The 288,358-nt window shown below is 31.9% G+C and overlaps 5 protein-coding genes and 1 long non-coding RNA gene across 24 annotated transcripts in view; 1 reads left to right on the top strand and 5 right to left on the bottom strand.

Annotated features, from left to right (window-relative positions):
- LOC146535805 (uncharacterized) overlaps window positions 1–2,632 on the bottom strand; it is a 5,559-nt gene extending 2,927 nt beyond the window's left edge. Inside the window, exon 1 of the mRNA XM_085191184.1 lies at window positions 1–2,632. This exon is cut by the window's left edge and continues 2,927 nt beyond it. Coding sequence (XP_085047310.1) covers window positions 1–2,632 — 2,632 coding nt within the window.
- Window positions 2,633–101,724: 99,092 nt separating this feature from the next.
- LOC146535804 (odorant receptor 70a-like) lies at window positions 101,725–104,945 on the bottom strand. The gene is made up of 5 exons (XM_085191335.1): window positions 104,173–104,945; window positions 103,993–104,092; window positions 103,279–103,380; window positions 102,296–102,451; window positions 101,725–101,866 (listed from the first exon to the last, which is right to left on the bottom strand). The coding sequence occupies exons 1-5, from the start codon at window positions 104,943–104,945 to the stop codon at window positions 101,804–101,806; spliced, it is 1,194 nt and encodes a 397-aa protein (XP_085047461.1). The 3' UTR covers window positions 101,725–101,803.
- Window positions 104,946–117,882: 12,937 nt separating this feature from the next.
- On the bottom strand, window positions 117,883–120,814 carry LOC146535803 (odorant receptor 4-like). 2 transcript variants are annotated; one of them, XM_085191334.1, is made up of 5 exons: window positions 120,057–120,276; window positions 119,680–119,779; window positions 119,239–119,340; window positions 118,665–118,820; window positions 117,883–118,039 (listed from the first exon to the last, which is right to left on the bottom strand). In XM_085191334.1, exons 1-5 carry the CDS (start codon window positions 120,248–120,250, stop codon window positions 117,986–117,988), a joined length of 606 nt encoding a protein of 201 aa, XP_085047460.1. In that variant the 5' UTR covers window positions 120,251–120,276; the 3' UTR covers window positions 117,883–117,985. The 2 variants fall into 2 exon arrangements, with proteins under 2 accessions (XP_085047460.1, XP_085047459.1); XM_085191333.1 differs by lacking the exons at window positions 117,883–118,039; window positions 118,665–118,820; window positions 119,239–119,340 and having other exon boundaries at window positions 119,652–119,779; window positions 120,057–120,814.
- Window positions 120,815–133,656: 12,842 nt separating this feature from the next.
- On the top strand, window positions 133,657–139,588 carry LOC146535802 (queuine tRNA-ribosyltransferase accessory subunit 2). Its single transcript, XM_085191903.1, has 7 exons — window positions 133,657–133,910; window positions 134,198–134,466; window positions 134,739–134,920; window positions 135,591–135,760; window positions 136,146–136,345; window positions 136,689–136,814; window positions 137,657–139,588. The coding sequence occupies exons 1-7, from the start codon at window positions 133,794–133,796 to the stop codon at window positions 137,907–137,909; spliced, it is 1,317 nt and encodes a 438-aa protein (XP_085048029.1). The 5' UTR covers window positions 133,657–133,793; the 3' UTR covers window positions 137,910–139,588.
- Window positions 139,589–140,387: 799 nt separating this feature from the next.
- LpR1 (Lipophorin receptor 1) lies at window positions 140,388–287,201 on the bottom strand. Of its 18 annotated transcripts, none has more exons than XR_014878358.1 (16): window positions 286,814–287,201; window positions 275,371–275,493; window positions 167,550–167,672; window positions 165,472–165,591; window positions 162,573–162,799; window positions 161,687–161,954; window positions 161,124–161,375; window positions 158,846–159,146; window positions 158,448–158,666; window positions 156,803–156,947; window positions 156,292–156,501; window positions 154,064–154,262; window positions 149,702–149,785; window positions 147,942–148,057; window positions 141,908–142,784; window positions 140,388–141,560 (listed from the first exon to the last, which is right to left on the bottom strand). XR_014878358.1 is itself a non-coding variant. In XM_085191893.1 (16 exons), exons 1-16 carry the CDS (start codon window positions 286,947–286,949, stop codon window positions 141,516–141,518), a joined length of 2,736 nt encoding a protein of 911 aa, XP_085048019.1. In that variant the 5' UTR covers window positions 286,950–287,194; the 3' UTR covers window positions 140,388–141,515. The 18 variants fall into 18 exon arrangements, 9 of the variants coding, with proteins under 9 accessions (XP_085048019.1, XP_085048020.1, XP_085048026.1 ...); XR_014878356.1 differs by lacking the exon at window positions 165,472–165,591 and adding an exon at window positions 164,435–164,563 and having other exon boundaries at window positions 286,814–287,198; XR_014878357.1 differs by lacking the exon at window positions 165,472–165,591 and adding an exon at window positions 164,441–164,563 and having other exon boundaries at window positions 286,814–287,195.
- Window positions 143,948–147,577, bottom strand: LOC146535801 (uncharacterized). The gene is made up of 2 exons (XR_014878365.1): window positions 146,612–147,577; window positions 143,948–146,579 (listed from the first exon to the last, which is right to left on the bottom strand). It is a non-coding gene; the product is annotated as an uncharacterized LOC146535801 (long non-coding RNA).
- Window positions 287,202–288,358: the final 1,157 nt, after the last annotated feature.

Genomic DNA, 288,358 nt, shown 5'->3' with positions numbered 1-288,358 from the left:
GAAGCGATTGAAGAAGGTCTGGTCCAGTCAAGAGGAAATCGTTTAGTGACATACCTTTGGTTTTAGCAGCGGCGTCGTGAACAATGCGAAGCTTCTCTGGTTTAGCCGGGTTTTGCACGTCGAAGTGTGGCAGGTACCATGTTCTGCCTGGAGAGATACTTTTAGGTGCCACCTCAGCGTAGCCCTTCTGGACGAGTGATTCCATTTGTTCGGTGTATCTCCTTTTCAGTTCAGGATCACGATCAATTTTTCTCTCTATTGATATGAGCCTCTTCAGCGCCGACTCATAATTATTAACCATGATGCTGTTCTCTGATTTCCATAAAAGTGTGGTTTCAACATGCCCATCTTGTAAACGGTGTGTGTGTTTCTTCAAAATGTTTTCAGCCTTTATTTCTGGATCAGAGTCTGGCCGACGCGGATTAATGATAAGAGATTCCAAGGCAAAGTAATCTCTCAGTTGTTCATCCATTCTATCTTCAATAGCAGTAACTTGATTGACGAAATGGATTTTCTGACCCAATGTCCTATTGTGCGCACCATGTAGCACCCACCCGAGCGACGTGAGTGAAGCGATTGGTTGGTTCTTCGGTCCTATACGGACATCTTCGGCGAGTAGTAAATTCCAATTGTCTTGACCAATTAGAATTTTAGGCGTGGCTGAGTCGTAGGTGAGCTGGTTCTTCAAATCTATTAGATGATCGCAGGCAGCTAAGTCTTCTTCACGAATTGTTTGCGGGGAAAGATTAAGATGCGGAACGGTACGAGCTGTAAAGCTAATCTTCTTTTTCTGTGAATTAGCAAGTGTCACGGTAACACGCCTTGATCCCGGCGTTTCAATAACTATATCCCCGATTGCTTCCATCTTTAAAGGATCCAGCCGTCCCTCAGCACCGACTTCCTTTGCCAAAGCTTCATCTATGAGAGATACAGTTGATCCGTCGTCTAATAGAGCGTATGCGGAGGTTTCTCCCGCCGGTCCATGAACTCTGACTGGTATGATTTTAAGATAAGCATGCGCCTTTGACGGTACCCATGCGTTGGCCACGGTTTCCTTTTCTTCTTGTTGATTTCGAATTTCTGATTTCTCCTTTTTATCATAGTGTAGTAATCGATGATGAGTACCGATGCATCCCTTAATATTGCACTTCTGTGGTTTACAGGAATGTCCTGATTGTCGGAACCGCAGGCATCTGAAGCACAGTCGGTGTTCTTTGGCGAGTTCCCATCTTTTATCTGAGTTGGCATCTTGAAATTTCTTGCAGCTAATACTGTGATGACCTTCTTTGTTACAAATTTTGCACGTACTTTTCACCATTCCATGAAATCTATTAGTTTTCCTTTCTTCGGTAGTATTGTGCGTTCTATGTATCACACGACGAGTAGGCTCTGAGTGCGGGATCTCTGTTGAATAAGGTGTGCGACATGCTGCTTGTTTGGTGAGAAACTCGCTGAAGTGCGTCAGGTCTGGTTTGAATATAGATGCTTGTTCCTCGTACCACCTGGTACATAACGACGATGGTAGCTTTTCGCGAAGGGCCCTCGTTATATCTGGCGCAGTGATAAAGTTGTGTAAATCGAGGGCGCGAAACAGATTGACACTGCTTCTTACCTTACTGGCGAATGCATGTATCTCCTTTGGATTGTCAGCACAACGAGGTAGAGATCGAAGCTTGTCATATTCACTATATGCGATTGCATCTGGACGACCGAAATTCATTTCAAGCTCTTCTATGATGGCATCCGGTTTTGAATGAGCTATGAGTTGTGTGTCGACGACTTCCAATGCTTTTCCAGTTAGGCTTCTTCGAATTCTGGCTGTATTTTCAACTTCATTGAAGTATCCCTTAGTGTTTTCATATATGGCCCTGTATGATAGCCATTCATTTAACACTCCACTATATGTAGGAAGATCCATGATGACTTTGGACGCGACGGGAAAATTGTATGACGATGATGGAGGTAACATTGTAGGTTTAGGTACCTCTGTTTTCATACACAACGATGTAGGAGCGGTTTCGGCTTTTTCGCATCTTTTCTTCAAATTTTCTATTTCCTTTTTTAGCTCCTCTATTTCCTTTGTTGAATCTCTCTGTATTGCTTGTTGATTTTCGGAATTGTTGCCGATATTCGGATGTTGAGGCATTCTATAGCATGACGGCACTGGATGTGGTTGCCTCGGAACATCTGCACATGGTGTAAGTGATTTTTGTACGATTTGTGCATTATCTTCAATCCAGGAGCTAACGTAGTCGGTTTTCGATATATTATCTTCCTGGGATTCTGAACTATCTGATTCAGCATCTTCCAGAGCTATTTGCGCGAGTTCAAGCTTGATGCGAAGTATTTCTTCACGAGCATTTCTTGCTCTACGTCTGGATTTCGTAGACTTCTTCGAGTTTGCACGTTTCGAAGTTGTCGACTTTATTTGTGTGCCTTCAAATTGTTCCTCCTTGTTAATTGAAATAATTCTTGAGTCTTCCTTTTCGTCACTTGGTACTATTAAGTTCTTTTCTATTTCGGAATCCTCTTGTGTATTCGTAGGCGGGTGTGTCACCTCTGTGTGACTAGATGAAGGGTCGGCTTCATATCTCAATCCCTCGGATCGACCTCTTGATCTTGTGATAGGCATCTTAGTAAAAACCTACGATAATTGGTAAAACTCACCAAGACGAAACGATAATACTCGAAGGCGGATGCACGAAGATTCTCGGAGACGAACGACGACACTCGAAGGCGGAAGCACGAAGATTCTCGGAGACGAACGACGACACACGAAGGCGGATGTCGGAGGATGATGCACGAACACTCACGAAGACTTACGATAATACTCGAAGGCGGATGCACGAACACTCACGACGTGACTTACGGCGCGATAGATGTCAGCGCAGTAGCGAGCACGACAGTCAATGCGGACGCCAACGGAGGCGGCGGAGAGCGCAGCGGAGAGCGCTATGCGACGGAGAACACTGCGCGACGGAGAGCACTGCGCGATGTAGTACGATAATACTCGAAGGCGGATGCACGAAGGTTCTCGAACACTCACGATAACACTCGAAGGCGGATGTCGGAGGCTGATGCACGAACACTCACGAAGACTCACGATAACACTCGAAGGCGGATGTCAGAGTCTGATGCACGAACACTCACGAAGACTAACGCCGAGTAAGGCGACTTCAGCACCGTTGCGAGCGCGACAGTCAATACGGATGCGAAACGCGACGGCGAATGCGTTTGCGAGCGCGACGGAATATACTGCGCGATGGAGCACTTACGAAGACTCACGAAGGCGGATGCACAAAACACTCACGACGTGACGGGATATGCGACGTCAGCGCAGTTGCGAGCGCGACAGTCGATACGGATGCGAAACGCGACGGCGAATGCGTTTGCGAGCGCGACGGAAAACACTGCGCGATAGAGTACTGCGCGACGGAGCACTTGCGCGACGGAGCACTGCGATAACTTGCACGATGACGGATGATGCTTCAGCTTCGGTGAGGAGTCCCCAGATCCGGCTCGAAGGACCAGCACGTTGTACCGGACGGGCGGAACTCAAGTGAATGAGCCGCTGACGCCCTGCACACTATAGGTTCCAGATCATGGGAACACGGAGTATGCTGAGACCCCAAGACGTTCTTGTGAGTCGTTCTTGTGAGACGTTCTTGTGAGTCGTTCTTGTGAGACGTTCTTGTGAGACGTTCTTGTGAGACGTTCTTGGGAGTCCTTCTTGTGAGACGTTCTTGTGAGTCGTTCTTGTGAGACGTTCTTGTGAGTCCTTCTTGTGAGACGTTCTTGTGAGACGTTCTTGTGAGACGTTCTTGTGAGACGTTCTTGGGAGTCCTTCTTGTGAGACGTTCTTGTGAGTCCTTCTTGTGAGACGTTCTTGCGAGACGTTCTTGCTATACATTGAAACAAGATACTGAAACAGGATGTTGAAACAGGATATTGAAACAAGATGTTGATCACTGTATAACGGTCGGTGACTGTCGGCTCTATTCGTGTCTTGTTCCGATTCTATCTTCTTCCTGTTGTGCTCACCGTTGATTGCCGACTGTCTCTGTCTCGCCCGACGCGCACCTCCGTTGCGCGGAGCTAAACGGTAACGAGAGCCGCGAGCCACCGAGCCGTTTTATCTTTATTTACAACAATATTTTTACTATGATTATCACACATTTACATTTATATTTTAATAACTAAAAATCGGATGTTTTTACAATTTATACATATTAAAAGAACATAAAAATATCTATCTATCTATGTATAAAACATTATACTATTTAAGTATTATCTATTATTAAATTACGAAAAATGCTGTTACGATGACGAATTTTACATGAGTTTTTACAATGAAAATTCTCTCTAAAATTAATTACACACATTAGGAATATACAAATCTGTTATTTTGTTACAGAAAACTATGACAAACAATAATTAATAATAAAATTTACTATACGGAAGTTACTATTATATAAAAAGCGATTAATGCGGCAAATCATAGTACAACTATACAAATAAGATATAAAGTCGAAAATTATTATCTAAAACGGAACCCAAATCTATTTATATTTATTATTTAATGTAATTACTTATTTACAAAGGAAAAAACACTATTAATTTAGAAAAGACACTAATAATAACATTCAAAATTACGAGAGTGGTATGACGTCACTTTTTGCCAAACTAAACAGTCTCTAACATGTTGTGACGAGTTCACAGCCGATGATGCGCGTCGGTTGTCGCGAACAATATCCACGCTCTTATTAAAAGTTAAAGAGGTTTGTTATTACCTTGTACTCTTATAAGTTCAAGATCACTTCAGGGCAAGTGAAGAATAATACAATTATTTTGACGTTCTGAAAATGAAGATAATATTTGTGTATAAAATAAAAATAAAATATATATTAATTTCTTACAAAACTTTCATTATTTTGGGGCTTCACTTTAATGTAATTTGACTATAACTAACTACCTCCAATTTTTAACGTATATATGACCACAATTTTTTTCAAAGTCTAAAATTTATTGTGAGTTATCCCTCATATTTGATTCTGATTTCTGTAGTAACACTCCTTACCATTCTTGGGGACGAGAATTTTAAGAATTTTCTGCTTACAGCCAAATCTTATTTACATTTTATATAAAGCATATATATGAGTGTTTAGTAGTGGAACTCAACGCCGCGCTTCAACATCAGAGCAAAGAAATGAAAATATTAAATATTTCATTTCCTCGAGTGAAAAACGAACCCAACACCCGCAAGCCGCAAGCTTGTGCCCCTGCGCCACAACTGCTCTCAACTAAAGCGTATTCAAAAATCGTATACTTGAAAATTGGCTATAAACGTCTGATAATTTTTATAGTGTCCCATTTAACGAGAACTACTAAGCCGTATTGCGTTAACCTTTATTTATTTAAGTACAAAAGATATTAACGTCAGCGACGGCCTTAGCCTCCCGTATTCGAATTTCAATAAAATACTGAGGGATGAAAACACTATAAATTAAGAAAGAATATCGTGTCACTGAGTAACCACCAGATTTATAGAACCTGATCAGATCGCACTTTTCTCTAATTTTTACCAAGAATTTTCAAAGAATATCAATCATTTCTGGATATCACCTTTTGCTAAACAACCTTGATACAGAACTCGTGACATCCGGCAGTTTAAAATTTATTCTACATTTCGAAAGGCATTGTAAATTAAATTCATACGAAACTGCATACAATAATGCAATAGTATATAATATAAATTATAAGCAATAAATCATAATCATTCAAAAATCAAATAGTTTTTTACCACAATGCTTCGTTTTAGCCTGCAACTTTAGGAGGATTTAAATTAAAAGATATTAATATAGTTAACCCAGATAATAATAATATATATATTTTAAATTGATTATTAATTTAAAATACTTCTAGAAACATTTGAAAAATAGCTGGCCATTTTTGCGTCATTGTATTGACTCTAAGCGTAGAAACTAGAATACTATATCAATTTAGTGTTATTGGCAGAATATAAATTATCATTTAAATACTACTATTATTTTTAAGAAAGTTCTCTAAATTAAAATACCATTAAAATAATTAATAGAAAATTTAAATGCAGACAATAAATCTGTAATACAAACGCATTTAATCTAATTTCTAACACTAAAAACACATATCTGCATACTAATCACCTACTATAAAAAAGCAAAGTAAGTTTTAAGTATAAAAAACGCCAATATAATTCTAACAAATGAATTCAATACTATAAACATATTGAATTGACCCAACTTAAGCCTAGTTCGCTCGACTTCCTCACAGGCAGCCACTTAGTGCTTGCATTTCTTCAGGGACAGAATACCCTCTTCCCCCTCCCCCTCCCCCCGGTGTCGCTGTAAAAGTTAATAGGGCTAACACCATTAACCTCATGATCGAAAAGAAAAACCCCAACTTTAAAATGATATATATATAAAAAAATAATGTATGTCACCGAAATACCAAATTTACATAAATTGGGTATGCTTATACAGGGTGCAACAATATGGTATTTATTTACGGTCGTCGGTCGGCGCCGGCGCCTGCGACATCCGCCAAAACATTAAAATGGCGTAGCTGTACGAGTACATACCGTGCATTCCTTTAGAATTCCTGTTTTTAAGATTCGGTTATCGAGAACGGCGCCGAACTGTTGATCGTTAAATATGTATCAACTTCGAGGGTTATAACGTCTTTATTGGGAACTTTCGAGGTCAGCTCTTTGTGATTTCGACAATGATTTTTTGTGAAGTCACGGGTGGTTTTTGACAGTAAAACTGAATGATGTGGTTCGGGGATTATTTCGTATTAAGCATTGTGGTTGTTAAGGAAATTGATATATGGATATTAATTGATTTGTATGCATGTACGTATATAAAGTTTTCAACATTTTTAATGTTTTGACGCAAGAGCGGTCGTTTTAGTGGTTCTTAGTTGAGGTGCATGTCCAGAGCAGTGGGCGTTGTCAGGCTCATTAATTTAAATTTATTAAATACTACGCTTTATTACTTAAATTTAAAAATAGTAAAACTTATATTTTTAATAATTTATGTTGTGCTTTCGTAATAAGCCGCGGTTTATAATTTTTATGTACACTTCTACCTGATATTTGTCCCATTTGCCTAATATACGATGCTCCACCGTTTTAAGGTATTCGTATGCGCAAAATTTGAAAATAACATAAACAAACACATATTTCTCCAATCTTTATTTTGTTATTCTACTTATTATATAAAAAATAGATAATATATGTATATAATACATAAAAATATATTTTAATGAAAAGCATTAGGTTACGATAAAAGAACAGGTTAAGTTAATTTAATTTACTAAACTTAATTATAATATATTTATTTATATCTGCTCTAACAGGTACCTTATTCTAAAGAATCCTTGTTTTGTTAATTCAAACAAAATAAAATAAACGTACATACATTTAAGCTTTGATCGTTCTTAGACAGCATTTGACTGTAAACGCGATGATTGCCGGTTCGACTCAAAGACAGGGGAATGCTCTAGTAACATAAACCAAGGTGCTAAGTTTGATTTACCAAAAAATGTCTCTAAACAGGGCGGAAAATCGAGAACGGAGAGTTTTTAGATTTTCTAGATTAGATTTTCTATGCTTACCATATCATATACGGGAAAAAACGTGAACAACACTACAGGTTTGAATATTTAGTAACCATTAAATAAGTACAAATAAAAATAAACTTAACTGTTACTTTAAATCTGCATCTTAGTAATTTCAATACAGGTTCACACTTTTATGTCTCATAATAATTATGATTTATACGTAAATCGGGTTCTATTACACGTAAAAATATCAGGATTTTTTTCACGACTGTATACAAGTAGAGGATCAGAGGTCTTCAAAATGACCTTTAATAACGGTATTGACAACCAACCATCCCAGTCTCTTTTTGTTGACAAGAGTTTAAAAGCTCTTTGACATACAAATTGATGTATCGGACTCGGTGTAGAGTGCTTTGTCGTTATATCTCTATTATCGAAAACTTTGATTGAAAATGTAGGAAGGTTTCTTTAGGACAGCAATATATTATTGATTGGGTGGTGGTACGGATGATGATGAAACTCATGATGTCTGTGAACGGAATGGTTGTCGATTCCATTCCCATTCGAGTGAATGAAACAGTTCTTTAATGTTTCCGTTCTGAAAAGAGATAATTCCCGAAGCTGGTGAGAGACGGAGACTTAGTAATAGAATCCTGTCTCACTTTCAGCGTAAGTAACCTTAAAAATACCAAAAGTAAAAAAATATTTTATTAGCCATGATAATCCACAAACAATGACACAATGTAGATATAAACACGCAAAGCGAGAAACAGCTATCGACGTGATTTACTTCATATAATAAACAATGAGCTTACTTTTAAAAGTAATCATTAATTACAGGTTCAAATATTTATTGCTGGTCATTATGAATCAATAACCACAGGCTTTTTATAAGACAACGGTAAATGTAATCTATTAAAACGTTTAAATCTTTGAAGACACTTTAATAGCAAGTGTTAGATGAAATTGAGATATCAATCATATTCGTGGAGTGTAGGTTGAGGATTGAGAACTGTACAATTATTAAGTCCACGGCCTCGTTTTTTTTATTTATTTTTATAATTTTTATTGATTTTTTTTACTATATCCCGCAAATAGAAGGTTACGAAAAGGGAACCTAACTTTAAGACACTCTCTTCCCATTAAGTAACTTCCTTTCCCAACTTTCCAATTAATTCTGGAGCTTGTTGAGTGGCGGAACTCGATGTCGCGCTTTTCCTTGGAAAGGAAATATTAGTTTGTTTTTGAGTGAGAATAGAACCCATAAGTTACGTTACGTTTGCAGTCGCAGGTTTGCACATGACGGCCTCTACTTTATACTTAAGGCTCTTATATGGACAGAATGATGTGTCATTCTAGGTACAATACCCACTATAAAGTTTAATAATCACTTTGTTCTTTATTTTTCTTCATTTAAACAATTTGCTATTGAAAACAAATATATTTGTATTATTTATCAAATAACTTATAAAACAATCAAGTTAATAAGTGTCAAATAAATACAAGATTCTCGAAATTGTCTTGTTTTGCTCCAATTTAGTTGTTTCTATCGCGCGAAAACCACATGTTTGGCAAGTAAATATAAAATACGTTCCAATATATAAAAACATACTTTATTATATGTAAATACGATATATATTTTGGTGGCGCCATTATCGAATAATTTAGATTACGCGGAGAGGAATTCGAGATATGGCAGTGTCATTTTGGTCGGCGACCGGGCAAGGCCGCGCAGATCCGATGACCTCAAGCCAACACGTGAAGTTACAAAGCGAAATAACTTATGCTTAAATATAGTTTTATATATATCCTATAGAATGATATATTTAATATTGTATTTATATACTAGAAATATAAATAATGAAAATTAAAAAATGCAACTAGTTATTTATTTATTGTATTTTAGCGATATAAATATTCTTTGTATTTAAATACAATTTTATGTTGTTCATAATTGTAGAGTAAATTTTATTATACATGAGGAATTTTTTGTTTTCATTACTTATACGTTTTATACTTTGTATCAATAACACGTGCTATGATCTTTACTTCTCTTTGTTTAAATAAAATGTCACAACTCGTTTTATGGATTACAGTTCTTCCTGGACACTCCAGGACACTTTCAAAATATTCATATTAAAATAATATAAATATAATCAATTTTACATTATCAGGATGGTATTGTGGCGGTATACCTGGGGGACCCCCCAAGTATTTTCATTTTCTTACTGTAGCAAGGCAAAATCTAGGCTATTTTTGTATAAATTAAAGGCAATTTCTCAAATTGGAGTGGAGAAAGACGAATGAAGTGTGTTAACATTACATTGTCTTTATCTAGACTGCTATAAATGGACAAAAAAATATTTTTTTTTATTAATTAAAAGAAGTATTTTTTTTTTACTATAAAATTTGAGCATCTTATGTTTTATTATATTACACACTATATTACAAAATTAATCAAGTTTTACGATATGTGTTTGTTCCTATCATATATTAAGACGTAATGGTTTAATTTTATTAAAATAACATAAAATTTGAATAACCTTTTATTTTGGCTACAATAGGCAAGCAAATGTTATTATTGAATTCCATTATAATATAATTAAGTTCGAGATTTTTCCACAATAAAATATAATATGGCTGCTTAAAATTATAGAAATATAAAAATTGGAGCAGTTGTTTCAAAACAAAGTTAATATATTCAAAGGTGGGCGCCGGTTTATTATCGAAATTCCGCATTTTTTTCGCCATATCAGATTGTTTCCAGTATCAAATTATTTTGGACGCCATCGTGGAACATATGACTGTAAATTCAATAGCGGTGTTGTCATACAAAATTCCTCTAACTAACAAGCAAAAATTTGAAATGGAGAATGCAGTGTTATCATTACAATAATGTTCTTCCTGCATACCCAAAAGAATCTTTAAATCGTTAATTAAATAAATTCGTAATTTCAGTCATTGTTTTCGTCGGATTCGATTCGCTATGGTAAAACATATTAACAGGTGCGAGTCGAACTCGCGCACGAAAGGTTCCTTACGATTATCTATAAAAATTGTAAAAAATCATGTTTGTATGAGCGTATCCTGCAATTTTTTTTTTCTGTTTTTAAGTATTTGTTATACAGAACAACAGAAATATTGTCTAACTGTCAGGGTCCATTAGATATAGATACACGGACAGATAGACAGACCGAGGAGTCTTATTAATAATTTAAAAGAGAAAACTAAATAGTACGTTTCTACTCTCCTAGTCAGTCCGTTCGTACGCCGCAATCCACGCAGCAAAACAATATGAGAATTAAAAAATAAAAATATGTAGTCCTTCCTGTATGAAATTAAAATAAAATAAGCATATTTGAAGAATTGTGTCAGATCGCCCATAAATAACACAAAAAATCGTAATATTTATGATTTACGATATTAAAAATTAAAAAAAAACCGACTAAATCTCATCAAAACTTAAATTAAAATTAATTTAGTGACGTTTAATCAATAGGTTAATTTGAAATCTTAATCTGACGCAAACCGGTGCCTTTGTACCTCGTGCTCATCTGGCTGATATATTTTATATTGGTCAAGGAAAAATATTTGATTAAATATGAATTATTATAATAAATATATAATAAATAACAAATTAGATCACATATTAGAGATATGTTTGTTTTAGATATCAGTTGAATTCATCTTTTCTTAGTTTTCATAGTTTACTGCGATACAAATTCATTGTGAATGGTTTGTTTATTTCATATTTTATTTCTTATAGTGGGGATTTCACCCACAATCTATAAATGATTTAAATAAATATATTTAATAGGTATTTGTTTCCAGTAACATATCGATAGCAAATGCTAGAAAAAAAAACTTAAGTTTATTAGCTTATAATAACTGCGTAGAAAGTAAATGAATTTTATCTTAGTAAAGTAGTAAAGCAACTGATAGTGTACATTTATGGTGACTAATGTATTTTTGTAGACAAAAACAAATAAATAATGATATCTATATAAAAATACATAAAAACCAACACCTTAATATTTAAATAGCGATAAACAAATATAATAAAAGCATCATAAATGAAATTCCAAAGTTCTTATTGGTATAATTTTTTATACGTCAATAACTTCGTTTTTCCTCACCGCTCACCAGAAACAGTATTGTATTAACATATTCGATTCATAAATTAAACATTTTATTATGTTTTAAGAAAGAAAATGAGTGATACAGACTCCATTGCATCTACAAGAAGGTATTTATTGTAAGGTCAGTGTGAATCAGTAATTTTCCCCAAACATTCAGGATGTATAAATATAATCGAAGGCTGTGTACAAAATCGATTTTTTCTAAGAATGACATTCTAACGGAATGGTTTATCTCTTATAATGATTTCTTGGATATACTTACTATTTTTTTTATTTATTAGAATCAAAAGATTTGAAATATTTTTTGCACTTTACCGTCATTATTATGTTTTAAATAATTTGCTTATAGAGTATAAGGAATATATTTTAAAATTAATACATTATTGATTATTAAATTAGCGGTGTTGTGTTCCGCCACTCAATATGCAACGCCTTCAAAGGCAGTGTCTTAATGGGAACAGAGTGCCTTAACACCAAGTCCTCAAATTTCCTCTGTCTACTCTACTATGTGCGAAATTCAGCGTCAAGACAAAATAAATAAAATAATTTTCAAAAAATCCAATTAATTTTTTTGCAACGTAATTGACTTGGATATTTTTTAACCGACTTCTTTTCCAAAAAGGAGGCTTAAGTTCGTAAAGTTTTTTTTTTTTCTTAGATGATTACAGAATTTAACTTTCATTATTTAGACGCCATCGTAGTTTTATTATAAAGAGTCTGATTGTAAACAAGGTGGCTTTTGGGTCGACACCCACTTGAGGAGATGAAATATTTATATAAATTTATATTCCCATTTCTTCGCTCTGGTGTCGAGACAAAACGCGGCGTTGACTTCCGCGACATAACACGCTATGCCTCCAGAATAAGGCGAAACCTGCCTACCCTGCTGTGTGCGGTATACAGCGTGAAACTGAAAAAAAAATATCATACTGACTATTTTAATTGATATTTCTATTAATATGAAAACCAAAAAGGCATTTCCATCTCCATAATAACATTTAAAAAAAAAACAGCGAAAATTGATTTATCTAAATCCTTGTAAAACCACATACATACAAATTGGTTCTTTATTAAATTAAAATAAAACATTATTTGTTTGAATACAATCTTGACAGCAATATTAATTGTTAATACATTCAAAATAATTAAGTTAGTATCGTTAATTTTATACTGACCTTAGTCTTCTTAACCTAGTCTCAGTTTTATATATACGAGTATAGTAGGAACAATAATAACATGTAACTATTTGAAACGAGGACGAATTCGGAACAAACGATTTACTGATAGCCAAAATATTTTCGCGTTAATTAATATTTTTATCATAATTTAATAATCTGTAAACTTTATATTGATGGTATCTGTTAAAAAATGTTATAGAATTCTTGTCCTTTTAATATAGTTCAAAAGCAAAGCAGTGGGTGTGGTTTCATTTTATCATATAGACAATATTGACTATATCTAAAAATAAATTAAATATTTAACACAGGGACAGACGCGTACGACTGTAAAAACGACAAGTTATACGATGGTAAGTGGAAAACGGAAGTATCTTAATGCGAACAGAGTGTTTTAACACTAGGCTCTCAGGATCCCTCTGCCTATCCTGCAATGTGCCGAATTTAGCATGAAACTAATCTAAAAATTAACGATAATGAAAGAACTATTATCAGTTTACATCTAAAGTATAGGGACTCTGTTCCCAAGCACTGCTTCGAAGCTGCTAAGTCATGCTTCCCACATGGTGATTGCAAAATGCTAATTCATTTTTTTTATGGGAATCGAATCTACAACCGTCACGACCGCTAGGCAAAGTTTGTTCTCTACACAATATTTATTTATTTTTTTTTTTTTTTTTTATTTCAACTAATTTAATCATTAATCAACTAATTCATAATCTCAATGGTATTAATTAAATAATAATAATGTAACAATGTAATTATAAAAACATGAGAAGATAACTAAAAGTAAATATAAAGTAGGTTAGAACTAGAACTCATTTATTTTGTTTTTAATCGTGGGTGTCGTGATATTTCGAGAGCTAATCTAATTTAAAATCTCTTTAATTTTGTATACATAAGTCCTTAAGCGCGTACCTAACAAGTTGATTATAAATGGAGATAATAAGAAACATTATTTTTATTTAGACATTATAAACATGATGGTTGTAGGTTCGATATAACTCGGGGAATGATGACATTTTTTTATACCGCGTTCTTGTTATACAAAACGTAAATTTTCGTTACTCTCTACCTACTCTACTAAGCGGGATAAGCGGCAAGGTAGCCGTAGAGCGTTCAGTGTAATGATATATCTCTCTCATTTAATAAAAATAAAATACCTTAACCATTGGCTAAATTAGAATTTTACTATTTTATACAATAAGCATTATTTTATTATTATGTCGAGGTTGTCGAACCGGTAGAACCGATCAATAGGCAATGCCTCAGGTTTCGGCGGAAAGTGGGAAACTTAAATCTCTTAATAAGAATGGAGTGTCTTAACACTAGGTTTCTTCTGGCTATACGTGCGAGATACAGAGTGAGCGAAGCGAAGCTAAAAAAATTAAATATATTTTTTAGGTATACATTCATATGTATATAAATACTCCAATTAACTCAAATGTAAACAAAAAAGAATATAAATTGTATGGAGAAGCACTTATAGAAGCACTTATTTTTATAGCTCATTAACCTACCCACAGCTTTTGTTCTTTTAATGAATAGCTATAGCCTTTTTATTTTAAGGCTCTAACGAAGTCTACCGGTCTCTTATTCTACAGTTGGCCCATGGTCTTATCTAATGAAGTAGGATAATATATTATTCATTAGAAAAAAGGAATAAAATAATTACAAATATAATTTTGAATGTAATTATAATTATAATATGTTAGGAGTCGTCGTGTGCTTACTGAGTACAGCTTGAAGTTGATTTTTTTTCGTAATTATAAGTGAGATTGTTTCTTGTAACCCACAAAGTTAATTTGCAATTGTGTGATATTGTTACATTTCCCTTTTTAAGGCTGGTTTCTATTTTTTTATTTGATTTCCATTTTCTTAAATCTACATCTTATAATTAAAGAAAGATTGTATTCTAACATCGAATTCTATTTCAAAAGTAAGCAAAAGCTCTACTATTAACACAATTTCAAAACCACTGTTTACACAAATCAAAATATGAGGATATCACCAAAAAAGCCATTTATAAGAATTACTTTTTAAGAATAATGAAAATAAAATCGTTATGTATTTTAGTAACATTACTTGCGCTCCCGAAGGTTGTCCACTTGACCGGTCAACTGCCGAGATTATAGTGTTATTTATGAATGTAAGAGAAAACAATCACAAGTTGAGTAAACATTTCAATAAGTTAAATCTTTAAATAAATACCTTTATTTCGTATTCTTTAAGGCCGTTGTGGCTTCGTGATCGAAAGCGTGCGACTGTAAAAGCGATGGTTGTGAGTTTGATCCCCATTCAAGAGAGTTCATTAATGTTAAGAAATGAAAATTTCTTCGCTTTGATAACAAGACCCAGCACGGTGTTAGATTCCGCCACTCCACATGCGATGTGCCGAATCTATTAATGAGAATGGAATATCTTAACATCATGATCCCATGTTCCCGCTGCCTAACTTGCTAGGTCCGAGATATATCGTGAAGCTGGAGAAAAATTCTAGCCTTACGTTTTCCCTTGAAGTAAGCAGAGAGAATTTAATATCAAGATAGGAAGAAGTATCTGAGAGAACGGAGGCTCTCCACTTTGCGCTGCTAATAAAGCGGAGAAAATAAAATATTTTATATAGAACCTACGGCCTTCGCGTCTACGATCAGCCGCGGTTCCACTGCACTACTATATTGACACTCTTATCCTTAAATTATAATGTCAGTTTTCTAATAATCCTTTTATGATATCTAAAATTTAGATCCTATCAACTCAAATCAGCATGATTTGTCAAGACTTCAGCTTATCTTGTATTGTTGGTCTTAATTGAAATCACGATACGATGAACACCATATGTAAAGAGCAAAATTTATATAAATTCGAGACATTACAAGCTGGGTGTAGGAAGTCATGGCCGCGCTCTGCCACAATTGAAATATTTAGACAGATTAATATTCTGTCACCATTCAAAGTTAAAGTATTAAAGGATTTTAGGATCATGTCGATAAACAAGAATTACATTTAAAAAATATATAGTAAGTTTATTCGTTTCATACGCCTCGAAGCAACAGAGAAAAACAAAAAAGCATGTATATACTCTATAAACTTATAACAACCCTAATTTACATCAGTGGTTGAAAATACATTGAAATCAACTTTAAATTATAATGAACTAAATTACTAGTGACATATCACTCATTTTATATTCAAAAGTTATTATTATTTAAAGTTATAATCACATTTCACATTACATTAAGTATTCACAAACGAAACTGTTACTGCTCTAGAGCCTGTTCCTCCCGTCCCATAGTTCATATGTACTAAATATATTACTAGTAATAAAATTAACCATTCTACGAGTGTATTGCGTAGTTAATTACTGTAAACATGATGGTTGTGGGTTCTATCTCCACTCGGGGAAATGTATTGTAATTATGTTTAAATTATTTTCATTTACTTGTATATTCCACCTTCTGGAAAACTAAGCAAATTGAGATGAACGTGGAAAAGAGTGATAATGCATTTATCCTTACCTATATTATAAATTCGAAAGTAACTCTGTCTGTCTGTCTGTCTTTTACGCAATCAGGGCCAAACCGCTAATTTAATTGTGATAAAATACTCATATAGAGATACTTGAGGGTCTCAGGGTGAACATAGGATACTTTTTTTTCTCATATTTGTAATATTTTCGATATATACCATTATATTAAAATATTTATTAATTTGACATGCAATTTATTCCGCCATGTTAATAGCAATGTCCGTCGCTGTGCGACCGTTGCTAGGCAACAATTTGCAAAGTTTGTTGTTAGAAAACGTCACCCAAAATGAGCTAGCTTAATGCATCTCTCTATTGAAAACTGAAAATAATTTCATAAATATATTTAATAAATATTCATATAGTTCAAGCGGGTGTAGCCGCGTCCGGGTCCACTAATAATGTTATATATTCGTATATTATAAATGCATTATATATATCTAGATACATCTACTAATATTATATACGTAACAACTAACAACAACGTTCGAGTTTCTAATTGATTTTGATAAGCCAATAAGCCGCTTTGATGTATGCTTTGTCGGTGTTTAGAGATATAGAACTCGGGATGTACCTACTTGTTTTATAATCCAATATAATTATATTAATTTATATTTATTAATTTTCATTTCTTCGCAATGCTATCAGCTCAGCGTTAAGTAGCAAAGCTCAACGTTAGGTTCCGCCACTTAAGATGCAAGGCATCAAGAATTCGGCAGAAACTGAACAATGCCTTAATGGGGAACGGGGTACCAGCATTGTCAAGGTACCCAAAGCTGGACTGGCTGTAAACGTGATGTTTGTGGGTTCGATCCCCGATTCCGGGGAATGATTATCCTAAAATCCCTATGATAGCATAGCTGCACAATATCTTGTGCAACTATCTAAATCTTTATTATCCAGATAGATCTTAGGTCCATGTTTCATCCGACAGTAAGCTGTTTATATATAAGGAATACACTCTTTCAATAAATTCTTATATTATAACAACACAAAAATGTTAACTACAAAATTAATTGGCAACCCGCGTAAACCGTTACATAAATTAATAAAATAAATGAGAAGTAATCGAAGAAATTCAAAATATCGAAGGGCGTTCCAACAATCAATTTAATTGAACGGCATACTAATCAGTGTACCGTAAAGTTACTGAGACCTTAATACCTACATATTCACTTGAAAGTGTATGGTGGATACTGGAGACAGCTGGACGAAACCGTAAGGGTAATTATTACATTTCTTACTAAATGCAATCCTAAAAACCAATCAACTTACAATTTCACAGTATGGTGTTATCATTCGACGTTGTCGTAGCCATATAGCACTGATAGTACGGTTGACGAGTCATGGTATATAGCTCCTCCTATCCCGCTTCACTTTCCCCCAGTTCCTATGGACACAATTACAGGGCCTTGGTCCACCCCAACAACGCGCTCATAGCCATGGGCAGAGAAAGACCACCACGGTCGGAGGGCTCAGTCCTGGAACCGTCTCCCCTCTCCCTCCACGGGGGGCTGAGAAAAGAATTTCACAGCAAGAGTCATGTTCGCCTTAAAGTTAGTCTAAGTTAGTTCTCTCGGTAAGGAAATAATAATAAAAAGAAAAATTTTAAATCAAATCTGTGCAGCCATCTCTATCTACAACTAACTTCATGGAGGGCACGACTCATTAACCGTACTGTATTTGCAAGTAATTGTAATTTCAAATTCAGGTCAAAGGAATATTTACTACGTATTTAAAATATTTTTTCTTTTAGTGTCACAGGATCCCCTTTTAAGAAGGAGGTTTTTAATTTGAGTATATATTTTTTTATTTGTGAAATACTCCGCCAATTATGATTGGATTTAGCTCATGAATGATTTTTGTGTGTAGTATAAATTATACTTATTTTCAGGGATTTTCCATATAAATTTTATAGTAGATGCTGTTCGAAGTTTAAGCACCCTATGTTGAAGTAAATGACTTGGCGTTTGTTATTTTTAAATAACTTTATTCATTAGGAAGTTGAAAGAGAAAACCTAGTGTATTCTGACACCTCAACTTCCGAATCCAACACTGCTTCTCTACTCATCAGAAAAGTTGAATTCGAACTCACACCCCAATTACCATCCAACACATCACAACTACTCCACAACACCCTCAAACTAAACCAAGAAAATTAAAAAGACTTAACGGAAGCCTCCACTATCATATTACGGGACGAGGGAATCCCCCCAAATATTTATCAACATGTTACCAAAACCGCTGGCATAGCTGCGTTCCACTGCAAATAACAGATAAGCACGTAGCGTGGCCACAGTGCGCCGTGCTTCACGAAATAAATGCGTGATTTATGATTTTAGTGTATAATATACATACCGGTTGAAATTGCGATACAAAATTTGGGAGCATAGTGGAGTATTCTTAATGAATTTAGATTGCCAGTTCAAATCAATGTTAAGTAAATTAGATTATATAGATTGTAACCAATAGGGGTATTTGTATTAACAGATTTTAGAAACTACCCACAAAAATCTATATATATAAAATCGAAAGGTCACTCACTCATCACGAAATCTCAGGAATTACAAATGCTAGGAATCTCAAATTTTGCATAGGAGTTACTTATAGGACGTAGGTGCTCGCTAAGACGGGAATTTGCAATATACAACTTCTAAGGGTTTGTTTTTGGGGTTGAAAGTTTGTATGAAACTTCGTTACTAATGACATTTGTCTTTGTCATTCGTTATTAAATGCTAGGAGTCTCAAATTTTGCATGAACGTCATTTATAGGACGTAGGTACTCAGGGAGACAGAAATTAATAATAACGTAATTCACGCGGGGGAAGCCGCAGGCGGGCCGCTAGTGTTTTAATATTATTAGAAGCCACTTAACAATGCCTTGAAAATTTGGCGGATAGTGGGGAACGGAGTGTTTTAACACTATGTTCCTTCTGCCTACCTATATACGTGATACAACGTGAAATTAAAAAAAAATAAAAGATTAACGAAATCATTTACCACAAATGTATCTTAGTTCATAAGAAAATGTTTTTCATGTGTTATCAAAGAAGCTAATTTCTTACATGACGATAATCTTAACAATTTTAATATAAATATCAGTTCAGTGAGTCAATCGCATATGAAATGTGTACAATTTGCACCAAGCCAAAGAATTCATATCCGGGTTGAGATGAAACCTTTATAACCTCTCCTGACAATGCCAAAATTAACTGTTCCTGAGATTTCGCCCAATAAAGGACAGAATGTACTGTAATAAACATAACTTACTCGCGCCCAATTCGATCGCAAACTCGAGTCCCGCAATAAATACTTTCTTCATCGATTTGAAATGATCATTCATTTTGAAATATATAGCCGTATAAATACTCTTAAAGTCGGTAAAATCCACGATATATGTTTTAACTGTTGGTGTATTATTTTTATTTGTGTCTAATGTATGTTTGTATGTATGTATATAAATTTATATTGACTGCTTTAAAATGTTGTTTATAGATATCAAGTAAATAATGTTATCATAATATTTTTTCCTGCTTCACGCTGTATCCCGCATGTAGCAAAGTGGGCAAAGGGAGCCTAGTGTTAAGACTCTCCGCTCCCTACTTTCCATCGAATACTGGAGGCATTGGCAAATTCAACGCCAGGCTTTATTTTGACAACAGAAAAGAAATTAAAATATTGAATATTTCATTTCCTCGACTGGGAATTGAATCCACAACCTGTCGCATTTGTAATCACATGCTCGTGGCCCTGCGCCACAATGGGTAAAAAGTAAAATCAATTAAAATGTATGTAAAGAATATTCTCCAACAGTACACAGAAGCATTCGTGATTCAAACAATGACACATTCTTTGAAAAATCTTTTCTAATTCATTCGGAATTCGCAATACCTTTTTGCATAAAGTTTACATTACAAAATGAATTTATTATAAAGAAGCAGGAAGGGCAGCCTTACAATATGTATAATATTGTAAATAATATTTAATAACGTCTATATATCTTAAACTTATCTACAATCTTAATTACAGCATTTAATTTGTGTAATGGGTGACAAGATTTTAATTTCATAATTAAAATTGAAAGTATTTTTTGTTTTTATTTTTATTTGCATTACTACCTGCCTTGTAATGTTGTCATCGTTTTTTATTTAAATTAATTCCTTTTTACATATATTTATTTAAAAACGTATTTACAAGTAAAACACAATTATTTTGATCTCTTCTGTTGCGCGAACAAAAATGTATAGAATATTATATAAGATAACTATTTAGCTATAGTCAATGAAATTTAAAAAATACTTTAAATCAATCTGTTTTTAGTTTTAATTTATCACCACAATCATACATATGTAGTATTTAGATTTATACAAAAAAAACATGATCTTATAAGACCTCAGCTTCCACCATGCCATCAGGTTCGCACACTCGTTTATGTTCTCTTTGAAATAGAGAATAGTGTCTTGACAGTAGGCTCTCCGCACACCGTCAAGCCGACACATTGTATGTATGTACCTAAATAGAGTATATTGAGTTAATGGACTATAATATAAAACTAATTTACCTATAAGACGATTATTTCAACTTGCTGATACAAGAACTGCCACGATAAGGGTTTCCTAAGTTCCGTATTTCGAGAGAATTTGTCGGCAGCACCTCCACCTTCATCAATCAATCCAGCCAGTCGGGACGCTTAAGCGACAGAATTACTTTTATATCAGATCTTTTTGAGATGTGCCTGAAATATTACCTCATTCAGCTTTTAGCTATGTATATAGCGAAGTTGCAGAGTTCATTTCCTTTGCGAATGGTTGGATGTAAACGGTTTTTCTTATAATGACCTGATTTTTGTATCTCTTTAACGTCACTTTCGATCTGAATTCGTTTAATTTTATATGTTCGAGTATGTCTCTGAAGGATATTATAATTCTTATGAAAAAAATGAAGATTTTTTAAAATATTATTTTCACAAAAATTAATATATGTAATATATATATTTCGTTGTAATTTGCATTATATAATAAGGCTTTCTCCATTTCATATATTCATAACTATTATTCGTAGCTTTATAATTTATTAGCTTTTATTGCTTTTATTGCTGCATGGTCAATTGGAAATAACTAAGAGTTGTGTATGGCACATTGCCTGAAGTAATTCTATCCAAAGAAATTGACTAAATTAATTTTGGGTTGAAAATAACCAAGCTCTTAAATACATAACATTGCTAATATTATAAAAACGTTTGTTTAGATTTTCCCCAAGCAATATTGTTCACTAAAGGAAATTCCATTTTAAGGTTATCCGTGTAATCGGCTCCCGGTCACGTAGGCCCACAGGTATTTATTTTAGAACCTACACCTAGTGGAGCTGCAAGCTACAGTAGTGTTACTGTCTGTGTCTAGACGATCAGTTATCAGTTTAAAAAATACATGTTTCTTATAACAAATGCGGTATCTACACCTAAATTATATATATATTTTTATATTATCATTAAAATTTAAATAATATATATTTTACTTTACAATTTAAGAAAAAATATATATTCAACAAATATTTTTAAAAAATTAATATATAATGTTGGCTGTGAAACAAAGTCCATAACTTTATGTTTTGTGAAATTTGAAAAAAAGATAATAAATATGTGAATACAAAAAATGACATTATGATATTTTCTTCTAGAATCAACTGGCAACTTTCTGGTTTCTTATATCGTCAAAAAAGAATTAGATCTATGAGGGTGTCAAGTTTTTTATTTGAATTTGAATTTAGCTCTCTTTAATATATTAATTATTTTATTTAATATATTAATTTTCAATATATTATATAAAATAAAGCATTCCATATCTATGTTGTATAACAATGACATTAGCAATTAATTAAATCATAAAATAGTGCCGTATTAATTATAACTAAAATACACAGTTAGCCGGAAACCATACAAGAAGCGACAAATTTATATTATTATTATACAGCGGAAGTTTTTATTATTATAATTAAATATATTTTTAAATTTTATCGTTTTTAAAAAAGAGGCTAGGTATGTTAATATTTATTTTCAAAATTAGTATTAATATATTTGTATAAAAACTAATTGTTGCTCGCAGCTTTGTTTGTGTGAACTTTAAGACATTTTTTCGGTTTCCATAGGAATTTCGGGAAATCCTTTCTTAGTGCACCCCCTAACCTTCCTACATGCCAAATTTCAACTTTCTAAATCCAGTAGTTTCGTCTGCATCTTGTCTGTTTGCACTCAGTAGCGGAAGGAGTTTCATATTCTGAATAGATAAACCATTTTTTATTTGTGAAGGTGACACGTGACAGCGTGTAGCTACTACAAGAATCTGATTAAAATATAAACATACTATAAATTCTATTTTTTACCAATTAATTAAATTTGTCGTTCCGATATTTTTTGACTATTTAAATAGTTATGCATATATAGTAATTTTTAACATATTATTAATAATATATTGAAAAGATTCGTATTTTGCGTGGCAGTTAATAAAATATTAGAATTCTGGAATGATTTTTACAATAAAAAAATGTAAATAAATTTGAAATAATATATTTTATGTAAGGAAAAGTAATTAGATATTAAAAATGTGAAAAATAACTTTGTTAAGCAATAAAATTCCGCTCTAATGGATATTGTTAAAGTAGGTATATGCTAAGATTTTATAACCCAGCAGTGAAGTTTTTTTAAGAAACTTGTGCCAATTATTTGTTATAAGGTTGGTATATACTTATAATATTACTTCCTATCATTTATAGTACATTTATATTTTCATTCCTTCGCTCTGGTGTCGAGGCAAGTTCCGCCACCCAACACGCAATGCCTCCAGAATACGGCGGAAAGTGGGGAACTGAGTGTCTTAACAGGTTCCCTCTGCTTAACCTGCTGTATGCGGGATACAGCGTGAAGCTGCCATTTATATTATTAGTATGAAGATGTGGGTATAGGAAATTATTGGTTATTGTAAGTGACTGAGTGAACTATTACATTTTAATGTTAGCTACATACTAAATGCAATATTACGCAAGATAATAATAATAATTAATTCGCGTTAATGTAATGAACTCGTCTTAGAATATGCGTCTATCATAACCAGTATGTCTGGTGCAGTCGTACAACGAATATATGCAGTAAGTACTAGTTGCACGGCGTGGTTTTGCCTGCATTAGCCCCGAATATAAATTACTTATATAATATGTAAGCTATCAAATCACAAATCTATAATCAAGGTTCAATTTTATTATTTTTTCGATCTGGTAACAATGGAAACCGCGGTGTTGAGTTAAGCCTCTAGCAGTGCCTCGAAAATTTACCGAAAAATGGGGAAAGGATCGTCTGATATATGCGAATATAGCGTGAAGCTAAAAAAAATAAAAATAATTAATAACAATATACATTTTTTTTAAGCGCATTTGTAATGATTTGTTGTTTTTTTTATATCTCTTAAAGATATAAGAATACCTGACTGTTTAAAAAAATAAAAACCTATGTTGCTCGTGAAGCAAAATATACATATACTATATATACTTACATGTCTAGGTATAGATACAACAAAAAAGTCGATTTATCACACGATTTCTTGCAAATTATTCTGAACTATATAATATGAAATGGCATTTGGGTATATCGTTGTCAATATAAAAAATTTAAACAAATAAGGACATATTATATGTTCACTTCGTACTACATCTATTTTTATAATTAAAAATTTTATAATATAGTCTACTTCTAAGAAAATGTATACAAATATAATTTCGGTTCAACTTTAAATTAGTCTGATTGCCTTAAAAAGGATCACTAGACCAGTTCCATTTTAAATATGCCATAAATCACTACCAATAATTTACAGAAGATTTTATTACCCATAAAACCTTGTAAAGGAGCTCAAAAATGTTGCCATCACGAAAAAAAAAATTTTTTTTTTTAAATAACCAAAAGCTATAAAAAAACCTAAATCATTCTAAAGTTTAAAAATACGATTTGGATACCAACATTATTGTTTTAAAAAATATATTTAATGGCACAATTTATTTAAAAAAAACTATATTTATGGATTTTTGCCTTTTCATCAAAGTATTCCATGTCGTATATTTAGCTAGTATACGTATTTAGTTTTAATTAAATAGATATTTAAATATATTTAATAAAATAATGAACAGAAGCCATATTGGCGCATTGGGACCCATTCACTTAACTTCCCAAACTAATTATAATACTAACCAACTTAACATTACCGTTTTAGCATTATTATTCTAGTTTCAGAGCATAGAGACCCTAATAATTAATGTCTTGTAAGCGCAAGTCGGAACTATCTCTAGGCGTGGAAGCCAGTGGCATCTGACATATCCAATTAACACCACATCCGACTGGCTAATATAGCAGCTATCCTGGCTTTGATTTCTTCAAAGGACTCCGTGTAGTGGTTGAATGTTGGTAGCACGTATGTAATTTAATTTGGGATGATAATTTATATATTATATTAGTGCTTTATTTTATGATTAATTTTCAAAAATATAAAAACTTTTTGTTTGTTTGTACCAAATATTCCAGATAATACTCAAATTCCAGTAACACGTAGTCTAATTGTAACTGACGTTATATATTCCAGAATTACGGTTGCTTACCGCAATTACTACGCCGAATTGCCAATAAATCTTATATACGTAGCTATTAACAAGAATTGTTTATTTCATGAAGTGGATTTTACATACAATAGGTACACGATTACATATAGCAAAGAATATTGACAGGTTTGTTATATATTACTGTTATTTTATAAGAATTTATTGATTTACTTTTAAATGAATGTCTATAAATCTTTCTTTTTCCTTTATTTATTATCCGCGTGTAACATGATGAGCTTACCTAATAGGTGATATATTGCTTTGATCTCTACTTTCCGGCTATTTATGGTAATTGCGTGTTGGGTGATAGCTTCTAAGATGTTTTAATATATTTTAAAGTTCGTATATTAAATGAAATATTTATAATAAATTTATATTTTCCATTTCTTCGCTGTGGTGTCGAGGCAAAGGGCGGCGTCAACATGCAATGCTTCCAGAATTTGGCGAAAATTGGGAAACGGAGTGTCTTAACACTAGGTTCCCTCTGCCTACCCTACTGTGCGTGAGATACAGTGTAAAACTGATTTAATTTTTCCTATATATAACAAATAAAAACATTCTTTTATATGCAATTCAATACCAAAACAGTCGTATGAAATAATATCCATCCAAAATGATGTACCAGTCAAACCATAACTAATCATAAAAATGAAATATAAAACCCATAATAATATTATATAAAATTTATTGTTTCTTGTACTTATATTCGTGTTATGTTACAAAATATACATTGGACACCTTTTTAGCACAGCAGGAACATATCCAAATAAGACAATTTTGAGTAAAATTTCTGTAAAGAAAAATATTTTGAGGCGTACTTTTCTATTTTAACTGTAGAACAGAATAATGTATAAATATGTAATATATTTCATTGAAAACAAAATGTTACATTGAATAAAACGCAAAACTAAAATACTCTCAACAAAAGCAAGAAAAACGTTTTATTTAAAAAAAAATCAAAATTCAAAATATTCTTTATTCAAATAAACTTATTATAAGCACTTTTTAATCGTCGAATGAACAAATGAACGAAAAGCTACCACCGGAAGGCAGTTCTTCTGAGAAGAGCCGGCAAGAAACTCAACAAAAATTAAATTAAAATCATCTCACCCAAATAGGAATCAAACCCACAAGCACAACGTAAAATCAAACAATTTTCAACTGCGCCATATTGTCGTAATCGACACATAATCTAATATAACATAATTTACATACATGTCCCATATAGCACTTTCCAGACCACTGGTACGTCAATAAATCTCGTCGAGTGTTGTATTTAATTGAGGTCGAGCTACCTCAATATTGTGGGTAGTTAAGAAATTGTTAAGTATTAACCTCATTAAAATTTAATTTTACGAGCAAAAGTATACTTTAGGGATCAAAAAATTAAACATAAAATATGCTTTGTTATGAAAGACTTTTATGTTTCTTTTCTCTTTTAATTTCTCTTGATTTAATTGCCTACTTACATAATTTTACAGCTTAGACATTTTAAGCTTGTTTCGATTATTATTTATATCGATTTTTTATTGAAGTATAAATTTATATACACATTCTTGTGGTATGAGACTGACAAGACGTATGTATGTACTTTCTTACCGTATCTTTTAGAAATCAGTAAAGAAAAATATAGTAAAAACGTTGGCCTTTTTCCATTTATCTTGTTATTTTTTTTCTTTCATCTCGATATTTGTTTGATTTCAACCCACACTCACAGCAATTAAATATTGAACAATTGTTTTAGTTTCATGTTTTTTCCCGTTCAAAGCATGGTAGGCAGAGGTAACCTGCTGTTAACATACTCCGTTTCCCATTTTTGAAGCATTGCGTGTTGAGTGGCGGAACACAACGCTACGCTCGTCACGACACCAAATGAAAATATTAGATATTTTATTTCCAAGAGCGGGAAACGAACCGACAACCTGCCGCGTTTCCAGTCACACCCTTGTGCTCCTTGCGAGACGACCGGCCTCTGTTAAATACTGAACAAACAAAACCCAATATAGTAGGTAAACGGAGCCATAGTAAACATTCAAAGGTTATAAATTGTAAATTTAATATTTCTAAACTTGGCTGAGATATCTAGAACATTCATATAAATCGATAAATTAATAAAAAAAACAATAACGTCGAACGACTTAGTTATGTGGTGTAGACCCATTCCTAATTTGGCTTAGATTAGAGTCGCCACTCGCGCATCCGTGTAGGTTCCACATAATTTTAGCAAAACATTAGTCTATAATTTAATTAAATTCACTGTATAATAAAAATCATTTTAATAAATCAAAATGGCGTCGTAATGGCGGACTTCATAATAGATATCTGCAAATACTAATACTATACTAAATATTTTGCATTAATTATCTTATCAATTTCTTCTCTTTTCTTTCAGCTTCATGCTGTATCCTTCCTTTATAGCAGAGTAGGTAGAAGGAACCTGAACGTAGTGTTAAGACACACTCTGTTCCCATTAAGACACTCCCGCACCCCATTTTCCGCCAAATTCTCGAGGCATTACTTGTTGAGTAGCGGAACTCAACGCCGCACTTTGCACGTTACCAGAGCGAGAAAATGAAAATATTAAATATTTTATCCCCCGGGTGGGATTTGAACCCATAACAGTTACGCTTGTGCCATTCCGCCATGACGACCTCAAACGACGGAAATAAAGATTTCTCGAATAAAATATCTTTCATGATAACAAAATTCATTTTAATAATAATATTTGTCAAAAATTAATACGTAATGCATATATTATCACGTTCCATTCTGATTCTGATCTGAATAATCAGATATCAGAGTCAAAGCCTAATTGAACCGCAGGACGCCAAAATTGAATTTTTCATATTAAAATTACAATGTAAATCACCTTTATGTGTAGGTTTAGTGCTAAAAAATTTAAATAAGAACATTCGTTATATATGTAACGTCCTTGTCTATATACTTAGCTCTAAATATAATTTGTTTTAGGGATTATTTATATTTTTTGAGCTATTCCATTGTTGAAATAACTTAAAATTATTGTCTAAATTGGTACAGCAAAATTCATTACGAATATTTTTTTTTCTCTTACATTTATTACATATGAATGTTTAAATTTATTTATTCCCACGCTTGAGCATCGAACTCACAACCCTTATTCACAGATACAACATTTTTAAATCAACTCCCATCATTACATAAAGAATATAAATATATATAATATAGTTATTTATTTACGATACATAAAAAACGACATGGCAACGCGACGCATCGTCCATAAACATTTAATATGGAGACCAGGTCCTGTCCAGCTGGTTTGATGCCTTCTTATTAAGGTGCCATTAAAATTCGGTGATCTATTATAATCAGAGCGTGGCAAGGTCGTCTGTGACGAGATTCCGCGAATACCTCGCTCGTATCCGTCATAAAATGGGATCTCATTAATGGCAGCACTAAAATTTGAACTTGTATTGAAAAGGCTATGTCCTGAAATTTTGAGTAATTTTAAAATAGTTGGGTACTTAAATTAAGTTATTTATGTTGTGTGTGCAATGGAATTTTAAGTTCCCACTGTATCCCGTGTATAGCTGGGTAGGCAGAGGGAACCTAGTGACAAGACACTCCGTTTCCTACTTTCCGTCCAATTTTGGGCGCCGTGCCGGCTTTGAACTCTGCGAAATATTTTACTAAAACGAGGAAATAAAAATAAAATTTTTCAATTTTAAAGATCAACGACAATGCTTAATAATTTTGGATAAGTTCAGATTAGATTTTTTTAGATTAAAATTAATAGTAAAGTAGTAGTAAAATTAATAGTAAGTAGATTAAAATTAAAACTAAATTTTAAACAATTGAACTGCTAAATGAAGCCATTTCATGTCTTTCTTTTTTTCAAAAATAAAAATAAAAACACTTATTACTACTATTACTACTACTACTGTAATTATTTTTAATTTTATTATTTAATAGGTCCGACTTGTTACTATGTAATCTAAGATCTAAGAAACTGAAATTATCTCCACTCACATAAACCTCCTTATACTACTCGAATAAAGTCTATATCATTTATAGCTTGGAGCACATATCTACTATAGCACTTGTACTTCTTGATGGAGAGAAGCGTCGTGTGCCATTTTAATTTTTTTCCTAGTAGAATTGATTTTTGATCGTATTTAAGAACTTTAGCAAAATATTATCAGATGACCTTGTGGAATTTTTGATCGACTATAAATATAATAAAAATAATATATTCATAATATTGTAATAAACAAACACTATATATAACAGAATTAATCTGTCATTTACAACATAATTATTATAATAAGCGTGGTATCGTATAATTAAAAAAAATAAAATTTCATATATTATTTTTAATTAATAGTAACATTATTTCTCAAAGTCACGAGATCAATCAATTTCGATTAAATTAAGGTTAAGTAAAAATAATATGACAAAATTCGCAAATTCTGGTTTTTGTCCATTTGGTTTTTTTAGCAAATTCTTGAAGAGTTTATTTTTAATTTGTTTTTTTGTATAAATTCGGTTTTTTATAGCTTTACACTGGATTCTGCACATAGCAGAGAACCTATTTTTAACACGTTTTGATCCCGTTAAGGATCACCACTTTCCGCCAAATTCTCGATACATTGCGTGTTGAATGACGGAACTTAACGCCGCACTTTTCCTCGTAAGAGCGCGGAAATAAAAATACTTAATATTTATTTCCTCGCGTCGCAGACGATCTCACAACCGTTGCCTCATACACTTCATGTAAATTACGCTATATAATCTATTAGGCTGTTATTATTAAGCGAAAACAACTCCATATACGACAACTATATCTAAACTGGCTCAAGATAACATTTCTCTTAATTAAAGCTAAAAGGAAAATTTATGAAAACTACACAATCATAGGTGTTTCTACAAGTTTCCTTTAATACTTTTCTAAAAATAAAAAAAAAGTAATGAGATTAAGATTCTTTTTATATGAGTTGTAGTGTCAACTTTTACTCTACTTAGGTCCCGGTTCGACGTAGTGAGAGGGCCAATCACCCCTGCGTAAAAAAGCGACAAACTTAGTGGTCTTTGCCCTCTAGCGGGACAGCAATAACTTTAGGACCCAAGTCAAATTCAAAATAAGGTCTCTTACTACGAGTCTCTTTGTGTTCTTAATCGTGAACGAGTAATTCGTTTAGAATGATAATAAAATAATTATTTTGATCAAATTTATAATATTTGATTGTTTCTAACGTAAATATGACTTTTAAATTATTATTTAATGTAGACATGAATTAAAACTTCAATAATTAATCGTAAATATTATTTTCGATTGAAGTAAAAATCGATCAACGAATGTCACTTAACTTTATTAATCAATATTAAAAAAGAATTGGCTATATTTCATGATATTCTCAAATTTTGTAAAAAAAAAAGAATAAGATACGCATAGCTTGATGTTCAGACACTTCATTTTCTTGATTCTCTTCTGATTTCCTGATTCCATTTCCCTGATTGGCGGAACTCAACGCCGCGCATTGGCTTTCTATTGTAGAAAGTACTACTACTACGACAACTATAACACGTATACGACGGTAGCCCAACTTATACTTCCACTATCACTTTACTACAGAAACCGTAGTAAGGGTGAAGCATCATAATTGATTCACCATATACGGACGTTGCATTAGCGACGTAAATACTTAAGTACATAAATATTAAAACTATATTTAATCAAGTTTAGTACTAATAATTCATTGAATGGTCAACATGGTAAATAACAAGAGTGACTGTAAAAATGTACGAGCAAATACACTATACAGTGTTGTATAACAAATAAAAATTAAAGTCGAAAGATTCTAGATAGATTTAGATATCTTATCTTTTATAAATTTTACTTTACCATCATCTGCAATGTTACTGATAACATAGACATACTATGCCATACTCTGTTTTGTAAAGAAACGAACCAAGCAAGACCTTTGTTTGGCTTTATAGTCAACTGGACTTTAAAATATGAACAATAAGACATCAAAAAAAATATATTATAGTAAATGAAATGTATATTCCATTTTCGGTATTACATCAGTAATAATAAATAACTTTTGACTTATTCAGCTTACACAAAAAACAATTGCTTTTAAAACCTACACACCTACACACAAATGTATACATTTTCACTGGTCGTATTCCAGTCTACTCCAAGTTAGTCGGTAGTAATTTACAAGGAGCGTGTGCTATCTAGCCCTAGAGACCCATCCAGTGGTTAGAACAGTTATCACTGAGTGCAATCACGTATTAAATATTTACAGATAATCACCATAAAGCGGGTTAACTTGATGCTACCATTCGAAAATTATATAGAAACAGCTAGGTAGGGTATTACAGACATATTAATTAAATATTCATATTCGCCGACGTCCTACATGCAATTACATCGTCTGTCTGGCACTGAGTCTCCTACATATACTCGTATGTTCATTGTATAGTCCGCGAGGTCTATGCTGAGCTTTGCGTTTGTGTGAGTGTTCATATATACTGTATCGGTCGTGAAACGCAGTACATATCTAGATTGGCCTAAACCGGTTTTTACTGCTTTTAACAACCGAACTACACCTCTTGTAGCAGCATCACATATTTATTTCTTAATATTTTATTTTTATTAAAAATGAAAGATAAGATTGGCATTATCACTGTGTAAGAATAGAAAAAATGTATGTGAACATGCAATAAAGATTAAATAAAGTTTCGAGGTAATGAGCCTATTCATGATGATAAAATAGGACGATTAATTATTAACACAAACGACAAAACAATGTCCAATGTATAAGAATTGATTTTTTTATTATTTTTCTTTAATAATTTATTTATAAAAAGATATTTCCTGGTTCTACTTTTAGTGATCACAAACATAAAGCTCAACCTAAGCCTCATGAACTGTATTTATATAAATTGTACCAGACAAAAGCTAAAATCGATATATAATAATAATATCTAAACTGTGGATTAGTGTCAAATATATAAAAGGCATATAATATGGGTAAATAAGAAAAAAAACCCTATTCATAGAACATGTTAGCTCAACTGCAATTAATGTTTTGCTTTGAAACAGCTTTAACTGCACTATAGAGATGCATAATGCATCGGGCTGCATTACCGTACATACTCGTATATTGGTATTTATAACGCGCTTACATATAAGCATCGTTCCGCATCATTCATCGTCTACTGTCTCTTAGGTATGCAATATTGCTATTATCAATAATTATTATATTAATGCAAATAATATTGTAAGAGGTGAATTCTAATTAAAACATTTATATATAGATTTCTTGTTTAGGGCCAATCGTGGGAACAAAGTGTGTTTGTCGATGCGACAGGTTGTGGGGTCGAGTCCCACTCGAAGAACTGAATTTAATATTTCCATTTTTCTCGCTCTCTTACCGAAATAATTTCCATTATGAAATCGATATAAAAATTAACACCCAGTTATATGAAATAAATTAAATAAACATGTATAAAAATATATTTTTCGAATTAGCATATTATTCTAGTGAAGTACATATTTCTATGTCTTATAATATTTAAAAATATATTTACAGATTTTCATCTCCTCCACCATTTATTACTTTGTACTAGTTTTTTCAACAAAAATCCATACAACACTCTATACAGTATAAAAGTAACATAACAAATCGTTTCACAAGTATCAATTTATTTAAGAGGATCTCGAATGAGTTTTATATGTGGTGGGAACCTGAGAAATTCCCAAGTGAATTGTAAACGTGTTCGAACAGTGTACAATATTTTCATTCAATGCCCTCAATCGGTTCTTGGGGGAGTGTTTGGGTTAACGCAACTGAAACAACATGATTATTATACATGCTCCCCATATGAGATTTTCGCGTAAATTATTTCTGTATAATATTCGAGATAATTCCGCCATTGCGAAGATATGTTTATGGAAATTTGTATCTGTCTGTATTGATATTCAATTAATAATTTTAATATTTCACAGAAAAAACATCCGTGATTGGTAGGTTCCCCAAGCACCTACATTATTGAAATTTCACGTTTTTCTTCAGCAAATATGTTCGATTTAAGACATGAAATCTCACACTTTTTTTACGAAACAATCCGACCGCGCTACACAACACTTCACTACTACACTGATTTGTAGGTGTTAATAAAATAGGAAACGAAAACCGTTCATAATAAAATTTTACTGTAGCAATTGGTAAATATTAAAAATAGTTTTTAACCGACTTCAGAAGGAGGAACGGTAGGAATGGCTAACTCTCTTACCGTCTCATCTTATCCTTTACTAATTAGAAATGTAGATACGTTAAAATAATTTAAATGACAAAAAACAATATTTAAAGAAAATCGAACCTACAAAATCCGCGCCATACTAGCACAGGGTTGATGGAACAACAACACAAAGACGTCATAATAATTTTACAACAGAAGATTGATGATTGCACTCAATTAATAAATTTCAATTCAACTTGAATCGGTTATCAATTAAGCTGTGACAGCTTATTGCTAAAGTAATTATCTAAATATTAATGACATAGTATACAATTTTCAGGCAAATTTGTATACTATTTCAACCATACAAATATTTTATAATATTAATAATCCTATCCTATCCTATATCTTATAAAACAAAGTCGCTTTTCGTGTCTGTCTGAACTTTCTAACTCTTCTTCTTCTAAACCGCCCAACGGATTTTTATGCGGTTTTCACCATTAGGTCGAGTATTTCTCAGGAAAGGTTTATATATAGTTTATTATTTGTATATTTCTATGTAAATTAACATAAATACGATAAATGTGTCTAAAGTCCTACCCATTGAGACACTTTCGCGCATGCGCTGCTTTAATGGTAAGTACTACATGAAAATAATGTACTGGAGTATTGTTCCTCTTAATAAGATCTACAAAAAAGTCCGCGAGAGCATATTTTTATCTTTTAAGGATAACGTGTAGTGATCATATTTCTGTCTAAAAATAGTAATTTCAATATATTTTTTATTGTGAGGAATATTTTTCCATAATGGTATTAATCCTTATCCTTTAAAATACTTTATTAATTTTCTACGTTAAACGAGGATAAAATTTGCTATTCACACTATTTCGAAATTGCGAATAGTTTTAGAGAAAAACGCATTTAATTGTTGACACATCACGCCGTTGACTCATCAGCTGTGCCGACTTAAGTTTTACTTATCCCTTACTCTCAGCATATAAATAAGTATATTAGTTACGTTGGCCATTTAATGTAGATCAAAACTGTCTTTTACTGTTTTTTCATTTTAATAAGTACTTTAGAAGTTGTTACAATATCAAAACATCCTTGTTGCGAAACGCGCCCCGCGACGTTTTGCTTATACAAGCGCGTCATGAGCAGTCATCGGTGGTTCCGTGGTAGAATGCTCGCCCGCCACGCGGGTGGCCCGGGTTCGATTCCCGGCCAATGCATTCTATTTAATTTTCCTCACAGGCAGCCACGTAGTGCTTGCTTTTCATCAGGGACAGAATACCCTCTTCAGCATTAACCACAAGCTCGAAAAAAAAAACCCGCCCGCTATAGAGGCATAGCAACGAAGATTTAGATGCGTTTGCACGTATTGGATAATTGGAGTTGAATGTATTATTTCAGCGCGATATATTTGGTTTCATATTTTTTGTAGTAGTTATTAGTAGGAAGGCTTTTGTTTATAATTTCTTCCGTTTAAAAATAGTCATTTAACTATCTAAAAATAGTCATTTAAATATATTTTAATAAGTACTTGAAAAGCTTAGTAGCACAGATTTAAAATTACGATACCTACTAAAAAATCCTTGCCGAGTAAAACAATTGGAAAATCCTTATTGGAACTACGAAAATGCGGGTTGCATTAGAGTTTAATTAATTTTCACATTATCTTAAGTGCTTTGCAAACATACATTATATGAATAATCCAGTAGTAAAAGCGGGCGAAGCCGCAAGGGGGTCGCTAGTATCTTATAAAACAAAGTCGCTTTTCGTGTCTGTCTGAACTTTCTAACTCTTCTTCTTCTAAACCACCCAACGGATTTTTATGCGGTTTTCACCATTAGGTCGAGTATTTTTCAGGGAAGGTTTATATATAGTTTATTATTTGTACATTCTTATGTAAATTAACATAAATACGATAAATGTGTCTAAAGTCCTACCCGTTGAGACACTTTCGCGCATGCGCTGCTCTAATGGTAAGTACTACATGAAAAAAATGTACTGGAGTATTGTTCCTTTTAATAAGATCTACAAAAAAGTTCGCGAGAGCATATTTTTATCTTTTAAGGATAACGTGTAGTGATCATATTTCTGTCTAAAAATAGTAATTTCAATATATTTTTTATTGTGAGGGATATTTTTCCATAATGGTATTAATCCTTATCCTTTAAAATACTTTATTAATTTTCTACGTTAAACGAAGATAAAATTTGCTGTTTACACTATTTCGAAATTGCGAATAGTTTTAGAGAAAAACGCATTTAATTATTGACACATCACGCCGTTGACTCATCAGCTGTGCCGACTCAAGTTTTACTTATCCCTTACTCTCAGCATATAAATAAGTATATTAGTTACGTTGGCCATTTAATGTAGATCAAAACTGTCTTTTACTGTTTTTTCATTTTAATAAGTACTTTAGAAGTTGTTACAATATCAAAACATCCTTGCTGCGAAACGCGCCCCGCGACGTTTTGCTTATACAAGCGCGTCATGAGCAGTCATCGGTGGTTCCGTGGTAGAATGCTCGCCTGCCACGCGGGCAGCCCGGGTTCGATTCCCGGCCAATTTAATTTAATTTTCCTCACAGGCAGCCACGTAGTGCTTGCTTTTCATCAGGGACAGAATATCCTCTTCAGCATTAACCACAAGCTCGAAAAAAAAACCCGCCCGCTATAGAGGCATAGAAACGAAGATTTAGATGCGTTTGCACGTATTGGATAATTGGAGTTGAATGTATTATTTCAGCGCGATATATTTGGTTTCATATTTTTTGGAGTAGTTATTAGTAGGAAGGCTTTTGTTTATAATTTCTTCCGTTTAAAAATAGTCATTTAACTATCTAAAAATAGTCATTTAAATATATTTTAATAAGTACTTGAAAAGATTAGAAGCACAGGTTTAAAATTACGATACCTACTAAAAAATCCTTGCTGTGTAAAACAATTGGAAAATCCTTATTGGAACTACGAAAATGCGGGTTGCATTAGAGTTTAATTAATTTTCACATTATCTTAAGTGCTTCGCAAACATACATTATATGAATAATCCAGTAGTAAAAGCGGGCGAAGCCGCAAGGGGGTCGCTAGTATTTTATAATATGAAGAGGCCACAGTGGCGTAGCTTGCGACTGGAACGCGTCAGTTGTGGGTTCATTCCCAATCAGGGGCATGAATTGTTATTTTTTTAAGATTTTCATTGCGGCGCTCTGGTATCAAGGCAAAGGCGCGACGTTAAGTTCCGCCACTCACAATGTCACGAAAACTCTGCAGAACGCGGGGAACGGAGTGTTTTAACATTAGGTTCCCTCTGCCTACCTTACAATATGCGGGATACAGGGTGAATATTATATGGAAGCTATACCTATCAAATGGAAGAAAATGCGGTAAGTAGCATTATCACCATATCTTACATTAGAAAATCCCTTTATATACATTTATGATTGAGATATAAATTTATAATAGGATATTCGATAATTGAATATCTGAACACAATTTCAAATTCGCCTGTGCAAACAGAAGATGTTCGAGATGTTATGTCTTAGATAGAGGAATCTAATAACACACTCAGTTAAACTAGACGACAAATATAGATATGAATAAACTGGGATTTCAATCTTCAGGCTTTTGTTAGCATTGATACTTAAAACATCGTAACAGTTTCAAGGGAGTTTTGCCTTAACTTTATAGTATCGATGATGAATGATGTTCACCACTGGGGAGAATAATGGTGTTAGCAATTATTTTCGTCTTCCCCAATCTGATGGAACGAATTATATTTCGGAAGGTTTGCAGAGAATAAAGAACAGAAAGAAAAGAGAAGCATAAAATCATTTTTTTAGCTTCACGGTTTGTCCCACACATAGCAGGTAGACAGAGAAGATACGTAGCCACCCTAGAAACCTAGTGTTAAGATACGCCGTTCCCCATTAAGACACTTTGCTCTCCGCTCTCCGCCGTTTTCTTGTTGGAGCATTGCGGAACGGAACTCAACACCGCGTGTTGCCTCGTTACCGGAGTGAATAATTAAATATTAATCAGAATTAAATATTAACATAAAATAGTTTTATGTCAATTTTGATACTTATTCGAAAAATGTTAACATCATTAGCAACATGTGATAATAAATTCTTAATTCCTAAGTTGTCGAGATAAGCTACTTATGCAGGATCCAAATAAAGTCTAAATGAAAATATAATATTTATAATGTTATTTTTGTATTATATATTTCTAAGAATATTTAGAGTGCCTTAGTTTCGAGAAATTCCCTCGGGTTATAGATATAAAACTTTATATAAAAATTAGCATGTTTCAGCTTTAATAAAGGTTATCTATATATATAAAAGGACTTGTCCTCACTGACTGAGGTAAGACGCACGCACAGCCGTAACTGTTGATGATAGAAACGTAAAATTTGGACAGATGTTTACTTTTGTAATCTGGACATCCACTAAGAAGGGATTTTGTAAAATTTTAACCCTAAAGGGGTGATATAGGGGTTGAAAGTTTGTATGGGAAAAATTTTAAAACGCCATCGATTATTATAAAATTTTTAATTTAGACTCCTAAAAATATTTAATTGAACATGTGTTTCATGGTTTTCTAGAATTCACCCCCTAAGGGTGCAAATAAGGGGTTCAAAGTTTGTATGGAAAAATCTTTAAATCGTCACCGATTTTTATAAAATTTGAAATTTAGACTCTTCAAAATATTTCATTGAACACATGTTTCGTGGTTTATTAGAATTCATCCCTAATTACGCAAGCGAAGCTGCGCGCGTCCGCTAGTCTTATATATTATTTTATATTATTTTTTTATATCTAACTTCTTCTACTTTGCAACTTAATGGTTAATATATCTCTATACAAGACAAAGTTTGTGTGTGACATGACAAACATTTTCGTTGACAGTTCTTTTCATTTTTAATTTGTCAACAGGATACAGTGTAGGAAGAGAACCTAATAATAAGACATTATGTTCCCCCTTTTTAATAAGATATTGCGTATAAAATAAAAATAATCAACCGACGCGTTAATAGTCGCTTTCCCCATTGCACCATTGGGTCAAATCAAAATTAAAATATGAATTTGTAAAGAATAAAGTTAAACGTTTACAGAATATTTCAATTATTATACCTAATTATGTAAAATAATAGTTAACCCTCAAAGAAACAAAGCAACAAAAGTATATTCATTAGGTTTATTTCGTGCCCGTAGTTCGTTTATCTGACAGGATTATATAAAGTAATTTACATTTATAACAAACAGACCGCATCTCGGAATGTCTTTTGTTAAATAAATATTCATCGAGATTTTCTAGATATTGCCACGTAGCGTCGCTTCAATTTCTAGGAATATTGTGAAACGAATTATTGTTATAACTAATTTTTATAGTTGTAATTGCAGAAAAGGTTAATTTTTTTAATATTTTATTTAAAAAATATTCAATATTCCATATTTAAAAAGGAAAGTATTTCAATGTGTAGAATACATTAAATTTATTTCTCTATCAGAGCAAGAAAATAAAAATACTAATTAATACATTCCCCCAAGTCGGAATCGAACCCACAATCATCGCGTTAACAGTCACACACTGTACCGAATTTGTATAATAATAATTAATTAGATCATATTTCATATTATTTCTTTCAAATGTCTACAATATTATGAAATAAAAAGTTTTGAGGAAGTTCGTACTAATCAAGTGTTCTCGGCTTCCCATGACACAAAGCACAATAGGATTTTAGTTGAAAACTTTGTTAGCGGGAGGCCAAGATTGCAAATTTCCCATCGGACCTAAACCAGTTTCTACTTGCAGACTATATCGGTAACTTCCTCTGACGCCCGCTTAGATATTTATCATCACTTAGAAATGTTAATATTTATTTCATTAGCTTTTAAACTAGAATATTCTAGAAAAAGATTTTTTAATTATAATTTTATGTAATTTAATTATAAAATACTATAATAATTAGGCTGATATGTGGCTCATTGCAAATACGTCATGTACTTGTATTTGCACTTTTTTTATATTTCAGGAGACACAAACCATTGGCTCCAAAGGTGACCAAGCTGAGATCAGGATTCTTCTAGCTCGGCCTCCTATAAAACCCAGTGACGTTGTGGAAGTAAACAATAGGGCTAACATCATATTCGAATAATTACAGATTAGAAAAAAATCGAACCCACTGACACAACTATAGCAAAGAAATCTGTAAGGTACTAAGAATAAACCTACTAAGTATAAAAAATGACTTCGAGTGAGAACAGTATTCTTTATCTCACCATATAACGTTCGTTTTATTGCCTATTATAATAATGCTCTACAATTAAAACGTCCTGCAAAGTCTAGATCATATTTTAGCACTAATGGGTTTAAAACTATAAATTTCATACTATATGATAGGATATCCGTAATTTCTCGATTTTCAAGTATCAATACAAAATGTATTACATATAATAAACAAGACAATTTACTATTTACACCGCGTGGGTAAACGTAGAACGAATGAATTTTAATTACGTATGTAACGTAAATATGATAAAACTTTAATATTACTGGCTTTATAACGTTATTAGCATAGGAATGTAGATTGCGTTGGTACTGCGAGGTCGGGTGTTATCTCCTAAATATTATATTTATATCAAATATTTAATTACACCGACTATTCCCATTACGTAGGTTGAATGATAATATCGCTGACGTAAATGTCTCAATAATTATTATATTAGTCTTATCTTTAAGCATCTCTTCAATCGAGATAAGAATAGCATTAAAAAAATCTTCGTTTACCTCTCATCACAGAGACAGTGAATTAGATGAAGAAACCAAAACTCCCTCGCTCGCTTGGACTATCTAAAAAAAGATATATTTTATCAAATCTATATATAAATTTATAATTAGAAAATAATAGTAATATATGAGTATAAATACTTAAAACATAAAGAATTGATGAGACAAGGAATGCCAATTTTAATTAGCAAGAAGGCATTGCCATTTTACTTTTGCAATTCCAGTAGGAGCGATAAGCTTAACATATAAAACAATATGCTAATGTGAATGGAGCTCTATATATGGAAATCATATCAATAAGGGGGCTCCAATGAACTTAAATACCACTTCACATAATTAGTTTCATACAGCGTAGATAATTATCTGTAGATAAAAATATCAACATACAGCTTCACCCTGTATCCCGACAGCAGGGTAGACATAAGGAACCTAGTATTAACTCCGTTCCCCTCTTTTCACCCAATTTTTGGTGAGGATCGAACTCGCAATGGTCGAGTTACAGTCATACTCTTGTAACCCTGTACCACGTCGGCCACATCATCATCATCATCATCATCATCATCATCATCAGCCTGTCCTCGTCCACTGCTGGACATAGGCCTCTCCAATGGCACGCCACGTCGGCCACATCATCGGTACATAATTTCTGTATATGAGTATTTAAATAATAGTTGAGTGGTGAATAGTTGTACTAAAATTTACGAGTAACTAAGCAAACCGCACTTTGCAGGAAGTCAATTCATCATTCAGTCAGTGGTAAGCGATGTATAAACTTTCAGAATATTATAGTTAGTTAGTTTTGATTCTATAATAGTTTAAGTTATTTGTATTTTTATTATATGTACTTTGTACATACAAATATAATTATTATTTCCAGAAGAATAGTCTCAAGAAAGTTTATCTCTCTCACCACACTTACCTCATCTCTCTATTTACTTGTAAATTAAGTCGCCTCTTTTAGCTTCACGCTGTATCCCGCACATAACAGACTACTCAAACGGAACCTGGAAACCTCGTGTTTAAATATTTAATTTCCTCGAATGGAAATCGAACCCACAACCTGTCGCGTTTACAGTTGCACTCTTGTGCCCAATCATCTCGTGCTCCACCACCACGACTGATTTCATTATGTAAAAAAATCACCAAGCAGTCTTATCACTTCAGAAAACTGCTTAAATGATAAATGAGTTGTCTTCTTTTTATTATATTTTATAAAACCCACGTTTGATAAAATTAGCTATTACGTATATATACAAGTATATTTATGCCCCAATACTAAATTACATTTTCCCTAAAATTACGAAGCACCAAAAGGAACAGAACCAAATATTACAAATTACAAAGTCGTAGAGCCTTAATTTTGGTAGTAGACTGAGAAAAATGTTATGCAAATTTGTACGAAGTGTTTTTTCTTCAATTAGCTTTTTGCACGAACCCAGCGCAGATTTGCGATTGTTTCAAGAGAAAATACTGAGAATGTATATAAAAAGATGGATGTTAGGTATATATTATTTTCAGTGTTTGTTCTTTAAAATACCTAAAAGGTAAGAAGTAAAGTATTTTTGTGTAGTTTTTCATTGTGTGTGTTATTTTTAACATACTCGTTTGTGTTCATTTTAGTATAGCATTACTTATTTTGGTTATTGTTTCTAGATTTAATAATTATATCATCCCGGCGGTAGAGAAGTGACTAACTGCATCGTTTCTAAAAACCTCTCTTTTATCTATTTAAATTCCCCAGATCGATAGAAATGGGCGAAAAATTTAGAACAAAGTCGCTAATCGTTTATTCCTGTCTCTGTCAATTCCGCATAATATACCTAAGTTTAAAATTAGTAAATTAAAAAAAAAAGTAAAATGTATAAAAATATTAATATAAATTTAAACATAACAACAAGAAAATAATACACAAAAAAAAATCCAACCATCTCTTTAAAAAGGCAGTACACAAAAAAGGAAAACCCTAATAAAATACCTTTGGAAGTTTAATCAGGAAATTAACAGGGCAAACCCGGGACAAAATATGGTGCTCCATACACACATCCATGTGGGAACAGAGCGAGCCTGCGGTTGCTTAAAAAATACATCCGAGAGACGACACGAATAGGCTTTTACGAGACCATTTATTTTATTTCAATTGTTGTCTTTATAAAGTGTTGCGTATTTGATGCTTATGGGATAGAACAAACCAAAACATTGAGTGCTTATGTATAATTGTAATACTTTATATTTCTTTGTAAGGTTTTGTTGATGTGTTTACGTTGAATTTGAATTTTTTACGCATTTTTACTGTGTTTTTTCTATATGTGAAGGTTGTGGTTTCAAATTTACTTCAATTGTAGCATATACCTAAAAAGTTATACATATTTTGTCCACTTTTTTTTCAGCTCCATACTCTATCCCGCATATAATATACTAGCGGACGCGCGCAGCTTAGCATGCTTATTTAGGGGTGAATTCTAATAAACCACGAAACATGTGTTGAATGAAATATTTTTAAGAGTCTACATTTAAAATTTTATATAAATCAGTGGCGATTTAAAGATTTTTCCATACAAACTTTCGACCCCTTTTTGCACCCTTAGGGGAAGAATTCTAGAAAACCATAAAACATGTGTTCAATTAAATACTTTTAAGAGTCTGAATTTCAAATTTTATAGAAACTGGTGCCAATTTAAAAAAAATCTATACAAACTTTCAACCCCTTATTTGCACCCTTAGGGGAGAATTCTAGGAAACGATGAAACACGTGTTCAATTAAATACTTTTAAAAATCTAAATTTCAAATTTTATAAAAATCGGTGCCGATTTAATTATTTTTCCATACAAACTTTGAACCCCTATTTCACCCCTTTAGGGTTAAAATTTTTCAAAATCAAAAGAAAACTTTTGTCCAAATTTCTCGTTTCTACCATCAGCGGTTACGGCTGTGCGTGCGTCTTACCTCAGTCAGTGTGGACAAGTCCTTTTATATATATAGATTAGGCAGAGGGAACTTCATGTTAGAACATTCTGTTTCTCATTCCATCGAATTTTCGAGTTAAGTGGCGGAGCCTGAACTGTTACTAAAATAGTGAAGCAAAGAAATCAAATCTATTAATAAATAATAATTAATTTTCCTGAGTGGGAATCAAACCCACGCCTGTGCCACTGCGACAAAAAAAGGTAACACCGCTGGTGACCAGAAAAATAAACACATACTTATACATATTTTTGTTATAGAAAAATTTAATTCAATTTACAACATTAATATTCCCTTTAGAAAAAAAAATAACTAAATTCTCGTAATAAATCTTGCTTTTTATTTTGAGCAGGTGCTCAAACAAAACTTAAATAATAATATGAATACAAAGCTCTTTCATAAAAAATCATCATAAATATTTTATAATGTTAATTATTCTTATATCTACATTTAACTTATTTGATTTATGCGTTTATTATTCATGTTGCCTCATATTTATGTTTCCTTGCTAATGAAGCTTTGTTTGTTGTTCCAAAAAAACGATTTAAACTAAATTAGTCTTATATGTCATATCCTCTTCACTTTTTATATGAAAAAAAGTTTAAAAATTTTTAAAATATCCTTAATTTACTCTTAAAAAGAAATAAGTATTTATTTTCAGTTGATCACCTGCACCTCCATCACTCCCAATATAATATAATCGATATTCACAATTCTGTCTCTTTATAAAAAAGTAGAGTTCTAAATTATAATTATAACTAATAACGAGGCCGATCGTCGTAGTGCAGGGGCAAAAAGTGTGACTGTGTGACTGTTGTCTCAAGGAAATTAAATATTTATTTACATTTATATTTTCATTTCTTCGCTCTGGTATCAAAGCATAGTAAGACGACGAGAACCGCCACCCAACACACAATACGTTCAGAACCCGGTGGAAAGTGGGATACGGAATTTCTTAACACTAGGTTCCCTCTGTCTACCTCCTGTTTACGATATACAGAGTATAGTATGTGTACATTACCCAGATATAATCAATCGCCAAATACATACGCTAAGAAAATAAAATAGTTTTTTGCTATACATAGTACAAAACAATATGATAAAAAGTAGACAACACTAACTTTAAAGTTTTTCATTTTTCAATCCACTTCCACGATACTTAGATACTTATTAAGAAAGAGATTGATAACTCAATCATATTACACAGTCTATAAAGCAGTGTTGTAGCACTATAATTAATTGAAACTCATTACCGTTGACTTCATTCTTTCCCGATTATCATTTGTTTTATCCGGGAAGGGCTCGGAAAAATACATTACGAGGGTATCAGCATTTGTCTTCGTCGCCTTCGCTGCCGACGTTAATTAATATGGAATACCCTTTGGGTTGCCCGCCTGTTTACCATTACTTGATTTATGTCTTTATTTCCAATTTTTATTCAATTAATTATTTAAATTTTCAAAGCATCTAATTCGCTTTGAAGTTGCCTTGGAGCGTTCAATGCCGTCCCAGATTTGGCGATTTATTCTTTGCTCCATATTAGCAATCCCTCTTTCCTCAAAAAAATGTAATTAGGTTTATTATGTAATAGTGGTCGCGCGCCACTTCGTTTGCGTAATCTTTATGACTATTTCCGTACTACCCGTTATTATTGAAATATATAAAAAGGAAAATCTAAAAAATTATAGCTGCGCTATTATGGTTCTTTATCAGAAATTCCAAGTACCAGTTCAGATGGTCATCAATACTACACCACACGGTTGATACAAAAAAATTAACTCAATATTATTATTTAATCGTATTATAATAATCCTTTAAGCTCTAATTAGGTTATGACTATATGAACAGTAAACATATTAAATGTACAAACATATTTTTAACTTTTTTCTACATTGTAGCTTAAAATATTACTTTTTCAGTAATCAACCAATTAGCGATGTCAAAATGTTTTATGTAGTTTACATAATAAATTGAAATGCAGAAATATTTTCACATTAGTTTTACCATTTTTTAAAAATATAACAAATGACTGAACTTCTCGGCAAGCTGGGTCTGAAAGAGCATTATTATTCTTATTTTCATAAAATATTATATTCCACACTTCAGGACTTCACTAGACCAGCTTACCTGTATGATAAATCTAGTAGAATTTGGTAGCATATTATACGATTTTAAAACTATGCAGCATAAATTCTGTTCAACAATTCATGGGAGACAAAGCACTTATGCAATATACTGGCTTTAATGCCAACATGTATTATGGACGATTCAGAACTGTACTGGAACTTGGTCACTGATGACCAAGGAAATTTAGTACGACGTATAAGCTGCTTTAGATGGTTGAATAATCATTGAAATGGACCACATTGTGAGACTTGCACATGCACTGCTCAATTCACTAGAGCCTGCCGTCTGGCGAGAATTTACTTAGCAACCGAACTGCTGTATTTACGTGCCGTGGCTTATGTGAAATGTATCGCCTTGATCGGTAAATATTAAAACGATTAAACTTTAATCGACAATTTGTCTAGCAAATATATGCATTATCATTAATTTAAATTAAAAATACAGTATATCCTCAGTTAGGCACATCAAGTAAAGCTTCAAAGATCATTGGAAGGAGGATCTCAATCTTCTGCGTGCAACTGTAAACGTGACGATTGTGAGTTTGATTCCCACTCGGGGGTCTGATATTTCCTCGCTCTGGTGCACGAGGTAGAGCGTGGCTCGAGTTCCGCCATTTAATATATAATTCCTCAAGAATTGAGGTAGGAAACAGAAATGTCTTAATGGGAACTAAGTGTCTTTCGCGCGATACTTCATGATCCTGTAAAATCAAAGATTACATTCTTTTGCAAATAATAAATAGTTGATAATACTCAACTTATGTAGGACTTTATATGCCATACTCATATAATTATTATAATTATAATCTAATTTATATCTTGTAATTATTATACGATACCACATCCCACATGTTTTAAACTATTCAGAAATAAGTACTCAACTTTAATCCTGATAAAATATGAGAGACAAGCACACCCACCCAATGCATCATGTTCCAACAACAAAAGTTGTTCTAAACTTTTAATATACACACTTTGCTTAATTATCTCCCAACTCAGCTTGTTAAGTTGATCATGGGGAAGTTAAGGGAAGTTGTGTGAAGTATTTACATTAGTATCATAAATTTATAAGAAGTGAATAATACGAAGACATAGCTTCTCTCAAGGGAATAATTAATGAGTATAAAATATTTGGAACGTCTAAACACCTCGTGCATTGATGACGAGGAAAGTTAACGGCGCAAAGTTTGTTCATAACTCCGTTATCCAATAAATAGTAGGAGATCCGGGTGCGTCTTGACGAAGGACGCGATATTAATTACAATTATTAATTACTTGTATAAGTAAGTGTTTGTGCTTCGTGAAGTTTGTGGTTTGATATTATGCGTGATAAGTATGTTTGCTATGAGAAAAGTGAGTAAGAGATGCAACTACAAGTAAAGAATAAGAAAAAACAAGTATAGTTTATTTGGTTTTTGTTACAAATATCGAGTGAGTTATGCAAATACTGAAGAAATATTTTTTTTTTGGATTTTTATAAGCTTAAAGCTTTAAACTATTCCTCAAATAGCTGGGTAGGTAAGGTAACATTTAAAATATTTTTTGGTACTTTTACTTTTAGAACTTAATATTCAGTTTCTCCATTATTTTTTTATTTCGATAACATAATAAAAACATAGAAATAAATAGAGAGAGAAAATAATAATAAACTCAGTGAAAGTAAATAAAATCCACTTTCAACAAGCGAAGCGGAGACAATAAGCGCCTATTTACCTAATTCAGAGCAATTGTGACTCAAGACGCGCCTGACCCGTTTAATTTGACGGCGCCGTCTGCTGCATCCTCTGATTAACATCCTGTTTCAAATTTCTATTAACTTTCCTTACTGTCGATACAATTATGTATATCTTTGTTTCTTATTAAATTTATACTGTTTTATTAAGTTCGGCGGAAAATGGAGAATGGAGTGTTTTAATCTTAACTTAAAATAGGTTCCCTCTATCTATTAATGGTTTATTTATATAAGTTAGTAATACACTTTACATACAGTACGCGAGGCATTTGTGTGAGACTCTAAAAGTAGAGCCAGATAAAGTTTTAAGAAATAACTTTTATTTTTAGAGATTAATAAAAAAATCGAACACCACACTTTTTCTACAACAGATATTGCGTTCTCGTAATTTTCACTTTCGTCTCATGTGTTGTTCGAATTTACTTCGAGTGGGCATCGAATCCACAATTGCCCGTATACAGTTAAACTACACTATCACTGCGCCACCAGGCGCTAGGAAACCGAATGTTAAGAAGTGTCTTAAAGATAAAGGAGTATATGAGGAACAGTGCTTTGTCTTACACACAATCTAAAGCTTTTTATTTTATTTAAAAAGCATAGATACTTCTCGTTTCTTAATTAAATTGTTTTCCAGATTATTTAAATCAGAATAAATGGAATACGTTAGATACATTTTATATTATGTAAATTAGAAAATATCAATATCAAATAACATTATTTCCATTACAAAAAACATATTGAATGACATTTATCGTTGATTTCAATTTATTAATGAATGTATTTAAATATGCATATGTAATATTTAAATTAATCTAAACTTTTTTCTTTTCATTTTAGATTGATTAAATTAGTAACAGCTTATAGCATTTGTCTTAGCATTTAAATATAATTTAATAATTTTTAATTTCATTATCTTTATGAAAATCTAAAATTATGCGCTATTATAAGAGTAAATTTCAAAATTTTATAATATTTTTCTTTTTTTTCACTCGTTTCAGATGAGATATTTTTAATTAAACATTTATTTCAAGTAATCCTCTTAACCTTTGAAGAACAAAATTTATATCTTGTCTGTCATAGCCAGAATTCGTCATTTTCTTTTATGCAAAACACAGTCTAGACATCTTTTTATTATCTACATCGTTTAGTCATCGATTTGTATGTTTTACAATTTTGAATTCATCTTTATTAGCTTTATGCAGGGTAGGCAGAGGGAACATGGGAACCTAGTGCAACATATCCGTCACCAACTTTCCGCTGCATTCTGGAGGCATTGCGTATTGAGGAGCAGAACTCAACACCGCGCTTGGCTCGTTAAAAGAGCGAGGAGATTAATGTAATAAATATATCCTTTAATAGGAATCGAATCCACTACCTGTCGCGTTTACAATCGCTCGCTTGCTCGCTCCCCTGCGCCACGACTGACCTCGAAATACAAAAATTTTATTACAGATATTATACTCTTACATGAAAAACTAAGCACTAAACTGGAGTAATAGTTTTCTTAAAGCCGAAGGAGCCTTTGAAGCGAGAGTGAATGATCTAAAAACTTTGTAAAACATAATAAACGTTCTCTGAACATATTGAACGTGAGTTTATATTTTATTTTTCCATGTACGACGTTTATTTTATATATATTTTTTATATTCATGATATTTTTTTTCATATAATGTAAGCCTGAATAGTTCCCATACTTTTAAGTGAATATAATGGAAATATTAAAAAAACATATTTTTTCAGCATATGTATGAAAACATAAGTCTTTTCATACCTCATTATTTATTGTGTAAGCCTATTTTTGGGAACATTACGATTAATTATTGTGAGTAATTTCTTTTTTATTTGATCTCTAGAAGGTATAATAGTTGCCTAACGTTAAAAATGATTCGGAGAATACTTGTCTGATTCGGAAAAAGACTCATCATAATTATTTTTTCAAAATACTAGTAGACTCTGTTCATTTTTCTATTGATTTAATTTTTCGGCAAAGTTAGTAACTAAAAGCATTATTATGTGCTTAATTTCCCGTTTATTTCGCCACCACACCGTTGAAGGCTATATGATTTGGGAAAACTTACATAATGTAAAAAGAGGCAGTAACATAACGTACGACTTCTAAGTTGTAATGTATGATTTGAGCTTACAATCTTGGTATCTTTTCTTATACTGCTCATATGAAACCTCGAATAAAAGATTTTTTACTTTTCTACATATTTTTACTATTGATAAAATACTCTTAATTTTTTTTTAGTGTTATAAATAATAAATACATATTGTTAAAAAAAATCAACAAAACAGACAAAAGTCGAACGTGTACCAAACTAAACGGGCGTGCCACATCGGCGTTTGTTTGAAACTCGGTAACGAGTTGAGCGGCTCCCTGATTGATGAATGTTAGAGGTCGTCCGGGTTAGTATTGATAACATTACGCATTAATATCGCTATCAGCCTCGAGCTCGGTGGAGCTCCACAAAACCTATTTTTCACTTCGATTGGATTTGCGAGACTGTTTAATGACATTGTAATAAAAGTTTTACAACCGGTGGATGTATTTATACTGGGAGGATTGTGTTTGGTGTTGCTTGTTTGGTAGGTACAGTTGGTAGGTGGAGAGTAGTGATTAGTCACTATCTTAGATACATTACGTTTTAAGAGGTGGAATGGAGTTTTCCTAACCAGAGTAAAGTGTAGAAAAAGTAAAGTGTTTATTAGGTATGAATCATCTTCTTGAGTGGTAATCTAGCGGTGTCTATTAATATTAATTTTAAGAATGTAAAACTATTACTAAATATAATATAGAAAAAAGAAATATAATAATTGGTGGTATATTTTATTTTCCATAACGTTTTTAATAAACAAAACCTGAATAAAAAAGTCAAGTAGAAAGTTTCTAATATTCTCGAGTGAACGGATCAATCTTTCATACAAGTATCGTAAAGTTAAAAAAAGTTAAATATACTTCATAGAGTCCGCCCGTCTTAGTAATTAATTCGTCGTGGAAAATGTCTTTTTTCTTTCGGCGTTGTAGAAAGAAGAAATCCTGATTTTCAATTTTTCTGTTAAGATTAATGAAGATAGACAGATGCTTTACCAATATTTTTACAACCGGCTGCCTCATGATATATATACTTAGTAAGATCTTTAGCAATGTAGATGTTGTGGTCGTGGTTCTGAATGTATACCAGAATCCTGATCTTTCGTATAAGAATGGATTAAGAAAGACCTTTGCTGGAAGGCATATTTTTACACAACTTTCCCGCTATCTAACATAAATAGTAATACACTTCTCTGTTTCCCAGTTTCCGCTTAATTTGGCCATGAGTATTTAATTACGTTATGAGACCATTTATTCTCAAAAAACTCAGACAGTAGTAACAAATATATTTATTAACTCAACATGTAATTGAACCCACGATAGTATCTCAAGTTAAATTAGTTCCTGTCAACTGTACCACAAAGGAAAAGCTTAGATAAAACAGAAAATAATATTACGATACTTCTGAATTAACCCAAAAAGGATGTCTATTTTGTTCACAATTAAGTTTCCTAGCATTGGCCGTTACTAATGGCCTTGCGAAGTATAGTTAAGACAATTACTCGAGCTGTTTTGTATTCTTCCAGATAGGCAGAGAGATTCTGATAGCTTATCAGACGTTCTATAAATCAACCGCCCCTCCTTAACTGATAGCGAGAGCGAAATTCGGATGTAAATCATACATTTATTCTGTAATGGTGGAACTTCGCGGGTGAATATTAAGTACAATGTAATGCAGTACTCGTTACGAGTTCCTTTGTTTTTATAACGCCTTCTGTGAAAAACGATTTGTTGGGGTTTAGGGTAAAAAAAATAGTTACCCTATAGATAGTAGTTATATATGCAAAATGTTAAATATTTTACTTCAATATTTTTTTTATATTTCATTTTACATTTATTCAGAACAACTATAACAAAAAAAACTAATTTAATTTATACTAAACTAAATAATGAAATATAGTGAATTGTCTTGACTGTCAATTTCAGCAGCCAGTTAGAGTAAGAAACTTTAGTACCGACTAACAGTAGACGAAGGAGCAAATGTCTTCAGAACCATTCACAGAGAGCGCGTCTAAAACACAATCTCGCTAAACTTTGAACTTTCGAGACCAAATAAAAGTTAACAAGATAGAATTGTTAATTATGCTTCGTAAAACTATATGTACAATACATATAAATATATTTATTTTGTAAGGGATCGTCATGGTGCACGTGGTGGAGTAACTGTAAGCACGACGATTGCGAATTCGATTCCAACACAGGGAACGTCCTATTCATTTCCTTGATCTGGTAAGAAGAAAAAAGGCAGCGTTGAGTTTCGCGGCCCCATAAAAAATATTTTCATTTTTCTACGCTTGTAATTTCTATTATGGTCCTTTTCCAGTTCCCGACTTAGCCTATATAAAATGTTTTTTAACTTCACGGTGTATCCCAACCATCAGAGTAGGCAGAGGGAACCTGGGAACCTAATGTTAAAACTCCGTTGCCGTTTAAACACTTTAATTTTTCATTTTCAATTTAATTTCTTTATATTCATAGTATCTGTAGTATGGCTAGCTTTAACTAAAGGAAAAATGTAATCTATGTTAAAATAATAAGTATCTATATGCCTTAAAATATTAGTAAAACATGAATACATGATTTATGTACGTCAGGTTGGTATTTTGTTTGTAATAAGTTATTATAAATAGGAAGGTAAACAAGTAATTACTATTATCACTGTAGCTTCAATTAATTCTGTTAAGAATGCATTTTGTCATTGTTTTTTTCTAAATTAAATGTTTTGAATAATATAGATAATATTAAGCAAATAAATTGAAATCATATTTTTTTAATAATTTTACTACCTACTCACTGAGCCACTATGGCGACCTAAATAATGTTACATATTAACTTGAAAAAACGTTTTCTGAACAAAGAAGTTATCCCATACTTACAAATAACAATTACCTCGTAAAATTTCATTATAATGAAACAAAAATATAAAAAAGTTCATCCTAAAACCAAATGATTTCGTTGGTACGTAGCCAAAATAGTAACATTCGTATAGAACACGACAAAGGGGCACCCTTTACACCTGTCAGGTTGACAGTGCGGCGCCGCAGCTTTCACAATGTAGGCAAGTCGGTTGACATATTGCAATATCTCAAAGCTGCCTTAATAAACTTCGAATTTAGGTTATTATTTTTAGAATTTTTCATTTAATTCTTTAATTATAAATTGTTAGTGCTTTATATAAGATAGCAATAGCCAACTATTATTTCATAAAATTTGTTCTACAGAAAATTTCTTTTCGAGGCTGTCGTAGCGGGAGTAACTGTAATACGACCCACCAAGGCAAAACCTCGGCTTCCATCACCCCACATGCAATACCTAAAATTCGGCGGAGGTTGGGGAACACCAGATTCTCTCTGCCTATCCTGCAAAATAATATTAATGGTGAGTCTTGTCCCCCGCTCTCATAGAAAAAGCGCAGCGTTCAGTTCCACCTTTCAACACGAAGAAGGAACTGAGTAACGGATTGTTTTAATTTTAGGTTCCCTCTACCTACCTCAATACGCAGGAATATATATATGCTTGTAACAAAACAGTTTACTTAATTTTCTTCCAACCCGCTGTGCTAACTATATTTTATAACAGTTTAATTACTTCACGGCTAATTTAATGATATGATGTACAGAATGGGCCATATAAAGCTTTCAGTGTAAAATGTGTTTTAAAGTTGCTTTTACGTACTAGATATACGTCATATATGTATGTATAATGCAAACAAGTTTGGTTAAATTATAGTAGTTTTTAAAATGTATTAATCTTTTTATTTATTCAATAATTGCTAATAATATACAATATAAAGAATTTTATTAAATTTAACAATAAGTGAAAATCCAAAACAATAATTTACATAGAAAGAAACAATCGAAACTATTTATCAACACTCTTGCTCTCCTTCTATTTACATAAAAAATAATAATAAACAGTTTTAATATAGGTCGCTATAGTTTCAAGTTTCATGAGGCCAGTCGTGATTCAGAGGCTCAAGCATACGACTGTAAATGCGACTGGCTATGGGTTCAATCTCAACTCGAGGAGATAAAATATTTATTTAAATTTATATTTCCATTTCTTCGCTCTGGTGCCGAGGCAAAACGAGGTATTGAGTTCTCCCACTCAACTTGTAGGAAAATGAGGAACGGAGTGTTATACCACTAGGGTTCTCTTTGCCCACTCTGTTGTGAGCGGGATACAGCGTGAAGTTGATTTAATTTTATTTTTTTATGTATAATATTTTTATTTTATGTTGACGTAGTCCAAACGGGCGAAGCCGCGAGTGGAACAACAGTATAAACCGGTATAATATGTATATATACACTAATAATTAATAGAATATCTTATTTATGTAGATGTTGGCCTTTGCAACATTCTTGCACTTTATGATAGATATATTACTTATTTATTAATATATGACATTCAATGCAGTAATCAATGACCTCTAGTTTTTTTATGTGACTGGAATAAAGAAGTATTATTTTTATATTTAAATATTTGATAACAATTCAAATTACTAATATTAAAGTCTATAGAGTTGGATAAGGCTCTTTAACATACTTTATAAATAGAGAGACAGGGACATTATACAAAAATATACTATTTTTCTAATATTGGGTTTTATAGTGAAATCTACATATATAAGACATTAATTAGATTATTAATTAGAATCTACGCTACAAAAAATGTGGAGAACGGCTTTGGAACAAGGAGGCTTCCCTCTGGCTACCCTGTGATTGGGGGGTAACCGTGAATTCAAAAAAAAGCAAACATAAAAAATATATACATAAAAATTTCCCAATAAAAACATACATCCATACATAAATATTATTTAATATAAATACTTTAAATATAACATTATAGCTATTAACAGCGAGGAAATCTGTTCGACGACTTCCATCCATCATTCAGGCGGTCGTTGGCCGTGACTACTACTACTACTACCTACTTTAACGTTACATCACATTAGACTGATTACGTGTGCGAAATATTATATGGCTTTAAATATTTTATTATATTGCATAATATACTTTTATCTATATTAATATAATAAAGCTGAAGAGTTTGTTTGTTTGTTTGTTTGTTTGTTTGTTTGTTTATTTGTTTGTTTATTTGTTTGTTTGTTTGTTTGTTTGTTTGTTTGTTTGTTTGTTTGTTTGTTTGTTTGAACGCTAAGATCTCTGGATCTACTGGTCCGATTTACTATGTTTTTGTTTTGTATGAAAGCTGCATTCTTCAGAAGTGCTATAGGCTATATAACATTACATTACACATATAAACTAATATATTTTAAAGTACTTTCTAATTTGACATGCAATTTATTCTGCCATGTTAATAACAACCATCGCGTCGCTACGCAACCGTTACCGCGACATTTTGATATTCATCCTTATGAAAATAAATATAATAGTCACTTTTAACATTTTATCTAGATTGAAATTATATTTCTATAGAAATTGTATTCTAATATTTCAAGCAGGCGTAGCCGCGACCGGATCCGCTAGTATGTTATATATTTGAATGTATATAAGAATATATTTTAAAAGAAAATAAATCCTATAGGGTTCTATAAGAAGGAAGCACTCTCGTAGGTCTACGGGAGTGCTTCTATAAACGTACATACATATTCAAAGACAATATACATTACATAATACGTTAAAACAGAATTAATTCACAAAATACATATCAAATTTCATTATACTTCTGCTGAGCGGAAGACAAAAGCACTTCAAACTTTGAAATCATGAACAGTTTCTCAAACGCGATTAAATGATATTTAATACAAACTTTTGAATATTTGCATTATAATAATATTGAATACTTGTATACTCAGAAGAAATATCAAAGAGCACGTATAGATGCTAAAAGTTCTTACTTTGGACCATCTGTTTAATATTCACTAGTAAAGTTAGGTGGAGGGGAATATTCTCCATTCTTTTATCAGTCCGCTGCGGTCGGAAGTAGTTTTCTTGTTTGACTCTATTTTCTCGGCAAATCGTGAAAGCGATCATGTGGCAAAACACTCTTATAGATTTTGCCCGAGGGAAGTTTGACTTGAGTTGTATCTAACAGTCGCTGGTGGAACGTTGCAATGTATTTAAGAGCAAAACGATGTTCGGATGCTGCTTAGATGTGCATGTAAGCAATATAGCCGAAAGGTTTCTGGGCTATTGCACACTTGTAGGAACTATTTTAATTAAATTGTAATGCGGCGGGTGATGAAGCAAGTATTTTATGCTTTGGGTGTTTTAATCTGTATAAATAAAACTCTAACATGGCTATAGTTGATGAGTATGTTGTTAGTTATTTATTTGTACTTAGATATTATATAAAATGAAAATTCAGGAATTTCAAATTACATTTAGACAGGTTATTAGTATTTTGCATAAATTATTTAGCTAATCGAAATGAACACGCTTAAGTAGATTTAAAAAGTTTCAAATCGTGTCCTTAGACTTCTCCATGTTTTTTTTCTCCAAGTTAACATATTAAATTTAACCCTATTTATGTTCATATGTGATAAAGTAGCTTAAAAACTCATCCTGAATGAATGAAAACAATAATATTAAATAAACAACTAAAGCAAACATGACATCAATTGCTTTGGGATAAAACTATCTCCATTTCAAGAAACACAAATTGAAATTCCATTGCTATGTTACAACTCGATCAGTTCATAACCCTTTAAAAGTCACGAGGCGTACAAAATAACAGAACGGTCGGCGACAACGTCTAGGGAGTTGTTGGGCTAATTCCGAATGAGAAACGCGATATTTTCCACCCAATAAACTTTTGCAGAGGTCCTATAATTTTCTGACTTACCAAAGAGTTTTATTATCTATTCATTTCGAAAAGTTTCACCAAGTGCTAGCAATTTGCATTTATAATTAAAACTGTAGAGCTAATATTTGATGTAAGTCGAAATGGTGCTCCTAAGAAATATTAAAGAACTGTCTTTAAAATGCAGCAATATGTGATGGAAGCAGTTAACGGCATCAGGGCTAAAGATAATAAGAAAAAGTTAAATTATGTCGATGTAGAGTCGCAGACCGAGAGACGACCGCAGTCATTTCACTGTAATAAAAGTTGAATTTATGACTCGAATTATTTCACCCGCTACCCTAATTTCGCTACTTCGCCACTCGTAGTGTCCAGGTGCATGATATGAAGTGAACTTTTAAATGGAAGGGGGGCATTTTATTTCTTTTGGGGTTATTACTTTTTGATTTGGTACGACAGAACATGTTGCTGTAAGTTATATTATGTTGGTAATGTTTAATTTGTTCATAATTCAGTTTTTTATTCTTATACGTTTTGTTTTTTTGTTCTTATGTGAAAAGGCAAGAAAATTCGACAAGAATTCCAATTTTCATATATTTTTAACTATATAAATTAGATATAAGTACTCTATTAAATAACGATCTCGTTTCATGAAAAATATTTGTCACTAAAAATATTTGTAAAAATGTACGAAAGAAATTCGTCAAGTGCTCACTCGAGGCGAACTCAAGTTCTCTATTACTTACGGTCACCTAATCTATTGGATGAGTCGGCGTTCCCACACTACACTATAAACTACGTATAAAATCGAATTTTATAAACGTTTCTTGGAAAATAATTACATAGTTTTCTTTAAATTATTTTCATTTCCCTAAAAGAAGAAAATAATTAAATAAATGAATGACGTAAAGTTGACATCGTAACACTAATAATTCTTATCTTCTAATTAAATATCATCACAACGATCTACAAGAATTCATTTTAAGACTAATATTTTTGTGGTTTGAACAGCTAACAATTATAATAAAATTTAATTTTAAAACTTTTAAAATCTTTAATAGGTCAAGAGTTATTAGATTTTTCGAAGACAATTGGCGAACATGATTGAAATCGTCTGAAATAAATTTTGCACGATTGTAACGAAGTTAAAATTTATTTGACATACTGACGATTGTAGGTTGACATTCTCTTCGGGTGAAAATACCAATTATACAATAATTATACAATAATTAATTTGAATTTGAAAACACATCTCTAAAATGGGTATGGCGTCCGTCACAACCAGGTTTTCTATACTTATACACGTTCATGGTAGATTAGAGACCTGTATGACCTGTATTATAGGGTCAAAACTACAAATCTTAATTAACGGTATGTTTATATTTGTAAAAACGCGTTTACTTGCTAAATTTACACAAACGGTGGCGTAGTGTCTATTCTATTATCGGGAAAACAATTTCTCTAAACGAAAAAAACTAAACTTGAAAATTTAGCTATCACGTTAATAAAAAAAAAGAAACAAAAAAAAGGAAAAGAATTTACTAAAAATATAATAATGTCCATTTCGAGCTATTCGTGAAATCAAGTCAATTACTTACGGTCACCTAATTTGTAGTAGATCAGTCGCGCGCACTGTCGCCGCGTTCTGAAGGCAGGTTCACGCTACGGCGGGCACGGGGCGTGTCTAAAAATGTAGTCTAAAAGTGTGTTTTTATCGCGTTTTTTTGTATATGGAAAATTATGTCTTTTTCAGATTTTTGTAGAATATTTATTTATTATATTAAACATTGTTTTATTATTTTCAATTGACAAAAACAATTATAAAACCGAAATGTATTTTTTTTTTAATAGTTAAATAGCGAAATTTTTCTTTAGATCCTCTATTGGTATAATTGTGTGTTATTTGTATATAATACGAAGAAAACAAGAACTGAACCTAAAACTAAACACATTACCCTCCTTTGCATCGCGCAATCGAGTAATGTAAATACAAGAAAATGATAATAAAAGCAATAGGAAAAACACATTTGTACTAGCAATAAAGTTATCTTAAATTCCGCACATGCTCGAAAAAGCTAGCTAGGAATATTTTCCGTTTAACCCAAAGAAACGTGTTTAGTTGCGATTTAGTGGACTATTTGTCTTAATAAAACAAAATCGTTGGACCGTCGCCGATACTAATCCTAAGCGAATCCTTAGTCAATGTCGCGGCCGCACGCTGTCATACCCCTGTGCGCGATAGGCGGAATTAAAAGGAACCAGCTTGACTTATATATTTTTATATTATAACTAGCGGACGCGCGCAGCTTCGCGTGCTTATTTGCACCCTTAGGGATGAATTCTAATAAACTATGAAACACGTATTCAATTAAATATTTTTAAGGGTCTGAATTTAAAATTTTATAAAAATCGATGTCGATTTAAAGATTTTTTCATACAAACTTTCAACCCTTTTTTTTTGCATTTGCACCCTTAGGAGGAGAACTCTAGAAAATCATGAAACATGTATTCAATTAAATACTTTTAAGAGTCTGAATTTCAAATTTTATAAAAATTGGAGCCGATTTAAAAAAAATTCCATACAAATTTGCAACCCCTATTTCATCCCTTTAGAGTTAAAATTTTTCAAAATCCCTTCTTAGTGGATGTCCAGATTACAAAAGTAAATACCTGTCCAAATTTCAAGTTTCTACGCACAGCGGTTACGGCTGTGCGTGCGTCTTACCTCAGTCAGTGAGGACAAGTCCTTTTATATATATAGATTTTTGACTTAAGAAGAAATTAAAACTAATTTTTAAAAATTTTAATAGTATTGCATATTTTATTTTGTTCAAAAATTAGAATAACTATAAATTTTAGATACAAAACAATTCATGATAAAATGCTATATTTATGTTGCTTATAAATTGGTGCTTGGTTGAGATAAATTGACCACATTTCTTACTTTAGTAACTAAAGCAACTAAAATTTTATCGTTTTAATTTAATACTTCTTCAAAAAATATATATATTAATAAATACATAAATATAAAGAAAATGTATATATATAAAATATTCCCTACAGCTAAATTGTCAGGCAGCAACCATGCTAATCCGTGACAGACCCGCAGTCACCGTCGCGGTCGCACGCTCTGGTTGCCCAAGTATCCGATAGCCGGGATTGAAAGACACATGTACCAAATATATCAAAATACATTTTGAGTTTATTTTATATATATATATATATATATATATATATATATATTTATTTATTTATTATGTTTTTTAGCTTCACGCTGTATCCCGCACATAGCAGTATATAAGTTCCAACTGAACCTAGTGTTCAAACACTCCGTTCGTCATTTTTCGTCGAATTCTCGATGCATTGCGTTTTGAGTAGCAGGACTCAACGCCACGCTTTGCCTCAACACCAGAGAGAAGAAATAAAAATATTAAATACTTTATTTCCTCGAGTGGGAATCGAACCCAGAACCTGTATTCAGCCACACGCTTGCGCCGGGATAACCATTATACAGTAAGTATATCACAAAAGTACACTTACGATAAAAGTTGGAGTGAAAAATATAGGCAATCCTTTAAACTAGTTTCCCTTATAATAATCTTATAAACTCACGTCCAAATAACATACCTAAAACGTCCCAATCTAATATATCCACAGCATCCCCTCCATATATTTATTTATTTTCATTTATTTAAACTACCTCAGATATATGGGTGTTAATAAACAACATATGGCCCAGTGACCCGCCGATACTAATCCCGCAACCCGCACTCCGTCACTGTCCCTTCGACGACCTAGCCGGGATTAACGAACGTGTTCGGAACGCTTTAGAAAATTCGCTCTACCGCTCTAATAAATCCTTTGACGCTTAAAATTTACAAGGAAACTTTATTACGTTTAATATATATTTATTTGGTATTTAATTTGTATTATAGTAAGAATGTGGAAAGATTTAATTGTAATTTTTTTCTTTTTCAGCAGGGTAGGTAGATTGAGCTTAGTGTTAAGACACTCCGTTCTCCTCTTTTCACCGAATCCTGAAGGCATTCCGTGTTGAGTGGATAGCCTCAACGCCAATACAAGTGTATAGAAGAAGAAGAAGTGTAAAGTGATAAAACATAGGTAAATAATGAATTTAAGTACAGTGTGATTTTCTTGCTTTAGAGTATAATTTGTTTGTTATTAATTTTCTTAGTATCCTATTATATGAAGTAAACATCATATACTCATATATGTACAGAAGTCTCATAAAAAAAATATTACCTCTAAATTATATCAATTTACCTACATAAAGTAAGTAAATACAGAAAACACCGAAATTAGTAACAACTATAATTAAAAATAAACAATTATACAAGTATTTACTTCAACATACACGAATTATAATCACACACTCCAATTATTCTATTCCAGTTAACATTTATTAATTAAGATTAACTTAGGTTGTATATGAAATACATATTACACTGACACTTGAGGACTCAGGCAGTTCGAGGGTCTGTCATCTAATTAATGATGTTATATCCATATAATTATAAATATCGGAAGTCAAGGAAGTTAACCTCTTCAGCGTAACGCTGCGTTTTTGCCTTAGTACTAGAGCGTAGAAATAAGAACCTTGATAAATAATAATTGCTATGAATGGGAATCGAATCCACAACCGTCTGCACGATAACGGCCTGTTGTTTAACTCTAAATTACTTCCGCTGGTAGTCCGCAAACATTCATCTGGTTACGAATTCGTAGTCATTATTTACCCTCGCCTCACACGTTGCGTCGCTCGACAAATATTTACCTCTTGACGAGAAGCCTGACTTCGTATGTGCTGTAATAAACTTTTCTATTGTACCTCCTCAGCGGCTTGTATACGTTTAACCGAGTAATTATTGCTTTAACGTTTCAATGGTTTTGTATATTATTTTCTTGTTGTAATATAACGCACCTGAAAATATTAATTTGCGAGAATTAAAATAGGAAGTAAGTTAAAGATCATTTTGACTGAAATTTAAAACGATTTTCCTTGACAAAATGATTTAATTATTTTGGTGTTTCATAGAAAAAATATTACAAACTTATATTTATAGTTCATTTCACATAAAATGAATGCATATGCCAGCAACCTCGAGTTTGTCTACTTTTTTAAATATCTACAGTCCTGAATTTGATACGGAAATTTCGGTAGGCGAGTCCGACTCGTACTTAACCAGTTTATTACAATATAAATAAATCCATTTAACTTTATCAATATGTATAGTGTATATATCTCAGTAATATGTAATCTTGTCTTAATAATCCGTTCTATCTAATCCGATTTGAAAGTCAATCGATGAACGTTAACTATTAAATCGATATATCTATCTACACACATACATATTATATCATTTTGTCATGTTATATCATTTGTAAGGCATTTTATCGCAAGATTTTAAAATAAGATTTTTTTTTAATGAAAGTAATATAAGTTACCAATATGCTGTAGCATAAAGCCAGTCGTGACGGAGGGCACAAGCGTGTAACTATAAACGCAACAGGTTGTAGATTCGATTCCCACTCATGAAATATTTAATATTTCCATTTCTTCGCTCTGGTATTGGCAAAGCGATGCGTTGAGTTCCGCCACTCAACACATAAAACCTCTAGGACTCAGCAGAAAGTGGGTAGCGCAGTGTCTCAACTCTAGGCTCGCTCTGCCTACCCTGCTACGAGCGCATGCTACATACCATCTGAGGTAGGAAACCTTAAAAATATACGAAATATAATAACGACAAATATACTGACTTAATCGCGAAATTTTAAATGTAGCAGCTGTTCAAATACATATATTCATATCACACTTTGACCATAGATTATGTGCAATGGATTTAATATGGACCATTTAAAACATCTGAGCTAAAACTATCTCTTAAAGTTTTAAGCGTCGCGTTGGTAACGGTTGAAAAGCTCAAAGTATCAAGAATAATATAACCGATTGCCATTCTACACAGCTTTTGTAGCTGGACTTTGACTTCTTAACAAGTTAATGATAAAAGTCCTACTAGCTTAGATATTACGTAAAAAAATTAAACTTATAAATGTGTTATTCCATTAAAAAATATATATCCGAATGTTTTTATTTTTAGAATTCCTTAATAAATATTAGATGAATCGTATATATAAGTTTCTTAATATTTGTATATTGATTTTTCTAGCATTACGGTGTATCCCATATTCAGCAGGGTAGGCAGAGAAGGCAGGTAGAGAACCTGGAAGCCATTAAGACATTTCGTTTTTTTTTTTATTTATTTTTTTATTGAAAAAGGAAAAGGCAAACGTGCGTTCAATCGTCACCTGATGGTGATCACCGCCACGCACATTTTTTGCTGATTTCTGGACACATTGCGTGTTGAGTACCGGAGCTGAACGCCGTGGTATTGTTGAAAAAAGTAATAAGTATATATTTCATACACATTGGAACTAATAAAATAATTTAATATTTCATAAAACATACGTCATTGCAACACAAAGCTATTAGTAATTTATAACTGAGTTAGATAAATGAAAATATTTCAAGTTAGGGTCCTAATACGGCCGGTTGTTCCGCCATGAGCGATGACCTCTAATGTCGGACGTTGACAAAGCGTTCGGCGGCTCTCGTGAAAACGTTCAAATACATCATCGCCGGTGACAGCACAGTTCTGCCGACTGAGAATCGCCATATTTTATTTCTGCTACGATTGCTTGATATTTGATTAATCTGGTCCAAGAAATGGATCATTTTTAGTCATTTTTGAAATATTCGTTGGCGTTCCCATTTTTCTTCTCCGTTATAATATACGAGGAAACTCATTAGTTTCGTGAAACTTTTCGTTCGAAACAAACGGGTTTTATAGTAAAAAGAGAATATTTACAGTTTCATACGACTGTTTTCGGTCGGATACGAATTCAGGTATGTTTTATATTGCCTTTTGGTAAATAAAAATAACATAGACAAAGCGAAAGCCCACACGCCATCGCTCAAAGCGTTGGCGTGTGTTTACGGACAATAGATATTATTCCCCTAAGTATTATGAGGATGCAAAAATACATCTAACGGTGACGTTGAGTGATGCGTTCCCGTTCCCGTCCCTCATTGTTAGCCCAATAAAAGATTGCGCAATATGAAATATTTCGATTTCAATTGTAAGCATTTTATTGAACGAAGCGAGTACTATGAAATACCAATATTTCACACTAAATATTCATATCAATTTGGGCGTACAGTGAATACGTTCTACGGAGGTAAATGGCAGAAAGCGATTATGATATAAGTAGCTGCCACGGGCCTCCCTCGTCCAGCATTTAAATAGCCTGTTACGTTAGATAGTTGGTTTCGACGGTTTCGGCCTTGTAAGCCTTAAAATTTACTTATTCGAATGTAGTCCTTATGTTGTAAATGTGACGTGTCAAAATAGCTTGTCGATAATTACGATTGAAAGTTAAATGTACACATTCAATAAAAATACATAACATAAAGTGAAATGTAGATATATATATATGTTGTATAGGTTGCAGGGTGCCGTGATACTTTATTATCATAAGTCAATTCCAGTATTTGCATATATTCAAATTAATACTCCCCTAAAATCTACACGAATACTGGGGACGTTGACTTAATTCGTCTAAATGGAGGTTCCATTTGGAATACATGTTCATAATATTTAGGTAAGACCTGGCTTCCCCTGGCTTCACCGTGAGTACAAAAATTAAATAGAAAAATTGTATTTTTTTTTTAAAATATAAAAGCCCTGGTTTGGCTGTTTTATGGAGAAATCCAATTTCTTTACAGGAAAACAAAAAATACGAATTAAAAAACTGACCAAATAATAAAAATGTATAAACCTTACTTTCTAACAAAAAATAACTTCTCGCTGTATCCCGCACACAGCAGGATAGGCAAAGGGAACCTAGAGTTAAGACACTCGTCCGCCGCCAAACTCTGAAATTCACGCCCTACCTCCAAAAGGCCGATTAAATGAAAATATTAAATACTTTGCTTAAGTGGGAATAGAACCTACAACCTATTGCATTCCCAAACTTATTCCCCTGCCAAGACTAGCCTCAACAATTTTAATAAACAATCTGAATATATTAATAAAAAAATTATGCAGTTTTTACGTACGAGCATGTCACATGTAGCTAAGAATTCTCATAGTATTGGCTGAAGTGGAAATAATCTTGCGGAGAAGCAGTTTATTACGTTCGCAATATCGCGGCGAGGCGAGGCGCGATTCGATTGCCGGCGCTCTGTGCGCCTCAAATTGATTTCTAAATAATTTGTCTATTCGAGACGTTTCCACAACTGCTGGAATTTATAGAGCAATATATGAGAAGTGTACTTATATATATATATAGGGGTACTGTCTGTGTGTTTATTACATATAATCTGTTTATTTGTTAGATATTACGTTTTAAGTTTAAATGTAGGTAAATGTTTATGTACGAACATTTATTAAAGTAAATGCTAGGGGTGCGGCGTGGAACTAAGAGCTTTTTGCTAAGAAGCCAAAAAGCTCAAAAAATTTTTGCTAATTTCATCCATTTTTTAAACATTGCAAGATTTTTTGTTTTATACTATTATTTCCTAATGACCTACTAATTTTACATCTACATATTTAAATATTTTCATTTATCTATTATACTTATCTTTTACTACGAGAGGGCAAAGTAAATTATCACTCAGTCTCTATTACCGAGCGCAGTCATTATCTTTAACGACCTGAGATGATATGTCTAAGAGGCGACGTGGTTTTGGGGAACTGAATTTTGGCTATAACAATGACAATAGAGTAATATTATTATACTGAATTTAATTAGGACGAATTTCTGTATATCTTTACGAAATCGCAAAAAAAATCTTTTCTATCCGTCTTTTTTTTTTTGTTCATAGTAAATCAGTATTACTTACTAAAGTAATATTTTTTCATATTTTTTTTTAAAGAGTTTTAGCCCGCAATTTCGTTTACGTAGACTGTAAAACATAAAATCCCGTTCTTTCTCGTTCTAGTAATAAAATCAAGATTTTTTTAAGTCTAACCTTACATGCAAAATTTAAGGTTTCTCCACTCCTTAGTTTCGACGTGTTGTCTGTTAATCGCTCAGTAAGAGATTCATATACAAGCGTATTAATGGTGGTGGAAAATGGACCAAGACATTGACCTAAATATCTCTCTACTCTCACTGATTTAGAAAATATAATTTTAAAAAAATATGTTTTAATAATATAACAAAATATAATTTTAGCTTTTCAACAGACATGAAGAGTAAAACAATGAACATCAATTTGTCGGTTGTGCTACGCAGTTATCGGTCAGGCCCACCGGCACCGGCACCAGCCCGGCATTGTGTTCTACGTGAACACTACGTGAACGTAGAACATGTTAATTATGTCCCGGGTGATGCTTTGGTAGCGTCACGTACCCGTTAATTACTACGCTTTCGAAAGCCAGATAGATTTATACTCGCTTTGCAGGTCGTTAAGGACATGTGTGACGAATAAATCTTATATATTGGTTGCGTTTTCGTTGTGGTGTTGACTGTAATTTTTAAGTTACACTTTGAAATTAAAGTTTTAAGTTGTATAAAACACAACTTAAAACTTTAATTTCACAAAGTATAACTTTTATGTTATTCTCGTGAAGAAATGTTAGTTTTAAAAATATATATGAGGCGATTTATGTTTCTTTTAATCATTTTCTCTCCGTTAAACTTGCAAAATGTATAGACAGAATTGAATGACTGTTTTAGTACTCTTGACCAAAACAAATATGAAAATGAAAATATTTTCTTATTAAAGTATGTTTCACGAAAAAATAATAAAAATATGTTATTTTAACAAATTGTCATACATTTTGGCAAGCCATTTATTTGGTAAACATACAAATTTTCATTTAAATATACGCCACTATACTTCACAAATTGCTGTATTAACCAAAAAACTCATAGTTTTAGTACTTTAACGTTTACAAAAGCCATCGAGGCATTTCCAACGCGCGTCGACCAGGTATTAAAAATTTGTTTATCCCAACTCTGTCCAAAGCGTAGATTTTCATTTTGATCAAGAGTGCCGCGGGAACGTGAACACTGCGTATCCTTTTGTGGGTGAGGTAATTTTAATGAGTTTTACGTTTTACTCGTACTAGCGGTGACATAGCCTCGAGTGACGGCATTAGTAGAGGGAAGAGTCGGGAGGCCCTCTGTGGCCTCTAAAACATATTTAGTAAAGGGAAAATAGTTTGTCGATATACTGTGTAGGTCTGCTTACTTTTGTTTGTTATGTTCTTTTTTTGGAAACAGCATGATGAATGAAATTTATTAATATATAAGAAATAGACGAAAAATAGTCAGCATGTAACTTATATGCAAACCTTAAAAATAAATTAATAATTAATATATTAAATATTACATTTGTAATTATATATTGCATGGAGTGCCATTAGAGAGGACTATGTCTTGAATAAGATGAAGACAGGCTGTTGATGAACAATGGTATATATACAATTATAATGGTTTTTATCTATTAGAAGTTATTTTAAGTAACTAAACGCATAAAAGTTAAGTTATAGCTACACCTACACAAGCTATAGCCGACACTGTAATTTAAATAGCTTTTTACGAAAAATATATATTTTTCCAAATAACATCAAAAATCCAAATTTTAATAACCAGAACAATATAGGTAAAATTTAATTTTAATCCATTCAAACATTCTCTCACATCACTAATGTCTCTATTAATTTCCTCAGTTATAAACGTAGCAGTTGGCGTTATTAGCTTCGCCCTTTTATGTGTAATAATTTACTGCACTTAATATTAAAACAAAACATTTTCAACTTTCCTAACGAGGTCGGGGTTTGAGGCTATAAAAAAAACTTGTACACAGGGTTAGGAATTTTCCTAAATAGAAATGCATATATTATAATCTAAATAGCCCTCGTTAGGGCTAGGGTCAGAAATGTCTACAAAAATGCATAATAGAATTTATGATTTAAACAGTGTTTGATTGTACGCGTGATGGTTATGAATTCGATTTCCATTTTTTTATTGAATGGAAATTACTTTATTGAGATTATTTGCATTGTAGTACCACAAATCAAGAGTGTAATCTCTTCGAAACTATGTAGAAAATGGAGAAAGGAGAGACTCTTTCTTGTACATATACCCTTACTTGTGAACTTAAATATTTATTTACATAGATAATAATAAATTAATTATATTAATATATAAAATAAATATAAAGTCTCAAATTTATTCAATCATAAAGTCTCAATTTCATTCGTTTAGCGTTTGGATATTTAATTATGAAATTTCTTGTTTGGTGCCCCCTGATTTCGGTAAAAAGTGGGGAGCGGAGTGTCTTAACACTATGTATTGTGTGCGCGATACAACATAGAGCTAAAAAATATATCAGTCAAAAATCATTTCATTAATACATTCAAATAGTAGAACAGTGTATCACTGTACAATATCTATATACAGTAAGTAATAGATATAATATAATTTATTCGCACGCTCGTTTCACGTTCGAAACAATAGCTTACACTCTGTTAACTGTCCGTCCTGGCTATTAGGTGTAATGAAAATAATCATTGCTCCAGTACCGACCTAGGTAATGGCGGCTCCATTTTGCTACGGCTGTTTAATGTTTTTCGGAATATAATAAACAACTTCCTTTTTTTTAACAGTAGGCAGAAGGAACCTGGGGTTAAGACCAGAATGTCTTTGATTGTCTCAGAGAGAGATTAAGTGTCTTCCCTGTTTTCCGCCAAATTCTGGAAACGTGGCGTGTTGAGTGGCGGAGCTTAACGCCGCGCTTTTGCCTCCTTGTAATGTAATAATCGGTGTACAATAATGATTCTTTACTTTACTTATAATCTCTCACATGTCATCCATCGCATATAAACTCAGGCGGTAGCCCCAAAATTAATTACTTATTGCACTGCCGGTAATTCTGTTTCCGTATTTAATAAAGTTAAAGCCCCGTTCGTGCCACTTACCCTAAATTATAAACATGCGTATAATTTTTTTATGAGTTGGCAACTCGTTTACTTTGTATACATTTACCCGTTGCATTTCTCGTGTTTATTTCAACGGTAACATGATATTTCATAAAATATTTTGACTAGCTTTTCACTGAGTTTCAGTGCGAGTCAAAGCATTTAGGTTGCTCTCGAGAACATTTTGAAATTATATTTTTTAATTAAACGTGGACATTTATTTTTAAGATTGATGTTTTTTTTAACAGTTTATTTTTATGCTGTTTTTTTTTGCATAAATGTCACTTAAATACTCAGGGTTTATAGAAATATAACGAAATCTATGTTCTTAGACGAGTATATAAAATTATAAAATGATTTTTTTGAAAATCAAAAACAATTATTGAAGTATAAAGGACAAAATTTTATATCAAAAGAAAAAAGTAATTAATGATAAAGTTCGTTGAAATTATGGAGGTAGGGGAAGCTTAAGTTTCACAAAGAATCGTTCAAAGTTGATTCGAAGTTGATTTAGAATTAATTGTAAATGTTTTTTTAACGAATATGTTTAAAACATAATTTGTTTTTTTAAGTTGTTTAAAATTTTGCAAAAATTGCGAAAATTACGGAATTTAAATACTGGCGATAAATGATATTGCACATACAGCACTTTTGTTGACGAGCATTTGAAAATAAAATGTAAATTGTTTTCGAAATATCTCGGACATAACTGGCTTTTCATCATATTTAAATATAAGTCTAACTAATATTTACTTTTCTCTTTGTAAAAAGTTAAAATAACTACAATAAAATGTTAATATACGAAGTTTTAATCACAAACACGTAGAACTGTCGCTGTTGAGAACGACTAAAACCGAAATTCAGTGGACGTGTAAACACAACCAACTTTATATTCAGAGCGTCGATAAAGCCGCCTAAGTTGCTTAAAAAACCGAGAAAAAGGAACGTAAAGGGTACGAAAGCAATTGAACTGGTCCGAGAATGGAAGAGGCGGTCTATCGATGGGATGAGAGAACTCATTAGATGCCCACTCTATGTTCACTAAACGCTGGTATCACTTAATAAGGGTTTGTGACATTTTCACTACGTTACAAAAATAAAGTAAATATTTGGTACACGGTTTGTTTTTCTATGTAAAATTCTATGTAAGTGTTAAGCTTTTTCACTCTAATGTTTCTGTCCGCTTTCTAGACATCCTGGGCTTTTTCTAAAAGAATTTGCAAGGGATGTTGAGTGGTAAAACGTTTTTTCAACCCACTCCCCAAGATACGAAAACTATTACATATATTCCATTAACAAAATATTACCTTGGAAACTTAGACTTAAATACGAAATTTAATAAATCCTAATTTTCAAATAAACATACGATTATTAATAATATAAGTATAATATTTAAACGCAAGTATCCTTTACCAATTCAGATCCAGTCATCTCTCTATACTACAATCTACAGATCTGCCAATTTCACAGAGGGAATCCTGTAATATAAATACAATTGGAACTATTCAATGAATTTGACGTTCGGGAGAGAAAGAAAGTTTAATAAGTGCTCGGGCAGATATCATGGTAGTTTCAAGTTTTCGATAAGAAGCCGCTTCAGCACTGTTCTACCATTTTTACTCAACTCCGCCCTCTCACGCTCCGCCGACAGTTTTAATGACTTATTCGCTTTTTCTTCGTGTTCAAAAGGAATTCGTTTAATAAAACAGTCATTGTCTAGACTAAAAAGAAATTCGAGTGAACACGGCTTGTTTTACTTATTATTGACGTAGCCGTGGGCTGACAAATATTTACTTAGTTTTACAATAAGAGTTTTAAACAACTATTTTATTTTTGCCTATTTAAATTTAGATTCTATGTAAAATGGAATCTACATATATATTTTTTATTTTGATATCGAACTCAAATTTAGTACTGGAGTTTCTAAATAAAATAAAATACACCATGAACTAGATAAAAAAATGCATATACATAATGCATTCAAATTGAACGACACTCGTACACTGTACATATCTATTGAAACCAAAACGCATCATTCAAACGTATCAATTGATCGCTTTAGACTATAAAATAAATAAAATCGAACTGCACACACTCGTCCAGATAAAACTACAACATCCATTTAGCATATATCGCTGTTAATAAATAAACATGAATCATGAAAATCCAATTAGAATGGATATAGTTTGTTTTGCTAAGCTCTGAGTGCTATGAATTAGTAACTTACAAATAAAACACCTGCTTAGCGATATCACAAATATATATAAATTCACAATGTTTGAGGTAAAGACGAAATATGAATACGCTATTTTACCTTTTGTAAATTTTAAGCAAATAGAGATTTACTCTTCACTCTGTATACAGCATGTAGCAGTGTAGAAAACGTAGAGTTACGACACTCCGTTGTACGGAACTTAACGCCGAGCTTTGTTTAGTTATCTGATAACCCACAACTGTCACGTTTACAGAAAGTAAAAATAAAAGTTATTAGAATAAAATTTAAAAAAATTATAATATATCGTAATATATTTTTTTACTATAGTAAAAATATTTTTAAAACTATCTCTTACTTCTACTCTTTTGATTTTAAAAATTGTTTCCGAACGTACAAAATTCCTTTTATTCTTGATACAATTATATAAACCAAACAACTGGCTATATTTTAAATAACACTATATTATAATATATTTCTTAAAAAGGAAGCGTCGACAAACGTTAAAATGATTTTAAAATATGTGCAGTCAATTTCACGGCAGGCGCCCTGGTTGGCGCTTAGACGACCAAACCAGAACTGAATTATGGCAAGTACGCCATCCCTGATACCAATTTATCATCTCAAAATGGAAGAAAGCATTATCTACGCATCTTTTAGGAAAATGACTTTGTAATAAATGACTTATAAATTGCTGAAACTGTATTTTCTATACGTTAATATAATATATCTTGTTCTATTTTATAGTTTAATATTAGATTTTAATATTGTTATTGACGTATTGAATATTTTCAGTACAAGTATATTAATCAAATATTTAATAGAAAAAACCCGACCAAATGCGAGAAGTACTGCCACAGGAAGGAAAAGGGTTCCGTTTATATAAACGTTCTAGGTTAGATAGATTACCAATAATAAATAATAAACTGATAATGACATAATCATTGTGAATATAAGCAAACGCAGTTATAATAGTTAGAAAACTATAGTTTGCCCCTACATTTCAACTAGGGTTATTAACCCCGTCTGTAGGGCGGGGCCGCCCTCTAACTCTACGCTATATTATTAATGACAATCCCTTGCCCCGCCTTTTCTCTACTACTAGTGTAATGCAAATTTCGCAATATTTTGTTTACACAAACGCCGACACAGCCCGATAACAAACTGGGTAATTATACAAGCTGACTGTTGGAAAGTTATAACCCCAGTTGTTTCAGTTACCCCAGTTAGTTCAGTTTACTATATATATTTTTTGTTGTTATTGATGAATTTCCCCAATTTTGGTAAAAAAAATATATTAATTATTTTTCTCCGCTTACCGCTCTTTAAAATACATTCTTATTTAGTGACAGAACGGAATTCGTCGCTCAGTTTTACGTGTGTTTTACATATCCCCGATTCATTTAATGATTGTTTGGTCCATTCAATGAAACTCGAACTTACGTCCTACTAATATTATAAATGTGCAAATTTGTGAAGATGGATATTTTTCCCACTTTCACGCAAAATGGAACGAATTTAGATGAAACTTTACAGTAATAGGTATAGCTTAAGCTTATTTTGTTGTCAAAATGGCACATAGGTTTCAATTTTTGTAGAAAGACTTTGTATAATTTGGTTATAATATAACAATCATCTTAAGCGGGCGAAGCCGCGTTTGGGTCGCTAGTGAAATATAAAGCTTACTTTTCCTGCAGTTTGACTGCAAAATTTTAAACGTATTAATTTCATAACATATATAGCATATGTTCGTTCTAGATGACATTGATGAAGTGACTCCACTAACTAGCTTAAAAGCCGTAATAGCCATACAAGAACTAAATTCAATTATATATTAAAAACTAGCGCCCCCTTGCGGCTTCGCCCGCTTTTACTACCGGATTATTCATATAATGTATGTTTGCAAAGCACTTAAGATAATGTGAAAATTATTTAAACCCTAATGCAACCCGCATTTTCGTAGTTTCAATAAGGATTTTCCAATTGTTTTACACAGCAAGGATTTTTAGTAGGTACCGTAATTTTAAATCTGTGCTACTAATCTTTTCAAGTACTTATTAAAATATATTTAAATGACTATTTTTAGATAGTTAAATGACTATTTTTAAACGGAAGAAATTATAAACAAAAGCCTACCTACTAATAACTACAAAAAAAATATGAAACCAAATATATCGCGCTGAAATAATACATTCAACTCCAATTATCCAATACGTGCAAACGCATCTAAATCTTCGTTGCTATGCCTCTATAGCGGGCGGGTTTTTTTTTTCGAGCTTGTGGTTAATGCTGAAAAGGGTATTCTGTCCCTGATGAAAAGCAAGCACTACGTGGCTGCCTGTGAGGAAAATTAAATAGAATGCATTGGCCGGGAATCGAACACGGGCCGCCCGCGTGGCAGGCGAGCATTCTTACCACTGAACCACCGATGGGGCGCGTTTCGCAGCAAGGATGTTTTGATATTGTAACAACTTCTAAAGTACTTATTAAAATGAAAAAAACAGTAAAAGACAGTTTTGATCTACATTAAATGGCCAACGTAACTAATATACTTATTTATATGCTGAGAGTAAGGGATAAGTAAAACTTGAGTCGGCACAGCTGATGTGTCAACGGCGGGATGTGTCAACAATTAAATGCGTTTTTCTCTAAAACTATTCGCAATTTCGAAACAGTGTGAAAAGCAAATTTTATCTTCGTTTAACGTAGAAAATTAATAAAGTATTTTAAAGGATAAGGATTAATACCATTATGGAAAAATATCCCTCACAATAAAAAATATATTGAAATTACTAATTTTAGACAGAAATATGATCACTGCACGTTATCCTTAAAAGATAAAAATATGCCCTCGCGGACTTTTTTGTAGATCTTATTAAGAGGAACAATACTCCAGTACATTTTTTTCATGTAGTACTTACCATTAAAGCAGCGCATGCGCGAGAGTGTCTCAACGGGTAGGACTTTAGACACATTTATCGTATTTATGTTAATTTACATAAGAATGTACAAATAATAAACCATATATAAACCTTCCCTGAGAAATACTCGACCTAATGGTGAAAACCGCATAAAAATCCGTTGGGTGGTTTAGAAGAAGAAGAGTTAGAAAGTTCAGACAGACACGAAAAGCGACTTTGTTTTATAAGATACTAGCGACCCTATTGCGGCTTCGCCCGCTTTTACTACTGGATTATTCATATAATGTATGTTTGCAAAGCACTTAAGATAATGTGAAAATTAATTAAACCCTAATGCAACCCGCATTTTCGTAGTTTCAATAAGGATTTTCCAATTGTTTTACACAGCAAGGATTTTTTAGTAGGTACCGTAATTTTAAATCTGTGCTACTAATCTTTTCAAGTACTTATTAAAATATATTTAAATTACTATTTTTAGATAGTTAAATGACATTAAATAATACATTCAACTCGAATTATCCAATACGTGCAAACGCATCTAAATCTTCGTTGCTATAAAGACAGGCGGGTTTTTTTTTTCGAACCTGTGGTTAATGCTGAAGAGGGTATTCTGTCTCTGATGAAAAGCAAGCACTACGTGGCTGCATGTGACGAAAATTAAATAGAATGCATCGGCCGAGAATTGAACCCGGGCTGCCCGCGTGGCAGGCGAGCATTCTACCACTGAACCACCGATGCGTGTTAGGCAGGCGGGCGCGGCGGACTCGCTTGTATAAGCATAACGTCGCGAGGCGCGTTTCGCAGCAAGGATTTTTTGATATTGTAACAACTTCTAAAGTACTTATTAAAATGAAAAACAGAAAAGACAGTTTTGATCTACATTAAATGGCCAACGTAACTAATATACTTATTTATATGCTGAGAGTAAAGGATAAGTGAAACTTGACTCGATACATTTGATGTGTGAACGGCGTGATGTGTCAATAATTAAATGCGTTTTTCTCTAAAACTATTCGCAATTTCGAAATAGTTTAAAAAGCAAATTTTATCTTCGTTTAACGTAGAAATTTAATAAAGTATTTTAAAGGATAAGGATTAATACCATTATGGAAAAATATCCCTCACAATAAAAAATATATTGAAATTACTATTTTTAGACAGAAATATGATCACTACACGTTATTCTTAAAAGATACGAATTTGCCATCGCGGACTTTTTTATAGATCTTATTAAGAGGAACAATACTCCAGTATATTTTTTTCATGTAGTATTTACCATTAAAGCAGCGCATGCGACAAAGTGTCTCAGCGGGTAGGACTTTATACACATTTATCGTATTTATGTTAATTTACATAAGAATGTACAAATAATAAACTATAAATAAACCTTCCCTGAGAAATACTCGACCTAATGGTGAAAACCGCATCCAAATCCGTTGGGTGGTTTAGAAGAAGAAGAGTTAGAAAGTTCAGACAGACACAAAAAGCGACTTTGTTTTATAAGATATAGGATAGGATAGGATAGGATTTCTCATAAATAATTTATCTCACCTGTCTTTAAGTTTCATAGTATTTTTTCTTACATATTAAAAATTAAATTTAAAATTAAATATTTAAGCCCAAAATTTTATTTATAATATTAAGTGTTATTTAGAAAGTCTTAATAATATAGCCCCTTATCTCCAGTAAAAATAGGCGAAACTCTCCACGGGAGGAATTATCTCCTTGCTTGCTAATTTTTCGTGTAGGCGGAGAAAATCTAGTGCTATTTTATTGATTTCCATTTTCTTTATCCAGCAGCACTGTTGGCTTTGAACCCTAGGTACACCATATGAAAAATAGGCTACAATAGCATTTAACTTAGAAATATTATAAAACGTATGACCCAATTTCAAAGTCATCAAAATATAGCTTATGGCACTTCCATAATACGGTAATGGTAAGTTAACTTTTATGGACGTCATTATCTGAACGCGGCTTATACCAATGAAGTCATTTGCATACATAGAATGTAATTGGAGGGTGATTGACGCTGACAAATACTCTGTGGCCTATGATTCAATTCCACTAACAATAAATACATTCGCATGTAGCAGCGAAGAGAGCCTAGTGCTTAGACTCTCCGCTTCCCACTTGGTCTCCCCCATACAAGTCTTATTATAAATACATAGTTGTTTTTTTTATACTCAATCACTACCTCATTTAGAAATAATAACTTAGTATTTAGATACTCCATTTCCTATTTTTCGGCCAATTTTCGAAATATTATGTGTTGAATGGCGGTACTCAACGCCGCTATATGTCTATTACAATGGGACAATAAAAATAACTAAAATTGAAATAATTTCACCCAGTGGGGATCAAACCAACAACTATCACGTTTGTAGATACGTTATTATGCACCTCGCTATAGGAAAAGGTGTGAAGTTGTAAAAAAATGCAAAATGGGCTTCACAAAACGATGCATACCGCATACGCCTCAGTAAACAAAGACACGCGGCAAATATCTAACTGTCATCGCTGTCGCGCAGTTGACATAAAAAGTTTCACAGTGAAAAAAATATAAACTAAGCCACAGGAAATGAAAAACACTGCAATGCAACGATCTGGATAAAAAGTGGAGAAGCTTGCATGCAGTCGCCAGAGTCAATTTGTAGGTTGTTTGACTTTTAGGCCGAATTATTGTATAGTTTTATAATTCTACTAGCGGCCCGCTCGCGGCTTCGCCTGCGTGAACTATGTTATTATTAATTTCTGTTTCCATGAGTACCTACGTCCTATAAGTGACGTCCATGTAAAATTTGAGACTCCTAGCATTTGTAGTAACGAAATTTCATACAAACTTTCAACCCCAAAAACAACCCCTTAGAAGTCGAATATTGCAAATTCCCGTCTTAGCGAGCACCTACGTCCTATAAATAACTCCTATGTAAAATTTGAGAGTCCTAGCACATGTAGTTTCTGAGATTTCGTGATGAGTGAGTGACCTTTCGATTTTATATATATAGATATATATAGATTTAAAAACACTTTTTTAGGGATATATTGAAATATCTTACAAGAAAATCTTAAATTCAATAAATTTAAAATTAAAAAATCTGTCCTGATAGCCAGAGAGAACCTACACTCCGTTCCCCCCTTTCCGCCGAATATTCGAGGCATTGCTTATTGAGTGGCGAACAAATAAATAATAATGCATTCCCCCAAGTGAGGATCGAACCCACAATCGTCGCATTATAGTCACACCTTTCTGAACCTGCGCCTCGATGGCCTTCAATATTAAATGGCCAATATCAAGTATTACAATTCATTCCTTGTGCAATTCATTCCATTTATTTTAACAACCCTCTTATCTTACAGCCCAATTACCATTACTGTGAGCTTGCATTAGCAGTCACGCAATAGTCAATTAAATAAAATCAAACCGTGAAAAATAATTTTGGTTGTCTTTGCTCCTTTTAGTATGTGGTGTTCTTCCGTTCTCTTCGCCTTTTCTTGTTATTTTCTTCGTTACAAGAGCAAACATATGAAAATATTAAATATTTTCTCGAGTGTAATCGAACCCACAAGCGTGGGTAGTGGCTACACGGAAAAATTAACATTGGACCTTGCCTAAGTGTTTAATAGATGTATGCAATGTACGTGGGTGAAAATAATTTTAATGACTTTAATCATTTGATGAAAATTTATTTCTAAATTATAAAAATATTTAGAAATATTTTATGTTAACAATCTATATAAATTATTTCAACTTCACTAGAAAGATATTTCCAAAAATGTTATTATGTAATTTGTGAATCTTTCAAGCCAATGTAACAGTCATGAGAAAGGAAACCGATTTTTCAGTAAGTGAATTTAGCCACACGATGTCCAAATGTCGTTGTCTCCAAATAGCAAAAATCCTTTGTTGCGGTGTTATTTTATTATCTAGTAGGTACAGTGCGGTCGACGAGTCTTGGCCGACCTGAAGCAAATTGTAGATGGCTGCGCAGATTACATTTTAAGATTTTTCTTAATTTTGATTATTTTTTTCCCGAGGCCGAGAACAATGCCAGAAATTTCATAAAAATTAACTTCAAGGCGGCCACTACTCGTCGATCGTACTGTACCTTACAGAATAAAAACAATAGAAATTCAATGATAAATAAAAGTAGGGCGGTGCCGCTTGATGACAACTAAATTACTTTGTACTGGCAAATTGCAAACGAACTTTAATAAAGTAACATTTTTTCTACTTTTTTCATTTTTTATTTAGTAGCTTCGGCATGGAATTTGTTTCTATAATAAATTGAAAAGATATTGTGTTAATAAAAAATATATAATTATCCGTAAGAATAATTCTCAGGCGACATAAAAATAATATAGAAAACTTAAGTTAAGTTTTTGATCTAGAATATTACTCAGCAGCTGCCCTTTGCCATAAAATCAACCACTTTTGCGTAACTGAAAAATCATATATCCGATAGTGTCAAATCCGGAAAACGAAAAACTGAGTGTCTTGACTGTAATTTTTTTATCCGAGGCTTATATTTGTATGTCCGATCATTTCTTCCCTTGTAACTACTAAACCAGTGAACCGATTTGGACAAATTATATGTCGTTAGAATTATCTCGATTTTGTTTTAATTAACTTTTTGCTTATTGTATTACGTGAAAAAAGGCGTGAAGTTATTATATATTCCTCAGATTGGTACTGAGGAGGAAAAGGAGCATAATATAGGGTATATGCGACAAAGATCTTGGAAATTAAAGATATTCTTGTAAAATAATGTAAAAAAAATAACGTTAAAAGCAATATTTTAATTTCTAAAGTAAACAATAGCTCTAGCTTTTTTACTTGTGTGACTATGCACGCTTAATTCTCATTTAAAACGAAGAAATTTACCCATTTCATAATGTTAAGTACTTATAAGAGTAATTACAATGACGTGCTTAAGCAGTTTAAAATAGTGAAATAAAATTGTTAGAGCTTGTTTACTTTATTACTGTGCCGCCCGCCCTGTTTTTAAATTTAAATAAGGAAATATATTTCCATTTTTATCGTCGTATAATCTTGGAAAGTCTTAGCAGTCGACAGTGGTATTTCTAATTTGTGATTTACTGTATGAGATCTCTTCTTATCTGTAGGCTCCTACTACCTGCGGGATACAGCGTGAAGAAAAACAAATAAGGGTTAATTTTAGTAAATTAGAATTTTTTATAACAATTTAGATATTTGATCCTAGAAATAATCAGAAATAATCACCAATAATTAGAAACTGGACAATTAAATCCCTACGTGCTTAATCATTATTAAGAATGTGCAAATAAAGGCAAAAAATAACTACATTTTTTAACAATTTGGTAACAAATAAAAAAAGTAACTACTAAACAACATGACACGAACATATGTATATCAATTTCTGCCAGATAAAATAAAAGCTTATACAGCTCTAACCTATTCCGTTTCCCTCTTTACTCGTATATAGGGTGTTGAAATATCGCAGTACCAATAGACCTATGAATAATGCATACATGACGTAAGTAATAATCCGCGAGCTCCCCACTCCCCAGCCAATATGTGATTTTGTTTATTTCCACGGAAGTTGTGACGTGGTCATTATTCAAGATAACATTGCGTATTACTCATATTGCAGTGTCAACACATAAAAGCTACAACCTTTATAATGCTTCTACTATAAAAATATAAAATTCTTGGCTTGTATAATTTTTCTCAAACATAAACTTCACGAGACTCATTTTTAGGGAGAAGTGAGAGTTTTGTCCCTAGCTTAGGGGATAGGAAAACATTTTATAACTGTGTAATTTATACAAGCTTTTTTCACGTAATGCTCTTTGTCTCTGTAATTACTTTCTTTGTGGAATTAAATTTATTATTGTTTTTTTAATTTTACAAGATTTGAACCTCGATATTTGTATATAATAAAACTGACAGTGTTCGAAGTTGTGAATTTAACTTACACTCGGGAGAATATTTCAATTATTTTTATTGCCTGCTCTGACAAGATAAAATTCTGCATTGAGTTATGTCACTCAAAACGTCATTTCTCGAATCCAAGCAGATATCAGACAACGAAGTGACCTAACTCTAGCTTTCCTCTGCCTCTGCCAGAATATAGACGAAACACCAAAAAAAAATCATAGACTTATATATTAATAGAAGTGCAATTCAAATATAGCTTTCAACCATTACAAAATCTCCATCCCTTAAATTTTCAATGACCACACATCCACACACTCATATCTGGCTTACATCAGCAACAGCACAGCGAAACAATAATAAATGAAATAAATCGTCACTGATGTGCACAATCGTGTCATCCGGTAGCGGAGTGTGGACGCGGGCGCGCGCGCGGGCGAGTGCGGCCATCGCGTGCATCCACTACATTGAACTGCACTAGATAACTTTATATGGATGTGCTATAAATGAAACAATAAAGTTATATTCATCTATTGTTGTTTAGATTTATTAATTATATTGTGGATTTCATATAGTTTAAATATTCGTAATAGAATCTATTTATTGAAACATTATAAGAAAATGATTAAAAATTACGGAGTTTTTCCTTTATACCAATTACTTAACTGGATGCAAAATTTTATCGTTATAGGTCATCTGGAACTGGGTTTTAGTCAGTCAATACGTGTTAAAATTGACGATTTTGGACCTTATTATGTAAATAACCGTTTGAGTTATGTTTATGAAATTTGACATTTCAGTTGGTATAGTTTTTGAGTTACGAAAGGGTCAAAAGGGACTTCAAATGTTTCATGTAAAATTACACACGGTGCTGCTTGCCAGTTCTGTTTTACTGAACTTAGCTGGACGTGCTACCGCGCGTCTAGATGCTTTACAGTTTCGGTTTACTTTTGTAAAATGTTTTTATTAGTAAAAAATTGTAAAAGAGTCATTATAATATTATGTAATTTAATTAAAACAAGGATTATTTACTACGCAACAAGTAAAATAAGCCTAACGATCACAGTGTACATCGGTAAAAATAACTAGGACTATTAAAGTATACACTGACACAAATTTCCTGCAAATAATATAAAAAATCATACAACTTTTCATACAAAATACATTAGTTGGCCAACCCAACGATGTGTCACAAATGCGGTGGTACGAGCCAGCATCAAACAGTTCGCTTTGTTGCGCAAAATCAAAAACAAACTTGAATGGCGTTGCCTACATTATTGATATATTTCGTATACTAAACTCTCACAAAACATGTTTTATAATAATATTAATAATTGTGGGTATAATTATTATAGAGATGTGACTGTAAAGGTGTAACTGGTTGTGAATTCGAATCCCATTCGAGAAAATGAAATATTTGACAAAATAATGAGTTATTAATAGGTTTTGTTTGGCTAAGTTAAAAAAATAAATTTTAGTCAGATTGTGTGTTGTCTTGTGTGTTGTCTTCTAATATTTCGAAAATTTTTTAACGAATAGATATAAATCTGAATCGCAATAGTGAAATTACTGGTCATTCTTTAATTAATATTCCTAAATAATATAAACATATGTGGACTAATTTCTTTGTGTTTTTATGTTCGAATTAAGTACTTGCACATTAAAATATAACGACCTTACCTACATACTTTTACAATTAAGCCTTACATAATCCACAATTGTCACGTCAAACTATGGCAATGAAAATATTATAATCACGTTTCTTATATACACGATATTCCTATATAATAAGCTAATAAATTCAAAACCTTAAAAAGCCTATGACTCACTTAAGGTGTCACAATAAAAGTTGCAAGATTAGTTTAAAAGAAAGCTGCGGCACGCGATCGGCCGCTCGAGTTTACCTGAGGTCACAATTACATGGTCATGCGAAGCCCCAATCGATCACCCATTTGGCCTGCGCCACTGGCTATGGCCACTCGGTTCCTACTCTAAAGCAATTTCCGGGGCCCTTATCTGGTGAACTGGATTTACTTTAGTTGTTAAACAGAATTAATCCAACTGACAAGAATCTGACATTTTAGGGCCTAAATTGTTTTCAATTTCGGGTCTTCTATTTACAGTTAAGATTCGTGACAACTATTTTTTTTATTATCTATGCCCTTTTGCGACCTTGTTTTTAAATTAGAATTAGCTACGATGACAATTTCTTAAAATTGTAATATTTGTTAGTGCTAAATACACATACAGTTTTTTTTATATATTTTTCAGTATATTAGGTACTCTAAAATTTATGAAAAACGATTTTCACTACATTAAAATCAATAAAGCCCCAAAATGCACAGAACTAAAGTATTAATAATGCACAGAGTGACGCTGAAATACGGCACAGCACAGGAATAAAAATGTTCCATTATTATTAAATTCCTTTCATGTACTCGCTCTTAAGCCAAAAGTCCTGCCGTGTACATAATTCTTTAACAAGCCTTTTGAAATATTGCGGCATCTTTCACATTTCCCGTAGAATTTATAATAGTGAATTTCCATCGCTCGACACTGGCGTTTTTAATTATTTTTTCTTGTTTATCCATGATTAAGATTTTGCAGATATGAATAATATATTGCTAATGGAAAATATTGTAAGTCGCCGGAACAATGTACTACATAAATATGGGTACTTTAAACAAGAAATCGCTTCGCACGTTATTCCTTTCGGTTCGTTAGGTGATTTTACAAGTGCCTGTAGTTTATGTTGACCTACATATTTAAATATAATTCAAAATTGAATATTGTAAAATTATTTTCAATTGCTTTATGAAAATTATATTTATTTAGCTTGCAGGAATATATTAAAATATTATTTTACATTTATATGACAGAAAGTTGGTCTCTCGATATTTGGAGACCAATTCCAGTCGACCGCGTCCCAGCCATTGAACTTTGGTAATGGAAAACAATAACAAACGAAAACGACTTTGAAACATTCATTGAAATTGAAAGTTGGGTCGTAGAGGACGCGACCGGCGACGGGATGCAGCAGGTGCCTTACACGGACTTCAATTCAACAAATACAATTTAACTTAAAATTCTGTTTTGTGTAATGTGACTCCAGCCCTTCTTTTATAATCAATTCAGGTCCTTGAGCAACAAACGTACCTGAACTATGAAAATTTTATCTATTTCGTTCTTTTCTTTTAAAAACTGATTTTTATTTTATTGAAAAGCTGTCAGACATCTTTTTTTTAATTAGATAAAATGAGAAAAGTATTTCTAATACAAATAAAAATATACCAAAATAAAACGATATGCGAGGCGACATTTTTACGATTTCAAAAAGCACTTCCCCGTAACAGATGAGCCCTGCATCTTATCTTACAAACGTAGAATATTATAAAATGTCGCAATAAAGCAAATAAGTAGACAAACGCGCTTACGAGCCAATGAACGAGTGAATTTAAATCTTATATTAAGCGAACAAAGTATATAATGCCGTGTATTTATTTAACATAATGCTGAAGCGGTACTCGTGAGAAATATTATGAAAACAAATTCGCGTTGAGCACGTTCGCTCCCAGTAATAAATAAGAGCAAAAGTGGGTACTAGACAGAGGAAGTCAGCCGCAAAATAGCCCTGTTTGAACTTTTATTATAGAGTAAGTCGGGTGTAACATGGTATTGCAATGTGGGAACAAATTATCTGATTGGGTGTTAGTAGGAGAATTGGTGGAGGATATTACTTATCATATTGGAAGTATTTTTCTGGATAATGGTGTTCAATATTACAGTAAGAAGCAGTGTTATCTAGGTTGGACTATGAATACGGTAGTGATTGTGTGGAATGGAAATATAAATAGAAATAAATATTTCATCTTCTCGAATGGGGATCGATCCCACAACCAGTTGGTTTTACAGTCACACTTTGACTTGATTCGATTCCCACTCAAGGAAACTCTCTTCTTCGCTGGTGTCGAAGCAATACGCCGCATTAAGTTATACCAATCAACACTCAATGTCTCCAGAATTAGACGAAAAGTGGAGAGCGGAGTGTCTTAACACTAGGCTCTGTCTGTCTACATGCGGGATACGGCGGGAAGGTGAAAATAAATAAATAAATAAATAGTTTATTCATACGTATGCATGAAGTAATAACTAAATAATAGATGTTACGTATGCAAAAGAGTTACAATAAACGTAAAAGAAGAACGAAAATGTAATGTTAAACAGCCACGTTCGTATGAGCATTTACAACGTGAAATTTCGTTCAAACTTTTGGTACACAATAGGCATTGAATGTAAAAGTGGCAAGACGAGGTCTTTACTGTATTTTATATTTCAGGTATTTTTAGATTTTTTTTTCTGTGGGAATAGGAAAATTTTATTGGTAACTACATTTTGCACTTCATAAAGTTTATTCAGAATATTATAAAATATAATTTCTCTTTAACATAAAGCCGTCGTGGTGCTGGGGCGTAAACGTTTGACTGTAACGACGGTTGTGGGTTCGATTCCTACTCGGGGCATTGAATTATTATTTCCTAATATTTTCATTTCTTCACTCTGGCAACAAGGTAACACGTGAAGCAAAGTTGCTCCTCTCACCACTCATACCCCGAAAGTTTGGTGGAGTGGAGAATGGAGTGTTTTAACACTAATTTCGATCTGTTTCCGTTTTCGTAAAAAAATATATAATGATGTTTAACAAAAAAAACAGTACGAGTAAATAAAACATTTGTATTAGCAAAACCATTCATCAACAGAACATTAACAGTGGGTGAAGTACAGTTCAGTAAATTGTTGGACGAAGGTCCGAACGTAGGAATGCCAAAAAAACCACCCGTCATCCCCAGGAGGTGGGGTGAGACAGCTGTCTTGTTGGATGATGATGACCGGGGGCTCTTAATTAATAGTTTACGAAATACTGACATACTTCGTTAGTATCTAAATTGGTGAACGTGAATTGTTATTTTGGAGATAATTTGAGTATTTATTTATTGTTGTTATTATGTAATTAAGTTTCACTTGGTTTTAGTTTTTTTATTACTATTCATATCTTTTTATTATAATAAAAAATACTACAGAAATTACTTTTAAGAAATATATATTTCATTTTTATATTTGGTTTCGTATCTTATGTTATTTTTTTATGGCAGTATCATACTGTTAAACAAACATTAAAATAATTAAATATTTGGTTAAACGCACTTAGTCCAAGAATAAAATAGTACTAGATTTTCATTATAATTTAAATATAAAACTTTTAATGTACACGGCAATTAGCTCTTCTGATTTTAATATATGCATAAAGAGAACATAAATATGGATAAAATTTCACAGCATGAAAAGACTTGTGGTAGATTGCGAATTAAGCGGAATGCGGAACATTTTACTCAATTAGTTTTTTATATAGAGCAAAATATTCATTTTATATTTTTCTTTAAAAACTATATATAATTTTAATATTTATGTTTGTATATGTAGGTAAGTACTACATTTAATTAATTAGGTTTTATGAAGATTTATATATATAAAAATTCGACGCAATTTTGTAGATGTTATAGGTTGAACTAATATAAATGAGTGTTAGTTATTGGTTCAAATAACACTTTAGCTAATATTTCTGTTAATATCAAGCTGAAGAATTACATATGTATGAAATTTAACTTTAAAATTACAAAGAAGAATTAAGACAGAATGATGACAGTTCTGTAGTTATTCTACTCTTAAAGAAGATCTTATTTTCTTTATTATACAATTCTACACAAACTACTACTACGTCAAAAATATTCATCAATTATACATTTTCATATTTTGTGGCAAGTAAATTATAAATAATTTAGAGTAATACAAGCTTTTACACTTATAACATCTAGAGCTAATGCCCAGGGGCAGTATCCATCACGACACCGCTCTCATTTTTTATTTATTGCCAGCCACCAAGATATACTGTTACTTGACTTTTAAAAGTATCGATAAAAAGAAAGAAAATAAAAAATCCAAGTCCAGGTGAAAATAAAGCATATATTTTAGCTTCATCTTTTAATTTGTTCAGCTGCAGGGTAGGCAGACAAAGTTATAGTGTAGTATAGTCAAAGGGAAACTGCGTCGTGAAAGCCTTAATGTTATTTAAGTTAAATATATCTTTTTTACAATCATTTAATTAACTTGCCGTGTTAGTGTGTTGGATTGTATGTAAATTGTTGCAAACTTAATTTGACCTACTTCCCTCTTTCAGGTGAAATTTATTACGACTTCAGTTTTGATGACAATAAAATTACATATAATCATCCAAAATGGCCGCTGCAACAAAATGGCGGATTACAAATTGCGGCACAAACCACCTAATATGAGTATGAAATGTGAGATTCGTATAATACAATTCACCTTTAAGAAATAATATAGAAAGCTTGTTTATAAAATATATTTTTGAATTTATGTTTTACTTTAATAATATTTGGATATAAAACTTACTGTTTCTATTTATGGAAGATACACAATATTGTACATATTGCAATTAGCTCAAAGGGCGACGATTGCGAATAAAATTAATCGATTGATTGTAAACTTAATAAAATCAGTGAACAGACAGGAGTTACAGTTATATAAACATCGATAGTTAATTACGTTACTACGGAGCAGGTGATTGTTCAATATAGGTATACGTACAAAAAACAGTAGTTCAATAATAATATCAATAGTAGAATTATAAAAAATAATATTTTTTACGTTTTTTTATGTGTAAGAGTATACGTAAGGGTAGAAAAATATTAACTTTTTTAGAAAACTAGTAAATATACTCACTACGTTCAAATTTCCAAACGTTTCATACGTATCTGTTTAAAAAAATACTTAAGTAATCAATTTTCAATACAATATTTTCATGTAATGAATGAAAAATGTCAAAATATAAGGAGATTAATTAAATACTAAATCTTCATCCGACCCGAGCAACATCTGTTTAACCAGTGTTCTTTCAAACTATCTACAATAAGGTGCCATTAGGCGATGATGCAGGTGCTCGACCCTTATCTGCAAGGCACATATTTGTGAAGTTTACCCCAAAAACTGGGAAACTAGGGGAAGGGACAGCATCTGTAATGGCCGGACCGTAACGGATATGCAAATGACTATTTGAATTTCCTTGCAAGTTTAATCGCTATGTTTTGAAATGTAAACGTGTTTCTCATGCATTTCGAGGTGACCGCTCCAAATTGTGGGATCCTCACATCATTTGAATTGTATTAGAATTTTGTATAAACTTTCTCTAAGCTTCTAAACTTCACGTGTTTTGTAAAACTATTAATTTTAATGTTCAACTTTAAATACTTCAACTATATCATGCTTTTACGGTTTATAACTTATATCAATAAAACGCTAATACTTACCTGCATTAAGTAGGACAAAGGATAATAAAATATTATTCTGTTCTCTATTTCTTATAAAACCAATAAAAAAAACTAAAAATAAATAAATTATATCAATTCCTCTACGCCGGTCGCAATTTCCTTATATTTTTTTGTCTCGTCTTATGTGACATTAGGGTAAGTAATGAATCGTTCCGTTCTATCATTAAGAACAGCGTTGTTTTCTTTTTTAACGCTTGGTCACGTAACAGTAAGTAATATTACCAACTTTACCTTTAATTTCTAGTATATCAAATAAAAAAATGAAATATCAATCTCACACAAATGAAGAGCTCAGCTTAGACCTTGCTGACTGTATATACGCATGTACATACAAGTACATCGAGATACGAGATACGAGAGAAAGAAAAAAAATGTATTTTCTTTATTTAATTAACATTTGAGCACCTCACAGCAAGGTGTAACCAACCATGTACTGTCTATCTATACTTCATCATCATCAACAGCTATCTTTTGTCCACTGTTGGACATAGGTCTTCCCCAATTCTCGCCACCACACTCGATCCTCAGCTTTTCGGACCCATCCGCTTCCCGCCAACCTCTTCATATCGTCAGCCCATCTGGCAGGGGGTCGTCCCACCGGTCGCTTTGTACGGGGTCTCCATTCTACGAGACGTCTGCCCCAGCGGCCGTCGGCTCTACGACAGATATGTCCCGCCCATTGCCACTTCAGCTTACCAATTCTTATCTATACTTATATAAAAGAATGTATATAGCCACTCTACGACCAAAACCTCATATCCCAGCTACGCATCCTATGGGAAAACACTAGCAAATACTTCATTGTTCAATTATTATCAATCAAACGCCCAACTATAGAATAGAATGATTAATCTGTCTAAATTATTGCATTGTTATATAATGCATATAATTATAATGTATTAATTATAGTTGACGATACACTGTTTGCGGAAGGTAATGGCTCGGGATTATATATAGTCAAGTTTATTATAATTCCATCTGTTTATTAATTGGTCAACCTGTCTCAAACGTATGTTCATTTGATTGGTGTAAAGACGTCATTAAGGCTAGTCGACATAGCCTTATTATTCAAGTAGACAAAGGCAACCCATTGCTAAGACCATTTCCACATGATTTTCGGAGGTGAAACGAAAAGACCATCCATCTGGAGCATGGGAACCCAGTACTAAGATACTCCGTTCCCATTATGACTTCCGTCGAGATCTCGAGGTATTGCGTGTTGAATGGCGGAACTTAGCGCCGCGCTTTAAGTCGTTGGCTAGGTAACCCTACTAGGACGTCATACTCGTAGATCTAAAAAGAAGACTATAAAATTTATATTCTTCTTTTTAAATCTTAGCATATATTTATAGTAATACCATTTAGTAACTTCTCTAAATCTTACTTGATACGCTTTCGAAATAATTCAAAGCATTAATCTTTCGGCATCTGTAGGAAGATAAGAAAATATCAAATGTGACAGTATGACTTATATACTAAATGAAATATTATTTTATTCTGTTTGTTTATTCTTATTCTGTTTTGGCTTAAGTTTTTAAGTTTTTTTTATTTTTATCTAAATCATGTAGGTCATAATTATGTTATTAATATCACTATTATTATTTCAAAAGTAATTTTGTAATATTAAGAACTTTTCACTATAATATATATAATATAGCGTGAAGCATAAATAACATAATTATAACTAAATCACCATGTAATGGAGCGGCGTTACATTCCGCCACTCAACATGCAATGCCCCGAAAATTCGGCAAAAAGTGGAGAACGGAAGTATTTTAATGGGAACGGAGTGTCCTAACACAAGACTCCTGCCTACCCTGATAAATGCGGGAAAAAACGTGAAGCCGAAATAACTAGCTAGATACATACATAATAGAAAAAAAAGCCCATAAGCAAAGAAAACGACTTTTACTTATCCCTTAGATCCACCCGAACCTGTGACTATAGATCACACGTAGGTTGAAAAAAAACCACATCTAAAATTTAAATGAAATTTGTTTAATCGTTCAGCAACGGAATTTTCCCTCGCCTTCAAGTTAGACGGGATACAATGCCTGGTATTTAAACGGATCCGTTAACGGACTGCTGTAGTTTGTGGGATGATCCTCAAAGCGATATAGCCATATTAAACCCATTCGAATAACCCGCCGGTCATTAATTTAATCGTTCTAATGCTATAATATCCTAATATCAACACAGGATTGTACATACAAAATTAAGAAATAAACTATGAAATATTTTCAACTAGTTAATTATATATTAAATAAAAATTCAAATTATAACGTTACCTCACGCTACAAGTGTCAACAGTCACGCTAGGGTTGTTAGGTGAAAATTTTAATTTTTTTTATCGTTTAACTAAATTAGTCAAGTATTTTGCTTCAGGAACTAGCACAAAAGGTATATAAAGTAAATATGAAATGGAAAATTTTCACCTACATTCCGTACTCGCTTATCAATATGTCAATCTCAAACTGTCATATAATAAGAAAACAACTTCTTTTCTTTCTATTTTAATTCGAAATATTCCTACCAAAAATTAAAACAATTGTTTTCATTATCAAATAAGATTATTTCAGTTAATTAGGTAATGAAATGTAACGCTTAACCGAGATAAAAATACGGCGGTGATGAAAAGAAAAGCATTGTGTATCTTTCCAGATCCTTTAGTAGATTATATTGTTTCTAAGGGTGTGCGAGGTTGGCGCGTCTTAGCTTTGTTAAGATAATCTTAGTGCGGCTCCCCGGGGACCGTCAACAAAGAAAATTGGATGGGCAGTCAGCCAATAGCTTTTAATCCTAGGCCTTTTTGACCCTCGTTATGTAGTTGTATGTTATAATCGCATTCTTTGAGACACTTGAATGGACCAACTAATCTATACTAAATGAAATTTAATATATAGCTACCCTACATATATCGCGAGGAAGTCAATCAAAGCTTGTAAGTAGACTCTGTATACATTGTCATACTATTTAAATAGTTTAAAAAATTGCGTTAGCGTTGCTTTTGCCTTGGTACCAGAGTGAAGAAATGAAAATAAATAATAATTCATTCCCTCAAGTAGGCATCGAACCCCCAACCGTCGCGTTACAATCACACCCAGAGCCACGAAGGCCTCAATCAGGATCTACCAATTAAATGAAGTACTATAATTAAGTTAATTATTAAGTAATAATATTAATGGTAGAGCAATAAATTAAAACACGCTAACTACGAAGTTAGGCTTTCAGTAAATGTCGAAAATGATTAGTGGAAACGATGATATCGATCTTTACGCAGTAAGGTTTTTGATAAACTAATGCTATAAAATATAAATATACGCGCCATTGTCATGCATTTCTTTTTTTTTCACGCGATATCGAAGGCAGAGAAAATCTAGTTGAAACACTCCGTTCTCCACTTTCCGCTGAATTTCCGAGACATTGCATGTTGAGTGGCGGAACTCAACACCGCTGCTTAATATAATTTCTTAAATGCTACTTCAATTTTTTTTTTCTATTTTTCTATTGCCTTTGAAATCATTGACGTAACGCCTTAGGGCTCAGCTGTAGATTTTCAGTAAATTGTTTCCATTTAAAGACTGTAATTTTTTATCAGCCTCAAGAAACATTTTGATGATAACTTTTTATGAACGAGGTTGAATAAGATAAATGAACAATGTTACGTAACAGTGACAACTTAAGTACATACTGAAAAAAATAATCAATGGCTCCAAAAAAATATAAAATCAGCTTCTCGCTGTATCCTGTATGTATCTGATAGTAAGACACTCTGTTCCCTACTTAGTTCCAAATTTTTCGGGATATTGGTTATTGAGTAGAGGAACTCAACTCACTCATTCATTAAGACATTTTCGTTACCCACTTTCCGCCGAATTCTAGTTACCAGAGCGGGGAAATGAAATTATTAATTAAATATTTCACTTCCTCGAATGGGAATCGAACCCATGCTTGTTCCTACTGCACCACGACTTATCTCAATAAATATATACATGTCTTATATATACATATATAAAGTAATTTATACTAAAAGCGAAATTAGACCGTACTTCACAATCAAAACGCTCATTTGATATAGGGTCAGTATTTAGACGTTCATTTCGATCCCTCCTTCCCTTTGTTCCATGCCGTAGCCTTTTTTTCTTAAAGGATGTTCGGTGAATTGCAAATCTTTTCCAGAAGACTTCAAGGGACTTGGTCGGCGACTGTGTAAATATTTAATGCATATTTCATGGAGCCGCCGCTTTCTTTGTAAGATATCGGATAGAACAACTTCCTGGTATAATGATAGCTTAAGACATTTCATGCGTTAATTTTTTTTTTATATTAAAAGCCTTATTATTGGTTGTGATATTAAAATTTTCTATCCAGTGTTCATTCGCTGACTGTAGATAAATATATATTGACGAGATTTGTATGAAAAATGTTGTTTTTACAAATAATGAATATTAATCCCAAAGGATAGAAAGGGAACATTACCTATGATTACCACGCTTTGCCTCGACACCAGAGTAAAGAAAATTTTAAAAATTTCATTCCTTCTAGTGGGAATCAAACCCACAACCTGTTGTATTTACAGTCACACGCTTTTACGTCTACTCCAGGACTGGCATGTATTACTGAATAATATTATTAATATTTTATTTAAACTTTTATAGTAACGTGGATGACTTTGAAATTACTTTTTTGTGTATACAAAAAGAAAATATTCAAATAACATTTTCCAACAGACATCGTTTTTATTTCCTGCACCACACATAAAAGCCTACATAGCCCTATCTGTCCAGTTATCTAAATATGAAAAATAGACGTTTTAATGATTCAAATTAAATTTGCTTTGAACCACGGTATTTACGTTTTTCATTTTAATCGGGCCATTTAAAATGATATGTTAAAAATAATTGCCTTGCCCGTGGCCGCGCGAAAGTTAACGAGTGTTATTTAAACTGGTGGGAGTTCGCCCGTTTCGTAAAAAAAAAACTCGTTTCGTAAAAAAAAACGTGCTTTGAAAAATTTGCAGAAATAATGACGTAAAACTCATATGAGAGAGGAGTACGAAATAAATACTGTGGGGCCCTCAGCCCCCAGTTTATTAAGCGCTAGCGTCCGCGTCGGTCTGGAATGTGCGATAATTGCGCAATTTTAGATCGCACGCGATGTTATTTAGACTTTTCAAAATGAATACACATTCATTTGAACGGACTAATTATATTAATATGTTCTGTTTAATTAAAAATATATACATTTCTGAGGCCAGTAGTGGCACAGGAACCCAAGTATGTGACTGTTAGCGCGGTAGGTTAGGGATTCGATTTTCACTCGAGGGAATTACTTTTTCATATTTTCATTTCTTCGCTATGATAACCAGGTGAGGCTAAGGGTTAAGTTCCACCGTACAAAACGCAATGCTTCAATAATGGGGGAACGGAAGTGTCTTAATGAGAACGAGAATAATTCTACTATGTGCAGGATACAGCGAGAAACTGAAAAAAAACTAATTTTATTTAGCTAATAAATTAATTATTAGACAAATCATAATTCACAAAACGAATTTCGTTGATACTTCGTGGATACTTTATAGTATTACCAAATTTCTATCAAATCAAATGAAAAACTCGAAGGGCCGCTGTAAGTTACTGGCTTCTGGAGTACTAAATCTAAATTTCGACAGTAGTGTGGGGTATAAATCCAAGAGATGTTATGCGTGACTCGCTCGCGTGCCTTTATGTACAATTTATTATAAGGGAAAAGAAAAAAACGACGCTCCAACGGGCAATGTCCAATCGCAAACCACGTTTCCAACCACTAAAACAAATAATGTAACTCACTCATATATCATACTTATTTATTTTATTTTGCAAGAGGAAAATATCAATCATGTGCAAGTGTTGCTATGAAATATATGTAGGTAGGTACAAACATAGTTATAAAATGAGACATCATACATTTGAAAGAATAATAAGATTTTGAGATAAGCTAATAACTTTATTAAATTTCATAATTATTTTTAGGGTAGACCTAGTTAACCTAATATTAAATTTCATCGAGTGGGAACCGAATCCACAACATGTTGCGTTTACCGTCTCACATTTATACCCAGGCCACGCCTGGCCTCGATTATTTATTAAATTAATTTTATAACATTAAAGGTACTATTCTAAAAAAAACCTTAACTGTACTGAATAGTTCCAACACAAAACATTCAATTCCAACATTCCACCCCTCTTTGTCAAGGAAAACGAGCGTAAAGAAAAATTCGCTGCGACATCAGGTGTGCTAGTGGAAACAATCGCGCTTCATTAGGACAAATATTCCTTGTTCTTTCGAGTCTTTCCCCCATTTTGTTGTACAACTCCAATATACATTGTTTTCTTGTTACTTATTTTGATTTTACAATACGACTATAACTTACAATTGCACAATAAAATTGTTATTTTTGTTGAAAATTATACAAACGGTAATTTAAAATTGTTTAAGAACTAACCTCAACTAGTGTTTTCTCTCACTTCTTGAAGTTACTTGATATGAGTGTGTTATAGATACGTGTAAAAGATCTACTTATAGTACGATTCACTGTGTAGTGGTAAAAACTGCATTAAAATCCATTGCGTAATATGATTGATTTAAGCGTACATCGTTGTAAACTGACTTAGGCCTGGGACCCGTTCCCCCCTTTCCCGCGAGTTCTGGACGCACGACGTGTTGAGTGGCGGAATTCAACGCCGCGCTTTGTCATGCTACCAAAACGAGAGAATTAAAATATTATAAATATTTCATGTCCTCGACTAGGAATCGAACCTACAACCAGTCGCTTACAATGGCACGCTTGTGCTCCTGTGCCGCGACTGGCCTGAACTGACTTTGTTTTATATTAAAAGATAAATTATTATGACTTTTTATATTCAAGAATAAGCGAAATAAGCTAAACGAAATAATAATGAAGTTAGGAACCATCAGAAGTTCCCATTAAAACTATATTATTTTCCACTGCATCAAAAGCAGATAAAGCAACGCTCAAGCGTCCGGCCTGATGAATCACTCCCGCGGGTGTCGCTTCAACGTCGCATTACGTTGAAAAAGATACGTTAGGAAAGATGTATGTATGTTTTTACAAGGATTTCGTAGGCTCTAACTAAATGTTACGGAGGTTGCTTGTAAAAACGAATTCTATGTCCCCTACATAGAATTAGTAACTGTTAGTGGGTTCAATTCCCACTCGAAGAAATGAAATATTTAATATTTCCATTTTCTTCACTCTGGTGTCGAGGCAAAGCATAATAAGTTCCGCCACTCAACTCGCAATGCCTCCATAATTCGGCGGAAAATGGGGAACGGTGTGGTATTAGCACCAGGTTCCCTCTGCCTTCCCTACAGCGTGCAGGATATAGCATGATGGGAACCATAGACCTGAATATTTAATAATAATTTCAGCTACCTCCATGTAATCTTACGGCAAACAACAAAATGATCCTATATGGGTTCCGTTTTTACCTTTTGAGGTACTGAACCTTAAAAAATAATAAGAATAACATTTAATTTTAAAAATTTACACCGTTCATAAAATTTACAACTCCCTAATAAAATCTTTATAAGTATATTTAAAAGCACTGCGGACGTAATAAACAACAAAGTAAAGGTGCTTAAGAATGAATTATAGAGTGCTCATAGGATTCCGCAAAACACTTATTTCTCCTATTTCTTTGAAATATGAACAAAAGTCACTAGGTGAGGCAAAATACTGTAACATTGTCACAAACGGAGATTTCCTTACACTAAATTAATTAGACGAAGCGGACGACAGAATGTAGCAAGCGAAATGAACTCTTAACTGCAAGAAATTAAGTTGACCTGAAATATTTGGACCCTTTTATTCCAGGGTAGGATGTAGTTGCGACATGAATGCTAATTATGTAAGGGTTGTTTAAATTTATTGAATAATTTAAGTTAATTCTTGGGTATAAATTGTTCAATAGTAGAAATTATATTTACGAAAGTCCATTATATTTTGTGTTTATTGAGTATACTTTCGGGGGTTAATTAGTTTAATTAATTTTTAAGAATTCTCGATATAGGAATTTAAGAAACTTTAATGTCAATTGAAATGCATTTTTTTGAAAAAAATTGTGATGTAAAAAGTAAAAATTGTTTATTAGTTCGACCATTCTCCGTCCATTAACGTAGAAGGTTATCTCATTTATTTAGCTAAAAAGCTAAGTTGTATATTATATTCCCGGGTGTGGGATTTAAAGCAACAAACATCAACTCCATTCCAGCACGTAATTGTTAGACTTCATTATAGTGAGAGTACACTCAATTATTAATTAAGCCTTATTCCCACTCGAAATAATGAATAATATAATATTTTCATTACTTTACTCTAGTAATAACACTCTGACAAACTGCGGCGTTTAGCAACGTCGCTCAATAACGCAATGTCTTGAAAATTTATTGGAAAGAGAGGAGCCGAGTATTTCAACACTAGGTTCCCTCTATCTTTCCTCCTATATACAACCTAAACCTAAATCGTAGGTATCCTATAAACCATCATTTTGAAATTTACCATATTTTTATTACATTTCCATTTGTTTTCATCTCCCAGTCGTTTCTTAATGTATAAAACAGTGGGCTGCATTTAATAGTAACCTCGTAGCCTCGGCTCGGTGTGGCTGAAAGGGGAACGTTGTACGTCGCGCCACAAAATGTTTGAACTGTTGTTGAAAACTTTTAGTTCAATGGCGCTACTCAAAGCTTTTCTTCTATCTCCAATTGCTTTAAGAGCACATGTCCTAAAACAATGAATAAGACAATTTTACGATTCCATGGGATCTATTCTAAAGTTTTTTTTTAAAATTGCATTTTTAGTAGATTGCTTCTTTAAAATGTCTTTTAATAGAAGGCCAGTCGTGGCGCAGGGGCACCTGCATGTGATTGTAGACGTGACAAGTTGTGGGTTCGATTCCCACCCGAGGAAATTAAATTTTCAAAATTTTTATTTCTTCGCTCTGATGTCGAGCCAAAGTACGGCGTTAAGCCCCACATTTCAACACGCAATCTAGAATTCAAAATTCGGCGGAAAATGAGGAATGGAGTGTCTTAACACTAGTTTCCCTCTATCTACCCTGCTGCGTGGGAGATAGAACGTGAAGAAAAAACCCCCATTAATAGTGAAAGAGGAGCAGCTTTTCATAATAAAATGCAAAATGTCTTTAATAAAAAAAACCAAGATGCAAACTTGTAACCTCCGAATTCAATACTCAACAGTAATATATATATATTACTGTTATTAATATATATATATATATATATATACAGGGTGGAAGAGGCTGCGCTTCTTTAATTGAAACTGCATAAAGGGTAAAAAATTTCAAACCCGAAGCTAAAGAAATTAATCAAGATGCCTCAACAGTTTGGACGTAGGATTTTTTTTTCATTTCACGATTTTTCTCCATACCTGTATTTCGTGTGACGCACACATACACATACTACTACAAAAATACTACTAAGCGTTGCCAAACTTCTACTTTTCATTCGTCAAAACAAAACCGAACGAGAAAGAACGATATCTCGCGTTCTTTTTCACGCAATTACCTATTTATTATAAATCTAAATAACATTCAAACCTCTTATTAAAATTGTTTAACAAAATCCTACTTTAAGTCAATTTATTATATCACCTTTATTATGAAATTATTTAGAAATACTGCATGGTTATTGAACCACCCACAAAGTTATATTCAACATTTTTAACACAAAATGATATTGAACTACGATAGATAGGTACTTACATTTAACATTAGTTTTACATCGTCGTTGTCGCATTCTCCTTTTACTATCACTAATATTTACATCATAAGTAATATTAAAACTCAACATTTGTTTGAAATGTCTTAAAAAAATGTATGTTTTGATAGTACACTCAAATACTGACACAATAGTTTCACATTTGAGAAAAATACTCAGTAATCACATCATCACGATCACGAAACATTCATCACGATTTTAGAAATCCGATTAATGATAAAATTAATATTAAACAACATCCAAATAATTTAAAACACTTAATAATTATTCAACGTATAAAGTCGAACAAAATAATGTAAATACAACAGAACTTAGCCGTTCCGCGGCTAAGTTCCGTTCTCACACAGATAATTAAAAACATTGTAATAGTTGCCATTAACTAAAATACTTATCGAATATACTATTAAATTTTTTATTAAGATTTTCATTATTATTTATATTTGTATGATTATTTTGATAGAAAATCGTATAAAAATTAAATATTAAACGAGTTTTATAATGTTACACGAGGACCTGCGAAAACTCAATACGAAATAAATTAATATTTAGTAATTATTTGTAAATAGTATTGATAATTTTATTAATTATTTTAATATCAAATCATGCGTAAAAAGTATAATCTACATTTATTATGAATTATAGTGTTATATTGCACAATCAATCAATATTAAAAATGAATTTTGTTATCTGTACAAAGACACCCCGCTCACGCCGCACCGATTACCGGGGATTCCCATAGAATCGGTGCGGCGCGTACATTCTGCGCAATAGAAGTTGGGTCGGACTATAGCTGAATGCTATTTACTAAACCATATAAATACAACGGGTTATGGGCCCAGACCACGTCGTAACAATAATAAAGAAGATTGCATCAATCGTAGAAAATTAGAAATACTGGCGAGATTAAAACAGCGTTACTTCACGCGACGCTTCGGCGTTGGTATTGAAATTTGGAGGTTAAGTTGCCGGGAAGGAATAAAAAAGAAAAACAAGCAAAATAAACAATCACAATGGAAAGGAAACAGCACAGTAATAAAACTGGAAGGAGTAAAAAATTGGAATGCTTGGAAGTTCCAAACCATAATACTACTACGGGGGGAAATTGTGTCATCATCATCTGCATTTATTGTAAAAAGAAATGCTACAATTAAAAGAAATATTAATTGTTTCAAGTGTAATAATATGGGTCATTATCGAGCTGAATGTAATGTGGACAGAAAATGTAATATTTATTGTTAGAAAAAGTGAAAAAAATGCTATTATTGTAATAATTTTGTAAACATGTTAAAAATGAGTGTTAGTTTAAAACGGGAACATAAAAAATGTGTTTGTAGTGCAACAAAAGTAAAATTAAAAACCTAATAGAAATAACTCAATAAAAGTGTGTGTAAAGTGTATTCCTAAGTGTTGCGTTAATTTAACATCAGCTCGCCGCCGTTGCCTACATACCTACGCTAGTTGCTGCGACTCGATTTCTTGAATGAAGCGTGTGCGACGTTGCCGCTTTGACAGGTAAGTGTGTGCGTGTTTATATTATACTTTACAAATGGCGTTTTTTTTTAAAACGATTATTTTATTATTTATTTTGTTTGAAAAAATAACTTTTTCATTTTTGGGAATTATTTTTTTTCTGAATTATATTAGGCTTTTATAGAGTAGTTAAAACTGTGGTTTCATTTAAAGTGGTGCCGTCAATTCCACCCTGTATATATATTACAGACTAGCGGACCCGGATGCGGCTACGCCTGCTTGAAATATAAGAATATAATTTCTATAGAAATATAATTTCAATCTAGATGCAATGCTAAAAGTGACTATTATATTTATTTTCATAAGGATGAATATCAAAATGACGCGGTAACGAACGCGGTCGCGTAGCGACGACGGTTGTTATTAACATGGCAGAATAAATTGCATGTCAAATTAGAAAGTACTTTAAAATATATTAGTTTATATGTGTAATGTAATGTTATATAGCCTATAGCACTTCTGAAGAATGCAGCTTTCATACAAAACAAAAACAATGTAAATCGGACCAGTAGATCCAGAGATCTTAGCGTTCAAACAAACAAACAAACAAACAAACAAACAAACAAACTCTTCCGCTTTATTATATTAAATATAGCCTACTAGTGGACCCGGACGCGGCTACGCCTGCTTCAACTATAAGAATATTTATTAAATATATTCATGAAATTATTTTCAATTCTCAATAGAATTAGTAAGAAGATATAAGCTCAAATAATCAAAAAGAATAATAAGTAGATACACATTATTAGAAAAAAATATCTGAGTTATTGAAATGAACTAACAAAAGGATTAAAAGTAACTAAAGGATAGGTATTCTTAATATTAGAAAAAGTACCTAAAGTTTTCCGTACGTGCGTACATAGATATCGACTCTACGAAATAACTAAACATTTCTCTCTATTAAGTAGGATAATTTTAGCGGGCAATATCAAATAAAATAAGAAGAGAATCAAAGTGTATTTTAAATTAATTATAAACAACAAATAAAGTTCGAAAATGTATGAAAATTTATAAAACCGTCAACGTCATCTGCCCGTTCGCGTCGGTCATACTGTGTCGCCCGCTAGGTGGCTAGGTCATTTGGAATCAGTGACATCTCCTTAATTATTTATTAGTATGTTATATAGTAAACTATAATTTCAATCTAGATAAAATGCTAAAAGTGACTATTATATTTATTTTCATAAGGATGAATATCAAAACGTCGCGGTAGCGGTCGCGGTAGCGGTCGCGTAGCAACGACGGTTGTTATTAACATGGCAGAATAAATTGCATGTCAAATTAGAATGTACTTTAAAATATATTAGTATATATGTGTAATGTAATGTTATATAGCCTATAGCACTTCTGAAGAATGCAGCTTTCATACAAAACAAAAACAAAGTAAATCGATCCAGTAGATCCAGAGATCTTAGCGTTCAAACAAACAAACAAACAAACAAACTCTTCCGCTTTATTATATTAGTATATTAGTATACATTTATAAATCTGATACAACGTCAAATAGAAAATTCAAAGCCACAAAGTTCACTTTAATACATATATAAGTATCTAAGGTTAAAGGTACTTCATCGATCAATTCCACGAGCATTCAGCAACGCTGATTAGCTGGTTGCGGTTGTCTCCACTGGACTCTACCTATACCCAGGTCTTCATATAAGAACTTCCTATTTTCAGTCTTGACAATGTAGAAGTAATGTTTTTAAATATTTTATTGGTCTTTCGTAAGTTGTTAATATACATAACATTTTACGAAATTCAAGATTTAATTTCTCTTTTTTATATGATTTGAATTCATGTTTTCGCTCTATGAATAAAAAATGACAAGCGTAAGCAGTTCTCAAATATTTTACTACAGTAGTACAGTAGTACTAGTTTACTTATTTATAATAATTTAAGCAATTTTTAGACTTAAATAATCTTAATCAATTCATATTTACAACAATAAATTTACAATACTCATACATTCTCGTAAAAATTTGATAATCCTTTATTGTTTAACACAGAGTACATTTTATACATGTCTTCCACCTTTCTCATAAAATTAACGTAACATAGTTGACCTGTTTTTTCATAATTAAGCTAAAACATAAATTAATTTAAATTACGTGCTTAACACCACCAAGTTCTGGTCTAATTCGCTTAGTTTTAAAGCAAAGACGTGTTTTCATATAGAACGAAGATTCCCGAGAGTTATTTAACTAATTTCACATGCGGTAAGTTTTAACCCTACTGTCATTTATTTACGTTTTCTGTCGCAGAGGCGTTTTCACCATATACGAGTAATCCAGTGTATTTTTTTTTAAATTGTTGTTGCGGTTTTCCCCATATAAATTTCAGCACTTTTCCCTGAAGGGTTTCGTTTGGAATGGTATGGAAATTATATTTTTTGTTTACATTAAAGAACACCTTAATAAGTAAATAGATTTTTCTTTATTTTCATAATAATAAATGTTTAAACTAGGCACTAGTCGTAGCAGTCGTAGCAGTCACATTTTGTTTAATTGTCGATATAAAGAAGAAATACTAGTTAATTACAAATAAATGAAAAAATATTTAAAAATGTTAAGCAATTTTCACGGTGTCTTAAAGACAAACAGGTACGTTCAAGATTCCGGAATTAGCACTGCAATCCGTCTTCACTCCAAAACAAATATTCATTTAACTTTACCGTCAACTACGAAGCTGTTTTAAACATCTCAAATACTTGAAATTTAGTTTAATTATAGCTACAAAAATTAACGAGATTTTTGCTTTTTATTTTGATATGTGAATATAATTAATCTGACAAATTGTTATTAATAATTTCAATTATATCGGAACAGAACGACATAATTAAAAATTTTGATACAAGAAAAAGATTAACAAAAAACGTCCAAATCATCTTCAAATATTAAAATATTATAATATTTATATATACTAAAGTAATAAATAATGTAAGGCAATAAAATCTGAAATTGGACGAATTTCAAAAGAATAGTAGCAACAAAGAGCATATTATTCAGTGTCACCGACGGGACGCGTTGTAATATATGCTTTAATAAAAGGGTTCCAGCTCTCTGCAGAACGTACATCACGGGAGCCCAAAGTATCTGGGATCCTAAATTTATTTTTCATTGACGACATACATTCCTTATAAATTCGAGTACCTCTCCTAAATCATCTTTGGGTTGGCGGAAAATTCATTATTTTATTTTTATTGTGGCTAAATACTTTGCTTATACAATATAATAAAATTAAACGAATTATTTTTTTTCACATTTTTATTTAGTGTAATTTAGCATTATATACTCAGTAACAAATCTAGTAATATATCTAGTAATAATAATGAAATCTATGCAAAACTTTCTAAATTATCCACACAAGGTGCTTGTAAATGTTGAGTTTTTCCACTTATATGTTCTAAAATTATAAATCCTTTTGTTTGTTCTATTTTCTAAAGTCTATTTTCTAAAATAGCACAAACCCTTACATATCTAACCTCGTCACACTACACAACTTAGAAAACAAGAAAACGCCGCAGTCATTCCTTTGCATTAACAATACGTTCAACCTAAACAAAGAGTATCAGATGGACCTCGGCCAGGACAATGCTACACTCACTAAAAGATTCCATAAAAACTGTAAAGATACCCTCGTCACGTTCGAACATCTTATTTATCTAGTCCCGGGAAAATCATTGTTTCCTTTTGGCTGTTCCCGAAGAACACGCCTTATTACGGCCACAGCTAACTGATGAGCTGTTGTTCAACGCTATTGTCTCGAAGCATTGTAACATTTGTAAAAGGGTCACTGAAAAACCTGTGATATACTATATGTCACCCGTGTCTTTGTTTACATGGAATTTAATACGTAAAATAGAAGATCCTATCCACTCCTCCTCTTTTAGTGCTCCCCTATACTCGTTAACTTGGCTACAGGGCAAATTTCTACATTCTAGGTACAAGTGTTGTATACAACACGCAATGCCACGAAATATTCGGGGAACCCTCTGCCTACCCTGCTGTGTGCGGGATACGGCGTGAAGGTAATTTGATTCTTTTTTAATTCTAAGCCCAATAGTTTTGCCTGTGCCTCGACTGTCGATTCTCGGTAATACCTCGTCTATGTCCGGTAATCTCGGATATTTATACCATAGATTTAGCCTAAAAATATTTGTGCCTTTTCAAATACAAAGTATATAGATATGTGTACTGTGAGATATATTGTATTTCCTTTTAATCTCAGTGCTCCCTTGTTTGCATATATCGTAGCAATGTAAAGAATGAATACGCCGAGTTCATTATCTGTAACAATCGTTGATATTAGAATGTGTGATTTATTCTCTACATTTTATTGGAATAAATGGATTTATTTGGCTTTTATTTGAATATTTATTAAGTTTTGAGGCGCAAATAATCAAAGATTAAAGTATTTTGATTACCAAACATCGTATGGTCTTAAAACGTTTAATATTGTAATTTCTTAACATTATTTTGTTTTAGCTTCACACTGTATCCTGCACATAGGAGGGAACCTGGGTACCTAGTATTAGAACACTGCGTTCCCATTAAAATACTTCCATTCCCCACCATTCCGCCGAATTCTCGTATCGTAACATAATTTAAAAAAAAAAGACCACAAACATATATTTGTTTCCCAATTTTAAATTAACAAATACCAGAAAGCAGTAATAAAAAAACCTTATAATAATAAAGAAAAACTATTAAACTTACAGAGGTGAAAGTATTTAACGACAACGGGAACATCTTCCAACCGGTAACAGAGAGTGGGCGATTAGCCCTTTCAACGAAGAGTCTCATGGTGCTCTTGAAGCGGCGGGGTCGAGGCGTCCAGTCGCAATTGTAAATTGCCTGGGATAATAAGCTACTCTGAAATACGATGTTCTATTATAAAATATATATTTTTAGATAAGTATTTATATTTTTTTCTTTCAGTTGAAAATTATTTCAGTTCAGATTTTACATATAGTCTTTGTAGTAGTATTGGGTTCGATTTCTAATCGGGGAAAACGTATGGTTAAAAATATTCTTTATTCAAATAAATTTATAGTAAGCACTTTATTAAGGTTATTTAAAATAATGTGGTTGTCTCGTTATTCTGGTGTTTAAATGGGGTGGAATTGGTTGATGGTAGATGTGGGAAATTTCTACATACATTTTAAACAAAATTATGAGAAAAATAAATAAATATTTATTTGTAAGTGTAAACAAATTTTTCAAACTGTAGCTATTCAATGAGAATACCGATACTTTAGAATAATATTAAAACGACAGATAGTGGAAAAATTTTAACTAATTGCAAAAATTTATTTCATAAAATAAATTCAATACAGGTCTTCTGATAATATTTATATTCGTTGATGAAACTCCAAATCATATTTTGTGTAATGAAAACAGGAAAAATCTGTTTTTTAAATAAAAACGTGTACTTAATATGTGATATACAATCATCACGTGCTTTCACACATTTATCTACTAAACTGCGATGGTTTTTTTTTATACAAAAAAACAGTGCATAACAAATAGGATAGCCAGAGAGAACCTAATGATATGACTCTTCTTTCCCTACCCTCTGCCGAATTTCGAGACTTTGAGTGTTACTACTGTGTTACTGTTATTATTCCCCCGAGTACGAATCGAACTTGCTACCTTTTTACTATAATTCATGAATACTTCGAACGGTAAAACATAAATACCTTAACTATAATACGAGTACCGAACCAACAAGGAACCGCAATTTGTATCGTCATCACAAACATGTAACTCGCTAAGAACATGTAGTACTGGATCGGGGCTGGCTGCAAAGTAAACATTTACTATTGATATTGACTGTTGTGTTATAATTGTTAATAAGTATATTTTTCATTTATTTGGATACCATTTCTATAATCTTGTGACAAAGAAGGCCGCACGTTAGTTTATTAAAATTATGTTCTGTCAGTTTATATAGAAGTAGAAGAGAGTATTATTGTGGCCGTTGAGGCCATTCATTTCTTCGCTTTGATGTCGAGGAAAATAGACTAGCGTTAAGCCCGCCACTCAACACGCAAAGCCTCCATAATTCGGCGGAAAGTGGAAATTAATGAACGGAACGAATAAAGAAACGGAGTATCTTAACACTAGATTCCCTCTGCCTACCCTGCTATATCCTGCCTACCCTGCTATTCCGTTTCACGCTGTATCCCGCTATGTGCGTGATACACATGAATGTAAACGGGATGAATGAATGAAAGATATATTATTTAAAATGTAAATTCGTGGTCGGGATTTTGTATTCGATGTAAGTATAAATATCAGTTATACATAAAACAATGATGAACAGTTATTATATTTAATATGTAATATAGCTAAATCGTTTTAAAATTAAATTAAGCTTAAAAAATCTAGAATTATAAATAAAAAATACTGACCAGTGTAAACCGAAACAAGCATACACAAATAATACATGAAGCTATACCGAATTGTACAAACAGAGTAATGCTGAAAACGTCTTCAACTAAATCACAAAATCTAAAAAAGGGGAGAAATATATTACATAATTATTAAAGTATTATTTATTGCATTTAATATGTATATGTACTAATACTTACTGGCTGATCTCTGTATATTGTATAACACATTTGTTTAAGTTTTTTCCAAATTCTAACTCATTTTTATTTGAAATATTCCTGTCGCTTGTTTTAGAATTAGGTAATCGAGAAATATTAGTTAAAGTAACCAGTTTATCTTCCAATATTTCCAACTGAGCTATCGTGAAAATCATTAGGCCCAAGAAAAATGTGTCTATATTTAGATTGCACAACATATGTGCGTGCATACCCAGACATTGATACGTGTAAAGTGGATAAATGAATCTCTCCTTAAAACTCTCTGTTAAAAAGGAGTAACTACACAAAGGCAATACAAGTGGTACAGACAAGCTTAAATGAGCTACAAGAGGCGATAATATATGAATTAAATGAGAAAAATACGAAACGAATGCTACGATTCTCCAATATTTTACATTAAATTTCATCGCGGCAGTTGTAATCTGTATTCCTTTTTCTGTGTCTGGTTCAAACTTTTCACTGTCTAACACGCAAAGTATTTTAGTGATGCTTTCACGCATCAAAATATATGTCAATACTTTCGATATAACTGACAATTCCGTAAAGTAAAATATCAATTCTTCGATGAAATGATCCAAATCTCTTGGTACGTAATAAAAATTTAAAGTACTCAATGTATCGTAAAAGAAAATAAATATGAATAGGACAATTCTTGAATACCAAATATACATTTTCGAATCTATAGTCGAATAGATGCCAAGGAATTTCCAATATTTCTTATTAATAGAAAAGCAATCACTTTGTTTTAGTGACATAGTAATTTCAAATATAACTCTCTCCAAGTTTACGTCGTTATCGTTGATTCCGCTTCAAAATAAATATTTCCGTCTTAGTTTCAACTTTTTATACTAACCTTTTAATTGCATACATTTACACGCTAGACTACGGCTATAAATTAAAAAATATAAAGAGCTACATATGTTATTAACAAGGTGCCTTTAATAAAAATGCAGTTTTAAATTAATAGCCATGGCATCGCGGAAATGACACCTTGCCACCAGCTCGCTAGCGCGGTCTTGTCATTTAGAATATTTAAAAATTCATCCAACATGCCGTTCAAAGGCAGAAGTTCTCAATACACAAGTACCCTGCATATGTACGTTTAAAGATGCAAACGGATGTAGGTTAATTGCAGGGCCGGTAATTCCTAAATGAGACGCAATTAGTGCAGGTGACGTCACCCACCCGCAAAATGGAACACGGACACGCTCTAATTGCTCACCTCTATCCAAGTTTTTCTTCAAGACTTTTACTGAAATTGATATATCTATGCCTAACTAGAAGCTAGCTGAGGCCAGTCGTGGCCCAGGGGCCCAAAGTGTTACTGTACCGACTGGATGTGGGTTCAATCCCCACTCGAGGAGATATAATATTAATTTAAATCTATATTTCCATTTCTTCGCTCTGGTGTCGAGCTCTGGTGTCTGGTGTTGGTGCTGGTGTCACTTAACACGCAATACGTCTAGAATTCGGCAGAAACTGGGGAACGGAGTGTCTTAATATTAGTTTCCCTCTGCCTACCCTGCTAGGTGCGGGATACTGCGTGAAGCTGATTTAATTTAATTTGTTTCTAAACATAGCTATATTCATTCAGTTTAGAATGGCAAAATATTATTCATTCCATACTTTCATATGGAATAGGTAGTATTTTGTAACGTATTTTTCTTAAAAGCCTTGAGCGTCTGCTTTGGGTTTGCAATCAGTCGCCGCCCAACCCCGCTCACAAATATTTGCTATTGAATCGAGTGCATAGCAACGCAAAATAGATTTACTACCAATGTTATCCTTTCGAGACAGATATTTTATTTGATTTAATATTTTTTTTGTTAAATCCGCGTATTTACTAATGGTCTATAAATAATACCTTAATGTATTTAAATTAAATACGTGATGTTGTATATAAAATAAAATAGATAAATAAAGGTCTGTTAAAAAAAGAAGAGATTATTAAAATTTACAATTAAATATTACAACTTATCGACTACTATGTTATTTACCTAATTACTTACAAATATTCTTTAAGTTCGTGGTTAATAAAAAATTAATCCGTTAAAAAATTAAGAAATCTATAAGGATTTCGGCTTAAAGAGAATCAAACAATATAAAATTACATATAAAAGGACTTGCCCTCACTGACTGAGGTAAGATGCACAGTCGTTAAAATTTGATATTTAGATTTTTAAAAGTATTTAATTTACCACGTGTTTCATCGTTTTCTAGAATTCTCCCACTAGGGTGCAAATAAGGGGTTGAAGGTTTGTATGGAAAAATCTTTAAATCGCCACCGATTTTTGTAAAATTTTAAATTTAGAGTCTTAAAAATATTTCATTGAACACATGTTTCGTGGTAACCCTAAATAAGCAAGCGAAGCTGCGCGCGTCCGCTAGTTACTTATAAAAATAAAAATAAATTGAATATAATTAGTTTTAAAAAAAGACTATTTACTTCACCAACCACTATTATATACAGGAGCGTAAGATAACAATTACAACATAGACAAAATAGCTTTTCAGTATTCTACTCCGCTATTTAAAACACCCTTAACTACGAGAAGGTCGTGAAAGGGGTTAAAATTTAGATGAAAAATCCCTATTATTCTCGCTTAAACACAAGCTTGTTTTTTTTGTGTAAAGGCGATGAGACACACAAGTCCCACTTGATTTTCAGAGAACATACAACAAAGGAACAGATCTCGAGGTACATTTTCAGGTAGCATCATTAGATCCTGTACTGCAACAACACTTTTATTCAGCAGATAAAACACGCCCGCGGGCATTCGTTACGTCGAACTCGCATCACATCCCAGGGCGCCCTCATCAACTCTTGGACTGCTTTTTTAAAGTATACATTTTTTTATACTTTTTAGGGTTCCGTTTAAAAGGTTAAAATGGAACCCTTATAGAATTATAACTCTGTCCGCCTGTCAGGATTATTTATCTCAAGATAGCGTGGAGGTATCGTGAAATTGATATCAAATATTCAAGTTTATGTTCCTTTGTGCTTCAAACAAAATAAATCTTCAATTTTTTAGCTTTTGGTATGAAATTCAACGCTTAATCAAAACCTATAAGGTATTTCTCTCGGACGTATAGTTTTAAAATTTGGCACGAAGTGAGAAGTTATAATACAAATAAAGGAAAAAAATCTATAAAGTCAAAATTTCTAGGTATTAAAAAAGTCATTACAAACTTATATTTGTAGTTCATTTCATACAAAACGAGGTGCATATGCCCTGCTATAAACTTTGTCAACTTTTATAAGTTGTACTTCCCGTTTGCCTACAATCCTGAAGTTATAATATGGAAGTCTCGGTAAGCGACTCCGACTCGTACTTAATCGATTTTTTTAATTTCAAATTAATAAGAAGACCAATAAAAAAAATGAGGTATGAGCGTGTGACTAATAAAATAATGGTTATGGGTTCGATTCGTACTATTTAATATTTAGTAAGGAATTATTTAATATTTGATATTTAGTAAGGAATTATTTAATATTTCTCGCACCTGCTTCCTCTATAAAAAGGCCAAGGGCGTCGTTGAGTTACACTATTCAGCAGACAATGTCTGAAAATTCTGCAGAAAATTGGGAACGGAATGTCTTAACAGTAACATTCCTCTGCCTACCTAACCTAACTATATGCAAAATACAGCGCGAACCAAAAAAAGAGAAATTAGGCAATAAAATCATAAATCAGCATAATAAAGGATTAATTACGATATTTCAGTTTAAACATCCCACAATATATTGGCGTTCAATTAAACTTGTAATACACATCGTTAATTGCGAAATCTCTTTTGATGTAAGCCGTCTTTGTTTCTTCGTGAAAACAGTAGGGAATTATTTGTTAATGATTAAATCTGGCACTTTTCACTCAATGCCTTCTCACAAATACTCGTACAATGTTGAAATGTAAATGTTTAACTTGGAAAGTGAATTGTACGGGAGTAATTTTTGCAGAACAGAGAAAGCTATAGAAATTCTGTTTAATTAACTTTTGCTTTTGCTTATTCTGCACATGTTTGGGTTTCTTGCTTTGTTATCGTTAAATATTATTGGGTATATTTTAGGTTTTTAGGCGTTTTCTAATTTCTAATAATAATAAATAAATATTTTAATAAATCCGAATATTTTAAATATAAAAGATAATTTTATTTTATTACCTAATATTAGGTATTATTTCATCTAGTCTGAGAAAACTATCTAATAGACTAGCTAACTTAGCAGTTTAAAATTACCACAAACTGATATACGAGTAAAGATTACCAATATTACTAAGGCACACATAAATATAAAATTGTATTGAATGTTAAAATATTTACAATATTTCTCTTATATTTAGTCGTATCCATATACTAAGAAAAGACGAATAAACATTTTTCTTCCACTTTCCACAAACAACGTCCTACTATATTCATTGCTATAGTTAAAAGTATACTGCACAAATGCCGAAAATAAACACCTAAATAATAAATATAAATGTTACCCTCAGTAAGATTTGAACCCGCAACTATTAGTAAATATAACATTACACATCCCAACACCATAGCCATGTTTGTATCGCAACTAGCCCCCATCCTGGGTTTTTCAGTGAAGTGCCCTCCACACGTCCATAGCCCGGAGAGGAGACTTATCACTAGCAACACTACGAGTATTATCACGTAGGCACTACGTTAACAATGACTTGAACTACGCAACCGAGATTAAAAACAACAAAAGTCAACTTTCCTGTTATTGTAACAAAGCATCTAAAGGTTCCCTAAGTGTACTTCGGTTTATCCAAATGTGTTGCAGGTTAAGGCTTTGGCCACACTAAAATTGATGAAAAATTGAGAAAAAAATTCATTTTTCTATTTCAGTTTGGTTTATTATTAGCGTGTTGAGTGGCGGAATTCAACGCCGCGTTTTACCTCGACACTGGTGTCGAGCGGTGTTGAGTTCGCTCTGGAGCGAAGAGATGTAAATATTTTATTTCTTAGAGTTAAACCCACAACCCACTTACAGTCCCACATCTGTGCTTCTGGGCCACGATTAGTTTCATTATATTGCAATATAACTTTCATGATAATATTTCATTATTACCATATTGTTCGAATTAATTATTTAATTTAAAATTATAAATATATATATTTTTTAATATATTTTTATTAATTATTATTAATGAAATAAAATATTAAAATTGAAATAACCTTAATTTATGAACACTCCGTACGTAAAAGTCCTAAGACCACTCCAGGTTATCCAAAGATTACCTCCCGTACTTGAGGCACGCACACTGTAATGGCTATGCTCATTAGCACTGTTCAAGAGCTCTCCTCCTCCTCCATATTAACAGTTAGCAAACTTAACAATGTACACAACTGTAACAACAGATCCAACAAGTTCCAGTGCTGCACAGTTTTTAATGGAACTTTCTATTCTAAAAGTTGTAAAAACATTTTTCGAGTAAAATATTGTTTGAGTTTAGTAACGAGCTCGTGGAGTTGGATCTTCTTTCGCATACTGTTGTGCAATAATTTTTAATAAAGCTTTATGTTTTCTTTTTTTTTCGAATATAGATTTTATTTAGTTAAAAATGCATTTTGATATTTATTTGCAATAGATATTTACATTTGAGAGAGAAGATTACGAAAAGAAATTAGTTAATGATATTAGATATATATATAAAAAATTAAGGCATTGAAAGCCTTACATGAATTTTATTCTAATTATTGTATGTAACAACTGTACAAAGTTATAAATTTACAAACTTGTAAAAAAATTTTGTCTTCTTCGGACAATTATTCGGTATTAAAGTAAATTACAACTGATAGCATCAATCATTTTTTTAACTGTGATTTATATTTTTATACAGACAGTATATAATGATTATTATACCAATGAACAAATAGTAGTCCACCAGACCAGTCCCGCCATCAGGACAAAGTGCGAACGTAAACGCAGGATGTGGTAGGGCTTCGATTCCCACGCGAGGCAATGAAATATAGTCATTTTCCCTGGCCCCCTCTGCCTATCCTGTTAAGTGCAGAATACAGCGAGAAGCTAAAAAAAATGTATCAAAAATTTTCATATTGTCTCATTTAATTTTTAATTTTAATCCTCAAACGAAACAACCGTATAATGCGCTGGCTCATTAGCATTAAGCTCGAACCACGGCATTAAGATTTTACAAACAGTTAAATAAACAGTAGATAGCAAAGTTTTCTTCGTTTCATAATTTTGCTAACATTTTATAATTTTAATTTGAATAAAATGCAGGTAGTTGCATGAAAACTAACTGGAAAGAATGTATACGATGATACTAATTATTTAAATATTTAGCAGGATATTGTTGATTGTAAATTCATTGGTTGTGAGTTCAATCCTCCCACAATGAAACTCAGGAATGAAATTTTCCCGCTCCGACAAGACAAGCACGGCGTTGAGTTACGTTATTGTTAGTAGTGTTGCTATAGCAAGTTAATGTAGATAATTTTTATTAAATGTAGCCAGTTAACACTATACATACATAAAGCGTGAAGTTTAAAAAAGAAAAGATATATTACAAGTTAGATTTCCTATATAAAACCTACAGGGTCTATTTATTAGAATTTATTTTAAAATACTGAATTGGTTTTTTTTCAATATTATGAATATTACAGTAACTAGTCTGGACAAGGTAACATATAATTTTGAATTTTTAGGTATTAATTCATGAAAATTATATGTAGGTATTTTTAAATACATACCTATATAAACAAGCTTCAAACGTAACAGGAAATGTAATTAGAATAACTATTAATATAAGAGGTATACATTACTCAAAGCAATTAGCGTTGGATATGGCGTTAGTGATTTTAATCGACGACAATTCTGAGTTGCCGCTAACGAGTACGTTCGCAGGTGTTACCGGGTATTAGCAGAGCGTGAAATTTAGCTCCTTTATAGTTTCTTGAAATTTCTCAATTGGATGATATAGGCTGTATATAGCCATATATACCCTTGCTTCACGCTGTATCCCGCACACAGGAGAGTAGGCACAGATATTGCCTCGAAATAAGAGCTAAGAAATGAGAATATTATTTTCTCGGGTGGGAATCGAATCCACAACCTGCCGCGTTTACGATCACACACTCTGATTGGCCTCTCTGGAGTGGTACGATTATATTTATATACAAATTACAAACAGTCATGAACACAAATAGATGATGTCTGTGATCCCTTAGTACGGAATAGGTCTATAATTGGCTATAATATAAGTAAAAGCGGGCGAAGCTGCGTTTGGGTCTTGGTTTGGGTAAATAAAATTCAAAAAGTTAAAAAATTAAAATAAGTTACTTAACTGAGTACTGAGAAAGATAAATATCATTTTCTATGCATTAAAAATGTGATTATTTATTCAACAAAGGGAATAGTTATGAAAAATCTCAAGATGAACATAGCGGTAAGCTTCTTTTCTACGAAGCGATTTAAACGAGAAAATTATTTCTACAGTTATCGCGACGCGACGGGGCAACGAATTAATATTTCAATCAAGTATAACGCTACCATGTTCCGCGAGAAGGTTACCGACCGGCAACGTTTGACCCCCGCCAGGGAACCTACTCGTTCACTTTTATTTAACGTCAAGTGTCAAGATAAAGTGGGGAATATTATCATTCTGTATAATATCCTTCTGGATTGCAGAGTAGATTAAAACAATGGACGTGCTCGCAATATCCAAAGCGATGCAACCCTTCGGGTGCGTTTTAATTGCAGGGGTCGTCGGCTCACGAAGAAAATGTTTCGCGTTAACTCTTAAACTGGCTGAACAGCTCATCTGGTGAATACCACAAATGGCGCGTGCTACTAATTTTAATTTTGTTTGGGATAAGGAATATAATTACGAAATCGCTTCGTATTTAAGGTAGATTGTACGTCGAAGAACAAAATGGTTGTGAATTCAAATGTTCGATAAAACATTTAGATTTATACTTTAGGTGTTTGAGAAACAAAGGCAAAGTGCATTTGTTAGGTGCCGCTACTAAATATGTACTTTGCAAGGAATGAAGAATAAAATTATGATACCTAGTACGCAAAGCACAAGAAAAATAATATAAAAACGTTAATAAAACAGAAGAATTACATAGTGAAATAATGTGTCAACATTAAATATTTCATATTTATACAATTTTTCTCATTTCAAGGTTTTACATAACTAAAGAAATTTATGTCTGCAGAAACTGTAATATTTAAATAAACGTATAATGAGAAAAGTAAAAAATACCATTTAGAATAAAGGATCCTGACCCGCTTTAGAAGCCGAGAAGTCTCTTAGGTAATCGTAGATGGACCATAGACGCTTCAAATATTCTTGACTTTCTTTTGCGTTGGAAATTCAAGTCTTTGGAAGTAAAAAGATTTTATAAATTCTATGAAAACATAATGAGTTTAATTCTACTTAACAATTTATTAAATATCCTCTGTTTAATTATAACTGTTGGATCTAGAGTACTGAAGGAACTGACTTAAAAACAAAGCAAGTCATAAAAAAAAGAATATATAGTAGTATATTTAAGTACTTACAGAAGTAAGGTCTGAAGAGATAAAGGAAACAGCTTCAAATCCACCAATACAATGAGAGTGTTTGTGACATAAAAACTGTGATACTCTTTTTAAATGGCTCTGTTCTTGAGACCCATTCGGTATTATACGCCGCAAACTCTAACTCTTGACTCTGTAAGGATACGTTGAACTCAGCAGTTTGGAATCTGGGCTTTTTATTAATATGAAACTTACTCAATGAATGGTATGACCGATTGGTTTTTGGTTACTATCTTTAAGATTGTATTATTATATTTAAATAAAATTAACCTTTTTCATATCGAGGCCTTTTTATTTATTTATTTGTTCAGCTTCATACCGGCAAACCCCGCGCATTACAGGGTAGGCAGAGGACAGAGACACTCCGTTCTTATTAAGGCGTTTCCATTCCCCATTTCCTCAAATTTTGGAGGCATTGTGTGTTGACTGAATTGAGGTGGAACTCAACACCCTGCTTTGCCTCGATACTAGAGCGAAGAAATGAAAATATGAAATATTTAATTTCCTCAAGAGGGAATCGAACTCACAATTCGTCACGTTTGCAGTCATCACACGTATACCCCAGCACTACGACTGACCTCAGCTCCGCCCTACCACTATTTTTTATTTGCTATATATATTCTTTACTCTAACCCATTCGATATGCAAGAATAAAACGATTCTATTGTTCTCAAAGTAGACTATGTGTTGGACGAGCACGTAGAGGTAGCATTAAATATGTCAACACAGCTATTCTTTACGTAAGCGCTAACTTCTGTCGATATAACGACTTGGACTTTGCACGTTCATTTTATACGCGAATAAAATACCAAACTTATTGAAATAAAAATTAAAAATATTAATGTAAAATTAAAAGATTGGGTAATATTCTTCAGAAACTTAATCATTACCCCACATATTCTGTACCAATGCATTGATTAAAAAACTGTTAGTTTTAGCTATAAGCCATCACCAGTAATAAAAACAAATTAATTGAAATCAAAATCACGAATTACGTAAATTTTCACAATTTCCATACATTTTCAATGTAAACAATTCAGTATTAACAAACGTACTATATATGGAGTTATAATCACCTGTTCAGTAATTTGTGTACCGACCCACCCTGGCACATACAACTGTAGTATCATTCCCATTAAATAGGACAACATGAACGTGGAAGCCTCCATTGTCAAAGGCTGGAAGATATAATTAACACGGTATATATTGTACACAGAGCAGAGGTAGGCAGAGGGAACCTGAGAACATAGTGTTAAGACTCTATTCTTGATTTCACGAGATTATGACGCTTCCGTTGCCCATTTCCCGCCGTATGCTGGGGGCATTGCGTGTTGGATGGCGGCTTTTTACTCTCAGTCTGCTTTAAGAGGCTATATTTAAATTTCCTTCCACGCGCCACTGAACTGTGGAATGGTCTACCTGCGGCAGTGTTTCCAGGTCGGTACGATATGGGTACCTTCAAAAAGCGCGTCTATCTCCACCTCAAAGGCCGGCAACGCACCTGTAGCTCCTCTGGTGTTGCACGGGGTCGGCGGTGATCATCATCTGGTGACCCGAACGCTCGTTCGCCTCGTTTTCCATTAAAAAAAAATAAAAAATATTGCAATACTAATGGCTCACTGAGTTGAAGAGTATATTTGGTATAAAGATAAATACAAGAACACTCTCGTGAGTACACAAAGGAGCAGGATACGAATCCTGCTCACTTATATTTGTCTATTTTCTTAATATTAATCTTTGACTCACAAGGTTTAGTTAAGAAAATCTAGGCTGCTCTGGAAATCGATGAATGACCTGGAAATTATATTTATGTCCACAATGCTTATTATACATTTGTAGACTCCCACCCACACAAACAATATTCCATTATACCCAAATCGTAATGAAAGGAACATTTTCTTTGATAAATATACGAATCTATTATTAAAATATACATAATACAGGAGATGATATCTGTAGGTATTCTTTTTTTAGTACCACCATTTTTCATGAATAGACAAAGAGATTCTAGTGTCAAAACACTCCGTCCTCCAAACTGAAAAGATTATGTAGTTGAACTCACTTAAAAATATTGCAAAGTAGTCTTACTAAAAGCAATCCACATAAAAACACGCAGATAACCAGAGATCCCATTGCATATTTAATAAACATTGTTACGTTTATTACATCTTGGATGTTAACGAAACTGAAAACGAAAGAATTGTGAAACATTATATATTTTTTAAGATATAATATAAAATAATATCAATTTCTACTTATAATGTACTTGTGTTAAGTTATTAGCTCTTCATTAAACATTTTTTATTGAATAGAGCCTCTGGAATACAAAATGTTTAGTGGTGATGATGGTGATATATGAGTAAAAAATGTGATCAGACAATTGTTAATTGATACTCTGCTACTCTACTGATAAAACTGTATCGTTAAAACAACCGCTTTATCTAAATAATATACAATACCTTTTTTCATATATATAAATGATTATTTGTGTAAAAGCAATCGTGCTTAATAAATATTTAAAAAAAAATACCTCAATATAGAATCGTAGTGTTTTAATGATTCCTTATGTTTCCAAATATATGTATATTTTCTGTTAAACTTCTTTTATCATTTCTATGTTAATATTTTTGTTTAGATTTCTAAAAGAATATGACTATATTTTTATTTGAGTTAAACCAAATTATAAGAAAAGCCTCCGTCGTTACGTCATACATCATTAGGCCATATATACCGAAGCCCTGAGATTGGTACAAAATATTCCTTTCTCGAATCGTCATTCAATAAGTAATAATTCGGCGTGGGCGGTTGAACTTCGTAGGAGGACATTGTCATATATGCGATGACAGGTATGAAAGATTAAAATAGGAAAGTAAAATTACCCAATCGATAATAAAATTTCTAATATAAATTGTATTTCGACAAATCAGTATATAAAATGGCGTGTGTGTATCTTTTCCATTTCTTCACTATCTAGTACTAGCAGAACTTATTTTATCCAAATCAGTATCATTATCATTATCATTATAATTTGTATTGTAATTGCCATATTGTTAAAGAAAAGCGTAATCTCTTGAATCAACAACTCAATTGCTCCAGGCATATATCACAAATGTTATATGAGCATTGGATTATACAGTACAAGGGTCCAGAGGAAATACATAAACGAATAATAATTGTAATATTTACACCCAATCCCAACAGACCATATTCCTAAATATTTCCAACATAGGAAAGTTTTTCCAAGCTTTTTAAGTAAAGAGACATCATTCGGAAGATGGGTACGAATTACATTTGTTTCTCATGTATACGAGAAACAGAAATGTCAAAGTATATAACAATCGTAGCATAAAATACGAGTACCGTTCACATGCACTTTTCGCAATAATTTTCTACTTTTACATAATAAATGAATAGCTTCACGCCGTATCGCTTGAGAGCTAGACAGAGATAATGTAGACTTGCCACTTCTTTTCCATTTACACGATTGCATAATTTTTATTATACATTAAACGTCTAACATATTACTTTGGCAAAGGATGAGGATTGTTATGGAGGGGATAAGTTATACTTAATGGACTGTTTGCCAAAAACTAGTGGGAGTAGTTAGGCACGTCTGCCTAGATGGCTCAGAGGGGCAACGCTAGTGTGTTCGATGGTTGTGGGTTGAATCCCCGCTTGGGGAAAGAATTATTTATATTCAAGATAAAGGACGACATTTAAGGTTTTCTCGGCCTACCCTGCCATGTAGGAAATGCAGCGTTCTTATTTTCTACAAGCAAAAAAAATTACCATATGTATAGGAATTAAATTTCAATATAAATTATAAGGATATGCGTTAATTTGCATACTTTTTAATTTTTGTTTTCCATCATTCAATCCTTTAGAGTACAGGAAACTTATCATGCTCTACATGTAGCACTAATATTTATTATTTCAATCTGAATTAAAAATTCGACCTAGAGACACTGAAGATATAAAGGTATTGAGTATATATCTATATTAAAATAATACTGTACATGTGTTCATTATTCAAAATGGAGAGAACCAAATTTCGAGGCGTTCTACGCTTTCAACCCAAATTGGAGAATAGTGGCGAAAATAAGCAATAATAATAATTCTTTATAAAGTAAATTTATTTTATATAAATACCTACATATTTTACAATTTAACCCTTAACTACATTCGCAATTTAAGCTTCCTTCGTAGGGTAGCTTTCGACTCCAATATGCATAAAATACAGATATGCATATTTTTGTTTTCATTATATAATAATGAAGAATATTCAACAAAAAGGCATACATTTATGGAAAAATGTAAATTTTGATGGTCTTTGTATGTTTACTGCGTGGAAATATATAGAATATTGACACTATTTTACAAGAGTTGATTACGCCACATCTCTCATTATCTCTCTTTGTAACGGAATGTAAAATATTTGTTCGTATTATACAAATATCTCTATAATGAATTTTATTCTTATTAATACTGTTATCTACCATACTCACAAAGACAGTTTGTAAAGAAAAATAATATAGACAGATAAAAAAGTACCTAATGTAAGTTTTTCACTTATGTGGAGTAAATTTCGATATCTTGCAATAAAAGATGTGCGTCCACATACAAAGCCTATGTTGGTAACGAGATTGCATAGAAGCAGACCAGTAGAGCTGCATTAGACTAAGTTCAAGACTTATTTAGGAAAAGTGTAAACTAGCATAGAAATCTACCCTAAGAATTTATTTAAGGGTTATAATCACATATATATACTACGTTATACCTACAACTATTATATAGATAAGTATTTTATAAATATTATATATGTTAATATTCTAATTTTAATTAATTAACTTAATAACGGTAAAATTATAGCAAGGCCATTTTCAGCGAAGTTCTTCATCATCGACTATGTATAATAATATAATTTCATTTAATAAAATAATTAAACAATTATACTACAATACATATACGCCCCGCGGCTGCCTCAATAGAAAATTGAATAAAAAAACTGTATACAGCAATTAACTAACATTTTTATTTTGAAGAAATTACACAATGTATATATATATATCTTACTACTAAATTAATATAAAATCTCAAAGGTGTTAAATGAATATTTTTAAAGCCTAGAAAAAGGTGCAATCGTGCTATAGATTTATTATTGGTTAAATATGAATAACTTCTTTGAAGAATAAATGAATACATGATATAAAGAAATACATAAATAACGTAACTTCCTTACTCTTGAATGTTATGAAAAAGAGTGAAAAAAGAATACGCAGTTTTCATAATCTGAAATAAAAATTAAAATTAGGCATTTGTACTAAACTACCATCCATAAATTACTGTAAATCGTTAAGAAAAAATTACAATAATAATTGAAAAAATATTTGCTCTGTTTATGTCGGAAGATGAAAGAGACACAAAATCATAGATGTGATAGAAAAAAAACAGTAAAATGCGAGTCCGACTCGCACTGAGGCTACCACTGAGGCTTGAATAGCAATTTCAGGATTGTAGGTCATCGATACAATTTAAGTTTGCGGGCATATGCACACATTTTGTATGAAATGGATTACAAATATAAGTTTGTAATACTTTTTTTCTATAAAATATTTATAAGTTGAGTACAGTCTAACACTATAGATTTTGATTGTGCAGCGAATTTCATACAAAGCAATGCGTGGTGTTGAGTTGCGCCACTCAAAACGCCTCCAGAATTTGGCGGAAACTGGGGGAACGGAAGTCTTAATGGGAACTGGAAAGTATCTTACCACTAGGTTCCCAGGTTGCCTCTGCCTACCCTGCTATATGCGAGATGTAGTGTGAAGCTGAAAAAGCAATAAATTGCTAAAACGCCTCTAAATATTCCTATGTTCATATATCAAATATATGTAACATATGAATGTTCACTTACCGACGTGAACGTATCGAGTGACAGAGGAAATATCCTCCATCCTGTTAACACGATGCTAGTATTTCCTCGTTCCATAAAAAGCTTAAGACTTCGCTTGAATATCTCTGATCTCGGAATCCATTCACAGCTGTACGCAGCAAAAGTCAATTTTTGACTCTGCAAAAAGTATAGTAATATTTTAATATATAGATTTTGAAATATCCAGTTGTAATTCATCATTTTTATTATTCTGTCAATGTCAATTGAAATAGATGAAATCTTTAATAATTACTTTTAGTATCACTTTGTTTGTTGAAGCTAAATCATAAAAAATCTTTTTTAAGGAAAAATCATTTTTAAGTGTTTTTAGTTAAAATACGAGGGGCAGTCAAAATGTAAGTTTCCATATTTTAAAAAAAACCAGACCAACGAAACTTACTTTTTGAATGCCCCTCGTATTTTGTTAAAATTTGTAAATTGTAACAAATAATTTCAATTTAATCCAATTCAATTATTTATTTTTGCAATTTGATAATGTAACAAACATTTTCTACAACAACATACATATGTGCTATATGTAAATATTAATTCAAACCTCATACTCCACTTGAGTCCCTAGCCATGCTGGCACGAAAATTTGTAACATCATTGCAAATAAATAAGCTAATTTAAACATCAGCCCTTGGATTGTAAATGGCTGAAATAAATATATTTTACATATAATACTAGCGATAAAGATGTTATTGATAACGAACTTATTGTTAAATCTCAAGTTTTAATGTTGCTTTTTAATGACTTACTATTTAATTTTATAAAACTTTAAGAATTGCACTTAGTACTTACAATAGATTGAGTAAACAAAATTATTGGAAAAACACTGCCATCAACTTTAATACATTTTCTCAACTTTTATAACCTCGATCTTAGAACCATAGCTTTATCTGTTAGCCACCAAATACGGAAATATTACCATATTTCCGTAAAAACTTTATAATATGTTTCTTATAATATTAATGGTAAACTATATTAAACTCACCATAAGTAAGCAGTATAAAACAACACAAATTATAACGGACGATACCCCAAACTGTACAAACATCGTTATTCCTATAATATCTTGAACAATTGAACAGTATCTAAAATAACAACATTAGTTTATTACCAAGTTATATTTTTTTTTCCTTAGCTTCACGCTTTATTCTGGAGGCAATGCATGTAGAATGGCGGAACTCAACGCCGCACTTTGCCTCGTTACCAAAGCGAGTGAGAATATTAAATATTTCATTTCCTCGAGTGGGAATCGCCACGACTGGTCTAAAGTTTTTAGACGTAATCTTAATTAATAGATTTTATATTCATATTAATCTAAAACGTAAATTATTATGATTATGAAAAAGTTCACATATAACTTACTTTAACAAAGCTTCATAATGTTTTAAATATGTATTCAAGGTTAATATTTGTAAACGATCCGTTTCCTGTAAGGACTTCTTATTACTTTTAAGGACTTTTATATTTTCGATTTCATGTCTTATTACCTTCAATTGCGCTATAATATGGACTAAGAGGCCAGCAATTAACGCATCAACGTTCACATTATAATTCATATGTGCATATATTCCAAATGTCTGATAAATAAACCAAAATACAAAGAAGTTGCGAATAATCTGATCGTCTAAGAAATAATACTTGCATACTGGCAACTCTATATCTTTATTGAATACCACATGTTGAAATATCGGAATATAAATTTGAGAGAAATGGACGAAATTTGATAATATTGCATTAGATTTCCAATAGATTTGGTACTTTCGTGTATGATTTTTAATAATTTGTCTACTAAAATCATCCTGGCCCTTAAACGCTTCACAATTCAAAATATCGAACGCATCAAAAATTTTCTGTCGCATGAAAATCATCAAAAACACTTTGCTAAACACAGCTATTTCCGTAAATAAGAACATAACCTCGTTCATAACTAAATCAATTTTTCTAGGAGTAGAAAGAAAGTTGAAAACAAGTAAGATATTGTAAACTAATAAAATAATCAAGAGAAATACGGTTGAGTAATATTTGTAGTATCCAGAGTCTCTAGAGCCTGGCCACAGGCCAAATATTTTGAGAAATATGAAATTTACTTTAAAGCAATCGGACAATTTACTTTCCACCATTCTGCCTTCATATACACAGAAATTTTGTATTTAACTTTTCACTGCGCCCTCTATTATATACTGCATTCAATTAAAGGACATTAGTACTTAATAGTTTTTAGTTTAAGTTGCAACAAGTGATTAGTCACTTTAATTACTGCATCCCTTCAGTTAACTCTGTATTTATAAAATTATACGAGCTTATTACAAATATGAGGGCTTGTTATGTTATTTAACTAATTAATACTGTCTATCTACTTACTAGGGTTGCTTAGTTCCGTAAAATACGCAATCTTATATTACTTTTAGTTTTAAGTATAGTACAAATGATCAGTATATAATATTGTTTTAGATTTTAATGAAATTTAGAATATTAATTTAAAACAATAAAAAAATTTCAACTCAACTTTTGGGCTTAAGCAAGTTCAAAATAATTATGTATGTAATTATTTTCAAATAGGCTGAAGATAAAGAAACAGAATGAATTGTGTCCCATCACTCTATTTACCTTACCAAAAATAGGATATAATAAAAAATATATAAAAAATTTGCTGAACCAAAAAATATATGTAGAAACTTATAAAACATACGTACTATAGTCTATAAGGAACATTTTATCATACAAAATGTAAGAATAGAAATTCAATAAAATTTTAAATTACACTCCCATACAAAACTGTATTCACTCATAATGGAAATAGAATTTTAATATCCCAAAAAGCATTCACGCATCGCTCAACGAAGATTGCAAAGCGGAGGAATGAAAGCCGCAACGCAGCATACCTTTAGAAACGATGGCGGCCCACGTCACGTGCCGACACAAGCGTGAGAGGAAAATTAAATATTGTCAATTTTAAAGAATATCTAGTTGGCCAGGTTAATAACTTGTGAGTAAAATTTTAAGAAAGAATAAATATAAATAAATCGTGATTACAATGATAAGCAATTAAAGTAATTACCAATTAATTAAAGTAATCCTAATTAATTACTTAGTATTACATGACAGATACTGAAAAAATATTTGGATTTGTAATTTTCTCTTCTTGTTCTTAGGCATTCAGAAATTTTACTTAAAAATGACAAGACGGAAGACGATATACCTAAGACTTTTAAATCTATAAGACTTTTATATCTCTTTGAACTTCATTTCTAGCTTTAAAAATATCATAATCTGTAAAATAATGAGCATTCTTCTTTTATTTGATGTATTTGACCTTAACGAATGTACATCCTACGCCAAATTAATACAGCAGACACGCATATATAGATTACTTACAGCCATAATAATCCAAAATTATTATTCTAGCATTATTTTTATCAACAATAGCACAAAAACTATATCCTCGCATAATAGAGACGCGACTTTTAATATCCCAAAACCATTCACATATCTCACAACGAAGTTGGCAGCGCGGGCCAGGGTGATGCGGGGATGAAAGATGCAGCATACCTTCAGTAATGATGGCTGGAGGCCACATCTCATTGTGCGACGCGCGCCCGGAAAATTAAACCAACTAAACTTGGAGTAGGGTTGTCTTGCGTTTGCGACCTCATATTCTGGTCTTTAGGGCGAAACTAGGCTGACTGCTCTGGGGAATGGGGCTAACTTGCTATTTTGGACTTGGATCCTAAGGCTTTTTTTATGAGAACTTGTATTTTTATTTTAGTTCTTAAGTATAAAAATTAACATGAAGATGAACAAAAAAATATATATTTCCTCCAGTCTATAAAATTAAATTAATTGTACAGTAAAATACTATACACATATATATATATAAGTATGTCTCTATAATAAACTCATAAATGGCAACCCTGGCTCGGAGGATATTCCGCTATAGGCGTAGTTCTACAGTTTAATTTTCATACATGTATATTTTAAAGTGGATGCAACGCATTCAAAACTTAACTGCGCTTTTTGAACAAACTACTATATGATAGTCGAAAAGAATATTAAAGTAATATTAAATATATTCTTTGTATTGTGTTCATAGTAAATTTAAATCGTAGATGCCGTCGAGGCACAGGGGTAAGAAGCCGCTTCCTATTGTTAACGCAACGGTTGCGGGGACTCGAAGGAATGAAATATTTAATATTTTCGTTTCCTCGTTCTGGTAACGAGACACAGCCGTTGGGGTCCGCTACTCAACATGCAATGTCTCAAGATTCAGTGAAAAAAGGGGACGGAAGTATCTTCACTATATTTCGAAAGCTGAAGTATAATTTTAATTATAGCCCAAGTAATGTCAGCCCGTAGTGCCTTAATGCAAAACTTACACTTCACGCTATTATTCACGTTCCCGCAACATCACTCCAAACCTACGTCCCATTTATTAAAGAAAAAATATACTTTTCACGCCTCTTTCCTGTTTTTTAATTAAGTGTAACTAAGAGGCTCCTTTGTTTAGCTTTCGCCTCTTAATTGCCGGCAGTCAGTCACTTGTCTTGAACAACGCTTTATTTGTCTACTTGTGCTTATGAAATCTGTTTTAAGCAAAAGTTAATTTCTTAATAGTAATTTGGGAGGGCAGATCGAGGAAATTTCTGTTTTTAATAACGTATACAACGTTAGCGGAATATGAATTATTTTCTATTAAGTCGTTTATTAAAAAGAAAATGTTTTATATGAAATTCTTATTTATAATGTAATAAAGTATTGTTATTGTCTTTCTTGTATTAAGTGAGAATGTTCGGCATTCTAAACGTTACAAAACCATTAACATTAATTGTTCATTTACCAGATCCTATACGAAAGGATAAACTCACCGAACTAAGGTTGTTCAAAGGCACGCTCTGTTTAGTATGCATTAATAACGCGCGCCGTCGCCAGCGTGATTGAAACTAAATCCAACGGGACACCGGGACACCGCTTAGTGCCCACTGATTACTGGCCATAGCATCATGTGGGGATTGAGGAGTTTAAGTGGACAAAGGTTTTGGTGACTTCGTGTGTTCGTACCTTTTGGTTACCTGCGAAGAATTCATTAATAACTTTGTATAAACCATTCGTTTCTTCCATTCATTCTGTACATTAAATATAAAATTAAAATTACTCATAGCAAAGAAAAATATTTTTTTTAATAATCAATATTTTGTGATGTTTTTACAATATACAAAAAATCTGCATTAATTTAAAAGCTAGTTCTTGTTCTGTAATAGTGTATTGATACAATTGGGTATTACTTTTTTAATATTCTAAAATTCTATAATATGAAATTTTAAACTGGAGAAGAATTTTAAAAAGCAAAAATTTTGTAGCAGTTTTAAAAAATGTCGCACAATCAGGATTAAGAAAAATAATATAAAATAAATAAATTTTAATATTTGTAATTTTTTCATTAAAAAGATTTATTTTACGAATACATTTTTGAGGCCAGTTACAAGCGTGTAAACGTAAACTCTACAGATATTGTATTCGATTCCCATTGGAGCAAATGAAATATTTAATATCTGAATTACTTGCAAACACACAGTGCCTCCAAAATTCAGCGGAAAATGTTGAACGGAGTGTTTTAACACCAAATTCCGTCTACCTACCCTGCTGAGTACAAAATACTATATGAAACTGAGATAAAAATATACATTTCACAACAAAAAAAACTACATACAATAGCTAGTATTAAAAAGCTGAACTTATATACATATAGGGGATGAATAATGAAGCGTGTGCCGCCGTGTGTAAAACTAAATCCCACAGGACAACGCTCACTACTGACTGATTACTAACCGCTGCCACTCCTGGATTAGGATATTTAAATGGACTTGTACCTACGAGTACATCTAGTACGTGTAGTACGTGTGTCTAGCTTTGAAGTAATCACTTTTTAAATATATATATGAAAAATGTTATTAAAGTAATTGTTTTTTTTTTTATGCTAAAGAAATTCAAAATCTATACATATGAATAAAATTTAAGTGTCTGTCTGTGATATTTTTAAGTGCATATGACACAAGGTAAACATACCTTTTTTTGTCTTTATTTTTATTTTTTCTTTGTTTTTTTTGGCTGGGCTAATCTTCGTAACGGCTGAACCTGTTTTTATGGAACTTTCATTGACAGGTAGAGTAACATAAAGGCTACTTGTTATCCCGAAATTTCTTTTCCATATTTTTCTATTAAATAAGACATTTTTTGCAAATGAAATCAAATAAAATCTCATAACATTTATATAACGATTTATTAAATAATTATAATAACCAACCTTTTCTTTTCTAAATATACTAAAATAATATCTATAAATAAATAAAATAAATAAAAAAAATGAAGGCAGAAGCCGCATAGGGACCGCTAGTTTCTCATATAATAGTCTACTAATATGTCTACTGTGAAATAAAATGTTTAATCATTTCCTTTCTCCTTCTCAAATACATATGGAGGATGAACCTACACATAGTTTTTAATTAAATAAAAAAAATAATTAAATTTAATTAAAAACTAAAAACATAATAAAAGACACTAACAATTATATAGAAATTGTTTTATCATTCTCAACAAACCACACAGCCCCCGAATACAATATATAACAGAGAATATCCTGTAAATAACTTTCTCCATAAGGAAAACTATGTTCGTAATAATGAAATATCTGCATGGAATAATGAAAAGTTTTCACGAATTATAACAGTAGCCGAAAATGCTGCATAATAAAATAAAGCTATTTAATATTTTGAGAGGCCGTCTTGGTGCAGTGGCACTAGCGTGTGACTATAAACGCGAAGATTGTGGATTCAATTCCCACTCGGAGATATAATTTATTAATTTACATATTGTTTTTAATTTAGATGCTTAAGTTTTTTTTTTATGAATGTTATAAGTATATGTTATGCTGTTGGGGTGTCTAAATAAATAAATTAATGAATATTTTCATTTCTTCGCTCTGGTAACTTGTTAGAATTTTATATTTACCACCTTAGCAAAGCGTGGAGTCTCGCCACTCAACATGCAAGGCCTTTGAAATTCGGCAGGAAGTTGGGAACGGAGTCTATAAGTTATTACTAAATTCCCTAGTGGGAACCCGCGCTGAAAAAAAAAGCTGTTATCGGTTAATTTTATAACAAACCGCACGTTTTGATAAATCACACGGTTCCCTAAGTACCACGAGTACATACGAGTAAATGAAACAAATAAAATAAAGTTTCAGTACCATCCAACTACAAACAATGAACAATTTGCTGTAAATAAGAGTAATCACCAGCATCTACGCGAAACGGCAAAGATAATAAATCTATTTAGCCCTGAAGGGGCGCTAATTCTTCGTACAAAGCTGTAAAGGCTATTTATCGTGCAATTCAAACTTTTCACTTGCATGCATCTGCCTGTAATTTAATTACCACCTCCGAAATTGCCTTCAGTATAGCCGGATATATTTAATGGAGGTATTAAGGATGCTTCACGCTGTATCCTACATATAACAGGGTAGGCAGAGGGAACCTAATGTTAAGGACACTCCGTTCTCCACTTTCTGTCAAACTTTAGAGGTATTGCTTGTTGAGGGGCAAGAACTTATCGTCGGGCTTTTACCTTGGTGCTAGAGTGAAGAAATGAAAATATTATTCAATAATAATTCATTATCCCGAGTGGAAATCGCACACACAACCCCTACATTACTTTCACACCCCTGTACTCCCTGCGCCACCACGGGTTCTACAAAGTTATATATTATTGTCTTTTACGAAGATAAACCAGTGTCCAAGTAAATATATAAGAATATAATATATTAGTATTCTTTTGTAGGATTCCACTAAGCCGAAAACGTGGATATATTGTAAAAGAATTATCCAATAAAGAAAATTTAAGCGAAACTACATACATTTTAAAGATAATCTGAACAGTATATCTCCCTGCGCTCATAAAATAAAATGTAATAGAGGAAAAGTACACATCCGACCTTCCCAGGCACTTACATAATCAGTGTCCGGCGTAACATATTAAACTTTTTCCTGAGATCCCGTGAAAGAGAAAAGGGAGAGAACTTTTTTGCTTCTGAAAAAGTGGTGTAATTTATTTTCCCTTGGTGCAATATTTAGTGCTGTCCATTACTACCGTTCGCGACCGAACATTCTTCATGGACATCTATCTTTTTTTCCTCGGCCGCAACGCGTGAGGCCTCAGATTAACTTTTTTTATTTATATCCTTCAAGTTTCCAAATATCTATATGTGTATGTTTAGGGCATTCCTCTTCTGCGAATTCATATAATAGCGAATCTATATTATCTCGAGGCTGTTCTGACGTAGGAGGACAAGGGTGTGACTGTAACGCGACGGTAGTGGGTTCAATCCTCACACGGAATGAATTAAGATTTATTAATATTTTCATTTCTTCGCTCTGTCATCAAGAAGTTGAGTCCCATCACTCAACACGCAATGCCTCAAAAAATTCGTCAGAAAGTCGGGAAGCAATTGTCTTAATAGCCTTTCCTACTACGGAAGACAACGTGAAACAGATTTTTTTGTTAAAATACAACAAAATGATGAATATTTTGAATAAACTTTCAAATATACTTAAATAGCTACTAGCTAATACACCGGAATGTTTACGTAGTCGAGCTGCGAGTGTTGTCGCAACAGACGCGGACGTCCGCCGGCGCCGCGCCGCTAATGCGACATGCACTTAACCACACTTAGCTCAATCACCAACATGCACTTGTTCGTATGGCCATAAGTGTCTTACTCGTGAAATTCACGTTTATCCAAAAGATAGAGAAGCTAGCTAGCTTTTATCTTAATAGTTGTACCGTTTGACTCGGACAGCTATTAGCTCTGGCAAATAATAAATTTGTTTGAAATAATTCAATGTTTACATGTTTTTCATACGTTATCATAATGGAACAAGAATGAATTGAATATCTATAAAGACATAATAAATTCGTACTTTTTTTACTTGTTTCTTTATTACCTAAAACCTAAATATGTATATATATTTATTAATTTTATAATTATTTACTATTATAAAACAATCTGAGTAGATTATTGCTTAATTATATATTTAACGACCTTATTAAAAGAAACCGATGCTTTTTCGAAGTAGAAAATCATATTTATGTGATTTTAATAAATTTACATGTTCATTAAATTTTAACTAATATTCACTTCACTTAAGAAATTTGGTACTAAAACGTACTTCTATATTAAATGACAAAATCCCTCTTTTCACATACCTACTCTCCTTTTCTAATATGTTAAACTGAGCTATACACGAAAAAACTCATAAAGCTTAGAAGCCGTCGCCTAACGACGCCGCTAAACCGATGGTCTGCCATCCAGACGATAATGTCGACTCGCATTATGCTCGATCTGAATTTATTTCCACGCTTGACCCATTTCCACTTTTCAATTTAATATCAGAGCTCAACCTGGATGATTTGAAGATATCTAACGCTTTGAAAGGTTAATATTTTAGTATGTTTATCAAAAGCCAAGTTATTTCATACGTATGGATTTCTATCGTTCACTTTTTGAACTGCAATGCGAAAACTATTAATTTTACTTGTATGGTAACCCTTAAATGGATTGACTGATTTTAGTGTTATATCACTCATAAATATTATTAATTAGTTATATTTTTAATTTTTCACTCAATTAATATTAACCATAATTATATTCTATGCATGCAAAGTAACTCAAAATATTTCAGAGTAGATATATTATATTATGCATTTAAAACAATTAATCGATAAATTTCTAATTGAAAGAAAACAAATAAACAAATAAGGATTTCTCCTGTAATATATTTCGCTTTATACCCTTACCTTATGCAAAATTTCTTAAGTAAGCATGAATAATAATAATAATAAATACACATTATTTAAACGAAAACCGTTTCTTTTAACCTTTTAAAACAGAATCGTCTCAAGCTATAAATCCCCATGTTCATAAAAAATTAAATTTCCAGTGCAGAAAGGATTTGCGGAATATTTCAGTAGCTCCGAGAAGAGTTTTTGTTCGAGAAGAAAATAAGCAGCTCGCTTCAATTTATTTTTTATTAAAAACATAACTTATTTGATTTATATTAAAATTGTTATGCATTTTGTAAAATGTTAATGTTAACAGCCAGATAAAAATACGCCATTAAAATATATCTTTAATATATCTTTAAATATATCTTTAATATTAAAATATATCTATATATCTTTAATGTTAAAGATATATTATCAGCATCACACTACATTTCAAATAAAGCAGAGGATATAGAGGGAATCTAGTGTCATGACACTCCGTTCCACACTTTTCGCCTAATTTTAATCGTCCGAATTCGTCGTTTCGAATCCAAAATCATCTACTTTCTGAAACACGACGACCTATTACAAATGTTAATATTTTAAACCATTAACGATCTAAGAAGTAAGGCTAAACCTTAACAATCTCCTATAATCTATAGTAACATTTGTATACAATATTAATCCTGCCATTCACTAAAATGTAAGCCTCTACGTAGCGTACCCTTCATTCAGTCTGTAACTTAACTTGGTGAAACAGTCGTTGCTGGCTCTGATTAATTCCCATCTGTATAATTTGGGTCCATTGTCAGACCATCCAGTTACTTGGATTACGGCGACTTGGGATTGGTTGTGAGAGAGGACATTTTACGAGATTATTTAGATTTTAGTTACTAGAATATTTAAAATTGTCTCGAATAAGTATCTTTTAGATGTCAAAGTAAGAATATCGCTCGAAGCAGTCATTTTAACTGAGAAATATAATTGTAATAACGTTGGAAAAGCGTAGCTACTAAATATAAAGTACAGACTAAAGTTCTTTCTGTAGTCCCGTCTTTTGAAAGAATTAAGACTATTCTAGCTTTTATCACAAAATTATAAAGATGATAATTAAGAAAAATATATTTAATAGTATACCGTTGATTTAATAGCAAAATTAGAAATTAACAACCAACGCAGAAAACGCCTTCTTAAAGTATAAAATAAAAATTATAACCTGTCTTTAGAATATTAGCAAGCATTTTTATCGAAATTCTAATCCTAATTTTCCATTTCTTGTACCATAAGTAATAAAATAATTGTTTTAGTACTATTTATACAATTATAACAAATGAAAACACAAAAAATTCTAAATAATGAATGTTTTCAGTAAAATAATTTGCGTAAATATGACGAGCGAGGCCGACTCGTGAGAACGTTGGGAATTATATACACTGTAAATACTCGTATAGCGGAGTGTGAACAATTTGATGAAGAAATGTCGCCTATTTATTACGACTTTATTACGGGATTACAAAAGAAATGATATACAGTGTGTTCACAAAATGTTATTTTCGCTCTTCTTTCTTGCTTGTTTACTTATGCAATTACTGGAATTAAAGTCACGTGAATCCAGCATTTTATCTTTATTTATCGTTTTCTTCTTTACATTTTTGTATTTATTTTTGCTAACTTTTATTTAATTTTTTACGTTTATATTTCTTTGTTATTTTGCATATCTATCATATTTGTTATATAATATTCGTACTATTAATAAAAAAATATATAAAAAAAATATATTTGTTTCCTTTGTAGTGTACAAACAACTCTGCTACTTTTAATACTTTTAATTGGTCTACCAAATTTAAACCATTTCATATGTAAATTTAAATCACAATATGTGCACAGTGCGCCTGGGAACACATTTCCAAGACGGCACAAAAGGCTTTCAGACTTTTAGCTACCGGGTGCTAGATGAGTTACCGCCATAGATTAGAATATACAAAGAAAAGACTATCTAAAATGTCTTTAAGCTGACGTGGGATGAGAGTGCCGCTTTTATCTTATAAATTTTTAATATTTTACAATTTCTCTTTATAAGAACTAAGTTAGTAATTTTATTATTTTTAATTTTAAGAATTTTTGAGGTCATCGTGAGGCAGGGGCACAAGGGTGTGACTGTAACGCGACGGTTGTAGGCTCAATTCCCACTCGTGGAAATGAATTTTTAATTATTAATATTTTCATTTTTCGCTCTAGCCCGTTATCGAGTTCCGCCACTCAACACGCAAAAATAGTCGACGAAAAGTGGGGAACGGCGTGTTTATAATACTAGGTTACCTACCCTGCTGTGTGCGAAATACAGCGTGTAGCTGATTTCTGAAGAATTTTACATTCTATATTTAATATTCCCAGTCCGCTCGACGGCCGCAAGCGGAGGTTCGAGTCCCGCAGGGCGCCCTTACAGTCGTCGACTTCCTCACAGGCAGCCACTTAGTGCTTGCATTTCTTCAGGGACAGAGTACCCTCTTCCCTACCCAACCGGTGTCGCTGTAAAAGCCAATAGGGCTTAAAACAGCATTAGCCTCATGTTCGAAAAAACATATATATATTTAATATTCCGTTTTCCGTCAAATGTTTATTCTGTTTTGAATATTGATTTTTTATATAGTGCCCTCCTAAATTGTAACAGTATAGATAGATTGTATAGTATCATAAAAAACTTTTCCATGACCGGGATGAGAAATCCTTACATCAATTAATAGTTCTAAATATTGCTAATTTCATAAAAAATAATAAAAACTGTCATTTTACTAGTACTGTTTACTGGTATTATTAAAGAATAATCTTTGGCAAGGCTCGTTACGGACACGAGTGGCCCGCATGCGAGCTCGCATTAAGTTCTATAAGGCATTAATGCACTAGCGCGCAGGGGCATGACCACGCCTGCTCATGTGAAAAAGTTATAACGGCGAGTCCCTCCACCCTCCACCCTCTACCCTCTACCCTCCTAGCACACTGAATATATTTCCAGACTGCGAAACCCTACGCTGACTCACACTAATTAATTTTTATGTATAATAGCCGGACTTTATGAGAATACGTGGTACAACGGCTTTGTTTCAATGTCTTTGTAGTTTGTATATTGTTTTGCAAGCCAACGACCCCGGGCTATATTAAAAATCAAGAACAAACAGCCATTACTACGACTGAACAAATATTTAATTCTCCACAGATTCTCCACAGTAGTAATAGAGATATTTTTTGGGAATTGAAATAAATCTTCGTTGTTTTTCTTTGTTTTCTATTTATTTAATTCAATATTAAGTAATTAGCTGACGCGAAATAAGCACATTTACAAGAAAGGAAAAGAAACTTTCTTTACATTCTCAAACATTTTTATAGCCATCATTATCTACTGTGCATTTAAATGAAAATTATATAGCGATTAGCATTTGGTAATTGAGATTTTTTTTTGCTCTGCCTTGCTGGTTCGCGAAATTTCTTGTCATAAAAGTTTTCATCGTAAAATTTGATGGTTTTTAAAACTTCTGTAATAAAACAATGTTTTTATTACGATACTAATATTGCTTAGTGTAATAAAATTTTAGTTTGTCGTGTAAGCACTTTATTGATTCCATATTTTATCTTAAAACGTTCAGATTTTGATTTGCATTGAAATAGGTTTTATAACGCATAGATATCTAACGTTTCCAATTTATTTTTTTATAAACTTACAACCCCATTACCATGATTACTTCAAATACAACTTAAGTAATGAAAAAACAATGAAAATGCCTTAAGGTAGAATACTAAACGACAATGGTTATTTTGGAAACAAAACTTCATTTTGTCAAGAATATTTATTAATTAAATGTTTTAATATTTAAGTTTCAGGGAGAAGATTAATATTGCAAAGCACTCATACTTACAATCTCATGTCATATTTAATAACGTCGTTAAATAAATAAAGTTAATTAATATTAGGCTTATTGCCTCGGTTAATATTCATCAAGACAATAAAGCTTAGAAGGGAGAACAACCCCTTCCTTTGAAAGGAGGGTTAGATGCTATTGCACTAATTAATACTTAACGGATAACAGAGCTTAAACGGTTTACAAATATACCAAAATCTTAAAAAGTTTTTTAAAAGAACGATTCTGAGGAAGTTTTATAATATACAGGTGTTTAGTTACACGCAGTATCGCGCACATAACAGGATTAGTATCCCCCCTACTTTCTGCCGAATTCTAAAAGCGGACCTCAACTGCGCTTTGCCTCGTTAGCATCACTTATGGGCTGTTTTTTAAAGTTTGTAAAAAGTGCAGTAGTGTCTGATATTTTTACTTCCTGTAATAATTTATTTTTTACTAAATGAGCATTAATATTCATACCAGAACTTTCTAAGGCCATTATCATTGGCTTGTACATTTGTAACAATCCTGCCAGCATTAGTGTGCCCAACCACTCATCGTCCACATTAAATTTTATATTTCTTAATTTGTGCGCCGCTGTCATTATTTTGTTTACATAGTCTTCAACTGAAGAACTGTTTTCCAAGTTTTGCATTTTGGGCTTCTTCTATATGTACGAATAAAATTGGGTCAACTAATAATATTAACTTTGACTTGGCTTTGGTATCTTGTTTAACCGTTTTAAAGTCAGTAGGCACTGGTTCTTTAAAAATACAATTGTCCAAATCTTCATGTTGCAAGTATGCCTAAATCTTCAACGTGAAAATTATTTGACGCAGTAAAAATTATTTTACGTGCGCGGTAACTTAGTGAGGTTGTACACGTGACTTTACTTTTTACTTTTATAAATACTGTTCAAAACACAAAGATAACTTTTAATGACACGCCTGGGCCCATAACCTGTTGAAATAAGAGTATTATAGATCTTACGATAAAACTGTATATTTAAATTAATACAATATTTAGTAGTGACCTCGTGTTCTGTGATAGTGAACGTGGCACAAGTCAATATGGAAAACCGTAGAAGAGAGAGAGCCTCTGAAGACAGAGTATAAGTCAGTAAATGTGTTCAACCCGACTAATAAAAATGAGTGAAAAATGCTTTGATCAAAGTGTAGTATCTGTTCTTTTCAGCTTAAAATAAAAATAAATAAATAAGTTTTTATTTCCGAGCATAAATGTCAGTGTGACTGTGACACTGACACTTGACCGACACAACTTGGTTCCACTTTTGAGGTTATCCAATATCGCGATTTTGGAAACAATTAATAGAAGAGTTACCTTTCGTTCTTTTTTATATTTTGTCTTTTACAAAATCATTGTTCATATTACAATGCGTTTCATAGTAAAACAAACGGGAGTGGGAAGTGAGCGTATTGGGAGCTTAACTGGGTTCATAAAATCACCGGGCATTGTAATTGAAACTCCTACAGCTGCTTTATTTACTCAGGTAATAAAAATTTAGTACATTTTTCGTTCCTTTCAACGTAGGTACTTACATTTTTCTATCCAGTTACATGGTGACTGAATCCTAATCTCTCTAAATGATCTGGACTATGGGTCATTAGGAAATTGATAAACAAGTAAAATGAATATCATATTCATTTATATCATCTTACATTAATATTTTACAGTTCCTATCCTGTGACTAAAATAGATAAACTACTCATTAGTTATATTTTTATTAACTTTTTCAATTAATTGCTTCAATACATTTTAATATGTTAATGTTTATAGGGTGGCAGTGTCGTCCATTTGACTGCAGATGTACTGTCATGGGTTTTCCCTTCTCCAAAACCATTATGGATGTCATTGATGAATTGTTTACAATTAGAAAATGGTGTGAAAATCCAGAATGAAGGAGTGGCCAAATTTGCAGGATTACCTGAGCATATTACCTGTGTATCTTTAAATAACTTATCTGAAGTTACTCCACCAGGACATTTTGAAGCTGATAAAGTTCCCCTTTGGACAAAGAATGGAAAGAAGATGTTAACTGCAAATAGGTATACTTTTTTCCTATATGTAAACACTTTGCAATAAATTTTCGAAACATTTCATGTTGAGTGGTGGAACTCAATACTTCACTTTGTTTTCTTTTTAGAACAAAGAGATGAAAATATTTAATTTCCCCTTGTGGAAATTGAGCCCACAGCCCTTGCATTTAAGGTCAGAGAATTTGCTAATTTGCCACAATTGTCTCATATTTTTATAATAATATTTATTTTATAACATATGATTATAATGATACTAAATATGACATGCTAAAAAATTTCAGATATATGGATGTTATGGAAATATTTAAACCAGACATAATTTTGGCGATTGCAGATGGCCGGACGACTCTAAGTGAGGGCTTAAAAAGACTGTCGAAGTCAGTGGATAGAACTACTAACATGCTTAAAACATGTGTCGATAGGTACAAGGCAGCTGAGGAGTTACAGAATAGTGCTCTTGTAGGTGTGTTTGTATATTGTATTTTAAACCAGAATTAGTGTCATCTCTGTCTATGCATCAATATCTGGGATAAAACATTAAACCAAAAAAAGAAATTTGTAACCATAAAATATTATTATTTTGTAATCATAAATTACATTTTTAATATAATTCATGATTACAAAATATTTTTTTTGCACAGTGTTATAAAACTATTTTTATTAAGAATTAGACTTGATTAATGAAATCACGCAGCAGGGTAGGCATATCCCGCACACAACAGGGTAGGCAGAGGGAACCTAGTGTTAAGACACTATGCAAGATTTGATTAATATGTAGTAATATATGTAACTTGTACATATATGTAGCTTTGATATCAGATCAGATTAGATTATATACACAGCCCAGCATCAGACTGTAAATGTGACTTTTGTGCATTGATTGCAGTATCAAATAATTGTATAAATAATAGTCATAATTAATTTCCCAATTATTTACATTTCCTCACCTCTGGTAAAAAGACAACGCATGGTGTTGAGTTTCTCCACTCAACTTGCAATCTCACAAAAATTGGGCAAGAGTAGAGAACAGAATGTTTCAGCACAAGGTTTCCCTGCCTACATATAATACAGTGTAAAGCTAATTAAAAAATACATTTTTTTTTAATACTAAGGATTAATCTTACTATTTTCAGGTGTCATTGTGGGTGTAGGAAATCCAAAGAAATGTGATATTTGTTTAGAAAATATATTAAAATATAGTGATAGTTTAAGTGGTATTGCACTTGAAGGTATCTCTGATGGGACAGAAGAATCTATGGATGTTAACATTGAAAAACTAAGTGAAATCTTTCATAAAGTTGGTGTAAGTTTTTCTTAAATAATTGTAAACCTTATATTCATATACTTCCATACAAGGCCATTATTGCATGAGAAGGTGTTTGTCTAGAAATGGTTATAGGTTCAATTTCCACTAAAAGGAGTAATAGCATTTTACAGTTATTAGATTACCACCTACGATTAGCATTAATAATAATAATAATTTTAATCCTACATGGCAGAGACAAAAAGAGAAACACTACAAGAAAATTACAATTAAAATATTGAGAAATCTAATAGTCATCCTTATATTGTTTTATCATTTGTATGTATTTCTTAATGAATTTATATGTTGTCTTATTTTTTTGTGTCAAACACATTTTTTTTAATTTGACAATGTGATTAGATAAAAAAATATGCTAATATTTCAGAATGCAGTATCTAAAGATTTTTTGAAAATTATAGAAGGAAGTTGGAATCCATCTGTTATTTTAACTGCAATAGAATACGGCTGGGACTTCTTCGATGGATCATACCCAGTGAAGTTAACTAATGCTGGTATTGCATTAAAATTGAGCTTCAATGTTAATAAAGATAATGATGAATATTTGTTGAATATGATTGATGAGAGGTAATTATATGCCTAGATTTTATATAAAAACATTTCCTACCTTTTAACACATTTTAATGTGTTAGAGCTAAGCTGATATAGCTAAGCTGACTGAATAAGATAGTTTAGATAGTAGTAAAAGGTTTGAAGCAACAACTGTTTTATTAAAACAATATAATAATGTATATTGCATTTATTTTATTAAATTACTTAAATATTTCCAGTTCATTATTTAAAAAAATATTGTTATTGGCTCTCTTTCTCCATGTAAATTTGAAGTTTGCCAAATTTCATTTCATCAGTAAAGGATCCTAAAGTTTTTCCTTTTCTAAATTTATATAACGTAAAGTTTTTCTTTTTTCAGATTTAAAGAAGATTTCTCACCTATACTGGAGGGCTGTGAATGTTTAGCGTGCAAGAAACACACTCGGGCCTATATACGCCATTTGTTGAACACTCGGGAAATGTTGGCATCTGTGTTGTTGAGCATGTAAGTTTTTATATAACAATTTACTTATTTTGTAGTAATACTTTGATTTGATATTCATATTAATAGATTTTTAAAATATGCAGAAAATTAAATCTAATAATCCCTTTCTTCGCTCTGGTGTCGAGGCAAAGCAATGCCTTCAGAATTCGGCAGAAAGTGGGAAATGGAGTGTCTTAACACGAGTTACCTTCTGCCTATCCTGCTGAGGACGGGATACAGCGTGAAGCTAATATTATATATTACATATAAACATCCACGAGAAACGACGAAACGTTCAAACGAACAATCAGACATGTCTGAACGACGCTATAATGGCGTCAAAGTTAGCATAATTTTATTTTAAATTTCCTACTTGCAACGTCTATACCTTTTTTAGCTTTACGCTGTACTGATTTCTACTAATTTCGAGACATTGCGTATTGAGTGGCATTAGGCAAAGAAATTAAAATATTAAATAATTAATTCCCCGTGTAGGAATGGAACCCACAACCGTCGTATGTGACACCAGGAGCATGCTTAAAAGCCTCTGCGTCACGGCGGCCACAAATCAATGATCTTATTGTTAGAAAATGGAAGCGGTTAACGTTCTTAAAATAAACACGATCAAAATACATAACGTCTATATGTTTTTAACGTACTCGGATAGAGGTTCCACGTAATTACAATAAGTGCCATGTATCACTCAATAACAACACTACACACTTCCAATCAGAGCTTCCGCCTGTAAGCAACTGTATCCATTTGACACAATTCCACTGCTTTTGTTGTCTTTTTTTCATCTAAATCTACCCACATATACACCTGTACGCTAACATTATAAATATTTTTTTTACATATTGCAGCCACAACCTACACCATTTCGACCAAATGTTCTTTTACGCGCGTCAACACATCGCTGCCAACACGTTTACAGTTTATAAAGATCACATTGTGAAACAGTGTGAAATGCTTAAAACATTTTCACCAGATCGATATAAGGGCTCAAAGGAGACTGAAAAACCGACAAATCAAAAGAAAAAGGCTAAAGTGTGCGATGATTTAAATAGTGATGTAAATAGTGTTGACGTAAATAGTGCTAGTGCTGTAAGTAATTAGATTGTGATGATGGAAGATATGAATAGATGAGTGAAGTGAGATTTTTGCAGTTCTATGTATAAATGAGTATTGTTAATTTGGTGTATTTAAATTGATACTAAATCTATAATTTTGTATGTCACATGACACATTCAAAAGGAGGATTCTTAGGTTCCCTCTGCCTACTATATATGTCCGGGATATAGCGTGAAACGAAAAAACATAAAAATCGCTTGAGACTTTCTAAGAAACTCAGTAAAGCGATACAAATATTGAAAATGTACTATACGCATATTTTGTTTTAGTTTGAGTAATGAGTAATAATTGAACTTTGATATGCAGGAAATGTATCGTTTGTATTTATTTCATTGCGAACGTGACTTTTTTTTTCAAGTCTATAACTGACATGATAGGAACTATGTTAGTTCAGTTTTCATGTCATCAAAATCGCTATAACTAAGAAGCAAGAAATGATATAATAATATACTGCCTTAGATATTATTAGTAAATTGTAATATTTGTTATAATATAGTAAATATTAGTAAGACATAAATGTTAAGTAATTTAAGAAAAATAAAGTAACATTTAAAAATATTAAGAAAACTTTAATTAGGCTTAAGCTTAATATAAGCAGTTTTGTAGAGATTTTTGTATAATAAATATGGTTGACCAAACACATTAGTGTTCTAAAACAAAATTATGATGCAACAACGCTTGTTTATTAAATAAGAATTTCGACATAACTGGTTCACAGGGATAACTAGTTTGGGTTCAAGTCAAAGTCAAATATTTTTATTCAAAATATAAGTTACATGTTTAATTTTTTTAACCATACACTAAGCTCGTTTATGTAAGTTACTGCCTCAGACCTGAGAAGAACCGACCCAAGAGACTCGCTTAGTTATTTTTAAAATCAATTATTTACATTCACACTATAATATCAATAGACTGTAGCAAGCATTACATTCCCTGGACATGTTGTTATTCATAAACTCAATAATTCGTAGTCAGGCTATGTTCAAATTTTTGTTTCTAAATAATTTTCTTTCTTGTCTATGTAAATAACACAAAAAAATGTGATGATTCCAATTAAAAGATGTTTAATGGTATGGGTGCTGTGACACTAAGCCAAATATGATTTTTCTTTTTAATTAACTTAGGCCAGTTTTTTATTCCAGAAACAGCTTTTAGTTTATTTTTAAGTTTTTTAATGTTCCTACCGTTTTATGCCAAAAACATTTGAATACTATAGCCATTACAAATAAAAGTGATATAGAAGTTTTTTAACATCATTAATATGTACTTAAATTTTTGCAAGTTATGTATCTATTGCTGTTTTTTTTTGTTTAATTTTTTACTGTTATTTTTAATTATTCGTTCTTAGCGACATTAGGTAAAATTGTGTTCTACATTCCGCGTGATTAAATAATAAGTTTAATGCTTTAAATAAGGATTTACTGCGAAAATCTATAACAATAGCTATAAAAGCTTTGCAACATGCATCTTCTTTCTTAATTATATGGATGATATTACTTTATTTTACCCTAATATATTAGGTATTTAATATTATTTTTTTATAGAAAAATACCGGAATTACTTTTATAAAGTTATTACTTTAATAAGTAAGTTAAAACAAAATAACATACAAACAAAGTATTTTAAGGTTCTCTTTAGTTTTCAATTTGTATACATACTTAAGTATACTTTCGATGTGAAACTAGAATAAACATTTTAAGTTGTCATTTCTTTTTATTTTTGTAAATTTCTTCTCATATTTATTAAAAAAGTATCATACAAGGATACAAATACATTCTATATGTTTATATAGAAATTGATTTAAAAAACTAAATCTGTTGAAATATATTTAAAAATCTATATGTATATATATATAATTTTAAATACCTACCTAACTGGCGCTGTGTTGGTTTTTATAATTAAGTTTTTTAATAGTGGTAAGTTTGTTTTCATTTAATGACATGCGTCAGAATATAATTATACATGTAGTACACATTACATTGCTTAGTAAATAGTTAATTAATATGCAAATAATGTAATTAAATAATACGAAATTTTATTTCGTTTTGTAAACATAAATCACGTCCCTACTTCGTGGACAATATTAGTAACTTTCTTTTTGTTTATTTAAATTAATGTTAGATACATTTTAATGTTAAACTATATTTATATTACTATTTGTTTTAATAGAATACAAAGTTTATTTTGATTTTGACGCCGTAGTGGCGCAGGGGCACAAAGATGCGACGGTAACAAGACGGTGGTGAGTTCGAATCCCACTCGAGGGCTTGAATTATTACTTATTAACGTTTTAATTTCTTCACTCTGGCACCAAGACTATATTACCACTATAATATATACTATATAATATAATACAAGACTATATTACACTATATTACCTCTGCCTACCCTGTGTGCGGAATATTAAGCGTGAAGCTGATATTTTGATAAAGGGATTCACGATAAGATGAAAATAATCAAATATAACACATTTTACATAATATTTTATTGATGATATTTACACAATAATTTTTAAGTGACGACACTTATTGAGCTAGGCGTATCATATGAAATGTGCATCAAATATTGTAATTGTATTACAGTAGTATTACAAACTAATATATTGAAGGAGTTGGCAGGATTTTGCTTGAAATTCATATTCCAAATGGCCCAATTGAAGAAATAGAACACAACCTTTACATAAAATATATAAAGTAAATATTGAAACTGCACTATTGTGTAACAATATAAATAAACTATTTAAAATTTTAATTTACAATGAGATATTTAAAATGATTACATTTTATCATAATATAATTAATATGTTTGGCATTCACTATATAATTGGCACAAAATGTGACAGTTAGCCTAAGACCAGCTAATGCAACATACATTAGATTTACATAAAACATTTAATAATTCCAATAAATTAATATTTTCTATCACCTAGATAAAACGGTAAAAATAATTTTATTCCATTATTCGCTCCTTTTGTAGTAAAATTTCAATATAAGTACATCTCATTAAGATATGAGTTTCGATTAAAGGAAGTGTAAATATTTCAAAAGCATTTAAATACTTTACTAAAAAGCAGAATATAAGTTACAATTCTACATTGGATGTATTGGTATAACCAATAAGCATTGTTAAATAAACAATATAAACAAACACACACAAACAATTGATGTTAAAAATTGTGCTATTTATAATTGATAATAAATAAAAGTTTAAAACAGCTTTCATAAAAAAAGTTGTATTAAATAACTGATAAAAATACGAAAGTAATTTATAAAATACATACGTACAAAATGATAAAAATGACTTGATATGTCACTTAAAAAAATGCCATTGGTTATAGCAAAAGCAATTTTTTTACTTAAAAAAAAAAACAAATTCCAAATTCAAAATGGCTGACAGAACGATTTTGAGATCCACACATCATGTGAGCATAGAACCTTGTCCGATGCACTAAACACTGCACTAGTATAATATAATAATAAAAGTTTTGTCCCCATTCACTGGTATATGAATACACTTAGAGTATCACAATATGTCCTTCTTTTTCTTTTCACATTTAATGACATACTAATATATTTACTTCCGGCTCTTGCACTATACAAAGTCATTTGTGCTTGGGGAATTGAGGGGTTCTTGGGCCTGGAATTAAAAAGGTTACTGTTAATATTTGTGTCAATAGAATAATTATAATATGAAAAACACTTAATATTCTTCTCTTTTTTTAGTATTTAGTAGTAGTAGTAGTAGTAGCACTTTTTTAATAAATATTAATTAAAAAATCATTTATAATTATGATATTAAGTAAAGTTATTTAAACATTGATCAAATGAAATATATATAAGGAAAAGTCATAATCATATTAAAGGGAAATTGAGGTATAAATTTAATTAATTATATTATCGGCCTAAATGTCGAATTTACCTTATTATTTCGTTATATTTTGTTTCTAAAACATAAAATAATAATCTCTTTCACATAAAACTTACCAAAATTAGAAGCCCTCGAATGAAAAGGCATGAAAAAACAAATACCTCAGCAGTAAATCATTACATATTGCCTACAAACGGAGAGAAACTAAATACAAATATTCTATATACTATTTACAATATTAACTATAAAATACCAGATTTGGCAACTATTCATTAATACTGATGCGGTAAAAACGTTGGCACTTTTACGCCACGATCTTATTTACTAAAGAAAATATCCTCTATAAATCCCTTAAAATACATCCTAGTAATATACTAAATACATCAAATTTAAAATGTCTTAGGCAGACCTTAGTTTAATATACTAGAATATTCTTTTACTATTTACATCTTGGCCGTAGATAGGGGTTGTATAGTTATGTAAAAAGTAGTAGTGATATATTGAAAATAATTATATGAAGGGTAGAATGAAACTAAACGTTCAACTTATTGCCACAGAGTATATATGTAGAGTTGGTATAATCGGACCCACAGATAATTAATTGCATAATTTGTTAATTATTTATAATTTAAAACGAAACTTCTCATGATGACTCATATTTTAATTTACCATAGCCATACCAATATTTATAAACAAAAACGGATATTTAAAATTTAAAAAAAACTTTCAGCTCTACATATATCATAGTTTCATTTGTTTATTCGACTATTTCGTAGTTTATCTCAAACTGTTTTGTATATTAAGCGTACACTCCATAGCGGTTAGTGCTCTCACCTCCTCTCCGACGGTACTGGGGTACAGTTTGCTTCCCGGTGCGTAGCCATTTTGTTCTAATGCGAATTGATTTTCTGTTGTTTTGCGGTAGACAGGGTTGTCAAAGTTCATAGAGGTGACGTTACGGTGCACGTAATGCCGGTACATTACAACAGCGATCTGAAATTAATTGAAAAAGAAGATTAAAAATTATTTGTTTAAGTTTATTTTTGTATTAAATTTGAAATTTATGTATAAATATTTATATTGGTACGTTAGAACGACGTCACTGAATTGTAATCAGAATACCAAATTCACAAAATTATTACATCATTATATTCAAAAATGTGTTTATCATTGTAGCTTTCATATTAAATTGTAATGGTGATTCGCTTTTTTTCTTATTCTGTATAAAATTATTAGAATCTTTAATAATAACAGAATATAATAGAAAAAACTATAAAAATAAATAAAAAAGAGAAAAAAACAGCATATCCTACTAAAATAAAGGTAAATTACTAAAACCACCAAATACAATTAATTTCGGTTAATATATCTTCTTACACTTCTTTCGTAACCAATTGATGTACTTATGGACCGACTAATACGTTGTCACCTTATCAACTGTGTCACGAGTAAATTGCCGTCAATTAATTAACTTATTGAATGAAGTTTCCGAATATCTATAGCTGTTATCGTTTTGATGGATGAGAATGGATGAATGGCAAACTAACGTCAACTTAACTCTATCGTAAGATAACAAGAATTTGTCAGTTTCTTTCTATATGCGCGTTATCGCAGTTATCGCTTATTAACTATAAATTTTTAATAAGTACATTTTGCAAGCGTGTATAGCAAACAAAATTTAAAACCTATTACAAATTATGATGGATTTTCACGCATCTCGATGACATACTTTTACCACTTTCCGCCTATTACATGCGTGTTACATCGCAGAACTTTAGTTTTTTTTACTTTGAAATGATTAATGTTAAGTGTATTTCCGCGAGTGATTTATGAAAATTTACGTTATAATTTAGTTAAACAAAATTACATAAATATAAGATCGATTTAAAAAATCTCCATCTTCATAAATTGAAATGATATTTTGTTTGTAAATAAAATACAAATTAGCAGTCTTAAAGCAATGTACCTAATGTTGAATGGAGGTAATACTATGTAAATGATAAATAAAATAAACATATAAACGGGTAAGTACCAACTATACCATAAATATAATTGTTATTTACACTAAAGTTTAATAAAATTTAATATAATTTTTTTTAGCTAAGGTTAAGAGTTACCATCTATTAAGGACCCCGTTCCCGATTATGACACTTCCATTCCCCACTTTCTGCCGAATTCTTGTGTCTCAAGAATTGCATAAAATAGTAGGAAACGAAAATATCAAATATTTCGTTTCCCCCAGTGGGAATCGAACCCATAACTATGGCGTTTACATTCGCATCAGGGCTTGTGCCCCTGCGCCACGACTACCTCAAGTTGAGTGTTGTTTATAAAAATAAGTATAAGCTTTTTCAAAAAATATATTAACCAATCGTCCTCATAAGGAGGAGGATCACAACGAATTTCATTACGTTGTATTATTTAAATAATAATAAAAAATAGTATTATTCTAACATAAAATTTAAAGAAAAATCTAAGAAAACATAAAGTAGTTAAGAAAAAATTTGCAGGTAGTTTTCTTAATTACTTTTGTGAATAAAGTTTTTTACTTATTTTTACTATTACAGTAATCATAGTACCTACATAAATTGTAAAGGAAATATTTTATGTAGAAAAATAAAAAAAATACGACGGCAACCGAATATCTGATGGTACACGTCGGTTGTGGTTTAAAATTCCGGTTGGGGGAATGTTGCTATTTATACGAGACATATAATAGATGTTTCCTCGATGTGGTTACACTCGGCAAGATTTTGAGATCCAACAAAAATGTTACTTAAATTTATTGAAAACGGAGAACAGAGAAAGTACAATATTAATTACTTAGGAAAATACGATACTTTCGTAAAAGGAATATAGTAAATGAAATATTTTACCCTTCACTAATTTCTCCAAAATAACTAGAAAAAACCTATTAAAAATCACTCGTATGACAACAATCTATAAAAAAATTAATATCCAAGAATAATAACATCGTGTAAAAATAACTATAATAGCACACATTCCTTCCATTACGAATAAAAAAAACCTAGACACAAATAACGCAACGACCTCCTTTTATAGCACATAAGAAAGTAACTGCCAGTTAACTATACTATAGTATAGTTTTAAAACGAGTTAGCAAGGACGTTGTAGAGAATGCCACCTCCAAGATACGCGATGTGAATATTTTTTTAGAACCTCTGAGGTCATTAACGTCATGAATCAGCTGGTTAATATGTTATTTGTGGTCAAATATTCGTATAATGAATGAAATATGCCGTTTTTTTAACTAAGTGGTAGTTAAGTAATCTAGACGTAATGAATTATCATAATGTTATGTATAATGAAATTAAAAGTACATTGGGAAAGGATTTGTTTGAGCTAAGGTAAGTGACGGTAACTTCGTGATAGTACGTGGTTTCGTGAGTTTTGCTTCTGGCAAAAATAATAAGCAATTTAAGTATTATTTACGGAAACTATATATTGGTATATAATCTTTATACTTTCAACTGTCTAAAAACTAAGTAACAATATTTTAATGATAAAATTGAGCGTATAGCGACATTTTAAACGCAGAGTTGGCTACAAACTGCATTGTAACGTGTCTGCGATGCTTGCGACCGTAAGACTAGCGTAAGAATTTCTTAAGGTTGTAGAAAGACAAAGGTAAATTATTCGAATAAAACATTGAATATATGCTTTTTTGTATTCTATAAAAAAACATTTTATTGAAAAAAAAAATAGATGGAAGTATAAAATTCTTTTAAAATTGCAATAAATCGATTCACGAAATAGCAGACATTTTATTTATCAAGTGTCCGCTATTTCGTGTTACTACCGAATTAGGGAAATCTTAGATACTTTTTAATAAATTTATATTTATGTTATAAATAAGATAATTTAAATTTAAAGCTTAAAATCAGTTACTGTATTTATTAAAGTTTCTCGTGATCGAAATTCGGTATATGTTTTGTCCACTTAAATTTCTATATTACTATTTTAAAGGTAACCTGAATTGGTAATTTTAAGCTAAATTCGTATAGGTACTGCCAATGCAATTTTATTTTTTAATCAACCTTTATAATTTATTTTTGCGTATTTTATCGAATATACGTGGTAGTTAATGATTACTTTACATAATGTAAAAAATACTGAATAAACAGAACTGCGGAAGTTACTAAAATCAGTAACACGAAATAAGATCCCATACATTTCATTATTTTCTCTAACTTCGTGACAAATAAATCTACGTAAAATCAGCACATTGACTTCTTTGTCTTTGTTAATAGTGTTTATCTTAGTCTTGTTATAAGTCTAAATAAAGATCTTTTTATTTTTTCAAGAATTTTTCAAGAATATAATATATACCTACTAAACACAAAACGCCGTACAAACTGGTTGCGAAAATATATAGTTCTATAAACTGGCATACCTAGCTTCAAAAAATTTAACTAGAATTTTGAGTTTTTTTATATATTTTTTATAAAAAAAATATATAAAAGTTCAAAAATGTAGTTTTTTTAAAACTGAGCTTATATAATTTGTAAATTATAAAAGTTGGGGCTACTCGTGGCGCAGGAGTACAAAGTGTGACTGTAAAACCGACTGGTTGTGGGTTCGATCCCCACTCCAGGAGATGAAAATAGGAATAGTATAGAAAATAGAAAATATTTATTTAAATTTATATTTCAGGCAAAGCGCAGCGTTGAGTTGTGCCGCTTAACATGCTGTGACTCCGGAATTCCGCAGAAAGTGGGGAACGGAGTGTTTTAAAAACACTAGGTTCCTACCTATCTACCTACCTACCTATCTACCTACCTACCTATCTACCTACCTACCTACCTAGGCCTATCCTGCTGTGTGCGGGATACAGCGTGAAGATGATTTAATTTGATTTGATTTTTTTTATAAAAGTTTTAATGTCGTTAAGCTGATCTACCTATTTTTTTTTATTTACAAATTATTTACAATCAAAACCAATAAAGGTGTTAATTTTTTTTATTATAAAACCTCACTCGCGAGGTAAAAACTTGTGACCCGAAATAGGGGACACAAACTCACGAAGTTAGAAACAAAGCTAAATTTTATCACGAAGTAGGGTTCAAATTAGAGGTCCACAAATAAATTAATATAAAAATTAAGGTTAAGTTAAACCGCATAATTCACACATTAAATTACTGCCAAAAGACCCACTTTGATCACACTAAAATTTGCAAATTCATATAACCTTTAATAATGTATTTATAATAGTTTAAAGTCATGAGAGCCTTAAACTGCCGAACTCCCGTACATTTACCTTACATATATTATTGAGGCATTGTAAAAGTTTGTTTTTATTTACTACCTTAATACTTCGGATATCTGCGAAATCCTGCGATATTTTCAAATATATATCCCTATTAATCTCAGCAACCTATATATTTTTAATTATAATGATTGGTTTGGACGTAATTTCAAAGAAAATGCATTCAATTTAAAACCACAATGAAACAGTTTCTATGTTCTTATCCAAAGAAATCTAGGACGTGGAAGTTTATGTTCCACTCTGGATTAATGGTTACTGGTATACTATAAATTTACAATCACTTCACGATAACCATAATTAATAGGTAAAATAAAGAAAAAAAATGATATTTAGCCTTTTATACTGTGTCTTTGTAATGTTTATAAATATTTTTGGAGTAATGATTGATCTTATTTACAGTATTAAGTACGTAAATAAATAAAATGACTCAAAAATCATGTAAATATCTTTCGCAGGTGGAAATGAAATTAAAAACCACAAATGTAATAACATTGAGAATACTAAATAATTGTACAATAATGTACTACACTAAATAATAAAAAATAGATAGACTAAAAACTGTATAATACAATTGCATTGTTCTTATGTTCAACATTTACACTTTTTATTAATAGTAGTTTTTTACTACTATTACTATAAATATTACTATTTGTTACATAAATACGAATAAATTTAGAGTGTAAATTAAAATAGGCAATAAGGAATAAGATTCAATTTCCTCTTGGGGGAATAAAATATTTACGACACTCATCACGCAATGCTTAAAGAATTCGACGAAAAGTGGAGAACGGAGTGTTTTAAGGCACTCTCTGCTTGCCTTGCTCTCTTCTATAAATTCTTCATAAATAAATAAATAAACTTACCACACCAGCAACTAAAATAATAACTGAGAACGCAGCAACGACGATGCCAGCTACAACACTAGCGTCGCGTCCTGCAGTCGGGAGACCGGCTCCGGCCTTCGGGGTTTCAGATACACCTGTAAACAAATACAAATGGATAAATAACATAGAAAATGCTCTTAGCATTTCCTAGGATCTTATAAAGTTGCCATTTTATAAGTCAAAGGAAATTATTAATGATTGATTGATTATTTACATTTTTTTTAGTTGTGTAACCGTCACCATGGCGTGAAAAGTGCGAAGACGTAAGCGATGTATACAGTAACAAACAAACGTTAATTTTTATTCGGAATTACACTATATAATTGTGTTAAACTATCGAAATCTAACACTAATATGTTAATAACATAGTTCTTCAGTGCACCAGTTTCTCCTAAATATTTTATAGCTAATGTAAGAATATGAAAACGCAATGAGGGTGTCCATACGCTGATCACCACATTTTATTAATAGCCAGGTGTCAATGAAACGTGCCAACTCTGACTGGGTGCTTAACTAAAATATCTTAACCTAATTGAATGTAATGTATTTTTACAATAATGAATAGTAAACACATGGACTTATTTATTATTAAAACAGGAATTAAATTTGTGCAAGTGACATTTGTTGAAAATACAACACTAAACACAACAGGAAGCTGTCGCCCATGAGATTGTTATCCTATTGTGAGTTTAAAGAATAATATATAATTATGCAAATTAGTTTCGTTATTAATTGATGATCGCACAAAGTTATAAACATGGTTTATCTCGAAAGTATTTCATTTATAATTTTTGGCAATGATATTTTGTTAATAGCAGAAGCGACCAGAATGTTACCCAAACATAAAGCAGATTGCCTTCGACCGTCAGATCTGTGTGTCTTCCTATCATTCTAATATTTATTTTTTTAATGATAATGCAAAAAATGACAATACGTTACCCTTTAAATCAAAGACATTTTGACCCTCAGGCAAATTAATGAACTTGGTTGGATCAAACTTATAATGAGATTCTTGCACTGGTTTATCAGTCGTGTCTGGTATCCTGTCTAAAGCGACACCTTTGAGGAATAAATCTATGAACGGTTGGTTGTTTTTGTTGAGTTCTTCTTTATCACTCTCCCAGTATGCCTTCATTGGCACAGCTTCGGGATCGACTGCAGGAGTTGTTTCTTCGGGCTCCTCCGGTATATCCTCACTCTGTGCAATAGCACGTCCCAGCTTTAAGAGAAGGCCTAGCCCTTCTCTTTTGAAATTAACCATATGTGTTGTTAACTCTGTTCTCAATTATTCACTTGTAACATAAATTCATCACTTTGGAAACAAGGAGTTTGGCATGCCCTGTAAATCAGTCAAGGAATCCCATGTTGAAGACACACAGATATTGAAACGTTCACAATGTATGTATGTTAGTAGAGAGCGATGAATGTTAACTGTTACTTAATTCAGTGAGCACCCGATTATATCTTATGCCTAATTATTATCTTATCAGATGCGATGGAAATGATTCAACCCATTTGGTCAAGCATTTCTGGGTTCAAATTTGAAGCACGAGGTCAAAATGCGATATTAAAAAACATTGATTCATTCTCGATTGTATTAATGAATTATACGACGGCACTAATTTACATTTGGAAACTTATTAACCTCGGATGCCACAAATTCGTCCCGAAGACCGAAAATGCAGGGTAGTTAGGAAAAAGGACAAACAAAAATTGGAAAAGGTTGGCAAAATACTCACTGGGCGAAGGCTTTTCCTCAATAACTACAGATTTCTTTGAACCATTAGCAGATTTAAGCACCTCCGGATCAGGATTTAGTGTATCTGTAGATTTTATTATAAACAACCTTATAGTTAAATATATATCCTTGGTTAAACTTTGGAATGTTTTTTTCTGTTTATAAAACGTAACACTCGCCCGTACAAATAACAGAAACCGGTGTTAAATGCAATACGTGTGTAACCGGCCACGAGGCGAAGTGAAATGAAATGACAAGCTAACTCCACGCCGACCGCGCGCCATTCGAGTGACGTCCCCAGGTTCCGAGACTATTGCCAGTCAGTTATATTAACTGGACGCGATTCGGCTCGCAATCACAACTTATATTTAATTTTCTATTATGCCTTAAACTCTGCTTAAACTATGGTAAATATAAATTAAATATGGTATGTTATTTTCATATAAATAATACAAAGCTTGTATCAAAGTAAAACAAATTATTGAAGGATGTAAAAGAGAAACACCTAAATACTTTAATAATATAGCCAATAAAAAAATATTACATCACGACATTTCTAAGAATATGCACGCAAATTTACAAAGTTCCTCATACATTCGTTGCATATCTGATAATTTTTCTAATTTTATCAGTCGAGGTCGAGCCCACCGCAGCAGCGCGCGACGAGCCGGATCGCGCGTTGATTGACTAACAAAAGGTGGCGTGATGTGTGACGTCACACCTTTTTAACTAAATTGAGCCTTATTGAAGAACCAACTCTGGCAGTACAGTACCGGGAATCTTTATTAACTTTTATTTATTATTTTCTCTTCTTCATAAATTAGGATTACGATATTGATAAATAATTATAACCTGCCAATAATAAATATCGATATGAAAGATTATTTTGCATATGATTGGTAATAAGGATAATCTTGTTATTTTATTAAAACTTGTAAATTTTAATTTCAAGACGCAAAAAAGTCATTTTTATACGGGTACGTTAATTTTAAAATTAATAATTAAAGTAATAATTGATTTACATCTATTTATGTACCGTGTTACATTTAAAAGATTATATAGGCATTAAATAATCTATAAATACCTCTTACTACAAAGATAACACTTACGAAAAGTGTAGCGATAACGATTATAAATACAAGTGACTAGTACACACTGACTAATCTTCACAAACTGGTATATTCCTAACAAAACAAGTGACTTCGGTGGAAATTAACGAATCAATATAAGGATGGGAGGCTAAAAAAATATCGTACGATCTAACGTCACCGCCTGACGTGGTGTTACGTGGCGAAAAAACTGTTTATGTTCTTGTACATGTAAACTCAATCGCAAGACTCGGTGCGAATGGCCTTGAGCAAAATAAATGAGTTGAGATCTTCCGATGTCTTCCGATTTGTTTTTTTGTAAGATGAGTAAAATAATATATCTATAAAAAACAATGTTTATTCTCAATATTTCTTTCTCTTTCGGGTGACTACAGGAAGGTTGAAGAGTCGTGGTCGACCTTTCTGAACTTTTCTATATTGTGCACTCAGGAAGAAAATTATTAATAGTAAGAATAAATCTTAAAATCAAGTCTACGCGGCGATCCAGAGCTAACTACAGGTTTTTAAAATATTTTTATACACATTTATCGCCATTGATAGAGATCCCATGACCATCACGCCGATTGTGTATTATGTTACCATTATTATTTTCAAAGCCTTGAATATAATATTTAAAATAAAGTTATACAGTTCCTAGAGAGATTGTTTCGAGAATTAGCTATCAGCGGTTTGTTAAAATATTCTCAGATAATTTGATACACTATTGCATGCTGCAGTCTGTTGCACTATTGCAGAAATCGATATCATAATTCACCACTTAGTAGGTCATTTAGTCACTTGGGATTGAATATTATAATTTTTGTACAGAGGATCAGCAAAAATATTTTTTCTTTTATTTTTTGCACCATTGTAATGCTGTTGGGGCATGCTAGAATGAACACGTTGTTTGTTGGTTTCAAATAGAGAACCTCAACGCCGCGCATATACGCGGCGTTGAGGTTCCATAACCATGTGAACCATAAACTAAAGCCCGTATTTATAAACCGTTCTCAACCCTGAAATCGATCTTGAGATGGCGTTTCCATTCATAGGTTATAATTTGAACGACAACTCAAGATCAATCTCAGAGTCGACAGCCGTTTATAAATATGGGCCTTAGTAGCTACTAGCTAGATAGCTGGTATTGTCTGTAATACCAGCTCAAAAAACTATGCTTTCATGTTTACACAAATAAACGAAACAATGCAAGACAGCAATTATCATTCTACTTTCTGAGTACCTCTGAGTACTTTACACTTTTGCATCCTCACGAATGCTTCCAACATTATTGTGAGCACTGTTTAACAATTTAAATTATTTTGTAATGAAGTTTTAATGACTTGACTTGAGTAATGAGAAAAGATAAAAAAAATAGTTATTTTCAGAAGTCATGGCAACATAAAAATGTAATTACAAACTTAAATGATTATATTAAGTATTTTATTCTATACATTGTCAAAGAGACGATGCAATCAATACCGTAAGTAAATTAAAAAATAACAAAAAAAAATTATCTCTGCTTACTATAGAATAACATGACAGGTGCGTCAAAAGGAATAAAAAAAATAAAAAAAATGTATTATCTACTTATAGAGTACATCTATTTACATGTAAAAGGATATCATATTAAAAAATGACTCAATGATGTTTACGATTACAAATTGTTGAGTCACATCACTATAATATGCACCCCGCAAAAAAGGAATGACGTTACCACCAAAATGAATGAACGCATGAATGGGCGTGCAGTAATTTCGAGTTATTTAGTGTGTCCTCTGGTCGCATTCCTTTACAAACAGTTAAACTGTCCTATACTTCAATCAATGAAGGATTCCAACGTCAATTAATGTCTTTTTATTGACCTCGTTCAATTGACCAATCGGGTGGTGGTATTGAATGTACTGTAGTGCCGCTTTTTATGTCTTGATTATAGCTCAAAAAGATGCCGTCTTAGATATTTTATTGTTATTTGTTAACGCTAACATACATTTAATATTTAAGATTGTGAACAATTTATTTTGCCAATTTTTTATTTATATATTTCATTGAATTTATTACGTCGTATACTTTATACGTTTTCCTACATCATTCTATATTTTTTAAAGATACACAGAGTAACATAGTGTGCCAAAAATTAGTCTGTCTTACGAGCAACAACAAAAACATGTTTATTATTTAAATATTGTTTTAAATTAACTATGAAGGCTAATAATTATCCAGAGGCGATGCTTGTTGCTTATATTAGATTCTGAAGGCATTGACGCACGTTCACGTATGATATATATAGGTACATATTTAATAAATATTGAAATGAGATATTCACCAATATACTGAAAAAATTAGGTTAATATATCATTTTTTTATAAAATAGGTAATATTTTTAGTACTAAAACCTAGCACATATTTTTAAAATATTTTAAACATATTTTCACTTTTTACCGTTAAAGTTATTGGAGACTTAAGATTTTAATAAACATTATAACCTGAAAATACTTAAATTAAGGAAATAGTAAAAATGCAATTGACGTCAAACTGTAACTGGTTCCTCCTGACCGGCTGTTTCAATATAACTTATTTAATAATGTTTACTTGTGTTGACTGAATCGCTTTTGTTACACAACAAAATAAATATCAATTTATATAAAAAAAAAAATTACGTAATTCAATTTCCTTGAATTTTAATTACTTTTTTAACGTTCAGATTATCCATATTTAGATGTTATATTACACAGAAACTCCTGGATCCGCTTCTTGCTTGTACATACTCTTCATGTTTTACTTTTTTGGTGCCACACCATAAACGAAGTTATTAAAATCCTCAGCGAAATAACATTAATCATTAGATACTCAGTCGTAAAATATCTCACTGTAAGCGCTTTAGTCATATGGCACGTACATCGTCGTATTGGATCGATCATGGGTTTGATCTTCACGGTGGAAAATAGAGGATTTTTTTCGTTTATGTGATATGCTGTTCGCCCTATTAGGTACTAGAGCGTCACCGAGTTTTATGAAAGGTCGAGCTAGAAGAGCTCTGACCTTGGAGAAAATAAGTGGTGGTAAGATGAAAGAGCAGCATTGAAATCTGTCACCCATTACATAATTTCTCAATTTTTTTTCGAGAATGAAGTGTTTTAACGCTCTAGATTCTCCTTGCCTACCCTTCTATGCGAGAAATCGTTAAGTTGCTTACTGCTATACCAGATATATAGCAAACGTAATATAGCGCAAAATAATCTTGAAATTTTCATTAAAAAATAAAAGCAAATACTCACTATCCTCGACGCACATCTGGTTATCTGGCAGCAGTCGGAGGCCGTTAGGGCAGGCGCAGGAGACGCGCGGCGAGTTCGAGCCTATCCTGGGGGCGGGCAGGCACAGGTGGGAGCAGTGACCGTTGACCGCCGCGCAGTAGTTCACCCCATCAGGCTGACGGTACGGGTGGTACACGTGGATCACCATCGGATTTTGTAGCTAATTAAAGTTGGAGATAAAAATCTTTGTAATTAAAAAAAAATTAAACCAGCTTCACACTGTATCCCACATACAGCAGGCGAAGGGAACGCAGTGTTAAGACACTCCGTTTCCCACTTTCAGAACAACGTCAGAACGAAGATATGAAAATATTAATAAATCATAATGCGAACCCGCAATCGTCGCGTTGCAGTCACACTCTTGTGCACATCCGCCATGACGACCTCTTGTTTTTTTTTAAATTTTGAGTATAATTAACTTAGTAAATAATTAAGAATAATGTATCTTTCTTAGGTATTTAAGTGATAAATGATGTATTTAATATTGTTGCGTCATCCTTATATTGAAAAACAAAGGACCCAAAACCTGGTGACAAATCACTTCAAAATGTACTAATTACCTACGTAGATAATTATACGTATTATGAGCGTAACCGTAATAATCTGATCAGAGTTATCTACGTTTAAGATATGTCCCGTAAAATACATATTTTTGAAACGTATACACACATATATAAACGTAGCGGGATTTGAACGCGCCTCTTCGATAGTTTCCAAGAGTCTCTTTTCTATGTGTAGAATAACACTTTAAAAATGTTAATAAATATTAAACAAAAAGTATAAAAATAAGAGATACAATAGTGTAGTTGGCATAATAATTAAATTTAATTCAATTCGGAATAAAACAATAAAATATTCAAAAGAAATTATGGCAATTTTTCTTCAAGATAATATAATTATACAAAGACCAAATTTTGCGGAAAGATGGCTGTGTTATTTCATGATTGTACTTTATCGTAAGATTCGGACATATTTAAGTACGATTCGGACATTTAATATGGCTAAGGAATATTTACAAAACAGCAAGTGCGTTGTTTTCTTTTATTATGTCTAAGTATTTATATTTAATTTATGATGGCGTGAGAATAGATAAGCTGAAGCACAAATTAAGATTATTAATGTAATTTATAGCTAATATCAAAGACATCGTTATTTGAGAATTTATCTTGATATAATAAAAATATAATAAATAAAGGGTATTATATCCATTATTTATAATATTTTTATTATATCTTAGTTTATAGATTTGACTGACATAATAACAATTTAAATTGAAATAGTTTTGACATTTCATGTCAGAAATGATTGCATTTTGGGTAAAGCTATCAGTTTAGCCTACGATTAATTAGGCCTAATTGTGTACTCATTAAACTAGTACATACTAATTGAGTGACAGACTAATAAAGGTGTGGAGAGGTTATCTACTTATTATTTGCTTAATATTTATTAGATAAATCTATAAATGTCTAACTTAATAAGATGATAAAAGCCGCAAATATTAATGTCATTTTATATATATATGAAAATCATGAAAACGAAATAAATTACTATACTTAATAGTTATATGCTAAAAACAAGTACATTTGTTTTTTTGTCTCGGAAAGATTTTGTAATTAACACCTATTTAAAGATTTAATTTTCGAGAAAAATCGATATTAATATTAAAATATATTCATCTCAGCTAGCACTTTTTTTGTAGATTATCTTTAATGTTTATAATTAAGTATATAATTATTGTAATACATATAACAATAGGTTACAGTTAATATCTTGAAAGTTTTTTTATTGTTTAATGCATTTATAAATATTATAATGACATATACGGAATACTTATTTTATGTTTAATATACTTAAGTATACACTAGTGGATACGTTATTGACAAATCATTATAATCAATTTGAAAAGTCATTAACGTATGTGTTTAGTATAATATGGTAGGTACTGCCTTTTAATAAAAAAAACAGATTCCTATAGCATAGGGAAACTGGTGGATTCAAATTCACATACATATGTATTATATGCTATTGTATACATTATCAGTATTAAAAAATATTATTAGACAGAGTTTACTAGTGTCAAAACATTCCTTTTCAGTGGGAAAAAAAAATAGACAATTTCCCTGAGTGGTGGTCGATACGTCCTAAATAATAATTTAAGGCAAAATCTAGTTATGTAATAAATGGCATACCGTATGTGTAGATGTAATAGCTTCAACATTCTTCCCATTAAACTTGTTAGCACGGTATACAGCGGTCTTGTCCCAATCAGTCCAGTAAACCCAATCTTCGAAGGTCGTGATGGAGAAGGGGTGTCTCAGGACATCGGTTGAGTAGAGGATCACCCGTCGGGCAGTTCCATCGTAGTTGCAGGAGGATATTGTGTTGAGTTTTGCGTCGACCTGGTAAAGAAAGTAGGTATTAATACAATAACTTACCGGCCCGGCTTTCATACTGTCTGACTAATGCAGTCAGTGACTAAACACTGGTAAACCTCAATTTGACTAATCCAGTCATAGGACACGAAGAAGAAAAAGACTTATGCAAATTATTGTTTTGAAAAAAAAAAAGAAAAGTCCCGTTGAGTTTCTGAGACAGTAACTTTAGTGAACCGGTGGTAATTATATGACGTTAGGAAAATGAAGTTGAATGATGATTAAATTTTTATTATTTTTGATAAAATTATTTGCCTTTGAATCTTACCCAATATACGCGTTTCCTTACTAAATCCAAAGTGAGGCCGTTTGGCCACTTCACGTCGTAGGAGACTATTGTCTGTCTGTGTGAACCATCCATACCGGCACGTTCGATTTTCGGTATTTGACCCCAGTCTGTCCAGTACATCCAACTAAGGAAGAAATAGAAAACATTCATCAAAACAGTGTATAAATCTAGATAAAATTTAGATTCTCAAAATTATTTATACAGTTGCTTATAAAAATTTACATGAATACAAAAATATAAGTAGATATAAAATCTAACTGGATTTATTTTATTTATGTAGCCAACAATATTTATTCAGCTTATATTATTATTCCAGTGTAAATGTCCAAGAAAAACAGAAGGGGTTTTTTTTGCAAACAAAAACATGACTGACTGCCATTAATTGTTGCACATTAAACAAAAACAGCGGTCACGTAACGTAAACAGTACCTACTATACATATATAAAGTATATTAGTATAATAATTAATTATTACAGATATCTTTATAGATCTATTAATTGTCAAGGATTAGTACTCAAAGAGATAAAGTACTTAGACATAGACAGCTTTTAGTCTGGTAAGCCGTCTGCTGTTCTAGTTATTTGTAAATAAGATTATTATCAAAGAAATATTCACAGTATCGGCTTTTATCTATTGTGAATACAATAATATATTGTGACAAATTACCTTGGTACTTTCATCCATCATTATTAGACTGAGATTTTGCTATTTTACTTAAGTATTTTTTTTACTTCACGCTGTATCCCGCACATAGCAGGATTCCCATTCAGGGGAATGTAATATTTAATATTTTAATTCCCTCGCTCTGGTAATAAGGCAAACGCGGATTTGAGTTCCTCCACTCAACATGTAATACCTTGAAATACCTCGAATTCGGTGAAAAATGTAGAATAAAGTGTCTTAACACTAGGCTCCTTCTAACTAGCCTGCTGTGTGTGAGAAACACCATGATAATTAATATTGCAAATATAATACTTTAATTTAAGCTTATTATAATAAGCATTGCCTTATTAAAATAAATTCTATCGATATGAACTAGAACTAAATGAATGCTTGGATGCAATAAAAAAAACGATAAAATGCATATACCTACTACTATTTTAATTTAATTTAATTTTTTATTTTTGTTTGCTCAGTAAGTAGTCTTTTATATGCAAATAAAAATATTATTCAAATATTAATTTAAATAATTACAATTGTGCACGACAGCGCAAAGAAAATGTGTTAGCAAAAAAATTATTAATGTATACTAATGACGTCAAACTAAATCCTCTATTAATTTACTTTTTTATAAAGCGAACTGAAAATAAAATATTTTAGTATGACGAACAAAAAAAAATCAAATATTTAGCAAAATGCCCATATGGCTACGTCGACTACAGTTTTTTTTAATTTTCAATCATCTTTTTTTTAACATTTTCACTTTTCATCTGATTTGGAGATATTTCTTGACGAGTAGCAGAAATAAATGCCGCAATTTCTTTATTAACCCAGAACGTGGAAATATTTCAGTGCCCCATGTCCATCCAGGAGATCTAACCTACAAGCTTATTATTTACAGACTCGCTGACTACGCCGCGATGACGTATAATTATTCTTTTTTACTTCTATAAAATTTCTCACCCATCAAGAGGATTCAAAGCGATAGCCCTAGGTTCTTCAAGTTTGTCTCTAACGAGGATTTTTCTCATATTGCCCTGAAGATCGGACAGTTCTATGTGGTTCTTGCCGGTGTCAGTCCAGTAGAGGTGGTTGTATATCCAGTCCACTGCCAGGCCGTCTGATGTGATCAGCTGATCGCCTATCACTACCGTACGTTGACTACCTTCGTCTATTGGTGCCCTGGGAAAAGGATATAACGAAATATTAGATATATGTATAACAGAAAGCTATACATATAAGGATTTAGGAAGTATTTAAAATTTGTTGTTGGAAAAATATAAATATTCGTACCACTTTATTTTTATTTTTTTACAAATTATATCAGCAAATAAAGATATAGATATAAATAAATAACTTACTTATAAATCTTTTCATCGGTGACGTCACTCCAAAATATCATGCCAGTTCTGAACACATAGTCGAGGGCTGTAGCTGACTTCGTATCATTTACTATAGCTACCATCTCATGGTGGTCCAAACTAATCTTCCTGATATCGAAACGCCTGGCAAACAGCAAGGATGGATGGCCCTCTGTTGCCTTACAACGCGTTCTGTCTCTTGGATCTCTAGCATACCCTGTGTGGCACTCGCATTTAAAGGTGCCTTTCTCGTTTATGCATATTTGGGAACATGCACCAGGGTCTGTACACTCGTCGATATCTAAAAACAGATATTAAATAATAGATTTGTAAAATGTACTAAATATATAGGTTTAATATTTAATATGAATGTATGATCAAATTTCGTGAACGTAGTACAAAAGTCAATAATTTTCAGTATCACACAAATATTTATAGCCTTCAATTTAGACTATAAGCCTCTAAAATTCATTAATTTGCATAGTTAATGTGATAATAATTGATAATTATTTCTCCAATGACAATATTAGTTCTAAACTAATAACATTGTTGTTTCCTAAATAGTGAAGCGACATCATTTACTCGTAGCTCAATGTATGCAGTGTCAACACGACGGTATTTAATATCGTCCGCTTTGTCAAGTGGATTAGCGCCATTGACGCTAATACCCGCCATACCGCATCACGTTGCCCTTGGCTGTCCAGTAAAACTGATATCCAGCAGAGCAAATATGTGTGGAAATTTTGGGATAACACTACACTTTTAGTTTTAATATTTTTAAAGTAAACGTTTAAAGAAAAAAGCTGTGATGGTACATTGATGAAACGTCTTTTTTCATTTGTATTCCTTTTTAAATGAATTAATTGAGGTAAACAGGTTATTTTTAGGATGATATTTTCTTAAAACAAGATATGATAGAGTTTTTAGACGACATAAAGAGGAGTTATATTAGACCGAGTGAAGACTCGGTTTATTATGAGATAAGACGTTGCATAAAAATGTCTGACTGTAAACGCGATAGTACTAGGTTCGACTACCAATCGGAGGAATGAATTATTTTGATTTCGTTTTTTTTGGTGAGGCTAAAAAAAGGATATTCTGGAGTAATAGTTGGAACTTATAAACTTTTAAGTTTCTGTGTCCGAACCAGATAGAATTATCCAAAGTATATATTTATTAAAGCCTTATGTACACATTCGCGATTGTCGCCATTCCACGTGGGCGAAAATTGCCTCGATATCAAATATTGAATCGTAGTACTGTACTCACTGAACTCGAAGGAAAAATGTCGTTCAAAATGGAATAAATCTATTTCTATGGCAATCGTATGAATACACTCAGATATAGAGTAAATATAATACAAAATTGTATTTTTATAAGGCTACATTTCGGTACCAAACACCTTTTATTGTAAACTTTATGGCTATAGATAAATGACAAAAGCCATAAGAAATATAATCATAATAATAAAAAATATAATATAATCATGTCACACATATTCATATGTCGGGGAAGCAAAGTAAGTTTACTTTTAATTAAGTTTTAACCAATATGTAAATTTTTAAGAAATAAATATTGACCCTATGTGTTTTCTTGTGATTTTATATAAATACACTTAAACTGGGAAAGGAAGGTATTAACCATTTCATAGCTTCCATATGCCATAAGAAACGCAAAAATTGTCGCTGGCAATCTTATCGGTAGATAAAATAGAAAATTATGTGGATTTTAACATTTAATATTAATTGCGTCTTATAGGTACTTTGGTATCAGTGATAAAAATACTTAATGCTTAATTATAATTAACAGTTATCAGTTATTATTACATATTTGTATGTATAAGGTACTTATACAGATATTTTTTGCAAGCAATTGTTTGTTTACTTCCCTTTTAGATAATTTATTGAGATAAGCGTGTTAATTTTATATGATTCATAGTTTCGAGCTATTTATTTTATCAGTTAAGTTTTAAATTACCCCTAAAGGGCCGCATGTTATTAAGAAACATTATATGTATAGTCCAGTCTGTGAATGTTATTAAGTCTGGTAGTCTATCATCTTGTAGTTGTGGGTTCGATTTCCACTCGAGGAAATGAAATATTTAATATTTTCATTTATTCGCTCTGGTTTCAAAGCAAACGCAAAGCACGGCGTTGAGTTCCGCTACTCAACACACAATGGCTCCAGAATTTAGCGGAAAGAAGGGAGCGAGGTATTATACATTAGGCTCCCTTTGCATGCGGGATACAGCGTGAAGCTGTGTAAATCTAAGAATTACCTTCACAAGTGCGATTATCAGTCAGCTTATATCCATTTTCACAATCGCAGTAGTAACCGACGGGGGTGTCGATACATTTTTGCGTACAGCCCCCGTTGTTGACAGCACACTCATCCTCCCCACACCGGTCCCTGGGTTCATCTTCGAAGTTGGGACAGTCCGGGTGCTTGTCGCAAACCTTAGATAACGGTATGCACATACCAGCGCCGCAATCGAATTCGGTTTTTTTATCGCACACGGGCTTGGGTCGAGCTGTGAAATAGATTATATGTTTATGTATTAATATTTACTGCATTTTTATAAGTTGAATGTAAACGCAACGATTGTGGGTTCAATTCTTTCTCAGGGAAATTAATTATTTTCATTTCCTCGCTTTAAAAGCTTAAAGCGCGGTATTGATTTGCGGTCAACGTGCAGATTAATTAAGTAATTTTTCGCAATGAAATAATTTAAAATATTAAATGTGTAAAATATATCACTACTTATATGACAACCACGACTCCACACAAAAAATCCTTTATAAAAACATTTTTTATTTCACAAAAGGAAAACAGGTTACTTACTACAATTGAATTCATCGCTTCCATCAGGACAATCCTTTTCTCCGTTACAGTAGAGGGCCCCAGGGATACAGCTGTGATCCTTGCATTGGAACTGATCTAATCTGCATGTAATATTTCCTCTACAGATCTCAGGAGCTTCGTCACCACCATCCGGACAGTCGCGGTCCCCATCACACACCCACGCCCTATGCACGCAAGTCATACGATCCCGACATTCAAATTCTGTGGCTATACATGGTGATATCATTTTCGGTGCTGATGGGCAGCCCTGTAATAATTAAATGTATTCTTTAAATCCTTTCAATTTCAAAATATATAATTTTCTATAGTAGATATATACATAATATACGGGTTAAGACTTAATCAAGAAGATTATAAGGATGATACATGAGAAGTACCGACAAAAGATTATCGTCGTCGCAATTTTTAAAAGAAACTTTTTAGTAGTCTAATATTACCTCATTAATTTCTTGCTTAAATTACAGCGTGGACAAGTTTTAACAACGCGTAATGGTGCTAAAGAGTAAAACTGCACTTTGTAAAGCGTAAATTAATTTAGGTCTAGTTAAGTTAGATACTAATTTGGACTTGGATAATAACCATAAAATTATATTGGTGTCAAGGAACACCGCACTAACGGCGCTAAAATTTGCCATTAAAGTATTACATAATGTGGCACTATATCAAACAAATTGGTAATATCGTTCTATTAAGTCATAATTAGTCAACTCCTAAAAGTAGTTAAAGGCACCTGTATTGCCAACTTGAAAGTCATTTATAGTTTTTAACTTATAAATTGTCTCAAAATTTATTTTATAACTTTTTAGGTACTTTGATGAAAATTGTTCAGTCTGCAAATTTATAAAACGAAATATTTGGAACGTACCGCCTCATCGCTGCCATCAGGACAGTCGATATCTCCATCACACCTCCACCTGGCAGTCACGCAGTGGCTATCAGCGCATGAGAAATGAGTATGTGGCTGGCATGTGGGTGCTGGACACTTCACTTCATCACTCCCGTCCCCACAGTCATCATCGCCATCACAAACCCACCGGTGCTGTATACACTTCCCGTTTCCACATGTGAATTCATCAGATCGACACGTCTCATCTGAACATGTAAGTTTATATTAGTTTCACTAATTATAACAACGTATTTTAAATAATATTATAATGTTAACACAAATATTTAATGATATCAATAAACAAACTACAATCAATTAGCGACGTTAAGATTATACAAAGTCACCCACAAAAACATCTTGAAAGCAATTATTTTTTAAAGAACAAATAATTCAAGAAAGAAAAAGGCTAAAAGGGTGCAGACATTATTAAAACATTCCTCAGGCGAGCTTTAAGTGGCCAAGTAATGAAGGAGAAAAATAAGAATTAACCGGGAGCACTGTAATGAGAAAACGCAAAAAATGGTTGCAATCATGATGTCGAGCACTACCCGTGACCTTTTATATTAATAACCAAAAGCCACAATGCGAGGATTACATTAATGAATCCTAAGCGTTCTGACCATATCGCACCGCCACCACCACCACCACCACCACCACTTTAGTTGTTTGTATCTCTTTTGTTTCATGCAATGTTTAATTAAATTCCTTCGGGCAAACAAACTGTTAGCTGTCAACGTTCTTTTATAAAAAGGCAGATATATTGCATATCCTACAAAACTACAACTTTAAATTGAAGTAGAAAACTACTTTTGTGAATAAGTATGGCGAGAAATAGAAGGAAAATTGATATTACGCTCCGACGTCTTTACTTTTTACATAAAAAAATATGTAAAAGATAGCGTCGTGTTGGAAATGTACCGGGAAATTCTCTCGAACACAGTCCGTTACTTATGTGACAATATGGGCTTCTAATAAAGGAAATTAAAAGAGTTGTCTCTTTTACTCGACTTCCAGTATATTTACTAAGTAAAATACATTCTCTGTTTATTTACTGGTACATTTTATTTATTATTTCGACTGGTTATATTTTCATTTCTTCGCTCTAGTGTCGAGGCAACGCACGGCGTTGAGTTCCGCCACTCAACACGCAACAGAGAGTCAACAGACAACAGAGAGTCTTAACACTAGGTTCCCTGCCTATCCTGCTGCGTGGCATACAGCGTGGAGCTGATTTGATTTGATTTATGTATATTTGTCTATTAATATAGTTTTTTTCTTTATTTGTTACTTCTTTCTATCTATTAATAAAACATAATATTGACGTATGTGAATATTCTAACTTAGTGGCCGCCCGCAACTACGTTTGACTGCGTACAAATATATATATACGAGTATATTGTTATTACAATTTTTTCATGACCCTAAATTTTTATGTCAAAAAAATTATATAGACTCAATTTTTCTACTATTTTATTATATTATAGATATAGCGTATAAAGTATATATGTACATATTTTACCAATTTACTCTTCCGTCTGTGCATACAGCGCTATCTTTAAGAATTTTTATCGCAGTCGAGAAAGTAAACAGTTTTGATCGAACGGTGTAATATGTCGGTGGAGGAGGTTTTGCACCCCTGTCCCTTGAATATAATATTGAACGTCAAACATTTTTATTTTATTTTTCTCTGACACGAGACCCTGAGTTTAGACGTGATGTGAAATTTTTAATTCATTGGTTACCTACATTAAGCGATACATGCAATAATGTAAAAAATACTTATAATTAAGTTAATTAAAATGATGCACAAAATGAATATTTGTTAGTATATATGAATGTACCCTTACTGCATGCTTTCTCATCGGATCCGTCGGAACAGTCGAAATTGTCGTCGCACATCCACGTGAGGGGAACGCACTCCCCTTTCTTCCCTCGGCAGGTGAACTCTTCAGGGCCGCACGCTTCCACTTCTGTCAATTCAAGCCATGCATGATCACTTCATGGAGCATTCCAATGACAAATAATAACTATATAGCCTTGCTATAGCAAGCCCATTGTTTGGAACTCAATGAAATATCTAATATTGATTATTCCACCAGAAGCCTATTTCAAGTACGCATAGAATTTGTACTGCGTGTTATTTTGTACGATATATGTGTTCGCAACCGCAACTTGATTGCATATTGTGAACAGTAAGTACTCGTATTCATTATAGATCGTATGTCTACGAAGTAAGTAAGCAGAGTTAAACACCTACAACGATTGACTAATTATGTAAATTAAAATTTCTTATTGTTAAAAGTATTTTATTTTTTTTGTAAAGTAAAAGTAAACAGTATTTAAATAAAAAGCAAATTGTAATTACAAAGATCATTTCAGAGACAAGTCATAAAGTAACCTCGCCTTAATTAAATTTCACCATTCATTTCATTCTACGCCAAAAAATATTTCAAAAACTTCGTAGTGGGCGAAGTAAATGTTCAGGGTCTTAAAGTGAATTTTACGAGCCCTCAATTTTTAATTTAACTTCCGTTTTACTGTTTGTGTAGGTTTTAATAAACTCATTCTCTATTTTATATGAAGTTTCGTTTACCTAATTATCTTTAAGAAATAAGTTTATAGAAATATGATTTTATTGTGATACATATCTAACTATATCTTAACTTACGGAAAACTTACAAAAGTTAAGACAAAGACGAACTAAGTCCAACAATATTATCAGATTACACTATAATACAATCCTAAGGACGTGACCCAATTAATGATGACATGAATTCGCCGTACATGCTGTGCTGAAAAGGATTTTTTATGTCGATAGCTATAATAAAAGCTTCCTCCTTGATCCCATGCCGAGTCCCGACCAGTCTTTATATCTTACCGCAGTGATGTTCATCAGAACCGTCCGGGCAGTCAGGAGTATCATCACAGTGCCAAGATCCTGGTATGCAATCTCCGGTAGCACATACAAAATTGTGTTCGGGACATTCTCGTTGATTTGCTGCATTTGAAAGGGATTTGTAATTTTTGGATAATTTGGATATTTTTTGGTTAAATTGGGTCTTTATGGTTTCAATGTCATAATGACTATGTAAATAGCTTCAGAAATTATATTAATCGATTGAAGAATGTACATATATGTTATTTTGTGTATAGTGCTTATCAAGCAATGGAATTCGACAAGAACTGCGATTTAAAAACAATAACAATATATGGCAACATTATCTTACTAATTATTAAAAATTAAAATATGAATCTACGTTTTTTTAACTTTATATCCATTTTAAAACATATAAATTCGTGGAATTAACAAAAATACATATAATAATATGCTTACGTAATTAAGAAGACTTATAACACAATTAATGATGCTAACTAGTAGTTATTTCGGGCGTAATGTTGCTTCACATCACATCCTCTAAATTAAACAAACTAAGGCGCTTAACATCATTACAATGTTAAACTAAAGTCTCTATTTGAACAAATATATTGCTGTGCTATCTAAAGTTAATGTTTCAACTAAATGGTTCTACTCTAATTTCACATACGAAAAGATCAAAATCTATAATAATATTAACAATAAATATGAAAAGAAATACCTTTATAATTCTAAAGAAATTATTATCTATCTATGTTGTATCTGGATAATATTTTTAGATAGCTTTCCTTAACGGTGTATCAAATGTTTCAGATTTATATTTAAGTTTATTGCATAAGACTACAAAACACTACGCGTCCACGTCGAGGCACATATAAAGGGATTTTCTATTATGTCGGGTTTACAACGGAGCTAAATGTACAAAGTTGTGGCAGCGGTCGCTGCGACGTACTGGAATAAAAGCTTAAATCCTTTACGTTCACTATATATACATATATGTATGTATGTATGTATATTGTTATTGTTTGATGTTGAGTAATCCAGATTACAGTGTGTCAATATTAATTGACGCGCCGTCGCCGGAATAATTGGCGCTCGTGCTATTTAATAATGGAATTGCCTTGTTTTAAGTTGGTTTATTATTTAAATAGTTTTTTCAATCACTTGATTTATCGTCGAAAGTACCCTTTTTTATCACAGTAGTATGTTTATTTTAGTTTGTTACTATGTGAAAAGATATCGCCAACAAAATGTAGAAATCTAAACAAAGAAAGAACAAATCGCAAATAGAAATTATTTTTCTTTCTTACAATACGAGTCCGCAAAATCGATGTAATCAAATTGAATTCTAATTCTCAATTCGCAGCGGAAAGAAGGTAGAGCAAGAAAGGGCAAAGATTATAATATTAATCCAGGAAACTTCCGAAGCGTAATTAAGATTTTAATCCACGTCCGAAGCCCCGCTAAGGACAACGTGCTACCTTAAAACTTTCTCCATAAATCGCTAGATAATTATTTTTGGGAAATAATACGAAGAAGATTCTGTACGTCTTATCAGGAATACTTGGTGCAATACTTCATAACTACGCAAATTCTCTATTGTAATTTAAAAATGAAATGTAATCTACAAAAATAATTTCGAAATATATAAAAGTACACAAATAAAACCAGAACAAGGTACAATTTAAAACTAGAAAAGTGGCGTTCGGATTCTGCCTTTGTCATTTGCTATACGTTTTTTCATTGTTCTCTATATGTTTTTGTACAATAGATACAACGTTATATTTAACATGACAGACCCAAAAGTAACAGATTTGTATATAAAATATTTTTATAAAGAGACTGTTCTCTGTTGGTTGTGTAATTGGTTTGAGATACGTAAGGAAATAGAAAATTATTTGTATTCAATGTATTCATATTAAAAGGTTGCAAATAACGTCAACGTCTAAGCTTTCATTTATAAATATTGTTTTTTAATATTATTTTTCTTTGACATTCAAGATAGATGATCTCCTTATATTGCATTCTTGTATTACACAAAGAAAAAAGTTCTGTAAATAATTGTATAATATGATACTCACTGCAAGTGCCAGGATCTTCATCAGATCCATCAGAGCAATCCTTTTCATTATCACATCTCCAAGACATCGGCACACATCGCCCCGTCTTACATCTGAACTCCGACGACGTACAGGTGCGACTCTCTGCGAACAAAGACATAGACTATTAGATGATATTAAATAACTTACAAAGGTATTGTGATATTAGCTGGTTTATCTTGAAGTGATTCGCACGCGCCGTCGAGCAATTTGTAAGCAAAATGTACACCCTCGGAATAACCGGGGTGCCGACTGCGTAGCCCTTTATAGTAACCCGCGTAATAAATTTGAGTATACCACCAGAGATTGCCATCTCCTATGACGCGTTGTTCGTACGTAGGCTCACGGAATCTTCCCTTTCATCTACCCTTCAGTAAGGTTGTTATATGGCTATGGATATTATAAGTGCGGGAGTCTATTGCAAGTATTTTGTATTATATACATATAGGATACCCTCCTATATGCAGAGGGAGCCTAGATTTAAGACACTGCGTTCCCAGTTTCAGCAGAATTATGAAAGCATTGCGGGCTGAGTAGCGAAACTAAACGCTGTGTAAAAGATTTTAATGAGAAATAATATATTAAACTCAAATTGCCCACCTAATAAAATAATATATAAAAATAAACCTCCAAATTATGACCTAAATCTCTTTTAGATATTATTATGAACAATATACAAAGAAACAACAGACTATGTAGGTACCTGCCCGCCCTAAATATAAAGAAAAAAGTATGCAAATAAGAGCTGTACTACGTCTAAAAGAATAATATTATTATAATGTAGCAAAGAATAAACCGTACTAAAATTTTCATAACGCGAGCTCGTATACTTGTGATGAAAATAAGTTTTCGGCTCGAGAAGGAATTAGTAAATGGGTAAATTCTGAGCATATACAGCGAGTTGGTGAATTTTTCATACATTTACCTTCATTTACCATAAGACGTGAGCCGGTGGGTAATAAAAATCTGCTTTTATAACAACGTAGGTACGGAAATCTCTCGGGAAATAGTAAACTGTGTTGCGAATCTAAATTATTTCATAGAAACGTTGGGATCTAATAGCCAAGTTAATACTCAAAGTACTGGTGTGTACCGTGTTCGTAGTTAATCCTCGTGTTAAGCCGCGCCTATTATACCCGTATGTAAATTAAGTTTCGCGGGATCAGATATCCTGTTTCATATTGAGAAATTAACTCTTAGTAGAAGATAGAAATTAAAATTATATAATAAGGCAATGTTACATGATATGGTAAAAGTTAAGGCAGGTTTTCAAATAAAGGTCTAACAAGGGTTCCGTTCAAGAATCAGCATGCTGAAGTGGAACTGGGCCGGCCATGTCTCCAGACGTACCGACGGTCGATGGAGTCGATACGTGCTAGAATGGAGACCGCGCTTAGGCAAGCGTAGTGCAGGACGCCCTGCAGCACGATGGACGGACGATTTAAAGAAGGTGGCTGGCACCGGATGGATGCGAGAAGCCCAAGACCGGGATGGTTGGCGCTTGATGAGGGAGGTCTACGTTCAGCAGTGGGGCAAAAAAAAGGGTTCCGTATCTGAACAAAAAAATAACTATACTCTTATAGGATCTTATTTATATAGAGATTGCGAGGAGGTATCATGCTGAAATTAATATCAAATATTCAGCTGTACGATCCCTCGGAGCCGAGAAAAATACAAACAGTATTAACAAATAAAGGAAAAAACTGAAAAATGGAAATTACAGATAAAAACTATTAAAAATTTACATTTGTAGTTTATTTCATGCAAAATTATTGCATACGCCCGCAAACTTAAATTTGTCAACTTTTATAAGTTCAACTCTGCATAGATCTTAACCTGAAATTTGTACCCTGGGTGAGCGAGTCTGATTCGCACAGGACCGTTTTTTAACAAAACAAATTAAAAAAGCGGTATGTTATGGTACCGGTACCGGTAAATATTTTATATTTTTATTGGTTAGGTTTTTGTTTCAATAATTAATAGGTACCTAATAAAAAAAGTTAAATTTACAATAGTTGAAATTGAAAACAGTTTTAATACGAGCTAAAGACTTAAAAGCTCGTAGTGACCTTCGTAATTTTCCGCCCAATTTAAATCACGTTTTTAATACAAAGTCGAAATTCATTGTTTAAATCATTACGTGTGAAATTCCGAAATGCGGTGTGTATGAAATGCCGTTAATTATTTTCAGAGTAAATTTAACAGTTTGAATTAGGGTTGTAGTTGAAAATGCAGTTGACTTTGGGAACAGCGTCAAAAAAGTTGCAGTCTAATCTTTATATAGATGCATGTTGCATTACTGTAAAGGTTTAAGAATAATATCGAAATGTCTTTCAAAATTATAATTTTCTTATTTTTTATCAAATAATTTAAATTTAATTTTTGTTTAAATTTTATATAAATTCGGGACAGCGTGAAATACCACAACACGCGACGTTAAAGTGCGCTTCAAAGCCGGCAGTTACGTACGTAACGAATGCACTCCTCGCCAACGCCTTGCGAGGACGGCCCGGTAATACAATTTCTCGACACTTCAGCTACCATCTTGGGGACAATTTCATCTAACATTTACATTCCAGTTTCGACGTTGCACAGAATATTACCAAAACAAAACAGAGCGAACTAATTGGTATGGAGGATAACATCAGGACTATTACTTACTTATTCATTACCTACAATAGGATACAAAATGAATAAAAATAGAATTGGAAGCACAAAGAGAAAAATCCAAACTCATTCTGGATTCAGGCGTGCATAGTTCGTTACGGAGTTCCTTTGAAATAAAAAGGTTAAAATCTGTTCAAGTACCGCTACCCTGAGCTGTGCCGCTAACTTCTTTGAAGTTGATTAAAATACAAGCGCATACGATGGGGCCAAACTATTACATGGATCTGAATAGTATACTTGAACAATCTATCAATAGTTGAGTTCAGACTTTATACTCTTTGTGCTTGTCCTCGTGGTGCAACTATCAAGTAGGTATATAACTTAATAGGTTGCTTGTGAATCCTACTCAGCATGAGCGTAGGAAGAGGGTGGTCCGTGCCCACCTCAGAATAGTCTTAGGCAAAAGCCCATCCTAGAAAGTTAAATTGTTAAAAAATTGCTCCGAAAAATTAAAACAACAACGTTAACAATATCTGTTCAAAGGGTAAATTCAGGACATGAAAATATCTCTAGATACGCGAATGCTACTCGGGAAAAATATAATAATAACATAGGTATTTGCCGTTAAACAAAGTTCTCGTCCCCTTCCAAAATCTTTTAGCACCTCTGTATACTATGTATATTCTTGTGTCTAACATAAATATTAGATTTTATTTGAAAATAGAAACTTCAAACAAACATGTTACGTGATATATTAAGACGTATTAGTGTTTAATTTAGGCAGCGTACTAGCGTCCCTCGAAGGTTATAAGATTATAGGATTTTGTCATTCAAAATTATTTGTTTCACGTGTTTCCTGTTTCTATGAAGCTCTGATAGTATGTGTACAGTTGTATTGTATAATGTTTTTTTGTCTCACGCGCTATCCCGCACATAGCAGGGTAGGAAGGTGTTCCCATTAAGACTTCCATTTCCATTCAAAGAAATAAAATCTTTAATAATTTTATTTCTTCGTTCTGGTGGGATGGTACGCTGCGGCGTTGAGTTCCGTCACATGCAATGCCTCCAGAACTGAGGAGAAAGTCCGAAGCAGTGTTTTAAAACTAGGCTCATTAATTGTCAGCTTAAGGAATACATCCTGTTTCGATAAAAAACGTATGTGATATAAAAAATGTATGTACAATTACAAATTACAAAATACAAAATAAACTAAAACATTTCAATCATAAACCAGAAGTTATTACTTAAAACTTAAATAATTTTCTAATAGGTCGATGGAAACTAAATTGGAACCCAGTAGAAAATAACATTAAAAGCTATCTCGAGCCGAGTGTCGAAGCCTGGGGCAATTTAGCGGAGGCAATTTTTGTTGTCATTTTATGTCAAAATGATTTCATCTAGCGAAAATACTTCTAAGGGTCACAACGGTAGCTGAGAAATGCGATCTTGTCAATCCACTGAAACAAAACTAAAGTGGAAATCTATAAAACAATTTTATACTACAGTATGAACGAAGAAATAACTTTTTCTTATTTTCTTCTCACGTTTTATATTATTGTTATCGGACTTAGTAATTTCTTTCATTCTTAATTATTTAGAACTTTTATATAATTTTATTTACTAAAGTTTCTTTTTAGTTCTGTGACAGCATTCGTTATTCTATAAATACTTTCTTTTACATGTTGTTGTACCTATTATAAGGTTTTAAGGTAGTTAAGTTAAAGTAGAGAAGAAGACGGACAGGGGAAGTTCGGTTTAATTTCACCAGTTTTTCACCTTTTTGGTGAGGAACGGAGTGTGTTAACACTAAGTTCCCTCTACCTTGCCTGCTATATGCGGGATAGAGCTAAAGCTCAAATAGTTTTCTATAATATAATACGAGTATATCTATATATATATAAAATCGAAAGGTCACTCACTCATCACGAAATCTCAGAAACTACATGTGGTAGGAATCTCAAATTTTACAAAAGAGTTACTTATAGGACGTAGGTTCTCGCTACGACGGGAATTCACAATATTCGACTTCTAAGGGGTTGTTTTTGGGGTAGAAAGTTTGTATGAAATTCGTTACTACAAATGCTAGAAGTCTCAAATTTTGCATGGATGTCACTTATAGGACGTAGGTACCTACGGAGAGACACTACTCATGGAGACAGAAATTAATAATAACGTAGTTCACGCAGGCGAAGCCTCGGGCGGGACGCTTCTATAACATACATTCGTATAGTATATGAAGACATTAAATAAGTGACGTGTAATCTCTGCTTCACTTGATTAGTATTTCAACGGACGTCAGCTCCAACAAACTGTCCCTGCATTGCGACCAGAGGTATTTACTATTCCGATAATGGGGCCCTATATCCCTGAGCTTAATTAACCGTACACTATCTCTAATCTCCTTGTTCTATTGGTACGGCTTAAATGGGTAACTAAGTAAAGCTCACCTATTTGATGTGTCTGGGGGACCCTTTGTAGATTCTAAATATGATGTGTTCTAATTTAGGTTTTTGTTGTAAAGGTATGTAAACATATTTTCTATGAGTGAAATTAAATTTATTCTAACAATAAATTCATTCTAGAGTTGCCTTGATTTTCAGTAAGATCTTTACAATCCTATTTTATCATGAATTAGTAAAATAGTATATATTATAATTGTTTAATTTAAATGTATAATTTAATTAATATGTATTTCTACAAAAAAATGCAATAAGGGAATCGAGAAAATATTTGGTAATTGTTCACAATTTTATCTAACTGAGATAAACTCTATAAAGTTCAAACTGCATAGTTTTGGAGAACGTAAGGAAAACCAACAAGAATCCTTTAGTGTTTTTTGTTTCAATCCTATTGACGGTTTACGTAACAACAGCATCTAATATTGATTTATATACAACCTTTTTAGCTAAGCTTATATATTTTATAAACATTAATTATATATAGATAGAGACAATTTAAACACACATCTATGGATAAAACTAATTAGTGTTTTTTAGCTTCACATCCTATCCTGTACTTAGCAGGGTAGGCAGAGGGAGCCTGGGATCTAGTGTTAAGACACTCTTTTCATCGAATTCTGGAGGCATTGCGTGTTGAGTCGAAACTAAATAATACTACCTGTATATAGTAGCTATATATTATATCTTAGTAATGCTAGCTACCTATGCAAAAGTTTAACATCAACTACTATACGAGTAGGCGCTGGTAGCTACCAGGGTACCCGTAAGTTATTTCAGAAACAATTAAAACTAGAATCATAACTTTGTCGGATGTCCTCGTCTCGCATATCCGTGGTGGTGGTGCAGTGTGCTACAAACGCATCCGCTTGCGATTTGTTTTGTCGTGAATGCTACGTCACATAGAATACTAAACAGTTTCTTATAATTATTAAGATATTTTTGTTTGCCAGTCAGTCGTGTCGCAGGTGTACAAAGTGGGATTGTAAACGCGACAAGTTGTCGGTTCGATTTCCACTCGAGAAAATAAAATATTTAATATTTTTTATTCTTAGCTCTGGTGTCGCAAAAGCACGGCGATGAGTAGTACCGCAACTCAACACGCTCCAACGCCTGCAGAATTCGACGAAAAATGGAGAACAGAGTGTATTAACACTAAGTTCCCTCTGCCTATACTGCTGAGTGTGGGATTCAGCATGAAGCAAAGATATATTTGTTTATTCTTGCCAATATTCCTTAAGAAAATATTATATATGCCAATTCAAACATAAAATTATTATACCTTGGTAAAGGTAAACAGGAAGTTAAGTAAGTTAGACAACAGGAAGAACTGTTCTTAGCAGAACTGCGCCTTCCCACTTGGTGGTAGCTTTGTGTAGGACTGACAAAACTGACAATTTTTTTTTTGATGATTTGCAAACGCTTGTAATTCCACTGAATAATACATATTAAATTTTAAGTAAATCTATAATCTATCTAATCTAATTTTACTCTATAAATAACAATATAAATATATTATGAATTCGCACTTTTCGACTCGATTTTTATCATAAAATAGCAAAGAACAAAAGAAAAATATGAAGCTAAGCTTCGACTCCGAACTGAAATGAAAACAACGGTACAAAAAATATTATAAGCGATGACGACAAAAGACTATTTCAATTTCCTTCACTCGAAAGCTCTTTGTCTTGTACATATGTACATAGGTAAAGATTAAGTTAATATTTTATAAAAATGTTATTACAAATGTCATTGTGGCTCAGTAATGTTTAGTACGCAATGGTTCTAAGATCAATTCCCAGTTGGTGTAATGTTTCAATATTAAATATTTTCTTCTTTCGGCCTGCTTAGATAATTTAAGTTACGATAATTTAAATTAGGTTCTCCGCCAGAATTTGTGATATTGTAAGTTGAGTGGCGGAACTCAACGCCGCACCTAGTCTATAGTGTCCCTAGGGGTAGGCAGAGGGAACTAAGCGCCAAACGCTACATCAACCCGCACATACGAGACCTCCCGGAAGTCCTCATGTTTTTCACGTGACCTTCTTCCAATATCATTGATACTATACACTCGAAGGTCACCCCTTAAATATTTAATTAACATGGGTTAAATCTTTAGAAACAAAACAAAAAAAAAATTACCTTAAAATTAAATTGATCCAGGTTCAACAAACGTTAAAGAAAATCAAATACTTTTGGACGTAAAAGAAAAAGTTCATTACTACTTGCGAAAGTTAAACAAGAACGCTTTTTTCTGCAACTTGAAGTTTAACAAGCGACGACGTGTTCCCCACTTGTTCTTAAAGCAAAACTTAACACATGTAACTTTTGACAAGAATATACAATGCTTTTTACTTTTAATTAGTACAGATGCCATTCGTGGTGCATAAACGTGTGACTGTAAAGGCGATAGGTTGTAGGTTCGATTTCCACTCGAGCAAATTAAATTTTCAATGTTTTTATAGCACGGCGTTGAGTTCCTCTCAACACGCTATTTTTCCAGATTTCGGCGTAAAATGGGTGAACCATCGCGTTTACTATTAAACCTCAGCGCCCTGATGGTCTTTACATTTTTATATTGTTCTTATTATTATTCTTGACCATAATTTTATCTTATTAATAATAAATATTAATAACCTTTACATATATTTACTTGTTACATAACATCGATTGAATTAAATTTGTAAATATAAACAATTTGCTTTAGCGTCAGTTTGTTTAGCATTCTAGTCGTTGATTATACGGCACAGCTGACACACACGTCGTTTTAATCAATGACATCACACGATACTTGATTGAAACTTTGAAATTTTGTATTAAAATTGGATTTCAATATTTGATTTTTATTAACATTCTTTAATGAATTATCTTTTATAAATTATATTTGTCTTTTTCGCTGTTGTTGCAAGTTACACTGTCAGCACTTCTTTAACAAAATTGTAACAAACTTTGTCAAATTAAGATTGTTAATGACAACGTGTTCTTATTATATCACGAGTACTGTGAGCAAGGCACGAGGAACCTATTGTAAGACACTAGCTTCCCCATATTTCGTTCAATTTTTCAGGAATGACAATAATTCATTCTCGCGATGGGAATCGAACCAATAACCATTCGTTCCTAAATCTGCCGTTTGACGACGGCCTTTTACACGAGTTATCTACGGTTTTACAATTAATTTCAAGTAACTTACCTGATGTAGAAAAATCGTAGGTCCTAGTGTATGTGTCGTAGTCATCATCGTAGATGGAAGTCTTGACGTTTGTTAGAAGAGTGAACGCAGTTACCCAAAACACCCACCACATGGTCATTTTGAAATATTTAAAAAAAATGTCACTTAAATTTCATTCACTTTTTGTGCTATTAGCCATTTACGGTTGTAGCTGGAAAAAATGGTAACCAATAAATAAAATATCAATTTAATTTAAATACTCTTTTTAAATGGTTGTTTTGCTAAATATTGTAAAACGATAGATTAGTCATAGTTTAATGTTATTTATATTCATAGAGATAAGCGATATTTTATTAAAATTCTAGAAACATAACGGAAATGGATTACCGGATGTAAGGTAGTTTGCGTAAACAGTTCAATTGCTAACCGGGACATCCCCAATTGAAATCTATTGAAATGGGATAAACTCTATTTATTTCTTTTAACATATTCTATAGTTTGTGTGAATTACGTAGGTACCATGATACATCATGAACTTTTATTTGAATAACCTACAAATTTGGAAAAAGCAAGAACCTACGATTTAAAGAATATCTATGGAGATTGATCGAGGGGATATATATATTTTCTAGGGGGAGGGGGTGTGCTAGTTTCCAGTGGTCATTTGGAAGTCAGATCGGAGTCATTTCATGTACGAAATGAAAATGTAAAGTAGAGATACCTCTAATGTATGTGTGTCTCTAGTGTATCACCACAATAGATGTTTTTATGTTCAATATAAGAAAATGTAAAATAGTAAAAAAATCTCTAAATTTGTCCGCTCTACCTTAAACAAATCTTTTTGTCAGGTTTGTACATTTATCAGTTCAAATTTGTTACGAAATATTCTGGGATGGGCTTCTCTCTGTCCTACGCCTATATACAAGTGAATGAAAAGTTATATAGCTTCATAATTTAATAATAATAATAAATATGTTGACGCATTTTACAACAGATTAAAATTCTGAAAATAGCTTTACATTAAACATTTTTCCACAACTATCGGGAATTAATTAATATAGCCGTAGAGCTTCACGCCCAAATTATGACGTGCATATTTAATTATACTATTTGTTGAATTAATGATGTTTTGAACGGTATTTTAAAATAAGTGAAAACACACAGCAGCATAGGCAAAAGGAACCTAGTGGCAAGTCACTGTTTTGCATTTCCCGCCTCTCTTCTCTTTTCTCTCTTATCTTTGCCTCGATACCAGAGCGAAGAAAAAAAAATATTAACGAGTGGGAATCGAACCTAAAACATGTCGCGTTTATTGTCTCACATTTATGCCCCTGCGCCACAACTGGTCTCCATAGAATTAAGAATACAGAAAGTTATTAAGAAGCCTTTAAAAACGCAATAAAAGTTGTTACAAAATGATGAACAAAGAATAAGAAAGGCACATTTAGCGAAATTCGAATTATTTTCCCGCTCACGCCGACTGTATTCTAATTTTGAGTTAAACGGTATTGAATGGAAAGTTTTCCAGAGTTAAGCTGAAAAACTTGTTTCACGAAGTAGGTCTTTCCTTGGGCATCAAATGAGCGAAGTTTTCCATCAAGAATGATGGTATCGACGGAATTGCTGATTTTTTATATAAATAAAATGAATTTACAGGATTAAGAATTCTTCAAATTAATGAATACTGTGTTTTTAGGTTTCTTTATGTTACTTTTGAAAACAATTGTTTATATTATAATGTACCCTGTAAATTGGCCGTATTTAAAAGTAAATATTTGCAATAAAATATAGGTACACGTATTTCGTCTTCGTCGTCGTATACCATTTATATAATTGAATCCTGAAAAGTTATATAGAAAAAAGCTTTCCGAACGAGATGTATGGTAGAGAAAAGTTTCCATGTAAACTATCTACTTACAGAAATATATTATTGTACTACTAAACTATAAAGTTTTATTATAAACTGCTAATCCGATTTATTAACCATATTTAAGAACTGCCGCAATGAGCTAGGCTTCTTGCTCCTATAGCTTCTATAGCATAAAATAACAGTTGAAAAAATATCAATTGTATTACAACACGAGGATTACACATAATAAACAACAATTGCAGTTCCAGAAAAGTGATGAGATAAAGTGTACATCAATGAACAACAGAGCTTTGTGAATTTGGCCTAAATAAGTCCGCTTTAGATATTGTGAAAAAAAATAATTTATATAAATATATTGATTTCATGAAACCACGTTTTTTATGGTATAAGCGATAAAATAAATAGGCATATTTATATATTACTCATTAGCGATCCGCCCTAGTTCGTTTGATTAAATGTCGAGTTTTCATACAAAGTTCAACATTTAAAATTAATAGAAATATACGTTTTTATGGTTAAAAAAAATCATCCCATCAATCAGTTCAGCTAAGATCAAAACATTGGCAATTAAGAATGCCAAAATAATGAAATAATATCATATTTCCGTATATATATACCTGGTAGCGATAACGCTAGCTTATTTCAAAATATTAATAATAATTCTCCCCTATTCTAGATCGTGAGCCCAGCACCGATTTAATTAATAACCTCCGTCAAATTCACACCCATCACTCTCCTTCGACCACGCCCAATTTGCTGTAAATTTCCGATTGAACGGAACCAAGACGGGACATGAAACCGCGATATCTTGAGATAATTCGGTGAAGCGTGCTGAATGAATATCGTCTAATTTTAAATTTGAATGAAAATGAATGAAATGGTTGGAAAATTGCAGGTTCACGTTACCGAATTTCTTCTTAATGGTATCTTCGCAGTATACTTATAAAAAGGGGGATTTACGCATAATTCAAAATTTGGAGTACCTACATAAAGCTGTAATTACATTATATAGATAGTACCTACTATAATTAAGATTTATTTTTGTTAACAATTTTACTTCTTGGTAATTAATTGGACTTACATAGTTAGCCAACAAAATAAGTTATCATATAAATATTGCACATTTTGTATTTAAATATTAGGCATGTTTATTCGACGATTAGCACGTAAACACGAACGATATAAAACAAACATAATTGATATTTATTGGCGCTCAACACGACGCGGGGCAGAGGTCAGCACGTCGTTTATAACTTTACTGTTCGAGATATGTAAATAATCACATTCGAAGTCAATATTAATGAGATCGGGGTCTTTGCCGCTTTGTTCCTTTTAAGATTGCGACGTCTCCACGCTCGACCCAAATAATTAAACATATGCGCCCCACTTGAATGTACGGTCGTCTGGTTTGTAATATTTTAATTATGTTCATCGTAATAGAAGATTAATTTATTATTTTAACGTATTTTTTATTTTGATTTATTTATTGTTTTAAAGTTCGAAATAGTAAAAAAATATATATATATATATAAATTAAGACAAAGAATCTAGTCTTCAAAAAATATTAACTCATAAGAAACTAAATCGTCACAACGATACCATCTTGAGTAAAAGATCAAAACAAAACCGTCTGCGCCGTTGCACGCTGGTAATTCCAAATTGCGAGACCAGTGTTTTGTGAAGTGCTTTCTGTCTACTTTTGAACAATGAGATAGTATTCCCGTGATTATTGCGGTTTTAGTTGGAGCTTTGGAATGAAAAATTTTATCAACGGATTGCCACGTTTTGTGCTGGCTGCTCTTCTGAAAGTGAGATCTCTGATGCTATACGTTTGGGTTTAGTTTAGAAATCACTGATTTTACGTTTCTAATATTATTTTAAGCTATATCACTTTTCCAAGACGCTTATTACAGTTTTCTTTCAATATAAATTGTTTTGTTGCAATTTGATTTCAAGTACGAAAATTTAAGAAAAATATATGCCGATAAGTGTATTTAAGTAATAGTAGTAATTTATTCCCTAAGACATGGGCGCGTACTGTGGCACAAATACTTTTAAGCGTTTTTTTTTAATCTTTGCTCATTGCTGTAATGTAAGATATGTAGACCTATCAAGAAAGTTGTAAAACATGTTAACCAAATCGGGATATTTTTATTGCCTTTCAACTTAAATTCTGCAGTGACTTTTCGAAAAAAACATTTGAAATTCTGTTGCACTTTCGAAAAAAGTTGATCATATTATGCTATTTTATAAAATCACATAATTTTTTTTTAATATATTTAGTTAAAGTTACAACATATAATATCAATATTTTTTTAGTATGAAAAGAATTAATCTACGTAGAAAAAAGCTTAATAGATACTTCAGAATTGCAAAAATTTTACACAAGAATTAGAAACTAGACTTAAAGAAATCTTGCTTTTGCCATGTTCGTGGTATGTCTAATAAAAATAATCTAAGTAGATCGAGCCTCCTACATACCTGCCACCACATTTACGGAACAACTGACATGTTTTACCATTTTGGAAGCAAAAGTAAACATAATAATGAAAAAAATATATTAGAAATTATTTTGGAAGGTTTTTTTTATCTATTTTTTTAATATTAAGCTATAACAATAAGGCACATATGTACCAATAATCCATAGATTAACATTTAATTAACTAAAGCCCGTACAAAGGATAATCCTCTATCAGCGACTGAAAGAATTGTCTACCGCGTGAAAAATAGACATTCGATTAGAAGCCTGATGTTGAAAAATGATCGCAAGATGACGTTTTATAAATAGAGACTATCGATTGAAGCTTTCCGTTTGAGATACTACCCAATTCAGCTTATATCGTAGTTTATTCGAGTATACGAGTATGGGATGATATAAAATGGATTTGTGGAATGCCAAATGTTATTTTAACGAGAATATGATAACCACTTTTTGTGTTTATATGAGAAAAATCTCGAACAATTCTTACTAATGTTTACATAAATATATTTAAGAATAAGAAAATGTATATGTATTTTTGTACAGCATTTGTATGGATTCGTTAAACTAATACATAATTCGTATGATAGAACACAAAAATGAAACAAAATGAATATATTTAACAAAACAACCACAATATCACTTCTTAGCCACAACGAACCTTCCAACGGTAGTTGAAAACACCCAGCAACTTAGTAAATAGAGAACGCGTGCGGCGTAAAATAAATCAGCGAATAGGGACGCGAACGGGCGCGTTCAGACGCGTCGATAGCCGGGACGCGAATGCGGGGGCGATCCACCACTTGTACCCAGTTTCCCTCCATCATCCCCCCTCCCTCTCCTCCTTCAGCCCCCCGCTTCCCACCCCCGCCTCGTCTGATAACCTGCTTCTTCGGAAGTCACTAAACTCCGCCATGAATGTCACCCAGGCACCAACAACTGACTTGCGAAAGAAAATGTGATTTTTATTGAAAAAGGATCAACTCCGTTTTGTGAGAAAATCGATGCTTTATAGTATACTTATTAGATGTTACCAAATCGGCGCGCGTATAGCGGTAACGTAAGTACCCTGGGGACAGTGCTAAGAGTTGGTAGCGTTTTATAAAGTTCCGCCTCGTTACCAAACTTGGAGAATCAAAAGAGTGTTGACTATGCTGTTTCCGGATATGTATTTGTTTGTTTATTTGAAATGTTTCAATCGAGTTAGAATACGTTTATAAACAAGTAACTGTTTCCTTGTTTAATTAAGTAGTTTTATCACTGGCAATCACGAGACCGGCGTGCCGCAGGGGTACAAGCGTGCGAATATAAACGCGACGGGTCTGAGTTCGACCCCCACTCGGAGGTAAAAAAAAATTGTATATCAAAGATAATTAACGACAAGTATTCTATTCTTCTTACGTATTTACGTATCCGTAACATTCATATTACATATAAAACAATAATATGGACTTTTAATTTATTTTGCAGGATGGACAAGGAAAACCCATTGACACATTCTAAAATTGTATAACAATAGTGATGTATCATAGTATGCAGTTTTTAGCAAGCGGGAGCTAAAGCCCTAGTTATTTTTATGAATACAGTAAATATTATTAGTAATATAAACATTTTCTCGTTTGTGGACTTTGAACCCGAGCTTATATAGTAGGTAAAATGAAGTTCTGAAATGATAGCGGCCGTCGAATCTAGGGCGTCTAAGGTAATTCAATTAGGTAGTATCTAATTTTACGCAACGTCAGTGGTGGTGGGTTCGATTCCCAATCTGAAATGTTTCCATTATTTATTTAAACAATATATTAGATAGGAATGGCTTTTACGTTTTACACTAGCTTTTTTATGCTTATAAAGGGTAAAAAAAATGTAAAATTTTCAATAATTTCAAGCAGTATAGGTACTTATGTAATACGTTTATAGACAGACACGAGTTTGTATGTAATGATATTAATGTTTATCTCATAATGTAAGGCGACCACCACAAACATGAGTATAAACGTTAACACACGCTTAGATAGCTAATTAGCTTAATCTAATTGATATTATTTATTGATTCATAATATTATAGATTAAATAAATATTAACACATAAAGCGCTGTTTTTATAGCATTCTCATTCCTGTGGCTATTATGAAATCCCGCACACAGTAGAATTGCAATGCCTCTAGAATTAGGCAGAAAATGGAGAACGGAGTTTTTTAACAGTAGGTTCCTGCTGGGATAATTAAAATCTATATATAAGGGTGTAATAATAATGTTTATTGCATCAAATTGTAACACTGTCAAGTAAAATAGGTACCTACATATACATCACAGGAAAGCTTGGCGATACCTAAAGCTTCTTATTAGTTGAGGTGGTATTACATCAGACAGTCAATTACAATTTTGTTGCGAGTATCGTAAATTACATAGTAATTATATTATGATTTGTGAGGTAAACTGTTGGTAAATATATCCTATAAGAAAGAAATTACATTACCGTTACACCATCGAAGTTATTCAGTATTTATTTATAATGTCTCTAAAGTAATTGCATATAATCAAAGCTGCTACATATGGAGATATTTATTAAATACATATAAATATATGTAAAATATATTATTTAGACACAAGCGTGCGATTGTAAAGGTGACAGGTTGTGAATTCGATTCCTACTTGAGGATCGAAAGAGTCTTATTGGGAACGGTGTCTCAGCGTGAATGAAAAAAAGAAAAAGTAAATTCTACATAAAGTCTCTACGTCGGCATACACTTGAGTTGGTTGAAAATAGTTCAGAGATTTAATTAATTATTTTAAATTAACAGCCAACACTTCTTTATCTTAACTAATTATTAATAGAGCCGTCATACTGTGTAAACATGTCGAAATGGTTGAAGCTGTTAATTAAAATGAAATAAGGATACGAAACAATAAATTAGTGACCAATCCTGTCAATTTAAGAGGATTTATTGTGTAAATACAGTATTAATCTTTTAGTTATAAATACAATACCTACGTCTAGTAATAAAATATAAGGAAAAAAATAATTATTTCCTATTTTTCTTTATGAAGACAAAAACGTACATATAGTCTATACAAATTTTAATCTTTTTCGTAACAAAATAAATCAGCAAACAAATTTCTTGATTCCAACCAGGGTTAATGTTCGAGTGCAATGTAACGAGACGTCTACAGAGCGAATATTTGAAAGGAAAATAAACGTATGACGGCGAAAAATAAATAGCGGTGGAAACTATATTGCGAAATAATTTCATCGTAGATTTCTTATTTGATTTTACAAGTAATTAAAAAATAATAAATATTTGTACGTAACTTCTTAAAAAATAATAATAGTTAGAGGTCTATTGGTATACAAGTATTTCGAGAAAGTGATGCTGCATTACTTTTAAATGTAGCTTATAAGATAAGAAATATAATTAATGAATGAATGGACAAAGATTGGAAGCTTTAAATTGCATAAGCATTTACAGCTACAAATCCCAACTTACCTCTACCACTATATTACATTTGAATGAACAAAATGTCTGGGGACATTAACTGTATCCATAATAAACTGGTATCTTATCAGAACCGACGCAAAATTACATCAGGTGCATAATTGCCCGAAACTGGAATCAACGAACGCGCGAAACAAGCCTGCATTTCGCTTACGTAAAATAAATAAGGCAGGTATTTGCATTTTTTATACATCTCCCAAATTTAAAACAGTCGGTCAATCACTCGTATTTTAGCGGTAAACACAGCCATCAAAAAAATGTCAAAAATAAATAATTGAGCACAGATAAATAAAATAAAAACAAATGAGTTTAATTAGCGTGAAAATACAGAAGAACTAAAAGGCTGTAACGGTGATTACTCCCAAAAGGCACATTAATTGTGTTGATGGAACAGATCGAGTCGCAACTTTTCACAATTAATATTAATCAATACAGTAATCCTTCGTCTTCCTCCATTCTTCCTTTGTAATGGTGACGTAAATTGTTTATTTCTGTGACGTGACGGTGTTTGTGTAACGAACGCTACTCTGGAGTATTAGGAGTCGATGTCAACCGCATACGTGTAATGTCACTCGGTGCGATGAGGCACGTCAACGTGACACTTGACTGACTCTCTCATTAATTTGTTATGGAGATTCAGGATTAAGAGCGACACAAGCAAATATTATCATTTTAATCTAAACTCGAGATGTTTGAATCGTGGAAATTACTTTGTATTGTATTACTTTTGTTGCTTTGAGATATCTAATGGGTGTTATGGTGTCAAATGCTGTTAATCTATCTAAATTATATAGAATTTTGATTAATTTGCACCATTTTTAACTGATAGTCTTCTTATTTCCATTTTATCGTATAACACCAATCAAAGACTTTTTAAAAGTAATTTAATGTAATGGTGACACATTACATATAATATGTTGCTAATATTGCGAATCAATTAAATAAAGTGCTGTATTACAAGGAATAATATAACTATTTTGAGGTTATAAGTTTAGAAAATACCTGCCACATACATCATGTACGACATTGATGGATAACTCTATATTAAATAAATTTAACTTACCAGTAGAAGCTTTTACGGTAAAATTCTCAATTTATAAAGAAATAAAACGTACCTATAGGTAATATTTTTTATTTAACTAATAATATTACGATTTCAAGATAGCTAAAGTAACGATCTAAAGATAGATCCGTAACGACGTAGGTAAACGCGTCTATCTAATAACAGAGCTCAATGGCTGGAATAAAGAAGATGTCGTTTGAAGAAAGTTATTTTAAAGTGTGAATGCGACGGTTCCAACAGATTTGCTCGCTCGTCGAGACTGGGAACTATTAAGGCGACGGCGACGCCCTTGTAGATGAACGGATCGACTTTCACTTCGGAGAAAAATACTATGAATCCAAAGAGTTTCTTTATGCAGGAAATTGTGTGGCTTCGGCAATGTTGAAAATATTTTCGCTGGTTAAAATCTCTGATATGGATTATACTATTTTATGTTAGGTATTACAAATATTGATTTGATATATATGTATATTAATATTTATAGTATCTGGCGTAATTTACATTTTTATTAGAATCAGAGAATAAATCATTATATGCCTAAGTAATTTTGTTATAATATAAGATTCCCTTTTAGAAGAAGGCCACTTAATTATACTAAGTAAGGTAATAAAATCTAGCTTTTTAATTAAGATTGTTTTTTTCTTTTACGTGACGATTTTTATTAAAATGAAATTTGCTCTAATAAACGTGACAACTTTTTAGTATTTCTGTTAAAAAGTTATCAAGATTTGTTGTATATGCTACGTCTCTCAACATATATGTAACTAAGAAACTATTTTATGTTTATATTAAAAATCCAATTTTTTTTATTTTCTTGCATATACGTACACGTATACTTCGTGATACTCCGTGAATAATTCACGGATATTGCGCGTCGAAAGAGTACTTACTCTACGCCGCGTTTTTCGTAAAAGACTTGGGGAGAATGAAAATATTTATGTACACTTTACCTGAAATGGGATTTAATCTCATGAAAGGCATATATAATACATAGAGAAAATATTATAACATTCAGAGAGCTTCAAGGCGTTATATTAATTCCTCGGTCATAAAGCTATAAAGCGAAAAAAAGCTGTCAAATTTATTTTTTTTAAATAATAAATCTCAATTAAGCCTAAATTGAAATTGTATATCCTAACTGCTATACAAAACAAACCATCAAAATGCACAAAATTGAATTCTATGCGTAAATCCGTTTAGTGTTGCATTCGCTAAGTTTGACTTAATGCTAGCTCAGTCGTTTCATACAGCTGCGTTTGATGCGGGGAAATACAAATGGTGTTAAATCCTAACTTTGTCTGATATCGCTTATCGTGCAAATAGCGAATTGTCTACAAAATTGTGTGTTAAATGGACGCTACCCCTTTATACTATAAGGTCACTTGGGACGAAAATGTAGTTATTTCCGAATCGATATCTATTTGATTGGATATCTTATTGGTAGCGGGAAGCTTTAGAACACAATTATATTTCACTTTTAGGTGATTTTATCTTTTATTTTTGAAGTGATATTTTTTTAGCTTCACGTAGTATCACATATAGTTGTATAGGCAGAGGGAAGATTCCGTACCAGATCATCGGGAACAGAATCCTAGAGTTAAGACACTCCGTTCCCGATGTTCCGCCCGATTTTCGAACTGTTTTGAGTGCAAAGATTTAAAATATTAATAAATAATAATTCGTTTCCCCGAGTGGGAATCCAAATCGCAACCGCCGCGTTTAAAGTCACTACGCCTCAAGTATAACAATAATATTATTCATCAGTAGATACAAGTTTCTCTTCTCGATTCTCGAAACAAACTCTCTTTAAAACATATCAAAAAAACCATTTAGACTAGAACTCCGATATTACCCAATACAAAGCGCGTTTATAGAATGATGAAAGGGTCATTGAAAATACAAACATGTCATATAAACAGCCAAACATTATTATAAGAGGCAAGTTGTGAACAGATGATGCGTTAATTGCGACGGCGATAGTCCTCCGGATACGAACGACCCAGTTTGTCTGTATGTAGGGTACGTACGTACTGCACTCTTGTACCACTAACGAGCTGGACACATACTAGTTCAGATCTTGCGTGGGGAATTCGTGTTTATTATGTGCGTTTAGGAGAAAGTTTCGATAGCGTTATGAAGGTAATGGGTTCGAATTCCTATTGGTATATAGATACCTTTCACCCCGCTATGCAGGAAAAAACATATTTTTTGTTTTTTTTAGCTTTATCTGTATCCTGCACATAGCAGGGTAGGCAGAGGGAATCTAGTGTTATGACATTCCATTCATTGCGTGTTAAGGGATAGAACTCAACGCCGCGCTCTGCCTCGTTACCAGAGTGAGGAAATAAAATGATTTAAGATTTCACTATCTCGAGTGGGAATCGAATCTGTAACGCTTACAGTTGTACGGTTGTGACCCGGCGCCACGATTGGCCTCAAACACAATAAATAAAAAGTAATTCTTTGAGTTTCCTTTTGGTTGGACACATAACAACTTTTTAAAAAGTTTCTTGACATAAACATAACAAGAGCGGTTACAAAAGTTAAAATAACTTTAAAATAAAGTCAGTGAAAACTAAAAATTGTAAAATGAATAGAAACTAAATATTTCCATGTTTTGTTTATAAAAATGTGATATAATTTTATTTAGTTATATTCTATCTTCCCTTATGGGCGATATGTGGAGAAACAAGAAGAAAACAAAGTAGGATGAGGCCATCGGTGCACAACGGCACAAGTGTGCGATTGGATACTCGACGGTAGTGGGTTCAATTGCCATTAGGGGGATTGAAATATTTAACATTTTAATTGACTCGCCACCCTGCCTCTCACACGCAATACCTCGAAAATTTAGCGGAAAGTTGGGAACGGAAGTGTCTTAAAACTAGGTTCCCAGGTTCACTCTGTCTACTCAACGATAGCAACAAGGATTAAAAATTCTATAGGTATTATTCAATAACAACAAATTCGTGTAACTCATGCTAGTATCACTTTTGTCGACGTGATATGCCCTCACAAGTTGACACACGTGGAAAAAATATTGGAAAAGTTTTATATAGAGCTCTTTTACATACTCGAGCCCGGAGAGATGTTCATAATTCATGGAAATGAAAAATAAGTTTGAATTGCTTGTATGTAATCAAATGCAAGTTTATTATTTCATTTGAATTTTGTATTTTTATTATACAATTTTTTTATTTTGCTTTTAATGCTCAGAAAAAGAGAAATATAAAACACTTATTTATATGAGAAATCGCGTTCTTTTCGATGTATATTATTTTCCTCAGAAATTTAAGTGAACTTGGCTTAACTCTCTGTCCTAATTGATGAAGGCAGAGTTACGATTGCTTCATTTATTCTTAATCAATAAATGTAGGAATGATATAAGCTTGACCTTAAGTAAAGATGACAACTTTAGTTAATTTACAGGATGTTTTATGATTTTTTTTCAGTTATGAGAGGATCACCGTACATTACTTACATTTTGATTCCCGAATGGCACCTAACACTCTATTTTCTTACTGAAATGATGTTATTTCTATACAAAAACAACTAATATTTATAAAAAAATTAAATAATAATTATAGAGTTAGCAATTACGACGATATCATATAAGATATGTTTGTAAATATTGCAGGAATGACCGAATTTCCTGCGTATGATAACGTTATCTCGCGTGCCATAGTTCACTGCGACAGTCGCACTATTTCCGACGGATACACAAAGACAGCTACGAACTTAACGTACATATCTAATGTCATCGTGGCAAAATATATGTCAAAAGTTAGTTTCACCTTGTGATATAAATATTATAATTTATTTTTAGAGTTGTTTTTGTTAAGCTAATGTTGTAAATAGTAGTAGGAAATGCTATTGAAGCTTAAATTCATTTTATGAAGTAAGCGTCAATATAGAGTTTATTCTATATTCATGTTTCCACGTTGATTTACGAAAATAGTTTTAATTATTTACGAAAAATCAATAAATTATTATAGTCTTCCTTTGAAATAGCCAAATTGTTTAGTAATTTATTAATACAGAAATATCAAAATTATTAATAATTTTAGTTATTGTTTGTTCCTTTTAGTAAAGTTAGTTATGAGTGAATAAATGAGTGAGTGAATGGGTGCATGTGTATGGAGGTTATGAGTAAACTAGCAACAAAATAAATTAATTGTCAGACCAAACCAAATAAACCAGCAAACAAATAAATAAACAAAGCTATATTGTTTTACATATTTCACGATATCATCTCATTCATTGTTTGTTATTAATAGCTGGTGCCTTTATCCATGGTACCTTTGTTACGAGACGATAGATACATTTTATTTTCAATTTCACGCTCTATCCTGCATATACCAGACAAGTAGTAGTGTTGAATAGCGGAACCCAACGCCGCGCTTTGCCTTTTTACCAGAACAATAAGTTAAAATATTATTGATTAATAATTCATTTCCTCGAGTGGGTATCGAACCCACAATCGTCGCGCTCACAGCAACACGCTTTTCCCACTGCGCCACGACCATAAAAACCTAATTCAGTAAATATTTAACAATAACAACTATAAAGGTTACTGTAATCTCTTGAAATGTTTGCAAAACACCAAAACAAACATTTTCAGTTCATTCCTCATATTTATAGTACACTATACAAATACAAATATTTTAAAAATATAAATATTTTTCCTTAAGTTTCCCAAGCGTAACGGAAGTGGATGAACAAGTCAAATGATTTTATTTCGACGTCGCAAAAGCAAAATAACTATGAAGTATAAGGATTTTCAGAACTGTGTACTCTAGTACTACTCTCTGTATATTGTAAAGAGGTTGCTAAGTGCACCCTAATGGACTACAGACCACTGAAGTAAAATATAAAATTCTTATTTATTCTAAATCGTTTAGTAGAAAAATTATAAAAGATAATTAAACAACGTCTTTCTTTGTTAGCTCGAGGCTGAAGGCTTTGTTGCCGTAAATGAATTTATGTTTTCATCACATTTATTATTTTGGTAATGACTCTGAACTTTTAAGTAGCCTGTTTATAAAGTTTTTCGGTTTAATTAATAACCGAATTGCGTAAAAAAAAAAAAACAATATATTACATAAAATATTTTTTATTTTATAGCTTTTTTCCCGGTTTCTTCTCGTTTCTCAAAAACGTGCAACGGGACCCAATTACCTACTATATGTTTGACCGTTTGTTACCACGCTTTTTCTCATGAACCCGTGATAGATGATATTCTATAACCTAGAAGACTATAACCGTGATGATATCTAGATACCGTTAGATAGTTGAAATTTTTACAAATGATATATGTATTGCAGGAGGCTCTCATGCAACAAACATGATATTTTTGCCGCTTTCATAGATAATGGTACGGAACCCTATGCGTGTGAGTTCGACTCGTACTTCGCCAGTTTTATAAGATTACATAGGCAATATTATTACTTCATAAAATATTTATTCCACTCTTGTTAGGTTGTCGATATGTAAAATGTTTCATAATAAAGTAATAAATACACGTAATAAGTAGATAAAATAATGATTATTAAACAATGGGTTCATTTTAGTTTAGTGAACTGCGTTTAACTGTTGAACTTTGTATTGCAATTGGTTTTATATAAATTAATTTTATTACCATATACATATAAAAACAACTTAGTATTTACAGCTAATTGTTATCACACTCAATTAAAATATAGATTCGTGTTAATATTCTGCAACTATGTCCATTATCAAAATAATTATAAGCAATTTCAATGTATTGTATTAAAAAGGGGTAGTAAATTGATATATACAATTTATTATGTTTATATAAGTTTTATTCTGTTTTTTTTTTAACTTGGTTCTCGTGGATATTGAAAGAAAACTATAGTGAAATTATCATTTAAATAATATTTTCATATTTTTATATCACATAATTACGAAACAATATTTTTCCTATTATTCATGAAAATATATAAATTTCAAATTAATCACAGATAGGCATTTTTCTTAAATTGAGAGAATTGACCAAGATATAAAATAAATCAGAAAAATGTTTGTACTGCATTTTTCTGCTGTAAAAGTAATGTTAAATAATATAAAGCTTATTTTTTTTATATAAGAAACTTACTATTACAAAGTATTTTATTAAATGTAACAAGTTGCCAGCAATAAATTTATTTGCAGTTCTAGGAAGAAGAAAAAACTATAAAAACAGTGTGAAAAATACAAAACAGTAATAAATTGATTTAAGCGCCGGTCAATGTAACTATTAATTCGTTTAACACTTAAATGATAAGCGAATAAATAGTCGATTTTTATATTTAATTACGGAACTGTAATTATTATAATGATTACTTTATTATAATATAAAACTGTTTAATGCATGTGTATTTCAATGGGTGCATTTGCCTCTGTGTAATTTAATATTTTTTTATAACGTATGGACTCTGGCTAGACAAAAAGCTCTGGGTTCTATTCGATTTATAAATACATCTCGCAATGCCTCATTGTCGTGTTAAGTAATATGGAAAAAGTTCAGATTATATAATAATTTCTGTAATTTGTAGTTCAAATAATAGTAATGAAGGAATCATCACATCAGTAGGAATCGAACTCACAACAATTATATCACATGGTGTTCCATTGTAGCACCATGGATGGCCTCTCTTTCTCTGGTCATTTCTTTCAAGAAGATTTTAGATTTTTTATGTTTGGAAATCTTCAAATATATTTTTTTAACTATTTAAAAAAAAATTTATAAAATTATATCATCAAATGATTGAACGCGGAAATTCCATTTTTTATCTAGGTCGGTTTTAATCGTTTCACATTCATGTTGGATGATAAATAGGAAATATCATATACCTACTATGGTTATTAATACAATCGTTATTTTTTATCTTGACATACATTTCAATTTTAAAATAATAGTCAAAATAAAAAGCCATAATGCAACTACGATATGTAACGACGGTATTTCCGCATATATTATGTACAAAAATAACCGCTTAAATCCCGATTTTTATTAAATTTATCGCATGCGAAGGATTCCGAGGCAACGCCATACATGAAGTAGAGTTGAAATATTTTTTATAAATCCCAAGATCGCATGGTAAAGTACTTTAATAAAAACAGAGTCGACGCTTTATATATGGAAATTGCAACATTAACTTTACGTTATAAGTTACGAACATTAATGAGCGTTTACGTAGGAGGAGAATACGTAAATTAACTTCAACAAGTCGTGTGTATTTTATGTGTGGGCTTAAAAGGATTTTTCATTTAATCCATCTTCAGTTGTATATTATAGAATTATTTAAAATTTGAATATTTTTGTTTTAGAAAAGTTAAGACATTTTTTTTAGGTAATATTAATATTTATAGATATAGTTGGATTTATTTGTCATTTAATATTAATTGTAATTTAGTTGTAAGAACAAGATACTGCAATTGAATATGAACATTTTTTTTTCTGTTTATTCCATTTGGTCAGCACCCTCCTATATTGATTTCATTATATGACAATTATAATAAAAAAGCTTTTGTTTCATAAGATATTAATCATAGCTCTACTTGCATGAAAGACAAATAAAAAAACTTATTTGTTGTAAAATTTAGTTTTAATATTATGTTTTGCTTATAGTTATATAAGTTGTCCTATAATCTGACTAATATTACCATATTCATAGTTAGGTCCACACACAATCCCCCCAGTCCATATTATTGTATAACAAGCACACCGACTTTATAATGAATGTGGCTATCATTAATTAGAAGTATAAATAATGTACGCAGATAACAAAGGGAGAAGTTTCATTAGGGGGGACGGTAGCCGTATCAAGTAAACATTTATGAAACGGGACCCCGATGCGTTATGTAAGATGTGAAATTTAACTGATGAAAAGGAAAAAATGGGTAAAATTACACGATTTCATGAAATATGTTGGGCAGTTTAAAATATTTTTTTTTAGGTTCACGCTGTATCCTGCACTTAGCATTATAGACAAGGGAAGCCATTGTTAAGACACTTCGTTTTCGACACTTTTCGCCGAATTCTGGAGGCATTGGCTGTTAAGTGGCGAACTCCACAATGCGCTTTGCCTCGTTACCAGAGCGAGGAAATGAAAATATTATCTCGAGTGGGAATCGAACCCACGACTTGTCGTTACATATGTTTACAGAAATGTTTAATTTGAATGAATATCTTTTAAGAGTTTAACATTATGATATATGTAATGATCTTACTCTTTCTAGGCCAATGTTGTTTGCTTGAAGTTACTCGTCTAATTTTCTTGTATAAATTATAATTGGCTCATCCGAAAAGTAAAAGGAAATTCGAGAAAAACTATATTCTCATTATATAAGAACGAGTAGTTGCCGTAATTGGTATGATTCATTTTTATAAGCATTTCCATTTTAACTTAAAATTAAAAGAGGATTTCGTTCCATTAATTACCGCTTAATCTTACTTTGTTTTATTTTTAATTAACAAAACGAAAAAAGAAAACTGAATAAAAACGAAAAATTGTTTTAAAACAATTCTTTGCGAAACTTAAAATGCAAATCTGTTACAGTGCTTAAAGCCATGTAAAAGTAAAAATACATACATATTTCATTTCAACATTCAAAACTTTTTAATATTTCACGAACAGTTTTTGAAGAAACTTTATTTAATGGGAAAAAAATATTTCACCCACACGACTATTTCAGCTTATTGTGTCCCATTTTCTTTGTAAAAGACCATTTTTCTTTGCATGAATTATTAAAGTGCCTTACAGAGTGAACATAAAGTAATGTACGTTGCTAATAATAAACTTAAACTCATACTAGGTTTACAAATATCACAAGTGACATGAATTTTCAAGAAACTGGCACAAATATGTAACATGAAAACTTTAAAGATTTATAGCACAAAGGAAAAGTGCATCCATATTTCATGCCACGCTGAAGAAATATGGGGACAGGGAGTAAAGGAGTAAAATTAGACCCTAAACAGGTCCAATTTCAGAGAGGATGCTAATCTCAGCGGAGCAGCGTCTTTCATTAGCATTTGTGTAATTTTATCAGGAGATCAGGGGAGGGCGTCGTGGCTCGTGCCTGAGGATACTCTCGCCTCATTTGTCCCAAATTTTGCTTAAATAACGCAAAGTTAGCATTTAAAATTTTATGTGGATCCTTTTATTACTTGGAGTGGGAGATTTTTACGTTATTCGAGCTTAAGGTATCTTTATAAAAAATATTTCGATTATTGTCAAGTAAATGTTTTTTTTTTCAGCTTCACGCTGTTTCACGTAAATAGCAAGGTAGGCAGAGAGAACCCAGTATTAAGGCACTGTTTCCTAACTCACGACCTGTCGAGGGTAACTCACGACTGGCCTTAGAAGTACAAGTAAACACAATGAACGATAAACATAATTTATATAAATATTGTACGATAAGATATGTTAAAATAAATTAAAACGACATTACCAAAATACATAATTTACGACTGTTTATTTATATCTAGACAAGTATAAAAACATAATTTACACAACAATGTAATGCGTATTTAAATTATTTGTGAGGCTCGTGTCAGACTCAACTTTTGTTGTCCCACAGTTGATTTTCAATTAGGATCCAAAAACTTTTACACATTTGTTAAACTAATTTTCTAAATTTTATTATACTAACTAACTTATACCTATCGCATATTTTATATGAAATAAGCATTCATTTATGTTAAATTATTTATTTTACTTTAAAAAATATAATTTAATTAAATATAAAACGAAAACTTTAGTTGATAAATACCTACTACAAATTTATTACAAACTCCTGCAGGTTTTAATTAAATTTTGTGAGTAGTAATATTGTTTAACAACTAAATACATGACTAAATCCCAACTAAAATAGTAACTTATTATTAAATTCAAAAACACTTTAATTAGATTAGCACATACTTGCTCACTCAAAATATTACAATGTCCTTCCAAAACTTTTGAATGGAGGAAGTCTGTAGAACTGCTTAAAACATTAAAGCTGCCTCGAAGTGTGCCTCACAATGCAACACGTATTAAACTTGGTGAGTTACTAGAAGTTACATGAAGTCCAGACTTTATACGAGCTCCTGACTTGCTACCGCTTGGGAACGTTTCATAGTCATTCTATACTAATTTGGTTTCGATAGTGTCATAGATTCTAGTATGCTCGTTTGGGATACATTAAGCTAGAATATAAGGCTATTAATTTATATGTAGGTGCGATATTACAATATATTTTTTTTCGATACAAAAATTAATATAATATTTATTTTACTATACCAAAATTAATATATAATTTTAGTAGTAATATAAAACTAATCAAAAACACAAGGCTTTATAATTTTTTATGTATTTTATAGATTGCGAGTATCGCTGGTAGCACAAACAGTTATAGTAAACAACAAATAGCAAAACATTATTACATTATATTATATTTGTTAGAACAACAATTTTGTTTAACAATAGTTGTTGTAAAATAAATAAAACTTAAAAATTTATGAAAATGCTGAACGAACTCTGTTTTAAATTACATTTCGTTTTATTGCTTTTTTGTTGTTTAATTAGAAAGAAGTAAGCTTTAGTCAATAAAGTATGTTATTTCAGAAGATTTAAAGAGAGAAATGTTGAAATAACTGTGATTGTCCTTTTTTAGAAGTTGATTTCTTATAGGATAACTCAAGAACTGAGTCTTGGATAAAGAATCCACAACCAATCGCGTTTACAGCCATACTTTGTGCTCCTGCACACGACTGGCCTCAACTTCTGGTTATACTATGAGTTTAAGTAACTATATAAATACGTTCCTACGTACCTACATATATAGTACAACCTCCTAAAAGTGGACGTTAATTACAAAGTTTCGCAGGAAAAGTTGAGTGCTACAGCGTGAATTATACCATAGTCATGTTAGTGTGGTTATGCAGAAACTTCCTTGTTATGCTATGACGGCTGGGCTTTGCGCAAATGGCCGACTACTTGGAGTTTGAGTTTCGGTACTCAAAAATCCAAAAGCTATATTCCTTTATGTTGTTTAAAATTTTTATGTGTGTTTTTTTATAATTGAATTTGTTTGTAGTTGAATTTTCTCCTTTACACGGTCAATCTATATATATAAAATCGAAAGGTCACTCACTCATCACGAAATCTCAGAAACTACAAGTGTTAGGAATCTCAAATTTTACATAGGAGTTATTTATAGGTCGTAGGTGCTCGCTAAGACGGGAATTTGCAATATTAGACTTCTAAGGGATTGTTTTTGGGGTTGAAAATTTGTATGAAACTTCGTTACTACGAATGCTAGGAGTCTCAAATTTTGCATGGACGTCACTTATAGGATATAGGTACTCATGGAGATAGAAATTTATAATAACGTTGTTCACGCAGGCGAAGCCGCGTGCGGGACGCTAGTATTTGTATAAATACGATGATGCAAGTCTCCATTAACGATGTTCCCCTCTACCTGTACGAGCGAACGTACAATGATTGTATGGATGTCAATCAATAACGGCACAAATTTGTCTACACTTGACATATTCAATATTTTATTTTTTTATGTTTTTAATAAATTTTAGAACTAGGTATTTTAAATATGAACTGCAATTACCGCTTGTAAGTCTAATTATAGACATATAACAAAATTTTCAGCTACTTTAAAACCCACGAGGGATTTTAAATGTTCAGGACAGGCGAAGGGGACCTAACGCACTCCGTCCCCGTTAAGACACTTCCGTTCCCCATTTTCCGCGGAGTTCTGGAGACATTGCATGTTGAATGGCAGAACTTAACGAACTTATAACCTGTCTTGTTTACCGTCGCTCGCTTTTGTCCCTGCGTCACGACTGCTTCTATTGAATTAATCGAATAAACAAAATAATCGAATGTCAATCTAGAACCTATAAGATGTACCTACAGAGTACACGTGCACAAAATTAAATACGTTGGATAGGGTAGATCGCGGGTACATTGGCTGCCAGATCACTTGATTAGGCCATCCACTTCACTGTGAACAAATAAGCCCGGGCTCGAGCGCTCATTACCATTACTTCTATCGAGACACCATAATTATTTATTGAGCTTGTCGCTTCTGTCATTGATGTAAAGCTTGTTCTTTTTATTTATTTTAGTGTTTTGTTTCTCTTTCTCTCTTATACTTCCAGAAGTAATTTATTCTATGCAATTTGCGGTTGTCAAGTATTATTGTTTAGTGATTGTAAGTTGTATTATTCGTTAATTGGAGAAAAATAAGACTCTGAGTCTTGACTTGAATCAGATCTCATTGTGAAATATTTGATTGAAAACTGTATATTTCGCGTTTAAAAAAAACGCTTCTCGTAGTCGAAAATTCTCGTAGTAATTTTAGACTTGGAGTGGAAACAAAGAGGAGATCCTCTAGAATAACATATTGTATTAGAATTTAAGAGTTACATTGTATTTATTATTATTATATTCTTAATGATATTTTATTCTAGATAGAAATATAAGTTCAGTAAAAGCCTCGAGTGTTTGATTTCGTTAGATTATAAAAAATGCAGATATTATATATTTTTTTCAACTGTAACATTAAAAATAACCACTTATTTATATACATTTTTGTAGGTATTTTTTTTTTATATTTAAGACAATTATAATCTCTCTATCCTTTGCAGGATGTCATCAGGGTGCACGATAAACCTCAGTCTTAGAAAATAAATAGCACACAACCTTCGCAGTGCACGGGCCATTTGAGAAATTTATTGTGCGCACTTAACCGCAAATAAATTGGCCAGCATCACGTGAACTGTGCTGTTACTGCCCATTCTTCACAAAGTGAAGCAATTTTGCAGCTATTTCAGTAATCAGAACTCCTCATAGTTTTGTATTTCTGAACTTTTCACTGATTTTGATTTTAAGTTAACACAAAAATTATTTTTTTTTCGTTATAAAAGGCAAATTTTAGCCTGAACACCAAATTTCATTTTTATATTAAAAAATATCCTGCAAATACGATTCTTCTATTAAAATTTTATTAATTTAATTAAATTATATTATAAGCAATATAAAAATGTTCAAGATCTATTTTAAACATATGAGCAAAACTGAAACAAATACATGTAACTTTTAGCAATATGACCTTTACGTTAATTCAAGCCTTAAGGTCACACGAACTCGTAGTCGGTCGTAAAATGCTTTCAAAGTCAATTTTTCCATTTCGTCTAGAAAAAAATGATATATTTACTTTCGCAAAGTAAAAAAATTGCCACCTTGGTAAAATAATAATGAAAGTAGCTGAATGAATGTGTAATTCATATAATGTACTTATATACATTTTTTAAATTTTTGTTACCATTAGAGGTGGATAGGAACTTGTTGTTAAGACACTTCTTTCCCTTAACTAATTGTAATAACTAACTAACTAAATGTAAGAGCGAAGGAATAAAAATAAATGTTTGATTTTTTTTGCGTTACGTTCTATTCCGCACACAGCAGGATAGGCAGAGGGAACCTATTCTTAAAACATTCTCTCTTTTCTCCATTTTCCGCCGAATTCTGGACGCGGATTGCGAATTGCGTTCTCGACATCAGAGCGAAGAAAATAGAAATTTTAAATATTTCATTCCCTCGAGTGGGAATCGAACCCATAACTTTTTACAGTAAAACTTTGTGCCTAGTTAAATACTAATATTTTTATATAATAAAGCTACCACCCTCACATTTAATCAAACGTTAAAACTTCACCACGATGACGTCAGAAACAAATTTGAAACTGCAAATTTGAGTCATTTCATTAATCTTTAATGCCCCCAGGGTTTGAGTGAATACTCGTCATCGCGACTTACTTATTACTTTTAAATTATTTTATAAATAAATTAGGCGCCGGTAAAAGCTTAACGGTATCATAAAACGTTGTATTAATATAATTAAGATATTTTTTTAGGGTAGGCAGTGGAAATCAGGAGACCTAGTTTCAAGACAATTACCATTAAGACAATATATTTCTCACTTCTCTCCGAATTCTGGATTCTGCCCCTGCGCCACGACAGCCCCATAATTAGACTTACTAAATATTAGTAAATATTTTCCAATAGCAATTAAAAATATTTTTTGCCATCTTGGCCTTTAGATAACAAAACTAATCATAATGTGTAACTAAATTATATATTACAATACATGTCAATTGGAGGTCATGAGATAACAATTAGATGACGCTTATTGTGTTGTGATTCTTATAATTTGTATTATAATTTAGAATGAAATAAATATTAAGAGAAATTAGTATAAGCAAACTTTACTATGCAGGAAGGAATGAAAAAGAAATGCCTTCTTTATAAATAAATGTAAAATATGTTTTTTTTTGTATATAGAAAGTTATTGTTTATATGAACTGGACTGGATTTGAAATTAACTCCGTTTTCTATTAAATATTCATTTTTTTGTCGTGTCTGCAATATTTTAATTTAACTTTAGCTCGTTAAATTCGGCAAAACTTTTCATCATTAAATTCAAGGAAAAAAAATTGATTTCATAATTTTTCATATTAAAATGCAAAAAAAAACTTCTACTTGAATTAATTTAAGGATAACTTAATAGATTTTAAAGTATACATATTTACATATATAAAACGAATTATTTAATGATAAAAAATTAGTATATACGTTGCAAGAATTTCGCAAAGGCGTTTAGTTCTGCCATTCAACACGCAATGCCTATAGAATTCGTGTCTTAACATTAGGTTCCCCGCATCTATCTGCCTATCCTGCTATACGAAATACAGCAAGTAAGTTATAAATCAATAAGTAGTAAAAGAAAAAAACACTTTTTTAGTATTCGTATTGATTAAAAAATTATAATTTATCACTAAAATAAAATTCCTCGATAGAACCGATAAAAAATTATGCTCTGTTAAAACATTTACGAACAGTTTATGAAAGTCCTAGGGCAGTTTGTTACGAAGGTCTATTGTTCTCAATGTGACCGCAGCTTTCAACAAAAATGCGCGGTCAATCTAAGCCCGGCCGACCCCAGGGGGTGAAGTACATTGTGAAAATGCAAATTGTTGGTGGAAATTAGACTTCGGATGTAAAAATATAATTGTATGCCAAAAATGTTTATTTTACAATTACATTGATTATAATTTAAACCAACGGATATTATAATGTGTACGGACTATTTGTATAATACTAAATATACGCTATTAATCCGGTAAAATAGTTTTATTATATCGATTACGTTTGATTTTTTAAATATATTAATCATATATTTTGTTGGCCTGACAACTCCTAGTCTTGAGATCGTCGTGGCGTAGATCCAGCGAATGGAAGCGCGACGATTGTGGCTTCGATCCCAACTAGGGGAAACCAATATTTGTTATTTTAATTTCCTCGCTCTAGTAAAGAAGCAAAACGCGGCGTTGAGTATTGCCACACAATACGCAATGCCTCGAGGATTCAACAGAAAATGGAGAACGGAGTGTCGACAACATACAGACACTACGTTCTAGAAGAACTAGTAGGCAAAAGCCTACTGAAAGAAGCTGAAAAAAAGTATATTAAAAACGATGGTCTTTATTCTGTCTGACCTCAATACGAATATTATTTTTGAACAAAATACAATACCACTAAAGTTTTTGTTTAATACACAAGTTAAGCTTATGTATACTATACTATACACATATCAATATTAAAAATGAGTACAAAATATTTCAGCACAGAATAAGTACCGGATTTGGGGCGACGAAATACATTTACTCGAATAATTTTCACTACTCGAGTAATTTTCTCTATTTCCTAGAAATATCCGTAAGCTCTTTATCCTGTATAAGTAAAATGAAACGCAAAAACATGCATTGTAATGAAAAATATTTGAGAGGAATAAAGCTTTGTGGGAACACACTATTGAATCGCAATCACAATAAAGCCAGCTTCACACGGTCCATGTTTTCCTTCTGTTTATTAAAAATCGTTACCGATCGTGGTCCGAGGGAAAAGCCGTTAGAAAAGTTTCTTGTTTTCAAACAAAACACTGGAGGCACACCTAACGACATCAAACTGAATTGATTATAAAGTTTTCTGGTTTGGACAACTAATATCCTATACATCACTTTTTGCATTGCTAAATAAATATAAAAGTACTACTAGATATTGGAAAGTAATAAGAAGCTATTACTAAAAATTTTATCTATTTCTTTAGTTAAACCTGTAAATTCTAAAAGTCCAGACGAAGAGGTATCAATTTATTTTAACTCATTTTTTAATATACAAGTAGAGAAATAGGATAAATAACTATATTTATAACTTTAATTGAATTTCTCTAACATTCTTGTTCTAGTCCTTCTAGACAAAAAAAGTTACCTTATCTATTAATACCAATATTTTATTTTAAAATAATGATTATATAAAGATTTTAGATAATTACTTTTCTATATAATTAAATGCAGAAATACTCTATATTTAAATGTTTGGTAAATACGACAACCAAATATTGTTTCATTTTCACACAAGCGTCGGCTACGTTTTAATTTACCGTCGGCAGCTCAGAGTGGAAAATATGCGTAATTAATAACATGGTAAGTTTACCTCGACACATAAGTTTAATTAACTTGGGGTGGATCACAGAAATGTGAAGATAGCTCTGAATTTTTTATATTATATATAGGTAGTTCATAAACGTATCTTTTTCATGATAATGTTAAGTTTTTTTATGATTTGGTTATGGGTTTTTTAATATTCTGGGGTATTATACATTTTGGGTAGTAGGTATCAGGGAAAATTTGATAATATTTTAATATTTGAATGAAATCAACACTAAGCTACCTTAAACATAATGTATGTAATTTTATTTTCATATACCACTCGAATTGTAAGTTTAAAAATTAAAACTTAAAAATTGTAGATTTATTCTGAATCTAGGTAAGATATAAAGTTATGTTTTTATCTCATTTATATTCAACTCAATTGTGCGTGATAACAACTAAGAATCAAAATATAAGTTATATTTACAACGAGGTCGGAGAGACCGACGCCGTCATAACGAAGCACCCACATAATTGCATACGCCCGCAAACTTTCCTTTGTTTCAAAGTTCTAGCAAATTTGGGTCCGTCCGTCGAAACAGCAACTCTATTCTTATAATACTAAATTGTTCACCACCAAAGAATACTTAATGAATGTCCTGGTTCGCTTAACTTGATTTCTATTAAGTTTTGCTTGGAGTTTCATTTGTTGAGATTTACATTAATATTTTGAATATTTATGTTTACAACTACGGGTAAAAAAAAAACATTGTTTTAGAAAACGTATAAATGTTTTTCTGTCTATAAAAAATGTTAAAAATAAAACAACGCTGTTTCGCCACGCACCAACTCAATGCAGCGTTTAGACTTGCCAGATCGGGGAAAGATAAATCATTGATCTGAATGGTGGTCAAACCCGCCACCATCACATTTACAGTCAGATGTCGTCTACTGCGCCCTGACTGATTTGGTGCTGGTCCTATCGAGAATACACAATTATGTAGACTAAGCCTCATTTACCTCATCCAGCACTAAAATGTAATTTTACAAATAGTAGTAGAGGCCGTAGTGGCGTAGACGCACAAGCGTGTGACTGTAATCTCGTTCCTCCTCTGGCTCTTCGTTAGCAGAGAGGTAATAAACTCCTCGCTCTGGTAACGAGGCAAGCCACGTCATTGAGTTCCACTTCGTAACATGCAATGCCTCCAGTATTCGGCGGAAAATGGGGAACGGAGTGTCTCAACACTCGGTTCTCATGTTTCCTCTGCGTGAATTAAAATATTTATATTAAAATTTCGAATACTATTTCCTAATTTTAATATCATTGCTTACAAGTTTCGAAAATAGATTTTCTTTACAAAAGGTACAGTCTGTACAGTTGGTGTCGTTATGGGGACACCAGACGGAGCAAAGTGCTCCTGCATACGAATGAATCACAGACGGCGCACGTACGAGTACACTGCACAGGCACGATACATCGAAACAGTACTGCTACTGTATTGATTGTTTGTAAATATTATAATATTTTTATCAACAACAAATATATTACATACTAAGATGCTATTATAAAAGAGAAACCAGAATAAAAACATAGCAAAACTTGATTTCACGTCCTTTGTAATCCATTTTAGTTTTTTCAATATCTCTTTATCTATATATATAAAAGGACTTGTCCTCACTGACTGAGGTAAGACGCACGCACAGCCGTAACCGCTAATGGTAGAAACGTGGAATTTGGACAGATGTTTTCTTTTGTAATCTGGACATCCACTAAGAAGGGATTTTGAAAAATTTTAACCCTAAAGGGGTGAGATAGGGGTTGAAAGTTTGTATGGAAAAAAAATTAAATCGGCACCGATGTTTATAAAATTTGAAATTAATATTTTTAAAAGTATTTAATTGAACACGTGTTTCATCGTTTTCTAGAATTCACCCCCTAAGGGTGCAAAAAAGGGGGTTGAAAGTTTGTATGGAAAAATCTTTAAATTGCCACCGATTTTTATAATGATGTTTCGTGGTTTTTTAGAATTCATCCCTAAATACGCAAGCGAAGCTGCGCGCGTCCGCTAGTCATTTATAATTTCAGTATTTCTTTATCTCAATATCCTAGATAACAAGTTATTGTTTAATTTATTACAAGACAACAAGAGAGTTGATTTGGTTCCATCAGTAAGGGTTAGTTCCATCAACGTAACGCAGCGGGCACAGCGGGCGTGTGAGGCTTGACGCTGTGAGGCAGGCCGCAACCTCGCCTGCTTCTGTAAATGCATTGTATAGACGTTCAATGCATTGTCAGAACACTACAATGCTGCGTTTAATCCTATTTTGAGATTATCGAACGCTATGTGGAATAGATTTAAACGCGCTTACAAGTACTGGTTTGTTGACGGTGCGCAAGTAGGACTCGCCGTCGTATTTCAAATTACATGTGAAAACTTGTCCTGTATTTTAAACGAGAAATTACCCTTTGAACGTTTCAACGTGTCATGCTTTATGAACGTGCATTCATGAGGCACGTCGAAAACGAAATTTGTAAAATTGGTTCGCGGAAAATCTGTTCCAAAGTTTAGACAGACGCAAATCCTTACAAAATCCATTCAAATAAAGACGTATTTGCCTTTCATTGGATGGAGTTTTAAAGTTTAGAGTCTTTAAGAGGCAATCTCGTAGCGCTATAAACATAAAACGGGAGTAGAACTGGAAGCGATTGATAAAACTATTCAATCAAGACAACAAAGGGTTGTTCAGTTGTGATCGGAAAGTGTGTCGTCGCAGAAGCAGTTTACCGCGACTAATCCCAGCAGATTCGGACAAACCCCCATTACCTTGATTGATTCTCGGCACTGTGGCCCTGGTTACAAATACAAAGGTCTGCAGCAATTCTGGGAAGCTTTCAATTTGCACTGAGTCGCTCGCTCCTCAATTTGTGGTTAGTGGAGCGTTCGATCGATGAGCCCGAGACCATTCTTATACTTATTTTATAGTTAAAATTTTGCACGTTGATTACATAAGTACAGCTATAATAAAAGAGATGTATATATACAATAAATAAAAAAGTATTAAATTGTTGTTCATTTTATAATTTGATACTAGCGATGTATTAATATGTACTCTTATTATATAGAACTACTATACCCGGAACCAAATTTATGAGCTTAATATCTTTTTACATTATAATATTTTCATTTACTTGGTATATGAAGAAATGTAATAGTGCGAGTAGAGCTTGATTGTCTAATCATATTAAGAAAGCAATAACATATAAAGTTAAAAAAATATTGGCGAAAATAATGTACACTTAGAAGAAAAATATTTGATAAAATATTCAACGTTATATCAGCACCATGAAGATGATGTATGGTCACCGCCGGGAGGTGTGAATTGATCGATGGGCCTGATTGCTAGATAGAGAATATCGAAGTCACTTTAAAAATGTGGGTACTTACCGTTTCTATTTATACTATGTAATGTTATGTTATTAATATTATATTATACGTAGATATGTCTGGCTCAGAATAGGCTCAGAAATAACAAATTATCAACCTTAATTAAATGCTAAAATTACATTAAACATTGAAAATGATGCGGCTAATTTAATAACTTCTAGAATCCGTTTCCCTCATATTTTAGCATGTTTTATAGCTGACTGGGCTCTATGGAAACGCAAAGTAAATTAAGTATTCATGGCTCTGTGAAAGATGAATAAAAAACAGATAAAGCAAAAATATTAAGCGGATGAAATTCGTTTCTTTTCACACATAAATATGTATGTTACAATTCTACATGTAGATGTATGTATGTAACGCTAAGGTTGAATGTTGCACCGGCTGCCTACTGTGAAATTCATGACGTGCGCTGCCTCCTCTGACTGATTGAGGTTTGTATATACGTTGACTAACATATTTGTGAGTTATTTAGAAGGTAATAGGTAATTTTTATAATTAATATTGTATTTTATTATTTTAAATGCTCCTATAGTATCATATAACTCGTATGTTTTTGTTATTTACATTTAACGTATGTAACGTTTTATATTTCAATAAATTGTTATTAAAAATGTGTTAATAATAACAATGAAATTTCAAAAAAGAAACGTAACTTAAACAATATTTCTTACAAGTATTATTTCTCTAAAGTATATGTAATCTATACTTAAAATATACCATAAGTCAAGTCAGTTTTCAAATGTCATAATAAATCAATTTCTTAATCATATTAAGTCTGAGATACTTCTGAGACATTTCAATGATTAAAACAGAATGAATATGCGAGAGTCGATCGTGGATTCACCTAATTTTCACGCTGACTGAAAATTAAAGAAGTCTTAGGAGAATCCAATTTCACAGGAACGGTAATCTCATTAGAGACGTCTGGCATTCATTAACATTTATACGATTCAAGAGAAAACTTACGAAGTGTTGCCTTAGTGTGAACTTCTGATGCACTAATCTAAATTCTCAGTGCTTGGACCCAGGTGCGGGAATGAAGTTACCTTCAGCTCGCTATTTGTGAAGTCTCAATTTATGCCGAAACTTGGATAGGTTTTTGATATATTTTAACTGGATTTTGGATACCTCTTAGTTTTAAGTTATGTTCTTTCTATAAGAGTTTAACATATAAAGTTCCTTACCATTTGTGACTTCTTGCCGTTTGTTTTCGTATAATCTACAGACTTAATTTTACTAACGGTAACTGCTAGTCTATTGGTTTTCACTTTGCAGAAAAAGCTCGGTGTTTACAAGAAAAGTGTTCAAAATAAAATAGGATATACTTTTTCTGCAAATATTGCCTAATTGTAAAAAAAAATTGTGCTTGCGCCACAATTAAGTTTTAACTTATCATCTTAAGAAGAGAGAGAGATGGAAGACTATCTGCATAACTTAAACTAGCACAAATTGAGCTAAAACGCGACTTGATCAAATTTAGAAATTCCTTTGAATACATTCTACAACTCAGTTCTAATATAATTAGACAGCGCCTGTGCACGTAGACGCAATAAACTAACTAATATTGTATTACGATAGAGCAAGCTATATGTTAATGCTATTCTATATGCAAAATGTAAAACGTTTAGTCGGTTTTTTAACACTTTCGTTTAAAGGTAAAATATACCAGGTTTTCAAGCTCATATTAGCTTGAACAAGTATATAAGAATTTGTACATAGCTTGATAAGAACGTATGGCTTAGTAGTCCAAGAATGTAGGTTCAAATCCCGCTACGTTCTAAATTTTATGCGTTTTCTAAAAAGAATTATCTTTTCTAGGTGTGAAATAAAACACACTTTAAAAATGTTAAAAATACTTAACACAGTTTTATTTTCTTTTTTCATATTAAAATATACGCACTGATGAAGAAATACACTTTAAAATACCATAAAAAGTTGCAAGACAAAACAAATCTTACGATCTACGAATGTAAAGAAAAAATGAACTAGTTTCCACGTTTCTAGGACTGCAGCTCCTTTGAAGTGGTATAGTATGTAGTTGATGCTGCGGAAATAGAGAGTCAAGCAGGTACTGAATGTTTCGAGTTGATTTTATAAGGTTTTACTTTACTTTACTACTAAGATTTGCCAAAAAAAATAAAATTTCATGTGAAATAAATAGTTATGCCTTACATCAACATTTTTATATTCTTAGATTTGAACATTAACGTTTAATATACGTTTTCCCAACATGCTCCCGAATTCAGGTACCTAATTATCATGGAAAATATTTAGAAAAACGTTCCTGATATCGGATAACGCTTAGCTTTTAGTAATATGTAAGTATATAGGTATATAATTACTTAGAGCAGTTCTACGAAAACACGTATCTAGTTTCAGAAACGATAGAGGCTGAACATTTTCTTTTTATACTTTTGATACAATTATATTGAGGTCAGTCACAAACAATACATGTGTGTAGACGCGACTTGTTGTGGGTTCTGGATTCTGTATGAAACTTATTGAATGAACAATTTATTTATTTGTTCTCTGATGTTGAGTTAAAGCGCGGCGTTAAGTTCCGCCACTCAACAAGCATTGCTTCCAGAATTCGGCGAAAAATTGGGAACGAAGCGTCTTAATACGAAATGCCTACATTATTAACTATTTGCAATTAAATAATTAATTATTCAGTATTTAAATTCTACATACAGTTATATAGAATTTGAATTATGATATCACTAAAATATGATCGTAACTTAAATAATAATTGTTCATCTCAAACGATCTATTACGTTGTAACCGGTTGTAAATAAATCACGTAATATATCCATTCGTTAAATGCAAGTCACTGTTTTGACATTTCTTATAAAGACATAGTATACGAAATCCTCGCTCTTTACTTTCACTGTTAATATTATGTTTTTAGGTATGAGCATTTAGGTTTGCAACCGTAGCGCTATCGTAGCGTAGGAATTAGTCTAAGTTTAGTAGTAGTGAAGTGGGTACGATTACCGTTCTAGGTAGTTTAAAATAGAGATATTTTTATTGACGTACCTACAGAAAAACCAATCTAGAGGTAAGCTTAATTAATTATTAGTAATTGTTGAAAATAAAAGTATAGAAAATGATAACTGTTTTAAAATAATAAAGTAAAATCTTTAACAAAACAAAATTTCCTTATTTAGAAAATTACAACAAAGTTGTACGTACAAAAATAAACATAAGCTTTGCCGTTTGTACTGAGAAATTGAAGAACATTGTTTTGACGTTTCAATCGGAAGTAACGAAATAAGTCTTCAGGTAACTTTTCCACCAAAGCTTTAAGATTAAAGATTGTTTATGTGAAAGGGTTGCACGAAATAAATTATCCCCTTCAAGTACAAGATAGAAGTTTACCAAGTCAATTGTACATATACAGGTTGGAATTGTCAGCACCACTTTAAATTAAACCACAGTTTTAACTACTCTATGAAAGCTTAATATAATTCAGAAAAAAAATAATTCCCAAAAATGAAAAAGTTATTTTTTCAAACAAAATAAAATAAAATTATCGTTTTAAAATAAAACGCCATGTTATAAAGTATAACATAGGTACGCACACACTTACCTGTCAAAGCGGCAACGTCGCACACGTATGTGTGCGTCACACGAAATACAGGTATGGATAAAAATCGTGAAATGAAAAAAAAAATCCTACGTCTAAATTGTTGAGGTATCTTGATTAATTTCTTTAGTTCTGGGTTTGAAATATTTTACCCTATATGCAGTTTCAGTAAAAGGAGCGCTGCCTCTTCCACCCTGTATTTACAATACAAGTAAATTGTTAAATATGTTACAATACAAGTAAATTGTTAAATATGTTACAATACAAGTAAATTGCGCAGTAACTTCCCAGATACATTAAGATTACTCGTCTAAAACACTTTGTGTGTTATCAGTCACGCGTTATCAAGATGTGACGTCGCGACGCGTGCGTTGGGTTATCAGGACTCGGTGACCAGTCAACCCTCGTCTGACCCAATTAGTTATCGTCTCCACTATAATGCGTTTTGACTATCTCGTTCCAAATATAATTCGGTACGTACAACCTTGACACCCTTGCTATTTTCTTTGATTACTTTTAGTCCATTTTTGGTGTAAATTTTTAATTGTATTTTCGAATATATTGTAGCACCTTTCGATACAGATTCTACAGAATTTATCCAGGGTCGTAGTAAGTTTGTGTAGTTTATGAAGAAATTTACTTGAAACAAAAAAATATATTATTAGAAAAATATACACAATTATAAAAGAATATACAATAGGCAATTTATTCGAATATGGTTAGGTTTGGCTACACAGAATTTTTAACATTACGAGCTTCACTGGGTCTCTCGGAGGCCATTATTCACGTACCAAACACCCACCTCGCCGTTTGCGGGCAGCTCCTACTAATTTATGGGACTTTAAGTGCCTCCAATGCCAAACGTGTTCTGGTCAAAGGCTAGAAATACCCAACCTTTACATCAAAATCTCCACATTACTTTACCCTACGTATGTATATGCATATATACAATTTCATAAAATAGTAGCTAGAATATTTTATAAGCGTTAAAATGAAACTCTTACGTACATGTTATTTCAAACTGAAATATAATAGCATAAAAAAGCGCTAACCCAGCTCGAATTCAATTTTCCAATTTAGCTCCAACGTATATTGATTGTATTGAGGTCGAAACCGCGGATTAAAACAGCGCAAACGAGATTGGTGACCATATCGGGCTCTGAGTGTATATTTGTGTAAGTATATTAACTTTGCAATTACATTTTATATCTTCATACGTATCGATATCGATAGATGGCCAGCGATAAGTTAATTAATCACTCCGTCCTTCACTTAATATTAATTTATGCAGCGGAATCTTACAGGATGTCTTTTTCGAATGAGAGCACCAAACACTAAGTTCTCCGCCATACGGCTTAATTGAAGACACTGCGAAAGTGGCGGAAATCAACACTATGCCTTGTCTTCGCTGGGGCAATGAAAACAATTTATTTCCCCGAGATCGAGAATCACGTTTACAATCAGTCGCTGTACCACTGCACCACTGTAGCCTAATTAATGCTTATGTAGTCATTGAATGACTGTATTATATAATTTAACTAACTCTGAGAATTGTAATAAGTTTAATAATAAAAGTGTCCGAATAAAATGGTCATGAGAAAACTGGCCTCTTTTATTTTCGGTTGAGTCGAAAATTACAGTCGTCCCAGTAATGATGTGACAAAATAGCCATTTAGCTGGAATAGCTTTTGTCAACTAAATGTTATACGGATCATGATTACATTTCATATTTCAACTTTTTTCTTAATATGTAAGATTTACGTCTGAAGTATATACGAATAAAAGTATTTTTTTTATGTGAACAAAATATTAATGATAACTGAAAGTAATAATAATAAAATAAATAGTGTTCGTTCAGGAAATATTATGAGAGATTTATAGAGGTAGTTGAATATAAAATTTTGTTGGTTTATATATGTATTAAAAACCTATTCTTTACAAATACCAAAAATATATCAATAAATTACTAATGCTCACACGATTCAAGAGAATCACGCAGATAAAAAACACACGTTTTCGGGTGAATTTATTTTAAAAATATTATGGTTAAGCCTCTACTTTTGCAATGCACGAGCTTTGATGTGGGATATAGCATAACCTATTTAACAGAAACCGCGAATGAAGTTGAGATCCACTAGGAATATCATATTTGTTTGGCATAATATTCTAGGTGAAAACTGAAAACATAAAAGTTGCTACGTATATAATATGACCTATATGGTGTACTAAATATAGCATGAATATTAAAATTTATAGTAAATAATATGAGGTGTCCATTGTTCGTTACGTAGCCCTCGTAGCGTCCAACAAACAACGCTGTTAAGTCAATGAGTTATAGCTTAACACCAATATTCATGAGTAGATAAAAAAGGCCGTTATATCTCTTCATTTTGACATCACATTTGCAGCACTAAAAATAAAATTGCCTATAGAGCCTCTATCTCGTATGCTAAAATTAATTAAATTTACACATTACATGTGGTATAATTAATTTAACGTTTTTTATGAGGCCACTCGTGGCGCAGGGGCAGCATAGAACTGTAAGCGGGAAAGATTGTGGGTTCAATTCTCACTTGAAAAATCTCAAAGCGCTGCGTTAAGTTTCGCCATTCCACACTTAATGCCTTCAGTATTCGGCGAAAAGTGATGAACGTGTATGTGTCGAGGTTCTAAAAGGTTGCTTATACTATACATAATGTACAAAATGAAACTAAACGTTAGATTCCGATGCTAAACTCAAAATGTATAAGAGCACTGAAATTAATAAATGGAACTATAATTCAAAAGGGCCATAATAAAAGAGGAATCCCTTGTAATAACACAAAATACTTTATCTAATCTTAATTTATCTTTATCTAATTTTAATTAATTTTTTTTGCTATTATAGCAAACAACGAAGTGCAGCGCTGAGTTATGCCTGTTCTTGAGAGGTAGGCGGAGAGAGGAGAAAGTCTACTTCTTCCAAGTCTACGAGAAAAAACACCTGAAGAACAGATTAAGTTATTAGACTGTAAATCCTGTCATGCTAAGTAAACAATAAACTAGAACTAAATGATATAATAAATGGCATATAACAATCGCGCAAAGATATCGTTATATCCACATTATCTTTTATTAGTCCGATGCTACGTCTGCCCCTTGGCTTATTACCTCATTACTTTGCCCGATTGCATTTTACTGTAGTTCTCCTACAAACAGTACTGTTAAAGTTATGTCCATTGCCCTGGCTGTTTCTTTTATTACTTATTTACAATGTAAGGCTGTAACGTTTTATTTTTAAATGTGTTTCATTTGAAAACGTTTTAAAAGGTCTTTCTATTTATTATTTGGAAGCAAAGTAGTCGTTATTCTAAAGTAATATCTTAAGAGTAGCAGTAGCTGGTTTTCTAGGGTATTTTTTTGTTTGCAAGCCAACCTCTAAATGTAAATTAAAGAAAAATCCATATAATTTTAATATTAAAATACTTTCTATAATATATTTTTTCTTTTGAATAACTTCATTATACTTATCTATACTTAAGCTAAAAAAATATAAAATGTTATCATATTTCTCTACAGAAATATAAGTTGTTATGGACGAGTAGATCTAATATGGCCGTTTTCGTATGTAAAAATAATGCGAAAATAATGTTATAATAAAAGTTTCTATGAAGATTGACGTAAATTGAGATTGATAATATTTAAACGTTGTTATAAGCATAAAAAATATTAACTGCGACAACGTCTGTAATACTGCAATATGAATCTCATTGGAAAAGATTATTTTTAGTCGCAAGTTCAATTTATTCTTTGGATATTTACGTTTATACGAAATTATAAACTTTTATCTATTTTCTAGGTCTTAATTATATATTAAATTCGCCAATAGCATATATTAATATTCGTACGTTTCTGTTACGACCATCCTAGAAAGAAAACATTATAGAAAAATCACCGTTCTGCTCCTTTATTTCACAACTGCTCCGCATTTAAAATACATTTAAAAATGCTTTTGAGATGCCATTACCTACTTTTCTCACAGCTTTCAATGAAAATTATTTTCTATTCTTTTAAATTTGGGGAAGTACGACTGTGTTATTTAGAAAAACTTTAGCAAAACCAGTTAGTATTTAGCAAGTGAAACAGGCCTAAGCCCTTAATTTAATTATTAGAACTTTAATTTCTTGATTGATAACATTTCTTTTTGCCAGGAGTCTAATTTTATAAAGAAAGCTCACACTATAAATAAAATATGTTCCTACTATTAATTAAGAATATTAAATGACACTTCCAGTTGCATTTAATCCGTATAAATGTATCTGTTATTTCGTGAAGCGCGGAGTGATCTACAACCAGCACAGAATTTCCCTAGCGAGAAGAATTATATAAAAATTGAAAAAATGAAAATATATTTCTAACGATGAACAGAATGCGCCTTGAGCTTTGCATATCAGACGTTAAAAGATTATTCTAAACGAATAAGAAGGTTCCCTGTGTATGCACAGTTCACTTTACATGTCATACATGATGAAAGCTTCCCGGAAGCAATTTCAGTAGCCCGAGGGCGAAGGTTGGCCGCCTTGACATCCTATTTCCGTGAAGCTTCCAGGTTGTCAGACAAGCCTTCTGAGTCTCGTGGGAAAGAGCAGCGGTCAGAGTGGCTATGGACGGAAATTGTCTGTCGACCTACGTCACTATTGACACGCATTCCCGAAGTTGGGAAAGTGAAAACACAAAACATGTTTTTATTTCAATGCTTTCTGTTTAGGAACCCATTTTTCATGTAGGTACATGTGTACGTACGAAAAGAAAGACATTATGTTTTTTGGGTTACCTGTCGGGTGCAAATGGTGTGTAAGAATGTGCGAAGGCATGGCATAATGATTTATTGTTCTCGTTTTATGATCTATTAATACCGTGGATTTTTATACTGTTATTGTAAGTATGTGAGAAGCGGTGGGTGGGATGGGTCCGAAGAGCTGAGGATCGAATGTGGTGGCGAGAATTGGGGAAGGCCTATGTCCAGCAGTGGACAAAAGATGGCCGTAGATGATGATGATGATTATAAGTATTAAATAAGGCTTATTCCTCTTTTAATATAGTCCAGTTCTAGATTATGAAAATTATTGTTTTGTTAAAAATATATTTAATATTTAAATACACTAGATTCTTATGTAGAACATATTTGTATAAGACACTTCATTTGTTTGTACCGTATTGTACTCGTATGTTTTCTCGTATTGATCAAAAACGAAACATTAACTTACTATCTACAGAATGTGAGCCGAAGCTCGTATCTAAATATTTTATCTTTTCTATCAAAATGTTTTATAAAGGTAGCTTGTAAAATGCAGACAAATAATTGCCATGTCAGCAATTAAAACATACATTAAGCTTAAAGTATTTTCGCTTCATTAGACACGTAACAAGATATTTTAGTCTGAAATTTTCATGTACTACTATTTTAAACCATGATTTTGTAGACTAATTAAAAATTATTAAATATAAGGCTTCTATATCCATTATATAATAAGTTATCTTTTTTAGCTTTATACTGTACTCCATCTCGCAAACAGCAACATATGCAGATGGAACCTGAGTGTACAGACACTGTGTTACCAATTTTCATACTAATTTACAAAACGGGCCTCGATTCCTTCCTCTTTTTCAACTAAGTAATATCTACTCATTCCCCCGAAGAGGGATCCAACCAATCATCCAGCAAGCATCGCGTTCACAGTCATTCACTATCCTACTGCGCCACTACCGCCGCAATTTCAAAAAAGTTAAAAACCTTATAAATCTTAAAATTATAAAGTTACCTGTAAAATCAAGTAATTACGTTAATTACACTGAAAAGGGTTCAGAAGATCTAGTTAAAGTATTGCACGATAAGGAGTTTCCGTAGCAAAAACGCCAAAGAGTCAAACGATTTTTTTTCCAATATGATAGATTTAAATATGAATTTTCTCTGTCTGTTATATTTGTTTCAGGAACGATAACATATAAGAAACGTTTAAAGCAAAAACACGGAGTATCCTTAAATTCTTCTTTTTCGGTCTTCGTTTTTTCTGTCCCCAGGGAAAGAGAATAAAAAAAACACCACATTCATCATCCAACTCGTTAGTAAGTTAAAGAATAAATAAAAACCATTCTGGCGAATATCGAAAACTACAATTCACGCTATTTACACATGTGATCAGCATATCGAGGGTTCTTGGCATGGCTCCAGTAGATACAGCCATTATCTAACGTTTTGTACGTACTCTCTAAGCCTCAGGGCTTGGTGTCAGCACCTACTCTATTCAATCAGGTGTTTGAATAGATCTCCTTGTAATGGATTGACTATTTCTCTTAACTCTCTCTTCTTTTTTCATATTGATTTACGGTCTTAAGATTTTAATCGTAGGGGGAATTAAGCTTACATGTTTACCTCAAGCGATTTGATAAAATAGGTAGTCCTATTTTAAAGAAAGGTTAGTGCTAAAACACTCCATTTCAGTCCCGATTAAGAAATTGTACGTTGAATGTCTGTATTTTTAAAGTTTGCATTTATAATATAACTAGCGGACGCGCGCAGCTTCGCTTGCTTATTGCTTAGGGGTGAATTCTAATAAACTTTGAACCACGTGTTCAATAAAATATTTTTAAGACTCTCAATTTCAAATTTTATAATAATCAGTGGCGATTTAAAGATTTTTCTATATAAACTTTCAACCCCTTATTTACACCCCTAGGGGATGAATTAAAATAAACCACGAAACTTACGTTCAATGAAATATTTTTAAGAGTCTAAATTTCAAATTTTATAAAAATCGGTGGCGATTTAAAGATTTTTCCATACAAACTTTCAACCCCTTATTTGCACCCTCAGGGGGTAAATTTCAGAAAACCATGAAACATATATTCAATTAAACATTTTTAAGAGTCTAAATATAAAATTTTATAAAAATCGGTGGCGATTTAAGAATTTTCCCATACAAACTTTCAACCCCTTATTTGCACCCTTAGAGGGTGAATTCTAGAAAACCATGAAACATATGTTTAATTATATACGTTTAAGAGTCTGAATTTCAAATTTTATAAAAATTGGTGACGATTTAAAAAAAACCTATACAAACTTTCAACCCCTTATTTGCACCCTTAGGGGGAGAATTCTAGAAAACGATGAAACACGTATTGAATTAAATACTTTTAAAAATCTAAGTTTCAAATTTTATAACAATCGGTGCCGATTTAAATTTTTTTCCATACAAACTTTCAACCCCTATTTCACCCCTTTAGGGTTAAAATTATTCAAAATCCCTTCTTAGTGGATGTCCAGAATATGAAAGTAAACATCTGTCCAAATTTCACGTTCCTACCATCAGCGGTTACGGCTGTGCGTGCGTCTTACCTCAGTCAGTGAGAACAAGTCCTTTTATATATATAGATTACAAGAAAATATCATTTCGCATCATACTTATTTATTACTATAAAATTTAATTACAAACAGATTAAAATAACATAAAAATATAGCGTTTACAATGTTTATATGGAATTGCAATATGTTCATAAACTTAAGTGTGTGAATAACACTTTAAAACATAAAATCTTTTTCATTTTTAAATATTTTTATATGCATTTTAGAGAGCATGATGCAGTTAAGTGATATCGCACGTACAAAGAATAGTAAAACAGACGTGATTCTTAATATATTTGTAAACTAGCGGACGCGCGCAGCTTCGCTTCCGTATTTAGGGGTGAATTCTAATAAACCATGAAACATGTGTTCAATGAAATATTTTTAAGAGTCTAAATTTCAAATTTTATAAAAATCGGTGGCGATTTAAGAATTTTTCCATACAAACTTTCAACCCCTTATTTGCACCCTTATGGAAAGAATTCTAGAAAACCATGAAACACGTGTTCAGTTAAATACTTTTAAGAGTCTGAATTTCAAATTTTATAAGAATCGGTGCCGATTTTTTTTTTCCATACTAACTTTCAACCCCTATTTCGCCCCTTTAGGGTTAAAATTTTCCAAAATCCCTTCTTAGTGGATGTCCAGATTACGAAAGTAAACATCTGTCCAAATTCCACGTTTCTACGCACTGCGGTTACGGCTGTGCGTGCGTCTTACCTCAGTCAGTGAGGACAAGTCCTTTTATATATATAGATAAAGGTTAAGTTCATAAAAAATCTATTTAACTGAGGCCGTCGTGACGCAGGGCCACAAGCTTGTGACTGTAACGCAGCGGTTGTGGGTTCGATTCCCGAATATTTATAAACAATAATTCATACCGGTTATGAAGAATTATAATGTTTATAAATATTTTCAATTTGCGTTCTCTGGTACCAATGCAAAAACGCGGCGTTAAGTTCTGCCACTCGATACACAAAGATTTGAAAATTCAGCGGAAACGTAGTGTCTTAACACTAGGTTCCCTTTGAATATTCTGCTATATGCTGACAACGCAAGCATAATCAAAGACAACGTCGCGCCAAAGTCTAAGGCGACACAGATGGTGGAATTCGTATTAAATAGTTAGGAACTCATTGCAAATGTATGTCTGTGAAGCCGCAGTAACTTACTAGTCTTGTGAATAAGTTTATGTAAATGATGTACACAACATAAGCTAAGTTCCTCTTAAGAGAACTAAGATCTTATTTTTAAGCAAAATATAATGTTAAATATTTTTTTAAGTAGATTAAAGAAATTATTCAAATAGGAAAAAGTTTGGATGTCATCATAGCACAGTTGAGAGTTAAGTACTGAGCTCAAAAACATCGGCTTCTTTTAGTTTCTTCGATCGGTCTAGACAAAGCAGTTGCTTTCTGCCACATGCCATGCGGTGACTCTTAAAAATGTCAGAAATGAAGAATGCAAGATTTTGTAAAGGTACCGTAAATAATTTTATTGTATTTTTTTTGATTACATGCATTATTCTGACTGACAAATCTGACTACTCAGAGAGATCCTTGTGTCTCTGTTGGAGAGACGAGACATTGCGTTTTGTCTCTCTTTCCAGAGCGAGTTAATGCAATTCATACTTCCGAGTTTGAACCGCGGCGGCGTTATTTCTTACCATTATTGAATTTATGTAAATGATGTATAAATGATGTCAAAACACTGTATAAGTCTTAAATTATGGTACCCGTTAAAATAAATTGTTTTCCGCGAAACGACGCACCATAATCCACCAGCAATATTACAAAAGCTTCATAAAATTTAGAAACCAGTTATTCAGCAAGACGTAAACAAGGAAGGGAAATAAAAATTTTACGGCGCATTCAGTTATTCAAATCTCTTGATTGTTTGTCAAGTTCATGAAATTTCTAAACTCGGATTTCTTAATACTCATCTATACTAATATAATAAAGCGGAAGAGTTTGTTTGTTTGTTTGTTTGTTTGCACGCTAAGATCTCTGGATCTACTGGTCCGATTTACTTTGTTTTTGTTTTGAATGAAAGCTGCATTCTTCAGAAGTGCTAGTATAGGCTATATAACATTACATTACACATATATACTAATATATTTTAAAGTACTTTCTAATTTGACAAGCCATTTATTCTGCCATGTTAATAACAACCGTCGCGTCGCTACGCAACCGTTACCGCAACATTTTGATATTCATCCTTATGAAAATAAATATAATAGTCACTTTTAGCATTTTATCTAGATTGAAATTATAGTTTACTGTATAACATTCTAATAAATAATTAAGGAGATGTCACTGATTCGAAATGACCTAGCCCACGGGCGGCACAGTATGACCGACGCGAAAATATTCTTATAGTTCAAGCAGGCGTAGCCGCGTCCGGGTCCACTAGTTACATAATAAAATTCTAAAGAATATATAGAAATGTTTTTATTTTATTGAAAGTATAAGTTCAATAGCTTGTGGAGCAGTTGTCGATAGTAAACGATGTAGATTTAAACTAATTAACTAAAAAAAATAATAGACTTAATAATAAATAATTTTTAACATATCGTAATACAAATATTTTGATATATTAAAAGTGATTTGTTGCTGTAGGACACGCAGTGTCCCATAGGTACATATGGACCTTAATATGTAGGTCTTTATTCTTAACCTATGCATTTGCAAGTTAACAAAAAGAATTTAGACAAGAATTTAGAATTATTGAAGTGTATCATGGCGGAAAGTGGAGAACGGAAATATCTCATTGAGAGCGGAGTGTTGTAACACTACATCTCCTTTGATTACCCAGCCATGTGCAAGATGCAGCGTAAAGCTAAAAAATAAATAAAACAAACAGATTAATCCCATTCACAGTAACTGCGAATCCCATTAAAGTGAAAGGCATATTCACAATTTGCGTTAGCAGAGCCTAAGCGATATTTAAGTAGATTCAGAGGCAAAGTCCTTAATAATTTTAATGGTAGCTATATCTTGCCAAAGAATCTGATCTACACAATAAGTTTCGTAGCATGGTTCAACGGTTTACCCAGAACGATATATCATTTTCACAAAATGAAAATAACATATCGAAAATACTATTTTTTTTAGTATTAACGTTCATTTCATTACTTATATTTTACACGAGATACGTCTAGTATGACCTTGCATCGTTATTTTTTATAATTCGAGCTACAGTAATCCAACCAAATCAATTTAATGTGACATTTCGTTGAACATTCCTAATTACCATTTCTTTTTCATTTCGATAGTGACAATAAATATGAATTTTCCAACTTTTTGCTGTTTCGCTTTTATCAGCTTATATCACTACAACTCGGGTAATAGAATGCATTTTTTGATAAACTGAAAAATAATTAGTCAATACAATCAATACGCGACCCGAACGCTCGTTTGCCTTGTCCTTTTTCCATAAAAAAAAAATACAATCAATACATGTTATAAAATGACCCACTGAAGCTGACTGACAATATTAATACAATAATACAGTCTACATTTCCAGATTCATTCATTTCTTAGGCTAAAATTAAAGCTATTTTAATATTTCCCGTAACCTAGTTACGCATAAAACCCACTCAACTTCAATATGTTAAAGCTTGCAAGACTACTCTAGATAAATTTATGTCCTGACCTATTTGTCAGGAACGGGACGCGGTCGGCGTAAGAAGTGAAGGCACTTTGTCCTGAAAACCGCTAAGATCAACTGAGCCACTGAGACAAGGGAAATTGAGGGGACAAAGAGGCAAATAAACACAATTTAAGTATCATTAATTATAAAGTATTATTGTGATTAATTTAATATTATCATTCGTGCTGACTTGTACTTCGTTGGTTACGAAATTCTTATTTCTGTGTTGGATAAGCCATTTATCGAGAAGGAAACCAGAAATACTAACTTCGCGTTATTCTTGTCACTGGAATGCAGAACGTAATTTTACCATGGATATTTTGAAGCATATGCCATGAACGAATGCCATGTTTGCATGCCGTTCATTTATGTCATATGCTTTGAATATACTCGTAGCTTAGTTACTTTCATATGGCCACGCGGTCGAAGCTCTAGGTAAAAGCTAGTTTATAACTTTACGTTTGCAATAAGTAACTTTATATTTGTATTTATTTAACTCAAACATTATTATATAACAAAGTAGGTACATATGTACGTTTTACGTGAAATTATTCATACAAACATGCTTTGGACGCTTACCCTACAAATCCTTGCACATTTTAAAATGTAATGTAAATCGCATTACCCAGTATTTGGTTTATTATTGTTTTCAGTGAACTAAATAATATTTTCTATTTCTATATTTTATAGTGGTTTAACTTGTGAACTTTATACTTTTATATTATATAAAAACGACCCTCTTACAGAACTGAAAAGTTGTAAAAAATGTATGCATTTACATTGCAATAAAATAAAAAGACACGTACAGAAATTAACAAAGGGCCCAGCGGACACTGTAAAGATTTTAATACTAAACCATCGCGCAGAGCAATATTGGACAGCGTATCTATCCAAGTTAGATAACGACCGAGCATTTAAAATTTTATTGTTATTCCTTTAGCCCGAAATGTCTATCTAGTAAAATTCCAAACTCGTTTTGCCTTGAAAAATCAAATCTAACGAGCTCCGGTTTAAGCTAAAGTAATACTAAATAAATAAAATTATATTGCATTTTAAAGAGTCAGAAGATAAGACTTATACTCGACATTAAAGTGGGGTGATACTTCACAAAGCCTGCCCTCTAAAATAGAAAACAACAGGCTAACGAAGATAAAGTACGCAAAAAATATTCTCTACCCAGCAGTTTTAAAAAGAAATGTCATTGTAGTCGTTTCAAAGAAAATATTTGTTTTACCCAATTCTTATTTATATTTTTTTATTTACAAAATGTGAAAATTAAAGCAGACATCAAAAAGGGTAAAGTTATCTGATTATTACGGTATTTCGTAAGCCTTTGAAAGTACTGGATTTCTAGAATCTCATGTTCTTATAAGAATCCGATGGTTGAAAATAAATTGTCTTTGAATTGTTACTAAAGAAATTACTAAAATATAAGCAAATTTTGCCTCGACCCCAAAACCAAGAAATGAAAATATTAATTAATAATAATTCATTCCTCCGAGTGGCATTCGAATTCAAATCGTTGCGTTTACAATCACAAGCTTAGGCCACTGCGCCACGAAAAGTTTAAATAAAATTTTATAATAAATAACCATTAAATTTTTCATTAAAATACTGTATATTACACAGAATTTTACATACTTCTTTATTTCGATTAATTTAGTAAAATGTAAGATTGCAACCAAATATTCGGTAAACTGGTTTATTTACGGAACGTGCATGACTGAGACAAAGTAAATTTCGCTCATTAAACTTAATGATACTTGGCTCATATTTTAAGCGAAGCTACATTGTATTCACATATATTATGTATGGAAGCTTTACATCGTAATATTTCAGTCAAACTTGTCGAAACCAGATGAAACGTAGGGACAAATCACTTTTATTTTATCTGTCAACTAATTTATTAGGAATAACCACCCCTATGCAATCCTGACGCAGTGGTATAGGGATAGCGTCTTAAACTGAACACGATGGTTATATAGCTTCGATCCACAATAGGGAAAAATAAATATTATGCAGCGTTAAGTTACGACACCTAACACGAATATCTGTCTTGAGAAGCACTAAATATTATATCAATAATAATAATTATTATTATAGAAGTTCTCTTTAAAATAACGATAAAAACACGGTAAAACTTCCTAGTTGCTTTTACTAAAACTTACTAATACTCGCACCCTCAGTATCAGATTCCGGGCTAAAACCGCACATAGATTTATAAGCGCCAAGATCACAGAACAAAGCCAACCAATGAATGCGTATCGGGTTAAGCATATGCAAATACATTCAAGAAGTAGATTACGAGATTAGTTTACATTTAAAGCCAGTGTGTGCAAGGTAAATTACCAGTATAATTCCTCTTAAAATCTCATGACAACATTCTGTGTTCCTCTGGCAACGATCCAGCTTCCGCAAAATCATGTCGGCGAGTAGAACTCTAGAAACTTTGAACTGTGTAAACGAGGAAAAACAGTTGCAATAAAAACTTTTCGAAACTTTAGTTCCAGGTAATGTAAGGATGTGTTCCTGTTTCAAGTAGAGATGTTCAAAACTATCTTAATAGTTAATGAAGTTTGTATATATATTTTTTCTTTTTTTGAATTATAAAACTAATGATAACAAAAGCTTAATAAAATAAAATAATAATTTAATTTGATAGTGTTCAAGTCACCAACATTGCTTTACCAGAACGATAAAAAATCTATTTCTTTTAAATATATTTTTTTTATTTTATCTTTTGATGAATACAAAATAAATATAAATCTGACTTCAATAAAATGTCATTTATTTATATTTTTTTATTAATAAATACATAGGTAATAAAAAAATTGTGAGAGCAGCTTTAAATATTATATATTTCTGACATCATCCCAAAAATGTTAATGAAAGTAGGTCAAATCAGTTGAAGTGTTGGAGAGGAAAATTTAAGCAAGCTTTTAAGCAAATATGTATGTATAAATAATTACTTAATGAAAAACGTTATAGAAATGTGACCCTAAAAACATATTTTTAAGTTGTAGCATGTTATTTAGATTAAAAATTTAGAATATAAGCTGTTTTACAAAAAATATAAATGAGTTACACCTTTTCTGTATTAAAATACATTATACACATTTGTATTAAAATACAAAAGTTTAGATAGTAGATTATTGTAACGGATAAAATTTTGGTTGTATAATTCCCAAATGATCTTAATTTTTTTACAATAAGTAAGTAGCCTTTATTGTCCAGGTTTCGCCTCATATGAAGTACAATTCTCATGATACACAGGTTCGTGGGTTGTTATTTCCTCGTCGTAATAAAAACTATCGTTTATAAAATTAACAACACAAAGTAATATTTTTAAGAATAACTATTAGCCAATTTTCTTTATCTTTTATCGTATTATGTTATTACAATATTAAAATAATAGAAGAACATCTTAAGCTAAAACCCAAATGTATAAAATATTTTTTCATTAAATAAATTAACATATTTAAGGTGGGTACGGTCATTGCTATCTTCATACTCGGAGCAACAAAGCAAATAGCTTTCTGAGCAAATATTATGTAAAGGCTATGAATATCTTAAATATTATTCATAGTAGAGAAGCGTTTTTTGTTAAGTTTATACGTGAATTTACCTTTATAATAAAAATATTAGTCTCCATATCATATTTTTTGAAGTTGATTTCTTGTTATGTTTAAAATATGTGATATGGATACTTTTTAATACCAAAGTAAAATCGATTGCGTTTTTGTATAGGCAGTTTTTGCCTTCTATGAACAACATAAAACACACTACCGTAATTTTTTTTATATGCAAATGCAGCAAAATCTTTATAATAAATAAATATTCCTCTGTAGGAATCAACTTTATAACCACCGCTTACAACGGATATATACCTACTGAATGAGCCATCATGTATATAAAAAAATCCTGATATATGCGGGATACAGCGTGAAGCTTAAAAAACGCAGCATAAAAAATTAAATAAATCAGCAAATAAATTGCAGTGATATCATGTAATTGTATGTAAATGCGGCAGTTAAAGTTTCATTATTCTCAAACAAACTCGCTACTGTTCTCACAAGGGACATGTGCTTGGCAATATCTGCAAAGCCGATGCTTTAAACATTCTACAAATGCATTTTGAGACACGTCTCAGAGTATTTCTCTTATTCACGCTCGGCTTGACGGGGTTTATGTTTGATGTAAAATGGAGAAATTACATGATTCTGTAAATAATATAAGACCAAATATTATATATTGTGTAAGTTTCTTTTTGCTCATTACATTTATATTAAAAAATACTGGTGGTTCTTATTTATTGACATATTTCATAATTCTGGGTTATTGTTTCTGGGTTATAGACATTGACAATGCTGCAAATCTCATACAATAAATATGCGGAGGAGGATATAAGGACCATATATCTAAGTATTTTATAATGCTGCCTTAAACACATCTACACGCGTCCTTAAAAAAAGAATTTAACAAATAAACAGGCAAACAGTCAATAAAATAATCTAAACGAATAATTAAATAAAATGTGCAATATTAGCTTCACGATGTATAGGAAAAAATCGATTACAAGCTAAGCTTTCTATAAATAACAGGCAAAAAAGCTAATGATAATCCAACTTTAACTTTTATAAGTGTAATAATGTCAACGGATAGCGTCCAAGGAACAAAGTTTCCAACGTGTAAGCGTGGAAAAACTGCACCAGTATAAACTTTCTATGACTTTCTCTTACAGAAATATAAGTTCTTCTTTCAACAAGACAATTATATTAAAATTTTCTACCAACATAATTTATGTTTACTGCCATTTTTTTTAATTGAGGTAATATTTTATATTATTTTGTTTTATATGTGACATGTTTTACTTCAACAACTAAGCTTAACTTAAAACTAAACCTAACTTCGACTTCGACAACATTTCGGCATATTGTATAAAGTTTTGTAACATTTTTAAAACTGTTATTCCACACTAAGAAGAGAAAAACATTGTTAAAACGCGTATAAAAAAATCAAAATCTAGTGTGAAGATATTGCATTCCACAAATTCTGGAGCTTGCGACACCAGAACGAAGAACGAAGAAATGAGAATGGTAAATATTTTATTTTCTCTTGGGCCCACAACCCGCCACGCTTACAATCACACGCGCTCCTCTGCGCCACTATTTGCCTCATTAATGTAAAATATAACAGAACATTGATTGATTGATTTCTCGAAATATGGCGTTTCGAGCGTGCCAGTTGAGCACAATTCATTTCGCCAATGTCACGTTGTATGGAAAACACACGAAGGAAATTGACCGGTAATAAAAAAGATAAATATACACAATTATAGAATACATGTAAAAAAAAGAGATCCTGTGTAAGTACAGCCTTCACCTAAAACAAAACAAACACAAATTTACAATATATACACAACACATTAGATTAGTAATAAATAATATTTTACATGGGGGTTTATTTAAAGTTTTATTTTGTTAAGTTTAATATATTTACATAAAAATTTACATAAAGGACTAAACACAAACATTAACAAACACTGAACAGAACAGAACATTAGAAAACCTAAACCATACTCATCTAACTTCTACATAATTTCCTATAAATATCTTTATATCCTTACCATAGCGTTTATCAAGTATTTTAATATTTCCTAGCCAAGCTGTTAATTAAAACACACAATGTAGCTGGTTTCTAATAAATTAAAGCACGCTCGCACGTTAAGCCGCGATGCTAAGCATATACTGTGTTCTAAAGTTATAACATTACATAAATTTCAAGTTGGCCGGAGTGGCTGTATAAGGCTGTATTATAGAGGCGATTGTGAACCGACAGAGGATTTTATCTGTAGCTAGTTGAGTGTATCACAATCAGCTTTGTTTGTGAACCAGAACCCTTTGCCAGTGTGGACAGGATTTTGATATGTATAGAAATGATATAGTTTAGTAAATTTATGTGAAGCCAGTCGTGGCGAAGAGGCATTAATTTTGGCTGTAAGCGTGACGGTTGTGGGTTCGATTCCCACTCGGATGAATAAAGTGTTTTATATTTTCATTACTATGCTCTGATAACGGGGCATTGAGTTCCTCCACTCAACACGCAAGCGAAAATGGGGAACGGAGTGTCTTAACACTAAGTTTCCAGGTCCTCTCTGTTTACTCTGCTATGAGATCTGTGTATATGTAGAGTATAAGTAACAGATATTTTTCATGTTATATTATCCATAATTAACTGTTTTAGAGCACAGCTAGTACAAAAAAAATTGCAAATTATTTAAAAGAATTTACTTACCATAATCAGTAGAAAGATAATTTTTAAATAGCGACCCAACGGTTCCCCGAAAAAGTTGATTTAATTTCAGCAAATTAACGGCTAATGGTAACTTCAAAGGGTTCCTAAGCCTTTGAAAGATTAAATTGACAACAAAAACTTGATATTTTGCTCATCGACTAGAGATAAAAATTCTTTCTTTATCATTTCTCCGTTTGTGTTGTGGAACACGTAACAAAATTACTGTTATTCCTCGTGGACCGTGGTTAAGCCTACCCGCGAGCTATTTTTGTGTTGTTGAAATTCGGGTTATTACAGTATTCTTTTATTACAAGTTAGTTACTTTTTTACAATTACAAGTATATTTGTCGTGAGATTCTGATAACTTAGTTTTTTGTTTAAATTTATTTGATTATTTAAGAAGATGCATTAGAAAAGTCAATATTTTTATAAAAAACGTACGGTATTTTTTTAGCTTTTCACTGGATTCCTACCGAGGTAGCCAGAATTTTTTATTGTGATTAAAGGAAAACAAAAGGAATCTTCATTTAATATACTACTAAGGTTTTCAATAGAATCAAATATCAGTAGTTCGAACAAAGTTTCTATTAATTCTTATTTTTTACATATCTTGATATAATATATATCGTTAAAAATACGTTTCAAATATTCAATATTGAGGCACGTAAACATGTTTTAAAGTATCATACAGTATTTTTAAATTAAAACATACATAAATATTTACATATAATATTTGCACTCTATAATTTTCAGTGTCATGTCGAAAGTTGAACGTATCGACAGTACGCTAACATGAAAATATATATAATTTTTCCCGTCCGATGGACGCATAAAGCAAAATTGATTTAATATTGAAATTCAATATAGTGTAACGTCCACTACAGTTGGGTGTAGGATCTCGGAGCACGAGTAGGTATACGTTTTACGTACCCGTATTTACAGTGTATGCCTATTATTTATAAATATCTATAGATTTATAAGGTATTGATAATAACAGCGATTGCTAAAATCGTTGAATAAACGGGTTATTATTATTATAACCAATTTTTACAAATTCTTCTCTTAACATAAGTCTTATTCAGACGTAGGTATAAGCTATATTACTGTGTAATTTCATCTAAATGTGTTAAGTAGTTTTTGAGATATTGAGGTGAGGGGCTCACCAACGCCGTGCTTTATGTTGCTAGTTTATTAGCAGAGCAAGGAAAAAGTGGATATCGAACCCAAAGCAGTTGCGTTTACGGACACTGTGCCACTGTGTCACAACGACCTCTTACATAACAAAACATAAATGTACGCGATGTATTAATAATTATTATATATGGTTAAAAATAATCTCATAAAACTTGCTCTATAAATATTTTACGATTTAACGTTATATCACATTTTTGGTTAACGATTTGTGGTTTTAAATGCGTAATTTAATGGTATTTGCTATCCGTTTTTAAATAATACGCACAGAAAAATAAATATTTGCTAATTTATTTATTATGATTTTTATATATTACTCATACAAAGAGGACAGTCAAGGGAAAGCGATAGTGTAGGTTCGATTCTCACTCGAAGAAATGAAATATTTAATTTTTTTTCTTTGCTCTGGTGTCAAAGCTAAGCGCCGCGTTAATTCCGCCACTTAACATGCAATGCCTACAGAATTTGGCGGAAAATAGGAAACGTACTGTGAAACACAGGTTCCCTACTCTGTTATATACGGGATACAGTTTGAAACCTAGAAGATCGCTTTACGAAAAATATGTTAATTATGTTAAATCGAATGTGAATTTTACTTTAAATGAATTTTCAAATACAAAATTGTTACTGTTATTATAAATATAAATTATATTACAGCTATTCACTAATAGCTGTTTGTGTATCTATTTATGTTAGTATTGAATCTAGCAATTAGCTTGAGGTGAATAACTTAGTCCAAATAACTATTATTATTAACCAAGTGCTTAATTACCCAACATTATGCAAACCGCATACGTGAAATTGCTGTATAGTATAAGTTACAAGAGAGCATAAATTATATGTTGCCCGGAGATGTTTAAAGAAGCCGATTCGTGGCTTGCACACCTTTTTCTTCCTCCTGGCATATATCCTGGCTTTAAGCAGAGATTGCTTTCCTACTCAAACTACTGCACTTTGCATGGTCTTCGGTCGGTCTTCGGTGGTAGGTGGTGGTGGTGGTGTTTGGTGATGGTTGTGGTGATTGGCTTTCATATCCTGCATCACTACATCCAAACAGCGATACAGCAAGGCACTTGTGGCCATACCATAAATATAATCACCCCCTGAATAAGGATCGAACCCACTAACATCGCATTAACAATCAGGCGCTTCTTCATTACGCCACGAGGGCCAAATATGTTTCTTTTCTCTATTTATAAATAAAACATAACATTTTTTTACATATTTTCTGTACTATTCCACACTTATGAAAGCAAATACTCTTAGAAAATGTATAAAAACTTGAACGTCCAAGCGCTTTGACCACTAAGGCGTACATTTTCAATAAGCTACGTCGAATTTCTTAGATTTGTTACTTTATTTATGTTGTTGTTAAAACTGCTACTCTGTAGGAAGATTGCGGGACAAGCGGGTTCGAAACCCGCTACGTTCAAATTTTTACATGTCTTCTTAAATAATATTGTTATTCGAATAGTACAAAATTTATTTGGTAATCATCTTAAAAACCCAATTTGTACCACAAGTTAACAGGATATTTAATAAATTAAACATAGTAACAAAGATCTCGGAGAAGTTACTTTGATAATGCCTATGTTAATTTACCGTATAAATCACTTCTAAGCAGTAAATTTGATTTTCAATATTATTTCACGTTTCTCAGTAATAAACGAAAATAATTTAAGATTTATTCAAAGGCAAAACATAATCCGAGCTCGAAGGACCACAACAATAACAATTAGCAGTAGAATAAGCTTTAGAGAGAAAATAATTGACGCATGAAATTTAATTTGAGGCCAGTCATGGCGCAGAGGCACAGGGGTGTGACTGTAAACGCGACTGGTTGTGGGTTCGTTCTCTACTAGAGGAAATAAAATATTTATTTTATTGTATTGTCCTTCCTCTGGTGACGCGGCGTTGAATTCCGCCACTCAACACGCCATACCTCCAGAATTCAAATGGGGAACGGAGTTAACACTGGGGTCCCTCTGTTTACCCTGCTATGTTCAGGATAGCGTGAAACAGATAAATTTAAGATTAGTTCAAAGGTAAAACATAATCCAGAGACTCGAAGGAGCACAATAATAACAATTAGTAGGAGAATAAGCTTCAAAGAGAAAATAATCGACGAAATTTCTATTGAAAGTTGCGTTGTCGACGTAAATTATTCGGTTAATTCGACCTGCCTGTTGCGCTTAGTGTTCAATTTCGCCTGGGAAATCAAACTACACGCGAATGAATCTTCTATAGTAATTTATTTCCCAATTTTAGTCGGAAAATTTCATTGGATTGTTAAAACGTATATGAATAGAGTATTTAATAGCAAATCATTTTATAATTATGTACAAACGAACTACATAATATTGTTAAACCGAACCGTATTGTTTTGTTAATTTTAGTTATTGTTTGTTATGATCGAACCTTTTTTTTTTATTTTCAACCCCTAACGTAAAAAAGTAAGTGTTGTAAGTTTGTGGTGTCTGTCTGTCCGACCATGTATCTGTCTGTGGCACCGAAGCTCCTGAATTAATGAACCGATTTGAGTGGGGTTTTTTTAAAGAAAACTTTGTTCATCGCGATTGTACTAAGCAATTTTTTTATTAAAATTAGACTTTCCCCAGGTGAACTGGAGATGTTTTTGGTCGAAGGTTTTTTAAAATTATAAACTTTTGTTAGTTTATGCTTTTTTACGACCTGCATACAGTTCATTTTTAAAAAACGATACTTATCTCTGAACGAAGGAGGCTGCTAATCAAACAAACAAGAATAGCCTCAAACATTAACCATGTATGAAAAGGGATATTAATCTACAATAGATATTCAATTAACTAGCAGACTGAATAGAAATCGAGAAGCTTAGACCGTCTATTGTGAAGTGTACTCTGTAAGTATGCTATAGGATATTTCAGTTTTATAAGAATAAAGATATAATAAAGTAATCAGTTAATAGGTTTCTCTCTAGAGTATCTGAATTTTCTATTTATGGACCACTTCGAAATATTCTTGTCTTTCAAAGAGTGCAATTGATATTTTTAATGTAGAAGCTGAAAAGCTTTTAAAATTAATATTTTATAGATTTAAACTTTATGTCAGAGTTCAAATATTGAGAATATTTATTAAAAAGGAAACCTTTATATTCTGTGAAAACGTATTCATATTCTCTTGATATTTAAAAAAGTATTTATATCGTTCATGTTCCATTAGTGTAACAGCATATTGTAACCGATTGCCTACTCAATGTGGGAGTTGGGAGTGAGAAAGTGGAAACCTAATGTTAAGACACTATGGTCCATTAAGACATTTCCTTTCCTAACCCGCCGAATTTTGAGAACGTTGTGTTATGAGTGGCGGAACTCAACGCCGCGCTTTATCTAGTTACCAGAGCAAAGACATGAAAATATTGAATATTTCCTTTTGTCGAGTTGGAATTGAACACACAACTAGTTGCGTTAACAGCTTCTGCTTGCGTCACGACTGCCATAACTGCCATAACATTTATTATATAAAGTAACAAAGACTATAATACCTAAGGATATTAGAATTGTTATGAGAAAACAAATATTGCTTAGATAAGCACCTGCAAAGACGTATAGCAACGCTCTTATCCCATCATAAGCCGAGATTGTCAGGCGTTTCTAGCAAACATATCACAAGTCTCATAGAAACGATAGTAAAGTAGGAAACGAAAATGTCTTAATGAGAACGATCTGTCTTAACACTTGGTTCCCTGGTTCACTCTGCCTACCCTGCTATATGCGGGATAGAGCGTGAATCTTAATACATATCAAATATTAATTTACTTAAGACAAGTGAAGATAAAAAATTTAAATATTTTAATATATTGAGAAATTTAAATATATTATAAAACATGTAAATGAAAAATTTAAAGATATGACCTAAAAGTGTATGTATAAGTGTATGACGTATACGTAAAACTTCAAACTCAAAGACATTCAAAGAAGCATTAAGCTCTCTGTGGTGGTTGAGAGCTCCTAGTGATACAAGTATGGAGCTATCAGTTAGAAAAGATATTTGACATTATTAATATTAACGTGTACCTACTGAAAATATTTACGTTAGTGCTATCGTGGTACCAGGGTAAAACTGTGATGGTTATTGTGTTCGATAAAATGGAATAGAGAGAGAGAATGGAGAATTATTATTTCCTTGTTCTGGTACCAAAAACCGCGGCGTTGAGTCTCGCTGTTCAACACGCAATGTTTCGAGTTGGGACGGACAATAGAGTACGTAGTGTTTTAACATTAGGTTATCTTTTGCTGTGATTTTATAATCAATCCACTGATTCAATCATTTTTAAATATTAATGTTAATTACACATTTTAGTCCCAGTTATTTATTTCTAACTAACCAGAACTTTTGTTATTATAGTGTTAAAATATAAATTATACTGAATAGGTTTAATTTACTTAAACACAGAGTTGTAACCGATCACAATATATTTTGTTTGAAAACGGCCAGGACCAAACTCTTTCTAAGCATTTTCACTAAATTACCTATTATCACTAAATACCTATAATTTATCTTTAAGCAATAAGTTCTAACTTATCTACAAGTGTACTAAATACGTCAGTGTCTGTATAAACCTTGGAATTCTGTGTTCAGATTTGATGTTTGCATACCTCTCCTATCTTCACGTCGAATTCTCTATTCATATTACTAACTCAAATATTCAAAAGTCGTACAAATTGCTGTTTTATCTAAACCAAATATATATATGCATCAGTAATTAATAATATGCATTGGAATGATTTATTGTAAGAATCTTAAAAAATATAACTTACACAAGGAAAATGTTTAGATACAATTAAGTTATTGACTATAATTATTATATTGGAATGAAATATTTTCCGACTTACATAGAATCCATACCATCAATAATTGAAGAAGACAAGTGCAGTATGCACAATTACTAAGCGAAATCTTAAAAGAGATTTTTAATCAGAATAATAAAAGAGTAAATCTTGTATTAGGTTAAGAGCATGACGAAGACAGGAGGAACAAAAGGTCAAGGCCAACCAAGCTTATTTCGCGTCGGGCTCAACGGGATCTTCACGGAAATTATTTAGGAACCAGCGAAAGGAATAATGAAGTCATATTAAACTTTGAGATCTTAACAACCACCGAAATATAGGGTGGTGTCTAACGAAGCCACATAAGTTTTAAGTGGCCTCGGGGTTCCCAAGTTCCCGCCGGCCGTTTATCCTTCACAACAAAGTTATTTGTTACATCCACCTAAAACGCTGTTGATGCTTACCGAGACGGACTCAACTTTGATAGTGTATTAAAATTTAACATTTTCAATTTTACAACCAAAGACTATAAAAACTTCATGGCAAATGAATGCAGTTCGTTCATTTATGCATGCGCCAACTTTAATATTTCTTTAAATTTTACTTCGGTATTCTTTCAGAATATTTACTTAAGAAAGATATTTTTCAGCAAAAAATATATACGAATTCCAAGAAATTTATAAAGACATTAAAGAAAGAGTTTCCTCGTATACTGTCTGAGATTGTTTCAAAAGTCTAAATTACTTGGAAAATAAATGATCTGGTTGTTTACTTTTGAAATAAGTAACTTTAGCTAGTAATATATTTTTGCACGCTTAAAGTTTTGAACTATTCCTCCATCTTGAAAACCAATAAAATTATAAAGTCTACCGAACAAACTTTTCATACTTTATGGTTAACATATACATATATAAATTATAGATTAAAATACACACTATATGATTTAAATATAATATAGTATAACCAAATTAAAAATCAAATAAAAAATCGTAATTTTGGTTCAACTAGCAGTACCCTTGACATTAGTTAATTTAGCACAAAAGTTTATATTTTTAATATCTGACGTTTTTAATTACAAAATTCATAGTCGGTAGAAACTCAGGAGGCTATCATTTTCACATCAAAAAATTAAAAAGTCAAATGGCAGCCTGCATCGCCGAACTCGATGCAATCCAGCCGAACGGAAAATTGATTTTATGTACGTATACATATATCACTCTTACTCAGAAAGATGAATAGCATGAGCGAATAAATTTAAATAAAATCATAATTGATTATAATGTATAGATACGTTATGAATTGTAAATTATTATACAATAAGTAATATTACCATAATTGGAACAATTCTGGCAAAGTGCCTCAGTCTCGGGCTGTAAAGCCGATGTTTGTGGGTTCGATCTCCCATCGAAGAAATATTTATTTTTCTTCTCTACGTTGAGACTACGTTCTGCTAATCTACATAAGTTGTAATTTCTAAGTCTGGAATATTGGCAGGAAGTTCAGAATATTTCTTTTAGAATCTATAGAAGTGTGCTTTTGAAAGTTACTTTTTAAAAACAGAGCCATAAACATTAATTTCCTTACACTAGCTACAACACAATTATTTTTAGTATTCACTAAATTGGATATATGTATAAAGGGGGTCAAGAGGCTACCACGAGGTCCTCAAGATAGAGCTAGACATGTAGCAGTCAAATAGAGAAACTTGATCTGTCCAAGGGCGAACTAAACTTGTACGGCTCCACCACACTGTAATCGATAAATCTAAAACTTTGTGGACTTTGAACATAACCCAGAACCTCTCGAGGCTTTCATAACGTACTTCAAAAGCTGTTTCGGATGTCGGATTCTATTCAGAGGCTCCATCTCGAATCAATCTCATACATCCTCTGCGGTTTGGTTGGAGCATTTTGTGTATTTTATTAAAGACGTGGTCAGTGTTGGTATGAAAGTGATCGTGACTTTTGTTTCACATTTTTTTGTATTTTTAAATAGACTAGGGAGGTTTTTCCTTCCTTTATAATATTTGCACATTTGTACATTTAATAAGTAAATGTATTACATTAGTCAATAAAGTTTCGACTTAAACATGGACTAAAATGTTTCATCTCTATATTAGACATTAAAGTTTAACAATTAACATTAACATTTAAACACTCAATGTTACTTATTAATTAATTGATATCTATTTAATTAATTATTTATATATAACATATACAACGGTTAAATAAATCTAAATATACAAAGTCTTAGATATACTCTGTTTTTTATTTATGTTTATAAAATTAAAGTTTAATAAAGTTTGCGTAAGATTTAATTTAATTAATTTATTATGCACATTTTATTTATTGTATATTTTTTACAACTTGTCATACAAAAGTAAAATTTTATTTCTCTACATAAGTCTATAAAAGTTGCTGCTATACTGGGCCAAGTTTGAAACCTATATAGTTATTCTGAGATGAATCTAAATCAACATTGACCGAGCGCGTCCTCAAAAAGTCAATCTAAAGTTCTGAGTATATTTCTAGTTTTCATTTTTCTACAGCAACTTTTCTTCAAAATAAATATTTGATGGAGCTTTCGACTATGAACTTATTTTAAAATCTTTATATCGTCGGTTTTATAATAAATTTACAAATATATATATTATAGCCAAGTTAATACAAAAGAAAGTGCACATTTTCATAAATTATACAGGATGGAAGAGGCAGCGCTTTTTTTACTGAAACTGCATATAGGGTAAAAAATTTCAAACTCAATATTAAAAAAAATTATCAAGGTACCTCAACGGTTTGGACATAGGATTTTTTTTACATTTCACGATTTTTATCCATACCTCTGTATTTCGTGTCACGCACACATACGTATGCGACGTTGCCGCTTTGACAGGTAAGTGTGTGCGTGCCTATGTTATACTTTACAAATGGCGTTTTATTTTAAAACGATAATTTTATTATTTGTTTTGTTTCAAAAAAAAACTTTTTCATTTTTGAGAATTATTTTTTTTCCGAATTATATTAGGCTTTTATAGAGTAGTTAAAACTGTGGTTTCATTTAAAGTGGCGCTGACAATTCCATCCTGTATAAAAATAATAATTTTAATAAATGTTTCCTAGTTTAGAGAAATAGATAGATACTTTACAGAGTGTAAAGTAAAGAGAGATTGATGGTTCAATTTTTGTTTAGGCTTCTAATGTATGGACCGTATTTGAATACGTACATACTAACAGGTACGTTACAACCAAGGTGCTTAAATATAACTCGTCGATTGACTTAGTATATCTCCCCTATAGTTTTCTTATACTTTATATTAAAAATGACTGTTATAATTAAAAAACATATATATTTAGTTAATAAAATTTTAAGCTTTGATCTAAACAAGTCATAAAAATAAAGAAATTTCAATACAATTTCAGATTAAAGAATTTCGTTTTATCAGAGAACTGTTGTATTTCAAATAATTTATTCCAAACATCTAAGTATTTTCCAATTCAATAAAACATTCCACGGCCAAATAAAAAACTTGTAATTGAAATGGTACAACATTATGTGAAATCAAGAAAATAATGTGAAAAGCAATTGTTTAGCGAAAATAAATTAAACGTTTTAGATTCGACATAAATCAGATTAATATTAATATTATAGTCCGTTTAAGATAAATTTTTAATTAATAAAATCAGTATAAGATGTACTTATAGATTTTTTATCATTACAAATAATAATTATATTGCACGACGTGCCTATTGATATTCGTAATTACAGGTTTAAATTTCATTTGGGGGAAAGTATTACAAGGATGACTTACTTTGACTTATGTTCCTATGTCCCCGAGTTGGGGCAGAGGGCATCCACAGAGTTTCGCCATTTTGCCATTACAAGGATAGGTAAAACATAAAACCGTGAGCTACTTCTTCATTAAATTCTGTCATACATAGAAAGAACACGAATATATGTGGATTTTTAAGGTTATAAATATTCAATATGTCTATATAATTTATATGAATAATAAGCGTAAACTTTTCAAATATTAAGATATATTGATGACTTAATAAAAATCTACAAAGTATTAATTTTATTGTCAAGTAATTTACTCCGAGCTGTTCGAGAGAGGCTATCAGTATTAGCTTCATCTGCTTCATCTGCTCACGTACATGTTACTTACACGGCTCCATTCCACTTTATAGGTCATCTGGGAATTCGGTAAGGCTTCAAGTTTAGTACATCCAGAACAAAGGATGCTCCCAGAGCGAGACCTACAAATAGCGAAACAAGGGCAAGGAATTTTAATAAAACCCTTATTATCTATTCACGGCAGCAGTTACGTGCTTTTACGACCAAAATGGCGATCACGACTCGGTAACGTCATCCCTTGCTTTCTTTGTCACAAGTTTGGTAATATCATTATGGATGTTTGGACGTTCAACTGCTAAAGTAATATCGTAATAAATAATGTTGTTCATAAAGTATCTGAACAACAACACCTACAACACTGTAGTTTTAAGATCTTCATATTTTTCATAATAGAGTTGCAAAGTATTTGTCATTAAATACAAAGAAATTAGGTTCCTTTTGGTATCCTGGGTTCCTTTTATGCTTCTTTAGATAGTTTTTTCACATTTTGTTTAAAAGCCACTCCTTAATTTCCATCACTCAATATTTCTCTAAGAAAGTCCGTGAGATTCCGTGTGATGCACGAGCAAGTTAAAATCATGATTTTTGGTAACTTTACCTTTAAACCCAGATAATTGGAAACCAGACAATAGACGAACATAAATATAAAATTTTCAGTATCTGCTCAACCCTAACTGTGTCAAGGTTGTTATTGGAAAACAGCGCTCATAAATAAAAGCACACGCGCGAGAACCCCTCGTGGATTTCATATTATCAATCCAAGGTTACATGCAGTCGAACCTTCGTTAACGAATAATTTCGATGTGAAACATAACAATTGTATGAAGTATAATTGATGGAAAGGGAAAAATTTATGTAATTTTTTATCACATTTCACCTGATCACTTTACTTCATCACACATCAGAGTAGAATTCTGGAGGCATTGCATATTGATTGACGGAATTCAACGCCGCGCTCTGCCTAGACACCGAAATTATTAGAAGAAATTATTAAATATTTTAATTCCTCAACTGAGAATCGAACCCACAACCTGTCGCGTTTTTAGACACACTCTGTGCCCGTGTACCACGACTGGCCAGAGGCCAGATCAAGTGAATCAAGTTTATACGTATGTTGAAATGTTTTATTTTATTTCCATCTATTAAATTTACGAATATGAGTGAAAGTAGATTTCGAAGTAACTCGTAATTGTTAAGACGTATATAGGTATTAATTCTAATAAGTAGCGTCTAATAGGTAGATACCGTGAATATCTGCATAAATGTATGGATGGCCTGTAGTCTTGCTGATTCAAATTTCTAAGAAAACAAAGTACACATTAAACCGTACAGAGAAGCTCTCGTTATTATTTCTTTTATATTTACTCTTTATTATTGGAAAAACATCCATCTGGTTAAAGTAAAGAAGTCAATACATAAAACGAATTGTTTGACCTACATTTACATAAGCGTATCAAGATCAAGAAGAAATAGATTGAAGTCACATGTTTCGTTTTAGGAAATGTGAATAAAATATAAGTTTTCTTTGTAATTTTATATATTATTGTGGTATTCTACTTTGAGTAATTTCATTTATGGTGACGACTTTATTTTCATAATACGTTAAAACAAGATTTGTGGCGCAGAGGCACGAGCGCAACTGTAAACGCGACAGGTTCGATTCTCACTTGAGGAAATGGAATATTTAATATTTTTATTATACGCTCTGATAACGCAGTAAAGTGGGGAGTTTTATTTGAAAATTGTATCTCAACAGCAAAATATCTACATATACTGAAATTTAATCTATAACAACAGTGCGCGTATTCTGCGCCACTAATTTTATATAGTTACTTTATAAAACATTCTCGATAGAAACATACAAGTTTAATGAGTTCGGTTTACGTCGACATTGAAGTATTATTCCCAATAAGTCTCAGTTCACATTCCTGGCGTTCGACCCGTCCGTCAATGTCGCGGTGCCGTGGCCAGCCAATAAGGGCGACCACGTCACGAGCTTTACAAAGCTCATTCCTTAACACTTTCTTACCTTATTTCTTATATATAAAAATAAAAATTAAATTAAATCAGCTTGACACTCTATCCCGTACACTAGTGTTAAAACACTGTTATATTTTATTTGTAATTGAATTCTCCAACTAACTTTTAAAACAGGTGTGACGTTAACCAAGTTATATGAACACAATATAGCGGCGATGTTAGACGAATAAGAAAACACAGTCATTGCAAGTCGTAGTTTAAATTAAACGTAATTGTAATGTAGTTTAAATTAATTGTTACTGTTATAGAAATTTAGTTAAAGTTAAATTTAAAAAAGTGACTTATTTACACATTCTTTCTTAAAGAAGGGTCTAAAATGGAACATAATTCAATATAGAACTTGGCTCTTATTTCACACTTATACTTTTGATGGGTTGTGCATTACACATATGTATCCTAATATATTAGCAGTTTCATAATGTAACTGAATTCTACTGAGCGAACAGAAAACTACCATTAACATTACGATTCGAGATTTTTCGATCAAATATTAAATTATTTGTCACGTGATGAAAATGGTTAAGTAGAAATACAGAAATATCGCAGCTACATTTAAGTATACCATTTCTCTAAATTCTTGAAGCTACATGCAGAAAGTGTCGCCAATAAGTCTCCTTCTGCCTTCCACGCGACTGTTTCATCTGTCACTGTCGACGACGTTTTAGCCAAGAACATTGTATTTTATCACTTCAACGCTTTATTTTAAATTTAAACGGCAACCAATCCTAGAAATAAATTGAAAACTGGAATTTGTTTTTGTAGTGGTAAGCACGTTATATTGTTTCTACTGAATAATAAAAGTAAAACGTAATATTTCAAAGTCTTTGCTTTTACCTTTTATTGGTTTTGGCTTTATTTTTTGTCATGAAATATGGAATGCATTTAACGAGTAAAGCATCTTCTTGGAACCAAATTTCAAAGACAACATAATATGATGAGTAAAGATATGGTCTCTAAATATTGAAATGGGATCCAGCAATGAACCTATAATAAATCAAACTTAGTTGCCTTAAATATACGTATATTATACGTATGGTAATAATTCCTGAACTATCAACGAAGCAATTTCGCAGATATGTCGCAATGCTGATTGCTAAACTAAGTACGACGGAATGTATGCACTAGATACTGATATCTAGCATATTAGTAATTGAGTTTTCGTCAATAGTTGTGTATTAATTTTAATGGAAATATATACATATGTGTACCCTAATCTTAGCACTAATATTAATTAAAATACTATAGATTTCGACACAAAGCATGTTTTCAAATCTCATTCATAGAAATTGTTAGCTTATCTGTTAGTGGATGTGATTGTGAGTTTTTTAAGCCGTCGTAACGCAGTGGCACAAGCGTGTAAACGCAACGGCTGTGGGTTCGACTATACGACTCCCACTCGGAGTAATGAAGTGTTTCTGTCAGTTAAATATTTCTGTGTTCTAATTAAGCAAAGAATTAAAGTTTTTAGGCTAAGAATAAAGCTCTACTAAAAACAATATGGGCATGAAAGAAAAAGAGAAAGTATTGGATTAACGTCAGGTACGATTTGCCTACCCGCATGATGCAGAAAATTCGAGAAAATAAAACAATACATCAAGAAGCACAGACTTGTATTTCGACAAATTTTTACCACTTATGTAGAAGACGAAAAAATGGTAAATTAAATAACTATTTAGTTTTAACTATAAATATTCACTTAGAAGCTCGTATCTTAAGTTGTTTACTTGATAAAAGCCTCCTCTGTTTATCTCTGAATGACCATTAAGCGGGTCAACATGACGTAAATAGACACCCACACACCGCTCCCACTGAGCGAGAAGAGAGGTCGGGTAAATGTTACGGAAAATATATTACAATTTCAGGTATCCAACATTTCTTTAGGCCATGTCCTGCTATTTATAGTATCAAACTATAAATATCTAAGCGATAAATTCTTTATAGCTATCAATTTCCTTAATGTATAGTATGTTATACGTATATATAATACTAGCGGCCCGCCCGCGGCTTCGCCTGCGTGGACTACGTTATTATTAATTTCTGTCTCCATGAGTACCTACGTTCTATAAGTGACGTCCATGTAAAATTTGAGACCCCTAGCATTTGTAGTAACGAAGTTTTATACAAACTTTCAACCCCAAAAACAATCCCTTAGAAGTGGAATATTGCAAATTCCCGTCTTAGCGAGCACCTACGTCCTGTAAGTAACTCCTATGCAAAATTTGAGATTCTTAGCACTTGTAGTTTCTGAGATTTCGTGATGAGTGAGTGACCTTTCGATTTTATATATATAGATATGTTGATATTTATATCTAAACATATGTTCCCCTGCAAATTTGTATCAGCAGTGGCGAGCTTGTACTAAAACAATATTTTTATTTTTCGACAATACATTATTAAGTTTATCTAGGCATTCAACGACGTTCTAGTTTTTCGACGTTCGGTTTTTAATAATAAAAATACACATAAGGTTTACAGCCTTGTATAAAAATCAAGAAAAAACGACATCCTTATTATGTAGTGAAGAATATTTACCACATATTGAATCTCACTATAATATAAGTTGGTAGTAACTCGATTTAAGGCTTTATATTCGCTGAGGGTGGGTATGTGAGAACTTCACATATTATGCATGCAAGAAAAGCTCGTAAGGTCTACAAGTTACCATATTTTAAGTAACGAATTCAAAACTTTTTCTCCGCTCCAAGCAGATATGTTAATGATATTTAGGTTGTAATCTAAATAATAGGTATGTGTAGTAAAGCCAATGTCTTTATTTCAAATCATTCTCATAGAGTTTAGGTGTATATTGATATAATTTTAAAGTCACTTTATGCAAACCTCTTTAAATGTTATATTATTTATTTTTCCAAAAGAGTAAAAAAGTATATAAAAAAATGTTGTCCATTAGCTTCAATTTTCTTTAATGGATTCAGGAAAATTGTTTAAAAACGATTAACATGCCAGCTGCATAGTTGAAGACGCAAAACAATAACAACTCTAAGAGCTCAGCACAATGAGGGAAAAACATGAGGTCGCTACTAATTGCTAAGAAATTCTAATTTTCATTGAAATTGTTATTACGAAAAGTATTTTCCAGCATCTCGCATACGCAGCTGAAATTTAAATATCGTATCCTGGATAGCTTTTCTAAAATATTTGTTGGGCGTGATTTAAGGTTCACCCGAGAAAATATTTATTACATTAGAGGATTGGCTAGACATAGTACCATTGGGTTCGGATACCCACCTTGCATTACCTTTATATTGGAATAAGGTATATTTCTCTGTTTAAACTGCATACCTGGTGAAGATATCAATTACGTTAAAATAATCAAATACTAATCATTTTTTTGTTTGTCTAGTTACTTATTTAATTTTATTGTATGAAATTTAAATGCAATGTATCATTTTTCTCATATTTATTAAGAAAATAAATATGAGAAATTTGATATTTTATACTGAAACAACTTATAAATCTCGATTGCTAGTATAAATATCACAATGGAGTGCGGAGTGTCTTGTCTCTAGGTTCTATTTACTATTACTTTAATACAAAAAAATATCACGATATTTATTCTATCAAAAAGTGAAATTTAAATTCCATCCCAAGCCTTAATTAATTACCAAGGGCTATACAAAGTAAACAAATCTAATACAAAGCTGGGTCTCTATAGACATAATAAATGAATAGGCGCGCCAACAATGCCACAGTGACCTACGGAGTTGACTCCATTATGTGCAGTTAATTTAACTAAGTGTGTTTTGTGGACTAACTTTCAGCTATGTCGCGGTTCTCATTTTATTTTGATATAAGAAAATATTGCACGTTGTTTTTTAGTAGGTGAAATTATGTAGGTTCAGATATTATGTGGATTTTTAACATTTTTAAGTACTAAAGCAGGGATTGAGTATTTTTTATATTTATATTCTTTTAAATCATGTAGACTGTGCGTTTTCGCAGTTTTAGGTACTACTACTACTATGCATTGTCGTAAAACTTAATATTCAGAAACATATCATTGACTAAGAGTGTAAACTTGCTAATAACCTATTGAACAATTATCAGGAGCGACAAAAAGAATTGATATTACAATTTTGAAAATAAAATAAGGGTAATTTTTATTTTTTTTCCACGCATTCGAATGGTATAAAATTAATTTTTAACAAAAACAAAAACCGACTTCTAACAAGGAACTAAAAAGTGAAAAATAATTATATAAAGATTTTATAATTTTGAAGTCGGTGCCAAGTAAAACAAACAGGCTTAGTAATTAGATATTGTAGTAAAGGTGTTGTAGCATTAGTTTGACACCGACTTCAAAATTATAAAATCTTTATATAATTATTTTTCACTTTTTAGTTCCTTGTTAGAAGTCGGTTTTTGTTTTTGTTAAAAATTAATTTATTTTACGATTTTTAGTGATGGGTAGATCTTAAAATGATGCTTCTTGAACGAGTGGTGATGGTGGTGGTAGTGGTTGTGATTGTTCTATGTAAAACTTCATTTAATTAGCCATTATTTTGGTGCAAAGTTACATTTTGGTATATTGACAAGAACAAACATAAAAAGTATTCGGGTGAATTCAGAATCTCCCTTTTTTGAAGTTGGTTGAAAATAAGAACATCCTCTTTTTTGAGATTGGTTGAAAAGAAATGCAACGATCAGGAATCTCACTTCTGACATCAATTTAAAAAGTTTTTGCTTGTAACTATTACAGTATAATTAATTTTTGACCAAAACAAACAAACTTTCTCAATTTTCTCCGGATCCCATAATCGAAACCTAACCAAACTTTCACCAAATTATCCTTGAAGTGTATCCTTTCAAATAAAAAAAGAATCATCAAAATCGGTTGGCGCGACATTGAGTTATTCGGCTATTAGTCGCGCACATGCAGAATGCAAATTTAAGACTTAGGGTAAAACCGGGATAGATGCCGCAGTGGGATAGATGCCCCATTTTCAAAATACCTAACTTCCCGAACTCGTGACAAAAAAATAATTGTACAAGCAGGAGCCACAGTCTTCCCGCACCAAAGTTATTCACGGACATTCGTGCAATGAGAACGCGTTTAGCACATTTGAGTAAATATCTCCGCGGCGAAATTCGTGAACGCGTCAAAGATTTAAAGGTTAATATTTTGCGTTGTATAACTTTATAATCTGTAATCAATTACGCTATATTTTTTATTACGTCGATGTACTGGTTCATTAAGACTGTATCTAGGTGCTTATAGATTCTATTTTGTTTATAATTTACTAAAAAAATTCCTTGGCATCTATCCCTATCACAAAGGATAGTTGCCCTGATTTTTCGAGGTATAGGTGCCCTTAGGGGCATCTATCCCTTTATACTCAGTATATGGAGTTAGGTATATATTTTTAAAATATTTTTTTAAGTATTTATTAAATTAACATTTCATTTTTAAACACAAGAAAGATATAGCTAAGAGAAAGCAAAAACAATTGAAAACTGAAAACTAAGTTAGACTGTTTCATTAGAATGTTTCGAAAACTATAAATATACGAAGTCGCAATCCGACTGGATTCAATGTGTAATGTGTCAGAACTGGCTACATGAAACCTGTACATTTTTCAGAAATTATTGCGCAAGATGTGGAAAAATAAAAACCCTATCTGGCTAAATTTTAATTAAATTGGAATATCAAATAACTATTATTTGAGATAATTAGAGAATTAGATTAGATAACTAAAAATTATATTTTGTTCTTTTTAATATAAAAATGTATAATTGTGCACTGTGGATGTTAGTATTTATGATATCATAATATTATAATTTATAATATTAGTGTTTTACAACAAAAATATTAAGAATTGTAATTTTGTTGTAAAATTTAACTAAAAAAATATGATAATGGATGTTGAAACTTAAAAATTTAACTTATTTTAGTTACGCAAATATTTTAAAATTTTAATAATGGTTACCTATTTTTGTGATATTACAATTTAATATCAATTATAAGATTTTAAAAAACACTATATACTTTTCATTATTATGATTATGTTGGAAACTAAATTGCTGTTTTAAAATTAGAATTATTTAACAATTTGTTTGGTTTTTTTCATTTAATCGGTATAAAGTGCACCTACCTTACTCTGCAGGCATCTATCCTCCCCAGCATTTTCATAGTGGGGCAACTATCCATATAGGTATCTATCCTCAAAATTAGTGTTTCACGAAAAGCTATTTTTTGCAAAATCTATATTTGATTTGTTAAAAAAAAATATAAGTAATGCATCACAAAGGATTGAGTTAGCTAAATAAATAAAAATTATTCCTATAAAAAATATATTTTATCTAATTAGGTGGGTATTTCAAAAAGTAGGGCATCTATCCCGGTTTTACCCTATGTGATTTTCTCATGGATACCATTGTCAGACATGAACCAAAAAAAAATGGGACCATTCGGGTAGCTATACCTTTCAAATAAAAAAAAAATTATAAGCGGATATACCAGATTTACACTCTAAGCCAACTCTACAGCACACATAATAATCAATATTCAACATCACGTGTAACCCAATAACATAATAAGCAGGTCATCTATTTATATGACCTGCTGACTCCATCCAGAATTCCACTGGCACACCACAAAGTTGAGGAATAGCTGTGGCATTAACAAGCTGAACTATCCATCGAACATTGGTATATGCCGTGCGGTCCGCAATCACCCAGCCGCGTGTTTAGCGGTCAAGAGATAATGACATTGTTGCCTAACTTGGCTGCGCTAAAGAAAGTAATTTGCTTTCAAAGTAATTTGCTTCGGTTTTTCTTCAGTAATATGTTTTTTTAGCAAAATAAATTGTTTTGGTTGTAATGTTGGATTGATGGTGGTTTATGTATTTAAATAATTCGTATTTATTTCATTTTACCCATTTTACTTTTAAATTGATTTTAAATAAAATTTACGTTTTTTTAACGTATAATACTCTCAAATATGATTTAAAAAAAACATGAGTGAGCCTTGCCGTAAAAATAAACATTTTCGTTTGTAAAATAATAAATGCTAGGTATAGTTTATTTAAAAATATTATATCATTGAACCAAAAAATATTTTTCTCTATTTTGTGAAACGAAAAAATAAAAATATACCTTAAAAGGCGTTAAAGTAGTTTATTAGTTTGACCACGAGTTATGATTTTTTCTTTTTTGCATGTTAAATAACATAATATCTATACATATATGTATTGTACAAGCATAAAACTTTAAACAAGTGATGAGACAGACAAGACCTAGAAACTACTGTCCGCAAAAACATAAAATTTGGCAGGTTCTTTGGTGAGTACAGGGAGAACTAAGAAACTATTTCCTGAAATTCCCACGGGAGTAAAGTCTACGCAAACTGAGTCGTTCGAACTCGCCATACCTTTACAATAATTGAAATTTTATTGCTGTTTCCATTTCATTTTCTCTAAGAAGCACTTTAACATGTTTTCGTGTCTATTCAATTTGAAGAAACGTTTTATCTCGTGTACCACTATCGTTACCTTTGGAAGCGATCTGGCGGTGGCATGCTATAACAGAATCGAATTTCTTATTCATGTTCACTAGCTTTATTACATTTTCCACGTAGCGGAGCATGTTGGATATCTCACCTGCCTACGATTTTTTTCCTTGCAAATATTTATATTGGCATACTGGTATATTTAAAGGACGTCGTGGCGCAGTGGCCCTATCGTGTATCTGTAAACGCGATGACCCTGGGTTCAATTTTTACTCAAGGAAATGAATAATTATTTTTTAAAAGTTGTATTTCTTCGGCGAGACGTTGAGTTCCACCACTCAACACGCAATGGTTCAAAAATTCGGAATTGAATAAACAAAACTGAAACGACCGACACGTTGACTTGATTTTTCATGTGTATAATTTATCCTAATAAACACAGCTTCTAGTTAGTTTACACATAAGACATTTATAACAAAAATTATACTGTATATTATATATACCCACTTAAAAAGTAAGGCAATTATGTAATCACTACTAATAGAAGTGGAAATTAAATAGAAATACAAAAAGAAAATTATTCAAGAGACTTCTTCTTAATAAGCGTGAATATTTCTATAATAGTAATAATATGAAGAAAAACATTGTTCTTATGCGACAAAAGGGTTCGTAGAAATAAATTTATTTATGAATATTAAGGATAAAACAAATATTTATTATTTCGTATCTCTTTGTTTTATTCGATTCACGGGATGTGTTACGTACGTGCTTAGGCGGTCGTATTGTGTTTGATATGAAAGTAGTATAAATAAACCTCATTAACCCCCTATACGTGGGGTTGACTAATAACGAAGTATAAGCTCATTAGAGAAATGTGTCGTTGATAAATTGTTTTTGTAAGTATATTTATTGTATCTTAGGTAAAACAAGAATATCATATTAATGTAATTATTTATGTTTTTAGCTATAATATAAATATATGTGTTGAACTGGTATATTAACAAAACAAAGTATATTATAATAATATTTTAAACCAGAAAATTGGCAAGATTTTTTTGAAGAAACTACAGTGAAGAAACTAAACAGTGTCAAGACACTCCGTTCGTCGCATTCCAACTGAATATGAGACATAACTATTGCAATATGTAAATCAACGTCGCATTTTACCTACCATAACTGGGAAATGGAAACAATTCATTCCTGCGAGCGAATACGTACCTACAAACAGTAAGATACTGTCCATATAAGAAACAAAAAAAAACATAATTATTAATAAGTAGCTATAATCAAATTAAAAATACAGAAATTAAGTATAAATAATTATAATTAAACTAACAGCCAAAGTTTGACTATCACTTTTCAGCTTCTCAAAATTACTTGAGCAACTATTGGTGTTCCTCCCTAAGGAAGTCACGCGTACGCGACGTTCACGATGCAAATTAGCCGTAATCTCTGTTTGATATAACACTTCATATCCGCCGACGGATATGCTAACAACAAAAGTTTTATAAACGGTATATGAATTTTGACTTGGTGTGATAAGAAGGAATAATTTAATTTGCAACAAAATCGGAGAGTTGTGAGTTCATATATTACCTACTTATATAAAATTTGATACTCAAATTAATGTGTATTTTAATTTTCTTTTTCTTGTAGCTTCACCTTTTGGTCTGCATATATCAGGGTAGGCGGAGAGAATTTAGTGTTAGTACACTTCTGTCACCACCTGGTGTAGGTTTTCCACCCGAATTGGAGTCACTAAATGTTAAGTGGCGAAACTTAACCCCAACCAGAATTAATACAATGAAATTTACTTGCGCTAATGAACATAATTCATTCTTTTCAATAGGGATCGAACCTACAAGCATTGCCTTTACATTATGACGCTCGACCACTCCACCACGTTGACCACACTTAAAATTTCAAGGAAACGCAACAGCATATAGCAAAATTATAATTGAACTATATAGTATATTTAAGCCAAAGCGTTATAACACTACAACATAACTCCCAGCACAGATAACCCTGGAACCCCCAACATCAATAGGCAATTAAATGTGGGAGATAAAGCCTACACTCGGGTACAATGGCCACTCGGTTAGGCGACATGGTCATATTTCCCTGATGTTTTATTGGTGCACGCACTCCTGCGCTTTTGTATGTGGTAGGATTATATTTATACTCGTATAGGTATTAGTTTGTACGGGGTAGGATTATATTTATAATGGAACGGTAAGTTGTGATTTTATCAATATATTTTTAAATAAATAAATTATAAAAATTACAAAGATGTGCTTATTTAGGGTAATCTAGTGTTAAGACACTCTGACCTACTTTCCACCGAATTCTGGAAGCAGTTGCCTCGACACCAGAGCGAAGAAATGAAATAATAAATTTAAATAAATATTTCATTTCCCCGAGTGGGGATTGAACAACCAGTCGATTTTACAGTCACACTTTGTGCTTTTGAGCCACGACTGGCCTCGAACTAAATAATCGTTATCTTTATTATCACAAATTCTTAATACGCGTGTGAATGTGAACAGTGTTAAGATAGGTTAGCATTTCCATGCTCCGAGACTAAGTAAATACGTCAATCCAGGCAATATTGATTGATCGGATTCGTTAAGGCACATCGGGTATTCTAGGATGATCTAGATATCTGAGTTTTAACTCCCTTAAGTATTAGAACTCTTTGCAACATAACAGAAATGTTAAATGATAATTATGTATTATGTTTGTTTTCATAAAAAGTATGACATAATGTTTCTTTCATTCTATTGCAATTTCCAGTTTATAACAAATACTTTTATTGATATGAGGAAATGTATAAAGCTAGTTGGTTGGTTGGTTATCTGTATCTAATGCGCAAAATAAATGGAGTCTAATATCTGGTCTATAACCGACCAGGATGGAATACTTATCCATTGAACGAAACAAGATGTTTTTTCAAGTTTAATAAATTTCCTTTTCAGAATTTTGTGTTATCCATAAATTTAAGATTACAAATAAAATACGTCTGCTACTAAAATTTGGTACGCAAAATTTCAACATGTAAATATAGGATATGTTAATAGACCATTCCGAAAAATGGTATAGCGTGAGAGAAAGCAATTTACGCAATTTGTCTCGTGTGACCACTTCCCCAGCCCCACGTGAACCCGTCTCACATATTTTACTACTTGTTTACGAACAATTTATGATCATTTTTATATAGCACTCGGATTTACAATATCCCTGTTATAATTTTACGTTTTGGGGGGTAGCTGTTTGATATAGGTTATGCCATATCTAACGTTAACAAGTCTTTCATATATTTGCATATTTCTTTATTTGTGAACCTGAAAAGAACCAAGTGAGAAAACAAAACGTAATGCTGCTAAATTGAGTGCTATCCGAAGGTCACATTGTCTTGATCTGAACTGAACTTCACTCGATTTGGATTCGTTTACATAACCTTTGAGTCCAGACAAATCACTAAGCAAGCCAAAAAATTAAGTTTAGCCGCTTGCCAGACGTAGAATGATAGCACTTTCTTCTTCTCATTATAATTTTATAGCAAAAAATTAAATAATACCTGATGATGGAAACCATTAATCGTTCACTTCCTCATTTACCTGAAACAAAATAACAATATAAAGCTGGCGTGTTAAATAATTTATGATCAAAAGGGTTGTACAACATTTATTTGTGTTCGAACCATAGGAAGCGGGCGAAGTAAAGCGGATGGTAAAAACCGCAGCACGGCTGAGCTCGAGCTAAATAACTAATAAAGAACCGATATACTAATGCTATATACCTTTATATACAATGTATAAGAAAGAATAAACAAAAAAAAATTAGAAAAATAAAATATAGGTACTGTTTAAATAGTAGTCCTTCATTTTGATATCGAGAAGTCCAAATCAATTGTGACGAAAATACTTGTTTTTTGGTATGTTTTTTTCAGTTTCACTCTGTATTCTGTTCCTGTTATATACAGGAAAGGCAGAGAAAAACTAGTATTAAAACACTCCGTGTCCCACTTTCCGTCAAATTATCAAGGCATTGCCTGTTGAATGGTAGAACTCAACGCCACGCTTTGCCTTGTTACCAGAGCGAAGAAATGAAAATATTAATTCATCCCCGAGTGGGAATAGAAACACTCTGAATATATCTAATAGAAAATAGAGTAAGTGAAATATTCATTTACCTATGCAGCAAGATACAATGAGAAAAACTAGATTAAAAAGTATAAACGTATAAATAAAACGATATTTGCTATATTGACACGTTACTCACTCACATATAAATGGTGTGGAGCTAACATAAATAATAATTAAATAACGAATTGTACAGTACAGCCGCGTACCGACCGGGTCAAACATTTATCAGTGTCCGGGCGTAGCGGGCCCGGTGCGACCCGAGTTCGCATCACCTGCCAAATGGTGAAGTTCATAAATAAAATGTATACCTACATAATATATACAACATATCAAGTTCATAGTCTTATCGAGATAGAGTCGAATGAATTCATTATAAAAAAAAAATGTTTTTATAATGCAATGATTTTTAATTTTTATATATATATTTTTAATTTTTCTACATTTCTTTGTACGTTTGTGCAGGCTAACCCCAGGAACGGCTTCACTGACTTTTGTTTGGGAGCTACGATGGCATAGATTTACAGATACATGTACACATACAGAGACGTTAAACTTATAACATCCTTTGTGTTCGTCGGGGGTTAAAAGGGGTAAGAAAAAAGGCAGATAATGCACATGCTAGTCGTCTTTTCAGTAGTAACAGTTCTTATTCCTGATCGAATTATGTATAATTTAAATTGTTACTTATACCAACAATTAAAATTTCACAATAAATAAACCTCAATATAAAGTAATATAGTTAAGTATTATTGTATTAAATCAAATCGAAATAAACAAATTACTCAACCAAACATGAATATTAAATAAGCTTAAAAACATTCAGCAATGTTCAAGAACATTGTTGTTACAAAGCAAAATAAGGATAAATACCTAAATAAGATTGAATTTGTTGACAGGGAAAAGTTCGAAAACGAAATCGCTTCATGAAAGTAATGTTTACAATTAATTAATTCTCGAATGTTTAATATTTGTATATTTTTGCTGTCTCGCCGAAAATCTCGGGATAAAATTAGTTTATATTTGTACAATTTATTTGAATTTGAATATTGTTTTATTTAGAATATTTTACACATAGACACATACATTCAAAAATATTCTGTTTAGAAACGTAATTGTATTTTGTAAATAGCATACACTAACATACAATAACTCTGTATACATTGTATAAATGTATAGATCCCAAACTGGGGGGTGAGCCTTCCTGGGAGGTGTGGGATGAGCAAGAGGGCGCGATTCAGAAACCATTTTTTTTTTCAACCACAGGTAGTGTATTCAACCACAGGTTATAAGACGCGCACACAAAAGTTATTTTATTCTAAGGCGCACGATCTGAACTGTTTAAGAAATGCATAGTATATTTAGAAAAAAACATTTTAAAAAATCTTATCAGCATCTCCCATGGTATTTTGATACTTTTATTATCAAAACATAATAATACTTGTATATAATATAGTAAAATCAGATTCGGTTCGGCATCTACTCGCATATATTTAAATATATTCGCAGTCAAACGTCATTGAACAAAACACTCAAAATAAAATCTACGAGAACCTTTCGGATAACTCCTTTTGTCCCAAAGGACGAAGTGGGAAGCGTTAGGTTTGATTAAAGTTTTTACTACGTAACAACACTTTGTTGCTATTTATCGCGTTATGTTGGTACGCATACCACAGTTTCTTGTATTCTTTGTGATCAATAGATTTTCTTTCTTTTTACTCCATAGTAAAAGAGGGAATTTTATTGGCGTTTGTTGCTACAGTTTTCAAAGACAATAACTTCTATACCAGTATAGATATTTTAGATTCTTCAAAGAAATAACAAATAAAAATAAATTAAATAAAAATTTATTATTACAATATTCAGAAATATTTGTAACCCAAGATTTTTATATAAGATAATTATTAGAACGGAAAAGTAAACATAACTTGTCAGCAATATTAACCCATGTCCATTTTCTCATAGCTTTGGTAATCGGAAAACTCCAGTGGTTATATTTGTCTAATTTACGATCCGGACGTAGCTAATCCAACGTGGGTACGATAACGCGGCCGATCATTTATTTTGCGGCCGAATGCAAACAAAACAATAGATGTTAATAGTGGGCAGAATGATAAATAAATAGTTGATTGTTAATTTGTGTAATTTTTATGTATGTTTATTTTTTTAATTATTATGATATATTTACACAGAGTAGGCAAGGAACCTGAGCAACTAGTGTTCTCTCACGGACTCACGGACTCAACAACTTTAAATATAAAGACATAATTAATACAGTTAATATGTGTAGGTAACTTTATAATATAACAGTGATATTTAAATCCGTTTACTGTACAAATTAAAAATAAAATACATATATACTAATAGCATTAATTTACATAGATGCCTTTAAGTAACTGGTCATTAACAAAAAAGTAATGATTTACCAAGAACCACTTTCGGATCGGAAAATCATATTTACAAGGTATATATAGTAAAATGAACATTCTCTCGAAAGGCATTTGAATAACCTACAATCGTCTCTTTTAATCTATAACGTTTCAACTACTTGAAACTGCTTGAGTTACCCACAAGTATTTAAGTTTGATCCCAACCCCATAGCAAACAGCCTAGTTCCCTGTAAACAAACAATAAAAACTTTGATATTAATAGCGAAAGGGTCACAATTTCCATATAACGACGATCCATTATCATATTAACATATTTATGTTTGCACAATACCAAGGTACAACCCTTCCGCGCGTAAACCGACCCTTCTTTATAACTGTAGTAAAACGTAACAACCGCGTCGCGTCCTCAACGGACATCAACTTCTTTGGAAACAGTTTTATGTGACACGAATACCGACGTACTAAAACGTTCTATATTGGTTTGTATTATATGTATATACTATGTATAAATTTAGAAGTTATCTAAATATGGAAAAATATCTTATATTTGTAGTTTGAAAGTAATATATAAACGTGTGAAAATGAAAGCCATAACTTACACTTATATTTGTTGGTTGCCAAGATGTGATATGATAAGTTTTTATTTGACTTATGTGATAGTAACAGTAAAATACAGGAACTATTATGTCGATAATGTATAAACGAATAGATATTTTTATATTCTTTTATTTATTATTATACAAATAAAATATATATAAAATAGTACCAAAATTATATAAAATTAGACCAAAAAATCCAATGCTATTAGATCATTAATTTAAAGTTCGACTAAATTGATTCTGTATTAACTTTGTTACTCACTTGAATAATTTTAGTAACTTAGTTAAGATCAAAATCAATAACTTACTATTAAATTAATTACATATAATGGGTACATGAACTTTTATTTTACTCTATCTGAGAGGAAAATGAAAATATAATTTAAAGTTCCATATTTAAGACATGTTTTTATAATTACTATGATTATATAATAAACAGGCATATTAGTAAATATCCAAAGTATTATATGAATAATAATATTTAAACCAGAGGATTTTTTTTTCTTTTTTTACTATAATAACATGTTTGTATATAATGTTATTTAGCTGTATCTTTAATTTAATGTGAGATTAAATTAAATAGGTAGAGTGAAATTACTAATAAGATACTCCATTCTCTACAAAAAAGTATTAAATATAAGAAAACATATGAAAATATTAAATATAATTTCAAATTTGAGTAGGCGCGAACATTCTTCATCTATAAAATATCAGTTTGAATATAGAATCAATTAGTCAGTCGCGCTCGCTTGTCATTGTCAGTCAGGTCGTTAGGCTTCGACGTTTTGCATGGTCAGAACTGGCCGTAATCATTTCTCTATTTTCGCATTTCATAATTTTATGTTAGTTACTGAATATAAAAAAAATATTTTCGTAGACTTAAATTTTTTTGCGAAAAAAATCAATTATTTGACAAATTGTTGTAGTTTCTGATCAAAAAAATAAGAAAAATAATATTATATTTCAGATATAGACGTTACACCTCTACGTCAATATTAATCCTACATTAAAGTTTATTGAAAACAAATATTTTTTAAATATAACTTTATAGACAATTTAATTTTCTTACAGTAAAATCTAATAATATTTTACTAAAAATAACTTAGGACTACATAGACTGTACGTTAGAAGCTACGGCAGTAGCTTGGTAGCTTTATTCGTAGAGGCTCGTAGCGGGCTCGTAGCGCTGCAGCATAACGTAGCGATACACTTTAAAAGGATACAAATTTCACGTGCCATTAGGTTTATTGCAGCTATTTATTTTCCGAGATTGCATTTTTACACGAGACGCCATGTGTGTAATTATTGTGTTGTTTCAGTAGAAGTTAAAATTAAAAAGGTGGAAAATATTGCAAATTTTATAGTAACATGGTTAAAATAAATATTTTTTACTGAATTAAAAGAAACTTAATCATATTATAATAAAAGATAAAAAAATAAAATATATTACACTAAAATGTTTTTAGGAGTATCTGAGTATGTATTTTTCATGCTTCATGCAAATTTTAAGCAACAAAAAAACATTCATCTCGTTTACAACGACAGCTATAAACATAAAAAAGTTCAAAAGAACGTACAAAAACTACAGACTCCGAATACAAAAGTAATTTTACCATTTAAACCGCTGTTACAGTCGTGTTCTCAGCTGTAGACGAAAAAGTTGCTGAAAAATATTATGGAAATAAAAATCCTTGGTGACCTTTTCGCATATAAAACTGTTATATGAAAATTCTGAGTAGGTATAAAAAAAAGTAATATTCTGCATGTATATTTTCGTCAAAATGCATATTTTTCTTCAATCTTCGAAGAGATTAAGCTTTGCAATCTCGTATACCTCACGCTCGAAGGACTTAAGCTCGTTTCAATCAACTGTTTAGAACAATAAATATTTGCTTGGAGGGCACGTAATACTAAACTAATCTACTACTCTGTATTAATAAAATAATAATGAATAAAATGTTGTATTTTTATTTGTATTTTTATTTAATGTGTTTTGTATTGTATTTTTATTTAATGTAATTTTCGTATAAAATAATGAATATTATTCTGAGTACCTAATCGGATATAAATGTTGACAAGGCTTATCAGGCTAACCGAAGTATTCAAACATAGTGGAATATCTATTATCCAACACTAACCGCATTATAATGGTTTTACGTATGATTTTAGGCATAGTAAACATGCTGTCATCGACCAGAATATTACAAACTGCAGTAATCCAGATATCTTTTCTATGGGACATCAGTGGAACAACGAGTAATGGTTTTAGGTTAGGCATAACTCGGTGTTAAGTTTCACCACTCACCACACGAAGTAACGAATTCGGGTAGAATGCGGAGAATGGAGTATCTTATCACTAATCTCTCCAAACAAAGATATTCTGTTATTGTGGATGAAGTGCCAAGCTTAACAAACCTATTCCTCGATCTATTAATATCAGTTAGTTTTTTAGTTTTACGCTGTATTACAGGGAACCTAGGAACCTAGTGTTAAGAAACTCTGTTCCCCAATTTCACATTTCTGCGCATAAAATATTATTTTTATATAAAGCCATTTTCAAAGCTTTTTAAAATAAAACCCAATACGATGTTTTTAACTTAACTACCGATATTGTAAATGTAAATAACGTCAAATGGCTATAGGGGTTTGCGTGACTAGGGATACTAAGCATTGTTCAATACATGCTAAAATTTTATGCTAGGGTCTTTATTTCTCCTTTTAATTATATTCACGTTTGTCGGTTACCATTTATTTTTATGAACATAAAATATTATAACAAATATATATAGTTTAGTATAAGATTTTCTATAGTCATTGTGATATTTGTTGTAAGTACAAGTGTAATTTTACGTATTGCACAAATATGTAACTGTATTATTAGGACCCACGACCAGGTATGCAAATTGCAGCGACTTTAAAGTGAGGAGAAGTTTAATAAAAATAATGTTTTAGTTATAGTTCAATAAGTCATTAATTCTATGAATCACACTAAGTAACGGCGGCGTAAATAGGACGTAACGACCTTCCTCCATTTTTAGGCCTGTAGTGTAGACTACATGTAGATGCATTTACACTTATTACTCATTATTATCTATTGCCCAAAATAATGTAGTGCACTAGAAGTAGTGTGCTATAATCGCCGTTTCACATCTTGATTCAATATTTTTGTTAAAACCTATAAATCCATCAATTTTAACCTTAAATTGCAAACCCGTCATAAAGCCCCGACCCGGCCTACAAAGAGGAACGGGAACATGTTCTATCAAAGGACTTGAAGCACTATCGTTCGTTTTTTCATCAGACATCAATCAATTCAGTTAGTCACGTTAGACCGATAAACTAACGACCGTATATAACGATTGCGTTGGTGCTCCGACGTAGTGGAATGATCTGAGGGGAAAAATGAGGGACAGATGGCGAAATGTGAAATAAGGAAATTAAGTTTTAAAATATTTATATAGTAAGTCTAATTAGGCTCATTCCGCAAGAGTTCCGCCACTCAACACGCAATACCTCCACGATTCGATGGAAAGTGAGGAACGGAGTGTCTTAACACTAGGTTCCTTCTGCTTACCCTACTATGTGCGGGATTCCACGTGAAACTGATTTATTTTAGAATGTCTGTGTGTGTAACACACTGATATTATTGATATAACGTTCAGACCTACATATGTATATTTAAAATAAGAAAAAAATATAAATCTCTCTATTTTTCCTTCAATAAGAATATCTACGAAGCATATTTCTATGTTCGTTATCGACGAATCCTCGCATTTCTACGGTTATTTCTGTCTAACATCAATCAACTGACTCTACCGAATAGCTAACCAAAACCAAACGACTTCGCAAAACATGAATACTTTGTAATGCAAATGTTTGCGTTTGAACGGTTCGTGTAATAAGCGTTATAGAGACGGTATACGTTTTCATTGTTTGTTTTATAACAAAAATATTATTTCGTCAATATTAATTTAATAGAAAAATATTGAATGCGTTAATTAATTAATTTACAGCCGTGTAATATATTTGTAAAATTATTAAATAAACCGAATACTTACTAACCATTTGAAATTTATTATTTGAAATACCCAACGGGTTTACATTGTCAATTCTACAAAAGACTTTCATTTTTACAAGCTTTTAGAGTTCGCCATATTGGATTTAGAATGACGTCACTGAACTAACCGTACATCGTCATATAAACCAAACGTATATGCAAAATTTTAGCTCTATCGATTCGATAGAAGGCAACCAATTTAAAATCGGTTGAGCCGTTTTTGAGATTAACGTGCACAAAAGCAAAGACAAACAAACAAAGATAAAAAACTTTAAAAATCATTGTTTTAGGTGTTTTAGGTCTTTAATATAATACAATTTTATCACAAGTATATATTATAATGGTTTTAATACAGACAGTACAGACTTGACTTGTGTATACAGGATGGAATGTATATTAACACGTAATTATGCTTAAAGAATGTTCAACGGTCGGTCACATTTAACGGTCGGTTAAATTCAATTCAACAACATTAATAAATGAATCGCAGTAATCTTAGACTTGGCTTGGCTTTACCTAGAGATTTCATTACTTTTAGGAGAGAAACTAACATCTTCATCGAGACTTGGCTGGTTTTTTTACAGGATGTTTTTGGTGGGATCTATTTTCGTCCCTTTTATTTAATCTTAACATTAGGTTCGATCTGCCTGACGCGGAAATTTCATTATCTTTTTAAGTGATGAGTATGTCGTGAGCAGGAAAAGGGGGAGGAATATAATTTTGGTATAATCAATCTTAGCTGTCAGATTTTCAATATCTAACGCTATTGCTTAATCTTTATTTATTAATTTAGTACTTCTATATCCTACCTATCAAGAGAGATAGAGATTATTAGCTCTTCGAAGAGTATAATAATCAGCCTCTGAACAATAAATATTATTGTACATAATTTATATACCTAATGTAATTTCACTCTGTATCCTGCATATAGCAGGGTAGGCTGATAGAACCTAGTGTTCAGATAATCTGCTCTCTATTTTCCATCTAATTGTGGATGCATTGTGTTGAGCGGAATTTAACGCTGTGCCTTGATGCCAGAGCGAAGAAATGAAAATATTAATTCATTTCTTCGAGGGATCGAACCCACCGTCGCGTTACAGTCACACCCTTGCGTTTACGACGGCCTCAATTTTCCCAAAATCCTGTGATAAATATTATTTTCTTTAATGCATAAATTATGTAGGAACATATAATATTCCCGTTATATGTTCACGAGCAAAAGAAACATGATGGATGTAGCGACTTTGTATGTTTGACATTTTTCCTTTCCTTATATCTCTTGATAAGTGAGGATATTAAAACCACTAATGCTTAGGACGTCGACCGAGTGGAACTAGCGTTATCTGTAGTACAATCGTGTGTATAGGACATTCAACAAAAGTGGTGTCTATTATAGGTAAGAAAATAGAGCAAAGCAAAGTAAAAGTTAAACTTAAAAGTTTTATTCGAAAAATTTTTATGTTCTGAGACCAATTAACAAAATACCTAATACCTAAGGTAAGAACTAACAATCCTATTTAACAAAAAATAAAAACTTTTATCATTCAGTAGGGCAGACAGAACCTTAGAACTTAGTGTTCAAATACTCCGTAAGTTCCATTAAGGTCCCATAAGGCAATTGTTATTCCTATTCCAAGGCCATGTTATTCCTCGAATGGACATCGAACCTACAACCGTTTACACTTGCACACTTATGCCTCATGTGTATAAGCACTTCCTCTTGCCATATTATTTAAAAAAAACTATTTTTTCCCTTATTTAATAATAACATATATGATGTTGTGTTATAACTACATTTACAGCATAAGCATAATGCAAGCATATAACAAACTCCAGCTAAGAGGGACTTGGGCGTAGTTAATAACGATTTATGAGGCCCTTTTGTTCCATGTCTCTTATCTACGTCGTGTGCGCTATTCACGCTTGATTTATTGCATCACGATGTCAGGGGTCGATGGAAACGGCATGATGCCTCTTTAGAGTTCAGCCGTCCGTCGCTAAACGAGTTAACTTATCTATACTAATATAATAAAGCGGAAGAGTTTGTTTGTTTGTTTGTTTGTTTGTTTGTTTGTTTGTTTGAACGCTAAGATCTCTGGATATACTGGTCCGATTTTCATTGTTTTTGTTTTGTAAGAAAGCTGCATTCTTCAGAAGTGCTATAGGCTATATAACATTGCATTACACATATATACTAATATATTTTAAAGTACTTTCTAATTTGACATGCAATTTATTCTGCCATGTTAATAACAACCGTCGCGTCGCTACGCAACCGTTACCGCGACATTTTGATATTCATCCTTATGAAAATAAATATCACATTTCAATACTGAAAATAATAGTCACTATTAAAATTTTATCTAGATTGAAATTATAGTTTACTGTATAACATTCTAATAAATAATTAAGGAGATGTCACTGATTCCAAATGACCTAGCCTACGGGCGGCACAGTATGACCGACGCGAACGGGCAGATGACGTTGACGGTTTTATAAATTTTCATACATTTTCGAACTATTGTAAATGTTTATGTAATTATTTGCTGTTTATAATTAATTTAAGCTACACTTTTGTTCTCTTCTTATTTTATTTGATATTGCCCGCTAAAATTATCCTGCTTAATAGAGAGAAATGTTTAGTTATTTCGTAGAGTCGATATCTATGTACGCACGCACGGAAAACTTTAGGTACTTTTTCTAATATTAAGAATATCTATCCTTTAGTTACTTTTAATCCTTTTGTTGGTTAATTTCAATAACTCAGATAATTTTTTCTAATAATGTGTATCTACTTATTATTCTTTTTGATTATTAAACTTATATTTTCTTACTAATTCTATTGAAAATTGAAAATAATTTAATGAATATATTCAATAAATATTCTTATAGTTGAAGCAGGCGTAGCCGCGTCCGGGTCCACTAGTATACAAATATAGCTAATTACTTTAAAAATATTATATTTTATTTATACTAAATATATAGGTCATCGTGTCGCAGTGGCAGAGATTAACTGGAAACATGATGATTTTGGGTTCGATTTCTACTCGTGGTAATAGCGTTGAGCCGCTCTTCACTCAGTACCTCGAAAAATGAGCGGATAACTGTGGAATATTTTAACTCTTGATTCTCCGTACACTGCTATTTATTCGGGGAAAAGCATAATTCTTGTTCTTTTGTTTTTTTAAATTACTATATGTAATTAAATATGATATAATATATATTAAATTAATTATTAACTTAAAAGTAATTACATAAAATGAATACTTTTTTATATAAAAACGACAGTTATAAAGCTTTTTCTCGCAACAATTACAACTAAAACACCATTTATTACAATGTGTTTTAAAAATATAAATGTATTAGATAATCGTCCATGTTTCAACAAAAAGCTCAAAGAATTTTTCATATACAATTTAGTTATATAAAAAATATAAAACAAATTTAATTCTATACAATATATGAAATATTTGTTATTCTCCTCGTGCAATGTGAACAACGTGATCCTTGTTGCCGCTATAGTGTAGGTATGTGGATATACGGCCAATTTGACAGTGGTAACAATCAAACTGACTAACTATAGTGCTGGAAAAATACTTGTAGGTAGATAAAGTTTATTTATACATAGGAATAAGTTAGTGGAAAGCGGAGAAATCAATCACATACCTATTTTTCCTCCTTAGTATAGAACGTCAATAAACAACAAGATTCCACGGCAGAAACACAGTAGCGACGACCCTAAACTAAGCTAACCCACTTACCCGTGCCACCCATTCTCCTATGCTTTCACAGTCGTATACTTTGTTGAATTTCGTACTGTGTGCAAAAGGTTTTTGACTTAAAATACTAAAGGCACTTGTATTATCATATTTAGATCAAGTTCGTGATAAAAAGTTCAAAGATAAGACAAACAAACACTAAAGCAAGATGTCTCCATGTTAAATCAAGAAAAGTTAACTGAATAGGTACTATTCAAATTTAATTTAAAGCAGTTTATTTTTATAATTTAGTCTCATTCGGCCACGTTGCAACCAATTGGACAAATTTAAACAAAATATGCGTATTTAACATGATAAAATGTCCAAGAAAACTATTACTTATTTTATATCTTTAATAATACAAAATAAAACCGGAATACCTTTAAGTAATAAATAATAATAAAAATAACTAAGTAAATCAGCTTCACGCTGTATCCCGCACACAGCTGGGTAGGCAGAGGGAACCTCGTATTAAGACAATAATATAACTAATAAATAATAATATAACTAATAAATGGTTCCATCATGATGAGTTGTTGACAAACAAGTTGCTTCATTAGCGGTCACATTGTATTCGCCCGCCGTAGTTGACTCCATGTACAGATTAGTTCCAAAGTGCGTTCGCGAGCTATTAGTAGAATTGCTTGTATTCATAGGTATAGTGCGCCTTACAAAACTCTTATATATACATATATTCTACAAATTTTATAAACTTCATGTAAAAGGGATTTTATTGTAGGGGAGGTAAAGGAATCCTGGGAACCTAGTGTTAAGATTTAACACTAGGTAAGCATGTCCTTCTACCTTTCATCCGTTCAAGAAATATATGTATATAGTTATAGTTTCGGTTAATATTGCGCACGATTTTTAACCAGTTAAAAGTATTTACGAGTATTGTTATGTAGCTACAATAAAATTAAAAGCACCCGGGCATCGCTAGGACAGACCGCCATTATCATAAAAATTTAGTTAGTTGGTAAAATTTTAGTTATTTTCAAAGCGAAAAAGAAAAACACTTCATTTATGATATTGCTGCATAAAATCAGCAATGTCTCAAAAGTCAGCGGAAAATGGAGAACGGAGTGTCTTAACACTAGATTCACTCTGCCTGCCCTGCTATATGCGGGATATCTACAGCATGAAGCTAATCAAAAATTAATTATTCCACCATCCCTTTACCGAAAGTGAGTCAGAGTCACGGCCTTGGAACATAAACATGAAACGTGACAAGCCAGAATACAGAAACGAGTAAGACCACAGCGTGACACTAAGACCCTCCGTTCCCGCGGAACAATTACATTCATCTCCGGAATAAAACCGCAAGCGACCTCGTAAACCCGCGTTATTAAAGGTTTCGCTTAATTTAATCTAACAGCGTCGTTGCTCTCATTATAAAGAGCTGTTCGCGTCGTTGACTTGTGGTTCTAGCCAGAAAGAAACACTCTATAAAGAAACCCATTAGAACGCACATAAAAGAAATAAGTATAAATCAGAAGATGGCCATTACGTGGGGGGGAGGGGGTCCGCTTTATTGTATCGCACGCTTCGTCACGTTTGCGGGACACGGATGTGACAAAACAGCTATTACGAAACAATGCCGCTACTATATGAAAGTTTGGATTTTTGTACATTTTATTTTTGTAAATGATTTTAAATTTTAAAATTACTCGGGATATATATTTTACATGTTACAATATTTAAAATGTTTATTTCCTCGAGTGGGAATCGAACTCACAATCTGTCACGGTTACCTCCATCATTCCTTTAATAGAAATTGCGTATCAACATTTTTCTGCAATTAGTGATATTATCACGCAATATATTATGTTATACGATAGCTATTTGCACGTTAGTGTGCATTATCATTAACTCGTATATAAGTGGAATTTATAATTTATAATATTATATAACGAGGCCAGTCGTGGCGCGGGGCACAAGTGTGTGACTGTAAGCGCCACTGGTTGTGGGTTCGATTCCCACACGAGGAAATGAAATATTTAAATTTGTATTTCTTCACTTTGGTCTCAGCGTTGAGTTTCGTCATTCAAGATGCAATGCCTTCAAATTCGGATCGATTCGAAAAATGGAAAGCGAACTGTCTTAACAATAGGCTCCAACGTGAAGTTTGATTGATGGAACAATTACAGTAAATTATGTTTTAAAACATTTTTATATAAATACGTCATTTTTACAGAAAGTAATAGTATATAATTATATGTATAGATATATCTAGAATTTAGATATCCGCGCTTCTTCCAGGTAGACAAGCCAGACGTAGACGTTTCAGAAATTAATGTAAAAGAGTATTACTTATAGTTTAATCATTCAAAATCCTTTTGAAGTTATTTATTTTAACCGATTTCTTTATATCTATATTTAACAGACATTATTTTATTATTAACGAATTGTTTCGTAATTCTTTTATACAAAAACCAAATAAAAATAGTATAAATGCCTATAGAATATTATCCTCATACTTATAGTAATAGGATTCACTATGTTTTATTAATACGTAAGGCGAAAGGAAAGTTGACAGTTTTATTTCAGTAGACGTAACTTATTTTCCTTCCCTGGTCCCCGTTCTGGGGCAATCGTAACGAGTGTTTGCGGAAATTAGTTCGGGGGAAGGCGATTTTTTTTATTAACCGGTACTTAGTACGTGGGTCGAAAATAATGCTAACTTAAACGTATCGAAAACGCCTATTTGAATGCAAATTGTCTAGTTGTTTTTCGATTTAGACGAAGAGTTTTTACGTTCATTTATATTCTATAGAGATGTTAAAAATTCTTTTATCTGTATTTATTTGAAAACGCAGCGTGGTATCTTCTTAACTACGTCGTAGCACATATTTTATAAAAAAAATACATTCTCTAATTCAGATAATTAATATTTTCCCTATGTAAAATCCAATTTCAAATAGTAATATATGTAAATAACTCTATAAGAATTTACTTAATGGACCAAACAAGACTGATAAATATCTACTTTATATACCTTGCAGTAGGCTCTAGTTAATGATGTCGAAAATTTTGAGAAATTCTGTATACCGGTACTACCGGTATACGCTACAGACACGGGATTATGCTGCATAATATTATTACAAGTCAAGCCAGCCTCCAACCCGAATTACATTAACCAAGATATGCGGCGTAGCTCCTAGCGTATGCAAATTAAGTATTACCTGAAAAGATGATAATTTGCAATTATATTTTTTATATAATTTTGGTATTTATTCGTTATGTGTATGTATGTTTGTACGTATGCATTGTGGTGGAAACTTATGAATATGTCATTAAAACCCATTCTATCAAATAGGAGTCTCAAAATTCGTTGGAAAATTTAATGGCGAACGGAATGTCTTAACACTATGTTTTCTCCGGCTTCCCTGCTATACAGGTAACGAAAAAAAAAGTAAATGAATATAGATTAAATATAAAGTTTCGATAAAATCGCAAGCAATAACATTAATTTATACCTCTACAGAAATTAATAATCTAAAAGCTATTACAAAAGGTGTATAATTAATGAAGTTAACTGGAACGTTGTCGATCATTATTCATTTATACGAGACAACACAGAATCCAGAATCTAATCTGATCCTGAATATTTCCAACTGACGCTCATTAGCATTAAAAGGCGCAGAGGAAAAAGAATAATTCTCTTTGGCGGAAATTTCATGTAAATTGGGTGAAGTACTAACGCCATTTTTCTAATATAATCGAAGAAATGAAATTTTGTGCGAAGAAGCTATTATACCCAGCTTCTTTTTAAACCAAGTAATAATTAGCGTTCCAAATTTTCCGTGATAATGTTTAGGAAAAATATAATTGTATATTCTATGAACTGAATTAAATCTTCAAACTTAATATTATACAATAGTTCAATAATAATTTTATTGCAATTTTAATTTAATTAATACTATTTACAGCACTAATACTACAAAAAAACACCAGTAAAAATACAAACAGCCATTTTTGAAGCCACAAATATAAAACATCGTTCGTATCAGCTGGTGTATTAAGTTTGTAAATAGTTGTAGTGAAATTATTACTTTTTTCATGAAAATCGGGTCGCAATCGTGAATTCAGGCAGCTGCGTACAATTTTACAGCGTAGCAGCCCTCCCCGTTACGTGACCTGGCTGAGAATCGCAGTGGCTCTCGTAGGAGGTACCATTATTGTCTACACATGTATATATTAAGGAGACGGTCTAAGGCCCGATGATGGTATGAAATAAAAATAAAAAGACACTGTTTTTCCTTCCCATGACGTTTTGTAGCAATTCGTCTTCACTATAGTTATATGGACAATACTTAAAATTGTGCAATAAATTTGCAAATTAACAAATCCTATAAAAAAAATAAATTTACGAATTTCACATACTAGTCTTGTAATTCCATAGAGATAGGAGTACTTCTATTAAATAATGTCAATTCACTTTGTACGTGACACAGTTGGTACAATAATTGTTCTTGTGAAAATTGGTGTGAAAATTGTTCTTTTGTCTAGTGTTTAATTAGATAAATATGATCAACGTTTAAATTACTTGAAATAAAATAAACAATAGCTTATTACATTTTATTTATTACCATAGGAATACGAATAATATATTTTTTTGAAACAATGTTCTTTGTATTTTGTTGTAAGGCGTTTGTACAAAATAATTAATTCAAATTCATCAAATGATGTTAGTATACATTATTTTGTATTTTTTTAAAGTGTTAAAGGATAGCAAGAAACCTTTATCTAAACCCCTTTTTATTATCAGTTAAAAGGTACGAAAACATATATAAATTTATATAGGACCTACTAGGAACATTTTCAGCTGCCTATTGCTCGCTAACGTTGCAGGTTAAGAGGTTCTTTAAAGTAAATACTTAATCATAATTATAAGTAGTTAGATTCTACAATCTGACATAAAACTTTTATCCTAAGTAAAGAAACGAGAATAAATAGAACAAATTGCTTAAACAATTCTTCTAAGCATTCACCAAGTTTAGAATAAGGTTAGCGCTGCAAATTCCCCTTGATAAGAAACGTTTTCAATACAAATGTAGCACTTTGTAATCTAAATAACTCCAATACTCGTAAAATGGCAAGAATTAAAGTTGGAAATAAAGGAATAAGATAAAAAGACAATCCATGAAAATTTAAGACCAAAAACTTGGGAAGCGCTAAAATTTAATATTGGGTCTTCTAGTTCAAAGGATCGGGGGACAGCGCACTTTATAGCGGCAATTACTACCAACCTTCGTCTTGAATATTACAAAATTGGTTCTGCGTTTTATGGGGTTTTCGGAAGTAGTGTTTATTGCTGCCATTGATTAGATTGCCTTAAGGAATTTTATAAATTTGATTATTTGAAAGAAATAACATTTTATATTTCTATCTGTTGTAAACCATAAAGAAAATAGTATTTTTATATAACGTAGTAGAAAAAATGTTAATATACATACTGCTGTTCATTTTAAAACACATTTTCATTAAAATAATTTTAAATTTAGCTAATCCAACTTTGAATATCCTAGCACCGTTAGTAGGCCACCACCCTTCATATTTACTTGAAAATTCAATTTTCGAAATCATTCTTTCACTTTCAGGTTTCCTGTTTGCTGTGTATTACTAGTCAATAGTCTTTCTTTTAAATATTCAATTTTAGATTACAATAAAATATTCTATATGTAAACAAAGGTCAGATGATATAATCGATGTGTACTTGAAACGTGTCTAACTAGAAATTCTAAATAATTCTGAAAGAGAGGTTATCCTCTCCAGAGAGTGAAAAGAGTGGAACGTGAATAGAGTGGTGCAGAGATTGTACGCCTATGTAGCAAATTCAGGGATAGTGTGAAGATTACGACGAGACTATATTATGAAAAGAATAGATTTGCAGTACAATTCAAGTTCGTTACGTTCGTTCGTTCGTCATAGAGAAGAGAAATAAAATAAATGACCCTAAATTGACCATAAACTTTGTATAAAAAAATTGCAATTTTTTATTTAACATAATATAATATCTTGAATTTGCTTGGAAAGTGGAGACCTGAATGTCACTAGATTTTCTCTGGCTACCATGGTAAATGCAGGATCGAGTCCACTCCCAGTAGCCTCTGGTAACATATAAACCAATAATACTTACATACTCGTACATATATGTATATTAGGTAAGGTAAAATGAATCGTTGGATGTATCTACATTTATTTATAATAAATAAATGTATCTAAATGATCGCTATGTGCAAAGTATCGATTAAGAATTCAATCTCCATTAGGCTTATAGCTTTGCCGATCGTTTGTAAATTTAAACAAACGATACGGCTTAATAGTACGTTACAGTCTAAAGCTGCTTTTAACGAGAGTAAATAACGAGGCAAATCTGATTCACATAAATTGAACAAAATTATACGAGATCAGTACACGTACACGCGATAGGTTAAAGGTTCGATTCCCACATGCGAAAATGAAATATTTAATATTTTCATTCTCTTCGCTCTGGTAACTAGGCAAGGCGTCCGCCACTCAACACGCAATGCCTCCATAATACGAAGGAAATTAGGGACCGGAAGTCCCGTAATGGGAACGGAGTGTCTTATCACTAGGGTTCCCTCTGCCTACCCTGCTATGTATAGGATACTGCGAAAAACTAAAATAAAGAAAATGAAAAATTGCTTTGAAAAGGTATTTACATATATATGTATGTATATCATCTATATGTTAGAAGATCCAGTATCGCATGAACCGATATGTATTTTGTATACCAAGTTTCCATGTATCGTATTAATATATTCCATGCATATATTTATGTAAAATCGATGACTAGAAGTAATTGAACGGTAGTATACGAAGTTACTTTAGATCTTGTGAGCCATGAAATTATGAGGGAAAAATATACTACAGTAAAAGCATCTTGTATCAACAATATGCATGTTTGTTATTTACAGATATTAGTATGTAGCTTAAAATGTAATTAAATAGTAGAATATGGCGGCTAATAAATTATGTGAAAGTTTAATATATTTAAACAATTTATAGTAAATGAGAATTCTTGAGTGTAATTTCAAATTTCTTAGTTAGCAATGGTGCGGACCGCAAAACCTGTGGGAAATTTTGAGGGCTCGTCAGAAATACTACCTTATATTACGTTCATCCATTAGTCATGGACTTACCTAGAAATACGCAAGATTTTCCGACACGAAGGTCGTTCGCCGACGTGACCCGGGTGCTGGTAGAGCTAAACGTGGAACTTTAAATAATAATGTATTCTTTCGAAATTTAATTCCATTTATTTTACTTCGTCTTCGGAATAGTCCACATACATTATAATAAAAAAAACGTTAATTTTTATCTTGATCTACCTCTGCTCTAGCTCTAGCTCTGCGGGAATAGTTTCAGAATAAATTATATTTACCTAAACAGTGTATACATTTAAATATTATTAAAATACTAATTTAAAAAAATACCTTTTCAAAAACAAGCTAAATAATTTCATGAAATTGCTTATAACGCGTAAGAAATTAATTTAGTTCTCCATTTTTTATATGCGCCATAAAATTTCGCTTTTGAACTAAACCTTGTTATTCAAATGGTTTTCTTAAATTAATATTATTGCAAGTGTTTAAAAAACACCTTTAAACACACCTTAAAATCTCCATCTTCACGTGCTCGATATAATTTAACACCAGAGTGCTTGCTAAGACAAATCAAACGAGTCCAGGATATGTCACGCTATAATAACGACTAATTCTTATCATAGATAACAAATTTTCATTTAATTTTACTGTGTTATTGTTGATTGGATCTATTTATTGTCTGTACGATAACAAATAGTTTAACCGCAGGTTTGACAAAGGCTTTGTTCTGTGGCTGAATTATTTGATATTCATCAAAGTATTTAACATATTCGTACATATAGTATTATTGTAATAAAGCTGAATTTAACATTTTTATAATTATCAAATATTAATATATTGTTACAGACTGATAAAACGACTTAAAGGCAAAATAGACTTGCTAATAAGCGCGTAAGAATTTCGACTATGTCGAAAAATATTTAATAAACAGCATTCTCCAAATGAGAATTCTCAGTAATTATCTTTGGGTAGCAGAAATTTGTAAAAATCTTCCTACATAGATCCAAATAACATAATAAGTTATAATAAGAATATAATAAGATAGACTAAAATATACTCTCTCTACAAAATAGATTCTTGAGTGAGATTTGAAGCTACAACTATAGTTGTTGCTTGCCATGTCACTGTAGTGTCAATTTACACTGCAACTGCACTGCACTGTAAAAATAATTCATTACATGTCTTCCTCGCTTAAAGTTACCATATCCTGTGACATTAACTTGACATACTCGTAAGTAAATAGAGGAAAGGTAATACTTTATAACACTGTCGCAAGTCGCTACGTTAACGCTTTACACGTTGAGATGTAATGTAAAATATTTTTCTTAGTGGGTAATGAAAAAAGAGGGAGTCTTTTATTAAATTCAGGATATAATTTTAGGTTCAAATGATTTTTTTGTGTTATATATTATATAGTCTATTTACTGAGGAATAGTTTTAGACTACATTACTGCATATTAACTGCCTCCATGTCAGCATACCCGCTGTCGGAGTCACCTCCCGCACATTATGTCATGTCACCCACAACTCTTAGTTATTCCCATTTGATCCGGGGGCGAAGGCGTAAGTAACAACTTATATAACATGACTGACAAAGAAAAAAATTGGAAATGTTTCAAAGTAGAAATTGAACTCGTATCCTTAGTGAACACGCCACTACACCTATGTCGCTTTCATATTATAATGCTGCAAAAGTTTTTCTCTTCATAAAAAAAACAAACAATATATTACCATAAAAGTAATAATTACAAAATGCAAATCCAAGTCCTTTCAGTCTAAAAGCGAGTTGAAGATATTAATCGGTTCGATGAGCATTACGTAATCAAGATGGACGAAGACGTCCGAGACGGAAAAGCGTCATTACACTTTCCAGTGAGGGAATCCGAGATCACCCAAATTTATTTTATCGACCGCAATCCGGAGAAATGATATGAATAATTTTCGAGGGTCTTGTTTCATTTTAAAGTAATGTTTTTACGTTTATTATAGTCTACTGTAGTAATTAGGTCGTTCGTATATAGAAGTCGTCTTAGTAAATATGTATATTTAATATCATTTCACACCGCAAAGTAATTGTTTTATTTAAAACGTATATTATTGGAGTGCTTCAAAATACTTATGTACTATACCTACGAGTATATAAAAATACTAGCGGACGCGCGCAACTTCGCTTACTTATTTAGGGGTGAATTCTAATAAACCACGAAACATGTGTACAATGAAATATTTTTAAGAGCCTAAATTTCAAATTTTATAAAAATCGGTGGCGATTTAAACATTTTTCCATACAAACTTTCAACCCCTTATTGGCACCCTTAGGGAGTAAATTCTAAAAAACCGTGAAACACGTGTTCAATGAAATATTTTTAAGAGTCTGAATTTACAATTTTATAAAAATAGGTGAAGATTTAAAAATTTTTCCATACAAACTTTGAAAATTTTAAAAAATCCCTTCTTAGTGGATGTCCAGATTACAAAAGTAAACATCTGTCCAAATTTCACGTTTCTACCATCAGCAGTTACGGCTGTGCGTGCGTCTTACCTCAGTCAGTGAGGACAAGTCCTTTTATATATATAGATTATTTATCTCATTTAATAATAGAACGTTTTTTACATTCTGTTTAAAAAATTCTTACATATTTTTTTGTCGTGTTACATACAAAAAATAAGTAAAAAAAAAATTAATAATATAACATGTCAACTATAACTAAAATATTCCCAAAATAGAAAAAAAATTGAAACTCATAAGGAACACACTCATTTTTTATAAGATCTCTTTTACTTACTTCATATTCTTTTATTTGAATTATTTGAAGAAAATAAAAGGCCTTCAACAATGTTCAACAAAACTACAAAACTTTTTAACAATTACAAATTAACCCCAGTTAACTTTCTTAAGAAACTAATTTGAACAGTTCGTAAGTTTACGAACGAGTAGGTATGATTTATTTACATAAATGTTCATTAAATGTTTCAAGCCTCGTTACACGTGCAAAGTTATTATTTATTACACTTAATTTAATGTGATAAAGTTATTTTTTTAGACAATTGGAATTTCTAATATTCTTCGAGGCCATCATGGCGCAGTGGCACAAGGCTGTGGCAATTGTGGGTTCGAACCCCACGCGAGGGAATGAATTATTATTTCTTAATATTTTCTTCCTACTCACACCGAGGCAAAAGCCTGGCGTTGAGTTCCGCCACTCAACACGCAATGCCTCGAAAAATTCGGCGGAAAGTGAGGAATGGTGTATCTTAAAACTAGGTTCCCTCTGCCTACCCTGCTATATGCGGAAAACGCCGTGAAGGAGATTTGAATATTCTATAAGCTTTATTTGTATAACCAACCGATTGTAAATCGACATATGTCAATAAATTTGCTTAAGTCATTCATTTTATTGGCAACATAAGATAATTTTGTTTAACATTAAATAAAAAATAATTCAAATTTAAGCAAAACATCAAAAACATTCCCATTATAAAGCTATAGCGCTTCGTTTGTCAATTATTTGACGAGTCCAAAGATTACTTCTGGGAATAGCAAGATGGATGAGATGAACAATCCGATCCATTCAGTTTAATAACTTTACTTAGAAATAAAACGCTTTGGTTAACTGCTATTTTGTTTAATATTAAAATATTATAAATATTCCGATTAAAATTTTCATGATCGTTTAATATTAAATTCTATACTAATAAAATAAACCTGTAGTTTTTTTAGTTAAACGCTCTAATAACAGGAACTACTAATTCGAATTGAAATTTTATTTGTGTGGGATTGTCTAGTTATAAGAGAAGCATATATTAGGTATATCACGTTAATAGTTTCAATGTAACACACTGTAACTGCGGTTAGTATTACCTCGGTTGACACATGTCGACACATTTAGAATGTCACAAGGCAGGTGAAATCACATGGTAAAGCTAGTCTAAAATAAATGTAAAAATGTAAAGGTGGAAGACAATCAATGATTAAGGAAGATCTTATTGGATGTTATGTTTGTTATAACTATACTGTTTCCAATATATAGCCAAAAATAATAATAAAAAAGAAATTAAAGAATCTAGTGTCAATACACTCTGTTTTAGAATTCAAAATGTATAATGTTTGGGGGGTTCAAATCTTTATTGAGTGAATGATAGGTAAATAAATATTACTGCTAGAACGAGCCTGTCTCAACTTTATCATAAGTATCATAACTTTTAAAATAGATAATATGGGAAAGATATCAATACTGAATATTTCTGGTGTTATCTAAAATTGATAAAATAAAAATTAATATATATTTATTAATCCCTATAATCAGATTTATACGATTCACAACATGCACATGTTATAAAACACTGCATTTGCCACTAAATCAAAATCGACACTACATAAAAAGGAAAGGAGCAACGCATGCGTAATATAAGGAACGAGGCGCCACCGAGTCGCAACGACTCATCTCCCATCAATAAAGGAAGCCCAATAAATAATATATACCTACTCAAGTTTCACAATGGGTTTATAATAAATTTCCAAGAATATATCGCACAGTATAGGTTATTATTGATTGAAATCTAATACTATTGTTTCTGCTTTACTTTACATGTTTCCTTTGAATGTACTAAATTGTTTTATAAAACAAAAGTAGAAATTTAAACAATGTGTTTAAAATATAATTATTTTACAAGACCCATTCGGAGTATTTTCATTTTTTTTTGTAGTTATCACTCGCATCTTTCGGAGTACCTAGGTGTTAAGCTATTCCAAGACGTACGAATTATGGTAAGAATATAAACATTCATTCGCGAGGGTTTATGTATTCACAATAGGACAGGATCCAACCCAGAATGCTATGCTAGACAATCTAATCCACATCCTGTCACATTTACAGTTGCCCTCTTGTGCCCCTGATGCCAAGACTGGCCTCAACGAAAATATCATTTATTCTGTTATACATAAAAATCTCCAGGAATGTGCTGATAGTATACGAATACTCGTATTAGAAATAAGATTAAACATACAACGGCAATTAATCAATATACAAAATATATTAATTGCCTTATTTGCCAATTTCTTTAATAATTAATAGAACGATAATTGCTAACAACTTATTATCTGAAAGATAAATATAATCAATTTCACTAAGTATGATTAATGCTTTGTATAATTGTATAAGATAATTCGTCTTTTATTAATAAAATATATGAATAGAGATAAAATAAAATCACTAAAGATTTATAGACTTAAATCGGTAAAAAAATTCTAGGTACTTAGCTAAATGAGGGACTTCATAAACTGCGATAAAAACATAGCACCCAATAGAATTTAAATTTTCCTCTTAAATATGAACCCTAATTAACATTGTATTATCAGTATTGTTTATAGGAAAATAACACTTTATAATATATATTTGGCAAGAATTAGGAAATAAATTAATATAATGCAATTTATTTTATAAGGAATTGCATGCATTACAAATTCAAAATATTACAATAACAACGATTACTACACCAAAAATATTAAGCAATCTTTAAACTTAGGTACCTAAACCAAAGAGGCACATAGTAATATATTGTGCATAATATTCATTGGTGGATAAAAACAAAGCATCAATAAGATTGACACTACTTTTGCTGTAGCAGAACATAGCCTTACTATATCCACACATGATCTATATGTTGGTGTAATATGACACAATACTATGGTAATTGTGTTTTTACATATAACTTCTCTTTAAATTGTTTTTGGGAAAACAACCCATGCCTTTGGATTAACGCAACCTTTTCAAAACGTTAGATATATTCAAATTTATGCAGATTTCGAATAAATATTATATGTTAATAATCTTTCAATAAGAAAAAAAATAATTTTTCTTATAAGAAAATCTAGCATTTATAGATCTAATGGTCATGAACGAACGCAATGAACGTTATTGTATATATATTATTGTAAATATACCCAAGTTTACAGATATAACTATAAAAAACTAGAAAGCTCCAGTCAGCCATCTAGTTATTTGTAGGTAATTGATAAAATATATAGATTCAATGTAATAGTGTTTGATATCGAAACTTCATTAAAGGAAGCAAGTTAGCAATGTATATTTTGGATGTTTCAATTATAATAACTTCACTTCGCCAACAGCGATTTTTATAAAGAATATAACAGTCCAGAAGCATGCTGATTTTCCAGATAACCCAATTATATAAAATTAGGATAGCCACATCGGCGAGGTTATTTTCCTTCAATAAATATTAATAGGCCGCCACTGCTCCTTTGTTAACGACTGAGATGATCCACGAATATTTAAAGATTGGTATTTTAATAATATATCAATTTATTTTAATGGATGCTATTTTGTATAATTTGTATTTTACTTAATATAAATGTATGTTTTATGCTATGTAATCAGTAGTGCAGAAGCATGATTCGTTTGATATTCCTTTGACATTATATTATATTCACATTTAAATTTCATCAAAGCAAAGAATTTATAAAATAATACCCTTATGTGAAAGGTTTTGATGTATAATGAATGCGACTTTTTGAGGTATATGCGAAAGTGCGAACAGGCTAGAATATCATTTGTGATATTTTATTACGTTATAATAACAACCAAATAAAAATATTTTTAAAATTTTTGTTTGTCTGTGCGGTTGTTCACGCTAATTTCAGAAACGGCTTAACAAATTTAATCGATTTTTTTTCATTACTCTATTTTGACAAGCTTCCCTACATTTAGAGTTTGTTTTATTTAAATCAGTTCATAAATGAAGAAGTCATACCATTATAAAGAATGTTGTTCGTTAAAATTGCTATAAACAACTGTTTTATAGAATTTTACTTTTCAATATGTGTATAGATATTATTTTTTAAATTGCTATTATTATGAGAAAACGAAACAATGCATATTAGTAATCTAATAATTACGGTGTTCAAGTGGGCGAAGCCGCGAGCAGTTCACTGTTTAAAAATACAACAAAAGTATGTTTTCAGAGTTATTTGCACAGTACATTTATGTTAATGAGACTAACAAGCGTACCTATAGGTTTTTTTTATATAATACAAATATGTAACGTTCATTTCGTAAAATCGACAATTATTAATTTTATATTAGTCTACTCACAACATAAACATTAAAATAAATTAATGAATTATGTTTATAAAAGTATTAAAGTATAATTAAAAGTATTATTTTTACCAAATCAAAAATTTACATTTTTTAGTACCAGAAAGAAGCACGAGCGAAGAAATGAAAATATTAATAAATAATAATTCATCCCCCGAGTCTACAATGAGAAATAGAACCCACAACCATCTAGGAATAATAATTCTCAATTTTTAATACAAATTTATGTAAGCAAATATTAAATAAAACCACTTAAAAAATTAAAATTTAAAAAAAAAATTGGACATTCGTTATGAAATAGGTTGAGCTCGTTGAAATTAAACACGGCCATGAAATAAGGCTCAATTTTGCCAGAGAGCTCTCAATGAAACGCGGACGGGAAAAACTCGAGCTGACCCTGAGTGCTTATTATAGACGAATGATATGAAAGAGCAGTGGGTTTATATAAAAAAATATTTTTTTAATGAATAATATATTCATATTAAATTGCTCGTCGCTGTTATTTTTTCTTATTTAAGTGCAGTATTGGATTTCATCGTCTAAGTATAAAAAACTCTGTAGAGATCCTTGGATTTTAACTTTTTTATATAGCTCTAATGTCGAATTTCATAAGAAAGTCCTTGGTTCAAATAGTATTTGTATATATTTAAACGTTACGTGCAATATTACATACAGTATAAAGAGAAAACTACGCAATAATTAATACCTTAGTACTTTTGTTTACTTAAAAGCTTTATGACAAGTCTCGATCAATATTCTCAAAACACTCGAGAATATTGATTGTCTGTTGGGCCAAGATTTTCTTGGTAACGTTTTATAGTTTTCATGAATTTTATACCTAAGACTTTTTCCATTTAAACTTATATTAGATTTTATGACAGTTTATTTATGGCCTTAAGACCACCGCTTATACGTATATCTTATAAACACATTAATGATTTTGAAATTTTGAAATGTTTGACAATATATTAATATAACTTACCTTTTTTGCACTCCTCGATATCTTCATCCGAGTTGTCACCACAATCATTTTCTCCCTCACAAACCCAAGTTATCGGTATGCATCTCTTATTCGCACACTGAAATTGTTTCACTGAGCAAACATCTGAAAACAAATGGAAATTATTTGTTATTATTATCAAGTTTCAGCCGAGTGGAATAGATAAATCAACAATAGACCTTACTTCATGTATCTGTCCCAAACTTTTTAGGAAAGTATACTACAATTTTGAGAGTTATTATTAAATCTGTTTATATAGTTTGTTCGTATTTGAATTCGGTTGAGATTAGTCGTGACGCAGGCACAGACGTGTAACGTAAACGCAACAGATTGTGGGTTCGACTCCCACTCCAGAAAATTCAATATTTAATATTTTCATTTTTCGCTCTGGTGTCGAGGCTAAACCCAGTGCCACGCCAGTTCTTCCAGAACTTTATTCGTTTATTCTGGAGAATTCAGCGGAAAGTTGAGAATGGAGTGTCTTAACAATAGGCTTCTTCCGCCTATCCTGCTATATGCGGGGTACAACGTTTGCAAAAAAAGAGAGAAAAAACCAAATAAAAAGAGTACCATTCTGTATTTAAAGTAAATTACAGAATGATACTATTTTTCTTCGCATATATTACCAATTATTAATATTATTTAGTTAATTTCACAAATTATTTTATAACAAAAATCTTAGACAACCTAGTCTACGTAAAACCAACACGACAATTAAGTCAACCAATAAGAAGAGCAAGGCCTTAAAAGCATTCCATATAATAATTGCTCACATCAAGTGAGCTCGAGATAAAAGCATCTTCGAATAGAAATGGATCTGTACGTTGAAACTGTAAGCGGGCACCGCCTTCCAGAGCAATTTAATTTTCTATAGGCGGCCTTACATTCAGGTCCCGTTTGTAACGTGAATATAAAGGAAGTAATGCGATAAGGAACATGGCAATAAATATTGAATCAACGGCAACGGTCCGTTTTTATTAAGGAAAATTATTATTCTTTTCGTGTATGTGTAGTGAAAGTTAAAACACTCCGTTCTCCATTTACATCCGATTTCGAGAGACAGAGAGTTGAGTGCCGCAACTCAAGGCCGCACTTATTCTATCTACCTGGTGTAATAAAAAAAATTTATTTTTTTGACTGGAGATCGAATCTACAACTACTACGATTGCCGTCGGACATTGTCCCCATGGCGCTACCACACACCACATTACCAGTATTACCGCCATCTTAATTATATTTAGTTGAATAATAATGATCAAAGATATAAGTAACAGTGTACGAGTATGTTTAAAACAAAACATTTAAAAAATAAACAATCCATATGTACAGTCGTTTATTTTAAATTCTTTAAATATAGTAGGTATGTCAAAAACCATTAAAATTTATTTCATATAGCTATACAATATTCTTTTATTACTTAATTAGCAATAATCAAACATTGTATTGTATTATCAGTTTCATTTCAACAAATTATTCACCATTATAAATTCATTTTTAAATAAATGATAAGCCGACCGTATAAAATGTATATTTCATTCAATATGTCATTATTGAAACAATAAGCATCGATATCATTGATACGCATCTAGAGCAATATTATTAAGATATTTTTTGACATCACGCTGCCCGCGGGGTGAGCAGAATGAACCTGGGAACCTAGGGTTAAGACAGAGAGAAGAAATGAAAATATAAAATAATTCATTCCCCTGAGGGGGAACGAAACCCACAACCGTCGCGTTTACAGTCGCAACTTTGTGTCAATCAAAGTAATTTTAACTACACTATCGAATTTCGAAACGACCTGAAAAATTCTATGTTAATATTAATATTAAACACTGGATATCAATAAAGAATGTATAGTGTTAGAAGGGCAACTAATATAAATTCATTAAATTTCGGCCGAGGGCCCTCCAGCTAAGCGAGTGACGGCTGGTGATGGACGCAACCGCGGTGACATCCAATCTGTGTGGAGGGTCCTCGTGTCTCTCATTGAGAGCAAATCGTTTGGTCACCGCCATAGGGGATCGTTGTAGTTAAGTGAATAGCTATCGCCAGTCAAAGTAATGCTCAATAAGTTTCAATTTACATGTAATTGTATACATTTTTGACAGTATACGAGTGGGGCTTTACAAAATTTAGACACGCCATTAACTTTGTAAAATGGATATTTTATACATTTTTATATTTGTATAGGTTGTATAGGAAAAACATTGAATTACCTCTGCAATGTACTCCAGAAATTATTTACAATTATAAAAAGTCTACCTATTCATTTAAGCTTAAGAGACTATTTCGCTACTTAGGTTATAACTTTAACCTTGACATAATTAATATTCATTCAAAAGAGACTTCTTCAAGAAAATTTATATAAATGACAGAAAAGAATTATGAAATGAGACAAACTCAGAAAAACTTATTTAGTAAGTTCTTCCTTTCTGCAGAATTCCCTAAATATAAATAAAAAGTTAATGTTGGCAAAATGTAATTCGTTTTTTTTTCAGCTTCTATTGAGTATTGAGTGGCACAACTCAACCCCGCGCTTTCCTCCCTCAACACCAAAGCGATGAAACGAAAATATTAAACATTGCATTACCTCGAGTGGAAGTCGAACTACCAACCTGAAGTGTTTACAGTCTCACGCCCCTGCGCCACGATAGGTCTCAGTCGACTTAATTAGTTATTTCATGTTTAATTAAGCAAATTATTAACTTCAAAACCAGTGTTCCAGTACATACAAGATAAAGTATTTAGATTATTAATTAGCTTAAGATGCAAGTGAAATTAGATCCATCCGCCTTTCAGACGTCTAATTAACTGTAATACAAACTGTCCGTAATGCTGCAAAATGTAGATCGTTTATCAGTTTATTTATCTTCATCGGACATAACAAGAAAACTATGATAAATGTAAATATAGTTGTTTTTTTAAGTATTAGTTGTTACATTTAATTTAATATAACTCATATTAAATTATTCCTAAATTTGTAAATTGTACATTTTACTAATCTATAATATCAATCTTTGATATAACGCGCAAATCTCAGGAACTGCAGGTTCAAATTGAAAAATTCGTTATGTGTTGGATATTGTCTCGAAGAAGGTTATAAGTATGTATTTAATGATTTTTATACCTTGGCGTCAGAACTACCATCGTGTAAAACAACTGTTTATTTCAGCACGTAAAAACTGTACTTCTGTAATACCTAGATATAATTATGAAGCTTTATATTAAATAGGTAATTTTTTACTTTTGAATAACATAAAATTTTGTTAATTACTTATGAATAATATTAAATTTGGATTTCGATGCAAATCCAAATTATTTTCCAAATTATTCCATCCAAACACCTAAAATTATATTTCATTTTAGGTGTTGAGTCAATTTTTTTTATTTGCTAATTGCGAAATATACAACCGCACTTTTCCAATAGGGAAAAATCTTCATATATATGTAAATATATATTTATAATATGTATATACATATATATACATATTATAAATATATATTTACATTAGTGCCTCGTTACCAGAGCGAGGAAATGAAAATATTAAATATCGAACCTACCATCGTCATGTTCAAAGTTGCAAAATCGTGCCCCTGTGCCACAACAGCCTCAATATAAATGAATGTGAGACATTGAAAGCAGGTAGATCACACATCTCCCTAGCGGCGTGGATAAGAAGATGATACTGCGGCCGATTCCAATCGGAAACTGGATAAATGGTATTCAACCACTGAGCTGGGGTTCTGTGGTTGAATACAAATGGAGCGTTTATCCCCAAAAGCCAATTTGTATGCAAATTACAGGTCCGTTTAACTATTCTCGTTAGTTGCTCATTTTCAAAACGTCAGCATTTTCCGCTTACTTTGATTCTAAATGCTTTGATTTTCTATTATTAGTAATTTTACTGTTCTGAGGAATCATTATATTTCGCTTTTATAGTTTCCACGAACAATTCACATTAGGTATCTGTTCACTGTCTGCTTAGTCTCGTAAGCTCTCGATCTCACGAGCTTTCGAGCATATTTGTTTTCAATATACCGAGGATTTTCTAAATAAAACAGCGCTACGTACTATATCAAGGTAGTTAAATTATGTTTTGTAAGTCCCGTGAGTACATTTCATAGAATATTTTGTTATTATCATGAGCTGAAATAAGAAGAAAAAACAATTTAGAAAAACGGTTTCATAATCTACAGAACATGAGAAGAAAACTAATATTTTTTATTATTTTGAAACAGGTAAAAGATAAAGTAGTCAATAATGATTTCGAATACAAAATAAAAGTAAAAAGCACATTGCAAGTTAAGGCTTAGTTTTTTAATAATAATTAAAATATAATAAAATTTTCTATCTTTCCATCCTAGGAACCCTCGGGAAGCGAGTCCGACTCGCACTTAACCGGTTTGTCTAACGATAAAGGTCATAAACTTATTATGCATTCAATATCCGACCCGTACACAAATTAGGAAGTGCCCAATGTCGATGTCTTTTATTTGTAAAACCTTTAAAAAAATAGAAGTGAATATCAAGTTTATTATATCATCCCTCAAAATGTATGTAGTTATAGATACTACTAAAATACAAATCCTTTGTGTGGTAACTCGTAATATAGTAGAACAGAATTTTGGGCTGTCCGAGTTCCAATTATTTTAGCGTCTACATTTCTGAAAACAATATCACTGACGCCCTGGTCCTCATCAGCTTTGGTGCGAACGTATAAAAATATCAAATATGGAAAAATGCTTCCACAAAGATAATTGAAATAGTAACAACGAACAAACGATGTACGCACGTCCAATTACTGCTTCCAGTCATCAATTTCAATTGCCGCAAATGTTTTAGTCCGGCTCAAAGCCGTGCCAAATTTATCAAACGCGAATTTCGAAAAGCTAGCAAGTTTTAATTTAAAGTTCGAAAGTTTTATACTTTTATGAATTTTGAAAATTTTTATTGCTCCTTTTTTTTCAATCAGCGGTTGTATAAATTACTTATATTCTGCAGAAAATATTTAAAAATTGAGAATTATGATTTCTGATTGTACCGTTCATTACTGTTTTAAAATATTATGTATCGATGATCTATTATGACCCATATAGTACCTATATCTTTTTTATCTACCTACACGGCACTCGGCACTCTTATCTAAAAAGTACAAAGCTAGTCTAACATAGTTTGACACTTCGATCTAGTCCTAAACGACGACCATTATTCAAACACGTATACTGTACTGTGCATGTGCATGAAAGCAATTGTCATTTAAAACACCCCTATGTTTTTACGAGTAGAGTGTTATTAAAAAAAGATTTATTTGAGAAACCCTTTCTTATAAAAAAGCAGCATTAAAATATAATCCTTCATCACAACAATATGCCTTTATAGTAAGGAATGTGATAAATAGAATAATGTATCACTAAGTTCTATTGAATTTCTAAGAACAATGCATCAAAGTTGTTAAGGTAAAATGGCGCTTAAATGTTATTAAGTTTCATTTGATGCGTTTGAAACGCTACATTTATTTTAAACTAGCGGACGCGCGCAGCTTCGCTTGCGTATTTAGGAGTGAATTCTAATAAACCATGAAACATGTGTTCAATTAAATATTTTTAAGAGTCTAAATTTCCAATTTTATAAAAATCGGTGGCGATTTATAGATTTTTCCATACAAACTTTCAACCCCTTATTTGCACTCTTAGGGGATGAATTCTAGAAAACCATCAAATACATGTTCAATTAAATATTTTAAAGTCTAAATTTAAAATTTTATAAAAATCGGTGGCGATTTATAGATTTTTCCATATAATCTTTCAACCACTTATTGGCACTCATAGGGGGTGAATTCTAGAAAACCGTAAAACACATGTTCAATTAAATACTTTTAACAGTCTGAATTTCAAATTTTATAAGAATCAGTGCCGATTTAATTTTTTTTCCATACAAACTTTCAACCCCTATTTCACCCCTTTCGAATTAAAATTTTTCAAAATCCCTTCTTAGTGGATGTCCAGATTACGAAAGTAAACATCTGTCCAAATTCCACGTTTGTACCATCAGCGGTTACGGCTGTGCGCGCGTCTTACCTCAGTCAGTGAGGACTAGCGAACGCGCGTAGCTTCGCGTGCTTATTTGCACCCTTAGGGATGAATTCTAATAAACCATGAAACACGTGTTCAATTAAATATTTTTAAGAGTCTGAATTTCAAATTTTATAAAAATTGTAGCCGATTTAAAAACATTTCTATACAAACTTTCAACCCCTTATTTGCACCCTTAGGGGTGAATTCTAAAAAACCATGAAACACGTGTTCAATTAAATACTTTTAAAAATGTAAATTTCAAATTTTATAAAAATCGGTGCCGATTTTAATTTTTTTCCATACAAACTTTCAACCCCTATTTCACCCCTTTAGGGTTAAAATTTTTCAAAATTCCTTCTTAGTGGATGTCCAGATTACAAAAGTAAACACCTGTCCAAATTTCAAGTTTCTACCATCAGCGGTTACGGCTGTGCGTGCATCTTACCTCAGTCAGTGAGGACAAGTCCTTTTATATATATAGATTACGTAAGTACGACTATACTTTTCTATAATATTTATATTTTAATAATGTCAATTCTCCTTGTATTGATTGCATACGTAATTAACTGCACCAAAAAGCGCTAGAACGACAACATTCACACTATATTTTTAATATTTTGATGGCCTTGTTAAAAAATTCCATCCTAAGAAAATTCAGATGGAAATAATGTTGCAACAGATAACGTCATCATAATTAATTAACTAAATAATATTAAGCAAAACACTTCGAACACTAATTAGAATCTCTCTACGACGTCTACGTCTTAAATCATTAATGAAATGATCACAGAAGCCAAATTATTAATGCTTGGGAGCACTGTAACACTAATTAGGCCTAATATTAAATTCACATAACAATATAAGTTTGCAATTAAGTATAGGATTGCTGTACTACTATCAATATAAATTTAGTATTTTATAGTATGAAAATAATTTAAAATATAGATTATTTTCATAATGAACAAAGACCAATTAAAAGAACAGTTTTAGAAACAAATAATAATAATTGTATTAAAATTGTTACATTATTTCAATTTTAAATCGAATCATATTTTGTTTTACAATAAGCTTATCTTAACTATTATTAGCTTGATCAATAATAATGATAAGAACGTTTATGCAAAGCATTAAAAAAATATGCGTACTACGTTACATTATTTTAGAAGTACGGGTACCTGGCCGAAAGCCTTCGAAAGCCGTTTGGCACATTATCCCCTTAAAAATGAATGTTATCCGACTGCTGCATGGTGACTGAAAAAATAAATTCAACCAGTTTTACAATTTTCTCCTCTAAAATCGTGTATTTTCCCCGGAACGCTAATCTATTGTGCTTGTTGTCTCATTCCGTTATCTTAAGTTCTTTTACGCTCTTAAAAATGTTGCTTTCATTAAAACGAAATCACTGGATGTTTTTAAGTTTGTGGAAACTCCGATATAAAGTTAAATAAAAGTTAACGATAGAATTCTCTTAAAATTCTCTTTAAATAAAGCTTATAGCTAAAAGCGTAAAAAAAGCGTAAAAAATTAAAAAAAAAACAAATATAATATGCAATATAAAACAACAAAAGCACTGAAATTATTTATATGTATTGTATGAACTTTAATATCTATTTTAATGATTAAAAGGTACGTAAAAATAAGTTTCATCATAATTTAATAAAATTTCCTTCACAGCTCCAATTTCCCCACTCTCCCCTAATACTTTTTTAAAGAAACGACTTTTTACCTAACGATGCGCGACGATTGGCTAAATCGTTACTTTGATTGCGACATTTTTTTTATTTGTCAAGTGAGCAAATAATGATAAAATTATTGAATTTGTTGGACCATTAATAATAAATGAAAAAGAAATGAAGAATATTTTCTGTCGACGAAAGATAATAAAACTTCCCAAGTTGAATAAATAATCAATTCAGGAAACTTTATTTGATGAGGATAAAACCGAACTATCTCCTTTTCATACTTATTGAAACTGCTGAGTAGTTTTCCAAACTTGAACGCTTACAAACAATATTCGAAGTGCCCACAATTAATAGATGTTGGGAACCAATTGAGTGACGCCAAGCAACAGCTGATGTGTTTCATGTTTTGCGACAGTGTAAGACTGTATACTGTTGATTCAAGGTTCAAAATTAATTCAACCATTCACAAGAGAACCTATCCACCCTCACTTACCGAACATCTGCCTATCTATACCATCATAGAACAGTAGCAGTAGGCTTAATGACAATGGTTCAATACAAGATCGAGGTCAACGGTGAATATAGAATTGGAATGTCCAGAAGGCTTAATTGCGCAATCGTTGTTATGGCCAGATGGCAACTCAATAAAATTAAATTATATCTCTCCTAGGCCCCCCTTCTTTTGGGATGAATATTCTGTTCTAATTTTACAATAATTATTTGCTATGCGTTGTATTATCGTGTAATATAAAATAATCAATAGTTAGAAAATTTTTACATTTAGGTTTAAATAGTGATGCAGTTATAAACCAAATCAGCCAGCCCTGATCCAGCGCTTGGTAAATACCCGTGCTGGTTCATATTACCAGGTATTACCTGAGATATATAATTAATTAAAATTTAATAACATTAAGTTACATAGAGATGATTGGCTTATACGTAATTTTGGTATACATATTATCGATAGCTATTTAGGTACTTCCTTTTGTAGCCTGAGGGCAATCCCACGATTCTCAAGAACTAAATCTCTAAGGATCATCCAAGTAATATAACGTAGCGAAGATTTGATGAAGACTAAGAATTCCATTTACAAAATATTTTGTGATTTTGGCAGTTGCCAAATTGATTCACAACTGCGAATGTTTTTTTCATTTTAAGTAATTGAAACATGTAAATAATACGGTTAAATAGAAGTTATAAAATATAATATCGTTATAATTAATGAATGCGGGGAAAACGCGTGAAACTGATAAATCATGAAGATACAAAAGAGATTAAAATATTGTATCATAATTTACAAATAAAATATAAAATTTGATATCATTTTTAAAGAACAAATACAATTCACTTCTCTGAAAAATAAATTTATATTACCTCAAATTGTATAAAATTCTTTAGGAATCTAAGTTGTAAAACTGTACTTTTTTTTTATTCTCTGACACTTCGAAACTAATTCAATAAAAGACGACAAAAGTGTTGAACAAGACAAGGCTAAATATGACAAGTGCAATCCCTTTCCCATTTTTCACATAACGGCGCCTACTTTGGACACAAAGCTCATTTCATATCGCCCACAATGCGATTGTACTCTTTTCATCCATGGCGCTTTTATAGTCACGGCGTCAGCTGCGGAATGCTGAATTTGAGACAGCTAGAATAGCGTAAAATCGTTTACCCGCCCAATTTGTTTCTGAAAATTTTATAAACTTATAAAATTCTCTCACATTGCTTCTATAATATCACCGTCAATACAATGTATGGAAAGAGCGCGTATTAAATTGGCTTAACGCCACAAAACATCTCTTGAACTTTGTACTGTTTCAGGAAAATATCGTGTCTTATGTGGGTTTCAGTTGTTTATTATTCTATTTTAGGGTTTTGGCAAACATCGTTCTGCGTTTATTCACAGCGTAATATTCATACAAATTGCATCCAGTAATGATGTTTCAAAGGACGGCTTTTAATTGGTTCAAATAGTCGCTTATGGACTTATGAACCTTTTAAATTGAGTCTCATCAAAGTTGTTTGCTTTGTTATTTTGTTTATTTGGTTGGTCTATAAATAGTTTTAAAATATTCAATGATGAAAAACATAGTAATATGCGTATACAAATATACGTATTTCTATTTGTTTACTTTAAAAATATACTAATACGATACAGCTTTCATTTTCAATATAAAACAAGTTCTTGGTTATACTTGTTTGCTATTTCATAATCTAAAAAATTACCAAATCCTTACCTACATTTATAAATGATTTTATTCTTAATTCGCTTATCGACATTTCACCTATTTCTAGATACATTGAGTTTTAGATGACCGAACGAATATTGACTGCCATTTTATATATATATTTTATTTTCGATAGTATAAAATGCAAATGCACTTTTCCCATTCATTTGTATTACAAACGTTTTAAGGTCAGACCGGATAGATAAAATTAGCATAGACAATGCCCACTTAAGAGATGGAAGACGTAAGTTGTTTCATTAACGAGCCCATCTCGAATCATTATTTAGGCTGCATATTGATCTTTCATAAGCATGTGACGTAAGAAATTACTACTTACGATTGTTGGCCTTCGATTCTAAATAACAAGTCATAACGTCATAAGCCACAAACATTTATTTATTTATATGAATTATTGTAATTGTCTAAAATAATTTTATATTTTTGTTTTACTATTAATGTTTTATTGTCAATGTTTTATGTTTAAAAACATAATATATTTTAGTGCGCAATATATTACTATAGGTAATTTCTATATGTTTCGTTTTATGTAAGTATTGTAATGACCATCTATCAATGGCATTTGGTCACCTCGTATTACAGTTAACGTTTCCGTTGGCACATTCTATTAATGTAAGGTTTAATTTATGATATGTGCAATAAACTATTCATATAAACAGAACTTTATCTAAATTAATATTAAATAGATATGACTATATATCAATTAAAAGTCTTTAAATTCTGCCCTACTAATATTATAAATTTGCATGATGGATGTTTGTCCACTTTCACCCAAAAACTACTAACGAACTTAAATAAAACATTGCAGTAATATAGCTTATATATCAGATAACACATAGGCTACAATTTATGTAAGTATATAGACTTTGTATAATTTTACTATTATGTAGGTAGAGGGAACCTATAAAATAACAATAACTAAGCGGAGGAAGCCGCGTTTGGGTCGCTGGTAAAGAATAATGTAAAAAAATAAACTAATAAAAAATAATGGTAAATAATAAAATAATACAAAAGGTTAAAAAAATAAAATGACTACAGGTGACCATCACATAACACTTCCTTGTTATTTACGAGTGACACATAATTTCTATATAAAAGTGGCGTGACATTGACTATCTTATCTCTTCTATCTTGATTTACAATACACCTTTTATAAGTAAACACTTTAAAGTTTAGTCGGCGTGTGCACGTAATAAACCTGTTTCAATGGCATGTAAATATGAATTGTTCGATTGATATATTAACAATATTGCGAGAATTATTTCAATCTGTCCCGTTATTGTTAACTTAACTTATTTAACAGTAAAGCTGACGATCTCTAGCTATTAGCATAATATTTTAACTACAAAAAATTCAATTGTTATTCAACTACAGCTGATTCTTAATTATAAAAACAAAAACGAAATATATACTCACTGCCAGTATCGACTCCAGTGGTATTCGAGGAGGTTACAGCAATAGTTTTAACGTATAACACACAGAAAAATATATACCACCACATATTGGCACAATATTTGGGGGCTGCCCGTCGACAGCCCTCCAAAAGGAACATGTTGGGGCTTTCTGATTCACAACACGCTGTAAGCACTGAGTATTATGTCACGTCTGCACTTATTTAGAGTTAATGTCACTGTGGGATTGGATGTGAAAACAATATTTTGGGTACGTTTAGTATAGGTTTGAGGTTATTTATACGTGCCAGTAGTTAGTGTACTGGTGCGAGCGCGACGGCGAGTGTCGACTGTCGTGCGGTCCGGGCAGGTGAGGCGGCGCCGGCCGACAGATGGCGGTGCTCACTTAGTCTGTGGACTCTGTGGCCCGATGGCGGACCGAGCCGTGACGCTGTTCTGCTGATTCTAGCTAGAGATTTTTCCCAACGCATCGCGCGAACGAAGTGTAATAATGGGATGTGTTTACATGGTGTGTGTTTGTAAATTGTTAGAAATTTAATTTGTTTATCTGTTCAGGTGAAACGTCAGATTTTTGTTTGATATTACGTTGTACGAAATCCCGCCTTAATACAGTTTTTTTTTTAGTTTTCTTTTTAGTAACAGGCTATGTAAAGAAAAAAATAAAAATTATTAATTGTCAATTTTTTTATGTCAATGTTTAAAAATCTAAAAGAATAATATATTTTACACAATTACAAAATATTAGTTATAATAAACCAAACATAAAAGTGTGTTAATAAAAACGCTCATATAACCCGAGCTTTACTTAGGGTAGGTATGCGCGCGCATCATCTCAACTCTCAATCTGTGAAGAAGCTGCGGGGGGCGTGGCTCGGCCGTTACGCATCCACGCAACCGACAGATAAGACACTGGCTGCCCGGCCGAATTGTAAACACGTCACCCTTCAAAGAAAGGCATACATAAATCAAACTTTCCAATTTATCTACTTTTTGCATGAATAGCTTTTACTACACCAAATTTAACCGCACAGATTAGTTACAGTTATGCCTTACTATAAAAAACCAGTCAAATATGAGTCAGACTCGCATACCGAGGGTTCCGTACCAATTGAATTGATTGTATGTCAACAGGAAGTACAGTTTATGAAAGTTGACAAATTTAAGTGTATGTTTGTGTATCTTTTAATTGCGTTCACTTAGAATCTTGAATTTTTCTGCGCTTCACAGGACCATAGTCCTAAATATTTGATATTAATTTCAAGATAAATACTCTTAATAGAACTACAGACAAAGTGATCCTATAAGGGTTTCATTTATAGCTTTTGAACTACGGAATACATATGTGTAATTTACTTTGAAATAAAACAAATTGCAGAATTACACAAAAGTTCAAGGTCTAACGACTGTACCCTTTTTTTCCATTTTCTAAAACGAAAAAGGGTTGAATGTAACTCGACTGATCCTGATTGCTTAATAAAACATGCCAGGTAGCGTGCGTCGTGGAAATCAGAGGTACGTGATTGCGTCGACATTTTTATCCCTGCCGATT

This window comes from Heliconius melpomene, chromosome 10, assembly GCF_056956725.1.
Source record: "Heliconius melpomene rosina isolate 202511_hmr_F chromosome 10, ASM5695672v1, whole genome shotgun sequence".
Lineage (NCBI taxonomy): Eukaryota > Metazoa > Arthropoda > Insecta > Lepidoptera > Nymphalidae > Heliconius > Heliconius melpomene.
This window is presented reverse-complemented; position numbering and strand designations above follow the sequence as displayed.

Coding starts and splice junctions, on each gene's coding strand:
- LOC146535804 (XM_085191335.1), bottom strand. CDS start 104,945: ATGTCACTAAAACAAAGTGATTGCTTTTCTATTAATAAGAAATATTGG. Junction 104,093..104,172: donor CAATATACAGAGATCAGCCA/GTAAGTATTAGT, acceptor CCCCTTTTTTAG/ATTTTGTGATTTAGTTGAAG. Junction 102,452..103,278: donor GTACTCGTATTATAGTTAAG/GTATTTATGTTT, acceptor ATCGTATTTCAG/AGTAGCTTATTATCCCAGGC.
- LOC146535803 (XM_085191333.1), bottom strand. CDS start 120,814: ATGGTGGAAAGTAAATTGTCCGATTGCTTTAAAGTAAATTTCATATTT. Junction 119,780..120,056: donor CATTATGAAGCTTTGTTAAA/GTAAGTTATATG, acceptor TTGTTATTTTAG/ATACTGTTCAATTGTTCAAG.
- LOC146535802 (XM_085191903.1), top strand. CDS start 133,794: ATGCGTTTCATAGTAAAACAAACGGGAGTGGGAAGTGAGCGTATTGGG. Junction 134,921..135,590: donor ACAGAATAGTGCTCTTGTAG/GTGTGTTTGTAT, acceptor TACTATTTTCAG/GTGTCATTGTGGGTGTAGGA. Junction 135,761..136,145: donor AAATCTTTCATAAAGTTGGT/GTAAGTTTTTCT, acceptor CTAATATTTCAG/AATGCAGTATCTAAAGATTT.
- LpR1 (XM_085191893.1), bottom strand. CDS start 286,949: ATGTTCCTTTTGGAGGGCTGTCGACGGGCAGCCCCCAAATATTGTGCC. Junction 162,800..164,434: donor TGAGAAAGCATGCAGTAAGG/GTACATTCATAT, acceptor TTACATGTTCAG/ATGAGACGTGTCGATCTGAT. Junction 154,263..156,291: donor CTATTACATCTACACATACG/GTATGCCATTTA, acceptor AACTTTAATTAG/CTACAAAATCCGATGGTGAT.